This window comes from Dermacentor andersoni, chromosome 11 (assembly GCF_023375885.2).
Source record: "Dermacentor andersoni chromosome 11, qqDerAnde1_hic_scaffold, whole genome shotgun sequence".
Lineage (NCBI taxonomy): Eukaryota > Metazoa > Arthropoda > Arachnida > Ixodida > Ixodidae > Dermacentor > Dermacentor andersoni.
In genome coordinates, this window is record NC_092824.1 from 53,038,008 (window position 1) to 53,326,365 (window position 288,358).

Genomic DNA, 288,358 nt, shown 5'->3' on the forward strand with positions numbered 1-288,358 from the left:
GCCACCACTCACGAACCTAGGCGTCGGATGTGGAACATCCGTTTTGTCGCAGGCGACACGACTACGTGATCTATTTGGGTGACGGCAACCGGCCTATAAACGCACACAAGCTACCTAAAGGCATCAATGTCGCCGGATTCCAGACCCTCGTAATGTAATGATCGAGAAGAAAGGGAACCGAGAGGCCCGGTTTTTATTACCCAAATCATAAGAGCCAACAAGGAAAACATAGGATAAATCACTTGCACTTACTAATTGAATTAAAAAAATGATAAACTAAAGGACATGAAAGTGGATCAAGCGATACTCTTACCAGTTGAGCTAACGCGGCGCCGTTTTGCCATTCACATTCTGGGTTATTTATGTTTTCCTAATAAACTAACCCGGGGAGTGTTAAATTTCTGCATTTCTTGTATACACAGCATGCATGTTATTTATTAAATGACCACAAACAGTCTTTTTGCCATGACACGCTCATTTATTGTAATCTTTACTTACAGGCAACAAAAACACAAATCTGTCGACAACGAACTTGTTCTCCAGTTTATTTACGTGCCAGTGTGGCTATGACATTCTGCTACTAACACAAGGTGAGTGATTCCTGCGTGAACGAAACGAACTGTACGGTAGCAAAATTACTAGAAATTGTCAGTGCGCCTAGTCCTTCACTACCCTCCGCCCCCAATTTACATGCCGTCAACATCCACTGTGTGAATATGTCGTCGTAATCAGTTAGGCAATCTCGATACATGGTTATACTTACCATCACTACTCTTATCGGTCTGGGAAGCTAACTGTCCGTTCAGTTCCACCACAGGAGTATGAACGCATGGTTAAAGATCAGATTTATACATACTCTTATATTTCTAGTTGAAGAACAAAACGCCTTCTGACTGTCGATGTCGCATTACACACCGAAGGAATAAGGGCTATAATAAAACTATACCTGACAGTTTATGTCGAGTGCATGGCACTGTATACTTGACTTTTCCCCGGTGTAAAAAGAAACTTAAATAAAATGCTTTAAAAGGAATGAGAATCCGTTAAATGAAATAAACGAAACTCCGTGACATTCAAGTTCAAATAAATTCAAGTTCTTGTCTCCAGTCTCTCACATTCATTGTTTGTAGCAACTGTTCCAGCTCTGAATAATAGCTCGGGCTCCACTGCGGAAACACCCATGGATTATTTCTTACTTTCATCAGGCATGATGATAACAATTATACAACGCAACTCTGAATGCGTGACAGTTGACACTTTACGGACAGGGTGATGCAGAAGTATGAGATTGATCTCTGCACTCGAACACATGGTGGTAGACACGCTGAAAGACGCACGTTCGCGTTATTGCATGCAACTATTTACCCCAATAAAACCATGAACATCACTTTGCAGAACACTGGCGTCTAATAAGCGCCTCAAATCACTCGCTCCGAAGTGCACAATACAAATTAAAACAACAGCTGAACGTTGTATCGGGTGAGAGAGATATACATCTAAGCTTTGTTTCAGAGCTGAAATCGGCGTCAATAAAGAAAGATGCGCACGCCGCCATCGTTCCAAAATTGGCACGTATCAAGCAAACTCCAATCGCCGTCCATGTCATGTGAAGTAATACGAGGAAAACGACCGGACGCCTCCTCCACTGCTTCAACGCCACCACCTCAAAACACATTACATTGACGCTGAAACACTTCCACATCGGCGATGGCAAACGGTGTTCAGTGGCTTCCTAACAGCATCCTGGGTCGGTGATGTAACGAGTGGGAAAAGTCAACAGGCGCACAACCGAGCCCTACTAGTTGAAACGTAACAGCCTCTCTTTACAGCCGCACTTCGACGCCAGCAGGAGGAGCCAGCTTGGTTTCCTCTCCCCTCAGTCTGCCAAGCTCTCCAGCGGAACACTGTAGAATGAAGCAGATATTGGTAACATTTATTGATTAGCATTAACAACGAGGAAGCGAAAATGATATAAATGTGTGAATACCCTAAGTCGTCTCAATGTCACACTGCGGGTTGTGTAGAAAATAACTCATTCAAAATAAGAGGTCGTGATATTTCATCTCTTTGTAGCTTACAAAAGCTCTGCTTTAGCTACGAATGAAATATCTATTGCAGAATTCTAATCTTTCAATTGAACCTTATATGTTCCATCTGTGTCTGTATGTCATGACAGTATTGACGGCAGTTTAAGTTTGCGCATTATAACTACCTTCCTTGTTTGCGGTCTCTTTTTTTGTACTGTATACATATAGAGCAAGAAGAAAGCATGAACGACCACCAACTCGCCCTTTTCGCTTCCATTTTTTCCCTCTGACTTGTGGTAATTTGCCTGCCTTCAAAATAAAGGCGCTATTAAAAGAAAAAAAAATGAAATTATGGGGTTTTACGTGCCAAAACCACTATCTGATTATGAGGCACGCCGTAGTGGAGGACTCCGGAAATTTCGACTACCTGGGGTTCTTTAACGTGCACCTAAATCTAAGTACACGGGCGTTTTCGCATTTCGCCCCCATCGAAATGCGGCCGCCGTGGCCGGGATTCGATCCCGCGACCTCGTGCTCAGCAGCCCAACACCATAGCCACTGAGCAACCACGGCGGGTGCTATTAAAAGGGAGAAGGCCATTAGCAAGTTAATTTATGAAAAATAAATTATATCAAATGCCTAATGATGTCCTACACAGCTACTCACTGCGCGGCCCTGTGTGGTAGCACAAGAGAGCACTGAGAGACAGAACACGAGACGCTAACGTCGCGACGTTCGCATCCCCTGTGCCACTTTTCCGCGTTATGACGTCACGGTACGCAGATCTCCCGAGTAATCAACCCTAATGCAGTCTGCAGATCAGCTAGTATGAAACATGCTGTAGGTTCGTTTAGCGCTGTTGGTATTTTTTTATATGGTACATGCCGAAGACATTCGGTGTGTACTCTCTCACCTGTACAGCTATGAATCAATAAGAAAGCCGACCATGTGGAACCAATCTGGTTGTCAGTGATGTCATTAAAAGTTATATTATTGTGTATGAAAAGAAGTAAAGGCACAAATAAGACGCTAATATTTTTTTTATCTGCCACGTGACTGAAGTACTATCGAAGATGATATCGGATATTTATGATATATTCGCCTTCTGAGCTTGTGCGTTTTATACTATGAAAGCAAATATCGTGCACCATAGAAAAATCAATCTCAGCTTTACAGTTAAGTCATAAGGCTAATGATGCCCGTAGCAGGAATTTGACAAACGTAACAACTTTTTCGCAAGTTACTGTCGAATTCCTTTTCAGCAATCTACGAAAAATTCGTGTCATTTTCATTTCTTGTTTATAGACAGCCACATTCGCTTTCGTCATGCTGTGTTAAACGAGCTATTCCTTCAAGCCCCGACCCCATGCAGACGGCGAAATAAAAAAGCTGCTAGATTGTTTTCACCGACCTGGACTGGCTCAACGTGACACGACGTCCGCTATCTTCAGGAAACTACGAATGTGGAGCCAGCAGTCGTGGCCAATGTCGGCGAGCTGAAGCCTCCTGGCACCGGGATGACTGAGGCACTGCACCGCCTCCTTGACGACGCCAGTCATTCTCATAAATTCGTCAATGCTACTGCTGCGGACGCGAATCAGGGCACTGCGGATCTTCTCCTTGGCTTCGGCCTTAGTGACGTCAGCATCTTCCATCACCATTTCGAGGAGACGCGGGTGGTCACGCATCAGCTCGACGGCGCGCGCACCTTCGACGCCATCTTGTTCGCCCAGCACGAAGTCTGCAGCGTCCAAGACGGCGGATGCGTTCTTCCTGGCCACTTCCTGCGTGCACAGAGATAAGCCACGGTTTGGAAAGCCAATGAAATGTGGGCCTGCGAAAGTAAACCGCTCCAAGCACTTCTGTAGTGTACGCGAAAACGGAACTGAAGTGGCTAGCGCGTGGAATCGATAAGGAAATTGGAGGTAGCCGTGCATATACTATAAAAACAACGCGACGTCTCGATCATAGCATCGCTTGCTTCGTCGCAGAAATAAACTCGTAGATTGCCGATATGAAGTCTACGCAATGTGATTATGAGCATTTTAACGTTAAGCGCCATCCAGTGCAACCACAGGATTTCACACAGAGCAAACAAACATTACAGGCGAACGCCGTTGTAAGTGCAGAAACATCTTCGTCACCATCATCATCATCAGTATATTTTTACGCCATCTGTAGGACGAAGGCCTGTCACAGCGATCTCCAATCACTGCTGTGCGAGCTGATTCCAACTGTAGCTTGCGAATTTCCCGATTTCATCACTCCACCAAAGTACGTAATATATTCGTTCAAAAAATGTTGGCATGTGCGCAGTTGACGCAAGCATCCGACGTGATTGACGAGCGTGCTGCGACATCGTGATAGCAGCGGTAACCACGATAGCTGATAACCACGATCTGCGGACACGATAGCTTGGTGGTGTAATTAAACATTAAGCCGATACAACCCCGGTCAAGACCTACGTAATTTGAAGCATTCGCCGTTTAGTTAAAAATACTTGTCATGAATCGTGTCTCCAACGAATCGGTACTGCTCTTGCCTAGCGCGTATACTCTCTCTCCCTGTATATATATATATATATATATATATATATATATGTATATATATATATATATATATATATATATATAATATTCGGAAGGCATTGGGAAAATTAGCAGTTGAAATGTGCACCATACTCAAGAAAAAGGGAAATTGAAGTGGACGACACGATAACGTGTCGCCGTTGGGAGCTGACCCGCAACGCTAGCATTGCGTTGGACTTCCAATTCTGCTACAGCCATGACCCGGCCGTGGCTGTAGCACAACGGCCAATAACTTGGGTCCCCATAGTTACTTGATCTGCGGCCGTAGGAGTGTTAGCCAGCGCCACTTATTGTGTACGGATGTTTAACATACCCCCCCCTTTTTTTTTTGCCCAATGGCGATGGTCTCGAATCTGGCAGCCCTGATGTCATCAGGTAGCGTGTGAAGGTTTATTAGCCATGTGCCTACTCATCTAAGGTCACATGTTACGAGATGCTGAACATGTTATTAAATTCGACCTATTTTCACTAACAGACTTTAGCATTCTCAGACTCCCCTCGTCGAAGTATGGTATGGTATGGTAAAACTTTAATGAAGTCCTGGAGGTCGTGAGTCTTCACGAAGCGGGCCGCTCCCACGTGGGAACCGGAAGGCCGAGCCTCTCGGCCGCATCGTGGGCCTGCTGGACAGCCCAGAGTTGGTCAGCCAGAAGAGGGCTGCGGAGAACCGCCTCCCATCTGGCCGAACTGTTACCGATGATAGTGTGACCGGGCACACCGCCAGAGCATGTGGTCTAACGTGGCTATTTGTCCACAATCGTGGCAGGAAGCATTGGTGTAAATATCCGAATAGATTTTATGTAAAAGCGACGGATTGGGATAGGTATTCGTTTGTAGTAGACGGAGCGTTAATGCTTAAGCTCTATTGAGGCGCGGATGAGGAACAAAGTAGGTTCTACGGCTGAGATAGTAGTGTTTAGTAATTTCGTTGTAGGTGGAGGGCGTGTCCCTGTTCTCTGGGAGGTCGGCTTCCGATGGGTCGAGGGTAGCGCGGTGGGCAAGTTCACGCGCAGCCCCGTGAGCCGACTCGTTGAGGTTGGGAGGAGCACCCTTTATCTGACCCTGGTGTGCGGGAAACCAATAAATGAAGTGGTGCGTGATTGCCTTGCCCCCAATAAGTCTGAGGGCCTGTTTGGAAATGGTGCCTTTTTCAAATGCTCTGACTGCAGATCTTGAATCACTATAGATGACATCCCGTGAGCTATCCAGCAGGGCTAGTGCAATAGCCATTTGTTCAGCTATTTCGGAGTCCTTCGTCAGAACCGACGCAGCATTGGTGATTCCTTGCCGACCATCAACAGCGACGATGGTGAACGCCCGACGTGTTTTACAAGAAGCGGCATCCACAAAGCTGACCTGTCGCTGATCACTGTATATTTGCTTAAGGAGGTTGGCCGCCCTTGCCCTCCTTCTACCGCGATTATGATCGGGGTGCATGTTCCTAGGTATTGGCGCGACCGTAATGTTCTCACGAATCGACGGAGGAACGTCAGAGAACTCCTCCGCTACTCTATCGGGGTGATATCCGAGTTCTTCCAATATGGATCTCCCTGCCTTCGTTGTTGTGAGGCGAGTTAGCTGTGCGCGCTCCTGGGCCTCTGCAATCTCTTCAAGAGTATTATGAATGCCAAGCTGCATTAAGCGCTCTGTACAAGTGTATACGGGTAACCCGAGAACCCGCTTAATAATCTTCCTAAGTTGTGCATTCAATTTATCTCGCTCTGCCCGTTTCCATCGATGCATGGCTGCCACGTATCTAAAGTGGCACAGAACGAAGGCATGCATTAGTCGAATGAGGTTATCGTCCTTGAGTCTGTGATGCCGATTTGATACCCTCCGAACTAAACGAACAGCACTTTCAGTTTTAGCAATTAGCTTGCGTATAGTCTTGCCATTTGTACCCCCTGACTCAACGATCATGCCCAAGATTTTGATTGAATTGACTCTGGGTATACGGCAACCGTTTCTTGTATATAAGTTAATGTCTCTGTCTTCCAACGATGTCCACCCCTTGGGCCTCGGGCCGCGTTTCTTGGGACTATACAGCAAAAGTTCAGACTTCAAGGGGGAGCATCTGAGACCAGTGGGTTCGAGATAGGTTTCGATAATGTCTATGGCCTCCTGTAAGGCGCCCTCAACCTGACCGTCATTGCCTCCTGTGCACCATATAGTTGTATCGTCAGCATACATAGTATGTTTGATGCCTTCAATCTCGAGAAGCTTTCTGCTTAGGTCGACCATGGCTATATTGAACAAACAGGGGGAAATGACTGAGCCCTGTGGGGTGCCCCTCTCGCCAAGTTCCAGCAGTGGTGATTCGAGATCGGCTACCCGGAGGGTAGCCTTCCTATCCGAGAGGAACGATCTAACGTAGTTATAAAATCTCTCACCCAGATTGAGTCGAGATATCGAGGCTAGGATATGCGAATGTAGAACGCTGTCGAACGCCTTCTCAAGATCAAGTCCCAAAACGGCCCGAGTGTCGCTAGAGTCGTTGTCTATGATTTGATGCTTAATCATTTTCATGGTATCCTGTGTGGATAGGCCTGGTCTGAATCCTACCATACTATGGGGGTAAATGTCGTTATTCTCCAGGAACCGGGAGAGTCGATTCAGGACCGCGTGCTCCGCTACCTTACCCACACAGGATGTAAGCGAGATGGGCCTCAAGTTATCAACACTAGGTGTTTTGCCAGGTTTGGGGATGAGTACTGCGAGAGCAGTCTTCCAAGGTAATGGCACGGTTCCATTCCTCCAAATTTCATTAATGTCCTCTGTGAGGTATGCGATTGATTTTTCATCCAGATTTCGCAACGCCTTGTTGGAGATGCCATCAGGTCCTGCTGCGGATCTACCATTGAGTCCATGTAGAACGCTACGAATCTCCTCAACGCCAAACTCTGCATCCAGGTAGGAATTGGCCTGGCCCTGGTAATCGAGATGTACAGGAGACCGCCCTGAGCCGACTGGAAGATATTTGTTAGCAAGCGTGCGGATTAATTCGTCCTCAGAGGTCATTCGTGCGGCCTCATGTATGATTCTACCAATGACTTGCCTCTGATTAGACTTAGTATTGGTCTCGTCGAAGTAGCCTATGTTTATTTAGTAAACTGCATGGCTTTCGAGAGCTTTATATTCGCAGTTATTATTACAAAAGCTAATGGTAACCTTTTCTTTTGTTCGAGACCATTCAACGCTTTAGCATTTAAATATACTTCAGGTAAACTTGGTGAATCGGTTTTTTTTCATTTGTTTTGTGTAAAAGAGACACAGTTCGTATTTCCTTCGTTCGTTAGCAGAACGTCTTAGTGCAACGTCTAGTCACTCCAGCGTGGTTTTCAAATGTCTTCCCAATTTTAAATCTGCTTCTATCGCTTTATTAATGTGGCTTTTGTATCAGCATGTAGTACGCCGGTGAAGGAATCGTTGCGCTATTAAAACGCTTCATGGTTTTACGGCTCGGTGACTCGCTTCGAAGTTCCCGCCTGAGACTTTCAAGCAGAGTTGGGAACCAACATCTTTCATACAACTGATGCGAGGAGCGAGACAGCGGAGTGCGGCCCTTCGAGATATGCGTGCGACGTTTGACGCTTAGACGTCACTGTTGAGCATCATCATTGACGATGCTATACAGGTTGTTTTCCACAAAGACCTTTAAATTTCGGGGGATCTTTTATAGTGGTTATGTACTTTGTTTGAGGCTTATCGTCATCATTGTCACGTAAGGCCTCTTTTGTTACGCCGACGCTGTTTTCACGAGAACAACGAGGAACATCGCGAAAAGGACACCGCCATCTTATCAAGAACACATTGTTTTCCAATGCCCACCTAATGTAATCCTCGCGCATTGCAGTGCTGCTCCTTCTCGCCTACGAAATCATCATCATCAGCCTGGTTACGCCCACTGCAGGGCAAAGGCCTCTCCCATACTTCTCCAACTACCCCGGTCATGTACTAATTGTGCCCATGTTGACCCTCCAAACTTCCTAATCTCATCTGCCCACCTAACTTTCTGTCGCCCCTGCTACGCTTCCCTTCCCTCGAAATCCAGTCCGTAACCCTTAATGACTTCCCTCCTCATTACATGTCCTGCCCATGCCCATTTCTTTTATTTGATTTCAACTAAGATGTCATTTACCCGCGTTTGTTCTCTCACCCAATCTTCTCTTTTCTTGTCCCTTAACGTTACGCCTATCATTCTTCTTTCCATAGCTCGTTGCGTCGTCCTCAATTTAAGTAGAACCCTTTTCGTAAGCCTCCAGGTTTCTACCCCGTACGTGAGTACTGGTAAGACACAGCTGCTATACACTTTTCTCTTGAGGGATAATGGCAACCTGCTGTTGATGATCTGCGAATGCCTGCCAAACGCACCCCAGCCCATTCCTATTCTTCTGATTATTTCACTCTCATGATCCGGATCAACAGTCACTACTTGTCCTATGTAGATGTATTCCCTTACCACTTCCAGTGCCTCGCTACCTATCGTAAACTGATGTTCCCTTTCGAGACTGTTAAACATTACTTTAGTTTTCTCCAGATTAATTTTTAGTCCCACCCTACTGCTCAGCCGCTCCAGACAGAAATGCCTACCAAATGCATGAGCATTTTCCACTCCTTTGACAATCAGCCTGGAGCGTGAAGCCTGGCACTAATTACCCATCATCGATGTACCGCGATTACTTAGTGGTTAGCGCGTTCGATTCTGCAATGTACATTGCTCCAGTGGCACGGAGTTCAGATTCCAGTGTGGTCAGCTGTGGAGATGCGTAGTAATTTTTTTTTCTTCGCGCTTAGACAAATGGTGAAGCTGGGAATTTCGAGGTGGCTTGGGACGTCGAAAGAAAAAATAAATCGCTGTGCCACACCCAGTTTCGAGTACTTAACCGCTCTCGCAGTTACCTTTCCTGGTGATTTGGTCATGCACAACTCGCATACCTCGAACAAGCGCCTTTACGTGAATGTAAGGGGAAAGTTAAGGTCAATTGGATGAAGTGCCGGAAGGGATATTTTACATATGGGAGACTTAACGATGCACTTCGTTACATTAAAGGTGCAGGCAAAGAGACGCGCAGTGTGCTGCTGTCTATGCGGCAACGGCCAAGCAAAGCTTACTGTCTGATTAGTCGGTACCAAGATTAATTCCGTTAAGTCCCACGGAGTCTCCCACAGGGAACTCAGGCGAGATTATCATTCAGCTAACATGTGAATCATGGAGGATACGTACATTTGTCTGCGCCTTGTTGTAGCCTTGAGCATTCTTGTGACGCCTTTTATGACAGCATTTAGCTTTCTAAATTTGCAAGTACTCACAGTCTTCAAAGCAACGTTACTAGTATCAGTGCACATGCGCAGATCATGGATAATGGTGGCGTTTATGACGCAGTATGCTAATGACAATCAAGAGTTCTGCGTAGTAACTTTCCTAGAATATTCAATGTGGACAGTCATGTGCGTGCGCTGTCTTTAACAGGTTATCATTACCCTTGTGATGGCGAACAGACAAAAAAAAAAATAGTTACGACAGAGTCATACCATGATGTCCGCCAGCGCGCCATCCTTGTGGTCGGATGCTTCGAGGAACGCTTGGGTCTCGTGTAGAGGACAGCTTATTCTATCATCACTGTTGTAAAGGAAGCACGCAGAACTCAGAGTGAATTCAATGAGGCTGAGGCTCCTGCTAGCGGCTCGCGCGAGCACGTTCATGTCGTCGTAGGACAGCTGGAAACCCTTGAGGTTGACTCTGGCTAGCTTGATGTTAGAAGCGAGAGCTGACACCAGTTCTCCCTCTACTTCCCGAAGCTCCGGGCTTGTCCCAAGGATCCACGCGGGATTCATGTCTATGTCTACCTCAGTGAGTGCGGTAGAGCCCCTTATACATGCTGTCAAGGCGGAATATTCATTGATTCCGCAGCCCAAGCATTGAACCCGCAGCGAAGTGATGTGATCGCAACCACTGACAACGCGTAAAGATGGGATAAATAAATGCAGGACATTGGCAGTTCCCATCACCGTATCGACGGTTGCATTGCAGATTTGTGGGCATTGCTGCAGCTGCCTTGTGTTGTCGTGCGCGCATTGTCCCTTGACGACAACGCGGTCATTGAGTCCCCGTTTTCGGATAGTTCTGGAGACTCTGTCGAGTCCGTCGATGCAGGGCAAGGTGTCGACGACCACCGTCTTCAGTGCCTTGTTGTCCGCGACTGCATGGAAGAAGGAGTGGCACTCTGCTTCTGCGAAAATCCGCATGTCAATGCAGAGCCGGCTGAGCGTCGAGCTCTGTTTCTGCAGGCCTTGGCACAAGGACTCCATGCACTTCGCAGCTTGGGGATCCGGAAGCTGGAGAGTTGAATTCCTTAATGTCGCAAGACATTCGCATGTCGTCGAAGGTAGTCTCAGCCGCCGTAGTGTGTCACTCCGTGTGATGACTTCGGCGAAGAGGGTGACCGTGCTCATGCTGCAAACACATGGGGAGAAAAAAAAAGTTATTTGTTGAAAAATTATGCCTCAAGTAGAAAGCTCTTTAGAGATCCAATGCATTCTAATGCAAGAAACAGAAAACGATGTTTCTAAAGGTGTAGAAGAGAACTTGTTTCAACAAATGAGGACCACACCATATTCCCAAAGATCCACAAAGTGTCGATAACTATCGCGTCAATGAACCAGCGTTAATGAAAATAAAAACAATTTCATATCCATGAGGTCATATCGAAATGAGGGGCTGAGGTTCCGGCACAAAATTCAACCAGAAGCAAGTTTGGCCTTTTCCCTGGTGGTGTTCACCATTTCCCTTCCCAATTACTAGCAGTCATTTGAAAACGATACGTAATTCTACTCACTTAAAAAGAGCGTTTTCGCGTTCCTTCAAGAACAACTTCAATTTTGTCTAATCTTAACTAATGGCAATACAAAGTCCAAGAAAACAGCTAAACTCTCAGCTACGAAAATCGCTTTCATAGGCACGTAATTTCCAATCGTAGTTCGACATCAAGGAACCTTTCAAAAATATTTAAAGGTTGCCTTTGTCAGATATCACAATTTTAGTTCATGAGCTGGTCTACTCGAAACGGCGGACGATACTTCTACAAAAAATTGAAATTGAGATAAGAATTCCCTAATTATGTTTTTAACTAATTACATTATGGCCCCTAGTGCAATTTACAAAATCTAGCCGTGGAGTTCGCAAGGCGGAAACACTTGGAACGAATTTTCAAGGTGACACCAGTTTCGACAAATATTTTCCCGAACTTTGCGAAGAAATGCATTGGCATTGCAGTTAAATTCTTAACGAAACGTCGTTTCTTGCACTTAAGCAGACAAGTAACTGGGACGCCAAATGCATTTCTCCGCAATGCATTTCTCCATTTCTCCGATTTATATCTCGCAACTGGTGTCGTCCTGAGAATTCGTTCCAAGGGGACCCGCCTTGCGAAGTCCACTGCTCGAATTTGTAAATTGCAATGTGGGTCATAAGATAATTGGCTATAAAGATAATCTGTGAATTCCTAATGAGTCCATTTTGGATTTCAATCTTTTGTGCAAGTAGTTTCCGCGGCTTCGAGTAGACAGGCTCATAAACTAGAATTGAGTTATCAGCTACAGGCAACCTTTAAAAAATTTTGAAAGTGTTCGCTGAAGCACCCTGTATTAAACATGTGTGCTTTTATTTGAAGCTAGGAGGACCGATTTTGTTGAAAAAAATCTCTGTTATACTAAATAAACTCTACCTGTGGGCCAAATATACAGATAATGACTTGTTCGGTGAACTCTCCACATTTCAAAAGCGAGCTACAGCGCATGAAATACAATAATATAGGCATTACGTTAAGTTGTGTCCATTAAATTACATTTGAAACTAAGTATATGATACTTCTAATGTTCCTAATGACATTTTGGGCATTACAGGGCGAATACGTGCTGCGTAGCACGTAATACGTGCTTCAAGATGCCCTGTTGGTGTACCGTCGGTTCGTGGTGCAATTATAAGCAATACTTACAATCTTACGGGCGCCACGACGATGTCTGCGTTCAGTTCCTCCAAAGTACTCATCTTGCAGAGTGCATCGACGATTTCCCTCAGGGCCAGGTCCAACCCTCTGCGGTAAATGTCCGTATATTTGAGAGTCAGTTTTCTTAGCGCGCAGTCTTCTTTGGCGAGGTATCTGGCGAACAACGCGTTGGAGGCTTCGTCGCGATAGGGGAACACGCTGTGCGAGACACCGAGTCCAGTGATGCTCTTGTTTTCAGTGAGCTCCCGGATCAGCCAACACGCAAGGGTGTCGCTCATATAAACCTCTGACACGTCGAGTGTTGTCACGTGATCCATCCCTAAGCCGAGTGACCTTAATCCAGGCACGGGCACGTCGACTCCCCATTCCTCTCCGAAGTCGTTCACCTTGAGGGCGACGTTTCGACGCTGTGGCATTGGATTGAGCATTTCGAGCAAGATAGCGTCGTCGTGAGGTGATAATAGATTTACTGGGCAGATGGTAATGCTTTTCAAAAAGCGATTGCGATTTATTGCTGAACGCATCGAAGCGCGACCCAACCAAATGACCCTGAATGTTATCGCTGTAATGCAACGATGCTCGGCGAGAAGACGCTCGGCAAAATCCAGTGCCCTCTCTACGCACGAGACTCGCTCAGGGACCCGTGCAGCGAACCCGCACACGTGTGCCTGGACACACTCGATTAGGACGGCACCTCTGCTCTCTCCTCGCCCATCTCCCCCAAGCTCCAGGCAAGCACCTCGAAGGACCTCGTTCAAATCATGGCGGTGTTTTATGAGGCTGCAGCTGCCACCATCCTTCTTAGTGCATGGGATGTTCAGCAGGTCGCAGTGGATGCTGACCCTGTCGGGTGCAGGTTTGGTGACGAGAGCTTGCGAGGATTCAGACATGGTTCACCGGCCACTTGTTTGGCGAAACGCTGTGCAGACGCAGACCTGAATGCAGACTTCAGTCGTCTCACGTAGAACCTGCGCGTAGAAGAAAAAAAAAGGTGTGCGTAAGATTTAGCGGATAAAGAGGTGCTTCACTATTAAAGATGACCAGCGCGTTTCGCGCGAGGGATGTTAGTTCCGTTGTATAGCATGTTTTGACCACATAGAGAAAGAATATCGCCAACCCTGGGCCATTTATCTAAAAGGCAAGAAACGCTGCGAAGATTGGGCGATGTTACTACTCGCCTATGTGATGAACAATTTGTGTCACGTCGCCAAGGCCACGGCGAGTTCCCTGACGTTAGAAGTACGCCAAGCCGCCCACAACGGTTGAAAAAAGTCCCAGTATCGCCCGAAAGGCGAAGCACCGATTGCGATAGCAAATTAGTGAATAGCTGTACCGGGTAAGGAGACTAGTTTTAGCAACTGTATATAAACTGTAAACATTCACTTACTATCGAAAATAACAATGATACAATATGCAAGCCTGACTCAACGAGGACGTAGAAAAAGCAGACATCCACAGGCAGTCCTGTCTTTGTGTGTCGACTGCTTTCTGCGTCGTTGTTCAGTCGCGCTTACACATTCTATCATGGATTGAAACCAACAAGCCCGCCAACGTAATTTATCTAAATTAACAAGCACGGTGTAACGCACGCACAGGTGAACATGAACCCACCGCGCTCATGAGAGCGGAAACTCGCTGTCAAAATGCTGGAGTGGGGAATCGCAGCAGCACCAAATGAATTTATCTTCGGGCATCTGTCGCTTCAGCGTGAACAAAACGTCGAAAGCACAGCGCATACCAAGCTACCGGCACTACGCGCACTCTACAAACATCAAAGATCGCTTTGAATACGAGGCCCGTGCAGGCGCCCACTTGCGCCACGTCGCAGATCGCTTTCAAGACACACGAGCGCCGGCAACGCGTCCCTACGGCTTCCGTCAAAGGCGTCTACTATGGCGTCCGCCATTCGCGTGAGTAACGCTGTAGGAGACGCCGCGGTTGTCTCCACTCTTCGGAGCGGTGAGCGAGCAGGACTTCTTCGTGATTTGGGAGAGGGAAAATACGCTCAGTTCTGCACCCCATATGGGAGCTCGGCGCAGCGTAATGGGGAATGGGGGCGGGGAAAGAAAGATGAGAGGATAGATGGGGAAAGGGAGAGTAGGTTTTAGGCAGCAGACGTGAGCATCATCCAGGGGCGATGGCCGGCGCTCGGGCAGAGGCCGTGCGAGGCCGAAGTCTACTGGCAATCTAGGAGCCCGTTTGTGTACACATATTCAAGCAGGCTGCACCCTACCAGCCGCTGGAGAACAGCCACCCCTCCCTCGCCTGAGCCCCGTGCATCGCGCGCATCAGGAGAGGGCACGCTTCCGGCTCGCGTTCCTCGCTGGCGCACGCGAGGTGCTGGATGGAACCGCGTTCGCCTGCTCACCCTCGAACGCTTTCGTTCGCACATACAGCATACGGCGCGCGGCGACGGTTTTATCGCCCTTGGACTTTATACACTGTAAACGGAAATAACTCACAGGTGGGAGTATAATGCTTGTCCTCTAGCGACCCCCCGGTTGGGAGTTTATTATGCTCCGTATGATCGCAGTAGAATTTTTACTCCGTGCGAGCGGAATGTTTGCGTGGAACCATGGGAGTTTTCTTTCTGTCTTTTCGTTATTTTTTGCTTTCCAATGGACGGAGTCTGTTCGAGGTGCAACGGGAGTATAAAAAGAGGCATCGTGTCAGTTTGCGCGAAGATCTTTACATGCAGAGGCTACTGGTCAAATTTCGAAATATACAAATTTCAGAATGACGACTCACATGTTCGTTCGTACGAGATGTGCCTCTCTGAAATTAACAGAATACCTTAATCAACAGAAACTGTTAACTCAGAATAGCGAGAGAGAAATATTAATCGCGTAATTTTTCAAAATTAGCATGCCTTTCTGTGAGTGCTGAAGCGACTTCGCACACTGCCGGCGTTCGCGGCCAAAAAGTAGTGCGTTAGTTCCTGTAAGCAAGAAAAATGTAAGTGCGTGTGCTTCATATGGAAAATTCCATTTTTGCGATATAGTGGTAGCGTAGCAAGAAATTATTACGTGTGAGCATGACCCGCAGCAGCCGACAACATCGAAAAGTGCGCAGTCATACATTTTCTGCACCGCACTACTTGCTCAACGTCCAAGCAATCTCTCTCGGTTGTGAAAAGGAGCTACATCGCTGATTTGTCGAGTGAAACCTTAAACTCGGAGCCAGCAGGCATGCTTCTAAATCAGGGTCTGGGATAGAGCATAATGTTAATGCAATATCGGAAGCAACGACGTGACAAAAACCTATATGCGCGATAACAATTCGATTAACATCGCTCAGTAAGGAGCTTTATTTACAGAACGCATACTTATGTCCTACCGTTTTTCTTCGGGCGAGGATATCCATACACACATACATAAAAACAGTTGCTTGCACTCCGGTCAATTTCACTGGCAACACAGCACCGCAACGAACTTGGGGTAGTGAGTGTGGGTAGTGGGGTAGTGCTTGGTAGGGCTGTACGCCATTCATGTGCGACTATAGCACGGACGTCGTCGCTCGAACAGTGGCTGCTGTTGCCATTGCTAGTCCTTTCAAAGATAACAGCGGACGTCGTCAGCATGTACCCAAAAGGACATAAAAGTCGTATTTCACGTACTGAAGAACACAAGCCACGGTCACGCAGCACGAAAACACAGTCAGAACCTCAGCCGACATCACGGGCCAGTGAGCATCTTCGAGGTATATACCTAAGCCTTTTTCCGCACTTGAAAACGTTGCTGTTGCATGCACCGTTGTCAGCAAAGTGATCAGAGCTAACGTACTTGAAGCTGAGATACAGTGAGCTTCAGGTATACCTACAAAACTTTCTGGAAGAAAATACGGGAACCAAATTGACTAAATGCTGTCACGGAACGACGCTTCACAGATGTAAACAAACCGTCAGCCATGAGCACTGCCGACCCCGCCGAACGCGCCCGGTCGCTGACGAGGCGCACAGCCTCATGGGAAGTGCCACGTGACCAACCTGTTTCGGCGGAGAGGAGTATTTTAAAACTCCCTGTCGGAGATTCACAGGAGAACAAGATTTTGAAACGGAGTAAAATCGCGTCATGTCGCCGGAAATCCTGCCACAGCTAGTCAACAGAGTGAAACGAGGGAATGGCGCTGTATTGCTCCCACACATCGGAGTAAATATTCGAGGATGGGAGGTTTTAGGTCATATCACATGTTAAAAATTCCCAGGTGGGTTTATTTTCATTTACAGTGTACGAAACCTCATGGCTACGGCAGGAATGCGCCTGGAGTGCCCATATAATTGCTGTCGCAAGAAAACGCTTAGAAGGCTGCAACCGCGAAAAGACGTTGGCCTTTGTGCGCGCATTCTCGCCTCGTTCCCCACCGTGCACTCGACGGCCTCAAGTTGGCGTGAGCTCGCCAGTGCTGTCTCCCTTCGCCGAGCAAGTGGCTTCGTGTGCGCATTCCCTGCTTCTCTTCCTCCTCGCTGAGGCAATCGCCGGTGGTGTCTGTGGCCTCTGCTGCGACAGTGGCGGTCGGAAAACCTTAAAGGTCAACTCTGGCGATTTCTCGGTGTCCGCTGATATTAATACAAGCTCCAATATACGCTCGCTTTTGCACTCTGGTTATCGACCGGTGCCAAACTGTATTGCTCCAAGACATTTAGGTTTGCTGAAAATGAATTTTAAATGTTTGTTGCGAGTTCTCTACTTACGTCTTTTTACTAGCCCCCCTGTGTTTCGGACATCAGAGACTACGCCGCCACTGTCGCTGAAATCCTGCCTGAAACCAACGCTGTCTAGTCCCGAAAAATTGCACAATCTACTTGTGTCATCAAGAGATATCATCAGCCATCAGCTCCGCTTCTTTGTCGTTAGCCTCACGTGTATTGCGTGTCTAGCACGCGTTTACACCGTGGCATGCGTGTTTACACTGTGGTAGTGTAGGATCTCGCGTCATCGACTCATCGTGACGTTCCACATGGCAGACAACCCTTCCGGTTTCGGTATCTCATTTATGGGTTACTTAAAATTATTGTTCACTTTATATGCAAATTGCACCATCCTACTGGTGACAGGACTGTCAATACACTTTGAAAATGACAACGGTCTTATCTGGTATTAAAAACAGCGGAGTTGCCCTTTATAAGGCTAAATATATTCAGACGTAGCGTGAGCGCGCGCACACGTTACGTCACGTCGGCGAGAACAACCTGCGTCTATTCTGCGACCGATGGTTCGACTCACTGGCGCCGCCAACGTAACCTGACGCGACCAACGCGCTCGACACGATGATCGCGCCATCAGTGGCACGAGCGCGTCTCTGTGACCACGTGACGAGCACAGTCGGGCACGCACCAGGACGGTGGAGCAGCCCCTTGCAGTAGTTTGCTTGCCTCATTAGTCACGTGGCGCCGCATTCCGCAGCAGTTCGTGTCGCCGCAGCGCTGTCGCATTTACAGTAATGGCGCCAACAAAAACGGAGCCGCTTAGTGAAGAAGAGCGGAAACCCGGGAAAGCAGAGTATCGCCGTTGTTACGTTTCGCCTACAACGCGCGGTAATGCCGGCGCGGATGCAACGGACGCCGGGGCTTCGTTCAAAGCGGCGGACATTTTGGCCCGTTCGACGCCGCCGCAACGCCTCCCCGCCAAGCGTGTCCAGGCGTGTTTCAGTGCCACGTGTCTTCGTGTGTGCGTGTGTGTGTGTGTGTGTGTGCCCTCGCTTGTCAAAGCGCGGCAGCCGGGGAGCGGAGTTCCCCAAATGAGGAGCCAGGAGGTCTCTCGGCTCGACCGTGCGCGCCGTCGTGTGGGCGGGTTGGCGATGCGTCACTACACTCGGTTCACCATGTCTCTCGGCTCAACATGTCTCTCGGCTCGACCGTGCGCGCCGTCGCGTGGGCTCTTCCCGTGACCTTCCCTTTTGGACCGCGACGCCGAGAGTATAAGAGCAGCTGCCCCCGGACGCCAGGAGAGAGGCTCCGATTTGTACTGTTGAGTTACGTGCTCTCCCGTCTCTCCACTTCGGTCGACCTGACCGGCCGCTCTTTTGCTATGTTAGAATAAACAAGTTGTTCTGTTACCAGTCTTCTCTTGCTTTGCCGGGACCTTCGGATGCTTCCAGTGCCCCAGGCCGCCAGGCCAACGCTACCCTTGGGGCTTGCGACCCATTGGCAATAACGGGCGTCAGCACCGAGACCGCAACAACTCGTGCCAGCGGTGCGATTACTACACCGTGAACACAGATTGCGCCAGAAACAAATGAACGACGTTGCGCAGAGCGGGTGACTAAAGCAACATGCTGCCGAACTCAAGCAACAACCAGAACGACGCCATGCCGACGTTCCAGGCTAAGCTTCATGCATTTGCTTCATTTCGTACGTCTCCCTCTTCAGTTCACCACACGTCCACGTCCGTGGCGGGCTGTCCATAACACGAGTGAACATTGCTTCTACACTCGCCTCTCCTGCGTCCTCTCGTGTATATAGGGTCTCACTCAACAGTTCGGCGTTGAAACCGCGCTTTTCCCTTTCGCGGTCGTTCTCGCGATTGTACCAAACGCACCAGCGCACGACCACGCAACACCACGTCGTTACTGCGAAATGCGTACACATCATTCAGATAACTCCCGGAGCAGATTTTGCGCGTACAATTTTTTTGCCTCCAGTGTAAAACGAAGCAACACTAGCGTACAGCGTTGGCCTCAGTCTGTTTATGAACGTTCTCTCTGCCACTAAGCATTGTAATATACCAACTAACGACGAGGAATTCCAAAGCTTATGTACCATACGAAGGCGTGCCGAAAGGAAGGCTTTACGTACTAAGAATATCGAAAACATCAGAACATGTCGACGGGCACAAAGACATATACGACGTTACCTCACCAAACTGGACCGAAAAAGGTGGAGGGGCTTTTGTGGGATACTGGAGATCCGACAACTGCTGAGCAAAATCTGGCGAGTCGTCAGAGGCATTCGCAAAGAGCCGCAACAGCTTTATTCTTTTATCGCCCTCTCATTACATGAGAGCGCATCCCTGAAAGAGGTTTCAGAGCAGTATACTGCAGGGTCCTTTCCAACAGGGCACAACCTTTTCGGCAAATTGCAAGTCATCAGCCTAGTCCACCTCGAGCTACCCTTCCTGACTTAGAATTACCATTCACCATCGAAGAGCTCACAGCAGCAATCGGCGACGGAAACAAGCGATCATCACCTGGCCTACGGAACGGAAGCTTGCGAAGGTTATTCCTATATTGAAGCCAGGGAAGCAGCCAATAAATTACGCCTCCTTCATATCCATATCTCTGCTTAGCTGCGTAGGGAAGCTATTCGAAAAAATGATCTCCAAACGACTGAATTGGTTCCTGGAAACTACAAAAGTTTACCTGGAGGAAATGAATGGCTTCCGGGAAAATAGGTCCGCAATTGATAATGTTATTGCCTCGGTCTCATCAATTGACGAGGCATTGGTCTCTGGAAACATACCTACTGCATTATATTTAGACATTAAGGCAGCATATGATTCGGTCTATCATAAAGCAATACTTGACGCTTTGGAAACAATTGGTCTTCGAGGACGGCTTTACGCATGGATTGAAGACTATATTCAAGGACGCCAACTTTTCATGTGTATACCGGATCGCCCCACGGCGCTATATGCCGTCGAAAAGGGAGTGCCGCAAGGAGCTGTGTTAAGCCCGGCATTATTTAATTTAGTCCTCATCCATCTGAGAGGAAACCTGCCCCGCGGCGTCCAAATCGCACCGTATGCGGACGACATCTGCATTTGGAGTGCGGCGCGTTCCCGCAGTACCACCCAACAACGTCTCCAGAGAGCGCTAGCAAATATGTCGGCCTACCTAAATCCAAGGGGTCTGAAATTGTCCCACGAGAAAAGCGTTGCCATGGCTTTCACGCGGTGGTGTATGGAAAAATACCCACTAGTGTTGGCCCTTCCATACGTCAAGACGCAAAGGTTTCTTGGAGTGACGATCTATAGGAACCTCACAGGGTCGCCCCAAGTGAAAAAACTGAGTGAGAAGATTTCCTCGCCGTCGCATGTACTCCAACTTTTAGCCGGATCACATTGGGGCAGCAACTGTCGATCAATGGTGCTCCTCCATAAGGCCCACGTCGATGAAACACTACGATATTACCTCCCGATCCTGCACAATCTGTTTCCCACAAGCAAGAGAAAACTTGAGGAAGCACGAAACAACTGCCTTCGCGTATGTCGTGGCCTTCCTAAGGGGTCGTCCCGTTCAGGAACTGTAGCAGAAGCTGGATGCCTGCCTCTCGAAGTGCTAGCTTCGCAGGAGACACTTCGGATTCACCTCCGCCACGTCATTCATACGAAGACTCACTTCTTAAAGGATATTTCTAGAACCCATGCTACATCTAGCTTTGGGCAGGCCGTCGGAAGCATATCTATTTCGATTCCTGCTCAGGCGTCACAAATTATACCACGAAACATTTCACCATGGACACTGTCCCCACTGGAAATCGAGCCATATATACCTGGAATCAGTGCGAAAAAGAAAATGCCTCAAGCAGCGACTTATCAGATAGCTTTGGAATATATGCACAAATAATACGCAGCCGCAACGCACATTTTCACAGATGGCTCTACAACTCCACATCGCTCATCCTGCGGACTTTTTGTTCCCTCTACAGGACAACGATTCTCGTTTTGTCTTGAGCGAGCGATATCATCTACTTCAGCGGAACTATATGGCATTAAGGAGGCCCTTATGTATGTACACCGACAGCAGCCGCCAAAGACATGAGTGATTTTCACAGTTTCAAAAGCAGCCCTACAAAGTATATCGAAAAGGCACAAGCGTTGCAATAATCAGCCTGCAGCATTTGGCATTGCTTATCTTCACCGCAGGGCTAAGATTGCTAGGCATTGCATAAAGTTCCAGTAGATACCTGGCCATGCCGGCATTTCAGGAAATGAAAGAGCGGATGAAGCTGCCAGGAATGGACTCCACTACCGCAAGTTCAAAAGAATATTTTTTACAAAAGCCGACGCTTCAAACATGGCAAAAAATATGCCTATCAAGAAAAAGACCGCATCTGGAATCTGCGGCTTTACCAAGATAACTTCCTCCATTACATTTACGCAGAAATGAGACCAAAAATTCCACGACCACTTCCTCGACACTTAATTGTACCATCGTCTTCGACTGAACGTGGCATACACGAACAATTATCTGTACCGCATAGGGCTTACCACTAACCCGTACTGTAATAACTGTTGCAACTTAGAGACAATTGAGCACATATTATAAGAATGCGCCGCGTACAGCGATGAGAGACAATTTTTTGAGCAACAAATGGACATGATTTGCCACGAACCGTTAACGTTACCGAGAATCTTACGTCCAATGTCCGGCCCTTCAAAACAGCGACGGGTTTTGGATTTATTGTTCAAGTACCTGGCAGAAATTGGTATAATAGGAATGCTTTAACAATTGCACACTTCATATACAAAAGCCTAAATTTACCCGCCATGTCACCTGCAAATATTAGTATCAGGTCCACTCGGACATTTCATATTTATTTTTATCATCCTTTTCTCCCACTATCTTCTGGAATCTTTTAATCCTATTCCCCATCCCTATACAGAGTAGCATGCCAGCGGTTATATACGCGCCGGCAAAATTCTTTGTTTTTCTAATAAAAAGCCCCCCCCCTCTCTCTCTCTCTCTCTCTAAAAAAAAGAACGGCGTATCTTAACGTACAGCTATAGCGTTAATTCCACTGGGACGGTACACATCGCGCCAGCCAGATAAGCACGGGTACACGCATCTAGACCGCGTAGATCAAGCGCAAAGCAAAGCTACCAGGAGTCTAGTTAGATAGCAATAAGGGGCACTACAACGTAAAGCTATTTCAAACGTTTCTATTCCAATTGTGCACTCAGCCCTCCACGATTGGTCAAGACATTTTCGGGCCACCTGCACTCTTCCTGTCGGTCACGTGACGTCACAAAACCACGATAGCTCCACGTCTGATATGACGAGCACACGCTGATGACGCATGGTTACACCGAACGAAGGAAAAGTCGTCATTTCTCATTCGACGCCATTTCGCCGTTAGGCCTCTGCTATTGGTCAAACGCTTTCGCGCAGCGCCCACTTCGCCTGTCTGCCACGCAACGCCATAAAACCGCAAGAACTGACCGCGTTATAGATGCATTAATATGCGGAAGAAAACTGAATTTGTTTTATGATTAGCCGAAGACTGCCTCGTTCCGAAAGGAATAGAAGAGCGCTGCTCGCAGAGCGCTCAGGCACTGGCTACTCGCACCTTTCGGAGAGCGTGGATTTATTTCCGTATAATAAATCTTTTTGCCTGATAGTATAACATTATTGAGCCTTTCGGCTGTATACGGCATCGCACTGCCAACTCCTTGTTGAGTATCCGTTTTAGCGGCACTCCTAACCTATGGTCCAATCCTAGCCTTCCGTTGCACGCCACCGCGATTTTCGACCAGCCACCTCAAGCCAAGTAAGGGGAAGCGGACCAATCGTGGACTCCAGCGCCATTACGCGGTCATCGATATTCACTGCGCTGGCTCGGCCCCATCGGAACCCTCTCTGCTTGAGCGTACTCCTCGCTCATTGACAGCCCGTTATATAAGAAAAACCGCTCAATGTAGACAGTGCTATTCGTTTTGAAGGCAAACGAAACTGACCCCCTATATACAAACGTTTGATTGGCCTTTTCAGACAACGCTGCAGGTCAGCGCCTGAGGCTTACGTCGTCGGTTACGAAAATTTGACGTCAGGAGATTGGAGTAAAAACAGATTGGAATAGCTTTACGTTATTGGACCCATGTTGCCAACATGGCTAAGCAAGTACGAGCACGTGTATCGGCCTCGAAATTACGTCGACATCTGTTTGGCGGTAGCTAGCTAAACTCTGATGGGTGTTTGTGCGTGTTACTTACATATTATGTTATTTTGGGTTAACTATGAAACTCTCAAAATGCTTCAGCGCAATTAATTTGGTAGCAACATTTCTTTTTTCTTCTTGGCTGATTTTTTGCTCATTTTTACTGGCAGTTGTGATTCCCCTAACATTCAAATATTTTGCCTTCTCGATTTTTCGCTTACTCTCTATATGCTAATAACTGCTGCACCATAACCCGCAGTTAAGCGTAATAAATCAATAAATCGAGACATAGAATGACCCGATGCAATGCCGTTTCGTTGGTGCTTATAAAGAACACAAACCTAGCGGAATAAAGCATTTGATATTCATCACCTGTGATTTTCTTGCAATATGCGAAAACACCCCGGTGCTTAGATTTAGGCGCAAGTTAAAGAACCCCACGTGGCCCAAATAATTCCCTAGTCCCCCACTACGACGTGCCACTTAATCAGATCGTGTTTTTGGCACGTAAAACCGCCTAAATTAAATTGCTTTGATTTTCTTGAAAGTATGTTATGTTGGCCAAACAATTTAGGGTCTTAGGCATGTGCTCATTATCAGGCCCTCTGCCAGAATTCACACACGCAATGCAGAATTCCTATATGTGTTTATTGTATTACGTTAAAATTGTGCTGAAATAATACACGCCGAGAAAAGCTAAACACATCCTTTATTTCATTCGTAGAAGCACTTTATTTTCTGCTCATTGACTAGCTCCGCTGAAATCTCTCGTGCTTACTTCTCGATGCTGCTGGCCGAAAGATATGTATTCGCCAGTGCTGTCGCGGTTATATTGCATAAAGTGTCATACGACGCACCAATAGCTCTTGTTGTCTTACGTGTGTTAAAAAAAGGAAATAAAAGACTGTTTTTTTTTTTTAATCTTAGCGCGGCGCTCCAGAGCTTGAATCCCACTCAATGCCGGCAGCCTTAGTTGTCTGCTTGAAGAGACCTATAACACGTATAACTTTGTCCTCGACGTGAAAAACGTGACAAGAGAGCCATTCTTGAATCGCTAGAACCAACACGGTGGTGCAGGGCAATGCAGACAATGTACGACTGCGTGCCATTCAGCTTGTCACACACCTGGGCCGTATTCTGTTTTCATTCATTAACCGCAAGGAATGTGGGACCCGACAGCGCTGTTTTAAAACTAAGCTTTTTTTTTCCTTTTCATCTTTTCTGCTGCTGCTGCTGCGCTACCTTGTACGCCGCGTTGAAGGCGGCGGGGGTCGGGGGGGAGGGTGAGGGGTTAAGCTCACGGGAGGGGTGCGGGAGGCAAGATAGGCGACGTCAACCACGTTTGGGTAGAGCGGATCTACAATGCTCTCTGGACGCCGTAATTCGGTGTGACTACCCTCCCTCCCCCTGCAGAAGCATTGCGGGGACTGCCGCACTTGCCACCGTGTTCACACGTGACAGCAACGACTGCCCAGGGAGGAGGTAGGGAAAGGGTACATACGAATCAGTCCGACACAGCCAAGAAACGGGTGATTAACCTTACACTTCTGGCACTCATGGCAGTTCGCCTAACGCAACACGATGGGAATAAATTGCCCCGCCAGAAACCTTTGCAAATGAGCAATGCTGTCTTCAGCTCTCTTCAGTAAAGGAGTGAGTAAATGAACGGCATGCCTCGTCGTGTTCTGTGCCCAGAGAACTGAAATCAAGCATTGCAAAACGTACCATTGTAACAGTCAACAAAGACGGCTTAGTCCGCGGCAAAGTCGGGTGTACTAAGCTACATAGGAAATAACGAGAACGACTATCCACAACGTCTGTGACTCGGAGTGTCCGGGTGCATCTGCGGGTGTCGTCGCAAAGGCCAAGGCAAAACACGCTAGAGTGCGCCAGCCTGCAATGCGACCCCAATGGGTTCCCATACCGAGGGGCAGTGTGAGCGTAACTACGTACATGCCCGATAACGTTACTTGCGAGAGGGTCAGCTCTCCCCTCTTACCAAGCCAATGCAATGACCATCCACAAATCACAGGCTATGCACGACTAGGATAAGAGGCAGCCTCTGCGGCTCGCGTACGCCGCACTATCGCGTGCCACCGCTGTTGAAGTACCTAACAAATCGAAACAATGACTTTTCATTTGAGCATCGCAGCCATACCACGGATCGAACACTGCGTGACGAGATGGTTCTCCTAAACAAGCGGAAATTATGCTCTTGATCACGTGATCGGCAGGCTGCAACGAGCCGCAAGAAACCTCTCAATCGTGTCCTTCAAAGTTCAGGCTACACGCCCCAGACATTGAACAGGATTGTGCAATGCCGAAAACAGACATCATCGCTTTGGCGGAGACTTGCAGTGCTGAGCCGCAACCGACTTCCAAGGAGTGTGCTACTGGAAGCGACAGTCTCACAGGTGCGCCGGAGTCTCCACTTACAAGAACTAAATGGCCGCCCGTCCATCCACTTGACCGAGAATGTTGCCCTGACCACCGGATTTCCAAGCGAGAAGTGCAATTGTTGACGGCGTTGCTGACGCATGCGTTCTGCAACTCAAGTGCGAGGGCGTCGACGTTGCAGTGGCCGCTGTTAACATCGGCCTCTCGGCGACACAAAAAGAAATCGACGGTACCGTTCGCTTCGACTTCGCTCAATATGCACCCGGAGCATTGAACCCTTGTTGTGAAAACACCAGCGTAAATACGCACCACCGGTGTTCATCGCGATTTCACCGTTCATTTGAGGAAACACGAAAACCGCTGGCTGCCAACGTTTATGCAAGAGGTCTTTCGTGTGCGCTTCGGGAGCTGCGACTACAACGCACTATCACCAACTTATTGAGGCGTTTCCTTGTAAAAGGAAATGCAGCAGTTTTCTCATGTGAAATAAGTATGCTTCTGCATCTAAAAAAATTAATTAATTAGCGTTAGGCCAGCTTGTAGATTTTAATGAACGGCTTGAGTACTCGGGTCAGATGCCCATATGCACAAGTCGTCTCCATATAGTGAATCATTCAAGATAGCAGGCAAGAGATTCCAGTTCGTGCTAGACTCTCAGCGTCTGCAACTTGTGCGATTACGCAGGTTCTTGGTTATTATCATAGGTAGACGGCTATCATGAGTACTATCACAGTAATAAGGCACGTAAGCGTAGAGTCTAGGCTCGACAACTGCGGATGACGGATTGACTTTTACTCGCAACATAGTTAAATATAAAGAAAAGAAAGAAAGAGAACGAACATTTTATGCACATCCCACGCAGTGTGGGAATAGATGTAAGCGAAGCATTCCGTGCTGGATGCTTTGAGTGACGATAATTAGCGCCGATGTTGATGGCTGAAGCTTAATTTCGGCAACGTTTAGTCCAACACGAGACTGATGAGTTGGTATTAAACGTTACCTTGCGTGCACCACTGCTGTTTGTGTAGTACACAGAACACGCAGGGAGAGTTGTTTGCTTGAGGCGTTGTTGTGCGCCAGATTTCATAACCTCTGAGAGGGTTGACCATTGGCATTGCCTCGCATGGCACATCGCATTGTGGAAGAAGTATTAAACTTGAATTGGTTTATGGGGCTTTACGTGCCAAAACCACAACTGGAGTATGAGGCACGCCGTAGTGGCAGACTTCGGGTTAATTTTGACACTGTAATGTCATTTAAAGGGCCCCTGAAGCGGTGCAGACAAATGTTGTAGACGCGTAGGGTACAGCTTAAGTAGAACATTCGCACCACAATTTAAGTGCAGCGTTACGTATTAACGGAGCTACAATCGATTTCACGTTACCCTCCTCCCTAGCCATGCTCTTTCCTCCTTAATTCGGTCGCCGAGCTATGGCTCGCCTCATACAGGCCGGTCGCGCTAACACCTGTGCCGGGCAAGACCATGGAGGCGATGGCACTGTCCAGACTCCAGTGGATTGCGCGCGCTCGCGGTGCCCTTCCGCCCGAACTGTGCGGATTCCGAGCGCAGCGCTCCACTGGCGACTGCCTCGCCGTTGTTGTCGGCACGCTGGAGCAGGCCAGGCGCGCCTGAGAGGCCGCATTCCTTCTCCTCCTCGACGTGCGCAGCGCTTTTGACACCCTCCCGCACGAGTCCGTCTTCTCTGCTGTGCGAGCCCTCGGCGTTGTGGGCAACCTGCTTGCCTACGTGCAGGCTTTCCTCGCCGACAGGAAGTTCGCCGTCGGCCGGGCCACCAGCTCGCCTCGGCCAGTGACCACTGGTGTGCCTCAGGGTAGTGTGTTAAGCCCATCTCTGTTTAACCTTACCCATGCTCCCATCATCGAGTGCATACCGAAAGCTGGCCGTTTCCCTGTGCGTGCTCTTGTGTGCGCGGACGACGTCGCACTGTACGTGCGAGGGCCGACGTCTGCCATCACCGAGATGGGACGCGGACTACAGGCGGCCCTGGATTCCGTCGCCGGTTTCCTCCGTGCCATCGGCCTGCAGCTGTCATCGGCCAAGAGTGAGGCGACAATGGTGCACCCTCGCGCTGCCGCACGACGCCACACCGGCCGCGTGCTCATCGATGGTGTTCCACTGAGCTGGGAGCCGACGGTGTCCTATCTCGGTCTGACCATCGACCACCGCCTCACCTGGGTCGCGGCTGTGAAACGCCTGCGCGCCGCCTCTCTCCGTGTTGAACGTGCGGTTCGCCGCCTCCTCGCGCGCGGGCAAGGCTGCCCCCCATCGTTCGCCGTCAGTGTTTATGGAGCGATGGCCCTCTCGCGGTGTTCTACGCGCTGCCACTCTGTGATGTGCGCGACTCCCTGTGGCGCTCCATTGACCGCGACCATCGCAGAGTGCTTCCAGTGTGTCACGGCCTCCCCCGCATGTCTCGAGTGGCGGAGACGCTCGCGGAAACTGGCGCCTGGCCCCCTTCATTGACGGTTGACCTCCGCGCGCTCGGCCACATTGAGCGCCTCTCTCGAGCGCCCGGCGCGGGCCCAATCCTGTCACTCCTGCGGGATCTCCCTGCATCACTCGCGGGCAAGATGACGCAGCTGTTTGAGCACATCGTGGCTGATCCGCCGGCTCCACCACCAGCCTGCCCGCCTCCGAGCCTCGCCGTGCCCCTGGACGTGTGTGTCGAACTGCCCGCTCCAAGCACCGCACGCCTCTCTGCGCCATCGTGCAGGAGGCTGGGCAGAGTTCTGACTGGTGTGGTTTAAACCTGTTGCCAGCTTTGCGGGTCAATGTTGCTAGACTGCCTGCCAAATTTGACGGGAAAAAACACGCTCAAATGTAGCGAATGCAACACGCCGTTTTCGAAGCGCACAGAGTTACCAGATCACACGCGCGCAGGCTCCCAGCTCCCGACAGTACCGGAAAGCTGCTGCATAACCCGCGCGCTTTCGAATCGCTTGCTTGTTGTGGGCCCTGTTCTCCGACGGTACGAAGCGCTTTCTTTCGCTGCACACGCTTTGGCTGGTCCGCGCGGGACGAGGCTTTCGCTGGATCTGAAACTGAAACGCGTCGCATAACGATATATCGCTGCGCGCTCTCGCTACAACGTTAGAAACTGGTTGCATCGCCTTGATTTGCACTGTCAGTCTCCTGACGATTACGCTGCTCGCAATACACTGTTCGGAAGCGGAGACGCGTCGCATAACTCTTGGTGCACGATCTATTGCTGCGCGCTCTCGCTACAACGTTAGAAAAGAGTTGGATCGCCTTGATTTGCATAGGCAGTGTCCTGACGATTACGCTGCTCGCAATACACTGTTCGGAAGCGGAGACGCGTCGCATAATTCTTGGTGCAAAAGTTTTTATATGAATAAAATGATTATGTACCGAGTAATTATTAAATTCATGTGTGTTACATATAAAAACAGTCATACACTCAGGAGTGATCAATGAACGAGCTCGCTTCGTTTGCCAGTTGTTTACTTCGCTCGGCGCACCGCAGTAATCCATGTGTGTCGTTTGCTTTTTTCGTACCATTTTCTTGTGAATCGGCAGTATTTCACTGGTGGCATCAACCATTTCGTGTTTACATTGCTGTCGTGACAGTTAACAACACAATAATAATTTCCGGTCATCCGAAGAGGCGCCTTCGCAAACAAGAGACGTTTCGCGCGCAGCGCGAACTGAACGCGGGCGCGACCGCTAAGGGAAGCGGCGGGGGAAACCTACACCCGTTGGAGATGAAATCGTTCCGCCAGGGGAGAAACGAGCGCTGGCGTCTAGGATGAAACTTGGCGTGCGGTCGTCTATTGCGAGCAGCGCAACCGTCAGGACACTGCCTATGCAAATCAAGACGATCCAACCCTTTTCTAACGTTGTAGCGATAGCGCGCAGCGATATATCGTGCACCAAGAGTTATGCGACGCGTCTCCGTTTCCGAACAGAGTATTGCGAGCAGCGTAATCGTCAGGAGACTGCTTGTTGCAAATCAAGGCGATCCAACCCTTTTCTAACGTTGTAGCGAGAGCGCGCAGCGATATATCGTTATGCGACGCGTTTCAGTTTCAGATCCAGCGAAAGCCTCGTCCCGCGCGGACCAGCCAAAGCGTGTGCAGCGAAAGAAAGCGCTTCGTACCGTCGGAGAACAGGGCCCACAACAAGCGAGCGATTCGAAAGCGCGCGGGTTATGCAGCAGCTTTCCGGTACTGTCGGGAGCTGGGAGCCTGCGCGCGTGTGATCTGGTAACTCTGTGCGCTTCGAAAACGGCGTGTTGCATTCGCTACATTTGACGGTGTTTTTCCCGTCAAATTTGGCAGGCAGTCTGGCAACATTGACCCGCAAAGCTGGCAACAGGTTTAAACCACACCAGTCAGAACTCTGCCGTTGGAGGCTGCAGCGAGGATACAAGACGACCTGGCGGGCTCCGCGGCTGCTGCCTGCATCGCGCCGAGCCTCGGCATCGAAAACCAGTGCCGCCTGCCCTGCCGAGCGTCCTCCACCACTGCTGAGCTCGTGGGCATTTATCTGGCCGCGGACGTGCTCGAGCAATCGCCGCGCATCACTCGTGCGGCGATACTCACCGATTCGAGGCCCGCGCTCCAGCAGCTGCTCCTTGAAGAACGCGCCCCACTGCTCGCCCAGCGTGTCGCGTGCAGGCTCCATGCTTTGCAGCAACGGGGGCTCGATCTTCGCCTACAGTGGGTGCCTTCGCACGTCGGCGTCGCCGGGAATGAGGCCGTCGACAAGCTCGCACGACGCGAACACGACCCGAGCACCCAAATCACACAATGGGTTAGCTTGTTCGACACCGCGCCACCCAGACGGCCGAGTTGCGCGCGGACGCCCGCCACGCCATCTCCCGGAGGTCGGCTTCACTAGGCGCGAGCGCGCCTTCCTCCTCGCCTTGCGGACCGGTTCCGTCTCGCCCGCCGTGAGGAGGCATCCCCATAAGGAGCTCTCTCCCCTTTCTGCCGGGACTGCAGCGCGACAGAAACGTTAGAACACTTGCTGTGTGAGTGCCCGACTTTCTCGAACGCGCGCGCGGCCCTCGCAAAAGTCTACCGTACACACAACCTTCCCTGCGCAACGGTGGACAATCTACTGCACCCCTCGAGATGCATCTCGAGCCAGAAGCACCTCTTCCGAGCGATTCTGGCGTTCGCCGAGGACATCGCCCTAGCTGATCGCCTCTGTGCTCCCTCCCCACACCTACGGCGGTTCGACCGCTGCTGCTCTTTCCCTCTCTCCACCACCACTCTTTTCTATCCCCTCCCCCCCGTGCAGCGCGGTTGAGGTGCCCTCATCTGAGAGACAGTTACTGCGCTGCACTTTACCCCATGTTTTTCCTTCCGCAAACAAACAATAATCTCTATCCCTCACTGGTCCTCCGTCACGATGCGACGTCACATCGTCCACGTCCATTTGTTTTGGAGACCCCCCCCCCCCGCCCCCGCCTGCGCGAAACCTCTCCGCTAGCCGCTTGGTCGTCTTCCCCAACCGAGACCTATCGAAGCAGCGTTCGTTGCGACCATTCGGTCGCAGCACCGAACGTGTCTGGTATTCAGTTAAGCACACACTAGCGGAACGTTTCGACAGAACGGTGGAAGCATAAACTCAAGCTGATGACGGAACTGATGAACCGTAGACGTACGTCCGCTGCCTGATTGGTCTCCACGGTCCAACCACCAGTGGGCGCAAAGCTTAACCAGCCAAAGAGCTAATATTGATCTAACCATGTGTAAAACATTATAAACATTTACAAAAACAACGTGTAAACATTTACACTCCTGCGAAAAATTTACACCAGCAGCAAAGAATACATTTTGTTACTGCTACTGTGTCTGGTTGAGCTCTATGCAAACAGGTGGCTGCACCGTGCAGACCATTCACATTTGCGCTTTTATTCATCCTCTGAAACGACACGCAGGGGGACACGGCCAGGCCCTGTCCCCTTTGCGGTAGCGTTTACCCTAATAGTAATCTTCCGGTGTAATGTGACGGCCGCAATCGCACAAATCCTGGCACCGATCGGATAGCGGCAGTCCGATGTAATGCAGTCAGTCCGCTCGTCTACTGGCTTACAGAGGAACACGATGTCGCAGCTTGACATATTGCCAGCCATACTTTTGTGGTCCACAACGCAACAAAGTCGAATCATAGCGCTCGCGAAAAGACAGACCGCCACTGACGGCGGAGTTCTCGTTAAAGACGGAGCACGTTGTAACACAAGCAGACGACACTTGCTGACTGCAAGAAGTGCCTAAATGTACTGAAAAATTTTTCTAGTGCATTCGCTTTATGTTACTTTCTTATTATAAAAACAAATTAACTACTATTCCAACTATTACGAACCTCATTTGTTTACCATAAAGTTGGAGAAATTATCGATCACGCGCCCTGGTCAGCCAATCGGATAGCTCGGCCCCTTGACGTCATTGGGGTGATTGGCATCATATGGGTAGGGGTGGTTTAAAATTCCTCCGCGCAGTGTGCTGCAATCGGTAGCGATGTGCATTTTTAAAACGTTATAATAAATTACACGCTTTACGCGGAGCACTTATATGCGTCAAATAATGATCAGAAGGACCTACTCTAACGACTCAGTACGTTTGTACAAAATTGTCAAAATCGTTTGAGGGTCCCTTTGACATGTCCCAAAATCTAAGTGCTCGTGCGTTTTCTATTTCGCCCCCGTCGAAATGTGGCTGCCACGGTTGAAATCAAATCCACGACCTCTAGGAATGCAATAGCAGCAAAGCTACCGCGGCGGGCACAGAAATGTTCATTTAACTGTAGACGGCTTCGCTAGTGTTGCCTGGACGTTGCAGTTCACATTAATTAATGCGCCTCTGCTTCTGCGTGCCCTGCGTAGTTTGTCCGCTTGAGATATTTGCAAGGACTTTATTTTTCAGAAATAGCAGCAACATACTGTACCGTACCTTGAACCATAGCTTATCCAGCTCCTATAGTAGTAGGTTTGCTTGCCTTCCATCCGGACCTCCCACTTATCTTGTATGGGAACTGCCTCCACTCTACAGCTCTATCTACGTCCCCTCTGGACTCGCACCTTAGTAGAAAGGGAAGCGCTGCAGCTGCAGCTTCTGAGGGGAGTCACGCATAATTACAGCTGTCAAGAGGCTAATGTAGCGATGGTCAGGGAGCTCCAGAGGGCATTGTGCACATTCGATGCGGTGGGGGGAAAACTAGTTTTTAGCGTGGCGTTTTTTCGCCGACTCACACCTGTCATGTATGCCCACCGCCACCTCCCACGACGCGGTGTGCTTCGCTTTAAAAAAAAAAACACTGCTGTCAATGCCGCGCGCTCCTATTCTCAGGGCGTGTGGCTTTCTCGCATAACTTTAGAGCAAATCTGGCCGACTGTGTTGCAAAAGTCTTTCGCGGCCGCCATCTTGACCCGTGAAAATTCATGCACGAAGGCGGCCGCCCCATCGACGTTGCAATGTCGCGAGTAATGGCTTCTGCCATTGCCTTACCTGCGCGCCCGTAAGAGCGCCCCAGCAAGCTGAAATATTGCAATCATAATGGCGTGACAAAGCCGATAGAGAGACTGCAAAGGGGTCTATGGCAGTGGCATGCAGGCGCAGACACTGTGCATCGCACCTATCATTTGCAGCGAGGAGTTGTTGCGCCACTGTTGGGCGTAAATGTTTATAGTGCAGAACAGCTGCTTTTGCAGGTCCTTACATAGTAACCTGCATTCGTAAACAACTTTCTCAAGCAGCTCATGTGAGACGTAAATTATCGGCATATACAGTGCTAAACAAATTCCCGTATAGCTAGAAGCTATACGTGCTAGAAGCTAGAAGCTGTGAGACGTGTAGTCTGTGCGAAATGTGTTTGCGCAAAAACTTTTTGTGGCAAGATTACTCTTAGTGTATTGCGTCTCCAGTGCGCATCCGCATATTGGACAACGTGTATATAGTATCTCATCGTACCATATCATAATCATCCGCCACCTACCTTTCCCTGTATTTCCCACTTCCCCATTCCCCAGTGAGGAGTAGCAGGCTAGAGACACGCTCTCCAGGCCGACCTCTCCTCCTTTCTCTCCATTAAAATCTACTCCTCCTCCTCCTCCCGTATAGCTACAGACGATATGCCGTCAGTCTGTACTGTCAACGGCGAGCGCATGCCTTCATAGCGGCGCCTAGCGTTCAGCAGTATAGCAAATTAATAGCAGGAGCAAGGCGATGTTGAAATTTGCATATATTTTGTTTTTACTTATCGTGTCGTCCCCATTAATCTCCGTTTCCTCAAGAAAAGATATACCTCCGTGTGATTATTTTAGATATCATAGTGTGCAGGGGGACGCCGACATGTGTAATAAAGTATTTCTGAACGCGACCACTGTATAAGGTGCCTAATGCAAATGAAATGTCTTTATATGTATGACAGCAAAGATAGGGAGAGAATATGCCCCCTTCCTATAGCACTTCTACAGCAACGTAAGTAAACACAACTATAATAGCCCGACTTGTCTTGAGAAACAGCGATAACGATGATGTCTGTCGGCAGTGTTTTAGTTCCAATCCAAGTTTATCTCTTGGAGGTATGCTGAAATATTTCAGCGTTATCGAGGCATTGTCCCTCTCTCAGCATCTATTAGGACAAAAGCGCCGCAATGAAAATACCGTTTTCAAATGCTTAGGCGACAACTGCGCCTGGCCCTTGTTGTGCCATTACCACCAGCCCGGATTCCGAATCTACAAGATGCAGAATTTATCCTGCGAGCGCCCTTTGGACAAACCCGGGGCTGCGCCGAAAGGCACAGCGCCCTAATTCTCCCTTGACAAGTCAAGATGCTGAGCCGTCAGGCAGCGGTGTCCTGCGGAGAAGTGTCGGCGAGCGACATGTCCAAACGTGCAACCAAGTGCCAGACAGTCCGGCGCCGTACCTCCCTATACTGGGAGGTCACCCCGCCCGCCAACTTTGAACGGGATGGCCAGCGCGGTCGCTGGTTGGACCTCTCGGACGACCGTCAAGTGCTGGCTTTGCATTGGGACGTTTGAGTGACAATGGTTTCTCGGGCCATTATAAGCTGCGACGCGGCCGCCTGGAAAACCGGATCCGCCGACCCACCGGGAGCAGAGTCCCGCTCTCGACTGGAGTGAGATGTGTCACGCGTTTTCGCCGGACGTCGCCGTGCGGGAACAGTCGCGTTTGCTGTGAGCTCTCGGCCCTCGTGCCGATCCGATCTTGTCCTGTATAATGACCTGTATATAATGTATAAAGTCCCTTTCGTTATTCTCACCGACGCCTGACTCGGAGTCTTCGCTACCAACGCTCTGTCACGAAACGGGTGACGAGCGCTACGGGACCACCTCAATGTCGTCATAGTGGTGCCAGCGGTGCAAAGTCGTAACAGTGGATGGCAGCCACGGGATTGACCGGCATCGGCTACCTCGGCGCGGTGAGTGCCTGAAGTTTACCTCAAACACCAGACTTTCTCTGACACAGGTTATAGTAGCTTAGGGAAGGATTTGGTGTTGCATTGTGTTAACCTTGTGTGTTTCAAGCCTAGTGAGAGTGTTTTGAAAACCAGGGGATGCTGAGGGGGTAAACAGGGCAGTGTGTGAAATACTTGCATATGTCTTACTAGTAGCATTATAGTAGCGTACGGCAGGTATATTCAAAAAGGGTAAACAGCAGGAGGACAGTGTGTACGATGGAGAAGTACAAGGTCAAGGAACTTCTCCAAATTTGTGAGGAGTTGGGCATTGAGTTGGGCTCAACCAAAAGAAAGAATGCGATCCTTGAGGTCATGAGGACTGGGGACGTAACGGCTGAGGAAGCCGAAGAGGCCTGGGCGGATATCAATGAACGTCGGGAAAGGGAGGAAAGGAGAGAAAAGGAACGTCGCGAGGAAAGGATAGAGAAGGAGAGTCGTGAGCACGAGCTGAAAATGAAAGAGTTGGAGACCCGAAATAGCGCGCCGGCGCCTATAGTCTTACTTCTAACGGTCCAAGAATACGCGATCAACTTCCACCCTTTGTCGTCGGAGAGGATATGGCCAAATACCTAGTGAAATTTGAGCACGTGTGCGAACGGAATAGCATTGAGCGATCTCTCTGGGCACAGAATCTGTTAGCCTTGCGTGCTGGGGAGGCATCGGACGTAATAACTTGCTTATCGAAAGAGGCGTTTGAGAGCTACAGTGATGTGAAGGAAGCGCTACTGCGGAAGTACAAATTGTCGCCCGAAGCTTTCCGGCAGAGGTTCCGGTATGCAAAAAAGGGCAGGGAGTCGAATGTTGACTTCGCGTTTCGTCTAAAAGCCGACCTGGTGGAATGGCTGAAGGGCGAAGAGGTTTACGACGACCGCGACAAAATCGTCGAATGCATCGTGTTGGAGCAGTTCTACCGTTGCATTGATGAGGATGTCCGGCTCTGGCTGCAAGATAGGCTAAAGGAGGTTAAGCTAAACAAGGCAGCAGAGTTAGCGGAAGAGTATTACACCCGCCGCAGCTTGCACAGCAAGGCAGTGCGCGTAGAAAAAGCAGATAGAAGAGATGGGTTTTCCGGGAAGCCCGAAGAACGGAAGCAAAACACGCGTCGCGAGTTTCGGGAAGCCGAGTCCCTTACCAAAGAAACTGTAAGGGAAGGACAGAATGCATCTCAGATTGATAACGATGGTCCCGAACAGCGAAACGATACGATGCGTTCTTTTGAAAAATGGAAACCGTTAACCTGCTACAATTGCAAAAAGCAAGGGCACATCGCTGCGAGCTGCCCAGAGAAAATTGCTTTTGCAACGATACAGGAAACTCACAAAAACATACGACTATTGGAGCCATATGTGCAGGAAATTAAGGTAAACGGTAAGAAGTGCCGTGCACTTCAGGACTCTGCAGCAACTATGGACGTTGTCCACCCGTCTTTCGTCTCCTCGAGTGATTTTACGGGAGAGTGCGCTAGGATAAGGCAAGTGGCCGAGGAGGAGGGTGTCTGTTTACCGATCGCAACGGTTATCATTGAAGGAGAGTTTGGGAAACTTAACACAGAAGCCGCTGTGCCTGCCGCCCTCCCGGAGCACTTTCCCTACCTCTTCTCAAATAGCTCGGAGCAGCTGCTGAAGGATCAGGGCAAATCATTCTTTGCCGACGTGGCGTACATGGCCCTCACGCGATCCAAAGCGCGCCCGCTGTCGAGGGAACTTGACTTTGCGTCGGTGAGCGAACAGCGGTGCGGCACACGGACCGATCAAGGTAACTTGAGTGGCGAGCAGTCACGGGAGAGGCAGAGCTCGGAGGCTGGCCTAGGCGAGCGGGTCCTGGAAGTGAGTGGGAGAGACACGTGCAGTGCTAGCCGCGATATGGACGCGACGCCGGAGTTAGGCGACGCGGGCTCCACACTCGCTCCGGTTTCCGCCAGCTGGCAGGAGCAGGCTGCAGTTGAAAGGGAAACTCTGATTCGCGAGCAACAGGAAGACTGTTCACTAGCCGATCCGAGGAAGAGCGTCAAACGGGGAGTGAAAGAAAAGAGGGTTTCATTTTACGAGGAATCTGGCTTATTGCACCGCCGCTACACGGATAAGCAGGGTCGCAAATATAAGCAGCTTCTGATTCTGCGAAAATATCACCGGGAAAAATGAATGACCTCACTTGCTTCCTCAGCAGTGTGTTTTCGGTCCAAGTGATTTCAAGGGGACCATTCTATTTGTCATTATTATTGCTGATTATTAATTGTTCCTGATATTTTGGTGTGTTGTTCATTTGAAAAATGGTTGTTTGAGCCTTGTGTACTAGATCGTACACCTGCCTCTTGTTGCAGCGGGAGCAAAAAGGGGGATAGCAATTCAGTTAGGTTGATTTGGATTATGGCCTTGTCTGGTGTTTGACGGGAGACAGAGGGCACTTGTTCGTGTTGGGTGTTGGCTTTTGCCGGTCGGTTTTGCAAGCTGCAGAACGACCAACCGGGACCAGTGGCGAGAAGCAAGGGCTTAGGAACGACCCGAGCGGAGCTGGTTGAGGTGCCTTGGTGACAACGCGGTGAGCAGAGCTCCTGTCTTGGCGAGTGGGACCTGGGCGCGTGAAGTTATCTGGCGTCCAGACACTGGACGTGAACTTGGACGAGCCTGACGAACGTGCGCGCCTGGCATCCGAGACACGTGGAGGCAGCTCGTCTTCCCGGCGCCTTATCTGAGGGCGGGGATGCTGTTGTGCCATTACCACCAGCCCGGATTCCGAATCTACAAGTTGCAGAATTTATCCTGCGAGCGCCCTTTGGACAAACCCGGGGCTGCGCCGAAAGGCACAGCGCCCTAATTCTCCCTTGAGAAGTCAAGATGCTGAGCCGTCAGGCGCAGCGGTGTCCAGAGGAGAAGTGTTGGCGAGCGACATGTCCAAACGTGTAACCAAGTGCCAGACAGTCCGGCGCCGTACCTCCCTTTGCCGGGAGGTCACCCCGCCCGCCAACTTTGAACGGGGTGGCCAGCGCGGTCGCTGGTTGGACCTCTCGGACGACCGTCGAGTGCTGGCTTTGTATTGGGACGTTTGAGTGACAATGGTTTCTCGGGCCATTATAAGCTGCGACGCGGCCGCCTGGAAAACCGGATCCGCCGACCCACCGGGAGCAGAGTGCCGCTCTCGACTGGAGTGAGATGTGTCACGCGTTTTCGCCGGACATCGCCGTGCGGGAACAGTCGCGTTTGCTGTGAGCTCTCGGCCCTCGTGCCGATCCGATCTTGTCCTGTATAATGACCTGTATATAATGTATAAAGTCCCTTTCGTTATTCTCACCGACGCCTGACTCAGAGTCTTCGCTACCAACGCTCTGTCACGAAACGGGTGACGAGCGCTACGGGACCACCTCAAAGTCGTAATAGTGGTACCAGCGGTGCAAAGTCGTAACACCCTGGTAGTAGTGACCTTGTCAAGATAGTGTTAATGTTATTTTACATGCGCCTCACTGACATCAACCACTGAGGACAAAAAGCGACCGCTTCGCAATTACGGACCCGTGTTTTCAGCGTTCGTCATTGAAATGACGTGCATGCGCACGCAAGATCTGGCATGCAGCGCTAGTTTTACCTTACGGCGTTAAGGATCAACGACGTTCGTCCAACTCTCAGCCGTTTCGGTTCGGCAACGTTTGATGTCTCTCTCAACAACCAAAGAAGAAGCAAAGGCCATGTACACGAGTTCTCATTAACAATTCAAACCGCTTACATTCACGACTGGCTTCGTCATTTTCCAAACATTCCTCCACGCTTGTTGTGCAAATCTGGCGCCACCGTCTACGGGAGTTTCCTAAGGGGCCCTGTGCCGTCATGGGAATGACGGTGTACGTGTCTGCGAGGCTTGTTTTGGCTGGCGTTGTAAGAGGCTTCGTCTAAAACTTAGATTTGGCTACACAAATAATGCATTCTAAATGTAAGATCGTCATAAAATGTTTCCATTCACGTATATTACATCTTCCAGTGAAGTTTACTCACCTACAATTCATAATCAAGCGAAGCAAAGAAAGAACAGATGACGAACGGTTCCAACGCGAGCACAAATCTTGTCGTCTGTCCCCCAACTTTAGCGGCCTGCTGATACTTTTTACGTTGCATATAGTTGTACATGCAAATGCAAGATTTCATAGTTAAACAAAACATGTTTTTGTGTAATGATAAAGATATAAGAGATTTTTACATGCTCTTTTAGTAAAAAAATTAATCATCGTGACAGACGGGACTGTGCTTCCCTGGCTCTCCAAGAACGATGCCAATGCGAATTTACAATATACCGGCATTCCCATGCATACCACAGCGCAGCTATAGTGTACTCTAGCGCAGGAGCGCCATATGTCCCTCTAGGTAATATAGTGAGAAACAATATAGCTGGGTGAGCAGGCCTGAGTGCGCTGTTCTGCAAACAGTGCGGCCGATAATGGCACGCCAACCGCCGTGGTTGCTCAGTGGCTATGGTGTTAGGCTGCTGAGCATGAGGTCGCGGGATCGAATTCCGGCCTCGGCGGCCGCATTTTCCTGGGGGCCAAATGCGAAAACACCCGTGCACTTTAAATTAGGTGCACGTTAAAGAACCCCAGGTGGTCAAAATTTCCGGAGTCCTCCACTACGGCGTGCCTCATAATCAGAAAGTGGTTTTGGCACGTAAAACCCCATAATTGTTTAATGGCACGCCGAGTTCTGTTGGGTGATGTTTACATCGACATCTACATCCGCAGATCGTTGTTATCGTCAAATATTGTGGAAAAGGTGCATCGCTGATATGAAATAATGTCAAGACGTAGGAAAACATACATATCTCTGCCTATATGTGCTGCGTTGTTACAGCCTGAGACGTGTTAATATGAGCGGCCGAACCACTCAAAGGGGTTGGGACACCAAATTTTAAGGCTATAAAAAGCTTGTAGGCTGCTTCCGTATGCAAGGATACCCAGAACGAGGTATTGGACGCTGCAAAGATTTCAAAATAATTTTAATTCAGCTCCAAAAGTCATTAAAAATACTTCTCGTAGTCGAGACCCATCGTTAGCGCGGCAGTTACTACGTCACAGAGGAGGAACGAAAATATTGACGTCATAGCACACTAGCACAAAAACGTGACGTATGATGAGTAGCGATGAAATGCCGATTACGGAGCCTGCTGAGCCGAGCGACCGAGCATAGCCTCCACTATGACCGAGCTACACGCATGTAGAAATCCTTTCTTAATGCAAAGAAAGGGTAAGGCTTGCAGACACGGACGCAAGAGGAGAGAAGTCGACAACACGAACGCCGCACAGCGGCCCGCGAACGGCAAACTGCGTGTACCACTAGCCGGCTGACTCCGAAAGGGACCAGGATATGCGGCGTTCGTGTTGTCCGCTTCTCTCCTCGCATAGTCCATAGTTCGGCAGCACGAGCGGTCTCTCGTCCAGTTACCGGCATGGAAACTCGGCGCACGCCGTTTGCCGTTCGCGGGCCCCTGTGCGACGGCGATTTTGCTCGCGAACGGCGAGGTTTCCTTGCCGTAGAGAGGACGCGCCCGGGACTCATTTGTGCGGCGGCCGTACGGCGAAGCGGCCAATCAGCGACCGAGGAGTGGTCACTCTGGCACCGACGGCAGCTTCACCGCCTCTGATCGTTCGGTGCCGCCGACATCGTCTAATACCGACTCTAACAAGCCGCTATATTTTCTTACCGCTGTTGTCGCTCTTCGCAATAATTATAATAATCGCGACATGCACTTCGAATCGCCAGTTGTTGACCTCTGCTGGCAGAGCTCGCAGAGCCCGAGCAGACGACGCAGCATATTCTTACGTCAGTATTGTTTGTGGCCCACGTGACCAAGCCATGTTCCGTTTCCTCCTCTGTGACGTCATAGCATCCCCTGAGCCCAGAAACCGAAACCGAAATTGCTCGGTATAATCATGCTATAATTAAATTATTTATCCGATATATATGTATCCCGCTGTGTGTATCGTGCTCCCTGAAGCATGACGCAAAGTTTGAATCAACGAACGCATGAACGAAAAGTTTGATGTCTCCACCCCTTTAAGCAATGGCAGCTGTGATCCAGATACATATATCACAGATGTTGGCTCAGCGCTGTATCGCCACTTGCCGCTCATTGTGTGCACGTCATGCGAAATGAAGTATAGTTGATTTCAAATCGCTAAGGCCAGAACTTCACTACATAAGCAGTTTCGTTCGACCTAACTGCTTACAGTTCAGTTCAGGTCCACTGTTAGAGGGTCAACGAAGTCGATGATGCCAGGCTTTGCCTTCGCTGAACAGAATCGACATTGGCTCAAACTTCGTTGGCACGGCTTGATATGGTTGAAGCTTGTGCATTTAAACTTGGTAGGCGTCTTTGGCTCATTTTCAGCACGAATAATTATACATACAAGCGAAGACGCTGTCGCTATCGGTGTTGTCGGTTCGATGGGCGATCGCGTGGGGTTCGGTCGAACGATGGTCAGCACGCTGATTTTGCCGGTGCCGTCGACAAGAAAGCCCGTCGCAGTACGACAATTAGCGCTCGTCGGTTGCGTCGTTGTAGGCCTGGTATGATGAGATCGTTTTGGCGACCCACAATAGTCGGTCAATCGTTGAAATGAGCGTCTTGTCGGTCGCGTATCGATCCTGTGTTACCACGCCTTACGATTACGTGAAGTCAGGTACGCGCTGCCACTACCAGCAAGTGAGGACCGACGTTGCAACAAGACTTCGTAAGCGGCTTGATCTAATTAAGTGTCGTCCAAGTGTAACGCGCAGCTTTTTTGTTAAATTTGCTAGCCATCAATGAAAGGCGGCAACTACCCGACTCACGGTGCAGTCCGGACGACTCGGACGCAGCCCTGGCGGATTCCTATCTGAAAGTGGAGTTGCAGTCTTACGCTACGCATGTTTTCGGCACCGCACCGACGTCGAGCTACCAGTAGAATTTCAACACGGTACACGGCACGAGTGTTTTAGCAGCGCGCGTCAGAGCGCGTTTCTTTCTTTTTTTTTTTTTTTTCGGGGGACTTACCGGCGTCAGGGCACGCGCGCGACCGTTCCAAATTGTTTCGCGACTAATCCGCTAGGGCAGAGCTCATGCGCTGCCGCGCCATGAAAAAGGCGGATTGTGGATGGCAGCTATGAAATGGCTGCTATATAGGGCGCATGTGACAGGCGTGTTCGCGCATGCACAACGGCATTTTTGCAAACCGTCAATTTCTGCAGCGCTTGTTCTTTCGTTGTAAGTGAGCATGCTAATTGTCGACATTCTTCTGTATATCGGGACGCTTCGGAAACCATTGCATTCCTCTGACAATTCGCGACGGTAAGGAAGAATAGTGTCAATGGGAAACGACGGGTCTCGGCCATTAGTATAAAAAAGGAAGAAAAGCCCGTCATTGCCTGGGGTGCCGTATTTCAGGCGTGCGTGACAGCGGAGACGGACGAGGTCCCAGTCGGTGTGGTTGGAGTCGACATGCATCAAAAGCATGTCGCCAAGAGTTCGTTTAAAGCGCTCTGTCAAGCCGTTTGTTTGCGGGCGATATGCGATGGCACAGCGATGAATAATGCGGCATTCATTGAAAAGTTCTGGAATGAGATCGGCGAGAGAGACGCGACCTTGGTCGCTCAGGAGTTCAAGTGAAGCGTCGGATACGTAGAACGAACAGTTGAAGCAGGATGGAGGCTACGTCAGAGCCGTCCCGGCTGGCAAAGAGGCCGTTTCTGCATACCTCGTGAGGTGGTCTAAAACCACGATGACACTGCGATTGCTAGCAGCTGTGGGTGTCAGAGGGCCGTATATGTCTATCCCAACCCGGTCAAAGGCTCGCGAAGGGCGCTGCAAAGTTTGCATTGGCCCAGAGAAGCGACAAGGATAAGGCTGGCGGCGTTGGCATTCTGTGCAAGAACGAATGTACTTTTGCAGAATTGCGTATACCTACCGCGTCCATAAAACCTATGACGTAGTCTGGCGTAAGTCTTAGAGGTACCAGCGTGTGCGCACTAACGATCGGCGTGGAATAGCGGCGCATACATCAGCGTGGAGATGCCGAGGTGTTACCATAGCAACCATTTCGTCGCGCATGGCGAAATGCGACGCCTCTCGGCGTAGCGCTCGTAATGGCGGGCGTGCAGGCGTATCAGAGGGGTAATCTATCAAATATGAAATAGAGGAAGCCGTGCTGCTCCAAAGTCATCTAGACGAAAGCAATTGTATCAGATGGTTCGTCTAGGATGTAGACACTGATGATGTCGGAGTGGATAGGCGAGCGCGAAAGATCATCGGCAACGGCGTCCTTCTTGTCTGAGCGGTAGACAAACCGGATGTCGTACTCTTGGAGCTTCGGTGTTCACCGCGCTATAGTCGACCGCAGGGATCTTTGAGGGACGACAACCAGCAAAGGCCGTGGTGATCAGTAACGACAACGAAGGAATGGCCGTACAGCTATGGACGAGATTTTGTTATGGCCCGGATAATCGCTAGACATTCTTTATGCTTGACTGGATAATAGACTTCAGATTTCGTGAGAGTGCGGCTCGTGTAAGCAACAACATGTTCCTTGTCGCCGGGCTTTCGCTGGGCGTGCGAAGCGCCAAGACCAACACCGCTGGCATCCGTATGGATTTTCGTGGGAACAGCTGGGTCCAAATGGCACGCAAATCACTAGTCATCGTGAAAGAACTCAACAACAAAGGCTTCACAGTAAAGTTTCAGTGGATTCCCTCCCACATTGGTATCTCAGGAAACGAAAAAGCTGATGCGCTTGCATACGCAGCGCTCTATCATCCTCCCAAAATCAGGACTCCAAAGAGTAATCAAGTGCAAAAATCTGACATTCGAAATCACTTTGCGTCGCTTTGGGTTCCACCGCATATGCCCTGCGTAACCAAGAGATTGCACCGAGAGGAAGCCACACTTCTATATCGAATAAGGACAGGATCCGCTAATACACCGGCCTGGTTATTTAAAACGGGGCGAATCAATTCTCCGAACTGTACGACATGCAACGAGACAGGAGACATTGAGCACTTTTGTGGTCCTGCCAGCAATTCCAAGATGAAAGAGACACTCTCCTGAAGAATCTGCAAAACAAGGACCTTCCGCATGCGCGCCTGCAACACCTTATATTTCCCGAGGGATCAGTTATAGCGCGCAAAGAAACTTCACGTCTCCTCATCGATTTCTTAAGAGAGACTGGTTTGATGGACATATGGTGAAACCCTTCAGCGGTATTGTGCGAGACGCTCAGGCGGAGCAATTTCCGGCCTTGTTCGCCAGGCTAAACCCGCCTGTTGCTTCAATTCACCACCACCACCACCACAAATGGCACAGTATCGGTGGTGTTGCAAGCAGGCGACGTAGCGTCGCAAAGGCATCATCACAAGGCGGGGACCATGCGGAAAGATTGAAGTCTCCCCGAAGAAGCTCTTTCAGTGGTGCCATAATCAAAGCGAAATTTCGAATGTAGCGGCGGAAGTATCCACAGAGGACAATGAAACCGCGAAAGTCTTCTTGAGACGTGGGTCTCGGGAATTCTTTACGGCACGCAGCTTGGCGGCATCAGGGATGAACGCCGTCCTTTGGCACGACATGCCCGTGAATGGTGAGCTTGTGTACGCTAAAGTGACTTTCTTTTAGAGTTTACTTGGGGGCCAGTGTCACTGAGACAGCGTAATGCCGGCTACAAGTGACGAAGGTCAGTAGGAAAATCTGGCGCGAACACCACTGCATCACCCAAATAACACTAGCTCGTGTTCCATTTGAGGCCTCGGTATTGTCGCTGCCTTAGCGGCGAGTGAGCACCGGTGTCAATCCGGTGACATGCAGTCTTCGTTCAGCCCATAGAAGTGCTGTGGCTGTCAAAAGCAGGGCGAAATTTGTCGATGAGAAGGAGAAGATTTAAGGCGTTGTCGATGGCGTGGCTGATAGCGTCTTCAGGCGATGTGGCAGTTATGGCACTACAGAAGAGGCTGTTGACTTCTGTGGATCCAACAGGAAGTTTCAACGCGGTAAGGGTGTCGTAAGGCGTCACAGTGCCGAGAGATTCACCGCGAAGCAACGTAATCGGCAAGGGGAAGTGGTTCTATATTACAGGTAGGTGAGTCGCACCAGCTTGAAGGCCAAGCAGCGCGCTTCGGTGTGGGGAGAGGTGGCGATGAACGAAAGCAGTGGAAGGCGTGAAGAGTACGGTAGAGTCGGAGGCAACGGAACAGGGCACAGGTCCCAAAACGGATGTATGCGGAGGTATCTGGACGTCGTCAGATATGGCATTGTCAAGCGAAGAGATGGCGACTTCTGCACGAGAGAAATCAATGACAGCTTGGTGACGGGAGAGGAAATCCCAACCTAAAGCAATGTACAATATAACAGTAAAGCAACAAAACAATAACATGGAGAGTCCGGCTGCGGAATTCCTTACTTGCACGATACCCCGCAAACCTCCACCAATTATGAGGAAGAAGTCTGACACGGCTGTGGAAGACACGACTGACGCCAACTGGAAGACGCATCAGCGTAGGCTTAGCCAGTCACACACCAGGAAGAACGCCGAGCCCGAGCCCCACTTGCGTGGCGCTGGCGATGCGTAGCTCGCACAGTGCACTTCATGGTTACAGCTGTAACAAACTCAGGCGGAAAAAGATTGCGTTGGGAGCGAAAGTAAACATTAAAAGAAAGAATATTATAGAACTTAAGTTGTAATAAATTTCCAATACTTTCACCCGTCTGTGGAACGGTACAAGAATGCTGCTCACTGCTTCAAAATCAAGGGGGCGACAGATCGAGTACCACGCTTTGGTATAAAAGTTACAAACAGGGATAAAGCTCCTCAGACAGGCTGGATAACGTTTCGATAGGAGGGTCTACCTTCGACAAAGGCGGCCTTGTCATCCTCGGCAGGTTAGATCAAGTTATTAGGGTGACGTAACGTGGGGTTGCTCTCGGCTGCAGATCAAGAAACATAAAAAGAAAAAAAAAGATATGCGGATCCCACGCACTGTGGGAATAGATGTAAGCGAAGCTTGCTGTGCTGTTTGTTTGACAGGCGATAATTTGTTGCGATGTTGACGGAGTTGTTTAATTTATTCAACGTTTGGTTCAGTACGGGAGTCTTGAGTTGAGGTGCAACAAGTAATTTTCCATAAGTTTTCCTTTGTATCTTTGTTTGTTGGCTTCTCTTGATATGATTAATAAAAATTGGGCCCCTCGTTTAACACCTTTTCTTCTCGTTTCCTCTGGTCTTGCACGTTAACAGAAAGGCAAGCTCTGCAGTTTCTGCAATGCTTTAGCCTATGGCAACAGATAATTACAGCTGTCAGCAGGCTAATGTAGCGACGACGAGGGAGCTTCAGAAGGTATTGTGCACATGCGACGGGATGAAAGGCACAAACGAGTCACTTTCTCTCGTCGCTTTCCTCTCTGCCGTGCTTCTGTCATGTGTACACACGCTCTGAGCCATGCCCGGGTAGTTTATGACCTGCACGTTAGTGGCCATAAATAATAGAGGAAACAAAATTACAAGTGTTCCATGAAAAAAAATTTTTAAGAGGGTCCCCGGGAATGTGGACGGTCGTGGCGAAGATATGTAATTCCCTTTTATAATGATAAACTAGAACAAAAGAGATAAAAAAGGGAAAAAAAGGAAGAAAGTCGGGGATTTGAACTCGTGTCCCTTGGATGTTGGCCAGGAAGATGGCTGGGTCGGTTGGTTCACCAGGCCCCAGGTTACCTTAAAGCGGCCTAGCTCCTGTCCAGAGCCTCATACTTACGTGGAAAGAGCCTGACGTTGTCCGCGATGGTTGATTCCCAGTGGTTAAAGGCATACTTTCTTGGAAAAATGGCGGACCGTCGATGAGAGGGAACTCGAGCGGCTCTAGAGACTACAGGAAAAGCTTAAGCAGGTGCGAGGCGAGCGCCGCACGCTTAGCGCCTTAGCGTGGGAAACTAGTCCGAGTAACTATCTTAAGGAATACTGCTCGCACAAAATTATAAAACTATAATTCCTACTTAAATCGCGAACAGCGTGCTGCATTCTATCTCTATGAATCAGGGTCATTTCATTTCCATCAACATCTCACAGCACATTCTGGCCAGCTCTCAGTCCCTTCACGAAGTGCGAGGCAAAATTCGAGGTCAAAGACTCCAATGTAGAACACTGTTGCAGCTGCAGCGGTGACAACTGTGCTTTGAACCAACTCAATTCTGTAAATTCGTGAGTGTGAAATAAGGTGTGACGTTTCTTGCCAAAAAATGCCTTTCTCCTTTCTTATCGCCAAAAATATTTGTCAGCTTAGACGCATAATTTAAAAAAAATTCAATAGAACGCTTGTGCCATAGATGTTGCTGATACCAAAGAGCCCTATGTTTAACTGTACCCATTGAATCTGCTCTGTTAACATTTCAAATGCATTGCGACTACATAATTTTGAATGTTTTTTTCTCCTTAGGGGCATCAGGCTCTAGTGGAGTCGCTATTATTATTTTCAACAGAACAGATCGTCATGTATCTTATGATCGGACAGGGCGGATATCGGCATTTGATTGTGGACTATGTTCATCTAGGTTACGGATTTTATGCATATATGGACACGCGCAGGCCAATGATGACCAATGATCTTTTTCGTGACCTGGACGTATATATCCAGGATGGTCATCACGTGGTGCTTGTTGGGGATTTTAGCTGCGTCTAAGATACGCGAGCAGATGTGCAAGGCCTGCGCTAGGGTCGCCCTGATTGGAACGCACGGGAGTTGCGTCTCCTGGTCCAGCAATTTTCGTTGCTGGATTTACATCATCTTTTTAGTGGTTCTTGATTTGCCTGGACGTGGCGACGCGGCGCTTCGTCAAGCAGGTTAGACCGCGCCTGTGTGCCAAGCTCTTTAGCTCAGTACGTCACCCTATCTGATGTGATAACCTTACCTTCATCCCCTGTTTATATTTCCAATCAGAGACCAGTTATGCTTGAAACTCGCGTCCCAACTTTCTCGTCAGCTAAACTTTCGCGTCTAGACATCCGTGTTCTACACGCCCACTCGCGCTGTTGTTTGTCAAGAGTCTTGCTCGCCTCTGTTTCTAGATCTGACCCAGAGTCATGGGACGCGCTCAAGGTGCAGTGGCGTCTGCATTCTTCAATTGAAGGGCGTGCACTCAGACGACGTGTGTCTGAAGAACTGACGGATACTGCCACGAAGCTCCGTGTCACCCTTCGGGTCAATCAAGTGACTCAGTTGATGCGGTCATGGCAGCGTGAGCTACGGAACCGCTTCCAACGCCTCATCGCAGCGTCCTCTTTGTCAGCTGCTGCTTGTAGTTCTGTAGTTCTGCGGTTTGCAAGAAACTGGCTTTTTGGACAGGCGAATGCACTCGGTTCGGCGGCCCCAAGAGCACTTTGTGTTACGTCGCCTCAAACGCGTGATTATTCGCTCATCGTAAGGCAATTTGAAAACATGGCCCGTACGACTATGCAAATAGATCCTGGCTCTCGAGGATTGCGTACAATGCTTAGTGCGCTGCCTCAGGTTCCACCTGAGGTAGCTGACCGTCTTTGTGCGCGACCATCAGCGGATGAAGAGAAGGGAGCATTATCTTCCAGGAAGCGTGGCTCGGCCCTAGAGCCAGACTGGTTGCACGTTGAGTGTTATCTAACGCTCAGGGAAGATATTGGCGCCACCTTAGTATCTGTTATGAGCCGCTGCCTTTAGGACTTCGAATACCCGTGTAGTTTCTGCGACGGTCGCATTGTGCTGATACCTAAGCACGATCCATCATCATCAGTTCGTCCAGAGGAAAGGAGGACAATCACGCTTTTGATCGTTCACTACAATATCTTCACAGCTGTTGTTACCCGGCGCTTGGGAAGCCTGATGCCTTCCTTAATAGAACACCATCAGGCATGCTCAGTCCCAGAACGAGAGATGCTCACAGGGATTACTTTCTTGACAAAGCTATTCCTCAGAATTTTGAGAATGGCATCCCACAAACAAATGCCATGAAACCAAACAACGACAGCGCATGCATAATTCCTTTGAGACTTAAATTTTAGAAGTGCGAAACAAAATAACAGAGCTGAAACCTGGAAATGATGCTAACATTATTGACCCGGATTTGCACTACCTCCGGCATCGGCCCAGGAAAGAGATCTGAAACATGCCCGATACGGAAAAATGCTGTTCGCAAAGAAAGACAATGGCTTTCATTTTTATATTTCTTTTTCATATTGTTGTCACCTGCTACATGTTACCTCAGGCGATGTTGCATTTCATCCCCATGTAATTCCTTACAGCGGAGGACCTTTAGCTTATACTGAAATAAGCTTTTAAAAAATAAATAAAATGATATTGTCTGATGGCAGGATTCACACAGAGGTCGTCTAACACAACACCTCGTTTTTTCATTTTTTGTTTTACGGTTACTGCACATCGTACTGCCACTACAGCTAAGAACATTGCACTTCGTGTAATCATGGCCACCACGTATTCATTCATTGCTTGGCCCTCACGTCGAAACTGTGATTTTTTTTTTTTTTTTTTGCGAATTACGAAACTCACTCGTTCGCCTCAACAGTTCTCTGAAAATATTGAAAACAACAATTTAAAGGGACTGACAACCAATCTCTATGGTACCCGGTGTTTTAGTGCAACGGGAAGCTTAGTGCACTGAGTGTCCAATCACATAGTGGGAACGCGCAAAACGCCGTGGCACCTTTTTTAGTGAACATTTTCCAATACGCCATGACGATGTTGTCGTCCTCATTAAACATGCTGGAAACAGGGATAGGAGAGTACCACATCGATGATACGCTGGCATTAATGGGAAGCCGACTACAAGTGCAGCTCTAGCTGACAAAGGCAGTGGCGTAGCGAGAAACTTATTGCTGGGGAGGAGGGGTTCTTTGCCGAAAACTACCACTCCTCCCTCTCCATATACATATATATACATATATATATATATATATATATATATATATATATATATATATATATATATATATATATATATATATATATATATATATATATATATATATATAATCGAGGGGCCTCATTTTTGTTGACCGTATCAGAAGCCAACAGACAAAGACACCACGAGCAAGGTAGGAGAAATTACACATTTAATAATTAAAAAAAATTAGAAACTAATAGAAATGAAAGTGGATGAAGAACTGGCCGTAGCTGATATACGAACCGACGTGCTCGCATCATGCCTCCCATGCTCTTACTTATGGAGCTACGGCGGCGAGCCCAGTTTGCCATTCACTCTCTGCGGTGTACTGCGAGAACTAACCCTGGGAGTGTTAGCCAGCGCCACCACTCACGAACGTAGGCGTCGGATGTTGAACACCTTTTTTGTCGCAGGCGTCACGAATCCGTGATCTATTTGGATGACAGCAAACGATCAATCAACGCGCACAAGTTACATCAAGGCATCAATGTTGCCGGATTCGAGACCCTCGTAATGTAATGAATGAGACGAAAGGGTACCGAGGGGCTCGATATTTTTTAACTGTATCATAAGAAACCAACAAAGAAAGGCACCAAGTACAACATAGGATAAATCACTTGTACTGATTAACTCAAAAAAGAAATGATAAATTATTGGACACGAAAGTGGATCAAGCGATACTCTTACAATTTGAGCTACCGTGGCGCCGTTTTGCCCTCCACCAGCCCGGGTATCTGCACTTTGCTACCAAACTAACCCTGGGAGTGTCAAATTTCTGCATTGCTAGTATACACAGCATGCACTGTATTCAATATAAACCCACAAACAGACTTTTTGCCATGATACGCTCATTTATTGCGATTTTTACTTACAGGCAACAAAAAACACAAATCTGTCGACAAGGAACTTGCTCTCCAGTTTACGCACGTGCTGCTGTGGCTATGACACTCTGCTGCTAAAGCAAGGTGAGTGGTGCCTGCGTGAACGAAAGTTGCCTTCATCATCATCATCATCATCATCATCATCATCATCATCATCAGCCTAGTTACGCCCACTGCAGGGCAAAGGCCTCTGCCATACTTCTCCAGCTACCCCGATCATGTACTAATTGTGGCTATGTTGTCCCTGCAAATGTCTTAATGTCATCCGCCCACCTAACTTTCTGCCGCCCCCTACTAAGCTTCCCTTCCCTTGGAATCCAGTCCGTAACCCTTAATGACCATCGGTTATCTTCCCTCCTCATTACATGTCCGGCCCATGCCCACTTCTTTTTCTTGATTTCACCTAAGATGTCATTTACCCGCGTTTGTTCCCTCACCCAGTCTGCTCTTTTCTTATCCCTTAACGTTACACCTATCATTCTTCTTTCCATAGCTCGTTGCGTCGTCCTCAATTTCAGCAGAACCCTTTTCGTAAGCCTCCAGGTTTCTGCCCCGTAGGTGAGTACTGGTAAGACACAGCTGTTATACAATTTCCTCTTGAGGGATAGTGGCAACCTGCTGTTCATGATTTGAGAATGCCTGCCAAACGCACCCCAGCCCATTCTTATTCTTCTGGTTATTTCAGTCTCATGATCCGGGTCCGTGGCCACTACCTGCCCTAAGTAGATGTATTCCCTTACCACTTCCAGTGCCTCGCTACCTATCGTAAACTGCTGTTCTCTTCCGAGGCTGTTAAACATTACTTTAGTTTTCTGTAGATTAATTTTCAGACCCACCCTTCTGCTTTGCCTCTCCAGGTCAGCGAGCATGCATTGCAATTGGTCTCCTGAGTTACTAAGCAAGGCAATATCATCAGCGAAACGCAAGTTGCTAAGGTGTTCTCCATCAACTTTTATCCCCAATTCTTCCCACTCCAGGTCTCTGAATACCTCCTGTAAACATGCTGTGAATAGCATTGGAGATATCGTATCTCCCTGTCTGACGCCTTTCTTTAGTGGGATTTTGTTGCTTTCTTTGTGGAGGATTACGGTGGCTGTGGAACCACTATAGATATCTTCCAGTATATTTACATATGGCTCATCTACACCCTGATTCCGTAGTGCCTTCATGACTGCTGAGGTTTCGACTGAATCAAATGCTTTTTCGTAATCAATGAAGGCTATATATAAGGGTTGGTTATATTCCGCACATTTCTCTATCACCTGATTGATAGTGTGAATATGGTCTATTGTTGAGTAGCCTTTACGGAATCCTGCGTGGTCCTTTGGTTGAAAAAAGTCTAAGGTATTCCTGATTCTATTTGCGATTACCTTAGTAAATACTTTGTAGGCAACGGACAGTAAGCTGATCGGTCTATAATTTTTCAAGTCTTTGGCGTCCCCTTTCTTATGGATTAGGATTATGTTAGCGTTCTTCCAAGATTCCGGTACGTTTGAGGTCATAAGGCATTGTGTATATAGGGCGGCCAATCTTTCTAGGACAGCGTTCCCACCATCCTTCAACAAATCTGCTGTTACCTGATCCTCCCCAGCTGCCTTCCCCCTTTGCATAGCTCCCAAGGCGTTCTTTACCTCTTCCGGTGTTACTTGTGGGATTTCAAGTTCCTCTAGCCTATTCTCTCTCACCTAATCGTCGTGGGTATTACTGGTACTGTATAAATCTCTATAAAACTCTTCAGCCACTTGAACTATCTCATCCATATTAGTAACGATATTGCCGGCTTTGTCTCTTAGCGCACGCATCTGATTCTTGCCTATTCCTAGTTTCTTCTTGACTGCTTTTAGGCTTCCTCCGTTCCTGAGAGCCTGTTCAATTCTATCCATATTATAGTTCCTTATGTCCGCTGTCTTACGCTTGTTGATTAACATAGAAAGTTCTGCCAGCTCTACTCTATCTGTAGGGTTAGAGGCTTTCATACATTGGCGTTTCTTGATCAGATCTTTCGTCTCCTGCGATAGCTTACTGCTTTCCTGTTTAATGGCGTTACCACCGACTTCTATTGCGCACTCTTTAATGATGCCCATAAGATTGTCGTTCATTGCTTCAACACTATGGTCCTCTTCCTGGGTTAAAGCCGAATACCTGTTCTGTAGCTTGATCCGGAATTCCTCTAGTTTCCCTCTTACCGCTAACTCATTGATTGGCTTCTTATGTACCAGTTTCTTCCGTTCCCTCCTTAAGTCAGGGCTAATTCGAGTTCTTACCATCCTATGGTCACTGCAGCGCACCTTGCCGAGCACGTCTACATCTTGTATGATGCCAGGGTTCGCGTAGAGTGTGAAGTCGATTTTATTTCTAGTCTCACCATTCGCGCTCCTCCACGTCCACTTTCGGCTAACCCGCTTGCGGAAAAAGGTATTCATTATCCGCATATTATTCTGTTCTGCAAACTCTACTAATAACTCTCCTCTGCTATTCCTAGAGCCTATGCCATATTCCCCCACTGACTTGTCTCCGGCCTGCTTCTTGCCTACCCTGGTATTGAATTTGCCCATAAGTATACTGTATTTTGTTTTGACTTTACCCATCGCCGATTCCACGTCTTCATAGAAGCTTTCGACTTCCTGGTCATCATGACTAGATGTAGGAGCGTAGACCTGTACAACCTTCATTTTGTACATCTTATTAAGTTTCACAACAAGACATGCCACCCTCTCGTTAATGCTATAGAATTCCTGTATGTTACCAGCTATGTTCTTATTAATCAAGAATGCGACTCCTAGTTCTCGTCTCTCTGCTAAGCCCCGGTAGCACAGGACGTGCCCGCTTTTTAGCACTGTATATGCTTCTTTTGGCCTCCTAACTTCACTGAGCCCTATTATATCCCATTTACTGCCCTCTAATTCCTCTAATAGCACTGCTAGACTCGCCTCACTAGATAACGTTCTAGCGTTAAACGTTGCCAGGTTCATATTCCAATGGCGGCCTGTTGCCTTATGCTGGCGAAATTACTAGAAATTATCACTGCGACTAGTCCTTGACTGCACTCCGCCCCCCATTTAAATGCGGTCGACATCTACTGTGTCAATATGTCATCGTAATAGAGTTAGGCAATCTATATACATGGCTAATCCTAACATCACTTCTGTTTTCGGTCTGGGAAGCTAATCGTGTCCGTTGAGTTCCACCACAGTAGCATGAATGCGTGGTTAGTGATCAGAACTATACATGCTGTGCTATATTTAGTTCAAGAACGAAACGCCTTCTGACTGTCGATGTAGCATTACATACCGAGGTAATAAGTGTGATAATATAACTACACCTGACAGTTTATGTCGAGTGCGTGGTACTGTATACTTGACTTTCCCCTATGTAAAAAAAGAAACTTAAATACAATGGTTTTAAAAAGGAATGAGAATCCGTTGAGGGAAATGAACAAAACTCCGTCGCGTTCAATTCAAACAGGTTCGAGTTCTCGTCTGCAGTCTCCCAGATTCAATGCGTGTAGCGAACAGATCCCACCTCTAAATGCTAGCTCGGGCTCCACTGCAGAAACACGCATGGAAAATTTCTTAATTTCATCAGGCATAGCGATTACAATGCACAGTACAACACTGACAGTTGACACTTTTCGGAGAGAGTAATGCAAAAGTACAAGAATGGATCACATGGTTTTAATCACGCTGGAAGACACATGTCCTCGTTATTGCATGCTACTAATTACCGCAATAAAACCATGGACATTACTTTGCAGAACACTAGCGTCCAATAAGTGCCTCAAATCACTCGCTCCGAAGTGCATAATGTAAATTAAAACACCAACTGCACATAGTATCGGGTGACATAGATTTACATCTAAGCTTTGTTTCAGGACTGAAATCAGGATCAATAAAGAAAGATGGGCCCGCCGCTATCGTTGCAAAATTGGCACGTGTCAAGCAAGCTCCAATCGCCATTCATGTCGCGTGAAGTAATACGAGGAAAACGGCCGGATGCCTCCTCCACTGCTTAAACGCCACCACACAGTGAATACACGCTTGAACAATTCCGGATCGGCGATGGCAAACGGTGTTCACTGGGTTCCTAGCAGCTTCCTGGGTCGGCGATGTAACGAACTAGAACTAACCCTAGGGCTGTTAGCCAGCGCCACCACTCCGAACCTAGGCGTCGGATGTGGAACATCTGATATGCCGCAGGCGTCACGAGTACGTCATCCATTTGAGTGACGGCAACGGGTCAGTAAACCCATACAAACTACCTCAAGGCATCACTGCTTCCGGATTCGAAACCCTTGTAATTCAATGAACGAGAAGAAAGGGAAGCGAGGGGCCCGATTTTCATTAACCATATCATAACAAACCAACAAACAAAGGCACCAAGCACGACATAGGGTAAGTCACTTGCCCTTACTAATTGAAATAAAGAAATGATAAATTAATGGAAATCACAGTGGATGAAGAAACAAAAGACTGGCCGCAGGTGGCATACGAACCCACGCCTTCAACGTAACACGTGCGATATTCTCACCAATTTAGTTAACGCGGCGCCGTATTCCCGTCCACCTTCTGGGGTAATTATGCTTTGCTACTAAACTCAGCCCGGGAGTGTTCACTTTCTCCATTTCTAGTGTACACAGCATGTAATTTATTCAATAAAAGGCCACACACAGTCTTTTTGATATGACACACTCATTTATTGGAATTTTTATGTACATGCAGGCAACAAGAAACACAAACGTGTCGACAAGGAACTTGTTCTTCAGATTATTCACGTGCCACTGTGGCTACGACATTTCACTGGTAAAACAAGGCGAGGGGTTTCTGTGTGAATGAAACTCACCTCATGCTGGCAAAATTACTAGAAATATCAGTGCATCTAGTCCTTCGCTGCCCTCGGCCCCCCATTTACATGCCGTCAACATCTACTTTGGGAAGATGTCACCGTAATAGAGTTAGGCAATCTGGATACATGGCTATACCTAACATCACTACTATTTCCGGTCTGGGAAGCTAATTGTGTGCGTTGAGTTCCAACACAGTAGCATCATGCGCGGTTAGAGTTCAGATCTACACATTCGAAGATATATCTCATTCAAGAACGAAACGCCTTCTGGTTGTCGATGTAGGCATACCGAGGTAATAATTGCGATAATATAACTATTGGTGACAGTTTATGTCGAGTGCGTGATACTGTATACTTGACTTACCCCCTGTGTGAAAACAGACTAACTAAAGTACAATGCTTTTAAAAAGGAATGGGAATCCCTTGAGGGAAATCAACGAAACTCCGTCACGTTCAAGTTCAACTACGTTCGACTTCTCGTCTCTAGTCTCTTACATTCAATGTTTGTAGCGAACAGATTGCAGCTCTAAATGCTAGCTCGGGCTCCACTTTAGAAACACGCATGGATTATTTCTTTCTTTCGTCAGGCATGACGATTACAATGCACAGTACAACACTGACAGTTGACACTTTACGGAGAGAGTGATGCAAAACTACATGAATGGTCTCGGCACTCAAACACATGGTCTTAGACACGCTGGAAGACGCACGTTCGCTTTATTGTGTGTTACTATTTACTGCAACAAAACCATGGACATTACGTTACAGAACACTAGGGCCTAATAAGTGCCTCAAATCACGCACTCCGATGTGCACAATGCAAATTAAAATAACAGCTGCACATAGTATCGGGTGAGAGAGAGATGTGTCTAAGCCTTGTTTGAGGACTGAAATCAGGGTCAATGGAGAAAGACGGGCCCGCTGCTATGGTTCCAAAATTAGCACGTGTCAAGTGAACTCCAATTGCCATTCATGTCGCGTGAAGTAATGCGAGGAAAACGACACGACCTCCACTGCTTAAACACCACCACCTCAAAACAGATTGAATAGACGCTGGAACACTTCCACATCGGCGATGGCAAACGGTGTTCAGTGGCTTCCGAACAGCTTCCTGGGTCGATGGTGTAAGGACTGAGAAAAGTCAAGATATGTACACCCAATCCCTACTAGTTGAAACGTAACAGTCTCTATTTAGGAGCGGTACTTCCACGGCAGCAGGAGTAGCCACCTTGGTTTCTTCTCCCCTCAGGCTGCCAGGCTCTGCTGCCGAAGACTGCAGAATGAAGCAGGTATTGGTAAAATTTATTGATTAGCAATAACAACACAACGAGGAAGCGATAATCATGCAAATGTGTGAATACTCTTAGTAGTCTCGGTGTCACACTGCAGGTTGTGTAGAGGTCGTGATATTTCATCACTTTCTAGCTCATAAAAGCTCTGTTTTAGTTACGAGTGAAATATGCATTGCAGAAGTCTAATCTTTCAATCAATCGCCCTTTATATGTTCCGTTTGCGTCTCTGTGTCATGACAGTATTGACAGTAGTTGAAGTTTGCGCATGATAACTTGGGGTCTCGGTTTTTTGTACTATAAACATAGAGCAAGAAGAAAGTATGAACGACCAACAACTGGCCCTTTTCAGCGCCATATTGTTACTCTACGTTCTGGTAATTTTTCCGCATCGGAAATAAATGTATTAAGAAAAGGAGGCCATTAGCGCGTTAGTTTATGAAAAATGATTAAACTAACTCGCGTAAAATGCTCAGCTATGTTCTACACAGCTATTAACTGCGCGGCCCTGTGTGGTGGCACAGCAGAGCACCGAGAGACAGATTTTGCATCCCGTGCGCCCATTTTCCGCATTATGACGTCATGATACACAGATCTCCCGAGCAATGAAAGCAAATGTACTCTGTAGACCAGCTAGTATGAAACACGTTCTAGGTTTGTTTAGCGTTGTTGATATTTTTTATATCGTACATGCCGAAGACAATCCCTTAATTGAAAAGAGGACTAGATGAAAGGGTATGTCAGTTTTCCTTTATATATACACGGTAAAAATGAATTGGTAAATGCTACACGGAATCTCAAGTGTCAAGCTCGTTTACTGTGAATCTACCATCTTTACTTTATACTCGTTTACTCTGAATCTACCTCCTCGTGCCATTTTACCCTCACCAAATGAGCTAACAAGGCCTGCATAATCGGGATGGCCCATGTTCACCTTTCAATAAACTCTGTGGCCTTTACAGCCGTAGATGAATAAGAACGCCGGCCACCTGGATGCAATGTGGTTGTCACTGGTGTCATTACAAGTTTATTATTGTGTATGAAAAAAAGTAAAGGTCTAAATAAGACGGTAATTTTTTTCGATCCCCCATGTGACTGAAATACTATCCAAAACGATATTGCATACTTATGTTATATGCGCATTCTGAGCTTGTGCGTTCAAAGTAAATATGTGGCACATAGATAAATCAATCTGAGTTTTACGATTAAGTCATAAGAATGCTATTGGCGATCGTAGCAGGAATCTGACAAACTTAACAACTTCTTCGCAAGTTGCTGCCGAATTCCTTTTCAGCGATCCACGACAAATTCGTGTTACTTTCACTTTTTGTTCATAGACAGCCACATTCACTTTCGTCATGCAGTGGTAAGCGATATTCCTTCAAGCCCCGACCCCATGCAGACGGCGAACAAAAAAATAACTCGCTAGATTGTTTTCACCGACCTAGATTGGCTCAACTTGACAGGACGTCCGCTATCTTCAAGAAACTTCGAATGTGGAGCCAGCAGTCGTGGCCAATGTCGGCTAGCTGACGTCTCCTGGCACCGGGATGACTCAGGCACTCCACCGCCTCCTTGACGACGCCAGTCATTGTCATAAATTCGTCAATGCTACTGCTGCGGACGCGAACCAGGGCGCTGCGGATCTTCTTCTTGGCTTCGGCCTTAGTGACGTCAGCACCTTCCATCACCATTTCGAGGAGACGCGGGTGCTCACGCATCAGCTCGATGGCGCGGGCACCGTCGACGCCATCTTGTTCGCCCAGCACGAAGTCTGCAGCGTCCAATATGGCGGATGCATTCCTCCTGGTCACTGCCTGCGTGTACAGAGATGAGCCACGGTTTAAAAAGCCAAAGAAATGTAAGCCTGCGAAAGTAAACCGTTCGAAGCACTTCGGTAGTGTACGTGAAAACGGAGCTGAAGTGGATAGCGCGTGCCAATCGATAAGGAAATTGAAGGTAGCTGTGCATACACTGTGAAAGCATGACGCGCCGTCTCGAGGCATCGTCGCAGAAATAATCTCGTAGATTGGCCAGATGAAGTCTACGCAACGTGATTATGAGCATTTTGGCGTCAAGCGCCATCCAGTGCAATCCACATGATTTCACATAGAGCAAAGAAACATTACAGGCGAACGCCATTGTGGGTGCAGGAAGATCAGTCATCATCATCATCATCATCAGTCACGATTTATGTCATCCGCAGGACGAAGGCCTCTCCCAGCGACTCACCTATCATCGCTGTGCGTGCCGATTCCAATTGTAGCTTGCAAATTTGCTGATTTCTTCACTCCACCAAAGTACGTAATATATTCGTTCAAAACATTTTGGCATATGTGCAGTAGACGGAGGCATCCGACGTGATTGACGTGCGTGCTGTCACATCGTCATGGCCGTAGTGCGTAACACATGCTTCGTTGGAAATGCAATTGGCCGCGGAACTCGGCATCTGCTGACAGGATAGCTTGGTCGTGTAATTAAACGTTAAGCCGGTGCAACCCGGTCAAGACCCACGTAATTTGAAGCATTCGCCCTTTAGTAAAAAACTGTTGTCTTAAATCGCTTCTCCAACGAATGGTTACTGCTCCTGCGTCGCGCGTATCCTCTCTTTCCCTGAATATATATTGGGCACGCATTGGCGAAATTAGCTGTTGTTGAAATGTACACAATACTCAAGAACAAGGGAAATGAAAGGGGGCGAATAGGTCACTTGTCGCCGTTGGGAGCTTGACCCACAACGTCAGCATTACACGTGCGTTGGACTGACAATTGTGCTACAGCCTCGTTCATTAATCCGGCGACTAACTTGGCTATTGATACTTACTAGATCTAGGGCCGTAGGAGTGTTGGCCAGCACCCTTCCTGCTAAACGTCTGTGTAACATGCCTTTTTTTGCCCATTGGCGAGGGTATCGAGTCTGGCAATATTGATGTCACTAGGTAGCGAAGGTTTATTAGCTACATGCTTACTGACCTAAGATCAAGTGTTACGTGACGCTGAACATGTTATTACATTCGAAATACCTTCACACACACACTTTAGCATTCTCAGACTCGCCTTGTCGAAGTAGCGTATGTTTATTTAGTAAACTGTACGGCTTTCTAGAACTTTATATTCGCAATTATTATTCCAAAGGCTAATGGTAACCTTTTCTTTTGTTCGAAACCATTCAACGTTTTAGTATTTAAATATACTTCAGGTAAACTTGGTGAATGGTTTTTTTTTTTTCATTTGTTTTGTGTAAAAGAGACACAGTTCGTACTTCCTTCGTTCGTTAGCAGAAAGTCTTAGTGCAACGTCTAGTCACTCCAACGGGGCTTTTGAAATGTCTTACCAACTTCAAATCTCCTTCCATCGCTTCATTAATTTGGCTTTTGTATCAGCATGTAGTACGCCGATGAACGAATCGTTGCGCTATCAAAACGCTTCATGATTTTAAGGTTCGGTGAATCGTTTCGAAGTTCCCGCCTGAGACTTTCAAGTAGAGTTTGGAGCCAACATCTTTCACTACAACTGATGCAAGGAGTTAAATAACGGAGTGCCGCTCCACGAGATATGCGTGCCACGTTTGACGCTTAGACGTCGCTTTTGAGCATCGACGTTGGCGATGCATATTCAGGTTGATTTCCACCAACTTTAAATTTCGGCGGATATTCTATCGTGGTGACGTACCTTGTTTGAGGCTTATCATCATCATTTTCACTTAGGGCCTCTTTTGCACCGCCGACGCTGTTTTCACGAGCACGACAACTAGGAACATCGCGAAAAGGACACCACTGCCATCTTGTCAAGAACACATTGTTTTCCAGCGCCCACGTAATGTAATCCTCGCGCACTGCAATGCTGCTCCTTCTCGCCTACGAAATGCATGAGCATTTTGCACTCCTTCGAGCATACGCCTGGAGCGTGAAGCCTTGAAATAATTACCCAGCATCAATGTTCTGCGATTACTTAGTGCTTAGCGCGTTCGACTCTGCAATGTACATTGCTCCAGTGGCACGGAGTTCAGATTCCAGTGTGGTCGGCTGTGCAAATCCGTAGTAATTTTTTTTCTTCGCGCTTAGGGAAATGGTGAAGCTGGGGATTACGAGGTGGCTTGGGACGTCGAAAGAAAAACATAATCGTTGTGCCACACCCAGTTTCGAGTACTTAACCGCTCTCGCAGTAACTTTTTCTGGTGATTCGGTCATGCTCGACTCGCATACCTCGAACAAGCGTCTTTACGTGAACGGAAGGGGAAAATCAAGTTCAATTTGATGAAATGTCGGAGGTTTATCTTACATGTATCAGACCTAACGATACATTTCATAACTTTAAAAGGTGCAGGCAAAGAAAGGCGCAGTGTGTCGCAGTCTATGTGTCAACGACCCAGCGAAGCTTACTGTACGACTAGTCGGTACCAAGATTAGTTCCGTAAGTCTTACGGAGTCTCACAGGGCACTCTGGCGAGTTCATCATTCAGCTGACATGTGAATCATGGATAATAGGTACATTTGTCTGCGCCTTCCTGTGGCATTGAGCATTCGTGTGACGCCTTTAATGACAGCATTTCGATTTCTAAATTTGCAGGTACTCACGCTCTTCAAAGCAATGTTATTTGTCATAGTGCATATGCGCAGACCATGGATGATGGTTGGGTTTATGACGCAATATGCTAATGACAATCAAGAGTTCTGCCTAGTAATTTTCTCAGAATATTCAATGTGGACAGTCCTCTGCGGGTGCTGTCTTTAGTATGTTGTCACTTTCCTTGTTATGGCGAACGGACAAAAAAAAATATTTACGAGAGAGTCATACCATGATGTCCGCCAGCGCGCCGTCCTTGTGGTCGGATGCTTTGAGGAACTCTTGGGTCACGTGCAGAGGACAGCTGCCTTTATCATACCTGTTGTAATAGATGCACACAGGACTCACGGTGAATTCGGTGAGGCTCAGGCTCCTGCTAGCGCCTCGCGCGAGCACGTTCATGTCGTCGTAGGACAGCTGCAAACCCTTGAGGTTGACTCTGGCTAGCTTGATGTTAGAAGCGAGAGCTGACACCAGTTCTCCCTCTACTTCCCGAAGCTCCGGGCTTGTCCCAAGGACCCAGGCGGGTTTCAAGTCTATGTCTACCTCAGTGAGCGCGGTAGAGCTCCTTATACATGCTGTCAAGGCGGAATATTCATTCACTTCGCAGTCATAGCATTGAACCCGCAGTGAAGTTATGTGATGGCAACCACTGACAACACGTAAAGATGGGATTATCGAGCGCGGGACGTTGGCAATTGGAATCTCCGCATTGATCGTTGCATTCCACATTTGCGGGCACTGCTGCAGCTGCCTTGTGTTGTCGTGCGCGCATTGTCCCTTGACGACAACGCGGTCATTGAGTAGCCGCTCCCGGATAATTTTGGAGACACTGTCGAGTCCGTCGATGCAGGGCAAGGTGTCGACGACCACCGTCTTCAGTGTCTTGTTGTTCGCGAGTTCACAGAAGAAGGCGTGGCACTCTGCTTCTCCGAAAATCCGCATGTCGATGCAGAGCCGGCTGAGCGTCGAGCTCTGTTTCTGCAGGGCTTGGCACAAGGAGTCCATGCACTTCGCAGCTTGGGGATCCGGAAGCTGGAGAGTGTAATTCAAGAATGTCGCAAGACATTCGCAATGCGTTGAAGGTAGTCTCAGCCGCCGTAGTGTGGCACTCCGTGTGATGACTTCGGCGAAGAGGGTGACCGTGCTCATGCTGGAAACATGTGGGGATAAAAAAAGCTATTTGCTCAAAAATTATGCCTCAAGTAAAAAGCTCTTGAGAGATCCAATGCATTCTAATGCAAGAAACAGAAATCGACGTTTCTGAAGGTGTAGAAGAGAACTTATGTTTCGACAAATGAGGACCACACTATATTCCAAAAGATCCAAAGGTGTCGATAACTATCGCGTCAATGAAACAGCGCAAATGAAAATAAAAGCAATTTGATATCCGTGAGGCCGTATCGAAATGAGGGGCTGAGGCTCCGGCACAAAATTCAACGAGAAGCAAGTTTGGCCTTTTCCCTGGTAGTGGTGACCATTTCCCTTCTCAAGTACTAGTAATTTGAAAACGATACGTAATTCTACCCAATTAAAAGAGCGTTTTCGTGTGTCTTTAAGAGCAACTTCAATTTTGTCTAATGATCATTCACTTCTGTCCCCTAGAGTGACGAATAAAACAGGAGCTCTAATACACGACACCAATGGCAATCTTAACTAATGGCAATACAAATTCCAAGAAAACAGCTAACTCGGAGCGACGTAAATCGCGTTCATAGGCGCGTAATTTCCAATTGTAGTTCGACATCAAGGAAATGCAGGATGTTTCACGAGAACACATAAACAAACATTTAAAGGTTTCCTTTGGCAGATATCACAACTTTAGTTCATGAGCTGGTCTATTCGAAACGGCTGACAATGCTTCTACAAAAAATTGAGATGCAAGCGTGAAAATTAATAAGAATTCACTAATGAAGCTTTTAACTAATTACAATTTTTGGCGCCTAGTGCCATTTACAAATTCTAGCCGTGGAGTTCACAAGGCGGAAACACTTGGAACAAATTTTCAAGATGACACCAGTTTCGAGATATAAATTCCCGAACTTTGCGAAGAAATGCATTGGCATTCCAGTTAATTTCTTAACGAAACGTCGTTTCTTGCACTGAAGCACACAAGTAACTGGAACGAAAGAATGCATTTCTCCGCAGTGCATTTTTCCATTTCTCCGATTTATATCTCGAAACAGGTGTCGTCCTGAGAATTTGTTCCAAGTGGACCCGCCTTGCGAAGTCCACTGCTAGAGGTTGTAAATTGCAATACGGGTCATAAGATAATCGGCTAGAAAGATAATCAGTGAATTCTTAATAAGTCGATTTTCGATTTCAATCTTTTGTGCAAATAGTTTCCACCACTTCGAGTAGACCGGTTCATAAACTAGAATTGAGTTGTCAGCTACAGGCAACCTTTAAAGAATTTTGAAAGTGTTCGCTGAAGCACCCTGTATCAAACATGTGCGCTTTTATTTTTACTCTATCTGTGGGCCAAATATACAAATAATGATTTTTTCGCTGAACTCTCCACAATTCAAAAGCTCGCTACAGCGCATGAAATACAATAACATAGGCATTACGTTAGGTTGTGTCCATTAGATTACAGTTGACACTAAGTATGATACTTCTAATGTTCCTAATGACATTTTGGGCATTACAGGGCGAATACGTGCTTCGAGATGCCCTGTTGGTGTACCATCTGTTCGTGGAGCAATTATCAGCAATACTTACAATATTACGGGCGCCAAGACGATGTCTGCGTTCAGTTCCTCCAAAGCACTCATCTTGCAGAGCGCATCGAGGATTTCCGTCAGGGCCAGGTCCAACCCTCTGCCGTAAATGAGAGTCGATTTGAGAGTCAGTTTTCGCAGCGCGCAGTCTTCTTTGGCGAGGTATCTGGCGAACAGTGCGTTGGAGGCTTCGTCGCGATAGCGGGACACGCAGTGTGAGACACCGAGTTCAGTGATGCTCTTGTTTTCAGTGAGCTCCCGGATAAGCCAATGCGCCTGAGTACCGGCCATTTCGACCTCTGACACGTCGAGTGCTGTCAGGTGATCCATGCCTAAGCCGAGTGACCTTCCAGGCGTGGCCACGTTGACTCCCCGTTCCTCCTTGAACTCGTTGACCTTGAAGGCGACATTTCCACGCTGTGGCATTGGATTGAGCATTTCGAGCAAGATAGCTTCGTCCCGAGGTGATGATATATTTGCTGGACAGATGGTAATGCTTTTCAAAAAGCGATTGCGATTTATTGCTGAACGCATCGAGGCGCGACCAATCCAAGTGGACCTGAATTTTATCGCTGTGATGCAGCGATGCTGGGCGAGTAGACGCTCGGCGAGATCCAGTGCCCTCGCTTCGCGTGAGACTTGCTCAGGGCCGTGTGCACCGTACGCGCATGGGCGTTCCTGGCCACACTCGATTAAGACGGCACCTCTGATCTTTCCTCGCCCATCTTCCCCAAGCTCCAGGCAAGCACCTCGTAGGATGTTGTTCACATCATGGCGGTGTTTCATTAGGCTGCAGCTGGCACCATCCTTCTTAGTGCATGGGATGTTCAGCGAGTCCCAGTCGATGCTGAGCCGGTCGGGTGCAGGTTTGGTGACGAGAGCTTGCGTGGATTCAGACATACTTCACCGGCCACTTGTTTGGCGAAACGCTGTGCTGACGCAGACCTGAATGCAGACTTCAGTCGTCTCACGTAGAACCTGCGCGCAGAAGAAAAAAAAAGGTGTGGCAAAGATTTAGCGACTAAACAGGTGCTTCACTATTATAGATGACCAGCGCGTTTCGCTCAAGGGATGTTAGTTCTCTTGTATAGCATGTTTTGACCACAAAGAGAAAGAATATCGCCAAGCATTGACCATTTATGTAAAAGACAAGAAACGCTGCGAAGATTGGGCAATGTTACTACTCGCCTATGTGATGAACAATTTGTGTCACGTCGCCAAATCCACGGCGAGTTCCCTGACGTTAGAAGTACGCCAAGCCGCCCACAACGGTTGAAAGAAAGTCGCAGTTTCGTCCGAAAGGCGAAGCACCGATTGCGATAGCAAATTAGTGGATAACTGTACCGGGTAAGGAGAGTAGTTTTAGCAACCGTATATAATCTGTAAACATTCATTACTATCGAAAATAGCAAGGATAGAATATGTAAGCCTGACTCAACGAGGACGTAGAAAGAAGCAGACATCCACAGGCTGCTGTGTCTTTGTGTGTCGACTGCGTTCTGCGTCGTTGTTCAGTCGCGCTTACACATTCTATCATGAATTGGAACCAACAAGCCCGCCAACGTAATTTATCTAAATTAACAAGCGCAGTGTCACGCACGCACAGGTGAAAATGAACCCACCGCGCTCATGAGCGCGGAAACTCGCTGTCAAAATGCTGGAGTGGGGAATCGCAGCAGCACCAAATGAATTTATCTTCGTGCATCTGTCGCTTCAGCGTGAACAAAACGCCGAAAGCACAGCGCATACCAAGCTACCGGCACTACGCGCACTCTACAAACATCAAAGATCGCTTTGAAGATGATGCCCGTGCAGGCGTCCACTTGCACCACGTCGCAGACCGTTTTCAAGACACACGAGCACCGGCAACGCGTGCCTACAGCTTCCGTCAAAGGCGTCTACTATGGCGTGCACCATTCGCGTGATACGCCGTAGTAGACGCCGCGGTTGTCTCCACTCTTCGGAGCGGTGAGCGAGGAGGACATCGGCGCACCCTAGCAGGCGCCGGAGAACAGCCACCCCTCCTTCGCCTCACCCCTGTGCATCGCACACATGAGGAGAGGGCACGCTTCCGGCTCGCGTTCGTCGCTGGCGCACGCGAGGTGCTGGATCGAACCGCTTTCGCCGGCTCACCCTCGAACGCTTTCGTTCGCACATACAGCATAAAACCGTCGCCGGCGCGCGGCGATGGTTTTATCGCCCTTGGACTACGGAACCTCACGGCTATGGCAGGAATGCGCCTGGACTGCCCATATAAATTGCTCTCGCAATAAAACGCTTAGAAGGCCGCAACCGCGAAAAGACGTTGGCCTTTGGGCGCGGTTTCTCGCCTCGTTCCCCACCGCGCACTCGAAGGCCTCAGGTTGGTGTGGGCTCGCCATTGCTGTCTCCCTTCGGCGAGCAAGACGCTTCGTGTGCGCATTCCTTCCTTCTCTTCCTCCTCGCTGAGGCAGTCGCCAGTGGTGTCTGCGCGTGCGTTGGCCTTTCCCTCTGCTGCGACAGCGGCGGGTGGAAAACGTTTACGGGCAACTCGGGCGATTTCTCGGTATCCAACGATATTAATAGAATCTCCAATATACGCTCGTTTTTGCACTCGGGTTATCAACCGGTGCCAAACTCTATTGCTGCAAGACATTTAGGTTTGCAGAAAATGAATTTTAAATGTTTGTTACGAGTTCTCTGCTTACGTCTTTTTACTAGCCACCCTGTGTTTCGGACATCATAGACTACGCCGCCACTGTCGCTGAAATCCTGCCGGAAATCGACGCTGTCTAATCCGGAAAATCTGCAACATCTACTTGTGTCATCAAGAGATATCAACAGCCATCAGCTCCGCTTCTTTGTCGTTACCGCCACGTGTATTGCGTGTCTAGCGCGCGTGTACACTGTGCCATGCGTGTTCACACTGTGGTAGTGTAGGATCTCGCGTCATCGACTCATTGTGACCTTCCACAAGGCAGACAACCCACCCAAATTGCACCACCCTACCGGTGACAGGACTGTCAATACCGTTCGAAAATGACAACCGTCTTATCTGGTTTTAAAAACAGCGGAATTGCCCTTTATAAGCCTAAATATTTTCCGACGTGGCGTGAGCGCGCCCACACGTTACGTCACGTTGTCGAGAACAACCTGCGTCTATTCTGCGACCGATGGTTCGACGCTCTGGCGCCGCCAACGTAACCAGACGCGACCAACGCGCCCGGCACGACGATCCCACTATCAGTTGCACGAGCGCGTCTCTGTGACCACGTGACGAGCGCAGTCGCGCACGCACCAGAACTGCGGAGCAGCCACTTCCAGTGGTTTGCTTGCCTCATTAGTCACGTGGTGCCGCTTTCCGCTGCAGTTGGTGTCGCCGTAGCGCTGTTGTATTTACCGTAATGGCGCCAAGAAGAACGGAGCCGCTTAGTGAAGGAGAACGGAAACCCAGGAAAGCAGAGTATCGGCGTGAACACAGATTACGCCAGAAACAAATGAATGACGTTGCGCAGAGCGGGTGACTAAAGCAACATGCTGCCGAACTCAAGCAACACCGAGAACGACGCCGCGCCGACGTTCCAGGCTAAGCTACATCCATTTTTTTCATTTGCTACGTCTCCCTCTTCAGTTCACCACACGTCCACATCCGCTGCGGGCTCTCCATAACACGAGGGAACTTCGCTTCTATACTCGCCTCTCTTACGTCGTCTCGTGTAGGGTCTCACTCAACAGTTCGGTGCTGATACCACGCTTCTCCCTTTCGCGAATCTTTCGCGGTCGTTCTGGCGATTGTACCAAACGCACCAGCGCATGACCACGCAACACCACGTCGTTACTACGAAATGCGTGCACATCATTCAGGTAACTCCGGGAGCAGATTCTACACGTACAATTTTTTACCTCCAGTGTAAAACGAAGCAACACTAGCGTACAGCGTTGGCCTCAGTCTGTTTATGAAAGTTCTGAAAAAAGCGGCGGATCTTAACGTACAGCTATAGCGTTAATTCCACTGCGCCGGTACACATCGCGCCAGCCAGATAAGCACGGGTACACGCATCTAGAGCGCGTAGATCAAGCGGAAAGCAGAGCTATACAAGGAGTCTAGTTATATCGCAGTAAGGGGTACTATAACGTAAAGCTATACCAAATGTTCCTATTCTAACTGTGCAGTCAGTCCTCCACGATTGGTCAAGTCATTTTCAGGCCACCTGGACTTCGCCTGTCGGTCACGCGACGTCACAAAACCACGTTAGCTAATCATCTGATATGACGAGCACACGCTGATGATGCATGATTACACCGAATGAAAGAAAAATCGTCATTTCTCATTCGACGCCATTTCGCCGTTAGCATTCTGCTATTAGGCAAACGCTTTCGCGCAGGGCCCACTTCGCCTGTCTGGCACGCAACGTCTTAAAACCGCGAAAGTTGACCGCGTTAAAGATGCATTAAGATGCGGAACGAAACTGAATTTGTTTTATCATTAGCCGAAGACTGCCTCGTTCCGAAAAGAATAGAAGATGGCTGCTCGCCGAGCGCTCAGGCACTGGCTACTCGCACCTTAGGTAGAGCGTGGATTTATTTCCGTATAATAAATTTTTTTGCCTGATAGTCTAACATTATTGAACCTTTCGGCACGTATACGGCATCGCACTGCCAACTCCTTGTTGAGTATCCGTCTTAGCGGCACTCCTAACCTATGGTCCAATCCTTGCCTTCGGTTGCACGCCACCGCGATTTTCGACCAGCCATCTCAAGCCAAGTAAGGGGAAGCGGACCAATCGTGGACTCCAGCGCCCTTACGCGGTCATCGATATTCACTGCGCTGGCTCAGCCCCATGGAAACCCTCTCTGCTTGAGCGTACTCCTCGCTTCTTGACAGCCCATTATATAAGAAAAACAGCTTAATGTAGACAGTGTTATTCGTTTTGAAGGCAAACTAAGGTGACCCCCTGTATACAAACTTTTGACTGGCCTTTTCAGACAACGCTGCAGGTCACCGCCTGATGCTTACGTCGTCGGTTACGAAAATTTGAGGTCAGGAGATTGGAATAAAAACAGATTGGAATAGTTTTATGTTACTGGGCCCATGTTGCCAACATGGCTAAGCAAGTACGAGCACGTGTATCGGCCTCGAAATTACGTCAACATCTGTTTGGCGGTAGCTAACTAAACTCTGATGCGTGTTTGTGCGTGTTACTTACATTTTATGGTATTTTGGTTTAACTATGAAACTCTCAAAAATGCTTCAGCGCAATTAATTTAAGAGCAACATTTTTTCTCCTTGGCTCATTTTTCTCTCATTTTTACTGGCAGTTGTGATTCTGCTAACATTCAGATATTTTGCCTTCTCGATTGTTTGCTTACTCTCTATATGCTAACAAATGCTGCGCCATAACCCGCAGTTAAGCGTAATAAATTAATAAATCGTGACATAGAATGACCCGATGCAATGCCGTTTCGTTGGTGTTTATAAAGAACGCAAAGCTAGCGGAATAAGCAATATCATATTCATCAGCTTTGATTTTCTTGAAACATGCAAAAACAGCCCGGTACTTTGATTTAGGCGCTCGTTAAAGAACCGCAGGCGGCCGAAACAATTCCGTAGTCCCCCACTACGACGTGCCCCTTAATCAGATCGTGTTTTTGGCACGTAAAACCACCTAATTTAAATTGCTTTTATTTTCATGAAAGTATGCTTTGTTGGCGAAACAATTTAAGCGTCATTAGACATGTGCTCATCATCGGGCCCTCTTCCAGAATTCAGAAACGCAATCTAGAATTCCTATATGTATTTCTTGTATTACGTTAAAACTGTGCTGAAATAATACACGCCGAGAAAAGCTAAACACATCCTTTATTTCATCCGTAGAAGCACTTTATTTTGTGCTCATTGACTAGCTCCGCTGAAATCTCTCGTGCTTACTTCTCGATGCTGCTGGCCGAAAGATATGTATTCGCCAGTGCTGTCGCGGTTAATTTGCATAAACGGTGTCATACGACGCACCAATAGCTCTTGTTGTCTTACGTGTGTTAAAAAAAAGGAAATAAAAGATTGTGTTTTTTTTATCTTAGCATGGCGCTGCAGAGCTTGAATCCCATTCAATGCCGGCAGCCTTAGTTGTCGGCTTGAAGAGACCTATAACACGGTTAGCTTTGTCCTCGACGTGAAAAACGTGACAAGAGAGCCATACTGGAATCGCTAGAACCAACACGGTGGTGCAGGGCAATGCAGACAAGGTACGACTGCGTGCCATTCAGCTTGTCACACACGTCGGCCGTATTCTGTTTTCATGCATTAACCGCAAGGAATGTGGGACGCGACAGCGCTGTTATAAAACGAAGCTTTTTTTTTTTTTGCCTCTTCAACTTTTCTACTGCTGCTGCTGTGCTGCCTTGAACGCCGCGTTGAAGGCGGTGGGGGTCGGGGGGGGAGGGAGGGTTAAGCTCACGGGAGGGGTGCTGGAGGCAAGATAGGCGACGTCAACCACGTTTGGGTAGAGCGGGTCCACAATGCCCTCTGGACGCCGTAATTAGGTTTGACTCCCCTCCCTCCCCCTGCAGAAGCATTGCGGGGACTGCTGCGCTTGCCTCCGTGTTCACACGTGACAGCAACGACTGCCCAGGGAGGAGGTAGGGAAAGGGTACACCCGAATAAGTCGAGAAACCTTTGCAAATGAGCAATGCTTTCTTCAGCTCTCTTCACGAAAGGAGTGAGTAAATGAACGACATGCCTCTGCACGTTCTGTGCCCAGAGAACTCAAATCAAGCATTGCAAAACGTACCATTGTAACAGCCAACAAAGACGACGTAGTCCGCGACAAAGTTGGCTGTACTAAGCTACATAGGAAATAACGAGAACGAGTATCCACAACGTCTGTGACTCGGGAGTTTCCGGATGCATCTGCGGGTGTCGTCGCAAAGGCCAAGGCACCACGCTAGAATGCGCCAGCCTGCAATACGACCCCAGTGGGTTCCCATAGGCAGGAGCAATGAGGCCGTAACTTCGTACATGCGTGATATCGTTACTTGCGAGAGGGTCAGCTTTCCCCTCTTACAAGCCAATGCAATGACCATCCAAAAATCACAGGCTATGCACGACTAGGATAAGAGACAGCCTCTGCGGCTGGTGTACGTCGCACTATCGCGTACCACCGCTGTTGAAGGCTTCTAACTAACAAATTGAAACAATGACTTTTCATTTCAGCATCGCAGCCATACCACGGATCGAACACTGTGTGACGAGATGGTTCTGCTAAACCAGCGGAAATTAAGCACTTGATCACGTGATCGACAGGCTGCAACGAGCAGCAAGGAACGGACACGTCTCTGTCGTGTTCAATAATGTTCAGCCCACACGCCCCAGACATTTAACTGGATTGCGCAATGCCGAAAACAAACATCATCGCTTTGGCCGAGACTTGCAGTGCCGAGCCGCAACCGTCTTCCAACGAGTGTGCTACTGGAAGCGACAGTCTTACAAGTGCGCCAGAGTGGCCACTTACAAGAACGAAATGGCCGCCCGTCCGTCCATTGGACCGAGAATGTCGTCCTGACCACCGGATTTGAAAGCCAGAAGCGCAATTGTTGACGGCGTTGCTGACGAATGCGTTCTGCAACTCATGTGCGGGGACGTCGATGTTGCACTGGCAGCTGGTAACTTCCGCATCTCGGCGGCACAAAAAGGAATCAAACGCTTCCTTTGGCTTCGGCTTCGCTCAATATGCACCCGGAGCATTAAACCCTTGTTGTGAAAACACCAGTGTAACTGCGCGCCACCGGTGTTCATCGCGATTTCACCGTTTATTTGAGGAAACGCGAGAACGGCTGGCTGCCAACGTTTATGCCAGAGGTCTTTCGTGTGCGCCTCGGTAGCTGCGACTACAACGCACTATCACCAACTTATTGAGGCATTTCCTTGTAAAAGGAAATGCAGCAGTTTCTCGTGTGAAATAATTATGCCTTTGCTTCTAAACATATAATTAATTAGCGTTAGGCCATCTTGTAGATATTAAAGGGACCCTGAAACGATTTTCTACAAACGTACTGAGTTGTTAGAGTAGGTCCTTCTGATCATTAATTGACACATCTAAGTGCTCCGCGTAAAGCGTGTAATTTATTATAAGGTTTTAAAAATGCACATCGCTGCCGATCGGAGCACGCTGCTCGGCGGAATTTTAAGCCGCCCCTACCCATATGACGAAAATCACCCATATGACGTCAGTGGGGCGAGCTATCCGATTGGCTGACCAGGGCGCGTGATCAATAATTTTTCCAACTTTATGTTAAACAAATGATCTTCGTAATAGTTGGAATGTTAGTTCATTTGTTTTTATAAACAGAAAGTAACATAAAGAGAATGCACAAGAACGATTTTTCAATACAATTAAGCACTTCCGGCACACAGCAAGTGTCGTCTGCTTGTGTTACAACGTACTCCAATTTGACGAGAGCTCCGCGGTCAGAGTCGGTCTCAGTCTTTTCGCGAGCACTATGATTCGACTTTGTTGCTTTGTGGACTGCAAACGTAGCGACTGGCAATATGTCAAGCTGCGACATCGCGTCCCTCTGCAAGGCAGCATACGAGCGAGCTGGCTGCTGCGCATCGGACTGCCGCTATCCGATCGGCGCCAGGGTTTGCGCGTTTGTGGCCGTCACTTTACACCGGAAAATTACTAACGCAATAGCGTTTCGCGAGTCCGGTATTAGGGCAAATGCAAGCGCAAGGGGACAGGGTCTGGCCGCTTGACTGTGCCGTAACGGGATGAGCAGAATCGCAAATGGGAATTGTCTGCACGGTGCAGCCACCTGATGGCACAGAGCTCAACCATACACAGTAGCAGTAACGAAGTGTATTCTTCTTTGGCTGCTGGTGTGTATTTTTCGCAAGAGTGTAATCATCAACACTTTGTTTTTATAAATGTTTAAAATGTTTTACACTTGGTTAGAGCAATATTAGCGCTTTGTTTGGCTGGTTAAGCGCTGCGCCAACAAGTGGCTGGACGTGCAGACCTATCAGGCCGCACGTACGTCTACGCTAAAGTTCCTTCATCAGCTTGAGTTTATGCCTCCAGTCATTTGCAGAAATGACCAGCTTGCCTGTGGTTACCGGAATACCAGACACGTTCGGCGCTACGACAGAATGCTCGCAACGCACGCTGCTTCGATAGCTCTCGCTTGGGGTCGACGGCCAAGCGGCTAGCGGAGAGGTTTCACGCGGGAGGGGGCGGGCTCCAAAACAACCGGAAGAGGACGATGTGACGTCGCATCGTGACGCGAAACCAGGGAAGGCGGAGCTTAGCCCAGCTCGCTCAGCGAACGAGTTGAGGAGGAAAAGCATGACTAGGGAGGAGGGTAACTTCTAATCGCTTGAAGCTCCATTAATACGTAACGCTTCACTTAAATTGTGGTGTGAATGTTCTACTTAAGCTGTACCCTACGCGTCTACAAAATTTGTCCGAACCGTTTCAGGGGCCCTTTAATGAACGGCTTCAATGAGTACTCGAGTCAGATGCCCATATGCACAAGTCGCCTCCATATAGTGAATCATTCAAGGTAGCAGGCAAGAGATTCCAGTTCGTGCTGGACTCAGCGTCCGGAACTTGTGCGATTACGCAGGGTCTTGGTTATTATCACAGGTAGACGGCTATCACAAGTACTGTCACAGTACTAAGGCACGTAAGCGTAAAGTCTAGGCTCGACAACTGCGGACGACGGATTGAATTTTACACGCAACACAGTTAAAAAACAAACAAAAGAAAGGAAGAGAACGAAAAAATTATGCATATCCCACTTAGTGTGGGAATAGATGTAAGCGATGCATTCCGTGCTGGATGCTTTGATCGACGATAATTAGCGCCGATGTTGATGGCTGAAGCTTAATTTCGGCAACGTTTAGTCCAACACGAGACTGATGAGTTGGTATTAAACGTTACCTTGCGTGCACCACTGCTGTTTGTCTGTGTTGTACACAGAATACACAGAGGGAGGTGTTTGCTTGAGGCGTTGTTGGGCGCCATATTTCATAACCTCAGAGCGGCTTGACCATAGGCATTGCCTGGCATGGCACATCGCATTGTGGAAGACGCATTAAACTTGAATTGGTTTATGGGACTTTACGTGCCAAAACCACAACTGGAGTATGAGGCACGCCGTAGTGGCAGACTCCGGGTTAATTTTGACACTGTATTTAACTTAAAGGGCCCCTGAAGTGGTGCAGACAAATGAAGACGCGTAGGGTATAGCTTAAGTAGAACATTCGCACCACAATTTAAGTGCAGCGTTACGTATTAATGAAGCTACAATAGATTACACGGTACCCTCCTACCTAGCCATGCTCTTTCCTCCTCAATTCGTTCGCCTAGTTAGGCGGCTAAGCTCCGCCTTCACTGGTCCTGCGTCACGATGCGACGTCACATCGTCCACTTTCGTTTGTTTTGGAGCCCCCCCCCCCCCCCCCCCCGCCTGCGCGAAACCTCTCCGCTAGCCGCATGGCCGTCGACCCCAACCGAGAGCCATCGAAGCAGCGTTCGTTGCGACCCTTCTGTCGCAGCGCCGAACGTGTCTGGTATTCAGTTAAGCACACACTAGCGGAACGCTTCGACAGAACGGTGGAAGCATAAACTCAAGCTGATGAAGGAACTGATGAACCGTAAACGTACGTCAGCTGCCTGATTGGTCTCCACGGTCCAGCCACCAGTGGGCGCAGAGCTTAACCAGCCAAAGAGCTAATATTGCTCTAACCAAGTGTAATACATTATAAACATTTACAAAAACAACGTGTAAACATTTACACTCCTGCGAAAAATTTACACCAGCAGCAAAGAAGAATACATCTTGTTACTACTACTGTGTCTGGTTGAGCTCTCTGCCACCAGGTGGCTGCACCGTGCAGACCATTCACGTTTGCGCTTAGGTTCATCCCATGAAACGACACGCAAGGGGACACGGCCAGGCCCTGTCCCTTTGCACTTGCGTTTACCCTAATACCGGACTCGCGAAACGCGATTGCGTTTGTAATCTTCCGGTGTAAAGTGACGGCCGCAATCTCGCCAATCCTGGCGCCGATCGGATAGCGGCAGTCCGATGCACTGGAGTCAGTCCGCTCGTCTTCTGGCTTACAGAGGGACACGATGTCGCAGCTTGACATATTACGAGCCGCTACGTAAACTCATTTGTTTACCATAATGTTGGAAAAGTTATCGATCACGCGCCCTGGTCAGCCAATCGGACAGCTCGTTCTCCTGACGCCATTGGGGTGATTTCCATCATATGGGTAGGGGCGGCTTAAAATTCCTCAGCGCAGTGTGCTGCGATTGGCAACGATGTGCACTTTTAAAACCTTATAATAAATTACACGCTTTACGCAAAGCACTTATATGCGTCAAATAATGATCAGAAGGACCTACTCTAACGACTCAGTACGTTTGTAGAAAATCGTCAAAATTGTTTCAGGATCCCTTTAACATGTCCCAAAATCCAAATCCAAGTGCACGTGCGTTTTCTATTACGCCACCGTCGAAATGCGGCTGCAGTGGTTGAAATCGCATCCACGACATCTAGGAATGGAATGGCAGCAAAGCTTCCCCGGCAGGCACAGAAATGTTCATTTGACGGTCGACTGCTTGACTAGTGTTGCCTGGACGTTGGAGTGCGCTTTACTTAATGCGGCTCTGCTTCTGCGCGCCCTGCGTAGTTTGTCCGCTTGAGATATTTGCAAGGTGTTTATTTTTCAGAAATAGCAGCAACATACTGTACCGTACCTTGAACCAAAGCTTAACCATCTCGTATAGTAGTAGGGTTTGCTTGCCTTCCATCCGGACCTCCCACCTCCCTTGTATGGGAACTGCCTCTTCTCCTCCTTCCTCTTTACAGTTCTACCTACGCCCCCTCTGGACTCGCACTATAGTAGAAAGGGAAGCGCTGCAGCTTCTGAGGGGAGTCACGCATAATTAAAGCTGTCAAGAGGCTAATGTAGCGATGGCCAGGGAGCTCCAGTGGGCATTGTGCACATTCGATGCAGTGGGGGGAAAACTAGTTCTTAGCGTCGCGTTTCTTCGCCGACTCGCTCCTCTCGTGTATGCACACCCAGTGACCCACCCCCACCTCCCACGACGCGGTGTGCTTCGCTTTAAAACACTATTGGCAAAGCCGCGCGCTCGTATTCCCAAGGCGTGCGCTTTTCCCACCTAATTTTAGAGCCAAATATGGCCGACCGAGATGCAAAAATCTTTCGCTCCCGCCATCTTGACTCATGAAAGTTCATTCACGAAGGCGGCCGCCCATCGTCGTTGCAATGTCGCGAGTAATGGCTTCTGCAATTGCCTTAGCTGCGCGCCAGGACCTGCTCGTAAGAGCGCCACAGCAAGGAATCATAAGGGCGGGACAAAGCCGATAGAGAGACTACAAAGGGGTCTATGGCAGTGGCATGCAGGCGCAGACACTGTGCATCGCACGTATCATTTGCAGTGAGGACTTGTTGCGCCACTGTTGGGCGTAAATTTTAATAGTGCAGAACAGCTGCTTTTGCAGGTCCTGATATAGTAACCTGCATTCGTAAACAACTTTCTCAAGCAGCTCACGTTAGACGTAGTTGTCGGCATGGACGGTGGTAAAGAAATTCCCGTATAGCTACAGACGATATGCCGTCAGTCTGTACTGTCAACGGCGAGCGCATGCCTTCATAGCGGTGCGTAGCGTTCAGCAGTATAGTAAACTAATAGCAGGCTCAAGGCCAGTGTTGAAATTCGCATATATTTCTTTTCTTACTTATCGTTTCGTCCCCACAAACACCCGTTTTCTCAAGAAAAGATATACCTCCGTGTGATTATTTTAGATATCATAGTGTGCAGGTGGACGCCGACATGTATAATAAAGTATTTCTGAACGCGTCCACTGTATCAGGTGCCCAATGCAACTGAAATATCCTTATATGTACGACAGCAAATATAGGAAGAGAATATGCCCCCTTTCTATAGAAGTTCTACAGTAACGTAAATAAACACAACTATCATAGCCCGACTTGTCCTGAGAAACAGCGATAACGATTATGTCGGTCGGCAGTGTTTTAGTTTCCATCCAAGTTTATCACTAGGAGGTATGCTGAAATATTTCAGCGTTATCGAAGCATTGTCCCTCTCTCAGCATCTATCAGGACAGAAGCGCCGCAATGAAAATACCGTTTTCAAATGCTTAGGTGACAACTGCGCCCGGCCCTGGTAGTAGTGACCTTGTCAAGATAGTGTTAATGTAATTTTACATGCGGCTCACTGACATCAACCACTCAGGACAAAAATCGACTGCTTCGCAATTACGGACCCTTGTCTCAACAACCAAAAAAGAAGCAAAGGCCGTGTACACGAGTTCTTATTAACAAGGTAAATCGCTTACATTCATCACTGGCTTCGTCATCTTCCAAACATTCGTCCACGCTTGTTGGGCGAGCGCTCAGAAAAACGTTGTAAAATATAATTTCGACCTAAAATTTGTTGCCGTAATATAATGCATCGAGAAAACACAGTTATTGACTCACCTTATACGAGTGCCGGATGCTTTGAGTTGAGTTCCCGCACGGCTGCACGTGGCGTCGGTCCTTGTAGGCGATGCGAGCACTCAAATAATATCCACGCACTTCACTCCAGGCAAGCAAAAGCGAAATGACAGAGATCGACTCTTCCTTTGGTCTCGTGATCACAGGCTAGCCTGCTCCTATATACTGTGTCGACCGCGATTGAGGAAAAGCGAGACTAAACTGCTTGCAAAAAAGAGAGGCACCACTCTTGTACACTTTCAACGAGAACTTCATGGGAGCGATTACAAATATATATAGTGATTCGAAGGAAGGAGGAAATGACACCCCACTCTACCCACCCTGTTCTTTTGAAGTGCTTTCCCTTTTTGCAGGCAAACTTCGAAGAAACTGTCGAACCCTTCAGCACTAAATAGTGCGAGGCCACAGAGCTCCACGAAAAATGCATTGGCAGCATTCAGAATTCCAGAGACCTGCTGACCCTTGCCAGTGGGGGGGGGGCTAGTTTTGTGCACCTTGGGCTTCTACTTCCACGAAAGCGGAAAATGACATGGTTGACATCAGCTCCGAACCTGCCCCGTCCTGTCCTCGATGGGACGCCCGAAGGGATATTAAGCGGAAACGGGCCATTGTTAGAGACAGAGTCGCCACAGGCCGACCCGGGTCGCAATCGGCCTTTTTCATTTTACTGCGCTGCCCCATGCCCCATTCCGCTGAAAACGTTTTGGAAGGATCCCGGGGCTTTCGCCGCTTGATTTGTGTACCTGCGCCCACGTTGAGTGCACGTCGGTTGTGCGTTTCGTGGATCGCGAATCATCATTCATGGCTTCTTCGGGACCGCATGAAGTTCCTGGAAACTATGTAGCACTCACCGACTGCTGGGTGCATAGAGTTTCTCACTATAACACCCAGAAGCAAATCTGCGGCCACCGTCTGTGGGAGTTTCCTAATGGGGTCTGTGCCGTCACGGGAATGACGGTATATTTGTATTCGGTGCTTATGTTGGCTGGTGTTGTTAGAGGCTTCGTCTAAAACGTGGGTATGGCTACACAAATAACGTGTTCTTGAAGTAAAGTCTTCATAAAATGTTTCCATTCACGCAAATTACATCTTTACTCACCTACAATGCATGCCCGAGGGAAGAAAAGCAAGAACAGACGAAAAACTGTTTCAAAGCGAGCGCGAATTTTGTCTGTCCTCCAGCTTTAGCGGCCCGCTGACACTCTTTACGTTTCATTTTTTTAATTTCTTCATAAATACTGCGATCTTAAACAGGATCTTAGGAGCGTATTACACGAGTAAGTTTACAAAATAAAATAAATACAAAAATGGGGAACTGCACTCAAAATATTCTTCACACAAGCGCAAAAAACAGGCGCAAAAATAAGCGCTTCAACGTTACTTCAGCGATCTTTCCCAATCATACAGTCAAACGGTGCTATCACTAACAATCTCAGCAAGTGTAAAAAAAATTTTTTGTAATAAAAAGATATGTCTCGAAAAGTGATAATGAGTCCTGTGTTACAGTTTTATCGGCCAGCTTATTCCAATCTACTATAATTCAAGGAAGAAAATGAATATTTGAAGCAGTCGACAGGTGTTGTAAATGGAGTTACAGCTAGTGAGTGTCGCTGTCTGGTAGCGTAACCTGTTGTATAGGCAGTGGCGTAGCAACAGGGGGGGCCGTGGGCCCCGGGTGCAAGGGGCCAGCGGGAGGGGGGGGGGGTGTCATACGCCTGAAGACACCCCTTTTTCCGCCGGCTTGACTGGGCGCAAATGGCAAAGAATGCTCCGGTATCCATGGCCCGAGATCATGTACCCGATGCGTTGCGTCGCAGAATTGTCGGCTGCAGCTCTATCAACACCCCATGAAATAATTGCACGAATGTGCGGGCAAAAATATTTAATTCCCAAAATGGTCGCTAAACTATTCGCCTTAGCGGAATGTTTCATGTGGGGTGTGCCGTGCGTTCATGCTAGGAGCAGGAGTCGCTAAACATACAGTAAGGCGTTGAGGCTCTTGGGTCCCTCTTCCGAACAAAGACAGCACTAAGAGGGCGTTCAACCAACGCGCCCGGCGCTCTCGTTTACGGCGAAGCGTTCGTTGAGAGGGACGTTGCATAAGTGCGGCCGTCAAAAGTCGCGAATGGGATTCTCTGGATCGTCTTCAGACTGGGTGCGGCCGAAGAGTTTGGCGGCGTATGACTCGACAGGCTGTATATAGTCGCGGGCGCCGCGATGTTCAGCTCGCTTTTACTTCCCCTCTCCCGCTCGCTCCGAGAAGCCGCTACGAAACCTGCCGTTATGTTTCACGCTTCCCTTCTTACCCTCGAAAGTTTCAGAAAACTGTTGTCATTGTGTGACTTCATGTCATAAGTACAGTGTCTGTGTCAGCTGCACAGAATTAAAAAAAAAAAACGTGAATTTTGTAAGAATATTTCCGGATATTCTATGAATTATGTGTCTGTGATTACTAGGAACTCGGTAGCGTGAAAAATATGGCAGGTAAGTAATAACCATATCCTTAATAATCCCCTAATTAGTACATATAGAGGAAGCACTTCAATTCCAGAATTGAGGATTCAAAGTCATATTATTAACTCAACAAAAGCTTCTTAATATCGTTTTGGGTGCTACAACCTACAGTACTTTGGCACTGCGGGTGGCGCCCAGTATGGCAGTAGCGAAAGAAATATGAAATAGTGGGACCAGTGAGGTTGATCCCTCAACCCTCTCCATTACGAGTGCAGACCAACCGGTTTCGCTGGCACGGGCTTCATCGAGGTTCTTTTTTTTTTATGGTGACGCCAAGAATCGACGCGAAGCGTGCTCTATTCTGTTCCCAATCTTTTGGTGGTATCGCAGCTAGGATAATCACGTTCGTTCGTATAGCAGCAAATAAAAACAAGGCTTTATTGATCACAATAAAGAGAAGTCGTAATTGTCATAACATCGGCGCCCGCGCAGCAGGGAGGCAGGTGGCGTTTTCCGTTTTTCTAATATGGTGGGGAGATCAGCGTCACTGAAACACAATTTAATTTTCGTTTTCGTTCAGGGCTGCCCACAGCCAAAATACTGCGGGCCATAGTACCTAAGACGCTTTTTGTGAAGTTGTTGTTGGGCAAGATATGACTGTCGGCCTTCGATTTTGCAAATGCTATCTTGCCGCTAAAATTGGTAATTAAAACTTTATAATTTTTTTTTTTACATGTGACATGAGCCGTATTTGCCACGATGCCGCATTTGTTTTGGTTGCCAAGCCTTACAGTCTGACAGAAGATGTGCACATGCGCTTATCACAAGTTATCAGTGCAGCACACTGTGTTATTTGGCGCAGAAAAAAAAAACAGCGTGTATTGGCCTCGAGCTCCACCACTGGAAAAGCTGGCGCCACCGTCGGCGTGACGTGCTATTAGGGATCACGTGGACATAGCGGCCGCGTCGGCTGCTTCGGGAGCGCCGAAGCGAGCTGAAAAGGAGTTACCTCGTACGCTGCGGTCCTCATTTGTTGGCGGGATTTTCCCCCTTCGAGTGTCTCCTTTACAACGATCGAAAGCACTAGAATAAGTAGTGGCTACCTTTGAAGGTGCGCAACATGGTAGGCTACTGCTCGGTGCCGCAGTGCCGGACGTACGCAACGGAGCCCGGTGTCAGCCTTATTCATACGTAGCCGCAGGACAAGAAGCTGCGTGAAGCTTGGCTCGCGAAACATAAAACCGGCAAACAGTCATCGGCTACAACTCGGGTATGCAGCAAGCACAGACGCGAGGAAGATTTCTGCTTCGGCGCCGGGTCTGCAATGTTCGAAAAATGCGCACTGAGATGCTCGCCTGAGTCCGCTGCCCGACTAATGTCATAACGGTTTGGTCTATGAACTTGTCGATGCTATAGATACTGTCAAGTTCACCGTAGTGGAAAGGGAGTGCTAAGAAGCACATTAAAAGAAAGCATGGCATATGGTCATGTTTGTGTTATGAATTATTACATTAGATTACAAAAAAGAAGCAGCGGGAAATCGCACGCTGAGAACACCGATAAACATATAGTGCGACGCAACTGGAGAAATAATATTGAAACGTCCAAGAATTTAGAAAAAAAAAAGATTGAATCGTCGCGACGTCCGGCACATCAGTCCCGGTAGGCGTCGAAGTCTCTACAATGAAATTATTTTTGAACAGCTCTGATAGCGCCCACGCAACATTGGTTGCTTGTACACTGTCAAATGCTCATATTCTGCAGCCTAAAGATCATGGCACAGTGCGAAAACGCGCACGCGGCGAAAGCGAAACAGTGCGCGGACAAGCATGCAGACGCGCAGTCGGTCGCTGCGAAGCTGTGCGATCGCTGCATTGAGGCTTCATTCTATTACGCTCCATTTAGATATACAAACACTATAAGAACATATTTCACATAGATTGGTCTCGGCATTTGCCTACCTTTCACGCAAGAAGCCGGTTCGGGAGACTAAATCGCGGCGACCGCGCACAGTGTCGTCCACTGTACGTATTCGGTAAAGAGACAGCGTCTGTAAACGATTCTGTGCTTTCAGTTTGCCCAAAATTATTATTCAGACAGTAAAAAACTTCTCTCGTTTCGAAAGTACTTACAGAAATTTTTGGGAGAGCACCCGGGTGGTATTTTCAGTGAGCGCTGACAGCAAAACCTATGAGGAGCGCGCCGCGTGATCCCTCATACTACGCCAGCGAGGCGCTTCCGATAGATGGAGACTCCGTAACTCCTCGCCGCCAATACCTGCTGCAATCGCGACCTCTGGGAAAGAAAGCGAAGGAGAGGGGGACCCGGGGGACGTGCGCGGTGTCCAAGGCGGCTGTACTGGTGCTGAAACCCGGAAATTGTCGATATCCTCGCCTTCCTCGACTACACCCGGCGGGGGGGGGGGGGGGGGGGTGACAGAAGACCTATGGGCCCCGGGTGCCAGACGACCTAGCTACGCCACTGTGTATAGGTCATAATGTGAGACGTGTCGATACTGTAGGGACCATTTATTAGTTGGAAAAAGAATTTTAGACCACGTACACGATTTCTATCACTTAAAGAAGGCAAGCCGCTCCGAGATAATGGGTTAGTAATAGAACTACGCCCATATGTGTTGTAGATGAATTGAACTGCTTTTTTTCTGTAAGCTTTCTAACTTTCCAATATCGCCTTTCAGTGAACGGGTCCCATAGAACTATAGCATATTCTAAAATGGGGCGGACGAGTGTTTTGTATGCCAACCGACGTACTATTGGTGTGAAGGATTTTAATACGCGTCTTAGAAAAAAAACAACTAGCGGCGACACTTTGCTATTACTGGGTCAAGGTGCTTTGACCAGGAAGGTTCCCTTGTGTTCATATAATTGCAGATGCAATAACAAGTTTTCATAGTTAAACAAAACCATGTTTTTCTGTAATAATAAAGATAAAACAGCTTTTGACGTGCTGTTGTAGCAGCAAATTAGTCATTGTGACAGGCGGCACTGTGCTTCCCTGGCTCTCCGAGAACGATGCCAATCCGAAGTAACAATATACTGGCATTCGCATGCATGCCACAGCGCAGCTAGAGTGTACTCTAGCGCAGCAGCGCCAGATTTCCCTCTATATAGTGAGAAACTATATGGCTGGGTGAGCAGGCCTGAGTGCGCTGTTCTGCAAACAGTGCGGCCGATAAAGGCACGCCAAGTTCCGTTGGGCGACGCGGCTGCCTTGCAATTAGTCGCAGAATTCTGCAATTCTGCATTGTATTCTTTTTTCCCATTATTTAGACATTTCGCTTATTCAAGAAGCCTTCGAGCGCAGCCTTCGTCGTCGTAATTATCGAAACGGCGCACTTGTTTATATCGACATCTACAGCCGCATATCGTTCTTATCGTCAAATATTCTGGAAAAAACGCATCGCTGATATGAAATAATTCCAAGACGTAGCAAAACATACATATCCGTGCCTATGTGCTGTGTTGTTACACCCTGATACGTGTTAATATGAGCGGCCGAACCACTTAAACAACGGCACCTGTTATCCAGATACATATATTACGGGCTGTAAACTTATCACTAATTCACGCTTTTCTTTAACTCCATCATAGTTGCAGATTTCGCGTGCCATATATAGCATTATCAGAGAAAACTGTGCTCGCATAAGCGCTCATTTCTAGGCCGTGTTATTCTCTCGCGAAAACGCGCGGATGCCTTCGCTCACACGGCGTTGGTATAACTGAGCCAGGCGGTTGTTTATGCTGCTGTATACCGAATGCACCGTCTCTTGTTTGCCGTTTGACGCAGACGCAAGCAGTGCACCTCTGAAATTGTGAAATGTGTCTGCAAAGAAACATGTTCAGGCCCACCCGTATGCGCATTGCGAATGTTCCCGACAGCCTGCAGGTGTGCGGTGACGTACAGATTTTGGCACAGCGCTGTGTGGCCGCATTGTGTGCGCGCCATGCGAAGTGAAGTGTAGCTTATTTCAAATTGCTAAGGCCAGAACTTCACTATATAAGCAGTTTCGCTTGAGCTAACTGCTTGCAGTTCAGTTCAGGTCCACCGTTAGAGGGTGCGCGAACTCGACGGCGCCAGGCTTAGCCTTCGCTGAACAGGATCGACATTGGCTCAAACTTCGTGGGCATGGCTTGATATGGTTGAAGCTTGTGAACTTCAACTTGGTAGGCGTGTTTGACTCATTTCGAGCACGTATAATTATATATAATAGCGAAGACGCTGTCGCTACCGTGTTGTCGGTTCGACGGCCGATTGCGCGGGGTTCGGTTGAACGATGCTTGGGACGCTGATTTTGCCGGTGCCGTCTACAGGAAAGCCCGTCGCAGTACCAGAACTAGCGCTCGTCGGTGGCACCGTTGTCACCTGGTATGATGAAATGGCTTAGGTGGCGCACAATAGTCGGTCAATCGTCGGCGTGAATGTCTTGTCGGTCTCGTATCGACCCAGTGTTACCGTGTCTTTCAAGTACGTGAAGTCAGGTACGCGCGGCCACCACCAGCAAGTGGGGACCGACGTTGCAAGAAGACTTCGTCAGCAGCGGGATGTATTTAGGTGTGGGTCAAGTGCAACGCACAGGTTTTTCGTTCAATTTGCCAGCCATCAATGAAAGGCGGATATGCCCGGCTCACGGTGCAGTCCGGACGACTCCGACGAAGTCCTGGCCGCTTCCTGTTTCAAAGTGGACTTGCAGTATTACCCTACGCATGTTTTCGGCACAGCACCGACATCGAGCTACCAGTAGAATTCCAACACGGTACACGGCACGAGTGTTTGCAGCAGCACGCGTCCCGGCGCTTTTTTTTTTTTTCGGGGGGACCTTGCGGCGCGTGGCCACGCGCCCGACCCTTCCAAAACGTTACGCGACTAATCCGCTAGGGCAGAGCGCGTGAGACATAGCAGCTATGAAATTGACGCTATAGAGGGCGCTCGTGACAGCTGTGTTCGCGCATGCGCAGCAGCATGTTTGCGAACCGTCAATTTCTGCAGCGCTGGTTCTTGCGTTGTAAGTGCGCATGCTAATTGTCGACATTATTCGGTATACCGGGAGGCTTCGGAAGCCATTCTACCCTCTGTAAATTGGGGACGGTAAGGAAGAATAGTGTCAATGGGAGATGACGATTCTCGGCCATGTAGTAGAAAGAAGGTATATAGTAAATACTGTCGTTGCCTAGGGCGCCGTATTGCAGCCGTATGTTACGTATGTAATGACGCGGTCCCAGTTGGGGTGGTTGGAGGCGACATACGTCGAAAGCATGCCGCCAAGAGTTTGGTTGAAGCGCCCTGTCAAGCCGTTTATTTGCATGCGAAATGCGTTCGTACAGCGATGAATAACGCGGCATTCAGTGAGAAGTTCTGGAATGACATCGGCGAGAAAGACGCGGCCTCGGTTGTTCACGAGTTCGCGTGGGGCGCCGTGATGTAGAACGAAGCGTTGAAGCAGGATGGAGGCTACGTGAGGAGCCGTCGCGGCTGGCAAGGCGGCGGTTTCTACATACCTCGTGAGGTGGTCTATAGCCACGACGACCTAGCGATTGTCAACAGAGAGGCCTGTATAGGTATATTCCAAGCAGGTCAAAGTGTCGGGCACTGCAAAGGTTCCATTGGTCCAGAGAAGCGAAAAGGAGAAGGCTTGAGGCGTTGACAGTCCATCCAAGAGCGAATGTCCTTTTGCAGAGTGGTGTATACATACCGCGCCAAAAAGATCTATATCACGTAGTCTGGCGTAGGTCTTGACGATGGTTTAGGCGACAGTAATCGACGCAAAAGCGGATCGAGGCATCCTACTTTCAAACTAAAACAGCTGGCGGTTCAATGGCGCCACGCTTTAGCATTTCACCTACTTGTTCATCAACGACGCGGTGTTCTGTCGACGATACGTGGTATGGTCGCTGCCCCAGCGGCGAATGAGCATCGGTGTCAACCCCGTCATACAGTTTCCGTTCGGCCGAGGGAAGCGCTATGGCAGTCAAAAGCAGGGCGAAATTTGTCGAGGAGAGGGAGAAGGTCATTCCGTTGCTCGGAGTTTAAGGCGGTGTCGATGACGTTGCTAAAAACGTCTTAAATGGAAGTGGTGGTGTTGGTGGTGGTAAGCTTTATTGAAAGGGCGAGGTTGCATGAGGGTTTGGGCTCAAGTAAGGCCCTGGGCCTGCTTGGCCTTCTCCGCCCAGTCCTCCTTATTCGCCCTGTCGGGTGACGTCGCCGGACCTGAGCCAGGCTGTCCAGTCAGTCTCGATGCTGACCAGGGGCTGAGAAAACGTGAGCGACGTGCATTCCTACATTATGTGTGCGAGTGTCTCTGTTTGTGAACAGAGCCTACATTGGTCGCTTTCCTTGCCCGCTGCGATTTTCTTAATGTACCTTGGTGTGGGTATGTGTTTGTCTGGAGTCGCCTAAACGCGACCGCTTGCATTTTATCGAGTATCTTTGCCGGTGGTAGGAGCGCGCAGTAACGGCAGTTACGGGTCTACAGTCGAGGGTGTTGACGTCTGAGGATCCAACAGGAACTTCCAACGTGGTAAGGGTATTGTAAGGCTCCACAGGGCCGAGAGATTGACCGCGAAGCGACGTAATCGGCCTAAGCGTGGGGACTATAGGAGGAGGCGAGGGCAAGTCCTCTGTGCACTTCAAGAACACTTCCACAATCACTTGTGAAGAAAATGGAGCACCCATGAAATTTCTGGCATCTTGCTTTTTCTGTACTTCTCGTGGGCCCAATGACACAAGAGCCTAACCTGCCGGCTAGCTGGCATGCGCTCGGGACGTACTTTGCCACACCACTTTATTTGTTTGTTTCTTTCTTTTTCTCCTAGGACACTCCAGGCACATTCCTGCCGTCCCCATCTCCCTCATGTTGCGTATAAAGTCCGAGGGCGGCAACATCGTGACCGCGCGCCGCATGCTGTATGTGTGAGTGAAAAGGGGGGGGGGGGGGGAGGGGGGTATTGGCATGCGTGTCGGTGATGGTGGTGCAGCCTTGTGTGTGGAAGGGAGAAAAGCGGGTAGGAAGCGCGCTGCCTCTCCCGTCGACCGCGATTATCAGGGGGCCTTAGGATTATGCGATGTGTGATTTCACAACATGTTTATTTGCCTTGTTTGCCGCATCAAATAGAGTCGCTTTTTCTTACATATCTATATTTATTGGAGATTTGTACCTATATTCAATTTTCTTGTTGCGAGGATTTGTGCATACGTGCAGTGAACTTTGTTTCCAGTGACACTCTTTTGCCCTCTATCAAGCTGTATCTTCACATTCGTATATTACTTTGTATCTTCGCATTTTTAATGTACAAAGGCAAGTCAAATGAAAGTGAGCCAACCTACCCTACGCAATAATTGTTTGGTTCATTATCTGCCAGGCATGCTCGTAGCACACAGGAATCTCTCATTTACAAAGTGAAAGGCAGGTGTGAGGATAAATGTTCCTTAATGCTCTGATAAACTTAGTTGAACATGGTTACGTGACATAATGGACGCTCCAAAAGTTGAACAGCGTGGTGTGGTGAGGTTTTTGACTGCCGCAAAGGATTCCCAAAAGGAAATTAGTAGCCTTGTGGCTACCTTTTACGTTGAACATTGCATTTCATTCGCCACTGTGAAGTGTTTGAGCAAACGGTTCAAACAAGGACGTCAAAGTTGCAAAGAGGATCCAAGACTGGGGAGCCAAGACCGAGCCAAAGCCACCGTGCAATCACCGCCAACACGATTGCTAAGGTTGGTGAGCTGATTAGGCAAGAACGGAGAATAAGTATCGATGAACTGGCAGAGTGTGTGAACATTAGCCCAGGTTCGGTTCACACAGTAATTTATGACCATCTCGGTTATTGGCTGGTGTGCGAGCAATGCATGCCCAAGATTTTGTACTACCGCCAGAAGACGGGGAAGTCAGAACGGCGCGTGGGAAGGGGCCTTGAACTACGTTCCCTCGGGGACTCCCTCGTTCACAGCAGACCAGGTTTGCGGTGGCGGGCTCAGGCACAAAGCCTGCTTCGTCACACGGAGAGTCGAGGACGCGCGCACTGTTCTCCACGCACAGTCGACTTAGTCACGCCGTGGCTAGAGGTTTTCGGTGGCGTTCCAGGAAAAGTTGACGCCCCCTGTCGCAACTGGCTGGCAAAACTGGCACGTCAGCGGGCCGTTCTTAACAGCTTCTGGTAATGTGAGTAATATGTCAGGAAAATACAACGGACTGCACGCTCAAATCAAACACCTGAACGAATTGGCCGTCTACGTCCCGTGTGCTGGTCATTCACTGAGCTTAGTTGACGCGTGTAGCGTTGACAGTTGCCTTGAGGCAGTCAAAATTTCCCCTGTAATTCAGAGACTATATGCGTTCTTTGCTGCCTCGCCTAAGCGATGGAGGTATGTTTTGGACAGCACGGGCGGAACTGGACAGCAGCTTCTTTTGAAAAGTCTCTCTGAGACCAGGTGGTCAAGACACGCTGAATCATGTAAGACCATTCAGAAAAAATTCACTGCGTTCTTGTCTTGCGTTGAAGCTATATCAAAGAACGAGGAACAAAACGGTGACACTAGGAACGAAGCGCACTCCCTCTTCAAGAAAATGAGAAAACTAGCGACTACATTCATGGTGATTTTCTGGAGTGAAATCTTGGAGCGCTTTGACATAACGAGTATAGCGTTTCAGAAACCAGGCCTAGACATTTCAACTGCTGTAGACCTGCTGAGTTCTCTAGAATACTCTGTTAATTCCTTGTGACCTCTCTTTAATACCTTCGAAGAGAGTGCGCGCACGCTAAGTACCAATCAATGTTATCAGGATGAAGGCAAACGCATCGTTTTGAGTAAACACCCGGACGGAAAAAGCGATAGTGCGCTACTGGTAGAAAAAAAGTTTATCGTAGAGAGCTACAACGTTGTACTTGACAGTCTATAGGCTCTGCTTTACGAGTGCGAAAGGCTGCCTACACTGAACTCTGCGAAAGGTTCGGATTCTTATAACTGCTGACAAAAGTTGGGAGTGAGGCCTCTCTGGCACAGCAGGCGGAGAAGTTCGTCGTAACCTACGAAAATGATTTGGAGCCAGCATTTTCCGCTGAAATCGTTCAGTTTGCGAACTTTCTGCACAACTCTGTATGCCAGGACACGAGTCCCCTGGGAATAATGAAGTTGCTGCGCGAAAGAAAGCTTATTGATGTTTTTCCGAACCTTTCTATTGCTTTGCGAATGTGCTTAAGCATACCCGTGGCAAACTGTGAGACCGAACGATCGTTTTCCAAGTTGTCGCTGATAAAAAAATTGCCTTCGCTCGAGCCTCCATGACGAGAAGGTGAACTCGCTTGCTATCATGTCCATTGAAAGTGACCTCCTCCGCGATCTATCTTTCGAAGCGACTATATTCGATTTCGCTAAAGTGAAGGCGCGAAAGATGCCATTTTAAAAGAGGACTGTTTGCGCTATATATCAACGGTTCCAATGAGTTTGTTGTGTCGCCTCCCAGCCTCCATGTTGGTAATGAAACGCGGAGCAGTGTAATTAAAGATATCGAAATCTTTGTTTTTCGTCTCTTGCTTGGTCTTGTGATATTTAGCGTGCCTATAAAGAACTGTATTTTTGTTGTTTTTGATACTGCCACGTTTGTTTGGTGTAGTCCTTGCTTGTCTTACCGAAAATATTTCGGTAACGAAAATATTTTCAAATAATGTTTTGTAATTAAAGTTGGTAATTTTCATCTGTACTCTAGTGCATTTTTACGGTGTTTGTATTGCCTTAAGTATTGTATATATATTGTATATTATATATATATATATATATATTATTATATTATATTATTATTGTATATTAAATATATATTGTACCTCAGCAGGCCGTTCTTAACAGTATGTCACCCGATCTGATGTGGTAATTTTCCTTCATTCCCTGTTTATATTTCCGATCACAGTCTAGTTATTCTTGAAATTTGCTTCCCTGCTTCATCAGCATTGGCATCTAGACATCCGCGTTCTACAAGATGCGTGCTCGCGCTCTTGTGTGTCAAGAGTCTTGCACGCCTATATCTATATCGAACCAAGAGTCATGGGACACTCTCAAGGTGCTGTGGCGTCTGCATTGTTCAACTGAAGGACGTGCACTCAGACGACGTATGCCAGAAGAACTTTCGGATACTGCCACGAAGCTCCGTATTGCCCTTCGCGTCGATCAACTGACTCCGTTGATGCGGTCATGGCAGCGTGAGCTACGGAGGCGTTTCCAACGCCTCATCGCAGCGTCGTCTTTGTCAGCTGCTGCTTGGCGATGCAAACGTAATCCATGTGCACACCCCGAAATTCTGAGGTTTGCAAGAAACTCGCTTTTTAGACGGGCGAATTCATTCGGTTCTGCGGCCCAAAGAGCACTTTCTGTTACGTCGCCTCCCACGCGTGATTATTAGCTCTTTGTAACGCATTTTGAAAACATGGTGCGTACGACTATGCAAATAGATCCTGGCTCTCGAGGATTTCGTACAATCCTTAGTGGGCTGCCTCAGGTTCTAGCTGAGGTAGCTGACCGTCTTTGTACACGACCGTCAGCGGACGAAGTAAAAGCAGCATTACCTGCCATGAAGCGTGGCTCGGCCCCATGGCCGGATGGGTTACCCGTTCAGTTTTAGCTAAAGTTCTGGGAAGATATTGGTGCCACTTTCGTGTCTGTTATCAGCCGCTGCTTGTAGAACCATGAATACTTCTCTAGTTTGCGCGACGGTCGCATTGTGCTGTTACCTTAGCACGATCGAGGATCTGTTTGTCCAGAGGAATGGCGGCCAATCACGCTTCTCAACGATGACTACGAAGCCTTCACAGCTGTTCTCACCCTATGCCTTGTAAGCCTGATGCCTTACTTAATAGGACACCATCAGGCATGCTCAGTCCCTGATAGAGAGATGCTCACACCAGGGATTACGTTCTTGACAAAGTGATTCCTCAGAATTTTTAGAATGACAGCCCACAAACAAATGCCATGAAACAAAACAACGAAAGCGCATGCATAATTCCTTTGAGACATAAATTTTAGAAGCGTGAAACAATAATAGAGCTGAAACCTGAAAATAATGCTAATCTTATTAGCCCGGATTTGCACTATCTCCGGGATCGGCCCAGATAAGAGATTCGAAACGTAACTGATACGGAAAAGTGGCGTTCGCCAAGAAAGACATTCGCTTTCATTTTTATATTGTTTTCCATATTGTTGTCACCTGTTACCTTCAGCGATGTTGCATATCCCCCTTATGTAATAATACGTACCTTCCAACGGAAGGTCCTTAGTGTATACTGAAAATGTTAAAAAAATTAGATAAAATGAGATTGTCGCATGGCAGAATTGAAACAGAAGTGGTCCAACGCAAAAGCTCATTTTTACATAGGCTGCTTACGTTTACTCCAATTGGTACTGCCACTACAGCTACGAACTTTGCACTTCGTGTAATCATCGTTACCGCAGTCATTGCTTTTTTTCTTACTAATTACGAAAGTCACTCGTTCGCCTCAACACACCCCTGAAAAGATTGAAAACGACGATTTAAAGGCACTGGCAACCAATCTCTATGGTACCCGTTGTTTTAGTGCAACGGGAAGCTTACTGAACTGGGTGTCCTATAGCATAGTGGTAATGCGCAAAACGCTGTGGCACATTTCTTAGTGAACATTTTCCGATATGCCTTGACGATCTTGTCGCGCTCATTAAACATGCTGGAAACAGGGATGGGAGAGTCGGATATCGATGATACGCTGGCAGTGGTGGCAAGCCGACGACAAGTGAGGCTCTAGCGAACGCAGGCAGTGACTTAGCGAGAACTTTATTTCGGGGGGGGGGGGGGGGGGGGGGGGGGCGTTCTTTGCCAAAAACTACCACTCCTCCCTCTCCTTCACGTCTCTCTCTCTCTCCATATGTATATAGCGAGCGAGAAGAAAGGGAACCGAGGGGCCCCATTTTTGTAGACCATATCATAAGGCAACAAACAAGGACACCAAGAGCAACGTAGGGGAAATCACACACTTAATAATTAAAAAAATGAGAAACTAATGGAAACGAAAGCGTATGAGGAGGAACTGGCCGCAGGTGATATACGAACCGACGTGCTCGCATCAAACGTACGATGCTCCTGCCAATTGAGCTACTGCGGCGGCCCCGATTTGCCATTCACTCTCTGCGGTTTACTGCTAGAACTAACCCTGGGAGTGTTAGCCAGCGCCACCACTCACGAACCTAGGCGTCGGATGTGGAACATCCGTTTTGTCGCAGGCGACGCGCGTACATAATCTATTTGGGTGACGGCAGCCGGCCTATAAACGCACACAAGCTATACCTAAAGGCGTCAATGTCGCCGGATTCGAGACCCTCGTATTGTAATGATCGAGAAGAAAGGGAACCGAGAGGCCCGGTTTTTATTAACCATATCATAAGAAGCCAACAAGGACAACATAGGGCAAGTCACTTGTACTTACTAAATGAATTAAAGACATGAAAAATTAATGGACATGAAAGTGGATCAAGCGATACTCTTACCAGTTGAGCTACCGCGGCGCCGTTTTGCCATCCACCTTCCGGGGTATTTATGCTTTGCTACTAAACTAACCCTGGGAGTGTTAAATTTCGGCATATCTTGTATACACAGCATGCAATTTATTTATTAAATGGCCACAAACAGCCTTTTTGCCATGACAAGCTCATTTATTGCAATCTTTACTTACAGGCAACAAAACCACAAATCTGTCGACAACGAACTTGTTCTCCAGTTCATTCACGTACCACTGTGGCTATGACATTCTGCTACTAACACAAGGTGAGTGGTTCCTGTCTGAATAAAACTCACTCTACGGTGGCAAAATTACTAAAATTGTCAGTGCGCCTAGGTTTTCACGGCCCTCCGCCCCCCATTTACATGCCGTCAACATCCACTGTGAATATGTCATCGTAATAGAGTTAGGCAATCTCGATCATGGCTGTACATACCATCACTACTATTTTCGGTCTGGGAAGCTAACTGTCCGTTGAGTTCCACCGCAGTAGTATGCACACGTGGTTAGAGATCAGATTTATACATACTGTTATATTTCTAGTTCAAGAACGAAACGCCTTCTGACTGTCGATGTAGCATTAGGTACCGAGGTAATGAGTGCGATAATATAACTATACCTGACAGGCTATGTCGAGTGCGTGTTACTGTATACTTGACGTTTCCACGGTGTAAAAAGAAACTTAAATACAATGCTTTAAGAGGAAGCTTTAGCTCCGACCAAACTCCGACGCAGCCTATTCAAATACATGTAAAATGCAAAAACGTTCTTATGTGATAACCCCTGGACCGATTTTAATGAAATTTGTTGCATTTAAAAGAGAAAGATAAATTTTCTTAAAATGATTTTCAACTATTTCACCGTTTGAAAAAAATGGAAGAACGAAGTTTACAAATTCATAGCTCTGCATAGACATATAATATCGTAGTTCTGTAAGCGGCACTGAATAGATCATTCAAAGCGGAGAAATTCAATATGTCATTTTACATCTTACCTGAATTTGTTACGTTTGTTGCAAGTGTTTTGCGAAAGTTGTAATTTCCCATTATCAAATGTCATTATAATCATGCGTGACATATCAATTTTGTCCGCTTTAGATGTGCTGTTACATGCAATTCACAAAATTGTATTATAATTTTTTGTTGTTGAGTTACAGAGTTGTAAACTTGATAGTTTCGTTTTTTGAAAATTTTTGATTTTTGCCAATTTTTAATGAAAAATTGACGACCTAACTCAAAAATTCGAAAGCGACATTTTATTTAACGTTTTTATTTTAAATGCAACAAACCTCGTCAAATTTGGCGCAGTGGTTGCCAAGAAAAACGAAGTTTGCTTTTACATGTATTTAGATAGGAGCACCCGAGCTAAAGCTTCCTCTTAAAAGCGAATGAGAATCTGTTGATGGAAATAAACGAAACTCCGTCACGTTCAAGTTCAAATACATTCGCGTTTTTGCCTCCAGTCTCTCACATTCAGTGTTGGTAGCGAACTGATTTCAGCTCTTAATGCTAGCTGGGGCTGCACTGCGGAAGCACGCATGGATTATTTCTTACTTTCATCAGGCATGAGGATTACAATTATACAACGCAACTCTGAATGCGTGAAAGTTGACATTTTACGGACAGGGTAATGCAAAAGTATAAGATTGCTCTCTGCACTCGAACACATGGTGGTAGACACGCTGAAAGACACACGTCCGCGTTAATACATGTAACTAATTACCGCAATAAAACCATGGACATTACTTTGCAGAACACTAGCGTCTAATAAGTACCGCAAATCACTCGCTCCGAAGTGCACCATGCAAATTAAAACAACAGCTGAACGTAGTATCGGGAGAGAGAGATATACATCTAAGCTTTGTTTCAGCACTGAAATCAGGGTCAATAAAGAAAGATGGGCACGCCGCCATCGTTCCAAAATTGGAACGTGTCAAGCAAACTCCAATCGCCATTCATGTCACGTGAAGTAACACGAGGAAAACGACCGGACGCCTCCTCCACTGCTTCAACGCCACCACCTCAAAACACATTACATTGACGCTGAAACACTTCCACATCGGCGATGGCAAACGGTGTTCAGTGGCTTCCTAACAGCATCCTGGGTCGGCGATGTAACAAGTGGGAAAAGTCAAGAGGCGCACAACCGAGCCCTATTTGTTGGAACGTAACAGCCCCTCTTCACAGCCGCACTTCGACGCCAGCAGGAGGAGCCAGCTTGGTTTCCTCTCCCCTCAGTGTGCCACGCTCTGCTCCGGAACACTGTAGAGTGAAGCAGACATTGGTAACATTTATTGATTAGCATTAACAGCACAACGAGGAAGCGAAAATGATGTAAATGTGTGCATACCCTTAGTCGTCTCAATGTCACACTGCAGGTTGTGTCGAAAATAACTCATTCAAAATAAGAGGTCGTGATATTTCATAACTTTGTAGCTTACAAAAACCCTGCTTTAGCTACGAATGAAATATCTATTGCAGAATTCTTATCTTCCAATTGAACCTTATATGTTGCATTTGTGTCTGTGTGTCATGACAGTATTGACGGTAGTTTAAGTTTGCGCATTATAATTATCTTCGTTTTTTGCGGACTCTTTTTTTTTTTTTGTACTATATACACAGAGCAAGAAAAAAGTATGAACGACCACCAACTCGCCCTTTTCACTTCCATTTTTTCCCTCTGACTTGTGCTAATTTGCGTCCCTTCAAGATAAAGGCGTCACGAAAATGAGAAGGCCATTAGCAAGTTAATTTATGGAAAATAAAAATATATAAAATGCCTAATGATGTCCTACACAGCTACTCGCTGCGCGACCCTGTGTGGTAGCACGAGAGAGCACCGAGAGAACACGTGACGGTGCCGTCGCGACGTTCGCATCCCCTGTGCCAATATTCTGCGTTATGACGTCACGCTACACATATATCCCGAGAAATGAAACCTAATGCAGTCTGTAGACCAGCTATTATCAAACATGTTCTCGGTACGTTTAGCGCTGTTGGTATGTTTTTATATAGCACATGCCTAAGACATTCGGTATGTACTCTCTCGCCTGTAGAGTTATCAATGAATAAGAAAGCTGACCATGTGGGACCAATCTGGTTGTCAGCGATGTCCTTATCAGTTATATTATGGTGAATGAAAAGAAGTAAAGGTATAAACAGGACGCTAATATTGTTTTGATCCCCCATGTGACTGAAATACTATGGAAGAAGATATTGAATATTTACGATATATGCGCCTCCTGAGCTTGTGCGTTTTATACTATCAAAGCAAATTTCTTGCACAAGGAAAAATCAATCTCAGCTTTACAATTAGGTCATAATGCCAATGATGCTCGTAGCAGGAAGCTGACAAACTTAACAACTTCTTCGCAAGTTACTGTCGAATTCCTTTTCAGCAATCTACGAAGAAAACGTGTTATTTTCATTTTTTTTTTATAGGCAGCCACATTCACTTTCGTCGTGCGGTGTTAAACGACCTATTCCTTCAAGAACCGACCCCATGCAAACGGCGTAAATAAAGCCGCTAGATTGTTTTCACTGACCTAGAGTGGCTCAACGTGACAGGACGTCCGCTATCTTCAGGAAACTTCGAATGTGGAGCCAGCAGTCGTGGCCAATGTCGGCGAGCTGAAGCCTCCTGGCACCGGGATGACTGAGGCACTGCACCGCCTCCTTGACGACGCCAGTCATTCTCATAAATTCGTCAATGCTACTGCTGCGGACGCGAACCAGGGCGCTGCGGATCCTCTTCTTGGCTTCGGCCTTAGTGACGTCAGCATCTTCCATCATCATTTCGAGGAGACGTGGGTGATCACGCATCAGCTCGACGGCGCGGGCCCCCTCGACGCCATTTTGTTCGCCCAGCACGAAGTCTGCAGCGTCCAAGACGGCGGATGCGTTCTTCCTGGCCACTTCCTGCGTGTACAGAAAAGAGCCACGGTTGGTAAAGCCAGAGAAAGGTAAGTCTGCGAAAGTAAAACGTTCCAAGCACTTCTGTAGTGCACGCGAAAACGGAACTCAAGCGGATAGCGCGTGCGAAGCGATAAGGAAATTGAAGGTAGCCGTGCATATACAATAAAAACGTCACGCGTCGTCTCGATCACAGCATCGCTTGCTTCGTCGCAGAAATAAACTCGTACAATGCCGATGTGAAGTCTACGCAACGTGATTATCAGCATTTTAACGTTAAGCGCCATCTAGTGCGACCGCAGGATTTCAGATAGGGCAAACAAACATTACGGGTGAAGGCCATTATGGGTGCAGGAAGATCGCCTTCATCATCGTCATCATCATCATCGGTATATTCTTACGTCATCTGCAGGATGAAGGTCTCTCACAGCGATCTCCAATCACCGCTGTGCGAGCAGATTCCAAGTGTTGCTTTCTAATTTCCCGATCTGTTCACTCCACCAAAGTACGTAATATATTCGTTCGCAAAATTTTGGCATGTGTGCAGATGACGCAAGCATTCGACGTGATTGACGAGCGTGTTGTCACATCGTGATAGCCGTAGTGCGTAACACAAGCCTCGTTGCAAATGCAGTGGGCCGCGAGACTCGGCATCTGCTGACACGATAGCATGGTAGTGTAATTAAAGATTAGGCCGATGCAACCCCATTCAAGACCTACGTAAATTGAAGCATTCGCCGTTTAGTGAAAAACACTTGTCATGAATCGTGTCTCCAACGAATGGGTACTTCTCTTGCCTAGCGCGTATCCTCTCTCTCTCTGTATATATATATATATATTTATATATATATATATTTATATATATTGGGAAGGCGAAGGCATTGGGAAAATTAGCCGTTGAAATGTGCACAATAATCAAGAAAAAGGGAAATTAAAGCGGTGGAAACAGTAACTTTTCGCCGTTGGTAGCTGGACCCACAACGCCAGCAATACGCGTGCGTTGTACTACAAATTCTGATACAGCCACGCTTATCAATCCGGCCACTAACTTGGGTATCCATATTTACTAGATCTACGGCCGTAGGAGTGTTAGCCAGCGCCACTCATTGTGTACGGATGTTTAACATCCCTTATTTTTTTTTTTTTGCTCATTGTGGAGGGTCTCGAACCTGGCAACATTCATCTCATTAGGTAGCGTGCGAAAGTTTATTAGCCACGTGCCTACTCACCTAAGATCACGTGTTACGTGACGCCGAACATGTTATTAAATTCTAACTAACTACAAATATTTTGTTTTTTTTTCTATAAGCTATTGTGTTTTTTTATGTTTTGTGTAAAAGATGCACAGTTCGCATTTCCTTCGTTCTTTAGCAGAAAGCTTTAGGGCAACGTCTAGTCACCCCAGCGTGGCTTTCTAAATGACTTGTCAATTTGGGGAATCCTTCCATCGTTTCACTAATTCAGCTGTTGTATCAGCCTGTAGTACGCCGGTGTAGGAATCGTTGCGCTTTTAGAGCGCTTCATGGTTTTAAGTCTCGGTGACTCGTTTCGAAGTTCCCGCCTGAGATTTCGAGTAGCGTTTGGAGCCAGCATCTTTGACAACAACTGATGCCAGCAGCGAAATACGAGATATGCGTGCGACGTTTGACGCTTAGACGTGGCTGTCGAGCACCGACTTTGACGATTCATATCCAAGTTGTTTTCCACCAACAACCTTAAATTTCGGCGGATCTTCTATCGTGGCTGTGTACCTTAGTTTATCATCATCATTGTCATGTAGAGCGTCTTTTGTGCCGCCGCCATTTTCATGAGCATGACAACAAGGGAAATCGCGAGAAGGACACCACCGCAATCTTGTCAAGAACACATTGTTTTCTAATGCCCACGAAATCTTATCCTCGTGCACTACAATGCTGCTCCTTCACGCCTACTAAAATGCATAACCCCTTTTCACTTCTTTGAGAATCAGCGTGAAGTCCTGCGCTAATTATCTAGCATCGATGTTTCGCGATTACTTAGTGGTTAGCGCGTTTTGCTGTGCAATATACATTGCTCCAGTGGCACGGAGTTCAGATTCCAGTATGATCGGTACGGTTTAACTTGTGGATATGCTTCGGTTAGCTGATGGTTATGCTATACGTGTACCTTGTGTAGTTATGCAAATTGCTTATCAGTGATATATGCCATAAGTTATGCAGGATTATTAAACTTCATATTCATCATTGTTGGGCACATGGTCTTGCGATTTCGGTACAGCCCTAAACCCAGCTCTCTGTATCGGTGGTATCCCTCTCTTCTCCTTCCATGTTCAATGCGCACGCCTATTCTCTGGCAAGCGGTTATATAGTCGGCCTCCGCGATAAACACGCGCTTGCGGCGAACGTCAAACGATGACGCATAGCGCGCGGCAGTGGCAGTGACGTCACGCATCGCAGCGACGAAAACTCGGGCGACGGAGCCCGCGATGGCCACGATCCCCGACTCCGAACACGCTTACGGAGCCAATTCCGACATGCCCGGCTCGCGCGAAGCGGGGGTGTTGACTAGCGTAGTGAAGCGTTTCGCATCAAAAATAATCGTCCTGCTGCACCCAGCTTCGAGCACTTGACCCCTCTCTCGCAGTAGCGTTTTCTGGTGGTTCGGTCATGCTCGACTCGCATACCTCGAACAAGCGTCTTTACGTGAACGAAAGAGGAAAATCTAGTCCAATTTCATTAAATATCGGAGGTTTATTTTACATGTGGGAGACTTAACGATGCATTGCATTGGTTTAAAAGTTGCAGGCAAAGAAAGGCGCAGTGTGTCGCAGTCAATGTGTCAACGACCCAGCGAAGCTTACTGTACGACTAGTCGGTACCAAGATTAATTCCGTAAGTCTTACGGAGTCTCCCACAGGGCACTCTGGCGAGTTCATCATTCAGCTGACATGTGAATCATGGATAATAGTTACATTTCTATGCGCCTTCCTGTGGCATTGAGCATTCTTGTGACGACTTTAATGACAGCATCTCGCTTTCTAAATTTGCAAGTACTCACAGTCTTCAAAGCAATGGTATTTGTCACAGTGCACATGCGCAGATCATCGATAATGGTCGCGTTTATGACGCAATATGCTAATGACAATCAAGAGTTCCGCCTAGTAATTTTCTTAGAATATTCAATGTGGACAGTCCTCTGCGGGCGCTGTCTTTAGTAGGTTATCACTTTCCTTGTTATGGCGAACAGACAAAAAAAAAAGAAATAGTGCAGAGTCGTACCATGATGTCAGCCAGCACGCCGTCCTTGTCCTCGGATGCTTTGAGGGACGCTCGGGTCACATGTACAGGACAGCTCTCGTTTTCATACCTCTTGTAAAAGATGCACGCAGGAGTCGCGGTGAATTCGGTGAGGCTGAGGCTCCTGCTAGCGCCTCGCGCGAGTACGTTCAAGTCGTCGTAGGACAGCTGCAAACCCATGATGTTGACGCTGACTAGCTTGATGTTAGAAGCGAGAGCTGACACCAGTTCTCCCTCTACTTCCCGAAGCGCCGGGCTTGTCCGAAGGACACGCGTGGGAATCAGGTGTATGTCTACTTCTGTGAGCGCGGTAGAGCCCATTATACATGCTGTCAAGGCGGAATATTCATTGGGTTTGCAGCTATAGCAATCAACCTGCAGTGAAGTTATGTGATGGCAACCACTGACAACACCTAATGATGGGATAATTGAGCGCGGGACGTTGGCAATTGGAATCTCCGCATCGACTGTTGCATTGCAGATTTGCGGGCATTGCTGCAGCTGTCTGGTGTTGTCGTGCGCGCATTGTCCCTTGACGACAACGCGGTCATTGAGTCCCCGCTCCAGGATAATTTTGGAGACTCTGTCGAGTCGGACCATGCAGGGCAAGGTGTTCACAACCACCATCTTCAGTGTCTTGTTGTCCGCAACTGCACGGAAGAAGGCGTGGCACTCTTCTTCTCCGAAAATCCGCATGTCGATGCAGAGCCGGCTGAGCGTCAAGCTCGGTTTCTGCAGGCCTTGGCACAAGGACTCCATGCACTTCGCGGCTTGGGGATCCGGAAGCTGGAGAGTTGAATTCGAGAATGTCGCAAGGCATTCGCAATGCGTTGAAGGTAGTCTCAGCCGCCGTAGTGTGGCACTCCGTGTGATGACTTCGGCAAAGAGGGTCACCGTACTCATGCTGGAAACACATGGGGAGAAAAAAAGCAATTTGTTGAAAAATTTTGTCTCAAGTAAAAAAGCTATTTAGAGCTCCAATACATTGTATTGCAAGAAACTAAAATCGACGTTTCTGAACGTGTAGAAGACAATTTATGTTTCAAGAAATAAGGAGCACATTATATTCCAAAAGATCCACAAGGTGTCGACAACCGTCTCGTTAATAAGATGGCCCAAACAAAAGATAGCATTTTGATATGCATGAGGTAATGTTGAAATGAGGGGCTGAGGTTCCGGCACAAGATTAAACCAGAACCAAGTTTGGCCTTTCCTCTGGTGGTGCTCATCATTTCCCTTCGCAATTACCAACAGTCATTTGAAAACGATACGTAATCATAATCACTTAAAAAGAGCGTATTCGTGTCCTTTTAAGAGCAAGTTCAATTTTGGCTAATGACCATTCACTGCTATTGTCTAGAGTGTCGAATAAAACAGGAACTTGAATACACGTCACCAATGGCAATCTAAACGAATGTGATTACAAAGTCCAAGAAAATAAATAAACTCGCAGTGATATAAAGCGCGCCCATAAGCACTTAATTTCCAATTGTAAGACATCAAGGAAATGCATGTCGTTTCAGCGAACACTTTCAAAAATATTTAGATGTTGCCTGTGCCAGATATTACGATTCTAGTTCATGAGCTGGTCTACACGAAACGATGGACAATACTTGCTCAAAAAATTGGGATGCAAAATCAACAAATCAATAAAAATTCACTGATTAAGTTTTAACTAATTACATCATGGCCCGTAGGGCAAGTTACAAATTCTAGCCGTGGAATTCCCAAGGCGGATCCACTTGCAACGAATTTTCAAGATGACACAAGTTTCGATATATAAATTTGCGAACTTTGCGAAGAAATGCATTGGCGTTCCAGTTAAATTGTTAAGGAAACGTCGTTTCATGCACTGAAGCACACAAGTAGCTTGAAAGCCAATGCAGTTCTTCGTGAAGTTCGGGAATTTATATCTCGAAACTGGTGTCGTCCTGAGGATTCGTTCCAAGTGGACCGCCTTGCGAATCCACTGCTGGAATTTTTAAATTGCAATGTGGGTCATAAGATAATTTACTAGAAGGTAATTAATGAATTCTTGTTAATTAGTCGATTATGGATTTGAATTTCTTGTGCAAGTAGTGTCCGCCGCATAGTGTAGACCAGGTCAAAAACTAGAATTGAGTTATCTGTCACAGGCAACGTGTAAAAAATTCTGAAAGTGTTCGCTGAAACACCCTGTATAAAACAATATGTGCCCTTTTATTTCAAGCCATGAAGACCGATCTCGTTCCAAAAATCTTTATTTTAAATAAACCCTGCGGCAAATATACAATTAATAATTTGTTCGCTGAACTATCAACAATTCAAAAGCTCGATTCAGCTTTTGAAATACAGTAATGTAGGCATTGCGTTAAAGTGTGCCCATTAAATTACATTTAACGCTAAGTATGATGCTCCAAATGTTCTTATATCACATGTTAGGCATTACAAGGCGAAGCAGCGAAAGTCCCGTAATATTTGCTGGGAAATTCACTGTTGATATACCGTCGGTTCGTAATGCAATTTAAGCTATACTTACAATGCTCCGCGCGCCGTGACGATGTCTGCATTGAGTTCCTCCAGAGCATTCATCTTGCAGACTGCATCGACGATTTCCCTCAGGGCCAGGGCCAACCCTCTGTCGTAAATGATCGCCGATTTGAGGGTCAGTTTTCGCAGCGCACAGTCTTCTTTGGCGAGGTATCTGGCGAACAGCGCGTTGGAGGCTTCGTCGCGGTAGCCGAACACGCAGTGTGAGACACCGAGTTCGGTGATGCTCTTGTTTTCAGTGAGCTCCCGGAGCAGCCAGCACGCATGGGTATCGGTCATATGAACCTCTGACACGTCGAGTGTTGTCACATGATCCATGCCTAAGCCGAGTGACCTTCGAGGCACGGCCACGTCGACTCCCCGTTCCTCCTGGAACTCGTTGACCTTGAGGGTGACATTTCCGCGCTGTGGGATAGGATTGAGCATTTCGAGCAAGATAGCGTCGTCGCGAGGTGATAATATAATACTTCGGCAGATGGTAATCCTTTTCAAAAAGCGATTGCGATTTATTGCTGCACGCATGGAAGCGCGACCCATCCAAATGGTACTGAATTTTATCGCTGTGATGCAGCGATGCTCGGCGAGTAGACGCTCGGCGAGATCCAGTGCCCTCGCTTCGCGCAAGACTTGCTCGGCGCCGTGTGCACCGTACCCGCAAGCGCGTGCCTGGCCACACTCGGTTAGGACGGCACCTCTGCTCACTCCTAGCCCATCTTCCCCAAGCTCTAGGCAAGCACCTCGAAGGATCTTGTTCAAGTCATGGCGCTGTTTCATTAGGCTGCAGCTGGCACCATCCTTCTTGGTGCACGGGATGTTCAGCGAGTCCCAGTCGGTGCTGACAATGTCGGGTGCACGTTTGGTGACGGCAGCTTGCGAGGATTTAGACATGCTTCAGCGGCCGCTTGTTTGGCGAAACGCTGTGCTGCCCCCTGAACGCAGTCCTTCAATCGTCTCACGTGTAGAACCTACGCGTAGAAGAAAAGAAAACACAGGTGCCCAAAAGATTTAGCGACCAAACAGTTGTTTCACAATGAAAGATGACGAGCGCGTTTTGCTCAAGGGATGTTACTTCCGTTCTATAGCATGTTTTGACCACAAAGAGAAAGAGTATCGCCAACCATGGGCCATTTATATAAAAGGCAAGAAACGCTGCTAGGATTGGACGATGTTACGTCAGGCATATGTGATGAAGAATGTGTGCCACGCCACCAAAGCCAAGGCGAATGCCTTGACGTTTGAAGTACGCCAAGCCGCTCACAACAATTGAAAAAATGTCGCAGTTTCGCCCGGAAGGTGACGCACCGATTGCAATAGCAAATAATTGGAAAGCTGTAGGAAGTACACTGTAAAATAATTTACAACCTTAAAAGTGAAAAAGGGTGTAAATGTGTCTAACTCACACCATAAGGGCGTGATTTAGATAACCGACACCCTAAGGTTGTCAGTTATAGATACATTTACACCCTTTTTAGTTCTAAGGGTGTAAACCATATTACACTGTAAGGATAGTAGTTTAAGCAACCGTGTAAACTATAAACATTCGCTAACTAACAAAGTTAACAATGATAGAATATGTAAGCGTGACTGAACGAGGACGTAGAAAGAAGCAGACACCCAGAGACAGCGCTGTCTTTGTGTTTCGGCTGTTTTGTACGTTGTTGTTCAGGCGCGCTAGCACATTCTATCATGGATTGAAACCAACAAGCCCCCCAACCTGTTTTAACCAAATTAACAAGCACGGTGTCACGCACGCACAGGTAAACGTGAACACATCTCGCTCGATTAGCGCGGAAACTCGCTGTCAAAATGCTGGAGGGGGGAATCGCGACAGCAGCAAGCGAATTGATCTTCGTGCATCAGGCGCTTCAGCGCAAACAAAACGTGGAAAGCACAGCGCGTACCAATCTACAGGCAATACGCACACTCTCCAAACATCGCAGATCGCTTTCAAGATGAGGCACACTGGGGCGCACATTTTCGCCAGTTCGCAGATCGCGTTCAATACACACGAGCGCCGGCAATGCGTCCCTACGGCGTCTTCATACGGCGTCCGCGATTCACGTGGCCAACGCCGTAGTAGACGCCGCGGTTGTCTCCACTCTGTACGGAGCGGCGGGTGAGGAGGACATCGGGACACCCTAGCGGCCGCCGGAGAACAGCTACCCCTCCCTCTCCTGACTCCCGTGCCCCGCGCGCGTCAGGAGAGGGCATGCTTCCGGCCTCTGCTACGTCGTCTCGTGCAGGGTGTAACTCAACATTTCGGTGTTGAAACCGCGGTTCTCCGTTTCACGGTTCTTTCACGGTCGTTGTCGCGATTAAACTGAAGGCACCAGCGCACGACCGCTCGACACCATGACGTTATACCACGGTATGCGTAAGCATTATTCAGACAACTCCCCGAGGAGATTCTGCGTGTACAATTTTTTCGCCTCCAGAGTAAAACGAAGCAACACTAGCTTGCAGCATTTGCCTCAGTCTGTTTATCGACGTTCTTAAAAAACGGCGCGTCTTAACGTACAGCTATAGCGTTAATTCCACTGGGCCGGTACACATCGCGCCAGCCAGATAAGCACGGGTACAGGCATCTATACCGCGTAGATCAGGCGGAAAGCAAAGCTACCAGGAGTCTAGTAAGATCGCAATAAGGGGCGCTGTAACGTAAAGCTATTGCAAACGTTTCTATTCCAATTGTGTAGTCAGCCCTCCACGGTTGGTCAATACATTTTCGGGCCACCGGCACTTCGCCTGTCTGTCACGCGACGTCACAAAACCGCGACAGCTCCGCGTCAGACATGACGAGCACAAGCTGATTATGCATGATTACACCGAACATTTCGCCGTTAGCCCTCTGCTATTGGCCAAACGCTGTCGCCCAGCGGCCACTTCGTCTGTCTGCCACGCGATGTCGTAAAACCACGAGAACTGACGGCGTTAGAGATGCATTAATATGCCGAACAAAACTTAATTTGTTTTCTCAATACCCGGAGACTGCCCCGTTCTCATGTGAGTAGAAGATGGTTGCTCAGCAAGCGCTCAGGCACTGGCTACTTGCACCTGTCCGAGAGCGTGGATTTATTCCCGTATAATAAACCTCTTTGCATTATCGAGCCCTTTTCGGCACGTATCCGGTACCACTGCCAACTCTGCTGAGTATCCGTTTTAGCGGCATTCCTAACCTATAGTCCAATCCTACCCTTCCGTTGCACGCCACCGCGATTTTCGACCAGCCACCTCAAGCTAAGTAAGGGGAAGCGGACCAATCGCGGATGCCAGCACCATTGCCCTTATACGGTTATCTATATTCACTGCGCTGGATCAGCCCCATCGAAAGCCTCTCTACTTGAGCGTACTCCTCGCTTTTTGATAGCCAATTAGATAAGAAAAACCGCTCAATGTAGGCAATGTTATTCATTTTGAACATTTGATTGGGCTCTTCAGACAATGCTGCAGGTCACCGCCTGAAGCTTGTGTTGTTGGTTACGTAAATTTGACGTCAGGAGAGGGGTATAAAAGCAGATAGCAATAGGTTTACGTCATACGGCCCAAGATTGCCAACATGTCTAAGCAAGCACGAGCTCGTGTATCGGCCTCGAAATTACGTTGACACCTGTTTGACGGTAGCTAACTAAACTCAGATGCGTGTTTATGCGTGTTACTTACATTTTATGTTATTTTGCTTTAACTACGAAACGCTTAAAAAGACTTCAGCGCAATTAATTTGGTAGTAAGAATTTTTATTCTTAGCCGAAATCGCTATTTCTAGTCGCAGGATAAAAGTAGAGGATGCGTTTCCCTGAAGTTCTTTACCTGCGCACTTTGTGTCCGGTATATTGGGGCACTGCAAAAAAAAATTAAGTAAAACGTACTTAGGTGAATATTAAAGCGAAGACTACTTTGCGAAGACTAATGCCACGGCTTTTCGCGTGTGTTCTTGATTTCTCTTCTGATATATCAATGATCTTGGCTCCACGAAACGACCATTTAGGATGATGAATATTCACTGACCGACAAATTAAAATGCATGTGAGCTTGTTTTCCGTACTCGTAAAATAAAGCATGCAGGGTGAATCACTGTACTTATAATGTCGTCCTATGCGTGCTTCTAAATGACGCAGACATATTCGATGGAATTATTGCTTATAATGTTTACTGGCAGTTGTGATTCTCCTAACATTCAAATATTTTGACTTCCCGATTGTTCGCTTACTCTGTAATACCAACAAATGCTGCGCCATAGGCACTAGTTCAGCGTAATAAATCAATAAATCACGACATAATAACGCCCGATGCAATGCCGTTTTGTTGGTGTTTATAAAGCACACAAACCTAGTGGATTAACGTTTCACAGTTATCAGCTTTATTGATTTTCTTGCGATACGCGAAAACACCACGCTGCTGAGATTTAGGCACGTCTTTAGGAACCCCAGGTGGCCCAAATTATTCACAAATCCCCCATTACGGCGTGCCTCATAATCAGATCGTGGCTTTGGCACGTAAAACCCCGTAATTTAAATTGATTTTATTTTCTTGAAAGAATGTTGCGGTGGTTAAACAATTCAAGGGTCATTATGCAGGTGTCCATTTCGGCCCTGCTCCAGAACGCGTGTATTTCACTTTCACACACGGGATTTAGAATTCTATATGCATTTTTTCTTCTACGTTAAAAATGTGCTGAAAATATTACACGTTGAGAAAAACTAAACGCATTCGGTACTTAATTCGTAGAAGCACTTTTTTTTTGTGCTCATTGACTAGCTCCGCTGAAATCTCTTGATCACTTCTTGATGTTGCTGGCCGAAAGATGTGTATTCGCAAGTGCTGTCGCTGTTAAATTGCATAAACGTAGCCAACCAGACTATTGACTGGTTAACATCCCTGCCTTCCTACATTCTTCCCTCTCTCTCTATACGACGCACCGATAGCTCTTGTGGTCTTACGGGTGTTAAAAAAAGGAAATAAAAGAGTGTTTGATTTTTTATCTTAGCATGGCGCTGCAGCACTTGAGCCTAATTCAATGCCGGCAGCCTTAGTTGACTGCTTGAAGGGACCGATAACACGGTTAACTTTGTCTTCAACATTTTCACCACTGCTGATTCTGTGGCTGGCTTGCTCGCCTCGTTGAAGGCGGTGGCGGGGAGGGGGGGGGGGGGGGCAGGGAGGGTAGACCTCACGGCGGGGGTGCGGGAGGCAAGATAGGCAACGTCAACTACGTTTTGGTAGAGCGGATCTACAATGCCCTCTGGAGGCCGTAATTAGGTGTGACTCCCCTCCCTCCCCCTGCAGAAGCATTACAGGGACTGTCGCGCTTGCCTCCGTATTCACACGTGACAGCAACGACTGCCCAGGAAGGAGGAAGGGAAAGGGTACAACCGAATCAGTCCGACACAGTCAACCTAACGCAGTCAAGAAACGGGTGGTTAACCTTACACTTGTGGCGCTCATGGCAGTTCACCTAACGCAGCACGATGGCAAGAAATCGCCCCGCCAGAAACCTTTGCAAATGAGCAATGCTTTCTTCAGCTCTCATCACTAAAGGAGCGAGTGAATGAACGACATGCCTCTGCGTGTTCTGTGCCCAGAGAACTCTAATCAAGCATTGCAAAACGTTCCATCGTAACAGTCAACAAAGACGACTTAGTCCGCGGCAAAGTCGGCTGCACTAAGCTACATAGGAAATTACGAGAATGACTATCCACAGCGTCTGTGACACGGGAGTTCCCGGTGCATCTGCGGTTGCCGTCGCAAAGGCCAAGGCAAAACACGCTAGAGTACGCCAGCCTGCAATGCGACCCCAGTGGTTTCCCATAGGCAGGCGCAATGCAACTACGTACATGCGCGATAACGTTACTGGCGAGAGGGTCAGCTTTCCTCTCTTACAAGCCAATGCAATGACCATCCACAAATCAAAGGCTGTGCACGACTAGGATAAGAGGCACCCTCTGCGGTTCGTGTGCGTCGCACTATCGCGTGCGACCGATGTTGAAGGCTTCTACCTAATAAATTGAAAGAATGACTTTACATTTAAGCATCGCAGCGGTACCACGGATCGAACGCTGCGTGACGAGATGGTTCTCCTAAACAAGCGGTAATTATGAACTTGATCACGTGATCGACAGGCTGCAACGAGCCGCAAGGAACTTACACGCCTCAATCGTGTCCTTCAATGTTCAGGCTACATGTCCCAGACATTGAATTGGATTGGGCAATGGCGAAAACAGACATCATCGTTTTGGCGGAGACTTGAAGTGACGAGCCGCAACCGACTTCCAACGAGTGTGCTACTGGAAGCGACAGCCTTACAGGTGCGCCGGAGTGGCCGCTTACAAGAACGAAATGGCCGCCCGTCCATCCATTGGACCGAGAGTGTCGTCCTGACCACCGGATTGCGAAGCCATGTGCGCAATGGTCGACGGCGTTGCTGACGCATGCGTTCTGCAACTCAAGTGCGGGGACGTTGACGTTGCACTGTTAACATCCGCATCTCGGCGCCGCAAAAAGAAATCAAACGGTTCCTTGGGCTCGACTTCGCTCAATATGCATCCGGGGCATTGAACCCTGGTTGCGACAGCACCTGCGTAAATACGACTCCGCTGGTGTTAATGGCGACTTCACCGTTTATTTTGGAAACGCGAGAACGGCTGCATGCTAACATTTATACAAGAGGTCTTCCGTGTGCGCCTCGGGAGCTCAGACTAAAACACACCATTAGTATTGGGGCATTTAATTGTAAAAGGAAGTACAGCAGTTTTCTCATGTGAAATAATCATGCCTCTGTTTTCAACAAAAATCGTTAATTAGCTTTAGGCCAGCTTGTAGATTTCGTTAAGTGGCTTGAGTACTCGTGTCAGATTCCCCTATGCACAAGTTTCTTGCATATAGTTAATCATTCAATGTAGCGGGCAAGAGATTCCAGCCCGTGCTAGACTTTCAGCGTCTGCAATTGTGCGACAACACAAGTTTTTGGGTATTATTATAGGTGGAGGCCTATCATGGGTACTATCACAGTACTAAGGCACATAAGCGTAAAGTCTTGGCTCGTCAACTCCGAATGACGGATCGACTTTTACTCGCATCATAGTTAAACAATAAAGAAAAGGAAGAAAGAGAAAAAGAAATGCAGATCCCACGCACTGTCATGGGAATTTATGAAAGTGAATCATTCTGTGTTGTATGCTTTGATTGACGATAATTAGCGGTGATTTTGATGGCCAAAGCCTAATTTCTTCAACGTTTAGTCTAACACGAGAGTGATGAGTTGATATTAAACGTTACCTTGCGGGCACAACTGCTGTTTTTCTGCGTAGTACACAGAACACGCTGGGAGAGGTGGTTGCTTGAGGCGTTGTTGAGCGCTGTATTTCATAACCTCTGAGAGGGTTGGGCATATTCACTGCGTCACATGGCACATCGCATTGTGGCAGACGTATTAAACTTGCATTGAATTATCGACTGTACGTTGCACAATTGGAGTATGAGGCGCGCCGTAGTGGCAGACGCCGGATTAATTTTGACACTGTAATCTCCTTTAACATGTCCCGAAATCTAAGTGCACGTGCGTTTTCTATTTCGCTCCCGTCGAAATGCGGCTTTGTTGAAATGTTGATTTGACGGTCGACTGCTTCGCTAGTGTTGCCTGGACGTTGCAGTGCGCTTTAGTTAATGCGGCTCTGCTTCTGTGCGCCCTGCGTAGTTTGTCTGCTTGAGATATTTGCAAGGGGTTTATTTTTCAGAAATAGCAGCAACATTCTGTAGCGTACCTTGAACCTAACTTTATCCAGTTCCCCCGAAACCGTCGTCGTGTAGTAATAGGGTTTGCTTGCCTTCTCTTCGTGCCTCTTCTCCTCCTTCACCTCGCTTATATGGGAACTGCCTCCTCTCCTCTCTCCTCTCTACAGTTCTAACTGCGTCCCCGCTGGACTCGCACCTTAGTAGAAAGGGAAGCGCTGCAGTTTCTGCAATGCTACTCAGGGGAGTCACGGGTACTTACAGCTGTCAAGAGGCTAATGTGGCGACGGGCAGGGAACGCCAGGGCGCATTGTGCACATTAGACGCGGTGGGCTGAAAACTAGTTTTTAGCGTGGCCTTTCTTCTCCGACTCGCTCCTGGCATGTGTGAACACGCTTTGACCAGCCCTCGCCACCCCCCTCTACCCAAGCGGTGTGCCTGACGGCAGCGGCAGCAGCAAGGATGGGGAAGCCGAAGGAAGAGGCAAAGAAAGCTTCGCTTTAAAACACTGCTGGCAAAGCGCGCGCTCCGATGTTTATGGGTGGTGGCATTTTCGCACAACTTTAATGCCAAATATGACCAACCGAGTTGCAAAAATCTGTCGCGGCCGCCATCTTGACCCGTGCAAATTCATGCACGAAGGCGGCCGCCCCATCGTCGTTGCAGTGTCGCGAGTAATTAGCTGCACGTCAGAAGCAGCTCGTAAGAGCGCCAGAGCAAGCCGAAATATTGGAATCATAAGGGCGGGACAAAGCCGATAGAGATGCCACAAAGGGGTCTAAGCAGCCGTCTGCAGAAGCTGCGCGCAGGCGCAGGCACTGCGCATTGCACCCGTCATTTTAAGCGAGGACTTGGTGCGCCACCGTTGGGCGTGAATTTTTATTGTGCAGGACAGCTCCTTTTGCAGCTCCTGGCAAAATAACCTGCATTCGTAAAGAACTTGCTCAAGCAGCTCACATGAGACGTATATTAGCGGCATAGACGGCGCTAAACAAATTCCCGTATAGCTTCAGGACAACATTCATTTGGGCTAGATGGTGCATACTTGAATTAGGAAGGAACAGCGCCAACTAAGACCATCACGAGAGGGAGAACGACACAGGACAAGCGCTTGTCCTGTGTCGTTCTCCCTCTCGTCATCCTCTTAGTTGGCGTTGTTCCTTCCTTAATCCCGAATAGCTACAAACGATATGCCGTCAGTGTATACCGTCAACCGCGAGTGAACGCCTCGACAGCGGCGCTAACTTTCAGCAGTATGGTAAACTAATAGCAGGTGCAAGGTTAGTGTTAAAATTCGCGAATCTTTTTTTTCATCTATCGTGTCGTCCTCACAAATAGCCGTTTTCCCTAGAAAAATTATACCTCCGTGTGATTATTTTACATATCAAAGTGTGCATGGGGATGCCGACATGTATAGTAAAGCAGTTTCTGAACGCATCCACTATATAAGCGTCCAATGCAGCTGAAATATGTCTTCATATGTATGACAGTTCTACAGCAAACTAAACAAACACAACTATAATAGCCCGACTTCTCTTGAGAAACAGCGAAAACGATTATGTGTGTCGGCAGTGTTTTAGTTCCCATCCAAGTTTATGATTGGAGGTATGCTGAAATATTTCAGCGTTATCGAAGCCTTGTCCCTCTCTCAGCATCAGTTGGGACAAAAGCGCCGGAATGAAAACACCGTTTTCAAAGGCTCAGGGGACAGCTGCGCCAGACCCTGGCACTGCTAGTACAGACCTTGTCAAAATGGTGTTAACGTTATTTTACATGCGGCTCACTGACATCAACCACTGAAGACAAAAAGCGACCGCTTCGCAGTTACGGACTCGTGCTCTCAGCTGTCGCCGCTTAAATGTTTTGCATGCAGTCATGTTGGGTTTAAACACGCGAGATCTGGCATACCGCGCTACAATTTTACCTTACTACGTTAAGGAAGAACGACGTTCGTCCAACTGTCGGCCGTTGCGGTTCATCAACGTTTAATGTCCCTCTCAACAGAAAAAGCACAGACTGTGTATGCGCGTTCTAATTAACATATTAAATCGCTTAGATTTACGACTGGCTTCGTCATTTTCCAAACATTCGCCCACGCTTGTTTGTGCGAGCGCTCAAAAAACGTTCTATGAGATAATTTAGACCTAAAATTTTTTGCCGTAAAATAATGCATCAACAAAACACGAACTCTTTGACTCACCTTGTACAGTGCCGGGATGCTTTGAGTTCTGGCCCCGCACGGCTGCACGTGGCGTCGGTCCTGATAGGCGATGCGACCGCTCAAAAAATATCCACGCACTTCACTCCAGGCAAGCAACAGCGAAATGAGCGAGAGTAGCTCTTCTTTTGGCCGAGTGCCGTCAGGCTAGCCTGCTCCGACTGAGTCGACCGCGATTGTGAATGAGGGAGACAAAATTGTTTGCCAAAAAGAGAGACACCACCTGTGGACACTTCCAACAAGCACTTCTGTTGATGTATTAGAAATATATATATATATAGTGATTCGGAGGAAGGAGAAAATGACGGTGCACCCTCCCCACCTCGTTCTTCTGTAGTGATCGCGCTTGGTGCCGGCGAAGCTCCGCGAAACTGTCGAAGCCTTCCGAATTGTATAGTCCGGGGCCACTGAGAACCACGACGAATCCATTGGCAGCCTTCGGAATTCCAGAGATCTGCTGACCCTTGCCGTGGGGACCGGTTTTAGGCAGCGTGGGCTTCTACTTCCACGAAAGAGTAAACGAAGCAGTTGACATCAGCACCGCACCTGCCCCGTCCAGTCCATGATGGGACGTCCAGAGGGATATTAAGCGGAACCGGTCCATTGTTAGAGAGAGAGTCGTCACAAACTAAAGCGGGCCGCAATCCGCCTTTTTCATTTTCCTTTGCTGCCCCCTGCCAGCACGCCGCTGAAAACGTTTTGGAAGGATCCCGGGGCTTTCGCCGGTTGATTTGTGTACCTGCACCCATGTTGAGTGGGCGTCGGTTGTGCGTTTTGTGGCTCGCGAATCATTATTCATGGCTTTTTCGGGACCGCGTGTATTTCCTGGAAACCTTGTAGCACTCACCGACTGCTGGGTGCATAGAGTTTCTCACTATACTACCTAGAGGCAAATCTGGCGCCACCGTCTATGGGAGTTTCCGAAGGGGCCCTGTGCCGTTATGGAAATGACGATATATGTGTCTGCGAGGCTTATTCTCGCTGGTGTGGTTAGAGGCGTCGTCTAAAACGTGGGTATGGCTACACAAATAACGTGTTCTTGAAGTAAAATCGTCATCAAATGTTTCCATTCACGCAAATTACATCTTTACTCACCTACAATGCATGACGAATGCAACAAAAGCTAGAACAGACGACAAACTGTTTCAAAGCTAGCGCAAATCTTGTCTGTCCTTGCTTCTTTAGCGGCCCGCTGATACTCTTTACGTTTATATAATGGTCATGCAATAACACGTTTTCATAGTTAAACAAAACCTGTTTTTGTGTAACAATAAACATAAAACAGCTTTTTACGTGCTGTTTTAGCGGAAAATTAATTATTGTGACAGACAGAAATGTGCTTCCCTTGCTCTCCGAGAACGATGCCAATCGGAAGTCACAATATACTGGCATTCCCACAGCGCAGCTAAAGTGTACTCTAGCGCAGCAGCGCCAGATTTCCCTATTTGGCTGGGTGAGCAGGCCTGAGTGCGCTGTTCTGCAAACGGTGCGGCCGATAAAGGCACGCCGAGTTGCATTGGGCGACGCGACTGCCTGGGACATCGCTTTTTATATTCTTTTTACGCATTATTTAGACATTTCGCTTATTCAAGAATTCTTCGAGCGCAACCTTCTGCGTCGGATTTAGCAAAGCGGTGCACTTGTTGATATCAACATCTACAGCCGCAGATCGTTGTTATCGTCAAATAATGTCGATAAGGTGCATCGTTGATAAGAAATAATGTCAAAACGTAGCACAACATGCATATATGTGCATATGTGCCATGTTGTTACACCCTTAGACGTGTTAATATGAGCGGCCGAACGACTGAAGCAATGGCAGCTGTGATCCAGATATATATATTACGGGCGGTTAATTAATTACTGATTCTCGCTTTTCTTTAACTCTATCATAGTTACAGTTTGCGCATGCCATAGAGCATTGTTAGCGAAAACTGTGCTCGCATAAGCGCAAATTTCTAGGCCGTGTTATTCTTTCGCGAAAACGCGCAGATGCCATCCCTTACACGGCGTTGGTATAACTGAGCGAGGCAGTAGTTTATCGCAACTTTCACGTACGGTGGCGCCGTCGTGCGGCGGCGGCCGGAAACAATCTAAAGATTATACTAGCCGCTGGCTGACGCCCGTTCGCGTAGCGCATCGGTGTTGCCTAGGCTTTTCTTCACTTTTGGTGCATGTTTTAACGCGTTCAAAGCTCCTGTCTGATCCTGAAGGACACTTAACATGCTCAGAAAGAGCAAACATAGAAGTAACCATATTTGCTGCGTGCCGCAATGGGTACTGAGCGGTAGTTATGCGATAGGTGATGTGAGCCTTCACTCATACCCACCGGCTGTGTCCGTGAGGAAGAAATTGATTATTGAGCTGGGGATCGGCAAAGCTGTCACAGAAGCGATGAAGGTTTGCAATGCGCACGACAGATGAGTGACGATTCCGAGCACTTGAAATCGCGAATAGACCCACCTCCATAAAGACGCAGGCATAGCACTATATTACGCGCAGGGAAAGAAATAATGCGCAATCTTAACTCAAATGTGTTGTAGGATGATTGATGCTTGCGTTCTTGGCACCCATGCCTTTGCGGCTACGTTGGAGCGCAATCATTCTCCGTGAAGCCTTGTACCTGCTTCAAGATCTCTTCTTCTCGTTTATGCATTCGCGCTCTGCAATGCCGGCTTGACACTCCACCATTTTTGAACAGATAGATGAGTTTCTCATTTGTGCATCGAAGCAAACTGGCGCAGGCGTAGAGGGACCTGGAATTCGTACCTCGTCTGCCTCTTCGATGCGCGGTTGCAACGTGTGCACAGGCGCGCACGACTCCACTCGTAAGGTAAGAAATCCTAGCCCAACAAACGTTAAACTACTGTTCAGTGTTCGCGTAGCGAACCCTCACTTGATCTGCGTGTATATTATTTTATAAAGATAACTGGAATAATGAAGCGAGCATTGCCGCGGACCGGTAAATATCGGCCATGTATCGCTTGATCTGTCTATAGGCAAGACGCGGTAGGACGCAGGCTGTAAAACTACCGCAAGACTGTAGCTTCCACAGCACGCATAAAGCGCAATAACTAAATTACAAGGGTAAACGGTTATCGCATTACCTCGCAAAAGCGGTCAGATATGTTTTTTTGTTTACTTCTCGAGTTCAACATCCAGCTTTGTGAACACAGACAGGGATAACTAAACAAGAAATTTTCGCGCACAATACGCTGCTTTAGGGCTGCTTTTCACGCCGTCGATGTAAAGCACTTCGGTCGCGCAACACCAGGAAGGTTCTTTTTTTTCTCGACACGGCGGCTTATTCAAGCGGTCTAAGTAACAACTTGCAGAGAACATCACACCGTATAAAAGCTCATGATACCCGTTCAAAGAGGTCGAATTAATAGAATAGCCCATAGAAAGCGCGGTCACTATTCTTAATAACACCCGTTGCGGTAACACTGAAACCACAGCTCGTGTGGTTTGCTTCGAAGCCGCGAAGTTTGCACGCAAATGCCTTCAACAGTCACGGACGTCGACGTGCACGCTTTTATGCCGCAGCACACAAGATGACCAGCATTTAAGACTTCCTCGCCTTCAAGCATGCTTCGAATCCTGCGTTCTGCTCGCCAAATATGAGGCATTACGCAGGCTAACGACAGCGGGCGTGTAAATTGAAGAGACATTTCAACATGACGACGCGAAACAACATGCCACTGAGCAAGACGACCGCAGCACTGCACCGACTGCTCTAGTTCTTAATCTCTTGGACAGCCATCTTGGATTTAAGGTGGCGCCCCCTATAGGCCGTGAAAGTTGCGATTTTACCCTGAGCTTACCGTGCTTCGAAAGATGCCCAGCCCGTATCCCCCTGTACTGCTTCGTTTGTGGTTTTCCCGTGGGCACCTAGTGTTAATCTTCCAACAGCTCTCTGATTTACTTCTAGTCTCGACTGAACTTCTGCCCTTAAGCACAGGAGCGCATTCCCGAAAGTAAGCCCTGGCACCATTACTCCCTTGCAAATACCTCTCGGTACCTTATACCTGTTGTACCCCCACAATGCCCTATATTTCATTATCCCGGCATCTCTTCGCCCTTTTGCTATGAGAGACTGTCCGTGCTTTTCCGTGTACATCTGCCCTTTGTTTATTCATACCCCGAGATATTTGTATTCGGCCACTCGGGGTATTACATGGCCTTGTATTGTTAGCTCCTGAGCAGTTGTATCGTTGAAAAACATCCCACCGAAGTTAGCTGCACTAAAACTGAAACCTAAGTAGTCTCCTTCGTCTCCAATGTAATTACACAGAGTTTGCAAGTCTTCCTGGCTATCTGCTCACAGTACAATATCTTCCGCATATATTAAAGCCGGTAGTCGTTGTTCAACAACGTTTCCTCCTAATCTGTAGGACAGATTATACTCTAGATTGCTTCCTTGTAACCTTCTTTCCATACTTAACATATAAAGCTTGAACAGCAGCGGCGACAGCGGGCAACCTTGCCTTAATCCTTTGTGTACCTCGACAGTTGTCGTACTATTCATTCCTTCCCATCTTATTTCAACATTATTTTCTCGATATATTTCCTGTTGAAAATCAATTACTTCATGACCGATACCTTCATCTTTCATTATGTTCCACAGGAGTTCCCTGTTAAAGTTGTCGTATGCACCGCTTATGTCCAGGAAGGCTAAATACAGGTGTCTATTTTCCGCCTTAGCTATTTCTGTGCATTGGGTAAGCACGAACAGGCTATCATCTAAGGGCCTACCACTTCTGAACCCGTTCATTTCTCCGAGTATTCCATTACTTTCTAACCATGACTTCATTTTTAATTTCACCGCCTGCATCGCCAGCCTATATATGACTGATGTTATCGTAATTCATCGGAAGGATTTTTTGTTCGCGCGCCCAGGCAGCACACCAGCAATGGTCCAACCATGGCCCAATCCTGGTAGAAATTGGTACCAATCTTGGACCAATGTTGGCATATTGGCAAAGTGCAACCCAATCCAATGCTGGCCCAGCGTTAAAGCCAAGATTGGACCAATGTTATACCAATCCAGCAGCCATCATGCTGCCAGCGTAGGACCAGTGTTGAGCCATATCATTGTCATTATTATGGCCAGCTTTGAACCAATGCCCTTTGCATGATGAATATTTGAGATGCGCTGGCTTTAGAGCACGCAGACATTCTTACCGCAAACCTTTTGCTAGCGGCATTTTTTGTAGCAATTGTCCCCGTACCGTCTTCCTCAATAGTAGTTAGGAAAGCTCGACAAAAAGATGTCAAGAAGCAGAAGTCATATATGCTTGCAAATAATAATAAAAGAATACTGAAATTGACGTTTATGACAGTGTATTTGCGAATAAATTTTCACAAATAGGCATTTTCCGTAGACCTAGATGGGTGACGTTCGGTTATCTTCAAACAGTTTATTTACAGGCACTGCCCTCAGTATAGGAATTGGGCAAGGTGCCGAGGACGGTGGGCTGCCCAGGGGTTTCAGGGCAGGGAGCTGACGTCGGTAGTCAGGTTGGTCATTGCTTGGATTACGGCGGGCTGATCAGGCCCCCGAGGACCACGATAACGCCGTGGTTTCGTTGAAATTGCTACCATGTTCCATAGAGACTTCACCATTACTTGGAGGAAATGCTTGCACTGTAAAATAAAAAGAAACATCAGAGATGTTGGTGTGACAAATGTATGTGGCAGCGTTTTCATTTGAAAAATCGCCGTACTGCAACAATATTATAAGTCTGAGCAGAGAGTTCGAAGGGGTGAATCAAGAAACTTTCTTGCAAGAGATTTGTCAGGTAACACTTTTTAATATTTCGACATATATGGCATATCTTGTAGAAGGTGTAACGTAATATTTAGAACAGACATGAAATGCGCAGGATCCGTCCGCCTTGTTTACACCCCACACCTAGTCAGCGTAGCACTTTATAATTAAAAAATTGCAGCAAAACCTGCTACAGCACAAAAAGCCTAATTTAAGACTGTCTACACACAATGCGGCCTTCGTATGGTATGGAGAACTTTCTTGGGTCCTGAAGGTCAACCATACGTTGATGCGGGCCGCTCCCACGTTGGGACTGTCAGGCCGAGCCCTTCAGCCACATCGCGCGCCTTCCGGACTGCCCGTAATTGGTCAGAGAGTGATTCACTGTGTAGCATTTGCCGCCACCATTCTTGTTCCTTGTCACGGTCTGTGAAGACCGCGGGGCACTGCCAAAGCATGTGGTCAAGAGTAATGATTCCATTGCACTTATTACAGTTGGTTTGAATTTCCCTCTCCGGATAGATCCTGTTAATAAAATATGGACTTATGTATGTTCTTGTCTGTAGCAAACGTAATGTGACCGCTTGGGCTCTGCAAAGCTTACCGTGTGGCAATGGGTATTCCCTTCTGCTTAAATAATAATGCTTCGTGATTTCGTTATATTTTAATAATCGATCCCTGTGTTCCCCGGGTGAAGTGTAAGTTGCTCGGTCTTGAAGAGCACGGCTAGAAAGTCCTCGTGCTGCTTGATTTGCCACCTCATTGAGGTTTCTCCGAGCTCCGTCCACCACCCCCAGATATGCAGGAAACATCGGATTTCGATCCTCTCATTCTTGACCTTCTCTAATAATTTTGTTGCTATCCGTGTCACATATCCGTTGGTAAAGTTGCGTATGGCTGTTCTAGAGTCGCTGTAAATATGTGTCCACCGATTAGCCCGGATGGCTAAGGCGATTGCTACTTGTTCTGCTACTGTTGGGTCCTTGGTATAGACGGTGATGGCATACTGTATGTTACCTTGAGTGTCTACGACAACGGAGGTATACGCATCCTTATTTTTAACCCAGGCAGCGTCAACGAACACCGCCTGCTGCTTATGTTGATCTATGTCTTGAAGGAGTGCCTTCGCCCTTGCCTTCCGTCTCTCGAGGTTATGTGTCGGGTGCATGTTCCTAGGGAACGGGGTCGTCTTTATTGTTTCTCGTAGTCCCGCTTGCAATTGCGTTAATAATTCTCCTTCGTTGGTGTGGTTGTTAATTTCTACGCCAATTTCTTCAAGTAGCGCCCTCCCAGGGCGTGTCCCCATTAGTCTCTCCTGGTGGGCCACCTGTTGAGCCTCAGCTATCTCCTCTAGTGTGTTATGCAGCCCTAGGCGCAATAAGCTATCATTGGCCGTGCTGATGGGAAGTCCTAGTGCAGTCTTTATAAGTCGTCTGATTAAAGCGTTTAGCTTGTTCTTATTAGACTGTGTCCATTGTAGCATGCCAGCCACGTACGAGAAGTGGCAGAAGGCGAATGCATGTACCAATCTTATGGCACTGTCTTCTCCTAGCCCCTTATGCTTGTTGGTAACTCTACGCAGAAGCCTAATGACTTCTTCTGACTTGTTAGAGATGTATTCTATCATCCTGCAATTAGAGCCGTTCGCTTGCAGGAGAAGTCGTAACACTCTAATAGTCTCCACCTGCCTGATTGGTTCTCCATTCTTGGCGTATATGTCAATGCGGGGTTCTTTTTCTGGGATATATCCGTTCGGCCTGCGCCCACGCTTACTGCTCCGTAATACCAATAGTTCTGATTTTTTAGCAGAGCAGTTCAGTCCCATACCCTCAAGTGTTGTTTCTACCACATAAATGCTTTCCTGTAGTTTGATCTCTGTTTGTCTCATATTACCTTCGGCACTCCAGATTGTTACATCATCTGCATATATAGCAAAGTGGATACCCTCAATCTGCGCGAGACCTCGAGCCACTTTTGACATTGCCAAATTAAATAACATGGGAGATAGGACAGACCCTTGTGGTGTCCCACGATTCCCAAGTTCCAGGGTTGTCGATTGAAGTTCGCCTAACCTGAGACAAGCAGTACGGCCACCGAGAAAGGCTTTGACTATATTGTGCAATCGCTTACCCAATCCCATCTCCGAGAGGATATCCAATATGGCCCCGTGCTTGATGCGATCAAAGGCCTTTTCTACATCTAGGCCTAGAAGAGCTCTCGTATGTAGCGGGCTAGCAAGAATAAGGTGATGCTTGATTAAAAGCATTGCATCTTGAGTCGAAAGTCCAGGACGGAAACCGATCAGGTTATGCGGAAGAACATTTCTGTTTTCTACATACTTAGTCAGTCTATTGAGTATGACATGCTCCATGGTTTTGCCCAGACATGATGTTAATGATATTGGTCTTATGTTATCTAGATTGAGTTGCTTGCCTGGTTTGGGAATAAGAATTGTGTTAGCAATTCTCCATTCCTTCGGATAATCACCGTTTTTCCAGAGTTCGTTGAAATACTCTGTTAAATATTTTATGGAATGATCGTCCAAATTTTTCAACAGCCTATTGGAAGTGCCATCTGGACCGGCAGCAGATCTACTGTTGAGGTCGTACAGGGCTGCACGAACTTCGCTTTCTGTGAAGTCTTGATCCATAGGCTCACAGTCTTCCCCTGTATATTCAGGCAGGTCTGTACTCTCATCGCTATCCTTAAGTGGTAAATACCTAGCTGCGAGCCGATCCAGAATGGCCTCCTCCGTTGTGTCCTGACTGCCACGATGGACGAGTCGTGCTACTGCTGTTCTCCGAGTAGATTTCGTGTCGTTCTCATGAAGCAAATGTCTAAGTAAGTTCCAATTCCCACCACGTCTGATTCGACCATCTATGGAATCACAAAGCTCATCCCATTGTTGTTTCTGTAAATTTCTGGAGTGTTCTTCAATCTCCCTATTCAACAATGCTATGCGCTTCATGAGTCTCCTGTTCAGCCGTTGCGTTTTCCATCTATTTAACATAGATTGTTTCGCTTCAATCAAGTGCGCCAGCCTACTGTCCATAATTTCGATATCCTCCTCTGTGGTAATATCCTTCGTTGCCGCCTTTACATCTTCCCTGAGCTGAGTGGTCCAAGTTTGGAGTGTTTTCTTTTGTCCTGCCTCTGTCTCAGCTCTGCTTTTCCTTGCTTTCCGAAAAAGATCCCAGTCAATGTAGTTAAAGTGCTTTATCTCATTACTTGGTGTTTCCAATAGTATTTGTAATATGTAATGATCACTACCCAGGTCAATATTGGAGTTATTCCAGTCAGCGTTCGCTAAGTTTGATACAAAAATAAGGTCTGGGGTGGAGTCCCTGCATGTAGATGTACCACACCTAGTGGGATAAGCTGGGTCTGTGATGAGGGAGAGATTAAGATCTGTAGCTAGGTGCCAGAGTCCATCCCCTTTCTTAGTATCCCAGCGATATCCCCAGGTTTGATGTGGGGCGTTGAAATCCCCTCCAATAATGAGTGGAGCGTGCTTAGTAACAGCCATAGTCTTATTAAGAAGTGCCCTGAAACTCTGTTTCATGTCGCTAGGGCTGCTCTAAACATTAAGACAAAAGAGGCTTTGCGGTTTGCTTCTATTCCTTTTCAAAATTATTTCCACTAGTAAGTATTCTAATTTGTTTAGTCCAAGCCGCAAATCATGTTCTATGTAAGGTATTTTCTTATCTACGAGCGTGGCTAAACCCCTACCCGGCTCTTTGCCCCTGCATGTCGCTTTGTATCCGGATAGGCTGATCTCACCCGCCAAGGTTTCCTGCAGCATAATTATTTTCGGTTTGTCTGGAGAGGTTTTTATTAACTGCATGAGAGGTGCTTTTTGTGATAAAATCCTCGGCAATTCCATTGCCACACGGTAAAGCTCCCCCTGCTAGCCATTGCTTATAGAACCCGCCTTACTGCTACCCGCCAGAGTACGCTTCGTAGAACCCCCCGACACGCCAGGGAGCGATCTGACGCTTTCTGCTTCTGAGGGTAGGTATTCGTCGTCATCGCCCTGTGCTTCTACTTTGGTGAGCCTCTTTTCAGCCGTCAGTCTCCATTTCCATAACTTATCAACTTTGAAGGTAGTTTTATCTATGGCATCTCTAAGTTGTTTAATCGCCTCCTTGATCTGTTCCAAAGCAGAGCACACTGTCGTTTCTACTGGGCTTATTGCCCGCTTCTTTGGAGCTGGTGTGTTTTCTTCATCCTGGCTGTTGTCATTATTCACCGGTTTGGCTATTGCTACTTTTGTGGAGTTAGTCTGCGAGTGCTTGCGAAGTTCTACAACCTGCTTAGTAAGTTCTTCATTTGCCTTTCTCAGATACGTTACTTCTTTAATTAGCTGTTCTACCCTGGCATCATTATCTCCGACCAGCCGCCCCGCACCGCTCTCCGCAGCCCTCACAGTACCTTTCACTTTGTCGGCCCAGGTTGTTCCAGATGTCGTCTTGTCGCCAGGCGTTTGCCCTCCTCCTTCGAAGCGCACCTGCACTTCACGTGATCTGGAGCGGCTTCTGCCCTTCGACGGCGAGCGGCGTCTTGACCGTGTGGGGCTCCTTGAGCACGTGCGCCCCCTGGTGCCCGTTTGGGCATCCCATTGCAGCTGTGCTGATGTCGCCTCCGATGCAGATCTGTTGCGATCTCGTCGTTGAACTCGTACCACGAATGGAATTTGGTACCGCTGTCGGCAAGTCTTGTCCCCAGTTGGGTGGTCCCCTCCACAGAATTTGCACTTAGGCACACACATGTGATTGTCCTCCGGGTTTTGAGTTCAACATCTTCTGCACCGTACCACGTCCGGTGTTGGACATACATCTGATCGATGTCCAATCTTTCCGCAAGCATAGCAGACATCAAACTGCTTCCTATACAGGTAGCACTTTACGAGGGTCGACCCGTATCTTACATAATTGGGTACCTTGAGCCCATCAAACAGAACAATAACCGCACCCGTGGATTTAATACGTTTGGCTGCCAATGCCAGTGGGTTAAAGTCATGCACAATGTTCTTCGTTATCGTGGCCTGATTGTCTCTGAGGTCAACTCTCCGAATCACTCCTTTACACGTGGTATGCGGAGCTGTCTCGTAGGCGTTCACTTCGTATTCGGTTTCCACTATAATGATTGACCTGATTCGCACATACCTGGCAGCATGGCTGGGATGTGGTGTACTAACCACCACGATGTTTTGCGTGAAGTTAGGGCAAACGACATCCTCTCGGGCTTGTTGCGGAGTCAGGCCCGATGCTTCAGTAACCGCCACACCTATCGCTGTGGTGCTCACTTTGCTCAAGTTGAGACCTCCTCGTGGGCGGATGATGATTTTGCTGTGCTCCTCGGGCAATTGGGGCATCCTTGATGCCTTGACAATCCGGTTTTTGAACATAGTGGTTGTAGGTCCCTTGTTCTTGCTGCTGTTGCCTTGCTCTTGCTGGCTCTGCGGCGATGTTTTCCCATCGCCAGCAATCCTTGTGGTGGAGCGAAATTTTCGGCTTGTCAAAATTTGCCAACCTAGATCTTCCTCATTCTCTTCTAACCCGGTAGCGTCTTCATCTTCCATGCGCGTTTCAACCATCGCGGCACGGCGGGGCCAGTAGGCCTACTTGGGTCTTGCACCAAGAAAGGCCAGTAACAGTCCAAAAATGAAAGTCCCACCTTACAGAAAGGTGTCCGCAAATTCCCGGTGACTTCACAAATCCAGTGATGTGCTTGAATCCGTGATGGTGGCAAAGAAGGCTGCACAAACATTCAAAAACGACGGAGCCGATGTGAGGGACGTCCGCACCTCGCCTTCTTCTTCCATGCGGCCTTCGTGCGAAATTTTTAATGTGGAAACCGAGAAGTTCCGTCAGGAAACACTAGTAAAAGAGGCATTTAATATACGAAAAGAAAGAAATACTGCCGGCTGGAAGTGATGCTCGATCTAGAACAGTGAGAAGAAGCGTGGTTCCTCGGTATCACTAGCAGGATCAGGCCGCGCGCGTGGCTTGATAAAATCATAGTCCTGGAATTTGGGTGAAATTCACAGAGATATACACGTGTTCTACTCCGGGCACTATTCAAAGGCTGCGAATAAAAAGAGCTATGTAATTACAGGCACTCTACATTAGCCAGGCCTGTTTCAGTAATATATATACCACGTGATATTGCTTGGGTGATATTGCTGCTTATAAAACTTATAACATGCGCAACAGAAATGCACTCACCATTGTAAGATCCATGCTTCTGTGTATCCGAGTTCATCCCACATCGAAGACGGTGGCCACGAGCGCCGACTTTTTTTCTAGTTGTTTCGCCTATGTTAATTCTAACACTCAAAAAAATTCGTGGCCACATTGCTGCGTACTTCAAGATGTAGGCTTCTCAGTGGGAATGACGACCGCAAGCGAGCATTTTTCACGATAGGAGTGCGCTGGCAAGAACAGACAAGACGGCAAGCACTCAGGCGGTGTTGCATCCAGTCGGCGTGCTAGCGATGCATAGAAGGAAAGAGTGAAAGGAAAGGGTAAATGAAGAAAATGGCGTAAACGCCACTTTCCACCACTGGACTTAGCCCGACCGCGTTTTGGTGTGGCAGCGACGGAGGGAGACAAGGAGGACAATAGTGACCCCGCTGCTTTCCCCCATGCTTCCGAGAGCACTCAATTCGACACAGCAGCTTATGGTTCTCTGAGCGCTTGACTGATAGCATTGACCAGGCTCACGTGGGTGCGTAGAGGAGAGGCGAGTGGGGGCTGAAGGACGGAAAGCTCGGCCAGAAAAAAAAAAAAATCTGGAATGCGCCGTGCCAACTAAAGGGAAATACAAGAGGTTGACACGGAAAAGCCAGAACGTGCAATTAATATTTTTCTGTCAGGGGTATTCATACAAGGAGCTTACTACACATGCACGAACAAACAAATATATTGGAATAGAAGCATGATAATTATGTCGCCGCAACATGCCATGCATGCTAAACAAACAAACAAAAGTTTCACTAATACCTATGCGCTCTATCTCGATGCAATATAAAACGGTTCCATCAGCTCTGTGGCACTGTAATTCTCGATTCTCCTCAGAATCCTGTTCCACCAAAGCCGCGGAGCGTACATGCAAAATATGCAATGCGCAGGCAAATAAGCAATGCCGTTGCTTCTTATGGAAAGCTCATGTACTTATGCACGATCAATAAAGCAGCGGCTAATTTTATGCGACTTCCCCTGCTTGCTACGTGGTACTCTGGCGTTTCTCTTTAGGGAACGCATTTCGGTGAAGGAGAAGGGCAAAAATGGCGGTGTACCATGCATGGAGTTGACATGGGAGAACATATCGCTCGTTCCTGCGCAGTGTGCCTGTGATCAGTGCGTTAGTTTTCAAAGCACGTTGTTCAGTCTCAGCAAGTCGTAGAGCACTAATAGCCGACAAGGCGAAAATTGGCTTATTACGGGCCAATGTCCTCCAAAGAAAGCCAACTAGTAACCCATATTGGCAAATCCGTACGAAAGTCGGTGCAATAATTCCCGCCTTGTTGAACGGCAGTGCCAATATTGTTTACTGGCTGTGCAATGTGGGCCAACATTGGATCTCTATCAGAATGGCACAGCCAATATTGTTTACTGACTGTATAATGTGGGCCAACGTTGGATCTCTATCAGAATGGCACAGCCAATATTCGCGCCACGCTGTTAACCTTAGGCCATCATTGGGCCAGGAATCAGAATGGCACTGCCAATATTCGAACCGCGCTGCTAATCTTAGGCCGTCATTGGGCCAAGAAGTGCCAATATGTTTCCAACGTTGGCCCGACCTGACGTGCCGCCTGGTGCTGAAGCTGCGGCTGCTGCTGAAGCTGCTGACCTAGCGCTTTCGTCAGTAGCTTCGTTGCCTTTTATACCTTTGTGACCAGGTACCCAGCATATGACAATTACTTGGTTGCACAACACAGTGTACAGCTCACTAAAAACTGAGTTCTCATATTTTCTTGGACTAAGTAGAGCTCTGACTACACTTAATGAATCTGTAAACACAATATCCCTAGCAATCTTTTTGAACCTTATGTTTTGAATAGCCGATAGTATAGCGTAGGCTTCCGCTGAAAAGTTACGTGTGTGTGGATTTAGCGCCCCAGATACTGAAAATGAAGGACCCAGAGCTGCGTAGGAAACTCCTTTAGAGGTCTTGGAAGCGTCTGTATAGTATTCTGTACAGGATTACTTTTCCTGAAGTTCAGGAAATGAAATTGTGTATGTGCTTCTGGCGCCCTCTTAGATATATCTACGAAATAAATGTCGCATTCAATGGTCTGCCATTCCCACGGTGGGGGCAGGCGAGTGGGTGCCATTAGGACATTCTCTGGGACTAAGACACCTGTTTCTTCTGCCAGTGCTATTATACGAAGGTTCAACGGAGCCCCAATAGCTGGGTGGTTACGAGATAGCCTGGCAGTAAATAGGTCACGAATAGATGAGTGGCACGGATGCTGCACGTTTGATTTAACCTTGAGAGCATAGGATAAAATATGTTTTTCGGAGATGTAATGACCATCCATTACGCTCCACATACAAGCTTTCTACGGGACTTGTCCTTAAAGCGCCTGTAGCCAGGCGTATATCCAAGTGGTGAATGGGATCTAGCATCTTCAAAGCACTAGGTGCAGCAGAGCTATATACTATAGCTCCATCGTCGAGGCGCGAGCGTATGTCTGTGGTAGAGGCTAAAAAGGCACCTCATGTCACTTCCCTAAGATGTGCGGCCACTTCTCCCTCTACTTCACGTCTCTCTCTCTCTCTCTCTCTTTATATATATATATATATATATATATATATATATATATATAGAAAGGGATGCGAAGGGCCATATTTTTGTTAAACTTATCATAAAAAGCCAACAAACAAGTGCACCAACATCACCATAGCGGAAAATACATACTTACTAATTACAAAATGAGAAACTAATGGAAATGAAAGTGGATGAAAAGGAACTGGTCGCAGGTGGGATACGATCCGGCGTGCTCGCATCACGCGTGCGATGCTGTTACCAATAGAGCTATGGCGGTGCCGTTTTCCCATTCACTTTCTGCGCTTCACTACTAGGACTAACCCTAGGAGTGTTAGCCAGCGCCACAGCTCACGAACCTAGGAGTCGGATTTTGGACATATTATATGCCGCAGGTGTCACGAGTACGTCATCTATTTGGGTGACGGTAACTGGTCAATAAACGCACACAAACTACCTCAAGGCACAATGCTGCCGGATTCGAGACCCTCGTAATGTAATGAACAAGAAGAAAGAGAACTGAGGGGCCCAATTTTCATTAACCATATCATAAGAAGGCAACAAACAAAGGCACCATGGACAACCTACGGTAAATCACTTGCTCTTACTAATTCAAATAAAGATATCATAAATAATGGAAATGACAGTTGAAGAAAAAAAAAAAAACTGGCCGCAGGTGGCATACGAACCCACGCCTTCAACGTAACACGTGCGATACTCTCACCAATTTAGTTAACGCGGTGCCGTATTCCCGTCCACCTTCTGGGGTAATTATGCTTTGCTACTAAACTCAGCCCGGGAGTGTTCACTTTCTCCATTTCTAGTGTACACAGCATTTAATTTATTCAATAAAAGGCCACACACAGTCTTTTTGATATGACACACTCATTTATTGGAATTTTTATGTACATGCAGGCAACAAGAAACACAAACGTGTCGACAAGGAACTTGTTCTTCAGATTATTCACGTGCCACTGTGGCTACGACATTTCACTGGTAAAACAAGGCGAGGGGTTTCTGTGTGAATGAAACTCACCTCATGCTGGCAAAATTACTAGAAATATCAGGGCATCTAGTCCTTTGCTGCCCTCGGCCCCCCATTTACATGCCGTCAACATCTACTTTGGGAAGATGTCACCGTAATAGAGTTAGGCAATCTAGATACATGGCTATACCTAACATCACTACTATTTCCGGTCTGGGGAGCTAATTGTGTGCGTTGAGTTCCAACACAGTAGCATCATGCGCGGTTAGAGTTCAGATCTACACATTCGAAGATATATCTCATTCAAGAACGAAACGCCTTCTGGTTGTCGATGTAGGCATGCCGAGGTAATAATTGCGATAATATAACTATTGGTAACAGTTTATGTCGAGTGCGTGGTACTGTATACTTGACTTACCCCCCGTGTGAAAACAAACTAAAGTACAATGCTTTTAAAAAAGAATGGGAATCCCTTGAAGGAAATCAACGAAACTCCGTCACGTTCAAGTTCAACTATATATACGTTCGAGTTCTCGTCTCTAGTCTCTTACATTCAATGTTTGTAGCGAACTGATTCCAGCTCTATATGCTAGCTCGGGCTCCACTGCAGAAACACGCATGGATTAGTCTTACTTTCGTCAGGCATGACGATTACAATGCACAGTACAACACTGACAGTTGACACTTTACAGAGAGAGTGATGCAAAACTACATGAATTGTCTCGGCACTCAAACACATGGTCTTAGACACGCTGGAAGACGCACGTTCGCTTTATTGTGTGTTACTATTTACTGCAAAAAAAAAACCATGGACATTACGTTACAGAACACTAGGGCCTAATAAGTGCCTCAAATCACTCACTCCGATGTGCACAATGCAAATTAAAATAACAGCTGCACATAGTATCGGGTGAGAGAGAGATGTGTCTAAGCTTTGTTTGAGGACTGAAATCAGGGTCAATGAAGAAAGACGGGCCCGCCGCTATGGTTCTAAAATTAGCACGTGTCAAGTGAACTCAAATCGCCATTCATGTCGCGTGAAGTAATGCGAGGAAAACGACACGACCTCCACTGCTTAAACACCACCACCTCAAAACAGATTGAATAGACGCTGAAACACTTCCACATCGGCGATGGCAAACGGTGTTCAGTGGCGTCCGAACAGCTTCCTGTGTCGACGGTGTAAGGACTGAGAAAAGTCAAGATATGTACACCCAATCCCTACTAGTTGAAACGTAGCAGTCTCTATTTAGGAGCGGTACTTCGACGCCAGCAGGAGTAGCCACCTTGGTTTCTTCTCCCCTCAGGCTGCCACGCTCTGCTGCCGAAGGCTGCAGAATGAAGCAGGTATTGGTAAAATTTATTGATTAGCAATAACAGCACAACGAGGAAGCGATAATCACGCAAATGTGTGAATACTCTTAGTAGTCTCGGTGTCACACTGCGGGTTGTGTAGAAATCCTGATATTTCATCACTTTCTAGCTCATAAAATCTCTGTTTTAGTTACGAGTGAAATATGCATTGCAGAAGTCTAATCTTTCAATGAATCGCACTTTATATGTTCTGTTTGCGTCTCTGTGGCATGACAGTATTGACAGTAGTTGAAGTTTGCGCATGATAACTTGGGGTCTCAGTTTTTTGTACTATAAACATAGAGCAAGAAGAAAGTATGACCGACCAACAACTGGCCCTTTTCAGCGCCATATTGTTAGTCTACGTTCTGGTAATTTTTACGCATCGGAAATAAATGCGTTAAAAAAAGGAGGCCATTAGCGCGTTAGTTTATGAAAAATGATTTAATTAACTCGCGTAAAATGCTCAGCTATGTTCTACACAGCTATTAACTGCGCGGCGCTGTGTGGTAGCACAGCAGAGCACCGAGAGACAGATGTTTGCATCCCGTGCGCCCATTTCCCGCATTATGACGTCATGATACACAGATCTCCCGAGCAATGAAACCAAATGTACTCTGTAGACCAGCTAGTATGAAACACGTTATTGGTTTGTTTAACGTTGTTGATATTTTTTATATCGTACATGCCGAAGACATTCCCTTAATTGAAAAGAGGACTAGATGAAATGATATGTCAGTTTTCCTTTATATATACACGAAAAAAAAAATGAATTGGTAAATGCTACACGGAATCTCAAGTGTCAAGCTCGTTTACTGTGAATCTACCATCTTTACGTTTTACTCGTTTACTCTGAATCTACCTCCTCGTACCATTTTACCCTCACTAAATGAGCTAACAAGGCCTGCATAATCGGGATGGCCCATGTTCACCTTTCAATAAACTCTGTGGCCTTTACAGCCACAGATGAATAAGATCGCCGACCACCTGGAAGCAATGTGGTTGTCACTGGTGTCATTACAAGTTTATTATTGTGTATGAAAAAAAAGTAAAGGTATAAATAAGATGGTAATTTTTTTTGATCCCCCATGTGACTGAAATGCTATCCAAAACGATATTGCATACTTATGTTATATGCGCCTTCTAAGCTTGTGCGTCCAAAGCAAATATGTGGCACATAGAAAAATCAATCTCAGTTTTACGATTAAGTCATAAGAAGGCTAATGGCGATCGTAGCAGGAATCTGAGAAACTTAACAACTTCTTCGCAAGTTACTGCCGAATTCCTTTCCAACGATCCACGACAAATTCGTGTTATTTTCTCTTTTTGTTGATAAACAGCTACATTCACTTTCGTCATGCAGTGGTAAGCGATATTCCTTCAAGCCCCGACCCCATGCAGACGGCGAAAAAAAAATAAGTCGCTAGATTGTTTTCACCGACCTAGACTGGCTCAACGTGACAGGACGTCCGCTATCTTCAGGAAACTTCGAATGTGCAGCCAGCAGTCGTGGCCAATGTCAGCTAGCTGACGTCTCCTGGCACCGGGATGACTCAGGCACTCCACCGCCTCCTTGACGATGCCAGTCATTGTCATAAATTCGTCAATGCTACTGCTGCGGACGCGAACCAGGGCGCTGCGGATCTTCTTCTTGGCTTCGGCCTTAGTGACGTCAGCACCTTCCATCACCATTTCGAGGAGACGCGGGTGCTCATGCATCAGCTCGATGGCGCGGGCACCCTCGACGCCATCTTGTTCGCCCAGCACAAAGTCTGCAGCGTCCAATATGGCGGATACATTCCTCCTGGTCACTGCCTGAGTGTACAGAGATGAGCCACGGTTTGAAAAGCCAAAGAAATGTAAGCCTGCGAAAGTAAACCGTTCGAAGCACTTCGGTAGTGTACGTGAAAACGGAACTGAAGTGGTTAGCGCGTGCGAATCGATAAGGAAATTGAAGGTAGCTGTGCATACACTATGAAAACGTGACGCGCCGTCTCGATCATAGCATCGCTTGCATCGTCGCAGAAATAATCTCGTAGATTAGCCAGATGAAGTCTACGCAACGTGATTATGAGCATTTTGGCGTCAAGCGCCATCCAGTGCAATCCACATGATTTCACATAGAGCAACCAAACATTACAGGCGAACGCCATTGTGGGTGCAGAAAGATAACAGTCATCATCATCATCAGTGTCTATTATGTCATCTGCAGGACGAAGGCCTCTCCCAGCGATTTCCAATCATCGCTGTGCGAGCTGATTCCAACTATTCGTTCAAAACATTTTGGCATATGTGCAGTAGACGCAGGCACCCGATGTGATTGACGTGCGTGCTGTCACATCGTCATGGCCGTAGTGCGTAACACATGCTTCGTTGGAAATGCAATGGGCCGCGGAACTCGGCATCTGCTGACACGATAGCTTCGTCGTGTAATTAAACGTTAAGCCGGTGCAACCCGGTCAAGACCCACGTAATTTGAAGCATTCGCCCTTTAGTAAAAAACTGTTGTCTTAAATCGCTTCTCCAACGAATGGTTACTGCTCCTGCGTCGCGCGTATCCTCTCTTTCCCTGAATATATATTGGGCACGCATTGGGGAAATTAGCTGTTGTTGAAATGTACACAATACTCAAGAACAAGGGAAATGAAAGGGGGCGAATAGGTCACTTGTTGCCGTTGGGAGCTGGACCCACAACGTCAGCATTACACGTGCGTTGGACTAACAATTGTGCTACAGCCACGTTCATTAATCCGGTGACTAACTTGTGTATTGATACTTCTTGTGTATTGATACTAACTTGTGTATTGATACTTGTGTATTGATACCCTTCCTGCTAAAAGTCTGTGTAACATGCCTTTTTTTGCCCATTGGCGAGGGTATCGAATCTGGCAATATTGATGTCACTTGGTAGCGAAGGTTTATTAGCCACATGCGTACTCACCTAAGATCAAGTGTTACGTGACGCTGAACATGTTACTACATTCGAAATACCTTCACACACACACTTTAGCATTCTCAGACTCCCCTTGTCGAAGTAGCGTATGTTTATTTAGTAAACTGTACGGCTTTTTTGAACTTTATATTCCCAATTATTATTCCAAAGGCTAATGGTAACCTTTTCTTTTGTACGAAACCATTCAACGTTTTAGTATTTAAATATACTTCAGGTAAACTTGGTGAATCGTTTTTTTTTCATTTGTTTTGTGTAAAAGAGACACAGTTCGCACTTCCTTCGTTCGTTAGCAGAAAGTATTAGTGCAACGTCTAGTCACTCCAACGTGGCTTTTGAAATGTCTTACCAACTTTAAATCTCCTTCCATCGCTTCAATAATTTGGCTTTTGTATCAGCATGTAGTACGCCGATGAAGGAATCGTTGCGCTATCAAAACGCTTCATGGTTTTAAGGCTCGGCGAGTCGTTTCGAAGTTCCCGCCTGAGACTTTCAAGTAGAGTTTGGAGCCAACATCTTTCACTACAACTGATGCGAGGAGTTAAATCACGGAGTGCCGCTCCACGAGATATGCGTGCGACGTTTGAAGCTTAGACGTCGCTGTTGAGCATCGACGTTGACGATGCATATTCAGGTTGTTTTCCACCAACTTTAAATTTCGGCGGATATTCTATCGTGGTGACGTACCTTGTTTGAGGCTTATCATCATCATTTTCACTTAGGGCCTCTTTTGCACCGCCGACGCTGTTTTCACGAGCACGACAACTAGGAACATCGCGAAAAGGACACCACTGCCATCTTGTCAAGAACACATTTTTTCCCAGCGCCCACGTACTGCAATCCTCGCGCACTCCAATGCTGCTCCTTCTCGCCTACGAAATGCATGAGCATTTTGCACTCCTTCGAGAATACGCCTGGAGCGTGAAGCCTTGAAATAATTACCCAGCATCAATGTTCTGCGATTACTTAGTGGTTAGCGCGTTCGACTCTGCAATGTACATTGCTCCAGTGGCACGGAGCTCAGATTCCAGTGTGGGCGGCTGTGCAAATCCGTAGTAATTTTTTTTCTTCGCGCTTAGGCAAATGGTGAAGCTGGGGATTACGAGGTGGCTCGGGACGTCGAAAGAAAAACATAATCGTTGTGCCACACCCAGTTTCGAGTACTTAACCGCTCTCGCAGTAACTTTTTCTGGTGGTTCGGTCATGCTCGACTCGCATACCTCGAACAAGCATCTTTACGTGAACGGAAGGGGAAAATCAAGTTCAATTTGATGAAATGTCGGAGGTTTATCTTACATGTGGCAGACTTAACGATACATTTCATAACTTTAAAATGTGCAGGCAAGGAAAGGCGCAGTGTGTCGCAGTCTATGTGTCAACGACCCAGCGAAGCTTACTGTACGACTAGTCGGTACCAAGATTTATTCCGTAAGTCTTACGGAGTCTTCCACAGTGCACTCTGGCGAGTTCATCATTCAGCTGACATGTGAATCATGGATAATAGGTACATTTGTCTGCGCCTTCCTGTGGCATTGAGCATTCGTGTGACGCCTTTAATGACAGCATTTCGATTTCTAAATTTGCAGGTACTCACACTCTTCAAAGCAATGTTATTTGTCATAGTGCATATGCGCAGACCATGTATATGGTTGGGTTTATGACGCAATATGCTAATGACAATCAAGAGTTCCGCTTAGTCATTTTCTCAGAATATTCAATGTGGACAGTCCTCTGCGGGCGCTGTCTTTGGTAGGTTATCACTTTCCTTGTTATGGCGAACGGACAAAAAAAATATTTACGAGAGAGTCATACCATGATGTCCGCCAGCGCGCCGTCCTTGTGGTCGGATGCTTTGAGGAACTCTTGGGTCCCGTGCAGAGAACAGCTGCCTTTATCATACCTGTTGTAATAGATGCACACAGGACTCACGGTGAATTCGGTGAGGCTCAGGCTCCTGCTAGCGCCTCGCGCGAGCACGTTCATGTCGTCGTAGGACAGCTGCAAACCCTTGAGGTTGACTCTGGCTAGCTTGATGTTAGAAGCGAGAGCTGACACCAGTTCTCCCTCTACTTCCCGAAGCTCCGGGCTTGTCCCAAGGACCCAGGCGGGTTTCACGTCTATGTCTACCTCAGTGAGCGCGGTAGAGCACCTTATACATGCTGTCAAGGCGGAATATTCATTCGCTTCGCAGTCAGAGCATTGAACCCGCAGTGAAGTTATGTGATGGCAACCACTGACAACACGTAAAGATGGGATTATCGAGCGCGGGACATTGGCAATGGGAATCTCCGCATTGATCGTTGCATTGCAGATTTGCGGGCACTGCTGCAGCTGCCTTGTGTTGTCGTGCGCGCATTGTCCCTTGACAACAACGCGGTCATTGAGTCGCCGCTCCCGGATAATTTTGGAGACACTGTCGAGTCCGTCGATGCAGGGCAAGGTGTCGACGACCACCGTCTTCAGTGTCTTGTTCTCCGCGAGTTCACAGAAGAAGGCGTGGCACTCTGCTTCTCCAAAAATCCGCATGTCGATGCAGAGCCGGCTGAGCGTCGAGCTCTGTTTCTGCAGGGCTTGGCTCAAGGACTCCATGCACTTCGCAGCTTGGGGATCCGGAAGCTGGAGAGTGTAATTCCAGAATGTTGCAAGACATTCGCAATGCGTTGAAGGTAGTCTCAGCCGCCGTAGTGTGGCACTCCGTGTGATGACTTCGGCGAAGAGGGTGAGCGTGCTCATGCTGGAAACACATGGGGATAAAAAAAGCTATTTGTTCAAAAATTATGCCTCAAGTAAAAAGCTCTTGAGAGATCCAATGCATTCTAATGCAAGAAACAGAAATCGACGTTTCTGAAGGTGTAGAAGAGAACTTATGTTTCGACAAATGAGGACCACACTATATTCCAAAATATCCAAAGGTGTCGATAACTATCGCGTCATTGAAACAGCGCAAATGAAAATAAAAGCAATTTGATATCCGTGAGGCCGTATCGAAATGAGGGGCTGAGGCTCCGGCACAAAATTCAACGAGAAGCAAGTTTGGCCTTTTCCCTGGTATAGTGGTGACCATTTCCCTTCGCAAGTACTAGTAATTTGAAAACGATACGTAATTCTACCCACGTAAAAGAGCGTTTTCGTGTGTCTTTAAGAGCAACTTCAATTTTGTCTAATGATCATTCACTTCTGTCCCCTAGAGTGACGAATAAAGCAGGAGCTCTAATACACGACACCAATGGCAATCTTAACTAATGGCAATACAAATTCCAAGAAAACAGCTAACTCGGAGCGACGTAAATCGCGTTCATAGGCGCGTAATTTCCAATGGTAGTTCGACATCAAGGAAATGCAGGATGTTTCACCCGAACACTTTAACAAACATTTAAAGGTTTCCTTTGGCAGATATCACAACTTTAGTTCATGAGCTGGTCTATTCGAAACGGCTCACAATGCTTCTACAAAAAATTGAGATGCAAGCGTGAAAATAAATAAGAATTCACTAATGAAGCTTTTAACTAATTACAGTTTTTGGCGCCTAGTGCAATTTACAAATTCTAGCCGTGGAGTTCACAACGCGGAAACACTTGGAACAAATTTTCAAGATGACACCAGTTTCGTGACATCAAACATGTGCGCTTTTATTTGAAGCCATGAGGACCGATGTTGTTGAAAAAAATCTGTGTTATATTATATAAACTCTATCTGTGGGCAAAATATACAAATAATGATTTGTTCGCTGAACTCTCCACAATTCAAAAGCGAGCTACAGCGCATGAAATACACTAATATAGGCATTACGTTAAGTTGCGTTCATTAAAATACATTTGACACTAAGTATATAATGACATTTGGGGCATTACAGGGCGAATACGTGCTGCGTAGCGCGTAATACGTGCTTCGAGATGCCCTGTTAGTGTACCGTCGGTTCGTGGTGCAATTATAAGCAATACTTACAATATTACGGGCGCCAAGACGATGTCTGCGTTCAGTTCCTCCAAAGAACTCATCTTGCAGAGTGCATCGAGGATTTCCGTCAGGGCCAGGTCCAACACTCTGCCGTAAATGATAGTCGATTTGAGAGTCAGTTTTCGCAGCGCGCAGTCTTCTTTGGCGAGATATCTGGCGAACAGTGCGTTGGAGGCTTCGTCGCGATAGCGGGACACGCAGTGTGAGACACCGAGTTCAGTGATGCTCTTGTTTTCAGTGAGCTCCCGGATAAGCCAATGCGCCTGATTATTGGCCATTTCGACCTCTGACACGTCGAGTGCTGTCAGGTGATCCATGCCTAAGCCGAGTGACCTTCCAGGCGTGGCCACGTTGACTCCCCGTTCCTCCTTGAACTGGTTGACCTTGAAGGCGACATTTCCACGCTGTGGCATTGGATTGAGCATTTCGAGCAAGATAGCTTCGTCGCGAGGTGATGATATATTTGCTGGGCAGATGGTAATGCTTTTCAAAAAGCGATTGCGATTTATTGCTGAACGCATCGAAGCGCGACCGATCCAAATGGGCCTGAATTTTATCGCTGTGATGCAGCGATGCTGGGCGAGTAGACGCTCGGCGAGATCCAGTGCCCTCGCTTCGCGCGAGACTTGCTCAGGGCCGTGTGCACCGTACGCGCATGCGCGTTCCTGGCCACACTCGAGTAGGACGGCACCTCTGATCTTTCCTCGCCCATCTTCCCCAAGCTCCAGGCAAGCACCTCGTAGGATCTTGTTCAAATCATTGCGGTGTTTCATTAGGGTGCAGCTGGCACCATCCTTCTTAGTGCATGGGATGTTCAGCGAGTCCCAGTGGATGCTGAGCCGGTCGGGTGCAGGTTTGGTGACGAGAGCTTGCGTGGATTCAGACATGCTTCACCGGCCACTTGTTTGGCGAATCGCTTTGCTGACGCAGACCTGAATGCAGACTTCAGTCGTCTCACGTAGAACCTGCGCGCAGAAGAAAAAAAAAAAGGTGTGGCAAAGATTTAGCGACTAAACAGGTGCTTCACTATTAAAGATGACCAGCGCGTTTCGCTCAAGGTATGTCAGTTCTCTTGTATAGCATGTTTTGACCACAAAGAGAAAGAATATCGCCAAGCATTGACCATTTATGTAAAAGACAAGAAACGCTGCGAAGATTGGGCAATGTTACTACTCGCCTATGTGATGAACAATTTGTGTCACGTCGCCAAAGCCACGGCGAGTTCCCTGACGTTAGAAGTACGCCAAGCCGCCCACAACGGTTGAAAAAAAAGTCGCAGTTTCGTCCGAAAGGCGAAGCACCTATTGCGATAGGAAATTAGCGGATAGCTGTACCGGGTAAGGAGAGTAGTTTTAGCAACCGTATATAATCTGTAAACATTCACTTACTATCGAAAATAGCAAGGATAGAATATGTAAGCCTGACTCAACGAGGACGTAGAAAGAAGCAGACTTCCACAGGCTGCTGTGTCTTTGTGTGTCGACTGCGTTCTGCGTCGTTGTTCAGTTGCGCTTACACATTCTATCATGGATTGAAACCAACAAGCCCGCCAGCGTGATTTATCTAAATTAACAAGCACAGTGTCACGCGCTTACAGGTGAACATGAACACATCACGCTCGATTAGCGCGGAAACTCGCTGTCAAAATGCTGGAGTGGGGAATCGCAGCAGCACCAATTGAATTTATCTTCGTGCATCTGTCGCTTCAGCGTGAACGAAACGTCGAAAGCACAGTGCATACCAAGCTACCGGCACTACGCGCACTAAACAAACATCAAAGATCGCTTTGAATGCGATGCCCGTGCAGGCGCCCACTCGCGCCACGTCGCAGATCGCTTTCAAGACACACGAGCGCCGGCAACGCATCCCTACGGCTTCGACTATTGGCGGCGAGGAGTTACGGAGTCGCCATCTGTCGGAAGCTCTTCCCTTGCGTAGTATGAGGGATGACGTGGCGCGCTCCCCGTAGGTTTCGCTTACGGCGCTCAATAAAAACACCACGCGGCAGCCCTCCTGGACATTTATGTAGGTACTCTCCAAATGAGGGACGTTTTTGACTGTCGAAATAATAATCTTAGGCAAACTGAAAGCACAGAATCGTTTACAGACGCTATCTCTTTGCCGAATACGTACAGTGAACGCCACTATGCGCGGTCGCCGCGATGGAGTCTCCCGAACCGGTTTCTTGCGTGAAAGGTCGGCAATCGCTGAGCCCAAACTATGTGAAATATGTTATTATAGTGGGCGGTCTGTATAACCAAATGGCGCATAACAGAACGAAGCCTCAATGCGTGCAGCCATCGCGCGGGTTCACGGCGACCGACTGCGCATCTGCATGCATTTCCGCGCTTAATGTTTTACCCTCAATTAATTAATTATGGGGTTTTACGTGCATAAACCATTTTCTGATTATGAGGCACGCCGTAGTGGAGGACTCCGGAAATTTCGACCACCTGGGGTTCTTTAACGTGCACCTAAATCTAAGCACACGGGTGTTTTCGCATTTCGCCCCCATCGAAATGCGGCCGCCGTGACCGGGATTCGATCCCGCTACCTCGTACTCAGCAGCCCAACACCATAACCAAATGTTTTGCTCTCGCTGTGAGCGCATTTTCGCACCGTGCCGTGAGCTTTAGGCCGCAGCATATTAGCATTTCCCAGAACACTAGCAACCATTGTTGCGTGGACGCTATCAGAACTGTTCAAAAATAATTTCATTATATAGACTTCGACGCCTAACTACGGCGACTGTGATGTGCCTTCGCGACGATTCAATCATTTTTGTCTTCTATATGCTTGGGCATTTCATTATTATTTCTCAAGTTGCGTCGCACTGTATGTTTATCGGTCTTCTAAGCGTGCGATTTCCCTCTGCTTGTTTTGACCTTATGCCGTGCCTTTTTTTTAATGTGCGTCTTACCGCTCCCTTTCTGTTCCAGTGAACTTTCCAGTATATAGCATCAAAAGGTTCATAGGCCAAACGGTCATGGCATTAGCCGGGCAGAGGGCGCGGGCGACCGTCTCAGTGCGCGCTTTCTGCTGCTCACCGAACATCGCGCAGTCCCGGCGCCGTAGCAGAAATGTTCCTCACGTCTGTGCTTGCTGCATACCCGAGTTGTAGCCGATGGCTGTCTGCCGGCTCTAAGTTTCGCCAGCCAAGCTTCACGCAGCTCCTTGCCCTGCGGCTATATACGTGTGAATAAGGCTGACACCGGGCTCCGTTGCGTACCTCCGGCACTGCGGCACCGAGCAGTAGCCTACTAGCTGCCCGCCTGCAAAGGCAGCCACAACCTATTATAGTACTTTAAAATGTTCTCAAGCAGACACCCAAGGCGGTAAAGCCTCACCATTTAATCAGAACCGCGGCGCAGGTGGGACTTTCCACTTTCGTTTTCAGCTCGCTTCGGCGCTTCCGAAGCAGCCGACGCGGCCGCTGTGTCCACGTGATCCCTCATGCCACGTCACGCCGACGGTGGCGCTAGCTTTTCCAGTGGTGGAGCTCGCGCCCAATGGTGTCCGCCATTCGCGTGAGTAACGCCGTAGCAGACGCCGCGGTTGTCTCCACTCTTCGGAGCGGTGAGCGAGGAGGACATCGGCGCACCCTAGCAGCCGCCGGAGAACAGCCACCCCTCTCTCGCCTCAGCCCTGTGCATCGCACGCATGAGGAGAGGGCACGCTTCCGGCTCGCGTTCGTCGCTGGCGCACGCGAGGTGCTGGATCGAACCGCGTTCGCCGGCTCACCCTCGAACGCTTTCCTTCGCACATACAGCATAAAACCGTCGCCGGCGCGCGGCGACGGTTTTATCGTCTTTGGACTAGGGAACCTCACGGCTACGGCAGGAATGCGCCTGGAGTGCCCATATAATTGCTGTCGCAATAAAACGCTTAGAAGGCCGCAACCGCGAAAAGACGTTGGCCTCGTTCCCCACCGCGCACTCGAAGGCTTCAGGTTGGTGTGGGCTCGCCAGTGCTGTCTCCCTTCGGCGAGCAAGACGCTTCGTGTGCGCATTCCCTCCTTCTCTTCCTCCTCGCCGAGGCAGGCGCCGGTGGTGTCTGCGCGTGCGTTGGCCTTTCCCTCTGCTGCGACAGCGGCGGGTGGAAAACGTTTAAGGGCAACTCTGGCGATTTCTCGGTGTCCAACGATATTAATAAAAACTGCAATATACGCTCGTTTTTGAACAGGTTTGCAGAAAATGAATTTTAAATATTTGTTACGAGTTCTCTACTTACGTCTTTTTACTAGCCACCCTGTGTTTCGGACATCATAGACTACGCCGCCACGGTCGCAGAAATCCTGCCTGAAATCGACGCTGTCTAGTCCGGAAAATCTGCAACATCTACTTGTGTCATCAAGAGATATCAACAGCCATCAGCTCCGCTTCTTTGTCGTTACCGCCACGTGTATTGCGTGTCTAGCGCGCGTTTACACTGTGCCATCCGTGTTTACACTGTGGTGGTGTAGGATCTCGCGTCATCGACTCATCGTGACGTTCCACAAGGCAGACAACCCACCTAAATTGCACCACCCTACCGGTGACAGGACTGTCAATACCGTTTGAAAATGACAACCGTCTTATCTGGTTTTAAAAACAGCGGAATTGCCCTTTATAAGGCTAAATATATTCCGACGTAGCGTGAGCGCGCCCACACGTTACGTCACGTTGTCGAGAACAACCTGCGTCTATTCTGCGACCGATGGTTTGACGCTCTGGCGCCGCCAACGTAACCAGACGCGACCAACGCGCCCGGCACGACGATCCCACTATCAGTTGCACGAGCGTGTCTCTGTGACCACGTGACGAGCACAGTCGGGCACGCACCAGAGCGGCGGAGCAGCCACTTGCAGTAGTTTGCTTGCCTCATTAGTCACGTGGTGCCGCTTTGCGCTGCAGTTGGTGTCGGCGTAGCGCTGTCGTATTTACCGTAATGGCTCCAACAAGAACGGAGCCGCTTAGTGAAGGAGAACGGAAACCCAGCAAAGCAGAGTATCGGCGTGAACACTGATTACGCCAGAAACGAATGAACGACGTTGCGCAGAGCGCGTGACCACAGCAACATGCTGCCGAACTCAAGCAACACCGAGAACGACGCCGCGTCGACGTTCCAGGCTAAGCTGCATCCATTTGTTTCATTTCCTAAGTCTCCCTCTTCAGTTCACCACACGTCCACATCCGCTGCGGGCTCTCCATAACACGAGGGAACTTTGCTTCTATGCTCACCTCTCTTACGTCGTCTCGTGTAGGGTCTCACTCAACAGTTCGGTGTTGAAACCACGCTTCTCCCTTTCGCGAATCTTTCGCGGTCGTTCTGGCGATTGTACCAAACGCACCAGCGCACGACCACGCAACACCACGTCGTTAATACGAAATGCGTACACATCATTCAGATAACTCCCGGAGCAGATTCTGCGCGTACAACTTTTCGCTTCCAGTGTAAAACGAAGCAACACTAGCGTACAGCATTGGCCTCAGTCTGTTTATGAAAGTTCTAAAAAAAACGGCGTATCTTAACGTACAGCTATAGCGTTAATTCCACTGGGCCGGTACACATCGCGCCAGCCAGATAAGCACGGGTACACGCATCTAGAGCGCGTAGATCAAGCGGAAAGCAGAGCTACAAGGAGTCTAGGTAGATCGCAGTAAGGGGTACTATAACGTAAAGCTATACCAAATGTTCCTATTCCAACTGTGCAGTCAGTCCTCCACGATTGGTCAAGACATTTTCGGGCCACCTGGACTTCGCCTGTCGGTCACGCGACGTCACAAAACCACGTTAGCTAATCATCTGATATTACGAGCACACGCTGATGATGCATGATTACACCGAACGAAAGAAAAATCGTCATTTCTCATTCGACGCCTTTTCGCCGTTAGCACTCTGCTATTGGGCAAACGCTTTCGCGCAGGGCCCACTTCGCCTGTCTGGCACGCAACGTCTTAAAACCGCGAAAACTGACCGCGTTAAAGATGCATTAAGATGCGGAACAAAACTGAATTTGTTTTATCATTAGCCGAAGACTGCCTCATTCCGAAAAGAATAGAAGATGGCTGCTCGCCGAGCGCTCAAGCACTGGCTACTCACAGCTTAGGTAGACCGTGGATTTATTTCCGTATGATAAATCTTTTTGCCAGATAGTATAACATTATTGAGCCTTTCGGCACGTATACGGCATCGCACTGCCAACTCCTTGTTGAGTATCCGTTTTAGCGGCACTCCTAAACTGTGGTCCAATCCTAGCCTTCCGTTGCACGCCACCGCGATTTTCGACCAGCCACCGCAAGCCAAGTAAGGGGAAGCGGACCAATCGTGGACTCCAGCGCCCTTACGCGGTCATCGATATTCACTGCGCTCGCTCGGCCCCATCGAAACCCTCTCTGCTTGAGCGTACACCTCGCTTCTTGACAGCTCATTATATAAGAAAAGAGCTTAATGTAGACAGTGTTATTCGTTTTGAAGGCAAACGAAAGTGACCCCCCATATACAAACTTTTGACTGGCCTTTTCAGACAACTCTGCAGGTCACCGCCTGATGCTTACGTCGTCGGTTACGAAAATTTGACGTCAGGAGATTGGAATAAAAACAGATTGGAATAGTTTTACGTTACTGGGCCCATGTTGCCAACATGGCTAAGCAAGTACGAGCACGTGTATCGGCCTCGAAATTACGCCGACATCTGTTTGGCGGTAGCTAACTAAACTCTGATGCGTGTTACTTATATTTTATGTTAATTTGGTTTAACTATTAAACTCTCAAAAAGGCTTCAGCGCAATTAATTTAAGAGCAACATTTTTTCACCTTGGCTCATTTATTGCTCATTTTTACTGGCAGTTGTGATTCTCCTAACATTCAAACATTTTGCCTTCTCGATTGTTCGCTTACTCTTTATATGCTAACAAATGCTGCACCATAACCCGCAGTTAAGCGTTATAAATTAATAAATCGTGACATAGAATGACCCGATGCAATGCCGTTTCGTTGGTGTTTATAAAGAACGCAAAGCTAGTGGAATAAGCCATATCATATTCACCAGCTTTGATTTTCTTGAAACACGCAAAAACAGCCCGGTACTTTGATTTAGGCGCTCATTAAAGAACCCCAGGTGGCCGAAACAATTCCGTAGTCCCCCACTACGACGTGCCCCTTAATCAGATCGTGTTTTTGGCACGTGAAACCGCCTAATTTAAATTGCTTTTATTGTCTTGAAAGTATGTTATGTTGGCGAAACAATTCAAGGGTCATTAAACATGTGCTCATTATCGGGTCCTCTTCCAGAATTCAGAAACGCAATGTAGAATTCCTATATGTGTTTCTTGTATTACGTTAAAATTGTGCTGAAATAATACAGGCCGAGAAAAGATAAACACAGGCTTTATTTCATCCGTAGAAGCACTTTATTTTGTGCTCATTGACTAGCTTCGCTGAAATCTCTCGTGCTTACTTCTCGATGCTGCTGCCCGAAAGATATGTATTCGCCAGTGCTGTCGCGGTTATATTGCATAAACAGCGTCATACAAGGCACCAATAGCTCTTGTTGTCTTATGTGTGTTAGAAAAAGGAAATAAAGAACTGTGTTTTTTTATCTTAGCATGGCGCTGCAGAGCTTGAATTCAATGCGGGCAGCCTTAGTTGTCGGCTTGAAGAGGCCTATAACACGGTTAGCTTTGTCCTCGACGTGAAAAACGTGACAAGAGAGCCATACTGGAATCGCTAGAACCAACACGGTGGTGCAGGGCAATGCAGACAATGTACGACTGCGTGCCATTCAGCTCGTCACACACCTGGGCCGTATTCTGTTTTCATGCATTAACCGCAAGGAATGTGGGACGCGACAGCGCTGTTCTAAAACGAAGCTTTTTTTTTTGCCTCTTCATCTTTTCTACTGCTGGTGCTGTGCTGCCTTGAACGCCGCGTTGAAGGCAGCGGGGGTCGGGGGGAGGGAGGGTTAAGCTCACGGGAGGGGGGCGGGAGGCAAGATAGGCGACGTCAACCACGTTTGGGTACAGCGGGTCTACAATGCCCTCTGGACGCCGTAATTAGGTGTGACTACCCTCCCTCCCCCTGCAGAAGCATTACGGGGACTGCCGCGCTTGCCTCCGTGTTCACACGTGACAGCAACGACTGCCCAGGGAGGAGGTAGGGAAAGGGTACATCCGAATCAGTCCGACACAGTCAAGAAACGGGTGATTAACCTTACACTTCTGGCACTCATGGCAGTTCGCCTAACGCTACACGATGGGAAGAAATTGCCGCGCCAGAAACCTTTGCAATTGAGCAATGCTTGCTTAAGCTCTCTTCAGTAAAGGAGTGAGTAAATGAACGGCATGCCTCTGCGTGTTCTGTGCCCAGTGAACTGAAATCAAGCATTGCAAAACGTACTATTGTAAGTCATCAAAGACGGCTTAATCCGCGGCAAAGTTGGCTGTACTAAGCTACATAGGAAATAACGAGAACGACAATCCACAACGTCTGTGACTCGGAGTGTGCGGGTGCATCTGCGGGTGTCGTCGCAAAAGCCAAGGCAAAACACGCTAGAATGCGCCAGCCTGCAATATGACCCCAGTGGGTTCCCATACCGAGGCGCAATGTGACCGTTAGACCGACTTCGTACATGCGCGATAACGTCACTTGCGAGAGGGTCAGCTTTCCCCTTGTACAAACCAATGCAATGACCATCCAAAAATGACAGGCTATGCACGACTAGGATAAGAGGCAGCATCTGCGGCTCGTGTAGGTCGCACTATCGCGTGCCACCGCTGTTGAAGGCTTCTAACTAACAAATTGAAACAATGACTTTTCATTTGAGCATCGCAGCCATACCACGGATCGAACACTGTGTGACGAGATGGTCCTGTTAAACCAGCGGAAATTAAGCACTTGATCACGCGATCGACAGGCTGCAACGAGCTGCAAGAAACGGACACGTTTCAGCCGTGTTCATTAATGTTCAGTCTACACGCCCCAGACATTTAACTGGATTGTGCAATGCCGAAAACAAACATCATCGCTTTGGCGGAGACTTGCAGTGCCGAGCCGCAACCGACTTCCAAGGAGTGTGCTACTGGAAGCGACAGTTTTACAGGTGTGCCAGATTGGCCACTTACAAGACCGAAATGGCCACCCGTCCGTCCATTGCACCGAGAATGTTGTCCTGACCACCGGATTTCCAAGCCAGAAGCGCAATTGTTGACGGCGTTGCTGACGAATGCGTTCTGCAACTCAAGTGCAGGGACGTCGACGTTGCACTGGCAACTGGTAACTTCCGCATCTCGGCGGCACAAAAAGAAATCAAACGCTTCCTTTCGCTTTAACTTCCCTCAATATGCACCCGGAGCATTGAACCCTTGTTGTGAAAACACCAGCGTAAATACGCGCCACCGGTGTTCATCACGATTTCTCCGTTCATTTGAGGAAACGCGAAAAGCGCTGGCTGCCAACGTTTATGCCAGAGGTCTTTCGTGTGCGCCTCGGGACCTGCGACTACAACGCACTATCACCTACTTATTGAGGCATTTCCTTGTAAAAGAAAATGCAGCAGTTTTCTCGTGCGAAATAATTATGCCTCTGCTTCTAAAAATATAATTAATTAGCGTTAGACCAGCTTGTAGATCTTAATGAACGGCTTCAGTGAGTACTCGAGTCAGATGCCCATATGCACAAGTCGCCACCATATAGCGATTCATTCAAGGTAGCAGGCAAGAGATTCCAGTTCGTGCTGGACTCAGCGTCTGCAACTTGTGCGATTACGCAGGGTCTTGGTTATTATGATAGGTAGACGGCTATCATAAGTGCTATGACAGTACTAAGGCACGTAAGCGTAAAGTCTAGGCTCGACAACTGCGGAGGACGGATTGACTTTTACTCGCAACATAGTTAAAAAACAAAGAAAAGAAAGGAAGAGAACGAAAAAATTATGCATATCCCACGTAGTGTGGGAATAGATGTAAGCGAAGGAATCCGTGCTGGATGCTTTGATCGAAGATAATTAGCGCCGATGTTGATGGCTAAAGCTTAATTTCGGCAACGTTTAGTCCAACACGAGACTGATGAGTTGGTATTAAACGTTACCTTGCGTGCACCACTGCTGTTTGTCTGTGTTGTACACAGAATACACAGAGAGAGGTGTTTGCTTGAGGCGTTGTTGGGCGCCATATTTCATAACCTCTGAGAGGTTTGACCATAGGCATTGCCTCGCATGGCACATCGCATTGTGGAAGAAGTATGAAACTTGAATTGGTTTATGGGGCTTTACGTGCCAAAACTACAACTGGAGTATCAGGCACGCCAGAGTGGCAGACTCCGGGTTAAATTTGACACTCTAATGTAATTTAAAGGGCCCCTGAAGTGGTGCAGACAAATATAGACGCGTAGGGTACAGCTTAAGTAGAACATTCGCACCACAATTTAAGTGCAGCGTTACGTATTAATGAAGCTACAAGCGACTACAAGGTACCCTCCTCCCTAGCCAGGCTCTTTCCTCCTCAATTCGTTCGCCTAGCTATGGCGGCTAAGCTCCGCCTGCACTGGTCCTGCGTCACGATGCGACGTCATATCGTCCACTTCCGTTTGTTTTGGAGCCCTTCCCCCCCCCCCTCCCCCCGCCTGCGCGAAACCTCTCCGCTAGCCGCTTGGCCGTCGACCCCAACCGAGAGCCATCGAAGCAGCGTTCGTTGCGACCCTTCTGTCGCAGCGCCGAACGTGTCTGGTATTCAGTTAAGCACACACTAGCGGAACGTTTCGACGGAACGGTGGAAGCATAAACTCAAGTTGTTAAAGGAACTGATGATCCGTCAACGTACTTCAGCTGCCTGATTGGTCTCCACGGTCAAGCCACCAGTGGGCGCAGAGCTTAACCAGCCAAAGAGCTAATATTGCTCTAACCAAGTGTAAAATATTATAAACATTTACAAAAACAACGTGTAAACATTTACACTCCTGTGAAAAATTTACAGCAGCAGCACAGAAGAATACATTTTGTTACTACTACTGTGTCTGGTGGAGCTCTATGCCACCAGGTGGCTGCAACGTGCAGGCCATTCACGTTTGCGCTTGATTCATCCCATGAAACGACACGCAAGGGGACACGGCCACGCCCTCTCCCCTTGCACTTGCGTTTGTAATCTTCCGGTGTAAAGTGACGGCCGCAATCTCGCCAATCCTGGCGCCGATAGGATAGCGGCAGTCCGATGCACTGGAGTCAGTCCGCTCGTCTACTGGCTTACAGAGGGACACGATGTCGCAGCTTGACATATTACTAGCCGCTACGTTTGCAGTCCACAACGCAACAAAGTCGAATAATAGCGCTCGCGAAAAGACAGACGGACACTGACGGCGGAGCTCTCGTCAAAGACGGAGCACGTTGTAACACAAGCAGACGACACTTGCTGTGTGCAGGAAGTGCTTAGGTGTACTGAAAAAATGTTCTTGTGCATTCCCTTTATGTTACTCTGTTTTTATAAAAACAAAATAACTAACATTCCAACTATTACGAACCTCATTTGTTTACCATGTTGGAAAAATTATCGATCACGCGCCCTGGTCAGCCAATCGGATAGCTCGTTCTCCTGACGCCATAGGGGTGATTTCCATCATATGGGCAGGGGCTGCTTAAAATTCCTCCGCGCAGTGTGCTGCGATGGGCAACGATGTGCATTTTTAAAACCTTATAATAAATTACACGCTTTACGCGGAGCATTTATATGCGTCAAATAATGATCAGAAGGACCTACTGTAACGACTCAGTACGTTTGTAGAAAATCGTCAAAATTGTTTCAGGATCCCTTTAACATGTCCCAAAATCCAAGTGACGACACCGTCAAAATGCGGCTGCCGCGGTTGAAATCACATCCACGACATCTAGGAATGCAATAGCGGCAAAGCTTCCCTGGCGGGCACAGAAATGTTCATTTGACGGTCGACTGCTTGACTAGTGTTGCCTGGACGTTGCAGTGCGCTTTACTTAATGCGGCTCTGCTTCTGCGCGCCCTGCATAGTTTGCCCGCTTGAGATATTTGCAAGGTGTTTATTTTTTAGAAATGGCAGCAACATACTGTACCGTACCTTTAACCAAAGCTTAGGCAGCTCGTATAGTAGTATGGTTTGCTTGCCTTCCATCCGGACATCCCACTTCCCTTGTATGGGAACTGTCTCTTCTCCTCCCACCTCCCTACAGCTGCAGCTTCTGAGGGGAGTCACGCATAATTACAGCTGTCAAGAGGCTAATGTAGGGATGGCCAGGGAGCTCCAGAGGGCATTGTGCACATTCGATGCGGTGGGGGGAAAAGTAGTTTTTAGCGTCGCGTTTCTTCGCCGACTCGCTCCTGTCATGAATGCACACTCAGTGACCAACCCCCACCTACCACGACGCGGTGTGCTTCGCTCTAAAACACTGCTGGCAAAGCCGCGCGCTCGTATTCCCAAGGCGTGCGGTTTTCCCACGTAATTTTAGAGCCAAATATGGCCGACCGGGTTGCAAAAATCTTTCGCTCCCGCCATCTTGACTCATGAAAGTTCATTCACGAAGGCGGCCGCCCATCGTCGTTGCAATGCCGCGAGTAATGGCTTCTGCAATTGCCTTAGCTGCGCGCCAGGGCCTGCTCGTAAGAGCGCCACGGCAAGGAATCATAAGGGCGACACAAAGCCGATAGAGAGACTACAAAGGGGTCTATGGCAGTGGCATGGAGGCGCAGACACTGTGCATCGCACGTATCATTTGCAGTGAGGACTTGTTGCGCCACTGTTGGGAGTAAACTTTAATAGTGCAGAACAGCTGCTTTTGCAGGTCCTGATATAGTAACCTGCATTCGTAAACAACTTTCTCAAGCAGCCCACGTGAGACGTAGATTGTCGGCATAGACGGTGCTAAACAAATTCCCGTATAGCTACAGACGATAAGCGGTCAGTCTGTACTGTCAACGGCGAGCGCATGCCTTCATAGCGGTGCCTAGCGTTTAGCAGTATAGTGAACTAATAGCAGGCGCAAGGAGAGTGCTGAAATTCGCATATATTCCTTTTTTTACTTATCGTGTCGTCCCCACAAACATCCGTTTTCTCAAGACAAGATATACCTCCGTGTGATTATTTTAGATATCATAGTGTGCAGGGAGACGCCGACATGTATAATAGAGTATTTCTGAACGCGTCCACTGTATCAGGTGCCCAATGCAACTGAAATGTCTTTATATGTACGACAACAAATATAGGAAGAGAATATGCCCCCTTTCTAAAGAAGTTCTACGGTAACGTAAATAAACACAACTATAATAGCCCGACTTGTCCTGAGAAACAGCGATAACGATTATGTCGGTCGGCAGTGTTTTAGTTTCAATCCAAGTTTATCTCTTGGAGGTAAGCTGAAATATTTCAGCGTTATGGAAGCATTGTCCCTCTCTCAGAATATATTAGGACAAAAGCGCCGCAATGAAAATACCGTTTTAAAATGCTTAGGCGACAACTGCGCCTGGCCCTGGTAGTAGTGACCTTGTCAAGATAGTGTTAATGTTATTTTACATGCGCCTCACTGACATCAACCACTGAGGACAAAAAGCGACCGCTTCGCAATTACGGACCCGTGTTTTCAGCGTTCGTCATTGAAATATCGTGCATGTGCACGCAAGATCTGGCATGCAGCGCTAGTTTTACCTTACGACGTTAAGGAGCAACGACGTTCGTCCAACTCTCGGCCGTTTCGGTTCGGCGACGAAATGTCTCTCTCAGCAACCAAAGAAGCAAAGGCCATGTACACGAGTTCTCATTAACACTTCAAAACGCTTACATTGGCGACTGGCTTCGTCATTTTCCAAACATTCCTCCACGCTTGCTGTGCGAGCGCTCACAAAAACGTTGTAAAATATAATTTCGACCTAAAATTTGTTGCCGTATATAATGCATCGACAAAACACAGTAATGGACTCACCTTATACGAGTGCCGGATGCTTTGAGTTGTGGTCCCGCACGGCTGCACGTGGCGTCGGTCCTGATAGGCGATGCGAGCACTCAAATAATATCCACGCACTTCACTCCAGGCAAGCAAAAGCGAAATGACACAGAGCAACTCTTCCTTTGGTCTCGTGCTCTCTGGCTAGCCTGCTCCTACTGAGTCGACCGCGATTGTGGATGAGCGAGACTAAATTGCTTGCCGAATAGAGAAGCACCACTTGTGGACACTTTCAACAAGAAATTGTCGTGATCCATCACAAATATATGTAGTGATTCTAAAGAAGGAGGAAACGAAGCGCCACTCTCCCCACCCCGTTCTTTGGTGCAGGCAAAGTTCCACGAAACTGCCGAACCCTTCCGAACTGAATAGTGCGAGGCCACCGAGGCCAACGAAGAATCCATTGGCAGCATCCCGAATTCCAGAGATCTGCTGACCCTTGCCGTGGGGGCCGGTTTTGTGCACCTTGGGCTTCTACTTCCACGAAAGAGGAACACGACGCGGTTGACATCAGCACCGGACCTGCGCCGTCATGTCCACGATGGGACGCCCAAAGGGATATTAAGCGGAACCTGCCCATTGTTAGTGAGAGAGTCGCCACTAGCCGACTCGTGTCGCAATCCGCCTTCTTCATTTTACTGCGCTTCCCCATGCCCCATTCCGCTGAAAACGTTTTGGAAGGTTCTCGGGGCTTTCGCCGGTTGATTTGTGTACCTGCGCCCACGTTGAGTGCGCGTCAGTACTGCGTTTCGTGGATCGCGAATCATTATTCAAGGCTTCTTCGGGACCGCATGTATTTCCTTGAAACCACGTAGCGCTCACTAATGCTGCGTGCATAGACTTTCTCACTATAGCACCTAGAGGCAAATCTGGCGCCACCGTCTATGGGAATTTCCTAAGGGGCCGTGTGCCGTCATGGGAATGACGGTGTACGTGTCAGCGAGGCTGGTTCTGGCTGGCGTTGTAACAGGGTTCGTCTAAAACTTAGATTTGGCTACACAAATAAAGCATTCTTAATGTGAGATCTTCATAAAATGTTTCCATTCACGTATAATACATCTTCCAGTGACGTTCACTCACCTACACTTCATAATCAAGCGAAGAAAAGAAAGAACAAAAGATGAACGGTTCAAACGCGAGCACGAATCTTGTCGTCTCTCTCGCAAATTTAGCGGCCCGCTGCTACTTTTTACATTTCATATAATTGTACATGCAATAACAAGATTTCATAGTTAAAGAAAACATGTTTTTGTGTAATAATAAAGATTAAGAGATTTTTACATGCTCTTTTAGTAAAAAAATTAATCATCGTGACAGATGGGACTGTGCTTCCCTGGCTCTCCAAGAACTATGCCAATGCGAATTCACAATATACCGGCATTGCCATGCATACCACAGCGCAGCTCGAGCGTACTCTAGCGCAGGAGCGCCATATTTCCCTCTAGGTAATATGGTTCGCTCTAGGCTGGGTGAGCAGGCCGGAGTGCGCTGTTCGGCAAACAGTGCGGCCGGTAAAGTCACGGCGTGTTCCGTTGGGTGATGCGACGGTCTTGGAATTTGTCGCTGAATTCAGCACTGGGACATCGCTTATTGTATTCTTTTTACGCAGTATTTAGACATTTCGCTTATTCAAGAAGGCTTCGAGCGCAACCTTCTGCGTCAGATTTATCAAAGCGGCACAGTTCTTTACATCGACATCGGGCAACCGCAGATCGTTGTTATCGTCAATAATTCTGGAAAAGGTGCATCGCTGATATGAAATAATGTCAAGACGTAGGAAAACATACATATCTGTTCCTTTGTGCGGTGTTGTTACACCCTGAGGCGTGTTAATATGAGCGGCCGAACCACTTAAGCAATGGCAGCTGTGATCCAGATACATATATCACAGATGTTGGCACAGCGGTGTCACCGCTTGCCGCTCATTGTGTGCGCGTCATGCGAAGTTAAGTATAGTTGATTTCAAATCGCTAATGCCAGAATTTCACTATATAAGCAGTTTCGTTCGACCTAACTGCTTACAGTTCAGTTCAGGTCCACTGTTAGAGGGTCAACGAACTCGATGGCCCAGGCTTTGCCTTCGCTGAACAGGATCGACATTGGCTCAAACTTCGTGGGCACGGCTTGATATGGTTGAAGATTGTGCATTTAAACTTGGTAAGCGTCTTTAGCTCATTTTCAGCACGAATAATTGTACATACAAGCGAAGACGCTGCCGCTATCGTGTTGTCGGTTCGACGGGCGATCGCGTGGGGTTCGGTCGAACGATGGTCAGCACGCTGATTTGGCCGGTGCCGTCGACAAGAAAGCCCGTCGCAGTACGACAATTAGCGCTCGTCGGTTGCGTCGTTGTAGGCTTGGTATGATGAGATCCTTTTGGCGACCCACAATAGTCGGTCAATCGTTGAAATTAGCGTCTTGTCGGTCGCGTATCGATCCTGTGTTACCGCGCCTTACGATTACGTGCAGTCAGGTACGCGCTGCCACTACCAGCAAGTGAGGACCGACGTTGCAAGAAGACTTCGTAAGCGGCTTGATCTAATTAAGTGTCGTCCAAGTGTAACGCACAGCTTTTTATTTAAATTTTCTAGCCATCAATGAAAGGCGGCAACTACCCGACTCACGGTGCAGTCCGGACGACTCGGACGAAGCCCTGGCGGATTCCTATCTTAAAGTGGAGTTGCAGTCTTACGCTACGCATGTTTTCGGCACCGCACCGACGTCGAGCTACCAGTAGAATTTCAACACGGTACACGGCACGAGTGTTTTAGCAGCGCGCGTCGGAGTGCTTTTCTTTCTTTTTTTTTCGAGGGACTTACCGGCGTCAGGGCACGCGCGCGACCCTTCCAAATTGTTTCGCGACTAATCCGCTAGGGCAGAGCTCATGCGCTGCCGCGCCATGAAAAAGGCGGATTGTGGATGGCAGCTATGAATGAATGAATGAATAGAATTTATTGATAGGAAAGACAGAGAGGTCGACCTGAGCGAGTGCGCTCTAGTCTGCTACTCTGCACTGGGGAAGAGGGAAGGGGAGTGAAAGTATTGGGATGGATGATGACGATAAGAGAAGTGGTGAGTGCTTATGTACATGAGACAGTTGCCTCGCTAGAGCCGCTCGTCGAGCTTGGTGTCCTGCAGGAACTTCAACAAAACTTTTGTTGCACGCACTGAAATTGCAGTGTCAGGCCATGGGCCGAGGATAGCTTCCTCCGACAGTAGTTGTCTGCCAACGCTGGCTAGGAAACTGTCTAATGTCCTTCGCTCCAGCATATATGCTGGGCAGTCGCACTGTACATGTTGCAGTGTTTCGGGCATCTGGCAGTGTACACAATCAGGGTTGTTCGATTGGCCGTTGAGGTGTGCGTAGCGACGGGTGAAAGCAACGCCGAGCCGAATCCTGTGTAGCAATGATGTTTTGCTCCGTGTAAGCTTCGGGGGCAAACATAATTTACCGTCTGGGTCAATCGTATGTAGACGTCGGTGAATATTATCAGAGTGGGCTCTATAAGCCTTTGTAAGGTCCTGCATGAGTGCCTTGATCATGGAGTTGGTGTCAGGTCGCGAGTAGGCAATCCGTACTTCATTAGACGAAGAGGAGGCCGATCTTGCTTCACTGTCAGCGAGTTCATTATCAAAGACACCGCAATGGCTAGGCATCCACTGAAAGGTGATCACGTGGCCACTTAACTCGGCACTGTGATAAAGTTCGACGATTTCCAGCACGAGCAGATAGTATGGTCCTTTACTTAAAAAGTATTTTAGCGCCTGTAGCGCTGATTTGGCATCGCACAATATCGTCCATTTATATGGACGATATCGTGTCTGCGTTCTCATAAAACGGACAGCCTCTCGTATTCCCGCAAGTTCTGCAGCCGTAGATGTCGATTTGTGGTCTAATCGAAATCGTTGAGTAATTCCAAGTTGTGGGATGACAAATGCGGCCGTTGTGGCAGATGGTGTGACCGAACCATCGGTATATACTTGTACAGTCCCACTATATGATGTAAATATATGGGACAGGGTGAGCTGCTTTAAGCCAATGGAGGAAACGTGAGATTTCTTCTGAATTTCGGGTATCTGAAGCCTCACTAGTGGTCTTGGCAATGTCCATGGAGGTGTCACGGGGATGTCGGTGGCCTGGAATCTTGCAGGTACAATGCTTGCGTGACATGCAATAGCTTTAGAAAAAGCACAGTCAAGGTTGATGCTTGGAAGTGTTGACAGTGGATGGTGTGAGTGTCTGGTTAGCAGGCGAAGATAGGTTCGCACAGGTTCACAAGACCTGTATATGTCGATAGGACAAGCCCGTGCTTCCGCTATTGTGCCCTTAGTTGACGTGCAGCGTGGCAAGCCAAGACATATTCGTAGTGCTTGTGCCTGAAGGCTCTCCAGCGTGCGTATACAAGATGGCCCATGTTAGATAACACAGGCATGCTGTAGCGTATGTAGCCCACAAAAAGTGCCTGGTACACTTGGAGCAAACTTCGCTCAGAGGGGCCCCATCTCAGTCCTGATATTACACGAAGAACGTGTATGAAGTTGGTCAGTTTAGCCCTAAGCGCAGTAACATGTTTGGTCCAAGAAAGGCTGCGGTCTATTATCACGCCAAGATATCTCTGGTGGGTGACTAAAGGGAGCGCTGTTCCGTCAACAACGATTGGATAATGTGACATTGATTTGCGCGTGAATGCCATCAAAATGGCTGCTATACAGGGCGCATGTGACAGGCGTGTTCGCGCATGCACAACAGCACTTTTGCAAACCGTCAATTTCTACAGCGCTTGTTCTTGCGTTGTAAGTGAGCATGCTAATTGTCGACATTCTTCGGTATATCGGGACGCTTCGGAAACTATTGCATTCCTCTGACAATTCGCGACGGTAAGGAAGAATAGTGTCAATGGGAAACGACGGGCCTCGGCCATTAGTATAAAAAAGGAAGCAAAGCCCGTCATTGCCTGGGGTGCCGTATTGCAGGCGTGCGTGACAGCGGAGGCGGACGAGGTCCCAGTCGGTGTGGTTGGAGTCGACATCATCAAAAGCATGTCGCCAAGAGTTCGGTTAAAGCGCTTTGTCAAGCCGTTTGTTTGCGGGCGATATGCGGTGGCACAGCGATGAATAATTCGGCATTCATTGAAAAGTTCTGGAATGAGATCGGCGAGAGAGACGCGACCTTGGTCGCTCAGGAGTTCAAGTGAAGCGCCGGATACGTAGAACGAACAGTTCAAGCAGGATGGAGGCTACGTCACGAGCCGTCGCGGCTGGCAAAGAGGCCGTTTCTGCATACCTCGTGAGGTGGTCTAAAGCCATGGTGACACAGCGATTGCTAGCAGCTGTGTATGTCAGAGGGCCGTATATGTCTATCCCAACCCGGTCAAAGGCTCGCGAAGGGCGCTGCAAAGTTTGCATTGGTCCAGAGAAGCGACAAGGATAAGGCTTGCGGCGTTGGCATTCTGTGCAAGAACGAATGTACTTTTGCACAATTGTGTATACATACCGCGCCAATAAAACCTGTGACGTAGCCTGGCGTACGTCTTAGAGGTACCAGCGTGTGCGCACTAACGACCGCCGTGGAATAGCGGCGCATACATCAGCGTGGAGATGCCGAGGTGTTACCATAGCAACCATTTCGTCGCGCATGGCGAAATGCGACGCCTCTCGGCGTAGCGCTCGTAATGGCGGGCGTGCAGGCGTATCAGAGGGGTAATCTATCAAATATGAAATAGAGGAATCCGTGCTGCTCCAAAGTCATCTAGACGAAAGCAATTGGATCAGATGGTTCGTCTTGGATGTAGACACTAATGATGTCGGAGTGGATAGGCGAGCGCGAAAGATCATCGGCAACGGCGTCCTTCTTGTCTGAGCGGTATATAGACAAACCGGATGTGGTACTCTTGGAGCTTCAGTGTTCGCCGCGCTATAGGCGACCGCAGGGATCTTTGAGGGACGACAACCAGCAAAGGTCGTGGTGATCAGTAACGACAACGAAGGAATGGCCGTACAGCTGTGGACGAGATTTTGTTATGGCCAGGATAATCGCTAGACATTCTTTATGCTCGACTGGATAATAGACTTGAGATTTCGTGAGAGTGCGGCTCGTGTAAGCAACAACATGTTCCTTGTCGCCGGGTTTTCGCTGGGCGTGCGAAGCGCCAAGACCAACACCGCTGGCAGCCGTATGGATTTCCATGGCAGCAGGTGGATCGAAATGGCACAGTATTGGTGGTGTTGCAAGCAGGTTACGTAGCGTCGCAAAGGCATCATCACAAGGCGGGGACCATGCGGAAGGATTGAAGTCTCCCCGAAGAAGCTGTGTCAGTGGTGCCATAATCAAAGCGAAATTTCGAATGTAGCGGCGGAAGTATCAGCAGAGGACAATGAAACCGCGAAAGTCTTCTTGAGACGTGGGTCTCGGGAATTCTTTACAGCACGCAGCTTGGCGGCATCAGGGATGAACGCCGTCCTTTGGCACGACATGCCCGTGAATGGTGAGCTTGTGTGCGCTAAAGTGACTTTCTTTTAGAGTTTACTTGGGGGCCAATGTCACTGAGACAGCGTAATGCCGGCTACAAGTGACGAAGGTCAGTAGAAAAATCTGGCGCGAACACCACTGCATCACCCAAATAACACTAGCTCGTGTTCCATTTGAGGCCTCGGTATGGTCGCTGCCTTAGCGGCGAGTGAGCACCGGTGTCAATCCGGTGACATGCAGTCTTCGTTCAGCCCAGAGAAGTGCTGTAGCTGTCAAAATCAGGGCGAAATTTGTCGATGAGAAGGAGAAGATTTAAGGCGTTGTCGATGGCGTGGCTGATAGCGTCTTCAGGCAATGTGGCAGTTATGGCACTACGGAAGAGGCTGTTGACTTCTGTGGATCCAACAGGAAGTTTCAACGCGGTAAGGCTGTCGTAAGGCCTCACAGTGCCGAGAGATTCACCGCGAAGCAACGTAATCGGCAAGGGGAAGTGGTTGTATATTACAAGTAGGTGAGTCGCACCAGCTTGAAGGCCAAGCAGCGCGCTTCGGTGTGGGGAGACGTGGCGATGAACGAAAGCAGTGGAAGGCGTGAAGAGTGCGGTAGAGTCGGAGGCAACGGAACAGGGCACAGGTGCCAAAACGGATGTATGCGGAGGTATCTGGACGTCGTCAGATATGGCATTGTCAAGCGAAGAGATGGCGATTTCTGCACTAGAGAAATCAATGACAGCTTGGTGACGGGAGAGGAAATCCCAACCTACAGTAATGTACAATATAACAGTAAAGCAACAAAACAATAACATGGAGAGTCCGGCTACGGAATTCCTTACTTGCACGATGCCCAGCAAACCTCCATCAATTATGAGAAAGCAGTCTGACACGGCTGTGGAAGATACGACTGACGCAACTGGAAGACGCATCAGCGTAGGCTTAGCCAGTCACACACCAGGAAGAACGCCGAGCCCGAGCCCCACTTGCGTGGCGCTGGCGATGCGTAGCTCGCACAGTGCACTTCATGGTTACAACTGTAACAAACTCAGGCGGAAAAAGATTGCGTTGGGAGCGAAAGTAAACATTAAAAAAAAGAATATTATAGAACTTAAGTTATAATAAATTTCCAATACTTTCACCCGTCTGCTTAACGGTTCAAGAATGCTACTCAGTGCTTCAAAATCAAGGGGGCGACAGATCGAGTACCACGCTTTGGTATAAAAGTTACAAACAGGGATAAAGCTCCTCAGACAGGCTGGATGACGTTTCGATAGGAGGGTCCACCTTCGACAAAGGCGGCCTTGTCATCCTCAGCAGGTTAGATCAAGTTATTAAGGTGACGTCACGTGGGGTTGCTCTCGGCTGCAGATCAAGAAACATAAAAAGAAAAAAAGAAAGATATGCGGATCCCACGCACTGTAGGAATAGATGTAAGCGAAGCTTGCTGTGCTGTTTGTTTGACTGGCGATAATTTGTTGCGATGTTGACGGAGTTGTTTAATTTATTCAACGTTTGGTTCAGTACGGGAGTCGTGAGTTGAGGTGCAACAAGTAATTTTCCATAAGTTTTCCTTGGTATCATTGTTTGTTGGCTTCTCACGATATGATTAATAAAAAGTGGGCCCCTCGTTTAACCCCTTTTCTTCTCGTTTCCTCTAGCCTTGCACGTTAACAGAAAGGCGAGCTCTGCAGTTTCTGCAATGCTTTAGCCTATGGCAACAGATAATTACAGCTGTCAGCAGGCTAATGTAGCGACGATGAGGGAGCTTCAGAAGGTATTGTGCACATGCGACGGGATGGAAAGGCACCCCCAAACGAGTCACTTTCTCTCGTCAATTTCCTCTCTGCCGTGCTTCTGTCATGCGTGCACACGCTCTGAGCCACGCCCGGGTAGTTTATGACCTGCACGTTAGTGGCCATAAATAATAGAGGAAAGAAAATTACAAGTGTTCCATGAAAAAAAATTTTTAAGAGGGTCCCCATGTGGACGGTCGTGGCGAAGATATGTAATTCCCTTTTATAATGATAAACTTGAACAAAAGAGATAAAAAAGGGAAAAAAAAAGAAGAAAGTCGGGGATTTGAACTCGTGTCCCTTGGATGTTGGCCAGGAAGATGGCTGGGTCGGTTGGTTCGCCAGGCCCCAGGTTACTTTAAAGCGGCCAAGCTCTTGTCCAGAGCCTCATACTTACGGGTAAAGAGCCTGACGTTGTCCGCGATGGTTGATTCCCAGTGGTTAAAGGTATACTTTTTTGGAAAAATGGCTGACCGTCGATGAGAGGGAACTCGAGCGGCTCTAGAGACTACAGGAAAAGCTTAAGCAGGTGCGAGGCGGGCGCCGCCGCTTAGCGCCTTAGCGTGGGAAACTCGCCCGAGTAACTATCCCGAAGAATGCTGCTCGCACAAAATTATAAAACTGTAATTCCTACTTAAATCGCGAACAGCGTGCTGCATTCTATCTCTATGAATCAGGGTCATTTCATTTCCATCAGCATCTCGCAGCACATTCTGGCCAGCTCTCAATCCCTTCACAACGTGCGAGGCAAAATTCGAGGTCAAAGACGCCAATGTAGAACACTGTTGCAGCTGCAGCGGTGACAACTGTGCTTTGAACCAATTCAATTCAGTAAATTCGCGAGTGTGAAATAAGGTGTGACGTTTCTTGCCTAAAAATTGCTTTCTCCTTTCTTATCGCCAAAAATATTTGTCAGCTTAGACGCATAATTTAAAAAAAAAATTCAATAGAACGCTTCTGCCATAGATGTTGCTGATACCAAAGAGCCCTATGTTTAACTGTACCCATTGAATCTGCTCTATTAACATTTCAAATGCATTGCGACTACATAATTTTGAATGTTTTCTTGTCCTTAGGGGCATCAGGCTCTAGTGGAGTCGGTATTATTATTTTCAACAGAACTCACTTGCGAGATCGTCATGTATCTTAAGATCGGACAGGGCGGATATCGGCATTTGATTGTGGACTATGTTCATCTAGGCTACGGACTTTGTGCATATATGGACACGCGCAGGCCAATGATGTCCAATGATTTTTTTTTTCGTGACCTGGTCGTATATATATCCAGGATGGTCATCACGTGGTGCTTGTTGGGGACTTTAACTGCGTCTAAGATACGCGAGCAGATGTGCAAGGCCTGCGCTAGGGTCGCCCTGATTGGAACGCACGGGAGTTGCGTCTCCTCGTCCAGCAATTTTCGTTGCTGGATTTACATCGTCTTTTTAGTGGTTCTTGATTTGCCTGGACGTGGCGACGCGGCGCTTCGTCAAGCAGGTTAGACCGCGCCTGTGTGCCAAGCACTTTAGCTCAGTACGTCACCCGATCTGATGTGATAACCTTACCTTCATCCCCTGTTTATATTTCCAACCAGAGACCAGTTATGCTTGAAACTCGCTTCCCAACTTACTCGTCAGCTAAACTTTCGCGTCTAGACATCCGTGATCTACACGCGCACTCGCGATCTTGTGTGTCAAGAGTCTTGCACGCCTCTGTTTCTAGATCTGACCCAGAGTCATGGGACGCGCTCAAGGTGCAGTGGCGTCTGCATTCTTCAATTGAAGGGCGTGCACTCAGACGACGTGTGTCTGAAGAACTGGCGGATACTGCCACGAAGCTCCGTGTCACCCTTCGGGTCAATCAAGTGACTCAGTTGATGCGGTCATGGCAGCGTGAGATACGGAACCGCTTCCAACGCCTCATCGCAGCGTCCTCTTTGTCAGCTGCTGCTTGTAGTTCTGTAGTTCTGCGGTTTGCAAGAAACTCGCTTTTTGGACAGGCGAATGCACTCGGTTCGGCGGCCCCAAGAGCACTTTGTGTTACGTCGCCTCAAACGCGTGATTATTCGCTCATCGTAAGGCAATTTGAAAACATGGCCCGTACGACTATGCAAATAGATCCTGGCTCTCGAGGATTGCGTACAATGCTTAGTACGCTGCCTCAGGTTCCACCTGAGGTAGCTGACCGTCTTTGTGCACGACCATCAGCGGATGAAGAGAAGGGAGCATTATCTTCCAGGAAGCGTGGCTCGGCCCTAGAGCCAGACTGGTTGCACGTTGAGTTTTATCTAACGCTCAGGGAAGATATTGGCGCCACCTTAGTATCTGTTATGAGCCGCTGCCTTTAGGACTTTGAATACCCGTGTAGTTTCTGCGACGGTCGCATTGTGCTGATACCTAAGCACGATCCATCATCATCAGTTCGTCCAGAGGAATGGAGGACAATCGCGCTTTTGATCGTTCACTACAATATCTTCACAGCTGTTGTTAACCGGCGCTTGGGAAGCCTGATGCCTTCCTTAATAGAACACCATCAGGCATGCTCAGTCCCAGAACGAGAGATGCTCACACCAGGAATTACTTTCTTGACAAAGCTATTCCTCAGAATTTTGAGAATGGCATCCCACAAACAAATGCCATGAAACCAAACAACGACAGCGCATGCATAATTCCTTTGAGACTTAAATTTTAGAAGTGCGAAACAATAACAGAGCTGAAACCTGGAAATGATGCTAACTTTATTGACCCAGATTTGCACTACCTCCGGCATCGGCCCAGGAAAGAGATTTGAAACATGCCCGATACGGAAAAATGCTGTTCGCAAAGAAAGACAATGGCTTTCATTTTTATATTTCTTTTTGATATTGTTGTCACCTGCTACATGTTACCTCAGGCGATGTTGCATTTCATCCCCATGTAATTCCTTACAGCGGAGGACCTTTAGCTTATACTGAAATAAGCTTTTAAAAAATAAATAAAATGATATTGTCTGATGGCAGGATTCACACAGAGGTCGTCTAACACAACACCTCGTTTTTTCATTTTTTGTTTTACGGTTACTGCACATCGTACTGCCACTACAGCTAAGAACATTGCACTTCGTGTAATCATGGCCACCACGTATTCATTCATTGCTTGGCCCTCACGTCGAAACTGACTTTTTTTTTTTGCGAAATACGAAAGTCACTCGTTCGCCTGAACAGTTCTCTGAAAATATTGAAAACAACAATTTAAAGGCACTGACAACCAATCTCTATGGTACCCGCTGTTTTAGTGCAACGGGAAGCTTAGTGCACTGAGTGTCCAATCACATAGTGGGAACGCGCAAAACGCCGTGGCACATTTTTTAGTGAACATTTTCCAATACGCCATGACGATGTTGTCGTCCTCATTAAACATGCTGGAAACAGGGATAGGAGAGTACCACATCGATGATACGCTGGCATTAATGGGAAGCCGACTACAAGTGCAGCTCTAGCTGACGAAGGCAGTGGCGTAGCGAGAAACTTATTGCTGGGGAGGAGGGGTTCTTTGCCGAAAACTACCACTCCTCCCTCTCCATATATATATATATATATATATATATATATATATATATATATCAAGGGGCCTCATTTTTGTTGACCGTATCAGAAGCCAACAGACAAAGACACCACGAGCAAGGAAGGAGAAATTACACATTTAATAATTAAAAAAATTAGAAACTAATAGAAATGAAAGTGGATGAAGAACTGGCCGTAGCTGATATACGAACCGACGTGCTCGCATCATGCCTCCCATGCTCTTACTTATGGAGCTACTGCGGCGAGCCCAGTTTGCCATTCACTCTCTGCGGTGTACTGCGAGAACTAACCCTGGGAGTGTTAGCCAGCGCCACCACTCACGAACGTAGGCGTCGGATGTTGAACACCTTTTTTGCCGCAGGCGTCACGAATCTGTGATCTATTTGGATGACGGCAAACGATCAATCAACGCGCACAAGTTACATCAAGGCATCAATGTTGCCGGATTCGAGACCCTCGTAATGTAATGAATGAGAAGAAAGGGTACCGAGGGGCTCGATTTTTATTAACTGTATCATAAGAAACCAACAAAGAAAGGCACCAAGTACAACATAGGGTAAATCACTTGTACTGATTAACTCAAAAAAGAAATGATAAATTATTGGACCCGAAAGTGGATCAAGCGATACTCTTACAATTTGAGCTACCGTGGCGCCGTTTTGCCCTCCACCAGCCCGGGTATCTGCACTTTGCTACCAAACTAACCCTGGGAGTGTCAAATTTCTGCATTGGTAGTATACGCAGCATGCACTGTATTCAATATAAAGCCACAAACAGACTTTTTGCCATGATACGCTCATATTTTGCGATTTTTACTTACAGGCAACAAAAAACACAAATCTGTCGACAAGGAACTTGCTCTCCAGTTTACGCACGTGCTACTGTGGCTATGACACTCTGCTGCTAAAGCAAGGTGAGTGGTGCCTGCGTGAACGAAAGTTGCCTTCATCATCATCATCATCATCATCATCATCATCATCAGCCTAGTTACGCCCACTGCAGGGCAAAGGCCTCTCCCATACTCCTCCAGCTACCCCGGTCATGTACTAATTGTGGCCATGTTGTCCCTGCAAACGTCTTAATGTCATCCGCCCACCTAACTTTCTGCCGCCCCCTACTAAGCTTCCCTTCCCTTGGAATCCAGTCCGTAACCCTTAATGACCATCGGTTATCTTCCCTCCTCATTACATGTCCGGCCCATGCCCATTTCTTTTTCTTGATTTCAACTAAGATGTCATTTACCCGCGTTTGTTCCCTGACCCAGTCTGCTCTTTTCTTATCCCTTAACGTTACACCTATCATTCTTCTTTCCATAGCTCGTTGCGTCGTCCTCAATTTCAGCAGAACCCTTTTCGTAAGCCTCCAGGTTTCTTCCCCGTAGGTGAGTACTGGTAAGACAGAGCTGTTATACACTTTCCTCTTGAGGGATAGTGGCAACCTGCTGTTCATGATTTGAGAATGCCTGCCAAACGCACCCCAGCCCATTCTTATTCTTCTGGTTATGTCAGTCTCATGATCCGGGTCCGTGGCCACTACCTGCCCTAAGTAGATGTATTCCCTTACCACTTCCAGTGCCTCGCTACCTATCGTAAACTGCTGTTCTCTTCCGAGGCTTTTAAACATTACTTTAGTTTTCTGTAGATTAATTTTCAGACCCACCCTTCTGCTTTGCCTCTCCAGGTCAGCGAGCATGCATTGCAATTGGTCTCCTGAGTTACTAAGCAAGGCAATATCATCAGCGAAACGCAAGTTGCTAAGGTGTTCTCCATCAACTTTTATCCCCAATTCTTCCCACTCCAGGTCTTTGAATACCTCTTGTAAACATGCTGTGAATAGCATTGGAGATATCGTATCTCCCTGTCTGACGCCTTTCTTTAGTGGGATTTTGTTGCTTTCTTTGTGGAGGATTACGGTGGCTGTGCAACCACTATAGATATCTTCCAGTATATTTACATATGGCTCATCTACACCCTGATTCCGTAGTGCCTCCATGACTGCTGAGGTTTCGACTGAATCAAATGCTTTTTCGTAATCAATGAAGGCTATATATAAGGGTTGGTTATATTCCGCACATTTCTCTATCACCTGATTGATAGTGTGAATATGGTCTATTGTTGAGTAGCCTTTACGGAATCCTGCCTGGTCCTTTGGTTAAAAAAAGTCTAAGGTATTCCTGATTCTATTTGCGATTACCTTAGTAAATACTTTGTAGGCAACGGACAGTAAGCTGATCGGTCTATAATTTTTCCAAGTCTTTGGCGTCCCGTTTCTTATGGATTAGGATTATGTTAGCGTTCTTCCAAGATTCCGGTACGTTTGAGGTCATAAGGCATTGTGTATATAGGGCGGCCAATCTTTCTAGGACAGTGTTCCCACCATCCTTCAACAAATCTGCTGTTACCTGATCCTCCCCAGCTGCCTTCCCCCTTTGCATAGCTCCCAAGGCGTTCTTTACCTCTTCCGGTGTTACTTGTGGGATTTCAAGTTCCTCTAGCCTATTCTCTCTCACCTTATCGTCGTGGGTGTTACTGGCGCTGTATAAATCTCTATAAAACTCTTCAGCCACTTGAACTATCTCATCCATATTAGTAACGATATTGCCGGCTTTGTCTCTTAGCGCACGCATCTGATTCTTGCCTATTCCTAGTTTCTTCTTCACTGCTTTTAGGCTTCCTGCGTTCCTGAGAGCCTGTTCAATTCTATCCATATTATAGTTCCTTATGTCCGCTGTCTTACGCTTGTTGATTAACTTAGAAAGTTCTGCCAGCTCTACTCTATCTGTAGGGTTAGAGGCTTTCATACATTGGCGTTTCTTGATCAGATCTTTCGTCTCCTGCGATAGCTTACTGCTTTCCTGTTTAATGGCGTTACCACCGACTTCTATTGCACACTCTTTAATGATGCCCATAAGATTGTCGTTCATTGCTTCAACACTATGGTCCTCTTCCTGGGTTAAAGCCGAATACCTGTTCTGTAGCTTGATCCGGAATTCCTCTAGTTTCCCTCTTACCGCTAACTCATTGATTGGCTTTTTATGTACCAGTTTCTTCCGTTCCCTCCTTAAGTCAGGGCTAATTCGAGTTCTTACCATCCTATGGTCACTGCAGCGCACCTTGCCGAGCACGTCTACATCTTGTATGATGCCAGGGTTCTCGTAGAGTATGAAGTCGATTTCATTTCTAGTCTCACCATTCGGGCTCCTCCACGTCCACTTTCGGCTAACCCGCTTGCGGAAAAAGGTATTCATTATCCGCATATTATTCTGTTCTGCAAACTCTACTAATAACTCTCCTCTGCTATTCCTAGAGCCTATGCCATATTCCCCCACTGACTTGTCTCCGGCCTGCTTCTTGCCTACCCTGGTATTGAAATCGCCCATAAGTATACTGTATTTTGTTTTGACTTTACCCATCGCCGATTCCACGTCTTCATAGAAGCTTTCGACTTCCTGGTCATCATGACTAGATGTAGGAGCGTAGACCTGTACAACCTTCATTTTGTACCTCTTAATAAGTTTCACAACAAGACATGCCACCCTCTCGTTAATGCTATAGAATTCCTGTATGTTACCAGCTATGTTCTTATTAATCAAGAATCCGACTCCTAGTTCTCGTCTCTCTGCTAAGCCCCGGTAGCACAGGACGTGCCCGCTTTTTAGCACTGTATATGCTTCTTTTGGCCTCCTAACTTCACTGAGCCCTATTATATCCCATTTACTGCCCTCTAATTCCTCTAATAGCACTGCTAGACTCGCCTCACTAGATAACGTTCTAGCGTTAAACGTTGCCAGGTTCATATTCCAATGGCGGCCTGTTGCCTTATGCTGGCGAAATTACTAGAAGTTATCACTGCGCCTAGTCCTTGACTGCACTCCGCCCCCCATTTAAATGCGGTCGACATCTACTGTGTCAATATGTCATCGTAATAGAGTTAGGCAATCTATATACATGGCTAATCCTAACATCACTTCTGTTTTCGGTCTGGGAAGCTAATTGTGTCCGTTGAGTTCCACCACAGTAGCATCAATGCGTGGTTAGTGATCAGAACTATACATGCTGTGCTATATTTAGTTCAAGAACGAAACTCCTTCTGACTGTCGATGTAGCATTACATACCGAGGTAATAAGTGTGATAATATAACTACACCTGACAGTTTATGTCGAGTGCGTGGTACTGTATACTTGACTTTCCCCTATGCAAAAAAAAAGAACTTAAATACAATGGTTTTAAAAAGGAATGAGAATCCGTTGAGGGAAATGAACAAAACTCCGTCGCGTTCAATTCAAACAGGTTCGAGTTCTCGTCTGCAGTCTCCCAGATTCAATGCGTGTAGCGAACAGATCCCACCTCTAAATGCTAGCTCGGGCTCCACTGCAGAAACACGCATGGAAAATTTCTTAATTTCATCAGGCATAGCGATTACAATGCACAGTACAACACTGACAGTTGACAATTTTCGGAGAGAGTAATGCAAAAGTACAAGAATGGATCACATGGTTTTAATCACGCTGGAAGACACATGTCCTCGTTATTGCATGCTACTAATTACCGCAATAAAACCATGGACATTACTTTGCAGAACACTAGCGCCTAATAAGTGCCTCAAATCACTCGCTCCGAAGTGCATAATGCAAATTAAAACACCAACTGCACATAGTATCGGGTGACATAGATATACATCTAAGCTTTGTTTCAGGACTGAAATCAGGATCAATAAAGAAAGATGGGCCCGCCGTTATCGTTACAAAATTGCACGTGTCAAGCAAGCTCCAATCGCCATTCATGTCGCGTGAAGTAATGCGAGGAAAACGACCGAACGCCTCCTCCACTGCTTAAACGCCACCACACAGTGAATACACGCTTGAACAATTCCGGATCGGCGATGGCAAACGGTGTTCACTGGGTTCCTAGCAGCTTCCTGGGTCGGCGATGTAACGAACTAGAACTAACCCTAGGGCTGTTAGCCAGCGCCACCACTCCGAACCTAGGCGTCGGATGTGGAACATCTGATATGCCGCAGGCGTCACGAGTACGTCATCCATTTGAGTGGCGGCAACGGGTCAGTAAACCCATACAAACTACCTCAAGGCATCACTGCTTCCGGATTCGAAACCCTTGTAATTCAATGAACGAGAAGAAAGGGAAGCGAGGGGCCCGATTTTCATTAACCATATCATAACAAACCAACAAACAAAGGCACCAAGCACGACATAGGGTAAGTCACTTGCCCTTACTAATTGAAATAAAGAAATGATAAATTAGTGGAAATCACAGTGGATGAAGAAACAAAAGACTGGCCGCAGGTGGCATACGAACCCACGCCTTCAACGTAACACGTGCGATACTCTCACCAATTTAGTTAACGCGGTGCCGTATTCCCGTCCACCTTCTGGGGTAATTATGCTTTGCTACTAAACTCAGCCCGGGAGTGTTCACTTTCTCCATTTCTAGTGTACACAGCATGTAATTTATTCAATAAAAGGCCACACACAGTCTTTTTGATATGACACACTCATTTATTGGAATTTTTATGTACATGCAGGCAACAAGAAACACAAACGTGTCGACAAGGAACTTGTTCTTCAGATTATTCACGTGCCACTGTGGCTACGACATTTCACTGGTAAAACAAGGCGAGGGGTTTCTGTGTGAATGAAACTCACCTCATGCTGGCAAAATTACTAGAAATATCAGGGCATCTAGTCCTTTGCTGCCCTCGGCCCCCCATTTACATGCCGTCAACATCTACTTTGGGAAGATGTCACCGTAATAGAGTTAGGCAATCTAGATACATGGCTATACCTAACATCACTACTATTTCCGGTCTGGGAAGCTAATTGTGTGCGTTGAGTTCTAACACAGTAGCATCATGCGCGGTTAGAGTTCAGATCTACACATTCGAAGATATATCTCATTCAAGAACGAAACGCCTTCTGGTTGTCGATGTAGGCATACCGAGGTGATAATTGCGATAATATAACTATTGGTGACAATTTTTGTCGAGTGCGTGGTACTGTATACTTGACTTACCCCCTGTGTGAAAACAGACTAACTAAAGTACAATGCTTTTAAAAAGGAATGGGAATCCCTTGAGGGAATTTAACGAAACTCCGTCACGTTCAAGTTCAACTACGTTCGACTTCTCGTCTCTAGTCTCTTACATTCAATGTTTGTAGCGAACAGATTCCAGCTCTAAATGCTAGCTCGGGCTCCACTTTAGAAACACGCATGGATTATTTCTTTCTTTCGTCAGGCATGACGATTACAATGCACAGTACAACACTGACAGTTGACACTTTACGGAGAGAGTGATGCAAAACTACATGAATGGTCTCGGCACTCAAACACATGGTCTTAGACACGCTGGAAGACGCACGTTCGCTTTATTGTGTGTTACTATTTACTGCAACAAAACCATGGACATTACGTTACAGAACACTAGGGCCTAATAAGTGCCTCAAATCACGCACTCCGATGTGCACAATGCAAATTAAAATAACAGCTGCACATAGTATCGGGTGAGAGAGAGATGTGTCTAAGCCTTGTTTGAGGACTGAAATCAGGGTCAATGGAGAAAGACGGGTCCGCTGCTATGGTTCCAAAATTAGCACGTGTCAAGTGAACTCCAATTGCCATTCATGTCGCGTGAAGTAATGCGAGGAAAACGACACGACCTCCACTGCTTAAACACCACCACCTCAAAACAGATTGAATAGACGCTGGAACACTTCCACATCGGCGATGGCAAACGGTGTTCAGTGGCTTCCGAACAGCTTCCTGGGTCGATGGTGTAAGGACTGAGAAAAGTCAAGATATGTACACCCAATCCCTACTAGTTGAAACGTAACAGTCTCTATTTAGGAGCGGTACTTCCACGGCAGCAGGAGTAGCCACCTTGGTTTCTTCTCCCCTCAGACTGCCAGGCTCTGCTGCCGAAGACTGCAGAATGAAGCAGGTATTGGTAAAATTTATTGATTAGCAATAACAACACAACGAGGAAGCGATAATCATGCAAATGTGTGAATACTCTTAGTAGTCTCGGTGTCACACTGCAGGTTGTGTAGAGGTCGTGATATTTCATCACTTTCTAGCTCATAAAAGCTCTGTTTTAGTTACGAGTGAAATATGCATTGCAGAAGTCTAATCTTTCAATCAATCGCACTTTATATGTTCCGTTTGCGTCTCTGTGGCATGACAGTATTGACAGTAGTTGAAGTTTGCGCATGATAACTTGGGGTCTCGGTTTTTTGTACTATAAACATAGAGCAAGAGGAAAGTATGAGCGACCAACAACTGGCCTTTTTCAGCGCCATATTGTTACTCTACGTTCTGGTAATTTTTACGCATCGGAAATAAATGCGTTAAAAAAAGGAGGCCGTTAGCGCGTTAGCTTATGAAAAATAATTTATTCACTCGCGTAAAATGCTCAGCTATGTTCTACACAGCTATTATCTGCGCGGCCCTGTGTGGTAGCACAGCAGAGCACCGAGAGACAGATGTTTACATCCCGTACGCCCATTTTCCGCATAATGACGTCATGATACACAGATCTCCCGAGCAATGAAAGCAAATGTACTCTGTAGACCAGCTAGTATGAAAAACGTTCTAGGTTTGTTTAGCGTTGTTGATATTTTTTTATGTCGTACATGCCGAAGGCATTCCCTTAATTGAAAAGACTAGATGAAACGGTATGTCAGTTTTCCTTTATATATACACGGAAAAAATGAATTGGTAAATGCTACACGGAATCTCAAGTGTCAAGCTCGTTTACTGTGAATCTACCATCTTTACTTTTTACTCGCTTACTCTGAATCTACCTCCTCGTACCATTTTACCCTCACCAAATGAGCTAACAAGGCCTGCATAATCGGGATGGCCCATGTTCACCTTTCAATAAACTCTGTGGCCTTTACAGCCATAGGTGAATAAGACCGCCGACCACCTGGAAGCAATGTGGTTGTCACCGGTGTCATTACAAGTTTATTATTTTGTATGAAAAATAGTAAAGGTATAAATAAGACGGTAATTTTTTTCGATCCCCCATGTGACTGAAATACTATCCAAAACGATATTGCATACTTATGTTATATGCGCCTTCTGAGCTTGTGCGTTCAAAGCAAATATGTGGCACATAGATAAATCAATCTGAGTTTTACGATTAAGTCATAAGAAGGCTAATGGCGATCGTAGCAGGAATCTGACAAACTTAACAACTTCTTCGCAAGTTGCTGCCGAATTCCTTTACAGCCATCCACGACAAATTCGTGTTATTTTCACTTTTTGTATATAGACAGCCACATTCACTTTCGTCATGCAGTGGTAAGCGATATTCCTTCAAGCCCCGACCCCATGCAGACGGCGAAAAAAAAAATTAGTCGCTAGATTGTTTTCACCGACCTAGACTGGCTCAATGTGAACGGACGTCCGCTATCTTCAGGAAACTTCGAATGTGGAGCCAGCAGTCGTGGCCAATGTCGGCTAGCTGACGTCTCCTGGCACCGGGATGACTCAGGCACTCCACCGCCTCCTTGACGACGCCAGTCATTGTCATAAATTCGTCAATGCTACTGCTGCGGACGCGAACCAGGGCGCTGCGGATCTTCTTCTTGGCTTCGGCCTTAGTGACGTCAGCACCTTCCATCACCATTTCGAGGAGACGCGGGTGCTCACGCATCAGCTCGATGGCGCGGGCACCGTCGACGCCATCTTGTTCGCCCAGCACGAAGTCTGCAGCGTCCAATATGGCGGATGCATTCCTCCTGGTCACTGCCTGCGGGTACAGAGATGAGCCACGGTTTGAAAAGCCAAAGAAATGTAAGCCTGCGAAAGTAAACTTTCCAAGCACTTCGGTAGTGTACGTGAAAACGGAGCTGAAGTGGATAGCGCGTGCGAATCGATAAGGAAATTGAAGGTAGCTGTGCATACACTATGAAAACGTGACGCGCCGTCTCGATGCATCGTCGCAGAAATAATCTCCTAGATTGCCCATATGAAGCCTGCGCAACGTGATTAGGAGCATTTTGGCGTCAAGCGCCATCCAGTGCAACCACATGATTTCACATAGAGCAACCAAACATTACAGGCGAACGCCATTGTGGGTGCAGAAAGATAAGTCATCATCATCAGTGTCTATTATGTCATCTGCAGGACGAAGGCCTCTCCCAGCGATTTCCAATCATTGCTGTGCGAGCTGATTCCAACTATTCGTTCAAAACACTTTGGCATATGTGCAGTAGACGCAGGCACCCGACGTGATTGACGAGTGTGCTGTCACATCGTCATGGCCGTAGTGCGTAACACATGCTTCGTTGGAAATGCAATGGGCCGCGGAACTCGGCATCTGCTGACACGATAGCTTGGTCGTGTAATTAAACGTTAAGCCGGTGCAACCCGGTCAAGACCGACGTAATTTGAAGCATTCGCCGTTTAATAAAAAACCCTTGTCGTAAATCGTGTCTCCAACGAGTGGTTACTGCTCCTGCGTAGCGCGTATCCTCTCTTTCCCTGAATATATATATATATATATATATATATATATATATATATATATATATATATATATTGGGCACGCATTGGGGAAATTAGCTGTTGTTGAAATGTACACAATACTCAAGAACAAGGGAAATGAAAGTTGGCGAATAGATCACTTGTCGCCGTTGGGAGCTGGACCCACAACGTCAGCATTACGCGTGCCTTGGACTAACAATTGTGCTACAGCCACGTTCATTAATCCGGCGACTAACTTGGGTATTGATACTTACTAGATCTAGGGCCGTAGGAGTGTTGGCCAGCACCCTTCCTGCTAAACGTCTGTGTGACCTGCCTTTTTTTGCCCATTGGCGAGGGTATCGAATCTGGCAATATTGATGTCACTAGGTAGCGAAGGTTTATTGGCCACATGCGTACTCACATAAGATCAAGTGTTACGTGACGCTGAACATGTTATTACATTCGAAATACCTTCACACACACACTTTAGCATTCTCACACTCCCCTTGTCGAAGTAGCGTATGTTTATTTAGTAAACTGTACGGCTTTCTAGAACTTTATAGTCGCAATTATTATTCCAAAGGCTAATGGTAACCTTTTCTTTTGTTCGAAACCATTCAACGTTTTAGTATTTAAATATACTTCAGGTAAACTTGGTGAATCGTTTTTTTTTTTCATTTGTTTTGTGTAAAAGAGACACAGTTCGTACTTCCTTCGTTCGTTAGCAGAAAGTCTTAGTGCAACGTCTAGTCACTCCAACGGGGCTTTTGAAATGTCTTACCAACTTCAAATCTCCTCCCATCGCTTCATTAATTTGGCTTTTGTATCAGCATGTAGTACGCCGATGAACGAATCGTTGCGCTATCAAAACGCTTCATGGTTTTAAGGTTCGGTGAATCGTTTCGAAGTTCCCGCCTGAGACTTTCAAGTAGAGTTTGGAGCCAACATCTTTCACTACAACTGATGCGAGGAGTTAAATAACGGAGTGCGGCTCCACGAGATATGCGTGCGACGTTTGACGCTTAGACGTCGCTGTTGAGCATCGACGTTGGCGATGCATATTCAGGTTGTTTTCCACCAACTTTAAATTTCGGCGGATATTCTATCGTGGTGACGTACCTTGTTTGAGGCTTATCATCATCATTTTCACTTAGGGCCTCTTTTGCACCGCCGACGCTGTTTTCACGAGCACGACAACTAGGAACATCGCGAAAAGGACACCACTGCCATCTTGTCAAGAACACATTGTTTTCCAGCGCCCACGTAATGTAATCCTCGCGCACTGCAATGCTGCTCCTTCTCGCCTACGAAATGCATGAGCATTTTGCACTCCTTCGAGCATACGCCTGGAGCGTGAAGCCTTGAAATAATTACCCAGCATCAATGTTCTGCGATTACTTAGTGGTTAGCGCGTTCGACTCTGCAATGTACATTGCTCCAGTGGCACGGAGTTCAGATTCCAGTGTGGTCGGCTGTGCAAATCCGTAGTAATTTTTTTTCTTCGCGCTTAGGGAAATGGTGAAGCTGGGGATTACGAGGTGGCTTGGGACGTCGAAAGAAAAACATAATCGTTGTGCCACACCCAGTTTCGAGTACTTAACCGCTCTCGCAGTAACTTTTTCTGGTGATTCGGTCATGCTCGACTCGCATACCTCGAACAAGCGTCTTTACGTGAACGGAAGGGGAAAATCAAGTTCAATTTGATGAAATGTCGGAGGTTTATCTTACATGTATCAGACCTAACGATACATTTCATAACTTTAAAAGGTGCAGGCAAAGAAAGGCGCAGTGTGTCGCAGTCTATGTGTCAACGACCCAGCGAAGCTTACTGTACGACTAGTCGGTACCAAGATTAATTCCGTAAGTCTTACGGAGTCTCACAGGGCACTCTGGCGAGTTCATCATTCAGCTGACATGTGAATCATGGATAATAGGTACATTTGTCTGCGCCTTCCTGTGGCATTGAGCATTCGTGTGACGCCTTTAATGACAGCATTTCGATTTCTAAATTTGCAGGTACTCACACTCTTCAAAGCAACGTTATTTGTCATAGTGCATATGCGCAGACCATGGATAATGGTTGGGTTTATGACGCAATATGCTAATGACAATCAAGAGTTCTGCCTTGTAATTTTCTCAGAATATTCAATGTGGATAGTCCTCTGCGGGTGCTGTCTTTAGTATGTTATCACTTTCCTTGTTATGGCGAACGGACAAAAAAAAATATTTACGAGAGGGTCATACCATGATGTCCGCCAGCGCGCCGTCCTTGTGGTCGGATGCTTTGAAGAACTCTTGGGTCACGTGCAGAGGACAGCTGCCTTTATCATACCTGTTGTAATAAATGCACACAGGACTCACGGTGAATTCGGTGAGGCTCAGGCTCCTGCTAGCGCCTCGCGCGAGCACGTTCATGTCGTCGTAGGACAGCTGCAAACCCTTGAGGTTGACTCTGGCTAGCTTGATGTTAGAAGCGAGAGCTGACACCAGTTCTCCCTCTACTTCCCGAAGCTCCGGGCTTGTCCCAAGGACCCAGGCGGGTTTCAAGTCTATGTCTACCTCAGTGAGCGCGGTAGAGCTCCTTGTACATGCTGTCAAGGCGGAATATTCATTCACTTCGCAGTCATAGCATTGAACCCGCAGTGAAGTTATGTGATGGCAACCACTGACAACACGTAAAGATGGGATTATCGAGTGCGGGACGTTGGGAATTGGAATGTCCGCATTGATCGTTGCATTGCAGATTTGCGGGCACTGCTGCAGCTGCCTTGTGTTGTCGTGCGCGCATTGTCCCTTGACGACAACGCGGTCATTGAGTCGCCGCTCCCGGATAATTTTGGAGACTCTGTCGAGTCCGTCGATGCAGGGCAAGGTGTCGACGACCACCGTCTTCAGTGTCTTGTTGACCGCGAGTTCACAGAAGAAGGCGTGGCACTCTGCTTCTCCGAAAATCCGCATGTCGATGCAGAGCCGGCTGAGCGTCGAGCTCTGTTTCTGCAGGGCTTGGCACAAGGAGTCCATGCACTTCGCAGCTTGGGGATCCGGAAGCTGGAGAGTGTAATTCAAGAATGTCGCAAGACATTCGCAATGCGTTGAAGGTAGTCTCAGCCGCCGTAGTGTGGCACTCCGTGTGATGACTTCGGCGAAGAGGGTGACCGTGCTCATGCTGGAAACATGTGGGGATAAAAAAAGCTATTTGCTCAAAAATTATGCCTCAAGTAAAAAGCTCTTGAGAGATCCAATGCATTCTAATGCAAGAAACAGAAATCGACGTTTCTGAAGGTGTAGAAGAGAACTTATGTTTCGACAAATGAGGACCACACTATATTCCAAAAGATCCAAAGGTGTCGATAACTATCGCGTCAATGAAACAGCGCAAATGAAAATAAAAGCAATTTGATATCCGTGAGGCCGTATCGAAATGAGCGGCTGAGGCTCCGGCACAACATTCAACGAGAAGCAAGTTTGGCCTTTTCCCTGGTAGTGGTGACCATTTCCCTTCTCAAGTACTAGTAATTTGAAAACGATACGTAATTCTACCCACTTAAAAGAGCGTTTTCGTGTGTCTTTAAGAGCAACTTCAATTTTGTCTAATGATCATTCACTTCTGTCCCCTAGAGTAACGAATAAAACAGGAGCTCTAATACACGACACCAATGGCAGTCTTAACTAATGGCAATACAAATTCCAAGAAAACAGCTAACTCGGAGCGACGTAAATCGCGCTCATAGGCGCGTAATTTCCAATTGTAGTTCGACATCAAGGAAATGCAGGATGTTTCACGAGAACACATAAACAAACATTTAAAGGTTTCCTTTGGCAGATATCACAACTTTAGTTCATGAGCTGGTCTATTCGAAACGGCTGACAATGCTCCTACAAAAAATTGAGATGCAAGCGTGAAAATTAATAAGAATTCACTAATGAAGCTTTTAACTAATTACAATTTTTGGCGCCTAGTGCAATTTACAAATTCTAGCCGTGGAGTTCACAACGCGGAAACACTTGGAACAAATTTTCAAGATGACACCAGTTTCGTGACATCAAACATGTGCGCTTTTATTTGAAGCCATGAGGACCGATGTTGTTGAAAAAACTCTCTGTTATATTATATAAACTCTATCTGTGGGCAAAATATACAAATAATAATTTGTTCGCTGAACTCTCCACAATTCAAAAGCGAGCTACAGCGCATGAAATACACTAATATAGGCATTACGTTAAGTTGCGTTCATTAAAATACATTTGACACTAAGTATATGATACTTCTAATATTCCTAATGACATTTGGGGCATTACAGGGCGAATACGTGCTGCGTAGCGCGTAATACGTGCTTCGAGATGCCCTGTTAGTGTACCGTCGGTTCGTGGTGCAATTATAAGCAATACTTACAATATTACGGGCGCCAAGACGATGTCTGCGTTCAGTTCCTCCAAAGAACTCATCTTGCAGAGTGCATCGAGGATTTCCGTCAGGGCCAGGTCCAACACTCTGCCGTAAATGATAGTCGATTTGAGAGTCAGTTTTCGCAGCGCGCAGTCTTCTTTGGCGAGGTATCTGGCGAACAGTGCGTTGGAGGCTTCGTCGCGATAGCGGGACACGCAGTGTGAGACACCGAGTTCAGTGATGCTCTTGTTTTCAGTGAGCTCCCGGATAAGCCAATGCGCCTGATTATTGGCCATTTCGACCTCTGACACGTCGAGTGCTGTCAGGTGATCCATGCCTAAGCCGAGTGACCTTCCAGGCGTGGCCACGTTGACTCCCCGTTCCTCCTTGAACTGGTTGACCTTGAAGGCGACATTTCCACGCTGTGGCATTGGATTGAGCATTTCGAGCAAGATAGCTTCGTCGCGAGGTGATGATATATTTGCTGGACAGATGGTAATGCTTTTCAAAAAGCGATTGCGATTTATTGCTGAACGCATCGAGGCGCGACCAATCCAAGTGGACCTGAATTTTATCGCTGTGATGCAGCGATGCTGGGCGAGTAGACGCTCGGCGAGATCCAGTGCCCTCGCTTCGCGTGAGACTTGCTCAGGGCCGTGTGCACCGTACGCGCATGCGCGTTCCTGGCCACACTCGATTAAGACGGCACCTCTAATCTTTCCTCGCCCATCTTCCCCAAGCTCCAGGCAAGCACCTCGTAGGATCTTGTTCAAATCATGGCGGTGTTTCATTAGGCTGCAGCTGGCACCATCCTTCTTAGTGCATGGGGTGTTCAGCGAGTCCCAGTGGATGCTGAGCCGTTCGGGTGCAGGTTTGGTGACGAGAAATTGCGAGGATTCAGACATGCTTCACCGGCCACTTGTTTGGCGAAACGCTGTGCTGACGCAGACCTGAATGCAGACTTCAGTCGTCTCACGTAGAACCTGCGCGCAGAAGAAAAAAAAAGGTGTGGCAAAGATTTAGCTACTAAACAGGTGCTTCACTATTATAGATGACCAGCGCGTTTCGCTCAAGGGATGTTAGTTCTCTTGTATAGCATGTTTTGACCACAAAGAGAAAGAATATCGCCAAGCATTGACCATTTATGTAAAAGACAAGAAACGCTGCGAAGATTGGGCAATGTTACTACTCGCCTATGTGATGAACAATTTGTGTCACGTCGCCAAATCCACGGCGAGTTCCCTCACGTTAGAAGTACGCCAAGCCGCCCAGAACGGTTGAAAGAAAGTCGCAGTTTCGTCCGAAAGGCGAAGCACCGATTGCGATAGCAAATTAGTGGATAGCTGTACCGCTTAAGGAGAGTAGTTTTAGCAACCGCATATAATCTGTAAACATTCATTACTATCGAAAATAGCAAGGATAGAATATGTAAGCCTGACTCAACGAGGACGTAGAAAGAAGCAGACATCCACAGGCTGCTGTGTCTTTGTGTGTCGACTGCTTTCTGCGTCGTTGTTCAGTCGCGCTTACACATTCTATCATGAATTGGAACCAACAAGCCCGCCAACGTAATTTATCTAAATTAACAAGCGCAGTGTCACGCACGCACAGGTGAAAATGAACCCACCGCGCTCATGAGCGCGGAAACTCGCTGTCAAAATGCTGGAGTGGGGAATCGCAGCAGCACCAAATGAATTTATCTTCGTGCATCTGTCACTTCAGCGTGAACAAAACGCCGAAAGCACAGCGCATACCAAGCTACCGGCACTACGCGCACTCTACAAACATCAAAGATCGCTTTGAAGACGATGCCCGTGCAGGCGTCACTTGCACCACGTCGCAGACCGTTTTCAAGACACACGAGCACCGGCAACGCGTGCCTACAGCTTCCGTCAAAGGCGTCTACTATGGCGTCCACCATTCGCGTGATACGCCGTAGTAGACGCCGCGGTTGTCTCCACTCTTCGGAGCGGTGAGCGAGGAGGACATCGGCGCACCCTAGCAGGCGCCGGAGAACAGCCACCCCTCCCTCGCCTCACCCCTGTGCATCGCACGCATGAGGAGAGGGCACGTTTCCGGCTCGCGTTCGTCGCTGGCGCACGCGAGGTGCTGGATCGAACCGCTTTCGCCGGCTCACCCTCGAACGCTTTCGTTCGCACATACAGCATAAAACCGTCGCCGGCGCGCGGCGATGGTTTTATCGCCCTTGGACTACGGAACCTCACGGCTATGGCAGGAATGCGCCTGGACTGCCCATATAATTGCTCTCGCAATAAAACGCTTAGAAGGCCGCAACCGCGAAAACACGTTGGCCTTTGGGCGCGGTTTCTCGCCTCGTTCCCCACCGCGCACTCGAAGGCCTCAGGTTGGTGTGGGCTCGCCATTGCTGTCTCCCTTCGGCGAGCAAGACGCTTCGTGTGCGCATTCCTTCCTTCTCTTCCTCCTCGCTGAGGCAGTCGCCAGTGGTGTCTGCGCGTGCGTTGGCCTTTCCCTCTGCTGCGACAGCGGCGGGTGGAAAACGTTTACGGGCAACTCGGGCGATTTCTCGGTATCCAACGATATTAATAGAATCTCCAATATACGCTCGTTTTTGCACTCGGGTTATCAACCGGTGCCAAACTCTATTGCTGCAAGACATTTAGGTTTGCAGAAAATGAATTTTAAATGTTTGTTACGAGTTCTCTGCTTACGTCTTTTTACTAGCCACCCTGTGTTTCGGACATCATAGACTACGCCGCCACTGTCGCTGAAATCCTGCCGGAAATCGACGCTGTCTAATCCGGAAAATCTGCAACATCTACTTGTGTCATCAAGAGATATCAACAGCCATCAGCTCCGCTTCTTTGTCGTTACCGCCACGTGTATTGCGAGTCTAGCGCGCGTGTACACTGTGCCATGCGTGTTTACACTGTGGTAGTGTAGGATCTCGCGTCATCGACTCATTGTGACCTTCCACGAGGCAGACAACCCACCCAAATTGCACCACCCTACCGGTGACAGGACTGTCAATACCGTTCGAAAATGACAACCGTCTTATCTGGTTTTAAAAACAGCGGAATTGCCCTTTATAAGCCTAAATATATTCCGACGTGGCGTGAGCGCGCCCACACGTTACGTCACGTTGTCGAGAACAACCTGCGTCTATTCTGCGACCGATGGTTCGACGCTCTGGCACCGCCAACGTAACCAGACGCGACCAACGCGCCCGGCACGACGATCCCACTATCAGTTGCACGAGCGTGTCTGTGTGACCACGTGACGAGCACAGTCGGGCACGCACCAGAGCGGCGGAGCAGCCACTTGCAGTAGTTTGCTTGCCTCATTAGTCACGTGGTGCCGCTTTCCGCTGCAGTTGGTGTCGGCGTAGCGCTGTCGTATTTACCGTAATGGCGCCAACAAGAACGCAGCTGCTTAGTGAAGGAGAACGGAAACCCAGGAAAGCAGAGTATCGGCGTGAACACAGATTACGCCAGAAACAAATGAACGACGTTGCGCAGAGCGGGTGACTAAAGCAACATGCTGCCGAACTCAAGCGACACCGAGAACGACGCCGTGCCGACGTTCCAGGCTAAGCTGCATCCATTTGTTTCATTTCCTACGTCTCCCTCTTCAGTTCACCACACGTCCACATCCGCTGCGGGCTCTCCATAACACGAGGGAACTTTGCTTCTATACTCGCCTCTCTTACGTCGTCTCGTGTAGGGTCTCACTCAACAGTTCGGTGTTAAAACCACGCTTCTCCCTTTCGCGAATCTTTCGCGGTCGTTCTGGCGATTGTACCAAACGCACCAGCGCACGACCACGCAACACCACGTGCTTACTACGAAATGCGTACGCATCATTCAGATAACTCCCGGAGCAGATTCTGCACGTACAATTTTTTAGCTCCAGTTTAAAACGAAGCAACACTAGCGTACAGCGTTAGACTCAGTCTGTTTATGAAAGTTCTAAAAAAACGGCGTATCTTAACGTACAGCTATAGCGTTAATTCCACGGGGCCGGTAAACATCGCACCAGCCAGATAAGCACGAGTACACGCATCTTGAGCGCGTAGATGAAGCGGAAAGCAGAGCTACAAGGAGTCTAGTTAGATCGCAGTAAGGGGTACTATAACGTAAAGCTATACCAAACGTTTCTATTCCAATTGTGCAGTCAGTCCTCCACGATTGGTCAAGACATTTTCGGGCCACCTGGACTTCGCCTGTCGGTCACGCGACGTCACAAAACCACGTTAGCTCCTCATCTGATATGACGAGCACACGCTGATGATGCATGATTACACCGAACGAAAGAAAAATCGTCATTTCTCATTCGACGCCATTTCGTCGTTAGCACTCTGCTATTGGGCACACGCTTTCGCGCAGGGCCCACTTCGCCTGTCTGGGACGCAACGTCTAAAAACCGCGAAAACTGACCGCGTTAAAGATGCATTAAGATGTGGAACAAAACTGAATTTCTTTTATCATTAGCCGAAGACTGCCTCGTTCCGAAAAGAATAGAAGATGGCTGCTCGCCGAGCGCTCAGGCACTGGCTACTCGCACCTTAGGTAGAGCGTGGATTTATTTCCGTATAATAAATCTTTTTGCCTGATAGTATAACATTATTGAGTTTTTCTGCCCGTATACGGCATCGCACTGCCAACTCCTTGTTGAGTATCCGTTTTAGCGGCACTCCAAACCTATGGTCCAATCCTAGCCTTCCGTTGCACGCCACCGCGATTTTCGACCAGCCACCTCAAGCCAAGTGAGGGGAAGCGGACCAATCGCGGACTCCAGCGCCCTTACGCGGTCATCGATATTCACTGCGCTGGCTCAGCCCCATCGAAACCCTCTCTGCTTGAGCGTACTCCTCGCTTCTTTACAGCCCATTATATAAGAAAAACAGCTTAATGTAGACAGCGTTATTCGTTGTGAAGGCAAACGAAAGTGACCCCCTGTATACAAACTTTTGACTGGCCTTTTCAGACAACGCTGCAGGTCGCCGCCTGATGCTTACGTCGTCGGTTACGAAAATTTGACGTCAGGAGATTGGAATAGTTTTACGTTACTGGGCCCATGTTGCCAACATGGCTAAGCAAGTACGAGCACGTGTATCGGCCTCGAAATTACGTCGACATCTGTTTGGCGGTAGCTAACTAAACTCTGATGCGTGTTACTTACATTTTATGTTAATTTGGTTTAACTATGAAACTCTCAAAAAGGCTTGAAGCGCAATTAATTTAAGAGCAACATCTTTTCACCTTGGCTCAGTTTTTGCTCATTTTTACTGGCAGTTGTGATTCTCCTAACATTCAAATATTTTGCCTTCTCGATTGTTCGCTTACTCTCTATATACTAACAAATGCTGCGCCATAACCCGCAGTTAAGCGTAATAAATTAATAAATCGTGACATAGAATGACCCGATGCAATGCCGTTTCGTTGGTGTTTATAAAGAACGCGAAGCTAGAGGAATAAGCCATATCAGATTCACCAGCTTTGATTTTCTTGAAACATGCAAAAACAGCCCGGTACTTTGATTTAGGCGCTCGTTAAAGAACCCCAGGTGCCCGAAACAATTCCGTAGTCCCCCACTACGACGTGCCCCTTAATCAGATCGTGTTTTTGGCACGTGAAACCGCCTAATTTAAATTGCTTTTATTGTCTTGAAAGTATGTTATGTTGGCGAAACAATTCAAGGGTCATTAGACATGTGCTCATTATCGCGTCCTCTTCCAGAATTCAGAAACGCAATGTAGAATTCCTATATGTATTTCTTGTATTACGTTAAAATTGTGCTGAAATAATACACGCCGAGAAAAGCTAAACACATCCTTTATTTCATCCGTAGAAGCACTTTATTTTGTGCTCATTGACTAGCTTCGCTGAAATCTCTCGTGCTTACTTCTCGATGCTGCTGGCCGAAAGATATGTATTCGCCAGTGATGTCGCGGTTAATTTGCATAAACATGTCATACGAGGCACCAACAGCTCTTGCTGTCTTATGTGTGTTAAAAAAAGGAAATAAAGAACTGTGTTTTTTTATCTTAGCATGGCGCTGCAGAGCTTGAATCCCATTCAATGCCGGCAGCCTTGGTTGTCGGCTTGAAGAGACCTATAACACGTATAACTTTGTCCTCGACGTGAAAAACGTGACAAGAGAGCCATTCTTGAATCGCTAGAACCAACACGGTGGTGCAGGGCAATGCAGACAATGTACGACTGCGTGCCATTCAGCTTGTCACACACCTGGGCCGTATTCTGTTTTCATGCATTAACCGCAAGGAATGTGGGACGCGACAGCGCTGTTTTAAAACGAAGCTTTTTTTTGCCTCTTCATCTTTTCTACTGCTGCTGCTGTGCTGCCTTGAACGCCGCGTTGAAGGCGGCGGGGGTCGGGGGGGGGGGGGAGGGTTAAGCTCACGGGAGGGGTGCTGGAGGCAAGATAGGCGACGTCAACCACGTTTGGGTAGAGCGGATCTACAATGCCCTCTGGACGCCGTAATTAGGTGTGACTCCCCTCCCTCCCCCTGCAGAAGCATTGCGGGGACTGCCGCGCTTGCCTCCGTGTTCACACGTGACAGCAACGACTGCCCAGGGAGGAGGTAGGGAAAGGGCACATCCGAATAAGTCGAGAAACCTTTGCAAATGAGCAATGCTTTCTTCAGCTCTCTTCACTAAAGGAGTGAGTAAATGAACGACATGCCTCTGCACGTTCCGTGCCCAGAGAACTCAAATCAAGCATTGCAAAACGTACCATTGTAACAGCCAACAAAGGCGACTTAGTCCGCGACAAAGTCGGCTGTACTAAGCTACATAGGAAATAACGAGAACGAGTATACCGAGGCGCAATGTGAGCGTTACTTCGTACATGCGCGATAACGTCACTTGCGAGAGGGTCAGCATTCCCCTCTTACATGCCAATGCAATGACCATCCAAAAACCACAGGCTATGCACGACTAGGATAAGAGACAGCCTCTGCGGCTGGTGTACGTCGCACTATCGCGTGCCACCGCTGTTGAAGGCTTCTAACTAACAAATTGAGACAATGACTTTTCATTTCAGCATCGCAGCCATACCACGGATCGAACACTGCGTGACGAGATGGTTCTCCTAAACAAGCGGAAATTAAGCACTTGATCACGCGATCGACAGGCTGCAACGAGCAGCAAGGAACGGACACGTCTCAGTCGTGTTCATTAGTGTTCAGCCCACACGCCCCAGACATTTAACTGGATTCCGCAATGCCGAAAACAGACATCATCGCTTTGGCGGAGACTTGCAGTGCCGAGCCGCAACCGACTTCCAACGAGTGTGCTACTGGAAGCGACAGTCTTACAGGTGTGCCAGAATAGCCACTTACAAGAACGAAATGGCCACCCGTCCGTCCATTGCACCGAGAATATTGTCCTGACCACCGGATTTCCAAGCCAGAAGCGCAAATGTTGACGGCGTTGCTGACGCATGCGTTCTGCAACTCAAGGGCAGGGACGTCGACGTTGCACTGGCCGCTGGTAACTTCCGCATCTCGGCGGCACAAAAAGGAATCAAACGCTTCCTTTCGCTTTAACTTCCCTCAATATGCACCCGGAACATTAAACCCTTGTTGTGAAAACACCAGCGTAAATGCGTGCCACCGTTGTTAATCACGATTTCACCGTTCATTTAAGGAAACGCGAAAACCGCTGGGCGCCAACGTTTATGCCAGAGGTCTTTCGTGTGCGCCTCGGGAGATGCGACTACAACGCTCTATCACCAACTCATTGAGGCATTTCCTTGTAAAAGGAGATGCAGCAGTTTTCTCGTGTGAAATAATTATGCCTCTGCTTCTAAAAATATAATTAATTAGCGTTAGGCCAGGTTGTAGATTTTAATGAACGGCTTCAGTGAGTGCTCGAGTCAGATGCCCATATGCACAAGTCGCCTCCATATAGTGAATCATTCAAGGTAGCAGGCAAGAGATTCCAGTTCGTGCTGGACTCAGCGTCTGCAACTTGGGCGATTACGCAGGGTCTTGGTTATTATCATAGGTAGACGGCTATCATAAGTACTATCACAGTACTAAGGCACGTAAGCGTAAAGTCTAGGCTCAACAATTGCGGATGACGAATGGACTTTTACTCGGAACATAGTCAAAAAACAAAGAAAAGAAAGGAAGAGAACGAAAATTTATGCATATCCCACGTAGTGTGGGAATAGATGTAAGCGAAGCATTCCGTGTTGGATGCTTTCATTGACGATAATGAGCACCGATGTTGATGGCTAAATCTTAATTTCGGCAACGTTTAGTCCAACACGAGACTGATGAGTTGGTATTAAACGTTACCTTGCGTGCACCACTGCTGTTTGTCTGTGTTGTACACAGAATACACAGGGAGAGGTGTTTGCTTGAGGCGTTGTTGGACGCCATATTTCATAACCTCTGAGAGGTTTGACCATAGGCATTGCCTCGCATGGCACATCGCATGGTGGAAGAAGTATGAGACTTGAATTGGTTTATTGGGCTTTACGTGCCAAAACCACAACTGGAGTATGAGGCACGCCATAGTGGCAGACTCCGGGTTAAATTTGACACTGTAATGTAATTTAAAGGGCCCCTGAAGTGGTGCAGACAAATATAGACGCGTAGGGTACAGCTTATGTAGAACATTCGCACCACAATTTAAGTGCAGCGTTACGTATTAATGAAGCTACAATCGATTACAAGTTACCCTCCTCCCTAGCCATGCTTTTTCCTCCTCAATTCGTTCGCCTAGCTATGGCGGCTAAGCTCCGCGTTCACAGGTCCTGCGTCACAATGCGACGTCACATCGTCCACTTCCGTTTGTTTTGGAGCGCACCCCCTCCCCCCCCCCCCCCCCCCCCGCCCGCCTGCGCGAAACCCCTCCGCTAGCCGCTTGGCCGTCGACCCCAACCGAGAGCCATCGAAGCAGCGTTCGTTGCGACCATTCTGTCGCAGCGCCGAACGTGTCTGGTATTCAGTTAAGCACACACTAGCGGAACGTTTCGACAGAACGGTGGAAGCATAAACTCAAGTTGATGAAGGAGCTGATGAACCACAAACGTAGGTCAGCTGCCTGATTGGTCTCCACGATCCAGCCACCAGTAGGCGCAGAGCTTAACCAGCCAAAGAGCTAATATTGCTCTAACCAAGTGTAAAACATTATAAACATTTACAAAAACAACGTGTAAACATTTACACTCCTGCGAAAAATTTACACCAGCAGCACAGAAGAATACATTTCGTTACTACTACTGTGTCTGGTTGAGCTCTATGCCACCAGGTGGCTGCACCGTGCAGACCATTCACGTTTGCGCTTAGGTTCATCCTATGAAACGACACGCAAGGGGACACGGCCGGGCCCTGTCCCCCTGCACTTGCGTTTGTAATCTTCCGGCGTAAAGTGACAGCCGCAATCTCGCCAATAGTGGCGCCGATCGGATAGCGGCAGTCCGATGCACTGGAGTCATTCCGCTCGTCTACTGGCTTACAGAGGGACACGATGTCGCTGCTTGACATATTACGAGCCGCTACGTAAACTCATTTGTTTACCATAATGTTGGAAAAATTATCGATCACGCGCCCTGGTCAGCCAATCGGACAGCTCGTTCTCCTGACGCCATTGGGGTGATTTCCATCATATGGGTAGGGGCGGCTTAAAATTCCTCAGCGCAGTGTGCTGCGATTGGCAACGATGTGCACTTATAAAACCTTATAATAAATTACACGCTTTACGCAAAGCACTTATATGCGTCAAATAATGATCAGAAGGACCTACTCTAAGGACTCAGTACGTTTGTAGAAAATCGTCAAAATTGTTTCAGGATCCCTTTAACATGTCCCAAAATCCAAGTGACGCCACCGTCGAAATGCGGCTGCAGTGGTTGAAATCACATCCACGACATCTAGGAATGGAATAGCAGCAAAGCTTCCCTGGCGGGCACAGAAATGTCCATTTGACGGTCGACAGCTTCGCTAGTGTTGCCTGGACGTTGCAGGGCGCTTTACTTAATGTGGCTCTGCTGCTGCGCGCCCTGCGTAGTTTGTCCGCTTGAGATATTTGCAAGGTGTTTATTTTTGAGAAATAGCAGCAACCTACTGTACCGTACCTTGAACCAAAGCTTAGCCATCTCGTATAGTAGTAGGGTTTGCTTGCCTTCCATCCGGACCTCCCACCTCCCTTGTATGGGAACTGCCTCTTCTCCCTCCTCTTTGCAGTTCTACCTGCGCCCCCTCTGGACTCGCACCATAGTAGAAAGGGAAGCGCTGCAGCTTCTGAGGGGAGTCACGCATAATTAAAGCTGTCAAGAGGCTAATGTAGCGATGGCCAGGGAGCTCCAGAGGGTATTGTGCACGTTCGATGCGGTGGCGGGAATACTAGTTTTTAGCGTTGCGTTTCTTCGCCGACTCGCTCCTCTCATGTATGCACACCCAGTGACCCACCCCCACCTCCCACGACGCGGTGTGCTTCGCTCTAAAACACTGCTGGCAAAGCCGCGGGCTCGTATTCCCAAGGCGTGCGGTTTTCCCACCTAATTTTAGAGCCAAATATGGCCGACCGAGTTGCAAAAACCTTTCGCTCCCGCCATCTTGACTCATGAAAGTTCATTCACGAAGGCGGCCGCCCATCGTCGTTGCAATGTCGCGAGTAATGGCTTCTGCAATCGCCTTAGCTGCGCGCCAGGGCCTGCTCGTAAGATCGCCACAGCAAGGAATCATAAGGGCGGGACAATGCCGATAGAAAGACTACAAAGGCGTCTATAACAGTGGCATGTAGGCGCAGATGCTGTGCATCGCACCTATCATTTGCAGCTAGCACTTGTTGCGCCACTGTTGGGCGTAAATTTTTATAGTGCAGAACAGCTGCTTTTCCAGGTCCTGATATAGTAACCTGCATTCGTCAACAACTTTCTCAAGCAGCTCACGTGACACGTAGATTGTCGGCATAGACGGTGCTAAACAAATTCCCGTATAGCTACAGACGATATGCGGTCAGTTTGTATTGTCAACGGCGAGCGCATGCCTTCATAGCGGTGCCTAGCGTTTAGCAGTATAGTGAACTAATAGCAGGCTCAAGGCGAGTGTTGAAATTCGCATATATTTCTTTTTTTACTTATCGTGTCGTCCCCACAAATATCCGTTTTCTCAAGAAAAGATATACCTCCGTGTGATTATTTTAGATGTCATAGTGTGCAGGGAGACGCCGACATGTATAATAGAGTATTTCTGAACGCGTCCACTGTATCAGGTGCCCAATGCAACTGAAATGTCTTTATATGTACGACAGCAAATATAGGGAGAGAATATGCACCCTGCCTATAGCACTTCTACAGCAACGTAAGTAAACACAACTATAATAGCCCGACTTGTCTTGAGAAACAGCGATAACGTCTATGTCGGTCGGCAGTGTTTTAGTTTCCATCCGAGTTTATCACTAGGAGTTATGCTGAAATATTTCAGCGTTATCGAAGCGTTGTCCCTCTCTCAGCATCTATTAGGACAGAAGCGCCGCAATGAAAATACTGTTTTTAAATGCTTAGGTGACAAATGCGCCCGGCCCTGGTAGTAGTGACCTTGTCAAGATAGTGTTAATGTAATTTTACATGCGCCTCACTGACATCAACCACTGAGGACAAAAAGCGACCGCTTCGCAATTACGGACCCGTGTTTTCAGCGTTCGTCATTGAAATGTCGTGCATGTGCACGCAAGATCTGGCATGCAGCGCTAGTTTTACCTTACGGCGTTAAGGATCAACGACGTTCGTCCAACTCTCGGCCGTTTCGGTTCGGCGACGAAATGTCTCTCTCAACAACCAAAGAAGAAGCAAAGGCCATGTACACGAGTTCTCATTAACAATTCAAACCGCTTACTTTGACGACTGGCTTCGTCATTTTCCAAACATTCCTCCACGCTTGTTGTGCGAGCGCTCACAAAAACGTAAAATATAATTTCGACCTAAAATTTGTTGCCCTATATAATGCATCGACAAGACACAGTAATGGACTCACCTTATACGAGTGCCGGATGCTTTGAGTTGTGGTCCCGCACGGCTGCACGTGGCGTCGGTCCTGATAGGCGATGCGAGCACTCAAATAATATCCACGCACTTCACTCCAGGCAAGCAAAAGCGAAATGACACAGAGCAACTCTTCCTTTGGTCTCGTGCTCTCTGGCTAGCCTGCTCCTACTGAGTCGACCGCGATTGTGGATGAGCGAGACTAAATTGCTTGCCGAATAGAGAAGCACCACTTGTGGACACTTTCAACAAGAAATTGTCGTGATCCATCACAAATATATGTAGTGATTCTAAAGAAGGAGGAAACGAAGCGCCACTCTCCCCACCCCGTTCTTTGGTGCAGGCAAAGTTCCACGAAACTGCCGAACCCTTCCGAACTGAATAGTGCGAGGCCACCGAGGCCAACGAAGAATCCATGGGCAGCATTCCGAATTCGAGAGATCTGCTGACCTTTGCCGTGGGGGCCAGTTTTATGCAGCTTGGGCTTCTACTTCCACGAAAGCGGAAAACGACGTGGTTGACATCAGCTCCAAACCGGCCCCGTCCTGTCCTCGATGGGAAGCCCAAAGGGATATTAAGCGGAACCGGCCCATTGTTAGAGACAGAGTCGCCACTAGCCGACCCGTGTCGCAATCCGCCTTTTTCATTTTACTGCGCTGCCCCATGCCCCATTCCGCTGAAAACGTTTTGGAAGGATCCCGGGGCTTTCGCCGGTTGATTTGTGTACCGGCGCCCACGTTGAGTGCGCGTCGGTTGTGCGTTTCGTGGATCGCGAATCATTATTTGTGGCTTCTTCGGGACTGCATGTATTTCCTGGAAACCACGTAGCGCTCACTGACTGCTGGGTGCATAGACTTTCTCACTATAGCACCTAGAGGCAAATCTGGCGCCACCGTCTATGGGAATTTCCTAAGGGGCCGTGTGCCGTCATGGGAATGACGTTGTACATGTCAGCGAGGCTGGTTCTGGCTGGTGTTGTAACAGGGTTCGTCTAAAACTTAGATTTGGCTACACAAATAAAGCATTCTTAATGTGAGATCTTCATAAAATGTTTCCATTCACGTATATTACATCTTCCAGTGACGTTCACTCACCTGCACTTCATAATCAAGCGAAGAAAAGAAAGAACAAAAGATGAACGGTTCAAACGCGAGCACGAATCTTGTCGTCTCTCTCGCAAATTTAGTGGCCCGCTGATACTTCTTACATTGCATATAATTGTACATGCAATAACAAGATTTCATATTTAAAGAAAACATGTTTTTGTGTAATAATAAAGATTGAGATTTTTACATGCTCTGTTAATAAAAAAATTAATCATCGTGACAGACGGGACTGTGCTTCCGTGGCTCTCCAAGAACTATGCCAATGCGAATTCACAATATACCGGCATTGCCATGCATACCACAGCGCAGCTAGAGCGTACTCTAGCGCAGGAGCGCCATATTTCCCTCTAGGTAATATGGTTCGCTCTAGGCTGGGTGAGCAGGCCTGAGTGCGCTGTTCGGCAAACAGTGCGGCCGGTAAAGTCACGGCGAGTTCCGTTGGGTGATGCGACGGCCTTTGAATTTGTCGCTGAATTCAGCACTGGGACATCGCTTATTGTATTCTTTTTACGCAGTATTTAGACGTTTCGCTTATTCAAGAAGGCTTCGAGCGCAACCTTCTGCGTCAGATTTATCAAAGCGGCACAGTTCTTTACATCGACATCGGGCAACCGCAGACCGTTGTTATCGTCAATAATTCTGGAAAAGGTGCATCGCTGATATGAAATAATGTCAAGACGTAGGAAAACATACATATCTGTTCCTTTGTGCGGTGTTGTTACACCCTGAGGCGTGTTAATATGAGCGGCCGAACCACTTAAGCAATGGCAGCTGTGATCCAGATACATATATCACAGATGTTGGCACAGCGGTGTCACCGCTTGCCGCTCATTGTGTGCGCGTCATGCGAAGTTAAGTATAGTTGATTTCAAATCGCTAATGCCAGAATTTCACTATATAAGCAGTTTCGTTCGGCCTAACTGCTTACAGTTCAGTTCAGGTCCACTGTTAGAGGGTCAACGAACTCGATGGCCCAGGCTTTGCCTTCGCTGAACAGGATCGACATTGGCTCAAACTTCGTGGGCACGGCTTGATATGGTTGAAGATTGTGCATTTAAACTTGGTAAGCGTCTTTAGCTCATTTTCAGCACGAATAATTGTACATACAAGCGAAGACGCTGCCGCTATCGTGTTGTCGGTTCGACGGGCGATCGCGTGGGGTTCGGTCGAACGATGGTCAGCACGCTGATTTGGCCGGTGCCGTCGACAAGAAAGCCCGTCGCAGTACGACAATTTGCGCTCGTCGGTTGCGTCGTTGTAGGCTTGGTATGATGAGATCCTTTTGGCGACCCACAATAGTCGGTCAATCGTTGAAATTAGCGTCTTGTCGGTCGCGTATCGATCCTGTGTTACCGCGCCTTACGATTACGTGAAGTCAGGTACGCGCTGCCACTACCAGCAAGTGAGGACCGACGTTGCAAGAAGACATCGTAAGCGGCTTGATCTAATTAAGTGTCGTCCAAGTGTAACGCACAGCTTTTTTGTTAAATTTGCTAGCCATCAATGAAAGGCGGCAACTACCCGACTCACGATGCAGTCCGGACGACTCGGACGAAGCCCTGGCGGATTCCTATCTGAAAGTGGAGTTGCAGTCTTACGCTACGCATGTTTTCGGCATTGCACCGACGTCGAGCTACCAGTAGAATTTCAACACGGTACACGGCACGAGTGTTTTAGCAGCGCGCGTCGGAGCGCGTTTCTTTTTTTTTTTTTTCGGGGGACTTACCGGCGTCAGGGCACGCGCGCGACCTTTCCAAATTGTTTCGCGACTAATCCGCTAGGGCAGAGCTCATGCGCTGCCGCGCCATGAAAAAGGCGGATTGTGGATGGCAGCTATGAAATGGCTGCTATATAGGGCGCATGTGACAGGCGTGTTCGCGCATGCACAACAGCATTTTTGCAAACCGTCAATTTCTGCAGCGCTTGTTCTTGCGTTGTAAGTGAGCATGCTAATTGTCGACATTCTTCTGTACATCGGGACGCTTCGGAAACCATTGCATTCCTCTGACAATTCGCGACGGTAAGGAAGAATAGTGTCAATGGGAAACGACGGTTCTCGGCCATTAGTATAAAAAAGGAAGAAAAGCCCGTCATTGCCTGGGGTGCCGTATTTCAGGCGTGCGTGACAGCGGAGACGGACGAGGTCCCAGTCGGTGTGGTTGGAGTCGACATGCATCAAAAGCATGTCGCCAAGAGTTCGTTTAAAGCGCTCTGTCAAGCCGTTTGTTTGCGGGCGATATGCGATGGCACAGCGATGAATAATGCGGCATTCATTGAAAAGTTCTGGAATGAGATCGGCGAGAGAGACGCGACCTTGGTCGCTCAGGAGTTCAAGTGAAGCGTCGGATACGTAGAACGAACAGTTGAAGCAGGATGGAGGCTACGTCAGAGCCGTCCCGGCTGGCAAAGAGGCCGTTTCTGCATACCTCGTGAGGTGGTCTAAAACCACGATGACACTGCGATTGCTAGCAGCTGTGGGTGTCAGAGGGCCGTATATGTCTATCCCAACCCGGTCAAAGGCTCGCGAAGGGCGCTGCAAAGTTTGCATTGGCCCAGAGAAGCGACAAGGATAAGGCTGGCGGCGTTGGCATTCTGTGCAAGAACGAATGTACTTTTGCAGAATTGCGTATACCTACCGCGTCCATAAAACCTATGACGTAGTCTGCCGTACGTCTTGAAGATACCAGCGTGTGCGCACTAACGACCGGCGTGGAATAGCGGCGCATACATCAGCGTGGAGATGCCGAGGTGTTACCATAGCAACCATTTCGTCGCGCATGGCGAAATGCGACGCCTCTCGGCGTAGCGCTTGTAATGGCGGGCGTGCAGCCGTATCAGAGGGGTAATCTATCAAATATGAAATAGAGGAATCCGTGCTGCTCCAAAGTCATCTAGACGAAAGCAATTGTATCAGATGGTTCGTCTAGGATGTATACACACTGATGATGTCGGAGTGGATAGGCGAGCGCGAAAGATCATCGGCAACGGCGTCCTTCTTGTCTGAGCGGTATATAGACAAACCGGATGTCGTACTCTTGGAGCTTCAGTGTTCACCGCGCTATAGGCGACCGCAGGGATCTTTGAGGGACGAAAACCAGCAAAAGTCGTGGCGATCAGTAACGACAACGAAGGAATGGCCGTACAGCTATTGACGAGATTTTGTTATGGCCCGGATAATCGCTAGACATTCCTTATGCTTGACTGGATAATAGACTTCAGATTTCGTGAGAGTGCGGCTCGTGTAAGCAACATGTTCCTTGTCGCCGGGCTTTCGCTGGGCGTGCGAAGCGCGAAGACCAACACCGCTGGCATCCGTATGGATTTCCGTGGGAACAGCTGGATCGAAATGGCACAGTATCGGTGGTGTTGCAAGCAGGCGACGTAGCGTCGCAAAGGCATCATCACAAGGCGGGGACCATGCGGAAGGATTGAAGTCTGTCAGTGGTGCCATAATCAAAGCGAAATGTCGAATGTAGCGGCGGAAGTATCAACAGAGGACAATGAAACCGCGAAAGTCTTCTTGAGACGTGGGTCTCGGGAATTCTTTACAGCACGCAGCTTGGCGGCATCAGGGATGAACGCCGTCCTTTGGCACGACATACCCGTGAATGGTGAGCTTGTGTGCGCTAAAGTGACTTTCTTTTAGAGTTTACTTGGGGGCCAATGTCACTGAGACAGCGTAATGCCGGCTACAAGTGACGAAGGTCAGTAGGAAAATCTTGCGCGAACACCACTGCATCACCCAAATAACACTAGCTCGTGTTCCATTTGAGGCCTCGGTATGGTCGCTGCCTTAGCGGCGAGTGAGCACCGGTGTCAATGCGGTGACATGCAGGCTTCGTTCAGCCCAGAGAAGTGCTGTGGCTGTCAAAAGCAGGGCGAAATTTGTCGATGAGAAGGAGAAGATTTAAGGCGTTGTCGATGGCGTGGCTGATAGCGTCTTCAGGCGATGTGGCAGTTATGGCACTACAGAAGAGGCTCTTGACTTCTGTGGATCCAACAGGAAGTTTCAACGCGGTAAGGGTGTCGTAAGGCGTCACAGTGCCGAGAGATTCACCGCGAAGCAACGTAATCGGCAAGGGGAAGTGGTTGTATATTACCGGTAGGTGAGTCGCACCAGCTTGAAGGCCAAGCAGCGCGCTTCGGTGTGGGGAGAGGTGGCGATGAACGAAAGCAGTGGAAGGCGTGAAGAGCACGGTAGAGTCGGAGGCAACGGAACAGGGCACAGGTGCCAAAACGGATGTATGCGGAGGTATCTGGACGTCGTCAGATATGGCATTGTCAAGCGAAGAGATGGCGACTTCTGCACGAGAGAAATCAATGACAGCTTGGTGACGGGAGAGGAAATCCCAACCTAAAGCAATGTACAATATAACAGTAAAGCAACAAAACAATAACATGGAGAGTCCGGCTGCGGAATTCCACACTAGCACGATGCCCAGCAAAGCTCCACCAATTATGAGAAAGAAGTCTGACACGGCTGTGGAAGACACGACTGACGCCGACTGGAAGACGCATCACCGTAGGCTTAGCCAGTCACACACCAGGAAGAACGCCGAGCCCGAGCCCCACTTGCGTGGCGCTGGCGATGCGTAGCTCGCACAACGCACTTCACTTCATGGTTACAACTGTAACAAACTCAGGCGGAAAGAGATTGCGTTGGGAGCGAAAGTAAACATTAAAAACAAAGAATATTATAGAACTTAAGTTATAATAAATTTCCAATACTTTCACCCGTTTGCGGAACGGTTCAAGAATGCTGCTCACTGCTTCAAAATCAAGGGGGCGACAGATCGAGTACCACGCTTTGGTATAAAAGTTACAAACAGGGATACAGCTCCTCAGACAGGCTGGATGACGTTTCGATAGGAGGGTCTACCTTCGACAAAGGCGGCCTTGTCATCCTCGGCAGGTTAGATCAAGTTATTAGGGTGACGTCACGTGGGGTTGCTCTCGGCTGCAGATCAAGAAACATAAAAAGAAAAAGAAAGATATGCGGATCCTACGTACTGTGGGAATAGATGTAAGCGAAGCTTGCTGTGCTGTTTGTTTGACTGGCGATAATTTGTTGCGATGTTCACGGAGTTGTTTAATTTATTCAACGTTTGGTTCAGTACGGGAGTCGTGAGTTGAGGTGCAACAAGCAATTTTCCATAAGTTTTCCTTGGTATCTTTGTTTGTTGGCTTCTCATGATATTATTAATAAAAATTGGGCCCCTCGTTTAACCCCTTTTCTTCTCGTTTCCTCTAGCCTTGCACGTTAACAGAAAGGCAAGCTCTGCAGTTTCTCCAATGCTTTAGCCTATGGCAACAGATAATTACAGCTCTCAGCAGGATAATGTAGCGACGACGAGGGAGCTTCAGAAGGTATTGTGCACATGCGACGGGATGAAAGGCACAAACGACCCACTTTCTCTCGTCGCTTTCCTCTCTGCCGTGCATCTGTCATGCGTGCACACGCTCTGAGCCATGCCCGGGTAGTTTATGACCTGCACGTTAGTGGCCATAAATAATAGAGGAAACAAAATTACAAGTGTTCCATGAAAAAAAAATTTTAAGAGGGTCCCCATGTGGACGGTCGTGGCGAAGATATGTAATTCCCTTTTATAATGATAAACTAGAACAAAAGAGATAAAAAAGGGGAAAAAAGGAAGAAAGTCTGGGATTTGAACTCGTGTCCCTTGGATGTTGGCCAGGAAGATGGCTGGGTCGGTTGGTTCACCAGGCCCCAGGTTACTTTAAAGCGGCCTAGCTCCTGTCCAGAGCCTCATACTTACGTGGAAAGAGCCTGACGTTGTCCGCGATGGTTGATTCCCAGTGGTTAAAGGCATACTTTCTTGGAAAAATGGCGGACCGTCGATGAGAGGGAACTCGAGCGGCTCTAGAGACTACAGGAAAAGCTTAAGCAGGTGCGAGGCGGGCGCCACACGCTTAGCACCTTAGTGTTGGAAACTCGCCCGAGTAACTATCCCGAGGAATGCTGCTCGCACAAAATTATAAAACTATAATTCCTACTTAAATCGCGAACAGCGTGCTGCATTCTATCTCTATGAATCAGGGTCATTTCATTTCCATCAGCATCTCACAGCACATTCTGGCCAGCTCTCAGTCCCTTCACAAAGTGCGAGGCAAAATTCGAGGTCAAAGACGCCAATGTAGAACACTGTTGCAGCTGCAGCGGTGACAACTGTGCTTTGAACAAACTCAATTCTGTAAATTCGCGAGTGTGAAATAAGGTGTGACGTTTCTTGCCTAAAAATTGCTTTCTCCTTTCTTATCGCCAAAAATATTTGTCAGCTTAGACGCATAAATTAAAAAAAAATTCAATAGAACGCTTGTGCCATAGATGTTGCTGATACCAAAGAGCCCTATGTTTAACTGTACCCATTGAATCTGCTCTGTTAACATTTCAATGCATTGCGACTACATAATTTTGAATGTTTTCTTGTCTTTAGGGGCATCAGGCTCTAGTGGAGTCGGTATTATTATTTTCAACAGAACTCACTTGCGAGATCGTCATGTATCTTAAGATCGGACAGGGCGGATATCGGCATTTGATTGTGGACTATGTTCATCTAGGCTACGGATTTTGTGCATATATGGACACGCGCAGGCCAATGATGTCCAATTATTTTTTTTTTTTTCGTGACCTGGACGTATATATCCAGGATGGTCATCACGTGGTGCTTGTTGGGGATTTTAACTGCGTCTAAGATACGCGAGCAGATGTGCAAGGCCTGCGCTAGGGTCGCCCTGATTGGAACGCACGGGAGTTGCGTCTCCTCGTCCAGCAATTTTCGTTGCTGGATTTACATCGTCTTTTTAGTGGTTCTTGATTTGCCTGGACGTGGCGACGCGGCGCTTCGTCAAGCAGGTTAGACCGCGCCTGTGTGCCAAGCACTAAAGCTCAGTACGTCACCCGATCTGATGTGATAACTTTACCTTCATCCCCTGTTTATATTTCCAATCAGAGACCAGTTATGCTTGAAACTCGCTTCCCAACTTTCTCGTCAGCTAAACTTTCGCGTCTAGACATCCGTGATCTACACGCGCACTCGCGCTCTTGTGTGTCAAGAGTCTTGCACGCCTCTGTTTCTAGATCTGTCACAGAGTCATGGGACGCGCTCAAGGTGCAGTGGCGTCTGCATTCTTCAATTGAGGGGCGTGCACTCAGACGACGTGTGTCTGAAGAACTGGCGGATACTGCCACGAAGCTCCGTGTCACCCTTCGGGTCAATCAAGTGACTCAGTTGATGCGGTCATGGCAGCGTGAGCTACGGAACCGCTTCCAACGCCTCATCGCAGCGTCCTCTTTGTCAGCTGCTGCTTGGCGATGCAGACGTAATCCTTGCGTACACCCTGTAGTTCTGCGGTTTGCAAGAAACTCGCTTTTTGGACAGGCGAATGCATTCGGTTCGGCGGCCCCAAGAGCACTTTGTGTTACGTCGCCTCAAACGCGTGATTATTCGCTCATCATAACGCAATTTGAAAACATGGCCCGTACGACTATGCAAATAGATCCTGGCTCTCGAGGATTTCGTAGAATGCTTAGTGCGCTGCCTCAGGTTCCACCTGAGGTAGCTGACCGTCTTTGTGCGCGACCATCAGCGGATGAAGAGAAGGGAGCATTATCTTCCAGGAAGCGTGGCTCGGCCCTAGAGCCAGACTGGTTGCACGTTGAGTTTTATCTAACGCTCAGGGAAGATATTGGCGCCACCTTAGTATCTGTTATGAGCCGCTGCCTTTAGGACTTTGAATACCCGTGTAGTTTCTGTGACGGTCGCATTGTGCTGATACCTAAGCACGATCCATCATCATCAGTTCGTCCAGAGGAATGAAGGACAATCACGCTTTTGATCGTTCACTAGCTTCACTATCTTCACTATCTCGATCTTCACAGCTGTTGTTACCCGGCGCTTGGGAAGCCTGATGCCTTCCTTAATAGAACACCATCAATCACGCTCAGTCCCAGAACGAGAGATGCTCACACCAGGGATTACTTTCTTGACAAAGCTATTCCTCAGAATTTTGAGAATGGCATCCCACAAACAAATGCCATGAAACAAAACAACGACAGCGCATGCATAATTCTTTTGAGACTTAAACTTTAGAAGTGCGAAACAATAACAGAGCTGAAACCTGGAAATGATGCTAACTTTATTGACCCGGATTTGCACTACCTCCGGCATCGGCCCAGGAAAGAGATTTGAAACATGCCCGATACGGAAAAATGCTGTTCGCAAAGAAAGACACTGGCTTTCATTTTTATATACATATTTTTTCATATCGTTGTCACCTGTTACATGTTACCTCAGGCGATGTTGCATTTCCCCCCTATGTAATTCCTTCCAACGGAGGACCCTTAGCTTATACTGAAATAAGCTTTTAAAAAATAAAAAAAAGAGATTGTCTGACGGCAGGATTCAAACAGAGGTCGTCTAACACAACACCTCGTTTTTTCATTTTTTGTTTTACGGTTACTGCAATTCGTACTGCCACTACAGCTAAGAACATTGCACTTCGTGCAATCATGGCCACCACGTATTCATTCATTGCTTGGCCCTCACGTCGAAACTGTGACTTTTTTTTTTTTGCGAATTACGAAAGTCGCTCGTTCGCCTCAACAGTTCTCTGAAAATATTGAAAACAACAATTTAAAGGGACTGACAACCAATCTCTATGGTACCCGCTGTTTTAGTGCAACGGGAAGCTTAGTGCACTGAGTGTCCAATCACATAGTGGGAACGCGCAGAACGCCGTGGCACCTTTCTTAGTGAACATTTTCCAATACGCCATGACGATGTTGTCGTCCTCATTAAACATGCTGGAAACAGGGATAGGAGAGTACCACATCGATGATACGCTGGCATTAATGGAAAGGCGACTACAAGTGCAGCTCTAGCTGACGAAAGCAGTGGCGTAGCGAGAAACTCATTGCTGGGAAGGAGGGGTTCTTTGCCGAAAACTACCACTCCTCCCTCTCCATATACATATACATATATATATATATATATATATATATATATATATATATATATATATATATATATATATATATATATATATATATATACCAAGGGGCCTCATTTTTGTTGACCGTATCAGAAGCCAACAGACAAAGACACCACGAGCAAGGTAGGAGAAATGACACATTTAATAATTAAAAAAAATTAGAAACTAATAGAAATTAAAGTGGATGAAGAACTGGCCGTAGCTGATATACGAACCGACGTGCTCGCATCATGCCTCCCATGCTCTTACTTATGGAGCTACTGCGGCGAGCCCAGTTTGCCATTCACTCTCTGCGGTGTACTGCGAGAACTAACCCTGGGAGTGTTAGCCAGCGCCACCACTCACGAATGTAGGCGTCGGATGTTGAACACCTTTTTTGCCGCAGGCGTCACGAATCTGTGATCTATTTGGATGACGGCAAACGATCAATCAACGCGCACAAGTTACATCAAGGCATCAATGTTGCCGGATTCGAGACCCTCGTAATGTAATGAATGAGAAGAAAGGGTACCGAGGGGCTCGATTTTTATTAACTGTATCATAAGAAACCAACAAAGAAAGGCACCAAGTACAACATAGGGTAAATCACTTGTACTGATTAACTCAAAAAAGAAATGATAAATTATTGGACACGAAAGTGGATCAAGCGATACTCTTACAATTTGAGCTACCGTGGCGCCGTTTTGCCCTCCACCAGCCCGGGTATCTGCACTTTGCTACCAAACTAACCCTGGGAGTGTCAAATTTCTGCATTGCTAGTATACACAGCATGCACTGTATTCAATATAAAGCCACAAACAGACTTTTTGCCATGATACGCTCATTTATTGCGATTTTTACTTACAGGCAACAAAAAACACAAATCTGTCGACAAGGAACTTGCTCTCCAGTTTACGCACGTGCTGCTGTGGCTATGACACTCTCCTGCTAAAGCAAGGTGAGTGGTGCCTGCGTGAACGAAAGTTGCCTTCATCATCATCATCATCATCATCATCATCATCATCATCATCATCATCATCATCAGCCTAGTTACGCCCACTGCAGGGCAAAGGCCTCTCCCATACTTCTCCAGCTACCCCGGTCATGTACTAATTGTGGCCATGTTGTCCCTGCAAATGTCTTAATGTCATCCGCCCACCTAACTTTCTGCCGCCCCCTACTAAGCTTCCCTTCCCTTGGAATCCAGTCCGTAACCCTTAATGACCATCGCTTATCTTCCCTCCTCATTACATGTCCGGCCCATGCCCATTTCTTTTTCTTGATTTCAACTAAGATGTCATTTACCCGCGTTTGTTCCCTCACCCAGTCTGCTCTTTTCTTATCCCTTAACGTTACACCTATCATTCTTCTTTCCATAGCTCGTTGCGTCGTCCTCAATTTCAGCAGAACCCTTTTCGTAAGCCTCCAGGTTTCTGCCCCGTAGGTGAGTACTGGTAAGACACAGCTGTTATACACTTTCCTCTTGAGGGATAGTGGCAACCTGCTGTTCATGATTTGAGAATGCCTGCCAAACGCACCCCAGCCCATTCTTATTCTTCTGGTTATGTCAGTCTCATGATCCGGGTCCGTGGCCACTACCTGCCCTAAGTAGATGTATTCCCTAACCACTTCCAGTGCCTCGCTACCTATCGTAAACTGCTGTTCTCTGCCGAGGCTTTTAAACATTACTTTAGTTTTCTGTAGATTAATTTTCAGACCCACCCTTCTGCTTTGCCTCTCCAGGTCAGCGAGCATGCATTGCAGTTGGTCTCCTGAGTTACTAAGCAAGGCAATATCATCAGCGAAACGCAAGTTGCTAAGGTGTTCTCCATCAACTTTTATCCCCAATTCTTCCCACTCCAGGTCTCTGAATACCTCCTGTAAACATGCTGTGAATAGCATTGGAGATATCGTATCTCCCTGTCTGACGCCTTTCTTTAGTGGGATTTTGTTGCTTTCTTTGTGGAGGATTACGGTGGCTGTGCAACCACTATAGATATCTTCCAGTATATTTACATATGGCTCATCTACACCCTGATTCCGTAGTGCCTTCATGACTCCTGAGGTTTCGACTGAATCAAATGCTTTTTCGTAATCAATGAAGGCTATATATAAGGGTTGGTTATATTCCGCACATTTCTCTATCACCTGATTGATAGTGTGAATATGGTCTATTGTTGAGTAGCCTTTACGGAATCCTGCCTGGTCCTTTGGTTAAAAAAAGTCTAAGGTATTCCTGATTCTATTTGCGATTACCTTAGTAAATACTTTGTAGGCAACGGACAGTAAGCTGATCGGTCTATAATTTTTCAAGTCTTTGGCGTCCCCTTTCTTATGGATTAGGATTATGTTAGCGTTCTTCCAAGATTCCGGTACGTTTGCGGTCATAAGGCATTGTGTATATAGGGCGGCCAATCTTTCTAGGACAGTGTTCCCACCATCCTTCAACAAATCTGCTGTTACCTGATCCTCCCCAGCTGCCTACCCCTTTGCAAAGCTCCCAAGGCGTTCTTTACCTCTTCCGGTGTTACTTGTGGGATTTCAAGTTCCTCTACCCTATTCTCTCTCACCTTATCGTCGTGGGTGTTACCGGTACTGTATAAATCTCTATAAAACTCTTCAGCCACTTGAACTATCTCGTCCATATTAGTAACGATATTGCCGGCTTTGTCTCTTAGCGCACGCATCTGATTCTTGCCTATTCCTAGTTTCTTCTTCACTGCTTTTAGGCTTCCTGCGTTCCTGAGAGCCTGTTCAATTCTATCCATATTATAGTTCCTTATGTCCTCTGTCTTACGCTTGTTGATTAACTTAGAAAGTTCTGCCAGCTCTACTCTATCTGTAGGGTTAGAGGTTTTCATACATTGGCGTTTCTTGATCAGATCTTTCGTCTCCTGCGATAGCTTACTGCTTTCCTGTTTAATGGCGTTACCACCGACTTCTATTGCGCACTCTTTAATGATGCCCATAAGATTGTCGTTCATTGCTTCAACACTATGGTCCTCTTCCTGGGTTAAAGCCGAATACCTGTTCTGTAGCTGGATCCGGAATTCCTCTAGTTTCCCTCTTACCGCTAACTCATTGATTGGCTTTTTATGTACCAGTTTCCTCCGTTCCATCCTTAAGTCAGGGCTAATTCGAGTTCTTACCATCCTATGGTCACTGCAGCGCACCTTGCCGAGCACGTCTACATCTTGTATGATGCCAGGGTTCTCGTAGAGTATGAAGTCGATTTCATTTCTAGTCTCACCATTCGGGCTCCTCCACGTCCACTTTCGGCTAACCCGCTTGCGGAAAAAGGTATTCATTATCCGCATATTATTCTGTTCTGCAAACTCTACTAATAACTCTCCTCTGCTATTCCTAGAGCCTATGCCATATTCCCCCACTGACTTGTCTCCGGCCTGCTTCTTGCCTACCCTGGTATTGAAATCGCCCATAAGTATACTGTATTTTGTTTTGACTTTATACCCATCGCAGATTCCACGTCTTCATAGAAGCTTTCGACTTCCTGGTCATCATGACTAGATGTAGGAGCGTAGACATGTACAACCTTCATTTTGTACCTCTTATTAAGTTTCACAACAAGACATGCCACCCTCTCGTTAATGCTATAGAATTCCTGTATGTTACCAGCTATGTTCTTATTAATCAAGAATCCGACTCCTAGTTCTCGTCTCTCTGCTAAGCCCCGGTAGCACAGGACGTGCCCGCTTTTTAGCACTATATATGCTTCTTTTGGCCTCCTAACTTCACTGAGCCCTATTATATCCCATTTACTGCCCTCTAATTCCTCTAATAGCACTGCTAGACTCGCCTCACTAGATAACGTTCTAGCGTTAAACGTTGCCAGGTTCATATTCCAATGGCGGCCTGTTGCCTTATGCTGGCGAAATTACTAGAAATTATCACTGCGCCTAGTCCTTGACTGCACTCCGCCCCCCATTTAAATGCGGTCGACATCTACTGTGTCAATATGTCATCGTAATAGAGTTAGGCAATCTATATACATGGCTAATCCTAACATCACTTCTGTTTTCGGTCTGGGAAGCTAATTGTGTCCGTTGAGTTCCACCACAGTAGCATCAATGCGTGGTTAGTGATCAGAACTATACATGCTGTGCTATATTTAGTTCAAGAACGAAACGCCTTCTGACTGTCGATGTAGCATTACATACCGAGGTAATAAGTGTGATAATATAACTACACCTGACAGTTTATGTCGAGTGCGTGGTACTGTATACTTGACTTTCCCCTATGTAAAAAAAAAAACTTAAATACAATGGTTTTAAAAAGGAATGAGAATCCGTTGAGGGAAATGAACAAAACTCCGTCGCGTTCAATTCAAACAGGTTCGAGTTCTCGTCTGCAGTCTCCCAGATTCAATGCGTGTAGCGAACAGATCCCAGCTCTAAATGCTAGCTCGGGCTCCACTGCAGAAACACGCATGGAAAATTTCTTAATTTCATCAGGCATAGCGATTACAATGCACAGTACAACACTGACAGTTGACGCTTTTCGGAGAGAGTAATGCAAAAGTACAAGAATGGTGTCGGCACTCGATCACATAGTTTTAATCACGCTGGAAGACACATGTCCTCGTTATTGCATGCTACTAATTACCGCAATAAAACCATGGACATTACTTTGCAGAACACTAGCGCCTAATAAGTGCCTCAAATCACTCGCTCCGAAGTGCATAATGCAAATTAAAACACCAACTGCACATAGTATCGGGTGACATAGATATACATCTAAGCTTTGTTTCAGGACTGAAATCAGGATCAATAAAGAAAGATGGGCCCGCCGCTATCGTTACAAAATTGGCACGTGTCAAGCAAGCTCCAATCGCCATTCATGTCGCGTGAAGTAATACGAGGAAAACGACCGGACGCCTCCTCCACTGCTTAAACGCCACCACACAGTGAATACACGCTTGAACAATTCCGGATCGGCGATGGCAAACGGTGTTCACTGGGTTCCTAGCAGCTTCCTGGGCCGGCAATGTAACGAACTAGAACTAACCCTCGGGCTGTTAGCCAGCGCCACCACTCCGAACCTAGGCGTCGGATGTGGAACATCTGATATGCCGCAGGCGTCACGAGTACGTCATCCATTTGAGTGACGGCAACGGGTCAGTAAACCCATACAAACTACCTCAAGGCATCACTGCTTCCGGATTCGAAACCCTTGTAATTCAATGAACGAGAAGAAAGGGAAGCGAGGGGCCCGATTTTCATTAACCATATCATAAGAAACCAACAAACAAAGGCACCAAGCACGACATAGGGTAAGTCACTTGCCCTTACTAATTGAAATAAAGAAATGATAAATTAATGGAAATCACAGTGGATGAAGAAACAAAAGACTGGCCGCAGGTGGCATACGAACCCACGCCTTCAACGTAACACGTGCGATACTCTCACCAATTTAGTTAACGCGGCGCCGTATTCCCGTCCACCTTCTGGGGTAATTATGCTTTGCTACTAAACTCAGCCCGGGAGTGTTCACTTTCTCCATTTCTAGTGTACACAGCATGTAATTTATTCAATAAAAGGCCACACACAGTCTTTTTGATATGACACACTCATTTATTTGAATTTTTATGTACATGCAGGCAACAAGAAACACAAACGTGTCGACAAGGAACTTGTTCTTCAGATTATTCACGTGCCACTGTGGCTACGACATTTCACTGGTAAAACAAGGCGAGGGGTTTCTGTGTGAATGAAACTCACCTCATGCTGGCAAAATTACTAGAAATATCAGTGCATCTAGTCCTTCGCTGCCCTCGGCCCCCCATTTACATGCCGTCAACATCTACTTTGGGAAGATGTCACCGTAATAGAGTTAGGCAATCTAGATACATGGCTATACCTAACATCACTACTATTTCCGGTCTGGGAAGCTAATTGTGTGCGTTGAGTTCCAACACAGTAGCATCATGCGCGGTTAGAGTTCAGATCTACACATTCGAAGATATATCTCATTCAAGAACGAAACGCCTTCTGGTTGTCGATGTAGGCATACCGAGGTAATAATTGCGATAATATAACTATTGGTGACAGTTTATGTCGAGTGCGTGATACTGTATACTTGACTTACCCCCTGTGTGAAAACAGACCAACTAAAGTACAATGCTTTTAAAAAGGAATGGGAATCCCTTGAGGGAAATCAACGAAACTCCGTCACGTTCAAGTTCAACTACGTTCGACTTCTCGTCTCTAGTCTCTTACATTCAATGTTTGTAGCGAACAGATTCCAGCTCTAAATGCTAGCTCGGGCTCCACTTTACAAACACGCATGGATTATTTCTTTCTTTCGTCAGGCATGATGATTACAATGCACAGTACAACACTGACAGTTGACACTTTACGGAGAGAGTGATGCAAAACTACATGAATGGTCTCGGCACTCAAACACATGGTCTTAGACACGCTGGAAGACGCACGTTCGCTTTATTGTGTGTTACTATTTACTGCAACAAAACCATGGACATTACGTTACAGAATACTAGGGCCTAATAAGTGCCTCAAATCACGCACTCCGATGTGCACAATGCAAATTAAAATAACAGCTGCACATAGTATCGGGTGAGAGAGAGGTGTCTAAGCCTTGTTTGAGGACTGAAATCAGGGTCAATGGAGAAAGACGCGCCCGCTGCTATGGTTCCAAAATTAGCACGTGTCAAGTGAACTCCAATTGCCATTCATGTCGCGTGAAGTAATGCGAGGAAAACGACACGACCTCCACTGCTTAAACACCACCACCTCAAAACAGATTGAATAGACGCTGGAACACTTCCACATCGGCGATGGCAAACGGTGTTCAGTGGCTTCCGAACAGCTTCCTGGGTCGATGGTGTAAGGACTGAGAAAAGTCAAGATATGTACACCCAATCCCTACTAGTTGAAACGTAACAGTCTCTATTTAGGAGCGGTACTTCCGCGGCAGCAGGAGTAGCCACCTTGGTTTCTTCTCCCCTCAGGCTGCCAGGCTCTGCTGCCGAAGACTGCAGAATGAAGCAGGTATTGGTAAAATTTATTGATTAGCAATAACAACACAACGAGGAAGCGATAATCATGCAAATGTGTGAGTACTCTTAGTAGTCTCGGTGTCACACTGCAGGTTGTGTAGAGGTCGTGATATTTCATCACTTTCTAGCTCATAAAAGCTCTGTTTTAGTTACGAGTGAAATATGCATTGCAGAAGTCTAATCTTTCAATCAATCGCCCTTTATATGTTCCGTTTGCGTCTCTGTGTCATGACAGTATTGACAGTGGTTGAAGTTTGCGCATGATAACTTGGGGTCTCGGTTTTTTGTACTATAAACATAGAGCAAGAAGAAAGTATGAACGACCAACAACTGGCCCTTTTCAGCGCCATATTGTTACTCTACGTTCTGGTAATTTTTACGCATCGGAAATAAATGTGTTAAGAAAAGGAGGCCATTAGCGCGTTAGTTTATGAAAAATGATTAAATTAACTCGCGTAAAATGCTCAGCTATGTTCTACACAGCTATTAACTGCGCGGCCCTGTGTGGTAGCACAGCAGAGCACCGAGAGACAGATTTTGCATCCCGTGCGCCCATTTTCCGCATTATGACGTCATGATACACAGATCTCCCGAGCAATGAAAGCAAATGTACTCTGTAGACCAGCTAGTATGAAACACGTTCTAGGTTTGTTTAGCGTTGTTGATATTTTTTATATCGTACATGCCGAAGACAATCCCTTAATTGAAAAGAGGACTAGATGAAAGGGTTTGTCAGTTTTCCTTTATATATACACGGTGAAAATGAATTGGTAAATGCTACACGGAATCTCAAGTGTCAAGCTCGTTTACTGTGAATCTACCATCTTTACTTTTTACTCGTTTACTCTGAATCTACCTCCTCGTGCCATTTTACCCTCACTAAATGAGCTAACAAGGCCTGCATAATCGGGATGGCCAATGTTCACCTTTCAATAAACTCTGTGGCCTTTACAGCCGTAGATGAATAAGAACGCCGGCCACCTGGATGCAATATGGCTGTCACTGCTGTCATTACAAGTTGATTATTGTGTATGATAAAAAGTAAAGGTATAAATCAGACGGTAATTTTTTTCGATCCCCCATGTGACTGAAATACTATCCAAAACGATATTGCATACTTATGTTATATGCGCCTTCTGAGCTTGTGCGTTCAAAGTAAATATGTGGCACATAGATAAATCAATCTGAGTTTTACGATTAAGTCATAAGAATGCTATTGGCGATCGTAGCAGGAATCTGACAAACTTAACAACTTCTTCGCAAGTTGCTGCCGAATTCCTTTTCAGCGATCCACGACAAATTCGTGTTACTTTCACTTTTTGTTCATAGACAGCCACATTCACTTTCGTCATGCAGTGGTAAGCGATATTCCTTCAAGCCCCGACCCCATGCAGACGGCGAAAAAAAAAAAATAACTCGCTAGATTGTTTTCACCGACCTAAATTGGCTCAACGTGACAGGACGTCCGCTATCTTCAAGAAACTTCGAATGTGGAGCCAGCAGTCGTGGCCAATGTCGGCTAGCTGACGTCTCCTGGCACCGGGATGACTCAGGCACTCCACCGCCTCCTTGACGACGCCAGTCATTGTCATAAATTCGTCAATGCTACTGCTGCGGACGCGAACCAGGGCGCTGCGGATCTTCTTCTTGGCTTCGGCCTTAGTGACGTCAGCACTTTCCATCACCATTTCGAGGAGACGCGGGTGCTCACGCATCAGCTCGATGGCGCGGGCACCGTCGACGCCATCTTGTTCGCCCAGCACGAAGTCTGCAGCGTCCAATATGGCGGATGCATTCCTCCTGGTCACTGCCTGCGTGTACAGAGATGAGCCACGGTTTGAAAAGCCAAAGAAATGTAAGCCTGCGAAAGTAAACCGTTCGAAGCACTTCGGTAGTGTACGTGAAAACGGAGCTGAAGTGGATAGCGCGTGCGAATCGATAAGGAAATTGAAGGTAGCTGTGCATACACTGTGAAAGCATGACGCGCCGTCTCGATGCATCGTCGCAGAAATAATCTCGTAGATTGGCCAGATGAAGTCTACGCAACGTGATTATGAGCATCTTGGCGTCAAGCGCCATCCAGTGCAATCCACATGATTTCACATAGAGCAAAGAAACATTACAGGCAAACGCCATTGTGGGTGCAGGAAGATCAGTCATCATCATCATCATCATCATCATCAGTCACGATTTATGTCATCCGCAGGACGAAGGCCTCTCCCAGCGACTCACCTATCATCGCTATGCGTGCTGATTCCAATTGTAGCTTGCAAATTTGCTGATTTCTTCACTCCACCAAAGTACGTAATATATTCGTTCAAAACATTTTGGCATATGTGCAGTAGACGGAGGCATCCGACGTGATTGACGTGCGTGCTGTCACATCGTCATGGCCGTAGTGCGTAACACATGCTTCGTTGGAAATGCAATGGGCCGCGGAACTCGGCATCTGCTGACACGATAGCTTGGTCGTGTAATTAAACGTTAAGCCGGTGCAACCCGGTCAAGACCCACGTAATTTGAAGCATTCGCCCTTTAGTAAAAAACTGTTGTCTTAAATCGCTTCTCCAACGAATGGTTACTGCTCCTGCGTCGCGCGTATCCTCTCTTTCCCTGAATATATATTGGGCACGCATTGGGGAAATTAGCTGTTGTTGAAATGTACACAATACTCAAGAACAAGGGAAATGAAAGGGGGCGAATAGGTCACTTGTCGCCGTTGGGAGCTGGACCCACAACGACAGCATTACACGTGCGTTGGACTGACAATTGTGCTACAGCCTCGTTCATTAATCCGGCGACTAACTTGGGTATTGATACTTACTAGATCTAGGGCCGTAGGAGTGTTGGCCAGCACCCTTCCTGCTAAACGTCTGTGTAACATGCCTTTTTTTGCCCATTGGCGAGGGTATCGAATCTGGCAATATTGATGTCACTAGGTAGCGAAGGTTTATTAGCTACATGCTTACTCACCTAAGATCAAGTGTTACGTGACGCTGAACATGTTATTACATTCGAAATACCTTCACACACACACTTTAGCATTCTCAGACTCGCCTTGTCGAAGTAGCGTATGTTTATTTAGTAAACTCTACGGCTTTCTAGAACTTTATATTCGCAATTATTATTCCAAAGGCTAATGGTAACCTTTTCTTTTGTTCGAAACCATTCAACGTTTCAGTATTTAAGTATACTTCAGGTAAACTTGGTGAATCGTTTTTTTTTCATTTGTTTTGTGTAAAAGAGACACAGTTCGTACTTCCTTCGTTCGTTAGCAGAAAGTCTTAGTGCAACGTCTAGTCACTCCAACGGGGCTTTTGAAATGTCTTACCAACTTCAAATCTCCTTCCATCGCTTCATTAATTTGGCTTTTGTATCAGCATGTAGTACGCCGATGAACGAATCGTTGCGCTATCAAAACGCTTATGGTTTTAAGGTTCGGTGAATCGTTTCGAAGTTCCCGCCTGAGACTTTCAAGTAGAGTTTGGAGCCAACATCTTTCACTACAACTGATGCGAGGAGTTAAATAACGGAGTGCCGCTCCACGAGATGTGCGTGCGACGTTTGACGCTTAGACGTCGCTGTTGAGCATCGACGTTGGCGATGCATATTCAGGTTGTTTTCCACCAACTTTAAATTTCGGCGGATATTCTGTCGTGGTGACGTACCTTGTTTGAGGCTTATCATCATCATTTTCACTTAGGGCCTCTTTTGCACCGCCGACGCTGTTTTCACGAGCACGACAACTAGGAACATCGCGAAAAGGACACCACTGCCATCTTGTCAAGAACACATTGTTCTCCAGCGCCCACGTAATGTAATCCTCGCGCACTGCAATGCTGCTCCTTCTCGCCTACGAAATGCATGAGCATTTTGCACTCCTTCGAGCATACGCCTGGAGCGTGAAGCCTTGAAATAATTACCCAGCATCAATGTTCTGCGATTACTTAGTGGTTAGCGCGTTCGACTCTGCAATGTACATTGCTCCAGTGGCACGGAGTTCAGATTCCAGTGTGGTCGGCTGTGCAAATCCGTAGTAATTTTTTTTCTTCGCGCTTAGGGAAATGGTGAAGCTGGGGATTACGAGGTGGCTTGGGACGTCGAAAGAAAAACATAATCGTTGTGCCACACCCAGTTTCGAGTGCTTAACCGCTCTCGCAGTAACTTTTTCTGGTGATTCGGTCATGCTCGACTCGCATACCTCGAACAAGCGTCTTTACGTGAACGGAAGGGGAAAATCAAGTTCAATTTCATGAAATGTCGGAGGTTTATCTTACATGTATCAGACCTAACGATACATTTCATAACTTTAAAAGGTGCAGGCAAAGAAAGGCGCAGTGTGTCGCAGTCTATGTGTCAACGACCCAGCGAAGCTTACTGTACGACTAGTCGGTACCAAGATTAATTCCGTAAGTCTTACGGAGTCTTCCACAGGGCACTCTGGCGAGTTCATCATTCAGCTGACATGTGAATCATGGATAATAGGTACATTTGTCTGCGCCTTCCTGTGGCATTGAGCATTCGTGTGACGCCTTTAATGACAGCATTTCGATTTCTAAATTCGCAGGTACTCACACTCTTCAAAGCAATGTTATTTGTCATAGTGCATATGCGCAGACCATGGATAATGGTTGGGTTTATGACGCAATATGCTAATGACAATCAAGAGTTCTGCCTAGTAATTTTCTCAGAATATTCAATGTGGACAGTCCTCTGCGGGTGCTGTCTTTAGTATGTTGTCACTTTCCTTGTTATGGCGAACGGACAAAAAAAAATATTTACGAGAGAGTCATACCATGATGCCCGCCAGCGCGCCGTCCTTGTGGTCGGATGCTTTGAGGAACTCTTGGGTCACGTGCAGAGGACAGCTGCCTTTATCATACCTGTTGTAATAGATGCACACAGGACTCACGGTGAATTCGGTGAGGCTCAGGCTCCTGCTAGCGCCTCGCGCGAGCACGTTCATGTCGTCGTAGGACAGCTGCAAACCCTTGAGGTTGACTCTGGCTAGCTTGATGTTAGAAGCGAGAGCTGACACCAGTTCTCCCTCTACTTCCCGAAGCTCCGGGCTTGTCCCAAGGACCCAGGCGGGTTTCAAGTCTATGTCTACCTCAGTGAGCGCGGTAGAGCTCCTTATACATGCTGTCAAGGCGGAATATTCATTCACTTCGCAGTCATAGCATTGAACCCGCAGTGAAGTTATGTGATGGCAACCACTGACAACACGTAAAGATGGGATTATCGAGCGCGGGACGTTGGCAATTGGAATCTCCTTATTGATCGTTGCATTGCAGATTTGCGGGCACTGCTGCAGCTGCCTTGTGTTGTCGTGCGCGCATTGTCCCTTGACGACAACGCGGTCATTGAGTCCCCGCTCCAGGATAATTTTGGAGACTCTGTCGAGTCCGTCGATGCAGGGCAAGGTGTCGACGACCACCGTCTTCAGTGTCTTGTTGACCGCGAGTTCACGGAAGAAGGCGTGGCACTCTGCTTCTCCGAAAATCCGCATGTCGATGCAGAGCCGGCTGAGCGTCGAGCTCCGTTTCTGCAGGGCTTGGCACAAGGAGTCCATGCACTTCGCAGCTTGGGGATCCGGAAGCTGGAGAGTGTAATTCAAGAATGTCGCAAGACATTCGCAATGCGTTGAAGGTAGTCTCAGCCGCCGTAGTGTGGCACTCCGTGTGATGACTTCGGCGAAGAGGGTGACCGTGCTCATGCTGGAAACATGTGGGGATAAAAAAAGCTATTTGCTCAAAAATTATGCCTCAAGTAAAGAGCTCTTTAGAGATCCAATGCATTCTAATGCAACAAACAGAAATCGACGTTTCTGAAGGTGTAGAAGAGAACTTATGTTTCGACAAATGAGGACCACACTATATTCCAAAAGATCCAAAGGTGTCGATAACTATCGCGTCAATGAAACAGCGCAAATGAAAATAAAAGCAATTTGATATCCGTGAGGCCGTATCGAAATGAGGGGCTGAGGCTCCGGCACAAAATTCAACGAGAAGCAAGTTTGGCCTTTTCCCTGGTAGTGGTGACCATTTCCCTTCTCAAGTACTAGTAATTTGAAAACGATACGTAATTCTACCCACTTAAAAGAGCGTTTTCGTGTGTCTTTAAGAGCAACTTCAATTTTGTCTAATGATCATTCACTTCTGTCCCCTAGAGTGACGAATAAAACAGGAGCTCTAATACACGACACCAATGGCAATCTTAACTAATGGCAATACAAATTCCAAGAAAACAGCTAACTCGGAGCGACGTAAATCGCGTTCATAGGCGCGTAATTTCCAATTGTAGTTCGACATCAAGGAAATGCAGGATGTTTCACGAGAACACATAAACAAACATTTAAAGGTTTCCTTTGGCAGATATTACAACTTTAGTTCATGAGCTGGTCTATTCGAAACGGCTGACAATGCTTCTACAAAAAATTGAGATGCAAGCGTGAAAATTAATAAGAATTCACTAATGAAGCTTTTAACTAATTACAATTTTTGGCGCCTAGTGCAATTTACAAATTCTAGCCGTGGAGTTCACAAGGCGGAAACACTTGGAACAAATTTTCAAGATGACACCAGTTTCGAGATATAAATTCCCGCACTTTGCGAAGAAATGCATTGGCATTCCAGTTAATTTCTTAACGAAACGTCGTTTCTTGCAGTGAAGCACACAAGTAACTGGAACGAAAAATGCATTTCTCCGCGGTGCATTTTTCCATTTCTCCGATCTATATCTCGAAACTGGTGTCGTCCTGAGACTTCGTTCCAAGTGGACCCGCCTTGCAAGGTCCACTGCTAGAATTTGTAAATTGCAATACGGGTCATAAGATAATCGGCTAGAAAGATAATCAGTGAATTCTTAATAAGTCGATTTTGGATTTCTATCTTTTGTGCAAATAGTTTCCGCCACTTCGAGTAGACAGGCTCATAAACTAGAATTGAGTTGTCAGCTACAGGCAGCCTTTAAAGAATTTTGAAAGTGTTCGCTGAAGCCCCCTGTATTAAACATGTGCGCTTTTATTTGAAGCCATGAGGACCGATTTTGTTGAAAAACTCTCTGTTATATTATATAAACTCTATCTGTGGGCAAAATATACAAATAATGATTTATTCGCTGAACTCTCCACAATTCAAAAACGAGCTACAGCGCATGAAATACAATAATATAGGCATTACGTTCAGTTGCGTCCATTAAAATACATTTGACACTAAGTATATGATACTTCTAATGTTCCTAATGACATTTTGGGCATTACAGGGTGAATACGTGCTGCGTAGCACGTAATACGTGCTTCGAGATGCCCAGTTGGTGTACCGTCGGTTCGTGGTGCAATTATAAGCAATACTTACAATATTACGGGCGCCAAGACGATGTCTGCGTTCACTTCCTCCAAAGCACTCATCTCGCAGAGTGCATCGAGGATTTCCGTCAGGGCCAGGTCCAACCCTCTGCCGTAAATGAGAGTCGATTTGAGAGTCAGTTTTCGCAGCGCGCAGTCTTCTTTGGCGAGGTATCTGGCGAACAGCGCGTTGGAGGCTTCGTCGCGATAGCGGAACACGCAGTGTGAGACACCGAGTTCAGTGATGCTCTTGTTTTCAGTGAGCTCCCGGATAAGCCAATGCGCCTGATTATTGGCCATTTCGACCTCTGACACGTCGAGTGCTGTCAGGTGATCCATGCCTAAGCCGAGTGACCTTCCAGGCGTGGCCACGTCGACTCCCCGTTCCTCCTTGAACTGGTTGACCTTGAAGGCGACATTTCCACGCTGTGGCATTGGATTGAGCATTTCGAGCAAGATAGCTTCGTCCCGAGGTGATGATATATTTGCTGGACAGATGGTAATGCTTTTCAAAAAGCGATTGCGATTTATTGCTGAACGCATCGAGGCGCGACCGATCCAAATGGGCCCGAATTTTATCGCTGTGATGCAGCGATGCTGGGCGAGTAGACGCTCGGCGAGATCCAGTGCCCTCGCTTCGCGCGAGACTTGCTCAGGGCCCTGTGCACCGTACGCGCATGCGCGTTCCTGGCCACACTCGATTAGGACGGCACCTCTGATCTTTCCTCGCCCATCTTCCCCAAGCTCCAGGCAAGCACCTCGTAGGATCTTGTTCAAATCATGGCGGTGTTTCATTAGGCTGCAGCTGGCACCATCCTTCTTAGTGCATGGGATGTTCAGCGAGGCCCAGTGGATACTGAGCCGGTCGGGTGCAGGTTTGGTGACGAGAGCTTGCGAGGATTCAGACATGCTTCACCGGCCGCTTGCTTGGCGAAGCGCGGTGCTGACGCAGACCTGAATGCAGACTTCAGTAGTCTCACGTAGAACCTGCGCGCAGAAGAAAAAAAAAAGGTGTGGCAAAGATTTAGCGACTAAACAGGTGCTTCACTATTAAAGATGACCAGCGCGTTTCGCTCAAGGGATGTTAGTTCTCTTGTATAGCATGTTTTAACCAAGAAGAGAAAGAATATCGCCAAGCATTGACCATTTGTGTAAAAGACAAGAAACGCTGCGAAGTTTGGGCAATGTTACTACTCGCCTATGTGATGAACAATTTGTGTCACGTCGCCAAAGCCACGGCGAGTTCCCTGACGTTAGAAGTACGCTAAGCCGCCCACAACGGTTGAAAAAAAGTCGCAGTTTCGTCCGAAAGGCGAAGCACCGATTGCGATAGCAAATTAGTGGATAGCTGTACCGGGTAAGGAGAGTAGTTTTAGCAACCGTATATAATCTGTAAACATTCACTTACTATCAAAAATAGCAAGGATAGAATATGTAAGCCTGACTCAACGAGGACGTAGAAAGAAGCAGACATGCACAGGCCGCTCTGTCTTTGTGTGTCGACTGCTTTCTGCGTCGTTGTTCACTCGCGCTTACACATTCTATCATGGATTGAAACCAACAAGCCCGCCAACGTGATTTATCTAAATTAAGAAGCACAGTGTCACGCGCGTACAGGTGAACATGAACACATCTCGCTCGATTAGCGCGGAAACTCGCTGTCAAGATGCTGGAGTGGGGAATCGCAGCAGCACCAAACGAATTTATTTTCGTGCATCTGTCGCTTCAGCGTGAACGAAACGTCGCAAGCACAGCGCATACCAAGCTACCGGCAATACGCGCACTCTACAAACATCAAAGATCGCTTTGAATGGGATGCCAGTGCAGGCGCCCACTTGCGCCACGTCGCAGATCGCTTTCAAGACAAACGAGCGCCGGCAACGCATCCCTACGGCTTCGACTATGGTGTCCGGCTTTCGCGTGAGTAACGCCGTAGAGACGCCGCGGTTGTCTCCACTCTTCGGAGCGGTGAGCGAGGAGGACATCGGCGCACCCTAGCAGCCGCCGGAGAACAGTCACCCCTCCCTCGCCTGACCCCCGTGCATCGCGCGCGTCATGAGAGGGCACGCTTCCGGCTCGCGTTCGTCGTTGGCGCTCGCGAGGTGCTGGATCGAACCGCGTTCGCCGGCTCACCCTCGAACGCTTTCGTTCGCACATACAGCATAAAACCGTCGCCGGCGCGCGGCGACGGTTTTATCGCCTTTGGACTAGGGAACCTCACGGCTACGGCAGGAATGCGCCTGGAGTGCCCAAATAATTGCTGTCGCAATAAAACGCTTAGAAGGCCGCAACCGCGAAAAAACGTTGGCTGTTGGGCGCGGTTTTTCGCCTCGTTCCCCACCGCGCACTCGAAGGCCTCAGGTTGGTGTGGGCTCGCCATTGCTGTCTCCCTTCGGCGAGCAAGACGCTTCGTGTGCGTATTCCCTCCTTCTCTTCCTCCTCGCCGAGGCAGGCGCCGGTGGTGTCTACGCGTGCGTTGGCCTTTCCCTCTGCTGCGACAGCGGCGGGTGGAAAACGTTTAAGGGCAACTCTGGCGATTTCTCGGTGTCCAACGATAATTATAGAAGCTGCAATATACGCTCGTTTTTGAACAGGTTTGCAGAAAATGAATTTTAAATGTTTGTTACGAGTTCTCTACTTACGTCTTTTTACTAGCCACCCTGTGTTTCGGACATGATAGACTACGCCTGCCTGAAATCGACGCTGTCTAGTCCGGAAAATCTGCAACATCTACTTGTGTCATCAAGAGATATCAACAGCCATCAGCTCCGCTTCTTTGTCGTTACCGCCACGTGTATTGCGTGTCTAGCGGGCGTTTACACTGTGCCATGCGTGTTTACACTGTGGTAATGTAGGATCTCGCGTCATCGACTCATCGTGACGTTCCACAAGGCAGACAACCCACCTAAATTGCACCACCCTACCGGTGACAGGACTGTCAATACCGCTTGAAAATGACAACCGTCTTATCTGGTTTTAAAACACCGGAATTGCCCTTTATAAGGCTACATATATTCCGACGTAGCGTGAGCGCGCGCACACGTTACGTCACGTTGTCGAGAACAACCTCCGTCTATTCTGCGACCGATGGTTCGACGCTCTGGCGCCGCCAACGTAACCAGACGCGACCAACGCGCCCGGCACGACGATCGCACTATCAGTTGCACGAGCGCGTCTCTGTGACCACGTGACGAGCACAGTCGGGCACGCACCAGAGCGGCGGAGCAGCCACTTGCAGTAGTTTGCCTCATTAGTCATGTGGTGCCGCTTTCCGCTGCAGTTGGTGTCGCCGCCGTAGCGCTGTCGTATTTACCGTAATGGCACCAACAAGAACGGAGCCGCTTAGTGAAGGAGAACGGAAACCCAGGAAAGCAGAGTATCGGCGTGAACACTGATTACGCTAGAAACAAATGAACGACGTTGCGCAGAGCGCGTGACTACAGCAACATGCTGCCGAACTCAAGCAACACCGAGAACGACGCCGCGCCGAGGTTCCAGGCTAAGCTGCATCCACTTGTTTCATTTGCTACGTCTCCCTCTTCAGTTCACCACACGTCCACATCCGCTGCGGGCTCTCCATAACACGAGGGAACTTTGCTTCTATACTCACCTCTCTTACGTCGTCTCGTGTAGGGTCTCACTCAACAGTTCGGTGTTGAAACCACGCTTCTCCCTTTCGCGAATCTTTCGCGGTCGTTCTGGCGATTGTACCAAACGCACCAGCGCACGACCACGCAACACCACGTCGTTACTACGAAATGCGTACACATCATTCAGATAACTCCCGGAGCAGATTCTGCGCGTACAACTTTTCGCTTCCAGTGTAAAACGAAGCAACACTAGCGTACAGCATTGGCCTAAGTCTGTTTATGAAAGTTCTAAAAAAACGGCGTATCTTAACGTACAGCTATAGCGTTAATTCCACTGGGGCGGTACACATCGCGCCAGCCAGATAAGCACGGGTACACGCATCTAGAGCGCGTAGATCAAGCGGAAAGCAGAGCTACAAGGAGTCTAGTTAGATCGCAATAAGGGGTACTATAACGTAAAGCTATACCAAATGTTTCTATTCCAACTGTGCAGTCAGTCCTCTACGATTGGTCAAGACATTTTCGGGCCACCTGGACTTCGCCTGTCGGTCACGCGACGTCACAAAACTACGTTAGCTAATCATCTGATATGACGAGCACACGCTGATGATGCATGATTACACCGAACGAAACAAAAATCGTCATTTCTCATTCGACGCCATTTCGCCGTTAGCACTCTGCTATTGGGCAAACGCTTCCGCACAGGCCCCACTTGGCCTCTCTGGCACGCAACATCTTAAAATCGCGAAAACTGACCGCGTTAAAGATGCATTAAGATGCGGAACAAAACTGAATTTGTTTTATCATTAGCTGAAGACTGCCTCGTTCCGAAAAGAATAAAAGATGGCTGCTCGCCGAGCGCTGAGGCACTGGCTACTCGCACCTTAGGTAGAGCGTGGATTTATTTCCATATAATAAATCTTTTTGCCTGATAGTATAATATTATTGAGCCTTTCGGACCGTATACGGCATCGCACTGCCAATTCCTTGTTGAGTATCCGTTTTAGCGGCACTCCAAACCTAAGGTCCAATCCTAGCCTTCCGTTGCACGCCACCGCGATTTTCGACCAGCCACCTCAAGCCAAGTAAGGGGAAGCGGACCAATCGTGGGCTCCAGCGCCCTTACGCGGTCATCGATATTCACTGCGCTGGCTCAGCCCCATCGAAGCCCTCTCTGCTTGAGCGTACTCCTCGCTTCTTTACAGCCCATTATATAAGAAAAACAGCTTAATGGAGACAGCGTTATTCGTTGTGAAGGCAAACGAAAGTGACCCCCTATATACAAACTTTTGACTGGCCTTTTCAGACAACGCTGCAGGTCGCCGGCTGATGCTTACGTCGTCGGTTACGAAAATTTGACGTCAGGAGATGGGAATAAAAACAGATTGGAATAGTTTTACGTTATTGGGCCCATGTTGCCAACATGGCTAAGCAAGTACGAGCACGTGTATCGGCCTCGAAATTACGTCGACATATCTGGCAGTAGCTAACTAAACTCTGATGCGTGTTTGTGCGTGTTACTTACATTTTGTTATTTTGGTTTAACTATGAAACTCTCAAAAAAGCTTCAGCTCAATTAATTTAAGAGCAACATTTTTTCTCCTTGGATCATGTATCGCGCACTTTAACTGGCAGTTGTGATTCCTAACATTCACATATTTTGCGTTCTCGATTGTTTGCTTCTCTATATGCTAACAAATGCTGCGCCATAACCCGCAGTTAAGCGTAATAAATGAATAAATCGTGACATAGAATGACCCGATGCAATGCCGTTTCGTTGGTGTTTATAAAGAACGCAAAGCTAGCGGAATAAGCAATATCATATTCATCAGCTTTGATTTTGTTGAAACATGCAAGAACAGCCCGGTACTTCGATTTAGGCGCTCGTTAAAGAACCCCAGGTGGCCGAAACAATTCCGTAGTCCCCCACTACGACGTGCCCCTTAATCAGATCGTGTTTTTGGCACGTAAAACCGCCTAATTTAAATTGCTTTTATTTTCTTGAAACTATGTTATGTTGGCGAAACAATTTAAGGGTCATTAGACATGTGCTCATTATCGGGTCCTCTTCCAGAATTCAGAAACGCAATGTAGAATTCCTATATGTATTTCTTGTATTACGTTAAAATTGTGCTGAAATAATACACGCCGAGAAAAGCTAAACACATCCTTTATTTCATCCCTAGCATCGCTGAAATCTCTAGCTTCGCTGAAATCTCTCGTGCTTACTTCTCGATGCTGCTGGCCGAAAGATATGTATTCGCCAGTGCTGTCGCGGTTATATTGCATAAACAGCGTCATACGACGCACCAATAGCTCTTGTTGACTTAGGTGTGTTAAAAAAAGGAAATAAAAGATTGTGTTTTTTTTTATCTTAGCATGGCGCTTCAGAACTTGAATCCCATTCAATGCCGGCAGCCTTGGTTGTCGGCTTGAAGAGACCTATAACACGGTTAGCTTTGTCCTCGACGTGAAAAACGTGACAAGAGAGCCATACTGGAATCGCTAGAACCAACACGGTGGTGCAGGGCAATGCAGACAATGTACGACTGCGTGCCATTCAGCTCGTCACGCACCCGGGCCGTATTCTGTTTTCATGCATTAACCGCAAGGAATGTGGGACGCGACAGCGCCTCTTCAACTTTTCTACTGCTGCTGCTGTGCTGCCTTGAACGCCGCGTTGAAGGCGGTGGGGGTCGGGGGGGAGGGAGGGTTAAGCTCACGGGAGGGGTGCTGGAGGCAAGATAGGCGACGTCAACCACGTTTGGGTAGAGCGGGTCTACAATGCTCTCTGGACGCCGTAATTAGGTGCGACTCCCCTCCCTCCCCCTGCAGAAGCATTGCGGGGACTGCCACCCTTGCCTCCGTGTTCACACGTGACAGCAACGACTGCCCAGGGAGGAGGTAGGGAAAGGGTACATCCGAATCAGTCCGACACAGCCAAGAAACGGGTGATTAACCTTACACTTCTGGCACTCATGGCAGTGCGCCTAACGCAACACGATGGGAAGAAATTGCCCCGCCAGAAACCTTTGCAGTTGAGCAATGCTTGCTTAAGCTCTCTTCAGTAAAGGAGTGAGTAAATGAACGGCATGCCTCAGCGTGTTCTGTGCCCAGAGAACTGAAATCAAGCATTGCAAAACGTACTATTGTAAGTCATCAAAGACGGCTTAATCCGGGGCAAGGTTGGCTGTACTAAGCTACATAGGAAATAACGAGAACGACAATCCACAACGTCTGTGACTCGGAGTGTCCGGGTGCATCTGCGGGTGTCGTCGCAAAAGCCAAGGCAAAACACGCTAGAATGCGCCAGCCTGCAATATGACCCCAGTGGGTTCCCATACCGAGGCGCAATGTGACCGTTACTTCGTACATGCGCGATAACGTCACTTGCGAGAGGGTCAGCTCTCCCCTCTTACCAAGCCAATGCAATGACCATCCAAAAATGACAGGCTATGCACGACTAGGATAAGAGACAGCCTCTGCGGCTGGTGTACGTCGCACTATCGCGTGCCACCGCTGTTAAAGGCTTCTAACTAACAAATTGAAACAATGACTTTTCATTTCAGCATCGCAGCCATACCACGGATCGAACACTGTGTGACGAGATCGTTCTGCTAAACCAGCGGAAATTAAGCACTTGATCACGCTATCGACAGGCTGCAACGAGCAGCAAGAAACGGACACGTCTCAGCCGTGTTCATTAATGTTCAGCCCACACGCCCCAGACATTTAACTGTCTGCGTTACGCGTTTCGAGGCATGGAAAACAGACATCATCGCTTTGGCGGAGACTTGCAGTGCCGAGCCGCAACCGACTTCCAACGAGTGTGCTACTGGAAGCGACAGTCTTACAGGTGCACCGGAGTGGCCACTTACAAGAACGAAATGGCCGCCCGTCCGTCCATTGGACCGAGAATGTTGTCCTGACCACCGGATTTCCAAGCCAGAAGCGCAAATGTTGACGGTGTTGCTGACGCATGCGTTCTGCAACTCAAGTGCAGGGACGTCGACGTTGCACTGGCAGCTGGTAACTTCCGCATCTCGGCGGCACAAAAAGAAATCAAACGCTTCCTTTCGCTTCGGCTTCGCTCAATATGCACCCGGAGCATTAAACCCTTGTTGTGAAAACACCAGCGTAAATACGCGCCACCGGTGTTCATCACGATTTCACCGTTCATTTGAGGAAACGCGAAAACCGCTGGCTGCCAACGTTTATGCCAGAGGTCTTTCGTGTGCGCCTCGGGAGCTGCGACTACAACGCACTATCACCTACTTATTGAGGCATTTCCTTGTAAAAGGAAATGCAGCAGTTTTCTCGTGCGAAATAATTATGCCTCTGCTTCTAAAAATATAATTAATTAGCGTTAGGCCAGCTTGTAGATTTTAATGACCGGCTTCAGTGAGTACTCGAGTCAGATGCCCATACGCACAAGTCGCCACCATATAGTGAATCATTCAAGGTAGCAGGCAAGAGATTCCAGTTCGTGCTGGACTCAGCGTCTGCAACTTGTGCGATTACGCAGGGTCTTGGTTATTATCATAGGTAGACGGCTATCATAAGTGCTATCACAGTACTAAGGCACGTAAGCGTAAAGTCTAGGCTCGACAACTGCGGATGACGGATTGACTTTTACTCGCAACATAGTTAAAAAACAAAGAAAAGAAAGGAAGAGAACGAAAAAATTATGCATATCCCACGTGATGTGGGGATAGATGTAAGCGAAGCATTCCGTGCATGGATGCTTTGATTGAAGATAATTAACGCCGATGTTGATGGCTAAAGCTTAATTTCGGCAACGTTTAGTCCAACACGAGACCGATGAGTTGGTATTAAACGTTACCTTGCGTGCACCACTGCTTTTTGTCTGTGTTGTACACAGAATACACAGGGAGAGGTGTTTGCTTGAGGCGTTGTTCGCCGCCATATTTCATAACCTCTGAGAGGTTTGACCATAGGCATTGCCTCGCATGGCACATCGCATTGTGGAAGAAGTATGAGACTTGAATTGGTTTATTGGGCTTTACGTGCCAAAACCACAACTGGAGTATGAGGCATGCCGTAGTGGCAGACTCCGGGTTCATTTTGACACTGTAATGTAATTTAAAGGGCCCCTGAAGTGGTGCAGACAAATGTAGACGCGTAGGGTACAGCTTAAGTAGAACATTCGCACCACAATTTAAGTGAAGCGTTACGTATTAATGAAGCTACAATCGATTACAAGTTACCCTCCTCCCTAGCCATGCTCTGTCCTCATCAGTTCGTTCGCCTAGCTATGGCGGCTAAGGTCCGCGTTCACTGGTCCTGCGTCACAATGCGACGTCACATCGTCCACTACCGTTTGATTTGGAGCCCCCCCCCCCCCCCCCCCCGCCTGCACGAAACCTCTCCGCTAGCCGCTTGGACGTCGAGCCCAACCGAGAGCCATCGAAGCAGCGTTCATTGCGACCATTCTGTCACAGCGCCGAACGTGTCTGGTATTCAGTTAAGCACACACTAGCGGAACGTTTCGACAGAACGGTGGAAGCATATACTCAAGCTGATGAAGGAACTGATGAACCGCAAACGTAGGTCAGCTGCCTGATTGGTCTCCACGATCCAGCCACCAGTGGGCGCAGAGCTTAACCAGCCAAAGAGCTAATATTGCTCTAACCAAGTGTAAAACGTTATAAACATTTACAAAAACAACGTGTAAACATTTACACTCCTGCGACAAATTTACACCAGCAGCAAAGAAGAATACATTTTGTTACTACTACTGTGTCTGGTTGAGCTCTATGCCACCAGGTGGCTACACCGTGCAGACCATTCACGTTTGCGCTTAGGTTCATTCCATGAAACGACACGCAAGGGGACACGGCCAGGCCCTGTTCCCTTGCACTTGCGTTTACCCTAATACCGGACTCGCGAAACGCGATTGCGTTTGTAATCTTCCGGTGGTAAGTGACGGCCGCAATCTCGCCAATCCTGGCGCCGATCGGATAGCGGCAGTCCGATGCACTGGAGTCAGTCCGCTCGTCTACTGACTTACAGAGGGACACGATGTCGCAGCTTGACATATTACCAGCCGCTACGTTTGGAGTCCACAACGCAACAAGGTCGAATAATAGCGCTCGCGAAAAGACAGACCGACACTGACGGCGGAGCTCTCGTCAAAGACGGAGCACGTTGTAACACAAGCAGACGACACATGCTGTGTGCAGGGAGTGCTTAGGTGTACTGAAAAAGTGTTCTTGAGCATTCCCTTTATGTTACTCTGTTTTTATAAAAACAAAATAACTAACATTCCAACTATTACGAACCTCATTTTTACCATAATGTTGGAAAAATTATCGATCAGGCGCCCTGTCAGCCAATCAGATAGCTCGTTCTCCTGACGCCACTCGGGTGATTTCCATCATATGGGTAGGGGTGGCTTAAAATTCCTCCGCGCAGTGTGCTGCGATGGGCAACGATGTGCATTTTTAAAACCTTACAATAAATTACACGCTTTACGCGGAGCACTAATATGCGTCAAATAATGATCAGAAGGACCTACTCTAACGACTCAGTACGTTTGTAGAAAATCGTCAAAATTGTTTCAGGATCCCTTTAACATGTCCCAAAATCCAAGTGCACGTGCCTTTTCTATTACGCCACCGTCGAAATGCGGCTGCCGCGGTTGAAATCACATCCACGACATCTAGGAATGCAATAGCAGCAAAGCTTCCCTGGCGGGCACAGAAATGTCCATTTGACGGTCGATAGCTTCGCTAGTGTTGCCTGGACGTTGCAGTGCGCTTTACTTGATGCGGCTCTGCTTCTGCGCGCCCTGCGTAGTTTGCCCGCTTGAGATATTTGCAAGGTGTTTGTTTTTCAGAAATAGCAGCAACATACTGTACCGTACCTCGAACCAAAGCTTAGCCAGCTCGTATAGTAGTAGGGTTTGCTTGCCTTCCATCCGGACCTCCCACCTCCCTTGTATGGGAACTGCCTCTTCTCCTCCGTCCTCTTTACAGTTCTACCTACGCCCCCTCTGGACTCGCACCTTAGTAGAAAGGGAAGCGCTGCTGCTTCTGGTGGAGTCACGCATAATCAAAGCTGTCAAGAGGCTAATGTAGCGATGGCCAGGGAGCTCCAGTGGGCATTGTGCACATTCGATGCAGTGGGGGGAAAACTAGTTTTTAGCGTCGCGTTTCTTCGCCAACTCGCTCCTCCCATGTATGCACACCCAGTGACCCACCCCCACCTCCCACGACGCGGTGTGCTTCGCTCTAAAACACTGCTGGCAAAGCCGCGCGCTCGTATTCCCAAGGCGTGCGGTTTTCCCACCTAATTTTAGAACCAAATATGGCCGACCGAGTTGCAAAAATCTTTCGCCCCCGCCATCTTGACTCATGAAAGTTCATTCACGAAGGCGGTCGCCCCATCGTCGTTGCAATGTCGCGAGTAATGGCTTCTGCAATTGCCTTAGCTGCGCGCCAGGACCTGCTCGTAAGAGCGCCACATCAAGGAATCATGAGAGCGGGACAAAGCCGATAGAGAGACACCAAAGGGGTCTATGGCAGTGGCATGCAGGCGCAGACACTGTGCATCGCACCTATCACTTGCAGTGAGGACTTGTTGCGCCACTGTTGGGCGTAAATTTTTATAGTGCAGAACAGCTGCTTCTGCAGGTCCTGATATAGTAACCTGCATTCGTAAACAACTTTCTCAAGCAGCTCACGTGAGACGTAGATTGTCAGCATAGACGGTGCTAAACAAATTCCCGTATAGCTACAGACGATAAGCGGTCAGTCTGTACTGTCAACGGCGAGCGCATGCCTTCATAGCGGTGCGTAGCGTTTAGCAGTATAGTAAACTAATAGCAGGCGCAAGGAGAGTGTTGAAATTCGCATATATTTCTTTCTTTACTTATCGTGTCGTCCCCACAAACATCCGTTTTCTCAAGAAAAGATATACCTCCGTGTGATTATTTTAGATATCATAGTGTGCAGGGAGACGCCGACATGTATAATAGAGTATTTCTGAACGCGTCCACTGTATCAGGTGCCCAATGCAACTGAAATGTCTTTATATGTACGACAACAAATATAGGAAGAGAATATGCCCCCTTTCTATAGAAGTGCTACAGTAACGTAAATAAACACAACTATAATAGCCCGACTTGTCCTGAGAAACAGCGATAACGATTATGTCGGTCGGCAGTGTTTTAGTTTCCATGCAAGTTTATCACTAGGAGGTATGCTGAAATATTTCAGCGTTATCGAAGCGTTGTCCCTCTCTCAGCATCTATTAGGACAGAAGCGCCGCAATGAAAATACTGTTTTCAAATGCTTAGGCGACAACTGCGCCCGGCCCTGGTAGTAGTGACCTTGTCAAGATAGTGTTAATGTTATGTTATATGCGCCTCACTGACATCAACCACTCAGGACAAAAATCGACTGCTTCGCAATTACGGACCCTTGTCTCAACAACCAAAAAAGAAGCAAAGGCCGTTTACACGAGTTCTCATTAACAATTCAAACCGCTTACATTCACGACTGGCTTCGTCATCTTCCAAACATTCGTCCACGCTTGTTGCGCGAGCGCTCAGAAAAACGTTGTAAAATATAATTTCGACCTAAAATTTGTCGCCGTAATATAATGCATCGAGAAAACACAGTTATTGACTCACCTTATACGAGTGCCGGATGCTTTGAGTTGAGTTCCCGCACGGCTGCACGTGGCGTCGGTCCTGATAGGCGATGCGAGCACTCAAATAATATCCACGCACTTCACTCCAGGCAAGCAAAAGCGAAATGACGGAGAGCGACTCTTCCTTTGGTCTCGTGGTGACAGGCTAGCCTGCTCCTATATACTGTGTCGACCGCGATTGAGGAAAAGCGAGACGAAACTGCTTGCAAAAAAGAGAGGCACCAGTTTTGTACACTTTCAACGAGAACTTCATGGGAGCGATTACAAATATATATAGTGATTCGAAGGAAGGAGGAAATGACACCCCACTCTACCCACCCTGTTCTTTTGAAGTGCTTTCCCTTTTTGCAGGCAAACTTCGACGAAACTGTCGAACCCTTCAACACTGAATAGTGCGAGGCCACAGAGCTCCACGAAAAATGCATTGGCAGCATTCAGAATTCAAGAGATCCGCTGACCCTTGCCGAGGGTGCTGGTATTGTGCACCTTGGGCTTCTACTTCCACGAAATCGGAAAACGACGTGGTTGACATCGGCACAGGACCTGCCCCGTCCTGCCCACGATGGGACGCCCAAAGGGATATTAAGCGGAACCGACCCATTGTTATTGAGAGAGTCGCCACAGGCCGACCTGGATCGCAATCCGCCTTTTTCATTTTCCTGCGCTGCCCCCTGCTGCATGCCGCTGAAAACGTTTTGGAAGGATCCCGGGGCTTTCGCTGGTTGATTTGTGTACCTGCGCCCACGTTGAGTGCGCGTCGGTTGTGCGTTTCGTGGATCGCGAATAATTGTTCATGGCTTCTTCGGGACCGCATGTATTCCCTGGAAACGACGTAGCGCTCACCGGCTGCTGGGTGCATATAGTTTCTCACTATAACACCCAGCGGCAAATCTGCGGCCACCGTCTATGGGAGTTTCCTAATGGGGTCTGTGCCGTCACGGGAATGACGGTATATTTGTATTCGGTGCTTATGTTGGCTGGTGTTGTTGGAGGCTTCGTCTAAAACGTGGGTATGGCTACACAAATAACGTGTTCTTGAAGTAAAATCTTCATAGAATGTTTCCATTCACGCAAATTACATTTTTACTCACCCACGATGCATGACCAATGGAAGAAAAGCAAGAACACACGAAAAACTGTTTCAAAGCGAGCGCGAATTTTGTCTGTTCTCCAGCTTTAGCGGCCCGCTGATACTCTTTACGTTTCATTTTTTTTTATTTCTTTATAGATACTGCGATATTAAACAAGATCTTAGCAGCGTGGTACACGAGTAAATCTACAAAATAAAATAAATACAAAAATCGGGAACTGCACTCAAAATATTTTTCACACAAGCGCAAAAATCGGGCGCAAAAATAAGCCCTTCAACGTTACTTCAGCGATCTTTCCCAATCATACAGTCAAACAATGCTATCACTAACAATTTCAGCAAGTGTAAAAAAATTTTTTTTATATTAGAGATACGTCTCGAAAAGTGATAATGAGTCCTGTGTTACAGTTTTATCGGCCAGCTTATTCCAATCTGCTATAATTCAAGGGGAAAAAAATGCATATTTGAAGCAGTCGACATGTATTGTAAATGGAGTTACAGCTAGTGAGTGTCGCTGTCTGGTAGCGTAACCTGTTGTATAGGTCATAATGTGAGACGTGTCGATACTGTAGTGACCATTTATTAGCTGGAAAAAGAATTTTAGACGACGTACACGATTTCTATCACTTATAGAAGACAAGCCGCTCCGAAATAAAAGGTTATTAACAGAACTACGCCCATATGTATTGTAGATGAATCGAACTGCTTTTTTCTGTAAGCTTTCCAACTTTCCAATATCGCCTTTCAGTGAACGGGTCCCATAGAACTATAGCATATTCTAAAACAGGGCGGACGAGTGTTTTGTATGCCAACCGACGTACTATTGGTGTGAAGGATTTTAATACGCGTCTTAGAAAAAAGCAACTTGCGGTGACAGTTTGCTATTACTGGGTCAAGGTGCTTTGACCAGGAAGGATCCCTTGTGTTCATATAATTGCAGATGCAATAACAAGTTTTCATAGTTAAACAAAACCATGTTTTTCTGTAATAATAAACATAAAACAGCTTTTTACGTGCTGTTGTAGCAGCAAATTAGTCATTGTGACAGACGGCACTGTGCTTCCCTGGCTCTCCGAGAACGATGCCAATCCGAAGTAACAATATACTGGCATTCGCATGCATACCACAGCGCAGCTAGACTGTACTCTAGCGCAGCAGCGCCAGATATTCCTCTATATAGTGAGAAACTATATGGCTGGGTGAGCAGGCCTGAGTGCGCTGCTCTGCAAACAGCGCGGCCGATAAAGGCACGCCAAGTTCCGTTGGGCGACGCGGCTCCCTTGGAATTAGTCGCTGAATTCTGCAATTCTGCATTGTATTCTTTTTTCGCATTATTTAGACATTTCGCTTATTCAAGAAGCCTTCGAGCGCAGCCTTCGTCGTCGTAATTATCGAAACGGCGCACTTGTTTATATCGACATCTACAGCCGCATATCGTTCTTATCGTCAAATATTGTGGAAAAAGTGCATCGCTGATATGAAATAATGTCAAGACGTTGAAAAACATACATATCTGTGCCTATGTGCTGTGTTGTTACATCCTGAGACGTGTTAATATGAGTGGTCGAACCACTTAAACAACGGCACCTGTTATCCAGATAGGTATATTACGGGCTGTAAATTTATCACCAATTCACACTTTTCTTTAACTCCATCATAGTTATTGTTTGTGCCTGCCATAGAGCATTATCAGAGAAAACTGTGCTCGCATAAGCGCTCATTTCTAGGGCGCTTTATTCTCTCTCGAGAACGCGCGGATGCCATCGCTCACACGGCGTTGGTATAACTGAGCGAGGCGGTTGTTTATGCTGCTGTATACCGAATGCATCGTCTCTTGTTTTCCGTTTGACGCAGGCGCAAACAGTGCACCTCTGAGATTGTGAAATGTGTCGGCAAAGAAACATGTACAGGCCTACCCGTATGCGCATTGCGAATGTTCCCGACAGCCTGCAGATATGTGGGATGACGTACCGATGCTGGCACAGCGCTCTGTGGCCTCTTGCCGCTCATTGTGTGTGCGCCATGCGAAGTGAAGTGTAGCTGATTTCAAATTGCTAAGGCCAGCACTTCATTATGTAAGCAGTTTCTCGTTTGACATAACTGCTTACAGTTCAGTTCGGGCCCACCGGTTGAGGGTGCACGAACTCGACGGCGCCAGGCTTAGCCTTCGCTGAACAGGATCGACATTGGCTCAAACTTCGTTGGCACGGCTTGATATGGTTGAAGCTTGTGAACTTCAACTTGGTAGGCGTGTTTGGCTCATTTCGAGCACGTATAATTATATATAATAGCGAAGACGCTGTCGCTACCGTGTTGCCGGTTCGACGGCCGATTACGCGGGGTTCGGTCGAACGATGGTTGTCAAGCTGATTTTGCCGGTGCCGTCTACTGGAAAGCCCGGCGCAGTACGAGAACTAGCGCTCGTCGGTGGCACCGTTGTCACCTGGTAAGATAAAATGGTTTAGGTGGCGCACAATAGTCGGTCAGTTGTCGGCGTGAATGTCTTATCGGTCGCGTATCGACCCAGTGTTACCGCGCCTTTCAAGTACGTGAAGTCAGGTACGCGTGGCCACCACCAGCAAGTGGGGACCGAGGCATTACACACACACACTCACACACACACTTCTTTGCGCGAGGTTCACGGTCCTCAACCGAGGTCAGGTGGTCTTCGCCGAACTCTGGGGCGCACGTCAGGAAAGGTGCCCTTTGTTCCCCGAGCTGACCCCCGCAGCGCGGACGGCTGCCCATTGTCTTGCGTATCGAACGGCGCGTGGGAAGGGGCCTTGAACAACGTTCCCTCGGGGACTCCCTCCTTGACAGCAGACCAGGTTGGCGGTGGCGGGCTCAGGCACAAAGCCTGCTTCGTCGCACTCATTTTGGCTCCAGCGACGGAGATTCGAGGACGCGCGCACTGTTCTCCACACACAGTCGACTTAGTCACGCCGTGGCTAGAGGACTTTAGTGGCGCTCCAGGAAAACTTGACGCCCGCTGTCGCAACTAGCTGGTAAAATTGGCACGTCAGCGGGCCGATCTCAACAGCTTGTGATAATGTGAGTAATATGTCAGGAAAATACAACGGACTGCAAGCTCAAATCAAACACGTGAACGAATTGGCCGTCTAGGTCCCGTGTGCTGGTGATTCACGGAATTTATTTGACGCGTGTAGCGTTGACAGTTGCCTTGAGGCCTAATTTCCCCCTGTAATTCAGAGACTGTATGTGTTCTTTGTTGCCTCACCTAAGCGATGGAGGTATGTTTTGTACAGCACGGGTGAAACTGGACAGCAGCTTCTTTTGAAAAGTTTCTTTGAGACCAGGTGGTCAAGACACGCTGAATCATGTGAGACCATTCTGAAAAAATTCAATGCAGTCTTCTCTTGCCGTGAAGCTATATCAAAGAACGAGGAAGAAAACGGTGACACTAGGAACGAAGCGCACTCTCTCTTCAAGAAAATGACAAAACGAGAGCCTCCATTCATGGCGATTTTCTGGAGTGAAATCTTGGAGCGCTTTGACAAAACGAGCCTAGCACTTTAGAAACCATGGAGGCCTAGACATTTCAACTGCTGTAGACCTGCTGAGCTCTCTAGAAGGCTTTGGTAATTCTTTGTGACCTCTCTTTGATACCTTCGAAGAGAGTGCACGCACGCTAAGTACCAATCAATGTTATCAAGATGAGGGGAAACGCATCGTTTTGAGTAAGCACCCGGACGGAAAAAGCGATAGTGCGCTACAAGGTTGAAAAATGTTTATCGTATACAGACCTACACTGCTGTACTTGATAGTCTATAGACTCTGCTTTACGGGTGCGAAATTCTGCCTACACTGAACTGTGCGAAAGGTTCGGATTCTTATAATTGCTGACAAAAGTTGGGAGTGAGGCCTCTTTGGCACAGCTGGCTGAGAAGTTCGTGAAAACCTGCAAAAATGATTTGGAGTGAGCATTTTCCTCTGAAATCGTTTAGTTTGCGATCTTTTTCCACAACTCTGTATGCCAGGACACGAGCCCCCTGGGAAGAATGAAGTTGCTGCGCGAAAGAAAGGTTATTGATATGTTTCCGAACCTTTCTATTGCTTTGAGAATATACTTAAGCATACCCGTGGCAAACTGTGAGACCGAACAATCGTTTTCCAAGTTGTCGCTAACAAAAAATGGCCTTCGTTCGAGCCTCCATGACGACAAGGTGAACTCGCTTGCTGTCATGGCCAGTGAAAGTGACCTCCGCCGCGATCTATCCTTCGAAGAGACTATATTTGATTTCGCCAAAGCGAAGGCGCGAAAGATGCCACTTTAAAAAAGGACTGTTTATGCTATACATGAATAGTTCCAATGAGTTTGTTGTGTCGCCTCCCAGCCTCCATGTTGGTAATGAAACGCCGAGCAGTGTAATTCAAGATATCGAAATCTTCGTTTTTGGTCTCACGTTTGTTCTTGTGATATTTAGCGTGCCTATAAAGAACTGTATTTTTGTTGTTTTTGATACTGCCACGTTTATTTGGTGTCGTCCTTGCTGGTCTTACCTTCAGCGAAAATATTTTCAAATAATGTTTTGTATTTACAGTTCGCAATTTTCATCCGTATTCTAGTGCATTTTATGGTGTTTGTATTGCCTTAAGTATTGTATATGTCTATTGCATATTTAGAGAGTAACGTGCATAACTATTACTGCAATCTGATACATGAATTTTAATAAAGAATGTTCTGGATACAACCACGCGTCTCCTCACGGGATTAAACTTTGTGATGCAAACAATGCCTGGCTTCAGAGGATCGATATCTGAGCTGTGTTGTATTTTCTATGTTCTTGTTCGTCTTGATTGCACTAAACTTTTCCTTAAAGCCTAGATTTTGCTGAAAACAGAATGCAGATTAATCACAAAGTGAACATATGTGTTGGTGTTTACAACGGCACGCGTTTCAAGCAACTTGTGTTGTTTTTCTTATAATAATATTAATAACAATAATAATAATCCCGTTGATCGCACTTCGTTCTTTTTAATTTGGTGGAATTAAAATTAAACATGACATATTTCCAGTAGCGTAGCAGGCGACAGACGGTGGGGAAGGTTCAGTATAGGGAAAGGGGGCCTGCATGCGCATTAGCCCAGGGCCCCCATTTTTCTTAATCCGGCCCTGCCAACGTGACTGGGTTCCCCCAATAATGTTCCTCGGGACACTTCGATAAAGTTCTTGTCAATTGTCAGCAGCATGCACTGTTTTGCTGGTTTCCAACTGATATATTTAAAAAAGTTCGTGTGATATTAGCTTTACTTATTAAATAGACAAAAGAACATGGAAGGAGGGATATCAGGTTTTTCGGACGCAATTTTTCGGACATACGTATATATTTTCTTGTTAAAAAATACGTATTTTACTTGTGTTGACAGTGCGTAGGGTTAATAATTTCGTTGCAGCAGCTTCAGCAATGGCAATGCAGTTAATATTCATGTATTTGCTCCCTCGGCAAGTTCTACAAGAAGGCCGAGCTGCAATTTAAACCCCCCCCCCCCCCCCCTCGAACGAAATTTCTGGCTACACCACCGGCGTAGCACTACTGCAGTGCTGCCACTCCTTCGCTGCACGATTCGTCGATGGCGTTTTGCACCTCACAGAGACCTCAGAACTCAGGTTGCTAGCTCGCAAACGCGTACGCGTTTAGGCATCGAGTATGCTGTACTTAATAACGGCCAACTTACGTGAACTAATCTCACATACTACACACGAATTACCAGGACTTCACCGCCACGCCGCACCATCTACTGGTTTTTGATACTTTCTTTGCCAATTTAAAACTATAATTCCGGCTAAGATCGCGGACACCGGGCTAGATTCTATCACTTTGAATCATGGTCATTTAATTTCCATGAACATCTCACAACACATTTTGGCCAGCTCTCAGTCCCTTCACAAAGTGCGAGGTTAAATTTGAGGTCACAGACGCCAATGCAGAAAACACTTGCACTGCAGCCACAACTGTGCTTTAAACCAATTCAATTCTCTAAATTCGCGAGTTTTAAATAAGGTGTGCCGTTTCTTGCCTAAATATAGCGTTCTCCTTTCTCACCGCCGAAGATATTTGTCAGTTTAGATGCATAATTTCAAAAAAAAAATTTCTAGGGAACGCTTGTGCCCTAGTTGTTGCTGGTACCAAAGAGCTCTATGTGGAACTGTACCCATTGAATCTGCTACGTTCAGATTTCAAATGCATTGGGAGTAAAATAAGAACAAGAACGGAAGAGTTTCTGCTGACGCCCCTCCCTGCGTGTTCCACGCCGGGGACGGCCACTTCTCACGCCATGGCGCCTACAGCGTAGTGGACTTCTTCGAAGGCCCACGTCTTCAATATTGTTGTCCTTACTGGGAATGGTCCCGAGACCGTCGTCGACGCGACGGCCACAATAGTTGGCCTCTCTGAGGTATACTGGGTTCAGCACATGGAACGCCTCAACTTCCAAGTCACCGTCAAGAGCACGGCTTCCATGAAGAAATTGCCCTGACACCGCAACAACCAGCGTCGACAAATGAACAAGAAGAGACATGCAGCTCGTGAAGTCACAACGCGCCATGTTCGCCGGCCTCTACTGAAAAACAAGACCGTGACGTGGTGAATTGCAACACGAGATATTCGTTGGCCTTCCAAGCAGCAAAGGACACGCATGCTGTGGCCGATAGCACCTCCACTTCGGCTGCTACCATCAGTCCTACCGAACGCAGCGAGGTTTTAAACACAGATAAAGCACCTGACCCTGCGATTAATAAAGCCGATACGCCCACGAAATCTACTGTGGCTTCATCCGCCTCAATTACATCGCCTACAATGCCGCATTCGTTACATCTGAATGAGCCCCCGGCTGCCGAAGTTATCGGCGGAGATGCAATAAATCCCGCCGCCCTATCGCTACCGCAATCATCCGCATCAGAAAACAGCTTCAGCCTCGGAGTTGATAGCAGCGTTGGACTCTCGTCAAGCCTGGATAAACTCTACATAAAAATGGCGGCCACGCGAGACATAAAGCGTGCCCATGCGTCAGCCTCTGGTTCGGACGGCGGCCCGGATCGCCGTGCCGAGTTACAGCGGCCCAAAAAATCTCGACCTTCTTCGAGAGGGTCGATGAAGTGACGTGTGCGCTGCATAACCCCTGGAGTTGTTCCCGGGGCGCCGACTTGAACAAAACGACCACGTCAGTTTCGTGATACGTTTAACTAAACATGGCTGACACGCTGAACAATATTTCATTAAACGCACAAGCGTTACGAAGTCCTATAGAACATGCCGAAATTATCAGCGTGGCCCACGCGAAAAATTGTGACATACTATGTTTGCAAGAAACAAATTGTTTCACCGTTGGACATGTTCTTACTTTCAAACGCACTTTTAACCTAGACTGTTCTTTCTCATTCGCGATAAAACGCTTAAGTGGAGTTGGTATTATTGTTTTCAACAGAACCGTCTTGCGAGATCATCATGTCTTTTATGATGGGACAGGGCGGATATTGGCATTTGGTTGTGTACTGTTTTCATTTGGGTTACAGACTTTGTGCATATATGGACCAGCGCAAGTCATTAAGTCCAATGATTTTTTTCGTGACCTGCACGTATATTTCTTGGACGGTCGTCACGTGGTGCTTGCTGGGCATTTTAACTGGAGCTTAGACACGCGAGCAGATGTGCAAGGCCCGGGCTGAGGTCGCCCTGATTGGAGTGCACGGTAGTTGCGTCGCCTTGTCCAGCACTTTTCGTTGCTGGATACTTACCGACTTTTTCATGGTTCTTCATTTGCGTCGACGTTGCGACGAGGCGCGTCGTCAAGCAGGATAGACCGTGCCTATATGCCAAGCACTTAGCTCAGTATGTCACCCGATCTGATGGGATAACTTTACCTTCATTCCCTGTTTATATTTCCGAGCACTGACCATGTATTCTTGAAATTTGCTTCCCTGCTTTTTCGTCCGCAATACCTTGGCGTCCAGACATCCGCGTTCTACAAGACGCGCGCTCGCGTTCTTGTTTGTCAAGAGTCTTCCGCGCCTTTGTTTCTAGATCTGAACCAGGGCCATGGGACGCGCTCAAAAAGGTGCAGTGGTGTCTGTATTGTTAAGTTGAAGGACGTGCACTCAGACGACGTATGTCAGAAGAACTGGCGGATACTGCCAGGAAGCCTGTTATTTGCCCTTCGGGTCAAACAACTGGCTCCGTTGAGGCGGTCATGGCAGCGTGAGCGACGGAGGCGTTTCCAATGGCTCATCGCTACGTCGTCTTTGTTAGCTGCTGCTTGGCTATGCAGACGTAATCCGTGTGCACAACCTGAAGTTGTGCGGTTTGCAATAAACTCGCTTTTTAGACAGGCGAATTCATTCGGTTCTGCGGCCCAAAGATCACCTCCTGTTAGGTCGCCTCCCTCGCGGGATAAATCGCTCATTGTAACGCATATTGAAAACATGGCCCGTACGACTATGCAAATAGATTTTGGCTCGCGAGGATTTCGTTCAATGCTTAGTGGGCTGCCTCATCTTCCACCTGAGGTAGCGGACCGTCTTTGTGCAAGACCGTCAGCTTATTAAGCGAAGGGAGCATTATCTTCCAGCAAGCTTGGCTCGGCCCAAGAGCCAGACTCGTTACACGTTGAGTTTTATCTAACGTTCTGGGAAGATATTGGTGCCACTTTCGTATCTGTTATCAGCCGCTGCTTTGAGGACTTTGAATTCCCATGTAGTTTTCGCTACGGTCGCATTGTGCTGATACCTAACCACCATCCATCATCATCATGGAAGACAATCACGCTTTTGATCGTTGACTACGAAACCTTCACAGCTGTTGTTACCCGGCGCTTGGGAAGCCTGATGCCTAGCTTAACAAAACACCATCAGGCACGCACAGTCCCTGACAGAGAGATGCTCACACCAGGGATTACATTCTTGACAAAGTTATTCCTCAGAATTTTGAGAATGGCAGCCCACAAACAAATGCCATGAAACAAAAAGAACGGCAGCGCATACATGATTCCTTTGAGACTTAAATTTTAGAAGTGCGAAACAATAACAGAGCTCAAACCTGAATATTATGCTAATTTTATTAGCCCGGATTTGCACTACCTCCGGGATCGGCCCAGAAGATAGATTTGAAACCTACCCGATGCGGAAGAATGGTGTTCCCCAAGAAAGACATTGGCTTTCATTTTTATATTGTTTTTCATATTGTTGTCACCTGTTACATGTTACCTTTAGCGATGCTGCATTTCCCCCCTATGTAATACCTTCCAACGGAGGGCCTTTAGTTTATACTGAAATAAAATTTTAAAAATAAATAAAATTAGATTGTCCGATGGCAGGATTCAAACAGAGTTTGTCTAACGCAACAGCTCGTTTTTACATAGGCTGCTTGCGTTTACTCCAATTCGTACTGTCACCACAGCTACTAACATTGCAGTTCGTGTAATCATGGCCACCGCATTCATTGATTGGCCCTCACGTTGAAACTGATATATTTTTGTCGAATTACAAAAGTCACTCCTTCGCCTCAATAGTCTTCCGAAAAGATTGAAAACGATGATTTAAGGGGCTGACAACCAGTCTTTTTGGTACCCATTGTTTTAGTGCAACGGGACCCTTACTGCACTGAATGTCCAATCAATAGTGGTAACGCGCAAAACGCCGTGGCACATTTATAGTGAAAATTTTCCGATGTGCTTTGACGGTCTTGACGTGCTGATTAAACATGCTGGAAACAGGGATAGGAAAGTGCGATATCGATGATACGGTGGCATTGGTGGGAAACCGACGACAAGTGCAGCTCTAGCTGACGAAGGCAGTGGCTTAGCGAGAAACTTATTTTCGGGGGTCTCTCTCTTTCTATATATATATATATATATATATATATATATATATATAAAACGAACCAGAAGAAAGAGAACCGAGGGGCCCCATTTTTGTTGGCCATATCACAAGACAACAAACAAGGCCGCCAAGAGCACCGTAGGGGAAATTAATGGAAGCTAATGGAAATGAAAGTGGATGACGAACTGGCTACGTTGGATCCGGAGGAGCTCGGCAACAGCGACCCTTATTAACCTTTCATGAGATCGACTCCCATTATAGAGAGGAACGCAGGCGCTTCCCGCCTGCACCCCCGAATCTATGCAGCAGATCTCAATCGATCACGCTTAGGATGCTTCAGACGAGGTCATATCTCTCGTGAGGTTTCTTAAGCAGGATTTACCCAGAAAGTGACCCACAGTGCCCGGATTGTGGGGAGGAGGTTAGCACTCTATCTCATATGCTCTGGCAGTGTCCTGCGTTACGGGATACGTCCTTCACCAGCGAACGGGACTGGGACGAGGCCACGTCTATTACGGAACTCAAGCTCCAGTCCATGACCATCCAGAGGGCCCGTGAAAGAGCGGAGAGGCTTGGCCTCCCGATTCCGACATGGGAGCAGCCAGCGGCGAGCCGTGGGCCCCAACGGGTCTCCGCCGGCTAGTCCCTCAGGACCACAATAAAAGTTCATTGTCTGTCTGGCTGTCTGGAAATGAAAGTGGATGAAGAACCGGCCGCAGGTGATATACGAACCGACGTGTTCGCCTCACGCCTGCCATGGTCTTACCTATGGAGCTACTGCGGTGACCCCGGTTTGCCATTCACTCTCTGCGCTTAACTGCTAGAATTAAACCTCGTAGTGTTAGCCACTGCCACCACTCACGAACCTAGGCGTCGGACGTGGAACATCTTTTTTGTCGCAGGCGACACGTGTACGTGATCTATTTGGGTGACGGCAACCGGCCTATAAACGCACACAAGCTACCTAAAGGCATCAATGTTCCCGGATTCGAGACCCTCGTAATGTAATGTACGAGAAGAAAGGGAACCGAGGGGCCCGATTTTTATTAACCATATCATAAGAAGCCAACATGGACAACATAGGGTAAATTACTTGTACTTACTCATTGAATTAAAGAAATGATAAATTAATGGACATGAAAGTGGATCAAGCGATACTCTTACCAGTTGAGCTACCGCGGCCCCCTGTTGCCATCCACCTTCTGGGGTATTTATGCTTTGCTACTAAACTAACCCTGGGAGTGTTAAATTTCTGCATTTCTTGTATACACAGCATGCACTTTATTTATTAAATGGCCACAAACAGTCGTTTTGCCATGACACGCTCATTTGTTGCAATTTTTACTTGCAGGCAACAAAAAACAATAATTAGTTGGCAACGAACTTATTCTCCAGTTTATTGACGTGCCACTGTGGTTATGACATTCTGCTGATAACACAAGGTGAGTGGTTCCTGCGTGAATGAAACTCATTCTACGGTGGCAAAAATACTAGAAATTGTCAGTGCGCCTAGTCCTTCACGGCCCTCCGCTCCCCATTTACATGCCGTCAACATCTACTGTGTCAATATGTCATCGTAATAGAGTTAGGCAATCTATATACATGGCTAATCCTAACATCACTACTGTTTTCGGTCTGGGAAGCTAATTGTTTCCGTGGAGTTCCACCACAGTAGTATCAACGCGTGGTTTGAGATCAGAACTATACATACTGTGATATATCTAGTTCAAGAACGAAACGCCTTCTGACTGTCGATGTAGCATTAGATACCGAGGTAATAAGTGTGATAATATAGCTATACCTGACAGTTTATGTCGAGTGCGTGGTACTGCATACTAGACTTTTCCCCTGTGTAAAAAGTAACTTAAATACAGTGCTTTAAAAGGAAAGGAGAATCCGTTGAAGGAAATAAACAAAACTCCGTCACGTTCAATTCAAATACGTTCGAGTTGTCGTCTCCAGTCTCTCACATTCAATGTGTGTAGCGGACTGAGCTCCAAATGCTAGCTCGGGCTTCACTGCAGAAACACGCATGGATTATTTCTTACTTCCGTCAGGCATGACGATTACAATGCACAGTACAACACTGACGGTTGGCACTTTACGGAGAGAGTGATACAAAACTACAAGAATGGTCTCGGCACTCAAACACATGGTCTTAGACACGCTGGAAGACGCCCGTCCGCTTTATTGAATGTTTTAATTACCGCAACAAAACCATGGACATTACTTTGCAGAACATTATCGCCTAATAAGTGCCTAAAATCACTCGCACCGAAGTGCACAATGCAAATTAAAACAACAGCTGCACATTGCATCGGGTGAGGTAGATATACATCTAAGCTTTGTTTCAGGACTGAAATCATGGTCAATAAAAAAAATGGGCAGGCCGCTATCGTTGCGAATTTGGCGTGTCAAGCAAACTCCAATCGCCATTCATGTCACGTGAAGTAATAAGAGAAAAACGACCGGATGCCTCCTCCACTGCTTAAACGCCACCACACAGTGAATACACGTTGGAACAATTCTGGATCGGCGATGGCAAACGGTGTTCAGTGGCTTCGTAACAGCTTCCTGGGTCGGCGGTGTAACGGACGTGAAAAGTCAAGATATGCACAACCAATCCCTACCAGTTGAAACATAACAGCCCCTATTTAGGAGCGGTACTTCGACGCCAGCAGGAGGAGCCACCTTGGTTTCTTCTCCCCTCAGGTTGCCAACCTCTGCTTCCGAAGACTGCAGAATGAAGCAGATATTGGTAACATTTATTGATTAGCATTGACAACACAACGAGAAAGCGACAACCATACAAATGTGTGAATACCCTTAGTCGTCTCAGTCTCACACTGCAGGTTGTGTAGAAAATAAAAGCATTCGTGCATATCAACTCGTTCAAAATAAGAGGTCGTGATATTTCATCGCTTTCTAGTTTACAAAAGCTCTGTTTCAGTTACGAATCAAATATGTATCCCAGAAGTCTAATCTTTAAATCAATTAGACCTTATATGTTCCGTTTTTGTCGCTGTGTCATGACAGTATTGACTGTAGTTGAAGTTTGAGCATTATAATTTTGGGTGAGTGAGTGAGTGAGGAAACTTTGTTGTGAACGCCTGCAGAACGGTTAGCCTTCCCCTGTTAGGGAGGCGTTACCGTGACGCGGCCATGACGTCTTCACGGCGTGTGGCGCCTCTACTTCGGCCGCGGCCGCACTATTCCCTTTAGTCGACCGCGCCTGCCCCTCTGTTGGGGTGGCAGCCTCCCTCCGGTTTCGCTCGGTCGTTGCCTTTCGAGGGCCGCAGAGATCTGCTGGACGGCCTGGGTTTGGACATCTTGGTCATAGCATCTCGTTGCGGCCTCGAGCCGCGGCGGGATCGTTGTTATTGTTGCAGCTTCATGCGGATTCTTGGCACAGTCCCAAAGGATGTGAGCTGCAGTGGCTCTTTCCTTTCGGCACACACAACACAGATCACTTTCATAAACACTTGGACACACGTGCCTCATCAGCACCGGGGTGAATAATGACCCCGTTTGAAGTTGTCGATATAAAACCGCCTCCTTACGGGTCAAGCCCGGATGAGGTGGCGGCATTGTCCTTCGCTCTAGTCGGTACCATTTCACAATTTCGTTATAGGAAGTCATTTTGGCCTTGGTTTCCCACCACCACGACGGGTCGGCTGTAGTAGCAGCGGCACGGTTGGTTAGTCCTCGCGCCGCCGCGTTCACCGTCTCGTTGTGGTTAGCGTTGCCGCGATCCGACACATCACTGCCCCTGTGGGCCGGAAACCACTTTATCACCACACACCGACTTTCACTCGCGAGATCGACCACACGCAACACACGCGCGGCTTCACCACACACCCTTGCTCTGGCGTAATTTTTCACTGCCGTCCTAGAATCACAGAGCACAGTCGTGCACTCGGGGTCGGCGATGGCCAAAGCAATGGCCACCTCCTCGGCTTGATGCGTTTTGGGTCTCTCTTTTTTGTGCAATATACATAGAGCAAGAAGAAAGTATGACCGACCACCAACTGGCCCTTTTCACCGCCTTTTATTCTTCTAACTTCTGGTAATTTGTGTGCCTTGGAGATAGAGGCGTTAAGAAAAGGAGAAGTCCATTAGGAGGCCAATTTATAAAAAATAAATTAATTACGTCAAGTAAAATGCTTAGTTATACCCTACACAGCTACTCACTGTGTGGACCTGTTCTACTCCTCCCGTTTGCCCATTTCCCGCATTACGACGTCATGATGCACGGATCTCTCGATAAATGAAACCAAATGTAGTCTGTAGACCAGCTAGTATAAATATGTTCTAGGGTCGTTTCGCGCTGTTGGTATGTTTTTATATAGTACATGACGAAGACATTCGGGTAATGCAAAAGATGGCTAGATGAAATGGCATGTCACTGTTCCTTTATATATATATACCAAAAAAAAAAAACAATTGCTAAATGCTACACGAAATCTCAAGTGTCAAGCTCGTTTATTCTTAAGTTTTCCCCTTAATTCTACTCCTCCTCATACAATTTTATTCTGACTACACAAGCTAACAAGGCCGGCATAACCGGGACAGCATGTTCACCTTTCAATAAAATATCTCGCCTGTGCAGCTATCAATGAATAAGAAAGCCCGACAACCATCACTGAAAACCAATCCGGTTGTCGGTGATGTCATTAGAAGTTTATTATCATATATGAAAAAAAGTAAAGGTATAAATAGGACGGCAATTTTTTTATCCCCCATGTCACTGAAATGCTATCCAAGAACATATTGAACATTTACGATATATGCGCCTTCTGAGGTTGTGCGTTTTATACTATCAAAGCAAATATCTGGCACATAGAAAAATCAATCTGAGCTTTACAATTAAGTCATAAGGCTAATGATGCCCGTTGCAGAAACCTGACAAACTTAACAACTTCTTCGCAAGTTACTGTCGAATTCCTTTTCAGCAAACAACGAAACATTCATGGTATTTTCATTTTTTGTTTATAGACAGCCACATTCACTTTCGTCATGCTGTGTTAAACGAGCTACTTCTTCAAGCCCCGACCCCATGCAGACGGCGAAAAAAAAAAAAGCCGCTAGATTGTTTTCACTGACCTGCACTGGCTCAAGCTGACAGGACGTCTACTATCTTCAGGAAACTTCGAATGTGGAGCCAGCAGTCGTGGCCAATGTCGGCTAGCTGACGTCTCCTGGCGCCGGGTTGACTGAGGCACTGCACCGCCTCCTTGACGACGCCAGTCATTCTCATAAATTCGTCAATGCTACTGCTGCGAACGCGAACCAGGGCGCTGCGGATCCTCTTCTTGGCTTCGGCCTTAGTGACATCAGCACCTTCGATCACCATTTCGAGGAGACGCGGGTGGTCATGCATCAGCTCGATGGCGCGGGCACCCTCGACGCCATTTTGTTCGCCCAGCACGAAGTCTGCAGCGTCCAAGACGGCGGATGCATTCTTTCTGGCCACTTCCTGCGTGTGCAGAAAAGAGCCACGGTTGGTAAAGCCAGAGAAATGTCAGCCTGCGAAAGTAAAACGTTCCAAGCACTTCTGTAATGTACGCGAAAACGGAACTTAAGTGGCTAGTGCGCGCGAATCGATAAGGAAATTGAAGGTAGCCGTGTATATACTATATAAACGTGACGTGCCGTCTGAATCATAGTATCGCTTGCTTCACAGCAGAAATAATCTCGTACAATGCCGATATGAAGTCTACGCAACGCGATTATGAGCATTTTAGCGTTAAGCGCCATCCAGTGCAACCACATGAGTTCACATAGAGCATGCAAACATTACAGGCGAACGCCATTGTGGGTGCAGAAAGATCACAGTCATCATCCTCATCATCATCATCAGTATACCTTTACGTCATATGCAGCACGAAGGCCTCTCCCAGCGATCTCCAATCACCGCTGTGCGAGCTTATTCCAACTGTAGCTTCCAAATTTCCCGATTTACTTCACTCTGCCAAAGTACATAATATATTCCTTCACAAAATTTTGGCATATGTGCAGTTGACGCAGGCGTCCGACGTGATTGACGAGCGTGCTGCCACATCGTGATAGCCATAGTGCGTAACACATGCCTCGTTGCAAATGCAGTGGCCCGCGGGACTCGGGATCTGCTGACACGATAGCTTGCTAGTGTAATTCAACACTAAGCCGATGCAAGCCCGGTCAAGACCTACGTAATTTGAAGCATTCACCGTGTAATAGAAAATACTTGTCATGAATCGTGTCTCCAACGAAGGGGTAGTGCTCTTGCCTAGCGCGTATCCTCTCTCTCCCTGTATATATACACACACACACACACACATATATATATTATTACGATATCATCGAGCGGTGCTCAAGAAACGAGCCACCGCGAGAACGACGAAGTTGGTCGGTGCGCTTGGCGCGAGCGAGTGTCGGCCTGGCTCCAGTGTAAATAGCCTGTAAATAGCCTCTTCGGTCTGTGTCTTTCCACACGCAACAATATATATATATATATATGGAGTGGACGAAACGGTAACTTTTCGCCGTTGGTAGCTGGACCCACTACGCCAGCATTACGCGTGCGTCGGACTACCAATTGTGCTACAGCCACGCTTATCAATCCGGCCACTAACTTAGGTATCCATATTTACTAGATATAGGGCGGTAGGAGTGTTAGCCAGCGCCACTCATTGTGTACGGATGTGTAACATCCCCCCCTTCTTTTTGTCCGTTGGCGAGGGTCTCGAATCTGGCAGCCTTCATGTCATTAGATAGCGTGCAAAGGTTTAGTAGCCACATGCCTACTCACCTAAGATCACGTGTCACGTGACGCTGAACATGTTATTAAATTTGAACTACCTTCACACACAGATTTTAGCATTCTCAGACACCGTGTTTTGAAGTGGCCTAGGATTATTTAGTAAACTACATGGCTTTCTTGAACTTTACACCCGCAGTTATTATTCTAAAGGCTAATTGTAACCTTTTATTTTGTTCGCGACCATGCAACGTTTATTGTTAAATACATTTAAGGTAAACTTGGTGAATGTTTTTTTTTTTCATTTCTTTTCTGTACAAGAGACACAGTTCGTTTTTCCTTCGTGAGCAGAAAGTCTTAGGGCAACATTGTTTTCCATTGCCCACGTAATGTAATCCTCGCACACTACACTGCTGCTCCTCCTCGCTTATGAAATGGATGAGCATTTTGCACTACTTTGCGAGTCAGCGTAGAACGTTAACCCTTGCACCAATTACACAACATCGATGCTTCGCGATTTCTTACAGTGGTTTGCGCGGTAGACAGTCTGCAATGCACATTGCGCCAGTGGCACGGAGTTTACATTCCAGTTTGAGCGGCTCTGGAGATCCGTAAATATTTTTGTCTTCACGCTTAGGCAAATGGTGAAGCTGGTAATTACCAGATGGCTCGACGTCGAAAGAAAAAATAATCGTTGTGCCACACCCAGCTTCCAGCACTTAGCCACTCTCGCGCAGTAACGTATTCTGGTGGTTCGATCATGCTCGACTCGCATACCTCGAACACGTGTCTTTACACGAAGGTAAGGCGAAATGCAAGTTGAATTTCAACAAATCTCGGAGCGATTATTTTACATGTGGGAGACTTAACGATGCACTTCATTAGTTTAAAAGCTGCAGGCAAATAAACGCGCCGTGTGGCGCAATCTATGTGTCAAACACCAAGCGAAGCTGACTGTCCGATTAATCGGTAGCAAGTTTATTTCCGCAAATCCCGCGGAGTCTCCAACAGGGGATTCTGGCGATTTCATTATTTAGCTAACATGTGAATCATGGATAATAGGTACATTTGTCTGCGCCTCCTTGTAGCCTTGAGCATTCTTGTGACGTCTTTTATGACAGCAGTTAGCTTTCTAAATTTGTAAGTAGTCACAGTCGTCAAAGCAATGTTGTCAGTCTCTGTACATACGCGCAAACCATGGAGAATGCTGGGGTTTATGACGCGCTATGTTAATGAAAAACAAGAGTTTCGCCTAGTAACTTTTCTAGGAGACTCGGTGTGGACAGTCCTGTGCGTGCGCTGTCTTTAGTAGGTTATCACTTTCCTCGTAAACATGAAAGTGGTCCACGAGTCTTCATTCCGCTTTCGCGAACAGACGCTGAGGCTGGGCTGCGATTGATGTCCCGTGATTGTACTTTGCCGCTGTGGGACTCAAATGTTTTCACCATGTGTCGGTTGCGTTCGTTGTCTCCGGACATACGGATGCACCTCCCGCCTGGGTTATCACGACGTGAACAGACCATGCACTACCGTCTGTGGCTAGGCGTTGCCTTTACCAACTCATATGCTTTCCTCACTGGAATGACCACCAGCCCCACGTGCGACACATGCAGCATCGACGAGAGGCTCGCACATATTATCTGTGTCTGCCCGCGATATAGTGCTCAGAGACAAGTGATCTGCAGAGTACTGGACCAGGTGGACAATCGTTAGGCCAGTGCTCCGAAAGAACATTCGCGTTTAAGGCCTTACTCGCGTTATTAAGGTTCCTGTGATCTACGGGGCTCCACGACAGACTCTAATAATGCCGCCCCCTACCGCTCTGTAGTGTACGCGCTTTGTTCGCGCTTGTCTCTCTTGTGCGCAGCATTGCTGACTCTGCGAGCAAAATTACATCACATGAGGTATCTGTCGTTGCTCAATGGATACCTTCACACGTAGGAATCGCCGGAAATGAAGAGGCTGATCGGCTCGATTCAAGTTTCGCTCATACCAACTGTGACTGCCCAGAAATTTTGTGCTAGCTTGATGACGCTCGTCTCCTGATACGTCGCCACCTACTTAAGCAGCATCCAGATCAGCGTGTCGCAAATGGAACGTTCCCGCCCCGTGTTCGTGGTCGAGGCTTGCCTCGTCGCGCTAGAGCACAACTGCTCAAGGTGAGGGTTGGTTGCGTGAACGTGCACGAACGTTTATACGGACAAGGGCGTGTGGCAAGTCCATAGTGTGCGTCTTGTGGCTGCTGCGAGACACTTCAGCCCCTTATATTTGAGTATCCCGCTTTCAGTGCGCAGCGCATGTCGCTAGTGAGAAACAATCATCAATGGCCTGCCGTGTGCGACACTCGAGGAATGTTTACACCCCAGTGGTTGGGCATCTAAACGTGATCAGGCCTATCGCGCCCTACTAACCATTCAAGAGTTAACTAACTTAAGTTCACGTTTGTAGCGTGAACATTCAACATTCTATAGTAGCGTGACCTTCAGTGACCGGCCCTACTGTGTGTGATCTGTACTGTGTCCTAACGCTTCTTCCTTCGAAGATGGGAGGTGGCGGGTTCAAACACCTTGTAGTGTATATTGTGAACCGACTACAGGTGAAACGGTGATTGCGTGCATCTATACTTGGCCTCTCATCGTGGAGCGCACAATTAGCCGCATAGCGAACTATCCATTGATGTTATTGATAATTGTGGAGGCTGTTCGACACGGCGTCACTTTAATTCCGGCTGCAGAGTCGAAACTCGGCAGAACAACGTGCGTAGTGTACTGTGTTCTACTTTAGTCTTTAGATTTGTGCTGTTGCTCTTCCTTTCCTCTTTCCTCCCTTCCTTCTATCTTCCATTTCAGTGTTGCTGTCACCTCCCTTCAGAAGAGTAGGCAGGCGTTGTGCCCCTTCCGGTGGCAGTTGCCAGCCTGCTCCTCGCTTTCCCTCTCCTGTTAACTGTGTATATGTGTACATGTGTTCAAAACAAATAATTATAATAATAATAATTCTTTCTATCTCCCCCTTCCACTTGTTTCTCTTTTTATCCCCCTTAATCATTCCCCCTGCGCAGGGTAGTCAACCGGAACTACGTCTGGTTAACCTCCCTGCCTTTCTTTGCATTATCTTATCTCTTGTAATGGCAAGCAGACAAAAAGAAATAGTTAGAACAGAGTCATACCAGGATGTCCGCCAGCGCGCCGTCCTTGTGGTCGGATGCTTCAAGGAAGGGTTCGGCCGCGTGTACAGGACAGCTCTCTCTATCGCACCTCTTGTAAAGGATGCAGTCAGGACTCACGGTGAATTCAGTGAGGCTGAGGCTCCTGCTAGCGCCTCCCGCGAGCACGTTTAAGTCGTTGTAGGACAGCTGCAAACCCTTGAGGCTGACTCTGACTAGCTTGATGTTAGAAGCGACAGCTGACACCAGTGCTCCCTCCAGATTGCGAAGCACCGGGCTTGTCCTAAGGACACACGTGGGAATCAGGTCTATGTCTACCTCAGTGAGCGCGGGAGAGCCCCTTATACATGCTGTCAAGGCGGAATATTCATTGCGTTCGCAGCTATAGCATTCAACCCGCAGCGAAGTTATGTGATGGCGACCACTGACGACACGTAAAGATGGGATAATTGAGTGCGGGAGGTTCGAAATTGGCATCACCGCATTGATGGTTGCATTACAAATTTGCGGGCATTGCTGCAGCTGCCTTGTGTTGTCGTGCGCCGAGAGTCCCTTGACGACAACGCGGTCATCGAGTCCCCGCTCCCGGATAGTTCTGGAGACTCTGTCGAGTCCGTCGATGCAGGGCAAGGTGTCGACGACCACCGTGCTCAGTGCCTTGTTGTTCGCGACTGCATGGAAGAAGGCGTGGCACTCTGCTTCTCCGAAAGTCCGCATGTCGATGCAGAGCCGGCTGAGCGTCGAGTTCTGTTTCTGCAGGGCTTGGCACAAGGACTCCATGCACTTTGCGGCTTGGGGATCCGGAAATTGGAGGTTTGGATTCCACGATGACGCAAGACATTCGCATAACGTCGAAGGTAGTCTCAGCCGCCGTAGTGTGGCACTGCGTGTGATGACTTCGGCGAAGAGGCTGACCGTACTCATGCTGGAGGCACATGTGGAGAAAAAAAATATTTGTTGATAAATAATGCCTCAAGTAAAAAGCTGTTATGAGCTCTAATACATTCTAGTTCAAGAAACTGAAATCGGCGTTTCTGAACTTTTAGAAGGGAATTTATGTTTCAAGAAATAAGGACGATATTATATTCCAAAAGTTCCACAAGGTGTCGACAATGATCTCGTCAATGAAACTGCATACATGAAAAAAAAAAGCATTTTGATATCCATGATGTCACAATGAAACAAGGGGCTGAGGTTCCAGCACAATATTCAACCAGAACCAAGTTTGACCTTTTCCCTGGTGGTGTTCATCATTTCCCTTTGCAATTACTAGCAGTCATTTGAAAACGATACGTAATCATACTCACTTAAAGAGAGGGTTCTCGTGTCCCTTTAAGATCAAGTTCAATTTTAACTAATGTCCACTCACAGCTGTCGTCTAGAGGGACGAATACAACAGGAGCTTGAATACACGACACTAAATGTCGTGTATTCAAGTATTCAAATGTCGTGACACCAAATGACAACAAATGACACTACGAAGTCCAAGAAAGTGACTAAACTGGCCGTGACGAAAAACGCGTTAATAAGCATGTAATTTCCAATTGTACTTCGACGTCAAGGAAATATACATGTCCCCCTTCGTTTCAAACCTTGAAGAACGATTTCATTTAAAAAATCTATCTTTATAGAAACTGTATCTGCGTGGCAAATATTTCATTAAAAATTTGTTTGCTGAACTCTCCACAATTCAAAAGCTCACTAGAGCGCATGAAATACAATAATGAAGGCATTACGTTAAGTTGTATCCATTAAATTAGATTTGACACTAAGTGTTATACTTCAAATTTTCTTATAAAACAACATGTTGAGCATTACAGGGCATTACAGAGCATGCGTGCTGGGAAATGTTCCTGTTTGTATACCGTGGGTTCGTAATGCAATTTTAAGCTATACTTACAATACTTCGCTTGCCGTGACGATGTCAGCGTTGAGTTCCTGCAGTGTGTTCATATTGCAGACTGCATCGACGATTTCCCTCAGTGGCAACCCTCTGTTATAAAAGACCTCCGATTTGAGAGTCAGTTTGCGTAGCGCGCGGCCTTCTTTGGAGAGGTATCTGGCGAAGAGCGCGTTGGAGGCTTTGTCACGGTAGGCGAACACGTGTTGTGAGACACTCAGTTCAGTGATGCTCTTGTTTTCAGTGAGCTCCCGGATCAGCCAACACGCATGGGTTTTGGTCATTTGAACCTCTGACACGTCGAGTGTTGTCAGATGATCCATGACTAAGCCGAGTGACCTTCCAGGCATTGGCAGGTCGACTCCCCATTCCTCTCCGAAGTCGTTGACCTTGAAGGCGACATTTGCACGTTGTGGGATAGCATTGAATGTTTCGAGGAAGACGGAGTCGTCGGGAGGTGATAGTAGAATTGCTGTGCAGATGGTAATGCTTTTCAAAAAGCGATTGCGATTTATTACTGAACGCATCGAAGCGCGACCCATCCAAATGGGGCTCAATTTTATCGATGTGATGCAGCGATGCTCGGCGAGTAGACGCTCGGCAAGATCCAGTGCCCTCGCTTCGCGTGAGACTTGCACCGGGCCGTATGCACCGTACCGGCAAGTGCATGCCTGGCCACACGCGACTAGGGCGGCACCTCTGCTCTCTCCTCGCCCATCTTCCCCAAGCTCTAGGCAAGCACCTAGAAGGACCTTGTTCAATTCACGACGGTGCTTCATTAAGCTGCAGCTGGCACCATCCTTCTTGGTGCACAGGATGTTCAGCGCATTCCAGTCGGTGCTGACCTTGTCGGGTGCACATTTGGTGACGACAGCTTGCGAGGATTTAGACATGGTTCTCCGGCGGCTTGATTGGCGAAACGCTGTGCTGCCCCCTGAACGCAGTCCTTCAGTCGTCTCACGTAGAACCTGCGCATATAAGAAAAGAAAGAAAAGGTGCACAACATATTTAGCGACTCAACCGTTGCTTCACAATTTAAGATGACCAGCGCGTTTCGCTCAAGGGATGTTAGTTCCGTTGTATAGCATGTTTTGACCACAAAGAGAGAGAGTATTGCCAACCATGGGTCATTTCTATAAAAGGCAGGAAACGCTGCGAAGATTGGACGGTGTTACGACTGGCCTATATGATGAGCAATTGGTGTCACGGCACCAAAGCCCCGGCAAGTGCCCTGACCTTTGAAGTACTCCAAGCCGCCCACATTAGTTGAAAGAATGTCGCAGTTTCGCCCGAAATGCGAAGCACCGATTGGGATAGAAAATTAGTGGATAGCTATACGAAGTAAGGGTAGTAGTTTTAGCAACCGTATAAACTTTAGGCATTCGCTTACTAAGGAAATTAACAACAATGATAGAATATGTAAGCGTGACTGAAAGAGGACGTACAAAGAAGCATACACCCAGACACAGCGCTGTCTTTGTCTGTCGGCTTCTTTCTACGTCGTAGTTCAGTCGCGCTTACACCTTCTATGATTGACTGAAGCCAACAAACCTACCAACGTGTTTGACCCAATTAAACAAGCACGGTGTCACGCGCGCACAGGTAAACATGAACACATCTCGCTCGATGAGCGCGGGAACTCGCTGTCAAAATGCTGGAGTGGGAAATCGCGAGAGCAGCAAGCGAACTTCATCTAACGCTTCAGCGTCAACAAAACGTCGAAAGCACAGCGCATACGAAACTACCCGCACTACGCGCACTTTACAAACATCAAAGATCGCTTTGAAGATGAGACCAGCGCGGGCGCGCACTTTCGCCATGTCGCAGAGCGCTTTCAAGACACACGAGCGCCAGCAACGCGTAGCTACGGCATCCGTCAAAGACGTCTACTGCGGCGTCCGCCATTCGCGTGCCCAACGCTGTGATAGATGCGGCGGTTGTCTCCACTCTACGGAGCGGCGAGCGAGGAGGACACAGAGGCACCCTAGCGGCCAGCGGAGGAGGCCCAGCCCTACATCGCCTGACCCCCGTGCCTCGCGCGCGTCAGAGGAGATGGCATGCTTCCGGCTCGCGTTCCTTGCTTCAGTGTGCGTCTCGGGAGCTGCGACTACAACACACCATTACCAATATGTTGCAACAAAACTGCTTGTTGGCCTTGTTGGTGCTTGCTAAAAGACATGTCTTTTGCCGCAAGCCCAAATTACATCAGTTAGAAGACCCGTCCGTTTTGTCTTTCGGTGTCTTCCTTTTGCGTGTTTTAACTTGCGGCAAGAAACATGTCTTATAACACCATTACAAATTATTGAGGCATTTCATTGTAAAAGGAAATACAGCTGTTTTTTTCATGCGAGATAATCATGTATCTGCTTTTCAAAAAAACATCATTAATTAGCGTAAGGCCAGCTTGTAAGTTTTGCTGAACAGCTCGTATACTGGAGTCAGATGCCCGTATGCACAATCGCTTGCATATAGTCAATCATTCAACGTAGCGGGCAAGAGATTCCAGCTCGTGCTAGACTCTCATCGTCTGCAACTTGTTTGACAACACAAGTTCTTGTGTATTATCATACGTAGACGGCTATAAGTACTATCACGGTACTAAGGCACGTAGACGTATACCTAAGCTCGTCAACTTCGAAAGATGGATCGACTTTTACTCGCCAAATAGTTAGAAAATAAAGAAAAGAAAGAAAGAGAACAAGAAAATTATGCATATACCACGCACTGTGGGAAACGATGTAAGTGAAGCATTCCGTGCTAGATGCTTTGATTGGCGATAATCAGCGGTGATATCGATGGTTAAAGCCTAATTTCTTCAACGTTTAGTCTAACACGAGAGCGATAAGCTGATATTAAAAGTTACCTTGCGATTTTGTCGGTGGAGTACACAGCACACACAGGGAGAGGTGTTTCCGTGAGGCGTTGTTGTGCGCCCTGTTTCATAACCTCCGAGAGGGTTGAGCATAGTCATTACCTCGCATGGCACATCGCATTGTGTCAGAAGTATTAAACTTAAATTGGATTATGGGTCTGGTACGTGTCGAAACCACAATTGGATTATGATGCACGCTGTAGTGGTGTACTGCGGGTTAATTTTGACACCGTGATGTTCGTCAACGTTTCCCACATCTAAGCGCACGTACGTTTTCTCTTTCGCCTCCGTCGAAATGCGGCTCCCCTGCTTGGAATCAAATACACGACCTCTCGCAATGCCATTAGCGGCGAGAATTAGGAGTGGCGCCCTCTCGAGAGTGACGTCACGGCCACGTCACAGACGTCAGTGACGTCACGGACGCTCGCTCCGGCTCACTTGGCGGCCGCGCACGCTCGTAGGCTTCGTGTACGCTTGGGGTATGGGTGGCTCGAGCCGTACTTATTGAAGGGTATGTCGGCTTCTTTCTGCTGCCATACCTGAACCACTGTTCCTTCCTCAAAAGCGCGTGAGTCGAGAAAGTTTGCGGCTTGGATATCGCAAGCTATGTAGCGTTGAAGGGCTGTATACTGGTTTCGCAATGCATATATGCGCCGTGTCTGTCCATAAATTTCGCGTAAAAAAACAATGTCTGCAAATTCAATACGCGAAGTTGTGTACGATGCTTCGCTAAATACGTAACATTCCCTTAGTACTTAGCTATGAGAGACATTTTACATGGAAGAAAAATCTTGGTATTTAGTGTCAACGTGTTGTCCGTGTTAGAAAGACACTGCCCTGCGAAGCTCTCATCATGATTCTTATTACTCTGGCGAGTTGTTCTTGTCAAATATGGGGCACTTTATTAATGCGTAAAAGAACTAGGCGCGCATTTCGTATGAAAAAGTTTGCTACTACTTTCACCGCTCTGAAACAAGCCCCCATAAAACGAATTGCTCATGGCTACTAACACGACGGCGTGTCATGTAGATTATTTACATAGTTAATTCACAAATACCATAGTAACAATCACCTGAAAGAAAAGTTTCGTGGTTAAGATCAAGAGCCAATTAATAGCAAGCGATGAAATGTTTCATGGGGGCACTCAGTAGCCTTTATCGACAATATGGCGCAGACCTCAAACAACGGTAGCAACCGACTGTACTTATGGCGAGGCACGCATTTTTCGCGAAACCCATCAGTGCCATACAAGCTTGAATTGAAACCACAAAGCAGTTTTTTACGGCACCAGTTGCAATACCTAAACTATACTCGAGTACTGCAGCGCAGCTTAGGCTGCCTAGAAAAGGAAAATTCAAGCACCTTCTGCTTCACCATGTCTCGATCCAGCGTTGTTTAACTCTACAACCGGAGAACAATTCGCTTCGTCAGTACATAAAAGAGAACCTCGCAAACCTTCGTGAGGGTGACACAACAAGCCTTACATATTTAACTTGATTTTTTACCCTCAACCGGGGAATTATATCTGCAATATGTCCCATACTATTAATGTATGACGGTTCGGCTTCTTTCTGGCTGCAGCCATACAGTCAAAAAGGCATATTTCACTAAAAATTTTGGGCAGAGCGGCCTGTGTCAGATCGCCAAACAGATTCGTCATGTATGTTCCTCAAGCAACAAACACCAGTAAATTGCTCAAGAAAGTTGAACGTGTAGCACGGTAAAGGGAATATATATTGGTACATTCATTTTCGTATTCTGCAAACAGTTGTAAGCCTCAATCAGCTTTACTTCAAATTACAGGCATTAAACATGTGAGAAACCGCCTAATTTTGAGAAGTAGTTGAAGAAACAAGTGGGGCTGGTAGAATGTAAACTGCAGTGTTAGTTAAGTCCCAGTGTTACTGCCGAGCGTTTCTGTGAAGAAATGCAATAATTCGATATTATACCATGAACTACTCGTCGTGAGCAAACCTCTTGTGGCAGATTAAAATCGAGGTAAATGTTGTAAAAGTCCTACATAGCCAGCGTTTGTGACATATATGTTGCACCGCTGCAGGTATGGTATCATAACTGGATTCTTATATGCTAGGTTTTGCGGCTGTCCGCGCATGAAAAAGCCGCACTTGGCTGGTCTGCGCTCGTTCGGCTGGCACTGTAGCGTTGCCTTTGAGAACTGTATTGTCGTCTAAGAAATAAGCTCTTCGAATAAATTTTCCCGAACGAAGACGTCGTAAAGATATATTTGAGACGACCGCCAAAAGTATACAAGCAGAGGGAACGAGAGCGCATAAACGAAAACACAGCAGAAGGCGCCCGGACACCGCCGGAGCTGCAGCAGACGACAAGCGCGAGTACTTGCCCTGACGTCACGCGAGCGGCGCTCGCGGCGCCCCTGTAGTTCGTTCTCGGGGCTAATAGCCGCAAAGCTACCGCGGCGGGCAGAGAAATGTTCATTTGACGGTCGACCGTTTCTGTAGTGTCGCCTGTACCCTGCAGTGCGCTTTAAATAATGCGGTTCTGCTTCTGCGCGCCCTGCATAGTTTGTCCAATTGAGATATTTGCAAGGTGTTTATTTCTCCCGAATAGCAGCAACATCCTGTGCGATACCTTGAACCTAAGCTTATCCAGTTCCCCCTAAACCGCCGTCCTATAGTAGTAGGCTCTTTTTTTTTTTTTTGCCTTCTCTCAGCACCTCCCCCCTCCACCTCCCTTATATGGGAACTGCCACTTCTCGTCTCTACAGTTCTATCCACGTCCCCTCTGGACTCGCACCTTAGTAGTAAGGTAAGCGCTGCAGCTGCAGTTTCCGCATTGCTTCCGAGGGGAGTCACGGGCAATTAGACCTGTCAAGGCTAATGTGGCGACGGCCAGGGAGCTCGAAAGGGCATTGTGCACATTCGACACAGTGGGGTGAAAACTAGTTCTTAGCTTCGCCTTTCTTCTCCGACTCACTCCTGGCATGTATAAACACGCAGTGACTCCCCACCCCCCACCCCCCCACCCGACGCACCAGCAGCAGCAACAATGGGGAAGCTGAAGGAAGAGGCCAAGAAAGCTTCGCTTTGAAACACTGTTGGCAATGCCGCGCGCTCCGATGCTTATGGGGTGTGGCTTTCCCGCATAACTTTAGAGCCAAATATGGCCGACCGAGTTGTAAAAATCTTTCGCGCCCGTCATCTTGATCCGTGAAAATTCATGCACGATGGCGGCCGCCCCATCGTCGTGGCAATGTCTCGAGTAATGGCTTCTGCAATCGCCTTAGCTGCGCGCAACGAGCAGCTCGTAAGAGCGCCATAGCAAGCTGAAATATTGGAATCATAAGGGCGCGACAAAGCCGATAGAGAGACTACAAAGGGGTCTAAAGCAGTAGTATGCAGGCGTCTCCAGAAGCTGCGCGCAGGCGCAGACACATTGCATCGCACCTATCATTTGAAGCGAGGACTGGTTGCGCCACCGTAGGGCGTGGATTCTTATAGTGCAGGACAGCTGCTTTTGCAGCTCCTGGCATAATAACCTGCACTCGTAAAGAACTTGGTCAAGCAACTCACGTGAGACGTAAATTAGTGGCATAGACGGTGCTAAACAAATTCCCGAATAGCTACAAACGATATGCCGTGAGTGTATACTGTCAACCGCGAGCGAACGCCTTGATAGCGGCGCTAACTTTCAGCACTATAGTAAACTAATAGCAGGCGCAAGGTCAGTGTTAGAATCTGCAAATCTTTTTTTGATCTGCTGATATATAATTCTTTTTTTTACTCTCACCTCTCTTACTGTTTTTTAGTATGGGGATCTACCACAGTAACTAACTTAACAAAGGTGTACATCCTACAAAAAAAGATAATTAGGCTTCTTATTGCTGTCCCCTACAATTCTTATACACGTACTCTGTTCATTCAAGCAGATATAATGCCTGTCTGGAAATTGTTTAGCTATAGACTAATTGTTGCCTTTAAGTGCGAATTGAGAGAAAATCGAAATTTTTTTCGCAATCTAGCCAAGCTGGAAATAAAGCTCACATCCTATACTAGACGTCAGTCTGAATACTGGAAGGTGGTCACTCCCCGTGCTAACTATTCTATGGGTACACTACCGTATATTTTGCCTAAACTTCTTAATAATCTGAATAAATGTGGAATTGATTTAAGTCGTACTACAGTTCGTGAACTGCGTCACGTGATATGTTATATCTTTGAAGAATTTTAATATTGATTTCCTTGTAATACCTTAAATCGAATCAATTTTGCGTTTGTCTTTTGTTACATTCCTGTATGTTTCATGTATGCTCCTGTACTGCCTTGTAGTGGGGACCATGGGCTCTAGTCAAACTGTTCAGCAGCTTTTACCCACAGCCCCTCCAGCGTTTTGATGGATATGAAGCTTATTATTATCTATCATGTCGTCCTCAAAAATAGGTCATTGCTTAAGAAAAGATATACGTCCGTGGGATTAATTCACATACCAAAGTGTGCAGGTGGATGCCGACATGCAAAGTATTTCTGACTGCATTCACTATATAAGGTGTCCAATGCGACTGAAATATGTCTTCATACGTATGGCAACAAATATAGGAATGGAATATGCCTCCTTCCTATAGCAGTTCTACAACGACCTAAAAGAACGCAACTATAATAGCCCGCCTTGTCTTGAGAAACAGCGAAAGAGATTGTGTGTCGGCAGTGTTTTAGTTCCCATTCAAGTTTATCACTTGGAGTTGTGCCGAAATATTTCAGCGTTATCGAAGCTTTGCCCCTCCTCACTACGTTAAGGAACAACGATGTTCGTCCTACTGTCGGCCGTTTCGGTTCATCAATGTTTAATCTCTCTCTCAACACCCAAAAAAAAAGAAGCAAAGGCTGTGCATACGCGTTCTTATTAACAAGATAAAACGCTTACGTTGACGACTGGCTGCGTCATTTTCCAAACATTCGCCCACTCCTTGTTTGCGCGTGCGCTCAAAAAACGTTGTTATATGTAATTTGAACCTAAAATTTGTTTACGTAAGATGCATGTGACAAAACACGAACTCTTTGACTCACCTTATACAGTGCCGGGATGCTTTGAGTTGTGGTCCCACACGGCTGCACGTGGCGTCTTTCCTGATAGGTGATGCGAACGCTCAAATAATATCCACGGACTTCACTCCAGGCAAGCAAAAGCGAAATGGCAGAGCAACTCTACTTTTGGCCTCGTTTTGTCAGGCTAGCCTGCTCCTACTGAGTCGACCGCGATTGTGGATGAGCAAGACTAAATTTCTCGCCGAAAAGAGAGGCACCGCTTGCGGACACTTTCAACAAGGACTTCTGGGGTTCCATTAGAGAAGTGGTTTTTGAAGGGATAAGGTAAGGTTGACGCTGTCTTCTGCAGCCCTTGCGGCAGGGGTGGGGGGGGGGGGGGGGTAGTGGGAGCAAAGGAGATAGGAGAGTAGGGAGTTAAAAGAAGGGTGCCATCAGCACTCGGTGTTCCCAGGTGGTCTCCTTACCAAGTACTGACCGAGCCCAATGCTGCTTAGCTTCGGGGGATCGGACGAGAACCGGCGTATTCAGCATGGCATGGCCGATGGCAATTCATTACAAATATATATAGTGATTCGGAGGAAGGTGAAAATGACGCTCCACTCTCCCCACCCCGTTCTTCTGAAGTGGTTGCCCCTGGTGCCGGCAAAGTTCCACGAAACTGCCGAACCCTTCAGTGGGTCGAACTGAATAGTCGGGGGTCACAAAGCACCACGACGAATCCATTGTCAGCCTTCGGAATTCCGCAGATCTGCTGACCCTTGCCGTGGAGACCGGTTGTATCCAGCTTGGGCTTCTACTTCCACGAAAAAGGAAAGCGCACGTGGTTGACATCCGCACCGGACCTGCCCCATCCTGTCCACGATGGGCCGTCCAAAGGAATATGAAGCGCAACCGGCCCATTGTTAGAGAGAGAGTCGCCACCAGCTGACCGGTGTCGCAATCCGCCTTTTTCATTTTCCTGTGCTGCCGCATGCCGCACGCCGCTGAAAACGTTTACAAGGATCTCGGGGGCTTTCGCCGGTTGATTTGTGTACCTGCGCCCACGTTGAGTGAGCATCAGTAGCGGGTAGCAGTAGCGCCAGGTGAACCTTCGCTTAACAGGAGCGACATTGGCTCAAACTTCATGGCCACGGCTTGACAGGTTTGAAGCTTGTGCATTTCAACTTGGTAGGCGTGTTGGACTCATTTTGAGCGCGATCAATTATATATACAAGCGAAGACGCTGTAGCTATTGTGTCGTCGGTTCGATGGCCGATCGCGCGTGGTTCGGTCGAACGATGGTCGGCACGCTTATTTTGCCGGTGCCGTCGACAAGAAAGCCCGTCGCATTACAACTCGCGCTCGTCGCGCCATGAATTGTGGCAAATTTTGTTTAGTCAGTCTTAATCACCCTTAACTCAATGTTTTGAATGCCTGTGTGGTTGATACCTTGTCTAGTGGAACTTCTTGCCAGCCCCAAAATGTGCATAGCACCAGAGAGATAGTTCGACAGCTATAAGCAGTGCAAATAAGGGAGTGCAGTACCTGTATTGCAGCTGTACACCAGCTAAGATATTGCAGCTTGGGAGTATGTTCATATTTCTCATCTATAGTGTGGTAAGAGCTTGTAATCTGCCCTCAAGTTCTGCTGGAGCACAAGCTACTGTTGTTCTTTTGTGCAGCTAGTGTCAACAGACAAGCTTGCAGTATTGCGAGGTAGAAAAGCACTTAGGCTTCACGACCATCCAAGTCATAAATGAATAAGCGCATGGCTAGAAGTTGTAATAAGAAACAGTTCAAATGCCATTGAGCATAGGTGCGCTATTACAATGTGTCCTTCGGAGCATTGTATGAGCCATGGTAGTTCCCACATTGTGTTGAAGTCCCACACCAGTGACATATGGTAATAATGCCAGCGAGATCCAATGTGGCTGTATTTTATGCTATAAAGACTTTTCATGTGTTTTAGATTGTCTTTAGTGCATTATTTGAAAGGTTATGCGCAGAAGATGATAGTTGACCTTACAGCCATTTTTTTCTATGCATTCCTGCACTTTCCATCAAGTTCGGAAAATCATTGAAGCCCCCAAATAACATATTTAATATTGGTACTCAGATTGAACAGTTGCAGTTCTATGTGTATGTATCAGAGAACTGGACCAAAAATCAAGAAAAAAAATGAAAATTTAGGTATTTCTATTGATGCTGTTTTAGGCTCTGCCGGAGCCATTTATCTGCAGCACCCAACTTATCCCGTATTCGACAGAATCTTGACAGATGTGTGAAGAAGCAAGAGTGTTATGCAGAACAGTTTTCATGAGGTAATGAACCTCTACATATAATTCATAAATAACTGGAAGCCTTCTCCTAAGAAAATGTCCATGCTCTGCACTGTAACATCGACAAGTCCCTCCCTTAGATAAAGTGATAAAGAGAGCTGGATTTATGAATCTGTTGTATTTCCACACTTCAACACGGTATAACTGGGGCCCAAGGCATAAATGGGACTGCATGCTGTTCCGTATGTGTGCTGCGCTTATTGTACAGATCAATAGTAGCCAATCAATAGCCATTTTATTGAAGATGCAAACAGGATCATATCCTAGTGCCAACTCACTTTCAATGAAAACTGTTATACTGGCTTCCTGCACTGTTTATTGATCATGAACTTTTTTTGACGTGCAAATCCCTCGAAATCTTACTTGAACTATGAATTGCAGCTTGGAAAAGGTATTCATTCATTAGGACCACGCATTTTCTATTTAGCTCTCATCATTGTAAACGCCTTCATAACGAGAGGAACGCCAGACGAAATTTTTATTTTTTCCTGGCATCCTTCTTCTGCCTTCGTTGCAAGCGCAAACTATGGACATGTAAAGAAGGTAATCTACCAGCTACCAGCAGAAATTCAACACGGTACGCGGCACGACTGTTTGCAACGGCACGCGTCCTTCAAGTGCCTCTTTTGACGTTCGTGCCTGTATTGCATTTTCAGTGCCTAAAAATTGCCCTTTTTCCTTCTTTTCTCATGACTCCATTTTGTTAAACAATAACCACTGTACAGTAATGACGAAACCATTGTGCGGAAACATGCAAGGTGATCAGGAAATGTAAAATGAGTCATACACCCGATTGTAGCAAACTGTTACAAAGAAAACCCATGCGGGTTTCTCGGAAATTCTTCACAAACCTACCACATTCTTCAGAGTGCTCTTGTGATTCAGATGTCTGCAATAATACGTAAAGGTTGGTTCTCACAGGCACATCTATTCTCTAGTTCATGAAGCTTTCATTCCAAAGGGCCTCACCATGCCATAACACTAACCCCCGTATTCAGAAATGCATCTTAACTTGAAGCCCATGCTTGACTCGATTTAAATCACGCCTGTCGTGAACACACCGGAAGAAACGCCATGAGCATCGTGAGCGCGTTCACACCAGGCGTCATTTATATCAAGTCAAGCATGAGCTTCAACATGTATTGATGAATACGGCGGTAAGACGTGATAACGGTTGCTATTAATTATTTGTCCAATGTTTCAGTTTTCTCATCAAGAATATCTAGCTTTTCCCGAACGCCACTAATTTTTTGCTTCATCCTTCTTTTCACCACATGCTTCATGGCAATCTCTTTCATCTTTCCACCCGCCGTGGTTGCTCAGTGGCTATGGTGTTGGGCTGCTGAGCACGAGGTCGCGGGATCGAATCCCGGCCACGGCGGCCGCATTTCGATGGGGGCTAAATGCGAAAACACCCGTGTGCTTAGATTTAGGTGCACGTTAAAGAACCCCAGGTGGTCAAAATTTCCGGAGTCCTCCACTACGGCGTGCCTCATAATCAGAAAGTGGTTTTGGCACGTAAAACCCCAAATATTATTATTATTTCATCTTTCCATCTCTTCTCCTTTCTCACACTGTTGGCCAATGTGCAGGTGTCCTCTATGCGCTAGACAGTTACGATGGGGTCAGCGGGCTTTGCATTTCTCTGTCAACCAATTTCTCTCTTTGCTTTTTCTGATCAAGTCCGCCTGACCCTTAGCATACTGTATACAATGAAAACAAAGCCTTTATTTCATGAAATGGGAAAGCACTTCCATCTCTTGCAAAGGATCTTCCAGTAAAGTTTCTTATTCCTGCAATCACACTGAACATGCACGTCCATCATAATTTTTATGTATATAAAACACACCACACCGTCAGAAAGAGTAACAAAAAACAGCTATATTTTCTGACAGCACTTTTTATTGATTTTTTTAATTTATTATACCTCAAAGGTCCCTGAACAGGGCATTACATGAGGGGTGGGCACATTGAAAAAACGGCGTGTCAGGTTAGGTTATGTGACTTGAAAGATGGTCTTCGATGGCAGCTTTGAAACGTGTGGCTAAGGGAGCAAACCAAGACCCATTATGGGTGGTCTTAATTTTTTTTTCAACATTCAAGGAGCATTGTGCACACACATCTCAAGCATAAAGGGAGCACGTATCAGCCGTGACGCCTCAACGGCTCCCATGTCTGATCACCCAAAAGAAGTCAGGCCAAACATAAAATTTCTTTTTTGGAAATTTTGTTTATTATAGCTAAAGCTTTATCTTAAAATACACAGAAAGCAGTCTTCATTGCAAAACCGTGCAACCTCTGGCTGTATTTTGCAAAGCATGAAAACACGAGAAAAATACTAAATTGAAATGGCAACAGTAAAGAAACAGTGGCACTCATCTTCTGCAATGCAGAAGAGAGTGACACTGTACACGGTAATCCAAAGTATGGACCCAGCTTGGGCATAGCATACATGCTCAGTGTTGATGCAACTTTAATTAGAACTGAGGTGTGACATCCACTACTCGCCTATGTCGTCAAAGGCCGTTTCATGTTGCCACACATTCTTTATCGGATACTTGAAAAGATTACATTACACCGTGAAGATGACAAAGCTCAGATGCATTGGAGGAAAATTGGTGAGCCATCTTGTCTCCCATACAACTCCGCCAAATACCTGCAATTATTGTATGCTAGTTCCTTGCACTGTTTCCCATAACATCTTTGGTGAAGGTACTGGGTAACAATATCTCAATCACTTGACAAACTGCAGATTATTGTTAATTTTTAAAGCGACCAGCTTTCTTTGCCTCTCGACAGCACATGGCATAATTTCGTTAATGTAAAAAACTGAAGCAATTCATCAGCATGTGCTTCACAATGTGCCTTGCAAAGATTCCTCATTAACAAATATACTGTTTCGAGAGCTTTCAGTTTGCTGACACAATGACAAGAGACAGGAGGGAAGCTATGAAGCTGCTTGTCTCTCCACACCAAAAGCCAGCACCTATAGACTCTGCTAAAGATGTACTTCTCAAAATCTGGCTATTCCTTGACCAATCTGTGCAAAAATGTTAAATACGTGAGTGAGAAGTTATGTCAATCACGCTGCTGCCACTCAAAGGGCAAAGCTCCTTGAAACAGCAAAGCTCAAAAAAGAAGGAAAGAAGAGCACGTGTGAATGTTTCATGTTTTATAATGTAGAATAAAGATTTCACCAACGACAGGAATACCACGCATCAGTGCCAGCGGGAACATCGTCTTGAGAATGGCTGCTTGATATGGATTACATATTTCAACTAAAAATTCTGCTGTATTGATTTACAGGTTGTATTTATGAAATCAGCAGCAATTCTGCTCGTAGATTTTGAGAATTACGCCAAAATTAATGCATGGTTCTCTCACATAATAACTTGAAGGATAAATTCTAGGAAGCGTTACAAAGGCAGAAACAGTGTTCGAAGGTGTCAGAATGAGGACCATGAAATTAGGTCCTTGACTAACCGAACACAGCCGCTGCTGCAGACATTTTAAGCATGAAATGCTTTTAGCTCCTGTTGTCAGCCGCCTTCAATGAACCAAAAGCCAGAGCCATTATCCTGGCACTCAAACCAGCTCATCCGGGCAAACAGTCAAGACTGCAATACATACGCTAGTTACTTCCCAAACATGTTACAAAAAATATTGCTCCTGAGTTCTAAATATTTGCTCACAATATCACTAAAGCTGTAACTTCTAGTACGCTGAAGTTCTATTTGTCACTTCTAATAGCGACGTTCAGAGGCAGATACAAGGCACTGTACACTTGATTGTCATTTTTTGGCACTGAGACACAGTTGCTTGCGCTCTTTTCACTGCCAGCAGTCCGCGAGGTCCACGGCGCATCTGGTGGACCGAGACGACACTTGCAATGGGGTTCTGTTTTTGACAGGAAACTTGCTTCCATATGGACCAGTGTACAGTTGCGTGGTGCGGTGGGGTGGGGTGTGCCGTTGCGAATGTGCGCTACGCTCATGTTAAGATTGTGGCTAGTATCATCTACAATCAATCTGCTTTGTCGGCAGCCATTTCATGCTTAGGTCTACTCTCGATTACAGGAGAGCTAGTATTTTTTATACAGCTGGGGTTATACAACACGCTTGAGGAAATCGCTGCTAAGGAGCCGCTAAGGAGAAAAAAACAGTCAAAACTATGTAGTTACAATGCATTGCTCGTCTGCTACAGCTGGGGGTATACAACACGCTTGAGGAAATCGTGAATGCGCAAAGAACCTCTCAACTCGAACGAATGTCTCTGACAGCCACGGGCCGGTACATCCTGCAGAAACTCGGCTTCAACTACCACGTCCAACACGGTCAGAAACACGTCATTCCACCCGACCTCAGCGACACGCTCATTGTCGCCCCTATACCTCGAAACATGCACCCCGAATTTAATCGGGGCCGACGCCAGGCCCGTGCCAAGGCACTGCTGCGCTCCTTGGGTGGAAAGAGGACTACGCGCTTTGTAGACGCCGCAGAATACACACGAGAGCACCGGTTCACGGCGGTAGTCGTAGACGTTAGCTCCCGGCTTACGCACGCGTGTAGTGTCGCAACGGAATACCCCGAAACAGCAGAAGAGGTAGCGATTGCGCTTGCGCTTACCGACCCCCTCTGCGAGGTAGTTTTTAGCGACTCACAATCCGCAGTTCGCAACTACGCGCGGGGGCGCATTTCCTCCGAAGCTCTCCAGATTCTAAGGAAAGCTGGTCGACAGCACTTCGATAATACCGCGATCATATGGTTTCCAGCGCACGTCGCCACCCCCACCGATGAGGGCCTCATTAACTTGAACGAGGTAGCACACCGCTCTGCGCGAGAACTGACCCGCCGCGCAGAATCGGAGACCGCCTCTTCGAGTTCGGAACTCCTGGTTCAAAACACGCGAGAACGCCCGGTCAGGTATAATGACATCACAAAGCACTACCAGCTAGGCAGGCGGTTGCTGCCGCCACCTCACCCCAAGCTGAAACGTCGCCAGGCAGTCATCTGGCGACAATTGCAAACACAAACATTCCCCAGTCCGGTGTGATTGCAGCATATTTTCCCCGCGCAATACCCGACTGCTCTTTACAATTTATGTCAGGAAACAAGAGCGACGCTGTCACACATGTTGTGGGAGTGTCGGGTTACATCAGCTACAATGGCAGTAGCTCCGGAGGCTCTTGCGTCGAAGTGGGCCGCCGCTCTGCGCAGCTCCAACCTCAAGACACAAGAGTGGGCTGTCCATGGAGCAAGCCGGAGAGGCGGCGACGAGGCAAGGCCACGAAGTCCCCTCATGGGAGACCTGAGCCCGGGTCCTCAAATTTGCCGCATTCAAAATAAAGTTGTTTCCATCCATTTGAAATGTTAACAAAGCAGATTCAATGGGTACAGTTAAACATAGGGCTCTTTGGTATCAGCAACATCTATGGCACAAGCGTTCTGTTGAATTTTTTTTTTTGAAATTATGCGTCTAAACTTGCAATTGTTATTCATTTTTCATTGGACCCGACACTAGCCTGTGGCTATGGGTCCAACCACTTCTGGTATTTCTGTGTATTCTATGTCTGCAAATAAAGAATTGAATTGAAATATTTTTGGCGATAAGAAAGGAGAAGGCAATTTTTAGGCAGAAAATGTCACACCTTATTTCAAACTCACGAATTTACAGAATTGAATTGGTTCAAAGCACTGTTGTCATCGCAGCAGCTGCAAGTGTTCAACATTGGCGTCTTCGACCTCAAATTTAGCCTCGCACATTGTGAACGGACTGAGAGCTGGCCAGAATGTGTTGTGATATGTTGATGGAAATGAAATGGCCCTGATTCACAGTGATAGAATGCAGCACGCTGTTCGCGATTTAAGTAGGAATTATAGTTTTATAATTTTGTGCGAGCAGCATTCCTCGGGATAGTTACTCGGGCGAGTTTCCAACGCTAAGGTGCTGAGCGTGCGGCGCTCGCCTCGCACCTGCTTAAGCTTTTCCTGTAGTCTCTAGAGCCGCTCGTGTTCCCTCTCATCGACGGTCCGCCATTTTCCCAAGAAAGTATGCCTTTAACCACTGGGAATCAACCATCGCGGACAACGTCAGGCTCTTTCCACGTAAGTATGAGGCTCTGGACAGGAACTAGGCCGCTTCAAAGTAACCTGGGGCCTGGCGAACCAACCGACCCAGCCATCTTCCCGGCCAACATCCAAGGGACATGAGTTCAAATCCCAGACTTTCTTCCTTTTTTCCCCTTTTTTATCTCTTTTGTTCTAGTTTATCATTATAAAAGGGAATGACATATCTTCGCCACGACCGTCCACATGGGTACCTCTTAAAAATTTTTTTGCCTGGGACACTTGTAATTTTGTTTCCTCTATTATTTATGGCCACTAACGTGCAGGTCATAAACTACCCGGGCGTGGCTCAGAGCGTGCGTACGCATGAGAGAAGCACGGCAGAGAGGAAAGCGACAAGAGAAAGTGGGTCGTTTGTGACCTTCATCCCGTCGCATGTGCACAATACCTTCTGAAGCTCCCTCGTCGCCGCTACGTTAGCTTGCTGACAGCTGTAATTATCTGTTGCCATAGGCTAAAGCATTGCAGAAACTGCAGAGCTTGCCTTTCTGTTAACGTGCAAGACCAGAGGAAACGAGAGGAAAAGTGGTTAAACGAGGGGCCCGATTTTTACTAATCATATCATGAGACGCCAACAAACAAAGACACCAAGGAAAACTTATGGAAAATTACTTGTACTTACGAATTGAATCAAAGAAGTGATAAATTAATCGCAGTGAAAGTGGATGAAAGAAAATTGCCGCAGGTGGGGAACGATTCCATGTATTTGCATTATGCGTGCGATGCTCGAAGACGTGGGTTCGTTCCCCACCTGCGGCAAGTTGCTTTTTCATCCATTTTCATGGGCATTATTTTATCATTTCTTTAATGCAATTATTAAGTACGAGTAATTTCCCCTATGTTTCCATTGGTGTCTTTTTTGGCTTCTCATGATAAGACCAGAGGGAAGCCAGATATAATGGCAGACAGGAGGGGGGAGAGGGGGCTGAGAATGGGTAGAAACAACACAGTCGCTAAAGATGTGAATAACGGCCTTGCAGCTCTTCACTCGCTGTTTCAATACAAAAGGAGAGAGGGAGACAGACAGGGAGAGGGTGACGGGAGAAGGCAAGGAAACGCTACTACTATAGACACGAATGTGTTTGCAGGCAAATGGCATAAATTTAATGCAAGCTACGGCAGGGTAGGTTTCTGCTATCTCTTAAAAATAAACACGGTATAAATGCCAGATTTTTCAGCCGGACAACTTACGGAGGCCGTACAAAAAAAGAGCCACATGAAAGCGCACCGTACGGTCTAGGCGACACTACGTAAGCGGTCGCAGGTCAAATAAACATTTCCGTGCCCACCACGGTAACTATGCGGCAATGCATTGCAAGAGGTCGCAGGTTTGATCCTGGTCGCGCCAGCCGCGCTTTTGACAAGGGTGAATTAAAAAAAAAAAGGTCACGTGCACTTAGAATGAGGAACACGTTCAATAAGTTCACGGTGTTAAAATTGATTTGGAGTACGCCACTACGGCGTGCCTAATATCCCGGTTGCGGTTTTGGCACGTGCAGCTCCATATTACAAATAAAGTTCTATACTCGTGACACGATTTGATGTGCCATTCGAGGAAACGACACGGCTCAACCCTCTCAGAGGTTCTTAAGTATGGCGCGCCACAACGCCTCACGCAAACATCTTTTCCTGTGTGTTCAATTTACTACGCAAACAAACAGCAGTGTTGCACCTAAGGTATGGCTTGACATCAACTCACGACTCCCGGACTGAACCAATTGAATAAATTAAACATCTCCGTCAACATCGCCACAAATTATTGCCAATCAAAGCAAACAGCACAGCAAGCTTCGCTTACATCTATTCCCACAGTGTGTGGGATCCGCATATATTTTTTTTTTTTTTATGTTTCTTGATCTACAGCCGAGAGCGACCCCACGTGAGGTCACCTTAATAACCTGATCTAACCTGCCGACGATGACAAGGCCTCCTTTGTCGAAGGTAGACCCTCTTATTGAAACGCCATCCAGCCTTTCTGAGGCGCTTTGTCCCTGTTTGTATCTTTCGTACCACAGCGTGGTACTCGATCTGTCGCCCCCTTGATTTTGAAGCAGTGAGCAGCATTCTTGACCCGTTCCGCAAACGGGTGAAAGTATTGGAAATTTATTAGAACTTAAGTTCTATAATATGCTTCTTTTTTTTTCATGTTTACTTTCGCTCCTAACGCAATCTTTTTCCGCCCGAAATTGTTACAGCTGTAACGAAGAAGTGCGCTGTCCGAGCTACGCATCGCCAGCGCTACGCAAGTGGGCCTCGGCTTAGGCGTTCTTCCTGATGTGTGACTGGCTAAGCCTACATTGATGCGTCTTCCAGACGGCGTCAGTCGTGTCTTCCACAGCCGTGTCAGACTTCTTTCTCATAATTGGTGGAGCTTTGCTGGGCATCGTGCTAGTGTGGAATTCCGCAGCCGGGCTCTGCATGCTATTGTTTTGTTCCTTTACCGTTGTTATATTGTACATTGCTTTAGGTTGGGAGTTCCCCTCCCGTCCCCAAGCTGTCATTGATTTCTCCCGTGCAGAACTCGCCATCTCTTCGCTTGACAATGCCATATCTCACGACGTCCTGATACCTCCGCATACACCCGTTTTGGCACCTGTGCCCTGTTCCGTTGCCTCCGACTCTACTGTACTCTTCACACCTTCCACTGCTTTCGTTCATCGCCACCTCTCCCCACACCGAACAGCGCTGCTTGGCCTTCAAGCTGGTGCGACTCACCTTCCTGTAGTATACAACCACTTCCCATTCCCGATTACTTTGCTTCGCGGTCAATTTCTCGGCACTGTGACCCCTTACGACACCCTTACCACATAGAAACTTCCTGTTGGATGCTCAGAAGTCAACACCCTCTACTGTAGTGCCATAACTTCCATATCCCCTGAAGACGTTTTCAGCCACGTCATCGACAACGCCTTAAATCTTCTCCTTCTCATCGACAAATTTCGCCCTGCTTTTGACAGCCACAGCACTTCTCTGGGCCGAACGAAGACTCCATGTCACCGGATTGACACCGGTGCTCACTCGCCGCTAAGGCAGCGACCATACCGAGGCCTCAAATGGAACACGTGGTAATGTTATTTGGGTGATGTAGTAGTGTTCGCGCTAGATTTTCCTACTGACCTTCGTCACTTGTAGCAGGTGTTACGCTGTCTCAGTGACGTTGGCCTCCAAATAAACTTGAAAAAAAAAAATCACTTTGGCGCACACAAGCTCAATATTCACGGACATGTCGTGCCGAAGGACGTTCATCCCTGATGCCGCCAAGCTGCGTGCTGTTAAAGAATTCCCGAGAACCACGTCTCAAGAAGACTTTCGCAGTTTCATTGTCCTCTGTTGATACTTCGGCCGCTACATTCCAGATTTCGCTTTGATTATGGCACCACTGACAGAGCTTCTTCGGGGAGACCTCAATCTTGCCGCGTGGTCCCCGCCTTGCGATGATGCCTTTGCGACGCTACGTCGCCTGCTTGCAACACCACCGATACTGTGCCATTTCGATCCAGCTGTTGCCATGGGAACCCATAGGGATGCCAGCGGTGTTCGTCTTGGCGCTGTGCACGCCCAGCGAAAGCCCGGCTACAACAAACATGTTGTTGCTCACGCGAGCCGCACTCTCAAGAAAGCTGAAGTCAATTACTCAGTCATGCAAAAAGAATGTCTAGCGATTACCCGGGCCATAACAAAATCTCGTCCATAGCTGCACGGCCGGTCCTTCGTTGTCGTTACCGATCACAACGATCTTTGCTGGTTGTCGTCCCTCAGTGATCCCTGCGGTCGCCTAGCCCGGTAGGCACTGAGGCTCCAAGAGTACTACAGCCGGTTTGTCTACCGCTCAGGCAAGAAGCACGCCGTTGCCGATGCTCTTTCGCGCTCGCTTATCCACGCCGACATCATCAGTGTCTACATCCTAGACAAACCACCTGATCCATTAGCTTCCGTTGAGATGACTTTGGGGCTAGCAAAAGGAATCCTGTGTTTAATCTTTGATAGATTACTCCTCTGATACGCCTGCACACCCGCCATTCTGAGCGCTACGCCCAGAAGCGTCGCATCTCGCCATGTGCGACGAAATGGTTGCTATGGTAACACCCCGACATCTCCGCGCTGACGTCTGCGCCGCCATTGCACGCCGGTCGTTAGTGCGCACACGCTGGTATCTTCAAGACCTTGCCAGAGTATGTCATAGGTTTTATTGGCGCGGTATGTATACACCATTGTGCAAAAGTACATTCGCTCTTGCATCGAATGTCAACGCCGCAAGCCTTATCCTTGTCGCTTGTCTGGACCAATGCAAACTTTGCAGTGCCTTTCGCGAGCCTCTGACCGGGTTGGGATAGACATATACGGCCCTCTGACATACACAGCTGCTAGCAATCGCTGTGTCATAGTGGCTATAGACGACCTCACGAGGTATGCAGAAACGGCCTCTTTGCCAGAAGCGACGGCTCGTGACGTAGCCTCCGTCCTGCTTCAACTGTTCGTTCTACGTCTCCGACGCTCCACGTGAACTCCTGAACGACCGAGGCCGCGTCTGTCTCGCCGATCTCATTCGAGAACTTTTCATTGAATGCCAACATCTGTGATATATGTATCTGAATCACAGCTGCCATTGCTTAAGTGGTTCGGCCGCTCATATTAACACGTCTCAGGGTGTAACAACACGGCACATAGGCACAGATATGTATGTTTTGCTGCGTCTTGACATTATTTCGTGTCAGCGATGCACCTTTTTCCACAATATTTGACGATAACAACAATCTGCGGATGTAGATGTCGATGTAAACAAGTGCACTGCTTTGATAAATCCGCCGCAGAAGGCGGCGCTCGAAGCCTTCTTGAATAAGCGAAATGTCTTAATAATGCGTAAAAATAATACAATAAGCGATGTACCAGTACAGAACTCAGCGACAAGTTCCAAGGCAGCCGCGTCACCCACCGGAACTCGGCGTGCTTTTATCGGCCGCACTGTTTGCAGAACAGCGTACTCAGGCCTGCCCACCCAGCCATGGAGTTTCTCATTATATTACCTAGAGGGAAATATGGCGCTGCTTCGCTAGAGTACACTATAGCTGCACTGTGGTATGCATGGGAATGCCGGTATATTGTGACTTCGCATTGGCACCGTTCTTGGAGAGCCAGGGAAGCACAGTCCCGTCTGCCACGATGATTAATTTTTTTGCTAAAAGACCATGTAAAAATCTCTTATCCTTATTCTTACAGGAACACATGTTTTGCTTAACTATGAAAACTTGTTATAGCATGTACAATTGTATTAAACGTAAGAAGCATCAGCGGGCCGCTAAAATTGGGGGACAGACGACAAGATTCGTGCTCGCATTGGAACCGTTCGTCGTCTGTTCTTTCTTTTCTTCGCTTAATTATGAATGGTAGGTGAGTAAATTTCACTGGAATATGTAATATACGTGAATGGAAACATTTTATGTAGATCTTACTTTAAAAACGCGTTATTTGTGTAGCCATATCTACGTTTTAGACGAAGCCTCTTACAACACCAGCCAAAACAAGCCTCGCAGACACGCATACCGTCATTCCCATGACGGCACAGGGCCCCTTAGGAAACTCCCATAGACAGTGGCGCCAGATTTGCCTCTAGGAGTTATAGTGAGAAACTCAATGCACCCAGCAGTCGGTGAGTGCTACGAACTTTCCAGGAACTATATGCGGCACCGAAGAAGCCATTAATAATTTTTCGCGATCCACGAAACGCACAACCGACGCGCACTCAACGTGGGCGCAGGTACACAAATCAACCGGCGAAAGCCCGGGGATCCTTCCAAAACATCTTCAGCGGCGTGCGGCATGCGGCAGTACAGGAAAATGAAAAAGGCGGACTGCGACACGGGCGGCTTGTGGCGACTCTCTCTCTAACAATGGCCCAGTTCCGCTTAATATTCCTTTAGACGTCCCATCAGGGACAGGACGGGACAGGTCCGGTGCTGAAGTCAACCGCGTCGCTTTCCTCTTTCGTGGAAGTAGAAGCCCACGCTGCATAAAACCGGCCCCCACGGCAAGGGTCAGCAGGTCTCTGGAATTCTGAATGCTTCCAAATGATTCGTCATGGAGCTCTGGGACCCCGCACTATTCAGTTCGGAAGGGTTCGGCAGTTTCGTGGAACTTTACCGGCACCAAGGGTAACCACTTCAGAAGAACGGGGTGGGGAGAGTGGAGCGTCATTTCCTCTTGCCTTCGAATCACTATATATATTTGGAATACACCACCAGAAGTTCTGGCTGAAAGCGTCATAAGTGTTGCTTCTCTTTTTGGCAAGCGATTTAGGCTCGCTCATCCTCAATCGCGGTCGTCTCAGTAGGAGCAGGCTAGCCTGGCAGCACGGGACCAAAGGAAGAGTTTCTCTCTGTCATTTCGTTTTTGCTTGCCTGGAGTGAAGTGCGTGGATATTATTTGAGTGCTCGCATCGCCTATCAGGACCGACGCCACGTGCAGCCGTGCGGGACCACAACTCAAATCATCCGGCACTCGTATAAGGTGAGTCAATACCTGTGTTTTCTTCATGCATTATATTACGGCAACAAATTTTAGGTCGAAATTATATTTTACAACGTTTTTCTGAGCGCTCGCGCAACAAGTGTGGACGAATGTTTGGAAAATGACGAAGCAAGTCGTCAATGTAAGCTGTTTACCTTGTTAATAAGAACTTGTGTACACGGCCTTTGCTTCTTTTTTGGTTGTTGAGAGAGAGAGATTAACCGTTGACGAACCGACACGGCCGACAGTTGGACCAACGTAGTTGTTCCTTAACGTAGTAAGGTAAAATTGTAGCGCTATATGCCAGATCTTGCGTACTTAAACAAAACATGACTGCATGCACTACATTTTAGCGACGACAGCTGAAAACACACACGAGTCCGGAATGGCGAAGCAGTCGCTTTTTATCTTCACTGGTTGATGTCAGTGAGGCGCATGTAAAATAACGTTAACACTATTTTGACAAGGTCACTACTACGAGGGCCAATCGCAGCTGCCGCCTGCGCCTTTTAAAACGGTGTTTTCATTGCGGCGCTTTTGTCCTAATAGGTGCTGAAAGAGGGGCAAAGCTTCGATAACGCTGAAATATTTCAGCATACCTCCTAGTGATAAACTTGGATGGAAACTAAAACACTGCCGACCGACATAATCGTTATCGCTGTTTCTCAGGACAAGTCGGGCTATTATAGTTGTGTTTATTTACGTTGCTGTAGAACTGCTATAGAAAGGGGGCATATTCTCTTCCTATATTTGCTGTCATACATATGGAGACATTTCAGTTGCATTGGGCACCTTATATAGCGGAAGCTTTCACAAATACGTTACTATACATGTCGGCATTCCCTTGCACGCTTTGATATGTCAAATAATCTCACGGAGGTATATCCTATCTCGTGAAAACGGCTATTTGTGAGGATGACATGGTAAATAAAAAAAATGTTTGCAAATTTAAACACTGGCCTTGCGCCTGTTATCAGTTTACCACACTACTGAAAGCTAGGCGCCGCTATGAAGGCATGCGCTCGCCGTTGACACTACAGATCGACGGCAGATTGTCTGTAGCTATACGGGAATTTGTTTAGCACCGTCTATGCCGATAATTTACGTCTCACATGAGCTGCTTGACAAAGTTCTTTACGAATGCAGGTTATTGTGTCACGACCCGCAATAGCAGCTGCCCTGCATTATAGAAATCTACGCCCTACGGTGGCGCAACAAGTCCTCGCTGCACATGATAGGTGCGATGCACAGTGTCTGCGCCTGCATGCCACTGCTATAGACCCCTTTGTTGTCTCTCTATCGGCTTTGTCACGCCATTATCATTGCAATATTTCAACTTGCTGTGGCGCTTTTACGAGCTGCTCCTGGCGCGCAGCTAAGACAATTGTAGAAGCCTTTACTTGGCACCTTGCAACGACGATGGGGCAGCCGCCTTCGTGCATGAATTTTCACGGGTCAAGATGGCGGCCGCGAAAGATTTTTGCAACTCGTTCGGCAATATTTGGCTCTAAAGTTATGCGGGAAAGCCACATGCCTTGAGAATAGGGGCGCGCGGCGTTGCCAGCAGTGTTTTCAAGGGAATCACACTGTGTCTTAGGGGGGGTGAGCGGTGGGGTCACTGGGTGTGCATACTTGACATGAGCGAGTGGGAGAAGAAAACCGACTCTAAAGACTAGTTTTCCCGCGACCGCGTCGAATGTGCACAATGGCCTCTGGAGCTCCCTGACCATCGCTACATTAGCCTCCTGACAGCTGTGATTATCCGTGACATCCCTCAGAAGCATTGCAGAAACTGCAGCTGCAAGGCTCCCCGTTCTACTAAGGTGCGAGTCCGGATGGGACGTAGATAAAATTGTAGAGAGCAGGGAGGAGAAGAGGCAGTTCCCATACAAGGGGTTGGGTGGGGGGTGCGGAGAGAAGGCAAGCAAACCCTACTACTATACGAACTGCATAAGCTTTGGTTCAAGGTCCCATGGAGTATGTTGCCGATATTTCTCACACATAAACACCTTGCAAATACCTCAAGCGGACAAACTACGCATGGCGCGCGGAAGCGGAGCCGCATTCATTAAAGCGATCGTCAAATAACATTTCTGTGCCCGCCGCGGTAGCTTTCCTGCCATTGCGTTCCTAGAGGTCGTGGATTTGATCTCAACCACGGCAGCCGCATTTCGACGGGGGCATAATAGAAAACGCCCGTGCACTTAAATTTTGGGACATGTTAAAGGACATTACAGTGTCGAAATCCGGAGTCTGCCACTACGGCGTGCCTCATACTCCAATTGTGGTTTTGGCACGTACAGCCCCATAAACCAGTTCAAGTTTAATACTTCTGCCGCAATGCGGTGTGCCATGCGAGGCGATGCCTATGGTCAACCCTCTCAGAGGTTATGAAATATGGCGCACAACAACGCCTGAAGCAAACACCTCTCCCTGTGTGTTCTGTGTACTACACAGACAAACAGCAGTTGTGCACACACAAGGTAACGTTTAATACCAACTCATCAGTCTCGTGTTAGGCTAAACGTTGCCGAAATTAAGCTTTAGCCATCAACATTGGCGCTAATTAACGCCAATCAAAGCATCCAGCACGGAATGCTTCGCTTACATCTATTCCCACACTGCGTGGGATATGCATACTTTTTTCGTTCTCTTCCTTTCTTATCTTTATTTTTTAACTATGTTGCGAGTAAAAGTCCATCCGTAATCCGAAGTTGTCGAGCCTAGACTTTATGCTTCCGTGCCTTAGTACTGTGATAGTACCTATGATAGCCGTCTACCTATGATAATAACCAAGAACCAGCGTAATCGCACAAGTTGCAGACGCTGAGAGTCTAGCACGAACTGGAATCTCTTGCCTGCTACCTTGAACGATTCACTATATGGAGGCGACTTGTGCATCTGGGCATCTGACTCGAGTACTCAAGCCGTTCATTAAAATCTACAAGCTGGCCTAACGCTAATTCATTATACTTTTTTAGAAGCAGAGTCTTAATTATTTCACATGAGAAAACTGCTGCGTTTCCTTTTACATGGAAATGCCTCAATAAGTTGGTGATAGTGCGTTGTAGTCGCAGCTCCCGAGGCGCACACGCAAGACCTCTTGCATAAGTGTTGGCAGCCAGCGGTTTTCGCGTTTCCTCAAATGAACGGTGAAATCGCGATCAACACCGGTGGCGCGTATTTACGCTGGTGCTTTCACAACCAGGGTTCAATGCCCTGGGTGCATATTGAGCGAAGTCGAAGCGAACGGTACCCTTCGATTACTTTTTGCATCGCCGAGATGCGGATGTTAACAGCTGCCAGTGCCACGCCGACGTCCCCGCACTTGACTTGCAGAACGCGTGCGTCAGCAATGCCGTCAACCATTGCGCACATGGCTTGGCAATGCGGTGGTGAGGACATTATCGGCCCAATGGACGGACGGGCGGCCATTTTGTTCTTGTAAGTGGCCACTCCGGAGCACAAGCAAGACCGTCGCTTCCAGTAGCACACTCGTTGGAAGTCGGTTGCGGGTGGGCACTCCAAGTCTCCGACAAGGCGATGATGTCTGTTTTCGGCATTGCGCAATTCACTTCCATGTCTGGGGCGTGTAGCCTGAACATTGATTGGCACGACTGAGACGTGTCCGTTTCTTGCAGCTCGCTGGAGCCTGTCGTTCACGTGATCAAGTTCATAATTTCCGCTTGTTTAGGAGAACCATCTCGTCACGCAGTGTTCGATCCGTGGTACCACGGAGATGCTTAAATGAAAAGTCATTGTTTCGATTTGTTAGGTAGAAGCCTTCAACAGCGGTGGCACGCGATAGTGCGACGTACACCAGCCGCAGAGGGTGCCTTTGATCCTAGTCGTGCACAGCCTGTGATTTGCGGATGGTCATTGCATTGGCTTGTAAGAGGGGAAAGCTGACCGTCTCGCAAGTAACGATATCGCGCATGTACGAAGTTACGGTCTCATTGCTCCTGCTTATGGGAACCCACTGTACTCGCATTGCAGGCTGGCGCACTCTAGCATGTTTTGCCTTTGCGACGACACCCGCAGATGCACCCGGAAACTCCCGAGTCACAGACGGTGTGAATAGTCGTTCTCGTTATTTGCAATGTAGCTTAGTAGAGCCCACTTTGTTGCAGACTATGTCGTCTTTGTTGACTGTTACAATGTACGTTTTCAAATGCTCAGTTTGAGTTCTCTGAGCACAGAACACGCAGCGGCATGTCGTTGATTCACTCACTCCTTTACTGAAGAGAGCTTAAGAAAGCATTGCTCATTTGCAAAGGTCCCTGACGGCGCAATTGCTTGCCATCGTGTTACGTTAGGTGAACTGCCATGAGCACCAGAAGTGTAAGGTTAATCACCCGGTTATTGACATCGTCGGTACGGGATTCGGTTGTACCCCTTCCCTACCTCCTCCCTGGGCAGTCGTTGCTGTCACGTGTGAACACGGAGGCAAGGGCGGCAGTCCCCGCAATGCTTCTGCAGGGGGGGGGGGGGGGGGAGTCACACCTAATTACGGCGTCCAGAGGGCATTGTAGACCCGCTCTACCCAAACGTGGTTGACGTCGCCTATCTTGCCTCCCGCACCCCTCCCGTGAGTTTAACCCCCCCCCCCCCCCTGACCCCCGCCGCCTTCAACGCGGTGTTCAAGGCAGCAAAGCAGCAGCAGTAGAAAAGATGAAGAGGCAAAAGAAAAAGCTTAGTTTTAAAACAGCGCTGGCGCGTCCCACATTCCGTGCGGTTAATGCATGAAAACAGAACACGGCCCAGGTGGATGACGAGCTGAATGGTATGCAGTCGTACATTGTCTGCATTGCCCTGCCCCACCGCGTTGGTTCTAGCGTGTTGGTTCTTGTCACGTTTTGCACGTGGAGGACAAAGTTAACCGTGTTATAGGTCTCTTCAAGCAGACAACTAAGGCTGCCGGGATTGAATTGGGCTCAAGTTCTGCAGCGCCATGCTAAGATAAAGAAAAAACATTTATTTTATTTTATTTCCTTTTTTAACACCCGTAACACTACAAGAGTTATTGGTGTGTCGTATGACACTGTTTATGCGATTTAACCGCGACAGCACTTGCGAATACACATCTTTCGGCCAGTATCATCGAGAAGTAAGCACGAGAGATTTCAGTGCAGCTGTATGCAGTCTGCAAAAAATAAAGTGCTTCTACGAATCAAATAAAGCATGTGTTTAGCTTTTCTCGGCGTGTAATATTTCAGCACGATTTTAACGTAATACAAGAAATACATATAGGAATTCTAAATTGCGTGTGTGAATTCTGGAAGAGGGCCCAATAATGGATACATGCCTAATGACCCTAAATTGTTTAGCCAACATAACATACTCTCAAGAAAATAAAATCAATTTAAATTAGGCGGTTTTGCATGCCAAAAACCCGATCTGATTAAGCGGCACGTTGTAGTGGGGGACTACGGAATTATTTGGGCCACCTGGGGTTCTTTAACGTGTGCCTAAATCAAAGCACCGGCGTGTTTTCGCATATTGCAAGAAAATCAAAGAAGCCGATGAATATGATATGCGTTATTCCAGTAGGTTTGTGTGCTATAATTTATAAACACCAACGAAACGGCATTGCATCGGGCTATTCTATGTCACGATTTATTGATTTATTGAACTGCGGCATATGTCGCAGCATTTGTTGGCATATACGAAGTAAGCGAACAATATTTGAATGTTAGGAGAATCACAACTGCCAGTAAGAATTATGAGCAATAATTCCTTCAAATATTTCTGTGTCATTTAGAAGCACGTATAGGACTACATTATAAGTAGCGTGATTCCGCGTGCATGCTGTCTTCTGAACATTCAGTGAACATTCAGTGTCCTAAATGCTCCTTTCGTAGAGCCAGCGTCATGCACATATGAGAAAAGAAACCAAGAACTAATGCAAAAAGCCGCTCAAGCCTTTTCGAGCGTTTCATAGGTAAACCAAAATAACATAAAATGTAAGTAACACGCACAAACGCGCATAAGAGTTTAGTTAGAAACAGATGTCGACGTAATTTCAAGGCCGATACACGAGCTCGTACTTGCTTAGCCATGTTGGCAACCTTGGGTCCTATAACGTAAAGCTATTCCAATCTGTTTTTACTCCAATCTCCTGACGTCACATTTACGTAACCAACGACGTAAGGATCAGGCGGTGACCTGCAGCGTTGTCTGAAAAGGACAGTCAAAAGTTTGTGTATAGGAGGTCACTTTTGTTTGCCTTCAAAACGAATAACATTGTCTACATTCAGAAGTTTCTCTTATCTAATTGGCTGTGAAGAAGCGAGGAGTACGCTCAAGTAGACATGGTTTTGGTGGGGCCGAACCAGCGCAGTGCATATCGATGACCGCGTAAAGGCGCTGGAGTCCGCAATCGGTCCGCTTCCCCTTATTTAGCTTGCGGTGGCTTTCCGAAAATCGCGGTTGCGTGCAACGGAAGGCTAGGATTGGACTAAAGGTTAGGAATGCCGCTAAAACGGATACTCAACAAGGAGCTGGGAGTGCTATGCCGTATACGTGCCGAAAGGCTCAGGAATGTTATACTATCAGGCAAAAAGATTTATTATAAGGAAATAAATTCCACGCTCTCAGACAGGAGCGAGTAGCTAGTGCCGGAGCGCTCGGCGAGCAGCAATCTTCTATTCCTTTCCGATCGGGACAGTCTCCGGTTATTCAGAAAACGAATTCAGTTATGTTCCGCATATCAATGCATCTTTAACGCGGTCAGTTCGCGCGGTTTTTATGACGTCGCGTGGCGGACAGGCGAAGAGGGCGCTGCGCGAAAGCGTTTGGCCAATAGCAGAAGGCTAACAGCAAAATGGCGTCAATGAGAAATAACTCATTTTTCTTTCGTTCGGTGTAATCATGCATAATCAGCGTGTGCTCATCATATTAGATGGGGAGCTATCGCGGTTTTGTGACGTCGCGTGACCGACAGCCGAAGTGCAGGTGGCCCAAAAATGTCTTGACCAATCGTGGAGGGCTGACTGCACAATTAGAATAGAAACTTTTGGAATAGCTGTACGTTGTAGCGCCCCTTATTGCGATCTAACTAGACTCCTTCTAGCTTTGCCTTTCGCTTGACCTACGCGGTCTAGATGCGTGTACCCGTGCTTATCTCGGTGGCGCGATGTGTACCGGCCCAGTGGAATTAACGCTATGGCTGTACAATAAGACGCACCGTATTTCTAGAACTTTCATAAACAAACTGAGGCCAACGCTGTACGCTAGTGTTGCTTCGTTTTACACTGGATGCGAAAAAATTGTACGCGCAGAATCTGCTCCCGGAGTTACATGAATGATGTGTACGCATTTCGGACTAACGACGTGGTGTTGCGTGCTCGAGCGCTGGTGCTTTTGGTACAATCGCCAGAACGACCGCGAAAGATTCGCGAATGGGAGAAGCGTGGTTTCAACACCGAACTGTTGAGTGAGACGCTACACGAGAGGACGCAGGAGAGGCGAGTGTAGAAGCAATGTTCACTCGTGTTATGGACAGCCCGCAGCGGATGTGGGCGTGTGGTGAACTGAAGAGGGAGACGTAGGAAATGAAGCAAATGCAAGCAGCTTCGCCTGGAACGTCGGCATGGTGTCGCTCTCGTTGTTGCTTGAGTTTGGCAGCGTGTTGCTGTAGTCACAAGCTCTGCACAACGTCGTTCATTTGTTTCTGGCGTAATCTGTATTGGCGCCGATACTCTGCGTTCCTGGATTTCCGCTCTTCTTCACTAAGCGGCTCCGCTCTTGTTGGCGCAATTACGGTGAATACGACAGCGCTGCGGCGACGCGAACTGATGCCCAAAGCGGTGCGACATGAACTAATGAGGCAAGCAAACTACTGCAAGTGGCTGCTCCACACTTCTGGTGAGTGCCCGATTGTGCTCGTCACGTGGTCACAAAGACGCGCTCGTGCCACCAATCGCGCGATCGTCGTGCCGGGCGCATTAGTCGCTTCAGGTTACGTTGGCGGAACCAGTGCGTCGAACCATCGGTCGCAGAATAGACGCAGGTTGTTCTCGACAACGTGACGTCACCTGTGCGCGCTCACGCTACGTCGGAATATATTTAAGGGCAACTCCGGTGTTTTTAAAGCCAGATAAGACTATTGTCATTTTCAAATGGTACTGACAGTCCTGTCACCGGTAGGGTGGTGCAATTTGCATACAAACTGAACAATAATTTTAAGTAACCCATAAATGAGACAGCGAAACCGAAAGGGTTGTGTGCCTTGTGCAACGTCACGATGAGTCGATGACGCGAGATCCTACACTACCAAAGTGTAAACACGCATGGCACAGTGTATAAACGCGCGCTAGACAAACAATACGCGTGGCACTAACGACAAAGAAGCGGAGCTGATTGCGGATGATACCTCTTGATGACACAAGTAGATTTTGCAGTTTTTTCGGACTAGACAGCGTCGATTTCAGGCAGGATTTCAGCGATAACAGGTGGCATAGTCTCTGACGTCCCAAACACAGGATGGGCAGTATAAAGACATGACTAGAGAACACGCAACAAAATTTAAAATTCACTTTCAGCAAACCTAAATCTCTTGGAGCAATACAGTTTGGCACCGGTCGATAGTTAGAGTGCTAAAGCAAGCGTATATTGAAGCTTTTTATAACATTAGTGGACACCGAGAAATCGCCAGAGTTGCCCTTTAAGGTTTTCCAACCGCCACTGTCGCAGCAGAGGGAAAGGCCGACGCACGCGCAGGCACCACCGGCGACTGCCTCAGCGAGGAGGAAGAGAAGGAGGGAATGCGCACACAAAGCGTTCTTCTCGCCGACGGGAGACAGCACTGGCGAGCCCACGCCAACCTGAGGCCGTCGAGCGCGCGGTGGGGAACGAGCCGACAATGCGCGCGTAAGGGCCAACGTCATTTCGCGGTTGCGGCCTTCTAAGCGTTTTATTGCGACAGCAATTACATGGGCACTCCAGGCGCATTCCTGCCGTAGCCGTGAGGTTCCGTAGTCCAAGGGCGATAAAACCGTCGCCGCGCGCCGTATGCTGTATGTGCGAACGAAAGCGTTCGAGGGTGAGCCGGCGAAAGCGGTTCGATCCAGCACCTCGCGTGTGCCAGCGACGAAAGCGAGCTGGAAGCGTGCCCTCTCCTGATGCGCGCGATGCACGGGGGTCAGGCGAGGGAGGGGTGGCTGTTCTCCGGCGGCTGCTAGGGTGCGCCGATGTCCTCCTCGCTCACCGCTCCGAAGAGTGGAGACAACCGCGGCGTCTACTACGGCGTATCACGCGAATGGCGGACGCCATAGTAGACGCCTTTGACGGAAGCCGTAGGGACGCATTGCCGGTGCTCGTGTGTCTTGAAAGCGATCTGCGACGGGGCGAGAGTGCGCGACCGCGCGGGCGTCATCTTCAAAGCGATCTCTGATGTTTGAAAAGTGCGCGTACTGCGGGTAGCTTCGTATGCGCTGTGCTTTCGACGTTTTGTTCACACTGAAGCGATAGATGCACGAAGATAAATTCGTTTGCTGCTCCCGCGATTCCCCACTCCAGCATTTTGACAGCGAGTTTCCGCGCTCATCGAGCGAGATGTGTTCACGTTTACCTGTGCGCGCGTGGCACAGCGCTTGTTAATTTAGATAAATCACGTTGGCCGGCTTGTTGGTTTCAATACATGATAGAATGTGTAAGCACAACTGAACAACGACGCAGAAAGCAGTCGACACACAAAGACAGAGCTCTCTGTGGATGTCTGCTTCTTTCTACGTCCTCGTTGAGTCAGGCTTACATATTTTATCATTGTTATTTTCTTTAGTAAGCTAATGTTCAAGGTTTACATACGGCTGCTAAAACTACTCTCCTTACCCGGTACAGCTATCCACTAATTCGCTATCGCAATCGGTGCTTCGCCTTTCCGGCGAAACTGCGACATTTTTTCGACCGTTGTGGGCGGCTTAGCGTACTGCGAACTTCAAGGCAGTCGCCGTGGCTTTGGCGGCGTGATACGAATTGTTCATCACTTAGGCGAGTAGTAACATCGCCCAATCTTAGCAGCGTTTCCTGCCTTTTGCGTATATGGCCAATGGTTGGCGATATTCTTTCTCTTTGTGGTCAAAACATGCTACACAAGAGAACTGACATCCCTTGAGCGAAACGCGCTGGTCATCTTTGATAGTGAAGCAACTGTTTAGTCGCTAAATCTTTCGCGCACCTTTTTTTATCTTCTACGCGCAGGTGCCACGTGTGACGACTGAAAGACAGCGTTCAGTGGGCAGCACAGCATTTCGCCAAACAAGTGACCGGTTCAGCATGTCTGAATCCTCGCAAGCTCTCTTCAGCAAACGTGCACCCGACAGGAACAGCATCGACTGGGACTCGCTGAACATCCCATGCACTAAGAAGGATGGTGCCAGCTGCAGCCTAATGAAACACCGTCATGACTTGAATAAGGTCCTTCTACGTGCTCGCCTTGAGCTTCGGGAAGATGGGCGAGGAAAGAGCAGAGGAGACGTCCTAATCGAGTGTGACGAGGCACGCGATTGCAGGTACGCTGCATGCGGCTCAGAGCAAGTCTCGCGCGAAGCGAGGGCACTGGATCTCGCCGAGCGTCTACTCGCCCAGCATCGCTGCATCACAGCGATAAAATTCAGGCCCCTTTGGATGCGTCGCGCCTCGATGCTTTCAGCAATAAATCGCAATCGCTTTTTGACAAGCATTACCATCTGCACAACAATTCTATCATCACCTCAAGACGACGATATCTTTCTCGAAATGCTCAATCCTATCCCACAGCGTGGAAATGGGGCCCTCAAGGTCAACGAGTTTGACGAGGAAGGGGGAGTCGACGTGGCCATGCCTGGAAGGTCACTCGGCTTAGGCATGGATCATCTCACAACACTCGACATGTCAGATGTTCATATGAACGATACCCATGCGTGTTGGCTGATCCGGGATCTCATTGAAAACAAGAGCATCACTGAACTCGGTGTCTCACACTGCGTGTTCCGCTATCGCGACGAAGCCTCCAACGCGCTGTTCGCCAGATACCTCGCCAAAGAAGACTGCGCGCTGCGAAAACTCACTCTCAAATCGACGATCATTTACCGCAGAGGGTGGGACCTGTGCCTTCGCGAAATCGTCGATGCACTCTGCAAGATGAGCACTTTGGAGGAACTGAACGCAAACATCGTCTTTGTGCCCGTAAGCTTGTAAGTATTGCTTATAATTGCACCACGAACCGACGGTACACCGACAGGGCATCTCGAAGCATGTATTACGTGCTACAGAGCACGTATTCGCCCTGTAATGCCCAAAATGTCATTAGGAACATTAGAATTATCATACTTAGTGTCAAATGTAATCTAATGGACGCAACTTAACGTAATGCCTATGTTATTGTATTTCATGCGCTGTAGCGAGCTTTTGAGTTGTGGAGTGTTCAGCGAACAAATCATTATTTGTATATTTGGCCCACAGAAAGATTTTATTTAAGATAACAGATTTTTTAACAATATCACTCCTCATGGCTTGAAATAAAAGCGCATATGGGTGCTTCAGTGAACACTTACAAAATTTTTTAAAGGTTGCCTGTAGCAGATAACTGAATTCTAGTTTGTCAGCCGGTCTACTCGAAGCGGCGGACACTACTTGCACAAAAGATTGAAATCCAAAATCGACTCATTAAGAATTCACTGATTATCTTTCTAGCCTATTATCTTATGACCCATATTGCAATTTACAAATTCTGGCAGTGGACCTCGCAAAGAGGGTCCACTTGGAACGAATTCTCAGGACGACACCAGTTTCGAGATATAAATCGGATAAATGTAGAAATGCATTTGCCGTTGCAGTTACTTGTGTGCTTCAGTGCAAGAAACGACGTTTCGTTAAGAATTTAACTGGAATGGCAATGCATTTCCTCGCAAAGTTCGCGAATTTATATCTCGAAACTGGTGCCATCTTGAAAATTCGTTGCAAGTATTTGCGCCTTGCGAACTCCACGGCTAGAATTTGTAAATTGCACTAGGGGCCATAATGTAATTACTTAAAAACTTAATTAGTGAATTCGTATTAATTAGTCGGTCTTGCACCTCTATTTCTTGCGCAATTATTGTCCGCCGTTTCTAGTAGACCAAGCCACGAACTAAAATTCTCATATCTGCCAAAGGCAACTTTTAAATATTTTTGAAAGTGTCCGCGTGAAACATCCTGCATCTCCTTGATGTCGAAATACGATTGGAAATTACGTGCCTATGAACGCAATTTACGTCACTGCGAGTTTAGTCATTTTCTTGGATTTTGTAGTGTCATTTCTTAAGATAGCCATTCGTGTCGTGTATTCAAGCTCCTGTTTTATTCGTCTCTCTAGACGACAGCATTGAACGGTCGTTAGCCAAAATTTAGTTTGCTCTTAAAGGGACACGAAAATGCCCTTTTTAAGTGAGTATGATTGCGTATCTAACTATCGTTTTGAAATGACTGCTAGTAATCGCGAAAGGAAATGACGAGCACCGCTAGAGAAAAGGCCAAACTTGTTTCTGGTTGAATTTAGTGCCGGAACCTCAGCCTCTGAATTCGATATGTCCTCATGGATATCACATTGCTTTTTTTCATTTACGCTGTTTTATTGACGCGATAGTTATCGACGCCGTGTGGATCTTTTGGAATATAGTGTGGTCCTCATTTGTTGAAACATAAGTTCTCTTCTACACCTTCAGAAATGTTGATTTCTGTTTCTTGCACTAGAATGTATTGTAGCTCTAAATAGCTTTTTACTTGCGGCACAATTTTTCAACAAATATATTCTTCTCCTTATGTGCTTCCAGCATGACTAGGGTCACCCTCTTCGCCGAAGTCATCACACGGAGTGCCACACTACGGCGGCTGACACTACCTTCAACGTATTGCGAATGTCTTGCGCATAAATGGGGTATACCTATCCAGCTTCCGGATCCCCAAGCCGCGAAGTGCATGGAGTCCTTGTGCCAAGCCCTACGGAAACCAAACTCGACACTCAGCCGGCTCTGCATCGACATGCGCTCTTTCGGAGAAGCAGAGTGGAACGCCTTCTTCAGTGCAGTTGCGGACAACAAGGCACTGGAGGCGGTGGTCGTCGACACCTTGCCCTGCATCGACGGACTCGACAGCGTCTCCAAAACTATTCGGGAACGGGGACTCGATGACCGCGTTGTCATCAAGGGACAATGGGCGCACGACAACACAAGGCAGCTGCAGCAATGCCCACAAATCTGCAATGCAACCATCGATAAGGTGATCCATACAGCCGACATCGCGCAATTGATTATCCCATCTTTGCGCGTTGTCAGTGGTTGCGATCACATAACTTCGCTGCGGGTTGATTGCCTTAGCTACGAACGCAATGAATACTCCACTTTGGCAGCATATATAAGGGGCTCTACCGCGCTCACTGAGGTAGACATAGAGCTGATTCCCATGGGTGACCTTAGGACAAGCCCGGAGCTTCGGGAAGCGGAAGGAGAACTGGTGTCAGCTCTCGCTTCTAACACCAAGCTAGTGAGAGTCAACCTCAAGGGTTTGCAGCTGTCCTACGACGACTTGAACGTGCTCGCGCGAGGCGCTAGCAGGAGCCTCAGCCTGACCGAATTCACCGTGAGTCCTGATTGCATCGTTTACGAGTGGTTTCAAGTCCTGGGGCGCAACTGTTCTGTACACGTGTCCGAAGCGTCCCTCGAAGCAGCCGACGACAAGGAAGGTGCACTGGCGGACATCATGGTATGACTCTGTCTTAACTATTTTCTTTTGTCTCTTCGCAATAACAAGGAAAGTGATAACCTGCTAAAGACAGCACACGCAGAGGACTGTCCACATGCATAATTCTAGGAAAGCTACGAGGCGGAAATCTCGATTTTCGCTAACATAGTGCGTCATAAACGCCAGCCTCCTCGATGGTTTGCGCATATGTACAGAGACTGACTACGTTGCTTTGAACACTGTGAGTACTTAAAAATTTAGAAAGCTAAAAGCTGTCATAGAAGACGTCACAAGAATCCTCAAGGCTACAAGTAGGCGCCGACAAATGTACCTATTATCCATGATTCACATGTCAGCTGCATGGAGAGATCGCCAGAGTTCCCTGCAGGAGTTGCCGTGCGATTTAACGGAATTTATCTTGGTACCGATTGATCGGACAGTAAGCTTCGCTTGGTTCTTGCCGACTAGACTGCAGCGCACTGCGCGTTTCTTTGCATGCACCTTTTAAACTAAGGAAGTGCATCGTTAAGTCTACCATATGTAAAATAAACCCCCGGCGCTTCATCAAATTGAACTTGATTTTCCCCTTGCGTTCACGTAAAGACGCTTGTTCGAGGTATGCGAGAAGGAAGCTGCAATACTGGAAGCTCGGTGTGGTACAACGATTATTTTTTCTTTCGACGTCCCAAGCCACCACGTAATTCCCAGCTTCACCATTTGCCTAAGCGCGAAGAAAAATAAAATTACTATCGATCTCCACAGCCGACCACACTGGCATCTGAACTCCGTGCCACTGCCGCAATGTACATTGGAGAATCGAACGCGCTAACCACTAATTAATCGCGGAACATCGATGATGGGTAATTAGTGCAGAGCTTCACGCTCCAGGCTGATTCTCAAAGGATTGCAAAATGCTCATGCATTTCGTAGGCGAGTAGGAGCAACATTGCAGTGCGCGAGGATTACATTAGGTGGGCATTGGAAAACAATGTGTTCTTGACAAGATGGTGGTATCCTTTTCGCGATGTTCCTAGTGGTCGTGCCCGTGAAAACAGCGTCGGCGTCACAAAAGAGGCCCTACGTGGTAATGATGATGATAAGCCTCAAACAAAGTACACAACCAACATAAAAGTTCCCCCGAAGTTTAAAGTTCTTGGTGAAAAACAACCTGTATAGCATCGCGAATGACGATGCTCAACAGCAACGTCTAAGCGTCAAACGTCCACGCATATCTCGAAGGGCCGCACTCCGTTATTTCGCTCCTCGCATCATCATCATCAGCCTGGTTACGCCTACTGCAGGGTAAAGGCCTCTCCTATACTACTCCAACAACCCCGGTCGTCACAAGAAGCCATGTCGTCCCTGCAAACTTCTTAATCTCATCCGCCCACCTAACTTTCTGCCGCTCCCTGTTACGCTTCCCTTCCCTTGGAATCCAGTCCGTAACCCTTAATGACCATCGGTTACCTTCCCTCCTCATTACATGTCCTGCGCATGCCCGTTTCTTTTTCTCGATTTCAACTAAGATGTCATTAATCGCGTTTGTTCCCTCACCCAATCTGTTCTTTTCTTATCCCTTAACGTTACACCTATCATTCTTCTTTCCATAGCTCGTTGCGTCCTCCTCAATTTAAGTGGAACACTTTTCGTAAGCCTCCAGGTTTCTGCCCCGTAGGTGAGTACTGGTAAGACACAGCTATTATACACTTTTCTCTTGATGGATAATGGCAACCTGCTGTTCATTATCTGAGAATGCATGCTAAACGCACCCCAGCCCATTCTTATTCTTCTGGTTATTTCAGTCTCATGATCCGGGTCCGTGGTCACTACCTGCCCTAAGTAGATGTATTCCCTTACCACTTCCAGTGCCTCGCTACCTATCGTAAACTGCTGTTCCCTTCCGAGACTGTTAAACATTATTTTAGTTTTCTGCAGATTAATTTTCAGACCCACCCTTCTGCTTTGCCTCCCCAGGTCAGTGAGCATGCATTGCAATTGGTCTCCTGAGTTACTAAGCAAGGCAATATCATAAGCGAATCTCAAGTTGCTAAGGTATTCTCCATCAACTTTTATCCCCAATTCTTCCCACTCCAGGCCTCTGAATACCTCCTGTAAACATGCTGTGAATAGCATTGGAGATATCGTATCTGCCTGTCTGACGCCTTTCTTTATAGGGATTTTGTTGCTTTCTTTATGGAGGACTACGGTGGTTGTGGAGCCGCATCAGTTGTTGTGAAAGATGTTGGCTCCAAACTTTACTTGAAAGTCTCAGGCGGGACCTTCGAAACGATTCACCGAGCCTTAAAACCATGAAGCGTTTTATGAGCGCCACGATTCCTTCTCCGGCGTAGTACATGCTGATACAAAAGCCAAATTAATGAAGCGATGGAAGGAGATTTAAAGTTGGTAAGACATTTCAAAAGCCAAGTTGGAGTGACTAGACATTGCACTAAGACTTTCTGCTAACGAACGAAGGAAATACGAACTGTGTCTCTTTTACACAAAACAAAGGAAAAAAACGATTCACCAAGTTTACCTGAAGTATATGTATATATACTAAAACGTTGACTGGTAGCGAACAAAAGAAAAGGTTACCATTAGCCTTTGGAATAATAACTGCGAGTATAAAGCTCTCGAAAGCCATGCAGTTTACTAAATAAACATAGGTTACTTCGACAAGGGGAGTCTGAGAATGCTAAAGTCTCTGTGGGAAGGTAGTTAGAATTTAATAACATGTTCAGCGTCACGTAACACGTGATCTCATGTGAGTAGGCCTGTGGCTAATAAACCTTCGCTACCTAATGACATCAAGGCTGCCACATTCGGGACCCTCGCTATCGGGCAATCAAAAAGGGAAGTTACACATCCGGCCACCATGAGCAGCGTTTGCTAACACTCCTACGGCCCTAGATCTAGTAAATATGGATCCCCAAGTTAGTGGCCGTAGTGCCACAGCCACGGCCGGACCATGGCTGTAGCACAATTGGTAGTGCAACGCAATGCTGGCGTTGCGGGTCCAATGCCTCCTGAATATATATATATATATATATATATATATATATATATATATATATATATACTGTAAGCACTATTAACGTAGTTCGTCGTTTTCATTTGTACATAGCCATCATCATCTTCCGTGTTCTACTTCTGCGCGCATGAGCTGGGGCGTTTCCTTTTTTGAAAGAAACAGCGCTGGACAACTTGGTCGGTCTCGGTATATATATATATATATAAATATATATATATATATATATATATATATATATATATATATATATATATATATATATATATATATATATATTGTCACGTGGTGATGACGTTGAAGAACACAGTAGCAATACTGTGAATGACAAGACTAAGTTTTATTAGGCGAACCTGTGCCCACAAGACAGGCTACACTTATAGCACTACGATAGCGGCGAACACGGTCGGCGATCGTCGAAAGTCAGCTCAGCGGGTCAAGCGCGTCGGCTTTGATACAGCAGTCGTCGAATGTTCCAGACTAATCGTTGGGACCCGTGTGCCTTCCACAAAGTTCTACACCATTCGCGTCAGGCGATGAAATCAGATAACAGAAGGTTCGGCGACAACAGACAGCGGATAGAAGCATCGCTAACTTTCCAGAAACTTCGGATACATGCAGGCGCGTCCCGCGCTGTGCGATAACACTTGTTAGGCAGCGAAACGTGGTTGCCCGATAAAGATAACTACACCTGTCAAAATTTATATGCAGGGAGAGAAAAGTTACGCGCCAGGCAACAGCAGCACCCATTCGTTGCAGAAACGATTCATGACAAGTATTTTTTACTAAACGGTGAATGCTGAATGCTTCAAATACGTTGGTGTTGACCGGATTGCATCGGCTTCAAGTTTAATTACACTAGCAAGCTATCGTGTCAGCAGATGCCGAGTCCCGCGGCCCACTGCATTTGCAACGAGGCATGTGTTACGCACTACGGCCATCACGATGTAAGAGCACGCTCGTCAATCACGTCGGATGCTTGCGTCAACTGGACACATGCGAAAACTTTTTGAACGCATATATTACGTACTTTGATGGCGTGAAGAAATCGGGAAATTTGCAAGCTACACTTGGGATCAGCTCGCACAGCGGTGATTGGAGATCGCTAGGAGAGGCCTTCGTCCTGCAGATGACGTAAAAATAGACTGATGATGATG

At 47.5% G+C, this 288,358-nt stretch overlaps 2 protein-coding genes, 1 long non-coding RNA gene and 1 pseudogene across 3 annotated transcripts in view; 2 read left to right on the plus strand and 2 right to left on the minus strand.

The window, feature by feature from the left end:
• Positions 1-457: 457 nt before the first annotated feature.
• Positions 458-30,707, minus strand: LOC126517634 (uncharacterized). Its single transcript, XM_055064795.1, has 5 exons — positions 30,476-30,707; positions 12,610-13,589; positions 10,148-11,069; positions 3,439-3,811; positions 458-1,904 (listed from the first exon to the last, which is right to left on the minus strand). The coding sequence occupies exons 2-4, from the start codon at positions 13,509-13,511 to the stop codon at positions 3,449-3,451; spliced, it is 2,187 nt and encodes a 728-aa protein (XP_054920770.1). The 5' UTR covers positions 13,512-13,589; positions 30,476-30,707; the 3' UTR covers positions 458-1,904; positions 3,439-3,448.
• Positions 30,708-96,619: 65,912 nt separating this feature from the next.
• Positions 96,620-199,214, plus strand: LOC140214192 (uncharacterized). The gene is made up of 3 exons (XR_011891107.1): positions 96,620-97,057; positions 163,114-163,204; positions 199,129-199,214. It is a non-coding gene; the product is annotated as an uncharacterized lncRNA (long non-coding RNA).
• A 56,740-nt stretch (positions 199,215-255,954) lies between these two features.
• On the minus strand, positions 255,955-256,074 carry LOC126518387 (5S ribosomal RNA; annotated as a pseudogene).
• Positions 256,075-280,679: 24,605 nt separating this feature from the next.
• Positions 280,680-288,358, plus strand: part of LOC126517982 (uncharacterized) — an 11,181-nt gene continuing 3,502 nt past the window's right edge. The window contains exons 1-2 of the mRNA XM_050167824.3: positions 280,680-281,649; positions 283,267-284,194. Coding sequence (XP_050023781.1) covers positions 280,751-281,649; positions 283,267-284,194 — 1,827 coding nt within the window. The 5' untranslated portion in view covers positions 280,680-280,750. The remainder of the gene's footprint in view (positions 281,650-283,266; positions 284,195-288,358) is intronic.

What these genes read in the sequence shown, in the direction of transcription:
- LOC126517634 (XM_055064795.1), bottom strand. Translation starts at nt 13,511, where the DNA reads ATGTCTGAATCCTCGCAAGCTCTCGTCACCAAACCTGCACCCGACAGG. An exon ending in GTCGTGGCGCCCGTAAGATT is followed by an intron (nt 11,070 to 12,609) that starts GTAAGTATTGCT and finishes ATGTGTTTGCAG; the next exon opens with CATGAGCACGGTCACCCTCT. An exon ending in GCGCGCTGGCGGACATCATG is followed by an intron (nt 3,812 to 10,147) that starts GTATGACTCTGT and finishes CTGTGCACGCAG; the next exon opens with GAAGTGGCCAGGAAGAACGC.